Genomic DNA, 288,358 nt, shown 5'->3' with positions numbered 1-288,358 from the left:
TTCTGAGGACTTTGATTCATTATTTCACCACGTTTGCATTTTAATATGCAAATTCCTCTGAGAGGAGTATAAATTAGAGCAGTGGCAGCTGGTTTTCATAGAAGGCAGGCAAAGACAGGAGGGCTCAGGCCACCTGGTTGGTAGAAGAGGGGGATGGGAGAGAGGCAGAGTAGGGAAGGGACAGGACATCAATGCAGGAAGAGCATGCAAGTCAAAATTTGTCTATTTCACAATTTGGCTAGGGTTCAATCCTCCCAATCACTACCTATCATGATCAACCTCAGGGCAACATGGCAGCTAAGGGCATACCAGGATCAGACAATCCTTTCCCTAAAACATAGGTAAACATAGTCTATACAGGTAAAATCAAATTTAGAAATTAGCATGAACAATAGTCTTTATTTTTTAAAGCTTTTTTTTCAGTTTTTTTTTTCAGTTTTTCACATACATTTTCTGAAGTTATGAAATCCAATTTGTCACCCTCCCTTCTTTTCCTCCCCCCTCCTGGAGATAGTAAGCAATTTGATCTGGGTTATACATGTATCATCATGAAAAACATTTCCAAAAAGAATAGTCTTTAAAGGGAAAAATCAAATCTAAAGGTGAAGAGCATAGAAAGGGGAAGGGATGTGCTATGGGAAAGAGAGTTTGCAAGCTGAAGGTATAGGACCTTTAAGTCTTTTTTAGCATCCACTGGCAAAGTCTCCTGCCTGTCTTCTCTCTTGCCAGTTGCCTCTCTGAGTCAGGCTCCATCTGCTAGGTACCTGGTTCTTGCAGCGGTGAAGGTCCACCCAAAGCCTTGGGCTTAAGACAGCTGCCCAGCTTTTGTCACTGATGGCAGCACTGCCTTACCAAAGCAGGTCAGCATGCTTTGCCCACTGGGCCACAGACTCATTTGAAAATGGAAACCTCCTCACAGTGAAGCAGGCAGAAAGCTGGGTTTGTCACTGTCCTCATTCTGATCCCAATGTCTATTTTGAGTAATCTAGTCTGGAGCTTTGCCTAGTACATGCCTTATGGTCTGAAGTCAATGCGACTGTTTCAATTAAACATTCAATTAATAGTCTACTTTCTAGCAAGAATATTCAAAGGGAACATATCTAGATTCTTTTTGGAACCTAAGCTCTAGGACAAAAGCAAGTAGATCTGGGGTTTTTTCCTCCCTCGATTGATAACAAGAAGCAGTGTGACCTTACTTTGTACAGAACACTGTGCCAGGCACAGTGGGGGAATGCAAAAGAACTAGAATGTACAGGCACCACCTGTGTATGAATGATTTAGAAGAGAACAGAACATACATACTGTACCCGTAATTAAAAAGATTGACTGTAGAACAATTAATTTTTGTTGATGTTCAGTTGTTCAGTCTCATCTGATTCTTTGTGACCCAATGAGCCATAGCTACACATGGGGTTTTCTTGGCAAGGATGCTGACATGATTTGTCATTTCCTTCTTCATTGGATCCTTTTAGTTAGTCAATTGGAGGTTAAGTGACTTGCCCAAGGTCACTCAGGGAGGAAGTGTCTAAATCTGAATTTGAACTCAAGTCTTTCTCACCCCAAGTCCAGATTCTATGCAGTGAGCCATTTACCTGCCTCTGAAAAAAATTACATGAATAATTAAGAACATTAACAAATACAGAGCAATATAAAATAAACAGAAGGGTGTGGTTCTAAAAGGCTGTAGAATGATGGCTGTAGGAGATACTTTTTGTATCCTGATACATAGATAAATATTCTCCCACAGACATTCACCAAACAATATTGACTAGTGTCAGATAACCTGGGCTCAAATCTTGCATCAAATAACCTCTATTTATAGGATTGGGCAAGTCACTTCGCTTCTCTGGGCCTGTTTGCCCATCTACAACGAAGGGGTTGGATTATATAGCTTCTGTGGTACCTGAGCAATACTAGGTCTAGGGGAAGGAAGACCTAAGTTCAAATCTGGTCTCATACACTTACTTCCCATGTGGCCCGTGTAACTCATTCTGTTTGTCTCAATTTCATCAACTATAAAATGGAAATCAAAATAGCACCTACCTTCCAGGATTGTGGTGAGGATGAAATGAGATAAAAATTGCAAAGCTCTTATCACAGTACCTGTCATATAGTAAGTGCTATATATGTTAGCTATTTTTATTATTTTAAGACATTGATCTCATGTTGCTATGGACGGATTCCTATCCCTGAAGGTCAGTTTGATGTAATTTTTGAAATATATTTTTATTTCTTTTGTTACATATTTCCCAATTACATTAACATTTCTTTTTTTTAAATGTAAATTCCAAATTAACTCCCTCTGTGCCTCCCACAAATAATAAGACATCAATTATACATGTAAAGTCATGTGAAATATATTTCCATATTAATCATGTTGCCAAAGTGTGCATGTATATGGGGGGGCCGCACACACACACACACACACACACACAAAGAAAAAGAAAGAAGTAAAGAAAATATTCTTTCATTTGTATTCAAGAGTTCATCAGTTCTCTGTCTGGAGGTATATAACATTTTTCATCATGTTTCATTTAGATTTGGATCATTTTCTTGATGAGAATAGTTGAGCATTTCACAATTGATTAACATTTTAATATTGCTCTTACTGTGTAAAATGTTCTTTTGGTTCTACTCACCTCAATTTGCATCAGTTCAGATAAGGCTTCCTGGGTTTTCTGACACCATCCTGCTCATCATTTTTTGATAGCAATAGTATTCCATCACAATCATCTACCCCAATTTGTTCAGCCATGCCCCAATTGATTGATCCTCAATTTCCAAGTTTTTGCCACCATATAAAGAGCTGATATAAATATTTCTTTAATAAATGGAACCTTTTCCTTTTTCTTTGATATCTTTTGGATAAAGATCTAGTAGTTGAATTTCTAGCTCAAAAGGTATGTATAGTTTTATAGCCCTTTGGGTGTAGTTCCAAATTTTTCACCAGAATAGACCAGTCCACATTTTCAACAACAATTTGTTAGTGTATCCCTATTTTTCCACATCCCTTACAGTACTTTTCATTTTCTTTTTCTGTTATGTTGCCAATCTGATAGGTATGAAGAAGTATCTTAGAGTTATTTTAATTTGCATTTTTCTAATCAATAGTGATTTAGAGTATTTTTTCATGTGACTGATAGCTTTGATTTCTTCTTCCAAAAATTGCCTGTTATATCTTTTGACCATTTATTATTTGGGAATCAACCTAAAGTTTCAAAGGGTTAGGGGATGTGAATTGAGGGGCCTCTACTCTTTCCCATAACTCCACTTTCCCAGCCCAGTGGAAATATGCAATGAAAATTCCAAAAAACCAATCACTTCATAGGATTCGTTATTTATATTGAGTCTTACCTGTATTTTAACATTTTATGATCCTATAGGTTAGATTCTTAATACCTGAGGGTCTGAAGGAATGAGATACAGCACAGAAATTTTAAAAGGGTAAAAAGTTAGGGAAAGAGAAGTAGGGGAGTATACCAAACTCAAAGACAGATCTAGGATATAAGCCAAGACATCATGAGGCACTACAGATAAAGATCTGCTGAAATGGCCAGTGCCTAGTGACTGGGTGGGACTTCCCAGGTCTCCAGATATGTTATAGGCAGCATGAGACATGCAGCATTACATCCCTCAATGTTATATAAATATGAACTATCATTTATCACTATTGATAATTACATCATGGTGCTGGAGAGATTTTCAAAAGTTTTTGGCAGTCTCTATCATGGTGGGGCCATAATCAAAGAGGGGGTCTCTGAGACAGAGCTGAAAATAAAGACTAGGGAAAAAAGAAAGAGAAAGAAAGCACCAGGAACAAAAATATAGGGACTATGCTTAGGAGGGGGATAAACATGAAAACTACTTCAAAGCCAGTAATCAAGACATAGCTGGGGTTCAAAAGGCAATCAGTGAACATAAAGGAGTCAGAAAATTTTCTGGAGATACAGTGGGTAACGAACTAGGCAGCCCAGAGAATAGAAATGTAGGGGCTTAGGTTTAGAGTTTAGGGTTGTCTAACGTGACCCCTTCATTTTACAAATGAGTAAATTAGAAATGATAGAGCTTCAATGATTGGCTCACTGCTATAGTAAGCGGCAGAATCAGAATTTAAAATCACGTGTTCTTTTTTATAATCTGATACACTTTCCATTGATAAATCAAAATACCAGAAATGGTAAGTCATGCAGTATCTCAGATTCATAATCCTGCCATCAAGCTGGACTCCGCATTCTTCCTCATCCCACATCTCCACTCAGTTGACAAATTTTGTCCATCTCTCTTTACACAGCTTCTACCTTGATTTAAGTTCTCATCACTTTTCACTCAGATTGTTACAATAGCCTCCTAAGTAGTCTCCCTGCCTTGTCTCTACCATTCCAGTCCAGCCCACATGTGGCCACCAGAGTAATTTTCCTTAAGTGTGAATCTGACCACATGATCCTTTTAATCAACTACCTCCATTGTTTGCTTTTGCCTCTAGTATAGAACCTAAATACCTTTCTTTGAGCTTTTAAAGTCTTTTCATTACCTGGTCTCAACTTATCTTTGCAGCATTATTAGACATTTCTCCTCCTGAGCTCAGGAAGCTAGCCAATTGGCTATCCCTCTTTTCCTTACTGAAAAAGATTCCCCTGCCCTCCAAGCCATTGCATTAGCCATCACCTAAACCTGAAAAGGGCAACTAGGTGGTACATGGATTGACATTCAAATCTGGCCTCAGACAGTAGCTGTATGATACTGGAAAAGTCACTTAACCCTATTTGCCTCAGTTTCCTCTTTTTAAAAATGAACTAGAAGGGGACAGCTGGGTGGCTCTGTGGATTGAGAGCCAGACCTAGAAATGGGAGGTCCTAGGTTCAAATCTGGCCTGAGACACTTCTTAGCTATATGACCCTGGGTAAGTCATTTAATGCCCATTGCCTAGCCCTCACCACTCTTCTGCCTTAGAACTAATACACAGTATTGATTCCAAGATGGAAGGTAAAGATTTTTTTTAAAAATGAGCTGGAGAAGGAAATGGTAAACCATTCTGGTATCTTTGCCAAGAAAACACTAAATGGGATTATGAAGAATCAAAGACAACTAAAATGGCTGAACAACATACCTAAAATATTTTCTTCTCTTTCCTCTGTCTCAAAAATTTCCTCTCTTCCTTTGAAACACAACTTACCATCTTCTGCATGAAGCTTTTCCTGATCTCCCCAACTAAGAGTTATCCTCTCTGCCCAAATATTTTATATTTACTACATATATGTATATATATATATGTTTGCTTTTTTACTTTTATATTTATGCTTTATGTTTATTTGCTTGACATGTTAGAATGTCAGTTCTTTAGTGGTTGGGACTGTTTCATTCTTTGAACTTGTTTCCTCACTGCCTAGTGGAATTCCTGCCATAAATATTTGCTGATTGGTGTATTGATTGATTGGACTGACCAAGAGGTAATTTCTTCCTCAGGGAAGAAATCTCTTCCATGCTACATGTTGGGCAAGGAAAAAATCTTTGGAGAGGGCTGGCTATGGTCCTGATACTTAGATGATCTTAGGCAGCTCCCTTTAGTTCACCTTTCTTCAGGAAAAGGAAAGAATAGGATGAAGCCCAAAGGTCCCTTTAGTTCTAACAAATTGTGTTTCTATGAACATTAGTGTAGTAGGAGTGGTCAGGAGAACCCCTGATTTGATTTGATTTTTTTTTTCAGTAGGACACCTGACATTTTGCTAGACCTACTTTAGCTCCTCAGACTTGCTAGAATGATATGAAGAAATTTTGTTTGGCCCCCAGTGACTAGAAGTGTGGGGTGGGGTTGCTTCAATGTTAATTGTTGACAATATCCAAGAGAACAAACTTTAGTGGAAAGCAACTTATTTTCTCTGTTTTCTATAAGAACTATGGAAATGACCCTGCACCTCTCTCTTTTGGACATATCTTTCTGATATGTCCTAACTTTCTCTCCCTTGGGTTTCTGGTCAAGGAGAGAGAATTTCTCTCCCCTTCCCACCCCCTCCCTTCCCTAAGAGCAATTGTGATTGGTAGCATAATCTTATGGCAGCCACCATATGCATTTGTCCATACACATCTAAGAGTGGACTTGGAGTTCTTGGCTGCTTTCATTTGACTGGATATTTTATTCCTTGAGCATGTCAGCAAATACTGATCCTGAGATGAGTATATTTCTAGCTTCAGTGGCAATGTTGTGTGTTCAAGAGTTCCTGAGTTCTTGAATTGAGTTCTTGAATGTCAGCCCCCCAGAGTGGGAATTTTCCTTTTCCTTAGCAGTACACTTCTCTAAGAGAATATGTCAACCAAGAGGATTGTCGTATATCTGAAGGATAAGAGAAAACTGTGCCCTGGCTGGACAGGAGGTCTGGCCACGATGAGATAGAGTGAGAGAAATTGAAAATATCTGGAAAGGATTTCTCTCACAGTGATTCTTAACCTGGGATCTTTTCAGAAGTTCCACAAAGTTGTCTTTACTTTCTGGGTCCAGGAGAGTATAATGAATATAATGGACTATGGTAATGATTTATATTTTCTGTCTTCATGTATGCTTTTTCTTCTTATAAAGTTTCTTTAAAAAAACAACACTTTACCTTCTGTCTTAGAATTGGTACTAAGTATCAGTTCCAAGGTAGAAGAATGGTGAGAACAAGGCAATTAGGGTTAACTTGCCCAGGGTCACACAGCTAGGAAGTGTCTGAGAACAAATTTGAACCCAGGTCCTGCCAACTCTAGGCCCTGCTCTCTATCAACTAAGCCACCTATCTGCCCCACTTATAAAGTATCAATGGTAAAGAAAATATAGGTTTTCCTATATGTAATTCTTTTGTTGTATATTCCATACTTTTTCTAAAAGGAATCCTATTACTCACACTTAGGGAAGACCCTAGACATACATCATCCCCACACTTTGCTTTGGAGATTTCCCTGGAGTGCCTCCAGAGTTGGGGCAGAGCCAGAGACAGAAATCTGAGCCCTTCTGCATTTTGGGCATGAGAGGTCCAGGTTTGAACCTGGTTCCAAGTGAGCCCAGGCTCCTCATTGGTTATGTGACTAGCATTATTTTTCAAGACTAACTAAGCCTTTCTCCAGTTTTAAGGATTTCAAAATCTGTATTTATAGTCTGGGGCACTTTCTAGTCAAATAAATCTGATATTTAGTTTAGATTGCTAAATAAAATAATATAGGTGATTTGCAAAAATTATGCCTCAGGGTAAGTTTAAGACCAACAGCCGGAGGTTTTTACTGAGATTATAGAATATCCTATACATATTATGTATATATCTCCATAAAATATTACACATACCTATAGTAGGTATATTGTAGGTGTGTGTTTATGTGTACGTGCATATAAAATGGGAACGTAATGCATGTGCAGACCCTCTGAGATGGAGTCTCCACACAAAGGATACTTTTTCTGGCAGAATCATGATGGCATTTAAGGAAGTGACTAAGAAGACAGACTGGTTCTTCCAGACTGACTTTGGTTAGCTATTGTCCTATTGAAGATTAAGCTTTTGACTTACAGAAGCATTCATAAAGACCTGTTAGCTTCCATAATGGTCTCGGTGTTCTTAGGGATGCTCAGTGAGTGACCAAGGGATTAAGCAGAAGATTCTTTGGAATCCTAGAGTTTGATGCTATATGATATGTGTGTGTGTGTGTGTATGTATATATATATATATATATATATATATATATATATATATATATATATATATATATATATATATATATATATATATATATATAAATTAGCCAGGAAGTTCCTTTTTGGGGGAAAGAACTTTGACCCAGTAAGTAAAGTGGATCTGGGACTAACTAGCTAATTACCTCATGGCAGTCTTCCAAAGAATCTCATTGTGTGGGGAAGATTGGTACACTGTTACATGACAATGGTAAAAATCAAAAAGCAGGGGCGGGGGGGGGGGGGGGGAGGGGGGGAGACATGAGGGAAAGAACATGAATCCTGTAACCATAGGAAAATATTCTAAATTAATTAATTAAATAAAAATTTTCAGTTAAAAAATCAAAAGGAAATAGGTCCTTTGTACTATCAAACAGTGTGTTCACTAAAACCATGTGCATGTGTGTTTGTACATAAATATTTGCATATATACACAGCAATATAATTATATGCTTATAGTTATATATACATAGGTGTGCATGTGTACATATAGGATCTTATGTCTTACATATATACATTCATATGTGTGTGTCTGTATGCATACACATAATATAAATATGATATTAAACAGTCCTAAAAAGATAAAGTTCAGGGGGTGGCACACATATTTATTCTCTTGTTAGGTCATTTTTTTTATGTGGCAATAAAGCTATATCTCATACTTACATCATAAGGAATTAAAATTGCTTGGTATTTGGGAGCCACAGCTTTGTAAGGGGGTTGTGGTTGAGAGCAAACACACTTAAACAATGTCTTCTCTTCTGCTGTACATACCATTTGATAGTACAAAGAATGCACTTACTGCCTTCTGATCTTTGCCATTGTCATATAACAATATGCCAATCTTCCAGGCACAATAAACTCTTTGAAGGATTAACCTAAGGTTATTTGGCTAGTTACTGTCAGATCCACTTTACTTACAGGGTCAACTTCCTTTCAGCTAATCAGTGAGCATGACTTTTCTATCTGCTCCTTAAGACTGGTCTAGAAACAGGTAGTTCTCAGATAATAGCATATTCTATTTGTTTACATCTGTCTTATCTTTGTCATGCTTCACATTGAATACACAAATAGACACAAAAACAAACACACACCCATACACAGATATTTAGGTTTCTTCCCCTTGAAGTTTAAAAAAACAACTCGTGATGGTCAAAAGTCTTTCTACCTATCTCAATAAAGGTCTATTAGTAGAGCAAGGGTATAAACCTGACTATGGTGAAGCAAAGATTAGAACATCTGCCTTTTGTTCCTCCTCCCAGCCCCTTTTACATACAAAGACCTACATTAGGCACGAAGAGAGAAACAAATGTTTCCATAGACAAATCTGAGCCTCTGAATTATTTACATGGCATTTAGTCATTCTATAGATACCCTTTCTTCTCAGAGAAGTAATAGGTAATGTGTGGACATTGTAAGTGAGGGAAAATACAAAGATTTAGAAGCGTTCCTAGGGAGCATGCCAAGATATTTAGAACAGTGGATACAATTGACATTCCTAATGCTACCATTTATTCATATCTCAACCCTTACTAGGAATTTTTGGGAGAGGAAGGAGAGAGAGAGAGAGAGAGAGAGAGAGAGAGAGAGAGAGAGAGAGAGAGACAGATGCATTTTTAAAGCTTTCAATTTGTGTTAGACACTATGCTAAGAAATGAAGATACAACTACAAACAAACATGGAAGTCATTGACCTCAAGAAGCTCATATTTTAATGAAAGAAGACAACATAAAAAAGGGAAACTTGAAAATAGAAGATGATGTTACTCTGGTGTGGAGATGCATGTAAAATAACATGGAGATCTTTTTCTAGACAAGATAAAACAAAAACTAACCTAGCAGAGGTTGATATTCAGGAGTAGGGTATAAGTTTTCCATGGGCAGATGATGAGAACGATGGTGCCAATACCTGGACCTAGGATAATCACTACAACAGAATGCCTTAGATGGAGATGGGGGGGAATAAATAGACTTTGACCCAGATTTAGGGGTGATAGATACCCCACAATACCAGTAAGCTATTAATGGAGAAGCTGAAAATCTTATATCCACCTTTCATCTGCCAGAAGCAAATCATTTGGTAGCTTCATATTTTAACTAATTATTTTGTTTAACTATGTTCTAAAGTCAATTGTTTCTTCACAATATATCTGGGAATCCTGACTCAAATGGTAACTTTATAAAAGACATGGGCTTTTTGTAGAGAAGGCTGAAAGAAAGCTTGAAACCAACCATCCCTCTGACCTTTCTCCCCAGCACACAAATCACCCTCTAAGGATCCTTTAGAGTTGCAAGAAAGCTTGGGTAATATTTAGTTTAATCCCATTCTACAGAAAATAAAACTCAGTTCAAAGAAAGAAGTGGCTTTTGTCCAAGGTATAATTCAAATTCATTCTACTATTTCTATTGGTGGCTAGTTCAGGGCAGCTAGGTGGCACAGTAGACAGTCAGGAAGTCTGGAGTCAGGAAGATTCATCTTCCTAAATTCAAATCTATCCTCAGGCACTTGTTAGCTGTGTAACCCTGTTTGCCTCCTTTTCCTCATTTGTAAAATGAGTTGGAGAAGGAAATGTGTTCTTCAGGACTACCCTCTGCAAAGGGCAGTTGTAGGTGGATCCATTTCACCTTTCTTCAAAGCACAGCCACTGAAGAACTCAAGCATCAAAATTTACTGTGAAGCCCCTGATGTTGGCCCATCAATAAGCAAGCAGTTATTGTTTACTACACATTATCAAAATCAGGACCAAATCTGGATTTTCCTACTTCTAGACTCATCCAGAGTTCAGAGTCCTATCTCCCCTTCCACCTGGAAACTCCGGGAAATTGTTCATAATGGTAAACAGGAGAAAAATGAAATGATTAGAAGAAAGGCTAATGTCTAGATTTTTTTTAATGAAAAGAAACAGAATTTTCAATGTATTTGTCATTGAACTAGACTTTAATTCCTTGGAAAAGTCAAAAATGGATCATTTATGTTGAAAAACATTTAGGTATTAAAACAGATAGCTAGCTTCAGATTATCTTTTTATAGTACATTGTTGGTGTGGGAAGAGGTTTTTAATAGAGTACTTCCAGGATCTGTGTTTGGCTTTAAGCTGCTTAACATTTTAATCAATTATTTGGATAAAAGTATAGATGGCATGCTGATCAAATTTGCAAATGACATCAACCTAGCGTGATAGCTAATAGATGACAGAATTAAGGTCCAAAAGGATCTTGACATACTTTTTTTTTTTTAATACTTGAATTTTATTTCAGGCCAGAGCACCTCCACTCTGAATCCCATGGTGGATGTCCACTTGTAGTAACAGAGTATTGGACTAAATCTAACAGTACTGAAGATGAATGAATGCAAAACCTTACACCCCCTCCCCCAAAAATAAACTTTGCAAGTATAAGATAGTAGAGAAATAGAGAAACGGGAGTAGCTATGGAAAAGATCTAGGGGTTTTAGTGGATTGAAAGTTCAACATGAGTCAGCAATGTAATGAAGTTAACCATAGCTAATGTGATCTTGGGTTACATGAAAAGGAACTCAGCTTCCAAGAATCAGGAGGTTATAATCTCAGTGTACTTAGTGTACCCTCATCGGATTTCATCTGGAGTATTGCGTTCAGATTTGGGCATCATGGTTTAAGCGAGACATTGCTAAGATGGAGGGTGTCCAGAGAAGGAAGGTGAGGATGGTGAAAATACTTGAGTCAATTTCAGATGAGTCCAATTTGAAGGAGCAAGAGAATATTTAGCCTTTCCCTACCCTTAAGGGGCATTTTAATATGGGAGGTGACCTATAAATCGCTAAGTTCATATAAAATATCCACTGAATAGAGAAAAAAAATCATCTCAGAGAGGGAGGTAATAGCAACTGGATGGGCTCTAAAAAGCCTTCTATAAATGATGATGTGGCGCATATAGAGGGTATATAAAGGAATAAGTATTCAGAAAATACAGCTGAAACATAATTATAAAAACATCTCTCTCAAACCAAGGTCACACTCTTATCTATCACCTGGAGCCTTGGAAAAAAAAATTGATTTAAACTTAAAGAGTGGCTACTAAACATATGCCCTACCAAATTTACCTTCTTATGCATCATGACCAATGGTCAGATTTGTGTGGTCTGGCTTTCAGGAAACAAAATTTCTTCTGCCAGGTTAATTTGTTGCTGAAGGTCACTTTTTATCTTGAAAGGTTACTCACTGAGTTGACCCTCCATACCTAGTTCAACTGCCAGCAAACGTATGGTTTTCTTGTACCTTTCAGACTTTCACAGGATTCTTTGCCTATGTAAAGAAAACACAAACACAAGGTTCCCCATCCCCAACACTCATCAGTTGTTCTGATGGTGGGAAAATGGAACCCTCAGCCTCCTGCCATTGTCCCTCAAGAGTTCAGAGAGATATTGTTACATCTTGAGGAAATAAGGAAGAAAAATGAGCGAGTTTCTCCATTGGGGTTTTTTGCAAACACTCTCAGTTCTAGTTAAATAGGAAGCCAAAAAGATTTTTATTCACCATGTAGTAAACAGAGAGAAAACAGTTTCAGAATACATGTGCATTCTCTGAAATGGAGAAGGCCCCTCTATTCCATATCATCACAAACTCCCAGTAGCAGTTCACCAAATATCCACATGGATCCCCTGAACACTCTCAGGACTGGACCCTCATTGACCAGGTGTTTATAAGAGGGAAGGATCTAGGGAGAGGTAATGGGTCCTCTTTTGGACATATTGATTTTGAGATGCCTATTGAATACCCCAAATAAAACTGAGTCCTCCAAATGTGGTCTGAACATTGTATATTCAAGTGAAATTGCAACCTGTTTTCATTCTATTGCCTCTATTTCTATTCATCTAGCCTAAGATTACATTGGCTTTTTTAGCAGTAATATCACACTGCTGCCTCATATTGAGCTAACAGTCAAATTAAACCCCCAGGTCTTTCTCACAGGAATTGCTGTCAAGCCAGGTTCCCCCATGCTGCACCACTACAATTGCTTTTTTAACCTCAGTGAAGGAGCTTACACTTATTCCCATTACATTGAATCTGTAGCCTTGTTAAAAGCTTCCTTTTCTGTTTTCCCTTCTGATTTAGGAGAAGGCTAGTAAGCTGAGGTGATGAATATAAAGACAAGCATGTCTAAGAGAGGGGAGTATTATCCCCTCAACACAGGAGGAGGCTAACAATGTGAGAAGAGAGAGGTGAAGAAGAGGGAATTGCTGAGGAGAGAGGGGTAATGGTATCAGGAAGACAGAGAGAACTCAAGGGGGTTTACCTTTATGTTATAGCATTACCTTTATGTTATGTCATGGAGAGATGACACCAAAGAAATCCATAGACTTGGCCTTTTCTTGTCTTAGAAACTATACATTACTGGTTCAGGGTTAGGCAGAAAGGAAAACTAAGAGATAGAATAGAGAGGGAGGAAGGGAGAGAGAGAGAGATAGAAAGAGAGAGAGAGAGAGAGAGAGAGAGAGAGAGAGAGAGAGAGAGAGAGAGAGAGAGAGAGAGAGAGAGAGAGAGAGAGAGAGAGAAACAAGCCATGCTCCCCATTGTAATTTGATCAATAGGGAGCAATAAAGATAGGGTCTGTTGATATTTCAAATTATGACTGGAATATTAGAAGAAATGGTCACTTATTCACTCTCAAATATTCTCTATTTTGATTCCCAAGTATATATAGATCTGGTAACATCCTTTCTCTTCTTAAAAAAAAAAAACGAATGTAATTAAGAACTTAAATCCATTCATATAAGTTTTTCCTTACCAATGGAGAATTGTTACTTAATGCTACATGCTCATGTGAGGATTGGAGTTGGTGAGAGCTCATGAGTGGGTAGATCTTTCTTTTATCTTCCAGTTTCAAGAGAGGAAGTCCTTGATTTAATATTGTTTTCAGGGAGAATTTCCTGGAGAGAAAAAAATGATTCTGGAAAGAAGTTGAGATGTAGTAGAGCCTAAGACTTTTTTCATGTTCCCATTCGCAGATTATTAAACTGTCCCTGTTTCTGCCTCCATCTGTCTCTGTCTCTCTTTTTCCCTCTCTTGTCTCTGTCTCTGCCTGCCTCTGTCTCTGTCTGTCTCTTTCTCTCTTGTTCTCTTTCTCTGTCTCTGTCTCCATCTCCTTCCTTCCTTTCCTCTGTAAGGGGGAAGAAGGGGTTATTTTTAAAGGGGTTGGATTTGATTATTTAAGAGTGTTCTCCAGAAATTTAATTAATTCCAAAGAGATTTATTTACAAAATATAGAGAAGAATGAAGAAGGAAATCAGAGAGAGGATAGGGTAAGATATCTAGTCTAAGCACTAGGTAATTTACTCTTGGACCCACGGAGGCAGGGAGAGTTAGTTTCAGTTGGCCTTGGAGGACTCCAGGGAAGTATATCAAGAGGATAGATCTTTCCTGAGGCTGGTCTCTTCAGAAAAAAACAAACAAACAGCATTTAAGAGTCAGCTTTTCACTCACATGTTAGGCTAGTCAGCAGATTCTTTATCAGCCTCCACTCCAAGTCAAACTCCCAGTAGAGCTCCCAGTAGAACTCTCTCTCATAGGAGGTTCTACTCCAAGTGAGAGTTCCAAGTGGAATTGCACTCAGGCAGTTATCACTCCCTTTTAAAAGCACTTTCTTTTGCATCACTTCCCCTAATTTCAGGTCTACCAATCACAGTTGACACTTTTGCTTTTAAGACTGCCCAGGGGCAGTCAGTTGATTTTTATTTGTCACCCACTATTTCACATGTGGGTCACAGACCTCCCACTTAATGTGTGAAATGGGGTGTTTACACCTTTGGTGATTAAATCTAAAAAATGGGCAGATCTCCCCACTACTGTAAGTAGATTGTTTACACTTTTTGTGACTAAATCTAAAAAATAGGCAGGGGTTTCAATTTAATCTTCATAATCTGGGGAAAATTAATTAATTTCATTGCTATAATCATGGGAGAGTTAAATTTAATCTTCACACCTCCTTCTTGGTTGAGCTAAGATAGTTTATTCTCTATGTGAGAACTCATTTAATCTATATATTTTCTGGTACAATCTAACCTGTTTATCTTCTGTTGGTTATTTGCTTAGATGAATGGGTTTACTTGCTATTAATAACATTAATAGCTAATATTTATGTAGTGCTTACTACATGCCAGGTACTGTGCTAAGTTTATATTATTTCATTTGATCCTCACAATAGCTCTAGGAGATAGGTGTTATTAGTACCTTCCTCTTATAGATGAGGAAACTGAGGCAAACAGGGTTTAAGTGACTTGCTTCAGATTACATAGTTAATAAATATCTGAGACTGGATTTAAACACAAGTCCTTCCTAAGGCTGCTAAGTGGTGTAGTGGATCAAGTACTAGGCCTTGGGTCAGGATATTTATCTTCCTGATTTCAAATCTGATCTTAGATACTTACTAATTGTGTGATCCTGGGCAAGTTATTTAACTCTGCCTCCATTTCCTTATGTGTAAAATGCTCTGGAGAAGAAAATGGCAAATCATTCACAGTATCTTTGCCAAGAAAATTCCAAATGAGATCTCAGAGAGTCAGATACAACTGAAAAATGACTGAACAACAAAACTTCCTGAGTCTAAGTACAGTATTGTATTCAGGTACTGAAAAGGAAGAGTCAAAATTTTGCATATAGATCTTGAGGCACTACTTACCCATTAAGAGCTAGTAATAAAAAAGCAAACAAAAAAACAAACAAACTTCCTATAGGCTAACAATATTGGGAGGGGCCAGTTACATAATTCTAGCCCAGTGACTCCTTTCCAAGAAGTACAATGGTCAGGACAATAGAGCCAATCTCCTACACTTCTCTTATGCAGGAATTAAAGTTTCTTATGGAGAAGAATGGAAAGGAGAAACTCTAGTGATACATTTATTCACATATCAGAGTAAGCTACATCTACACAGAATCATACGGGCACATGTAATCTCCATGGACAACATATACCCTAAATGTGCCAACAAAACAAAACACACACACAATCAAACACAACTTTAATGATTCCCTACTGCCTTCTGCGTAAAGTTCAAACTTCCTTGCTTGGCATTCAAAAGTCTCAGAAATTTGGTACTCCTAGACATAATGGCACAAGTTTATAATCCCAGCTATGGAAGCTCAGGCTGATATCTCTTAAGCTCAAGATTTCTGAAATGCCTATCAGGTACCCATACTAACTCTGGCATCAATACGCCAAGCCCATGGGAATGGAGGAGGGCAGAGTGAGGGATGGGGAAAGGACATGAGGTTAGTAGTTGACCTAAGCCTGAGCATATATGTAATGGCTTAGAGGTATAAATCTGCAGAAGTCTTCCCTTAACACTTAACATAGTATGGAGGAAATTTTGCAGCCCTGATGGATTGTGATAGAAACAAAAGTTCCATTGGGTATGAACAAACTGTAAAGACTTATTTTGGAAGGAGAATGGTCCTGGAAACTAATTGTATCTGCTGTCAAAGATGCAATTTAGAAAAATATGCTACTGGTAATATATGTTAGCTGAGAACCAGATAGTCTATCAATTTAAATGCTGATAGGAACATGGAAAAACAGATCTAATATTACATTTCTATAGCAGCTGTGAATATTTTTTAGAAAATGAAATTGAATTATACATTAAGAGCTGTAAAGTTGTACATTCTTATTGACCTAGAGATTCCATTACAAGGGGCAGGCCCTAAGGGTATTATTGAGAGGGTAAAAAAGCTATGTTTATATTAAAATATTCAAGAAAGTTCTTTTTATTATGACAAAATAACTGGAAATAACACAAATGCAATGAATGGGAGAAATGGAACAATAGATTGTGATATTTTAATGTAATGGACTATATTATGCTATTAAAATGACAAGTATTGGAAATATATAGAAAATAAGGGAAATATATGAAGAAATTTTAAAAAGAAGAAAAGAGAATAAGATTAATACATACCATGGTTACATTTAAAAAAAAAATAACATCCACAGAAGCAAGAAGAAAGAATATTCAAGTAAAACAAATCCAAAGGAAACACAAAAGCAGAGGATATTTATATTAGCATACATATATAATTAAAGTATTTTTTTAATAATGTGAAGTTTGTGGTCTTGCACATAACCTTTATTCACTAGTTTAATTAAATGGGTTTTTTTTGTTGTTGTTGGTGGTGGTGGTGGTGATGGTGGTTAATAAAAAAATAAAGTAAAATACTTTTGGGAAAAAGTAAAAAAGATAATCTCTCTAAAGAATTTAGCATTGTTCACAGTGGATTGATTTGGTTTTATGTTTTGCTAGTTGTTGAAGCAACTCATTGCTCATATTGATTAGCAACTATGAGATTTGGGAGGGTTGGAATCTTTTCCTTTGTCCTTGCTGATATGGATTTGGGGGGGGGGGTTCATCATTGAACAAAACATTAAAGGAATTATGAAAGGAAAAAAATAAAGTGGATCACTTGATATTTTTAATACTGTAATTTAATAACAACCCTATTTTTTCTCTTCTTAGCCAAACTATGAAATTCTGTCTCAGAAATATGCTGTTACTCTTTCTCCTATGTGATTTTGCTTACAATGTACCCTGGAAAGCCCTTCTTCCCTTCCTCACATCACATATACCACTTTGTTTTCCAACTCTTTACTATAATTATGTTATGGATTAAAGTCTGCATTTCTATATTATTCTGCTAATAGACTATAATAAGCTCCATGAGGGCTGAAATTGTATCTCATCTAAATTTTTTCTCTCATAGGTGCCTAGCACACAGCTAGGTACACAATAGAAAAGTTAAGAAAAAAATATTGGTTTATTTATTGATTTAGTCAAGAGTTTCAAATTTGTTTAATAACACTGTGACCACCAAGGGGTAAGAATAGGCAGTTTTCAGATGAAGAAATCAAAACTATCCATAATCATATAAAAATTTTCTAAATCCTATAAAATGGAGATTTTGAACCCTAGACTTCAATCCCCAAAAGTCCTTGGTATTTCCCAGAATTCCCTATAATCTCACCTGAGTCTCCACTTGGGCGAGATCACTGGCAGTAAGGCCAACCTTTCTCAGCTCTCTTCCATTCCATTGCAATGATGTAGTAAGCTAAGCACAGGGGTTCTCCATTGGCTAATCAGCCATGGGCACAAGTTATTATTTTGTATCTTTATTCCTTGATTTCTAATAATCCTTAATAAATCTCATAAATATAATATTTTTATTACTAGAGATATAAGTTTATTTTTACAGATAATGGCAACCACTCGGAGGAGAATTTCTCAATTTTTTTTAAGATAGCCTACATAATTGTTTTTAAGCCAAGGCTTTTCACCCCACCTACCTACACTCCCAAGCTTCTCTTGATTCCGCTCGCTCCTCCTGACCTTCTTGACCAAGATCGCTCACCTGGTCCCGGCCCTGCCTGCCTGGCTCCTGCTGCCTGCTCCCACCTCCTGCTATCTGACCTTGCCTCCAGCCATCCACTCCAGACCTGCTTGGCTCAGATCGCTCTCCAGCCCTGGCCCCAGCCCCAGCAACTCTACTCCTCCAAGCCAGATTGCCCTAGGTCAGCCCCAGGACCCAGGCTGCTGGTAGTTGCCCTGTGTCTGCAGGAATCACAAACCAAGTGGTAAAAATTGAGGTGTTCTTTGCTTAGGTAACAATTAGCCTCCACGTGGCAGGGGACCACGTGGAGAAGGGAGGGAACGAGGAGAAGGAACAGACTTTTCCAAACAGGAAATATGGCAAATTCTATGAGAGAGCCTAGCATTTCCTATTTCAAAGGATATTTTTTGAGTGCACTGATAGTTTTATTTATCTCACCTGAGATTTAGGAGAGAGATTCATCTCCCTGCAACTCTTTGCCATTTGGGCCTGCCCAATTTGAGATTCCAAAAATCCAAGTTCACCCTTGCTGTGGGATATTTGCCAGTTCTAACAAATGGCATCTCAATGGATTAAACAAAACAAAAACAAACTTTAAAGAGACTGGAGGTTATATTTTTAAGACTTTTCAGACTCCAATGTTTTATAAAAATCTCTGTATTTTATTGCATTTTGCTGATTGTTTTGTTTAAGATTTAATTTTGTTGGGTTTTAAGTTCATATATTAATGTATTCAATACTATTTTGTTACATTGAATCATTTTAATGTACTGGGTTTTAACGACTGTTATATTCTATTGCTTTTCCCCTATAACTATACTGAACAAACATTATTGAAATAAGCCCATATATAAAAACAGCCTTTTCTCTATTTTTATTTTGTAAATTGTCACATAGAGGATGGATGGACTTCATCAGAACTGGTTACAATTGTATAACGTTTGGAAAATTTAATGAGCTAAATATCTCAAATTGATTTTAAGGGATTTTTAGACATGATTTTTAGAATTATTTTTCAACATCTCTGATCATTTTGCCTGCCTCTTACAGGAGGTAAGGTCCATTTTGGTAGCTGAAGTGAAATGCAATTATAATCCAGACCTCCCACATTTATAAAAATGTGAATGGATGGAACATCTTAGTCTCATACCAAAGGAGCTCGGAAGTTAATCCCAGGGCATTGTGCCCCTGAATGATTCCCAAAAGAGGAGCATCTCTCATTTGTAACTCTTCAGCTCACTTTACCTGCACCAGAACAATCTAGATTTCTTGATGATGTTCTAGACCCAAATAAGTTTTACTTTTTTAAAAAATGTATTTGCCAAGGTTGAAAGATTTGCTATGTCTGTAAAACTTGTGACAAATATCCACTTTCTTTAAATGTCATACAGCAAACTCATGTAAAAAATTATAGTGGGTTTGTTTTCTATTGTAATTAACTGGGCTATTGTGAATTTGGGGGATTTTGGTACTTTTTGAATGTGGATTACATGTTGTACTACTATTCTTTATAAAAAACTGTTACCTTGTGAAATTCATTTGCCTTGTACTCACAGTGGATCATGGCCAGGTATGAAGAGGAAATGGATCTCATTTTTGGTGAGAAACCTTGTGTTCTACATTTCCTTAGCTGACACAGTGTGTCAATGATTATAACCTATATTTTTGAAATTTAAAACTCTTTTATTATTATATTTTTCTTGCATGTGCAAAATACTATTTCAGTTTTTATTTTTTCTCTCCTTTTTATATATGAAGCACATGTCACCAGTATTAAGATTTTCTTTAAGTTTTTTGATTTTGCAGTAACATACATTTAAAATATATTTGCTATAATGTCAATACATATCCAAAAGCTTGAGACTATAAAAATGATGCCACTAATTGTTTAAAAAGAAAATTTATGGGACTTTGCTTAATGATTCTGCCTGATTCCAGGACAAGAGAATACAAAAAGAACCATTGCACAGTGCCAAAGAAGCACAAAGCTAAACTTCATAGTGCCAATCGAGCACAATGTCAAAAAGACCAACCAGTCCTTGTGGGATTGATGTAATTTTGAGCCAAGCCAAGAGGACTTGAACATGTTTGGGGTTCGAGGTTGCAGCCATTTAACATGTGTTAAAGGCAGGTCTTCCTTGTCCCACATTCTACCAAGTATCTCAAATCTGGCTCCTACCTGACTCTTAAAATCTAGTCCCTATTCTGTCTTTCATGAAGACCAAAACAATTCTGAGGTACCACCTTACACCTAGTAGAGTGACCAATATGACAGGAAGGAAAGATAATAAATGTTGAAGGGCATGTGGCAAAATTGGGACACTAATGGAGTTATGAATTGATCCAACCATTCTGAAGGGCAATTTGGAATCATACCCAAAGGGCTTTAAAAGAATGCATGCCCTTTGATCCAGCAGTATCCCAAAGAGATTTAAAAAATTGGGCAAGGAGCTATTTATACAAAAATATTTATAGCTGCACTCTTTGTGATAGCAAAAAATTGGAAAACGAGGGATTGTCCCTCGATTGGAGAATGGCTCAACAAATTGTGGTATATGATTATGATGGAATACTATTGTGTTATAAGGAATGATAAATTGATGGATTTCTATAAGAACTAGAAAGACCTACATGAACTGAAGCACAGTGAAATAAGCAGAAACAGGAAAACATTATACACAGAAACTATAACATTCTGGGATGATCAAATGTAATTGACTTTGCTACTAAAAGCAATATAATGGTCCAGGACAATTCTGTGAGACTTATGAGAAAGAATGCTATTCATAAATAGAGAAAGAACTGTGGGAGTTGAAATCCAGAAGAAAACATATAATTTATCATTTGTTTATATGGGTATTTGATTTGAGGTTTTGGTTTTAAAGGATTGCTCTTATTGAAAAATTAATAATATGGAAATGGGTTCTAGTGATAATATATGTATGTATGTATAACTGAGTGGACTTACTTGTCAAATACAGGAATGGGGAGGAATGAGGAGAGGAAGAAAACATGTATCATGTAACCATGGAAAATTTTTAAAAAGAAAAAAGAAAACGTTGTGGCCACTAGATTTGCATATTTGGAGTCAATTATAGTATTCTGGGGAATATCAGAAATAGATTTTTCTATAGCTAGAGGTGACATATACAAGTCAAGATAAGTGAGAAAACCCTCCCAAAACATTTCTTGTTTTGGGGGATCATGAGAGATTTTGACACAAAAGTCATCATTAGTTCCAGCCCATTACTCCTGGCAATTTGAGATCTTTTGGATTCTTGGTTCTATCATGCAGCATGTTATTTTCACAAATTTCTGGGTTTTTTTCCTTTATCTCTGACTCAACAAAATACTAGTCCCAAAAAATATATTCCACAAGTACTTATGAAATGACTTTTAATCTCATCTATATTTATCTCTCCCCCCCCCCTTCCATTTAGATCATTTCAAGAGTCAACACCCAACAGCCTCTTTGGAGTGTTCTCCAAGGTCCACACTCTTATTTGGGTTTCCCAGGCATCTCTGACTGTCAGAGTAGAGTTAAAACACATATCCAGAAGGCTTTGTCTGTCTGTACAGAGTCCAAAGGACTAGATAGCTTAATCTCTTAGTCCTGGGGAACCTTCATGGCTTCATGCCCTACCTAAACTTATGAAAGCAGGGGATGGAGCCCAGAACCCCTGTGTTGGTTGCTGACCTTGAGTTAATACCTTGACACTTATGCTTTTCTTACTTATAAGTTCTGGAAACCAGAGGAGCAATAAGGCTGGATAATGTCAAGGCTGCCAAACAAGTGTCATAAATAATATTCTTTGTTCTGTCAACACCATCATTGGAGTTACTTTCCTTGGTATTTCCCTGCCGGTCAATTGTTGCAAACAGATTCAAAGGATAAGATGTAATTATTTTCAGAGTTCTCCCCTCAGGGATCTTTTCCTTTCCTTTTGCTTCATGCTTCTTATTTATCATTCTGAATGTTTTCTTGTCACCAATATCTATTTTCTTTCCATCTTCATTCATTTTTTCAGATTCTAAATTCAAGAAATATAACTTACTTTGGAATTGCTCCTGACTTTATTAGGACAACCTTGGTAGCTGTGGAAAGAGCATTATGCCAGATTCATAGGACCTTAGATATAGAATTGGAAGGGTTATGAACAGAGCAGATATTGAGTCCAACTCCCTTATAATGTAGATGAAGAAACTGAGGCTCAGGATGAGTGACTCATCCAAGGTCACCTAAAGGGATTTGAACCCAGGCTCTGATTCCAGAACCAATTCTCTTTTCCTTGCTCAAGACTGCAGTCTGATACTTATTAACTGAGCAAATCATTTGACCATTCTGAATTTTAATTTTTTTCTTTTAAAGTCCTCCTTGAGGGGGCAGCCAGGTAGCCCAGTGAATTGAGAACCAGGCCTAGAACCCTGGGTTCAGATTTGACCTCAGACATTTCCTAGCTGTGTGACCCTTGGCAAGTCACTTAACTCTCATTGCCTAGCCCTTACCTCTCTTCTACTTTGGAACCAATACATAATATTGATTCTAAGGAGGAAGGTAAGGATTTGATAAACAAACAAACAGATAAATAAAGTCCTCCTTGTATATCTGATGTTGGTAACCCTGAGTACTCAAAATCTCTCTGCCAAGAAGTATTCTTGGCAGTTCCTGGCTAGGAAAACATGGAGTCCAACTCCTGGGATAATCTGTGTGCCTACATTCTAAAACATCATCTGACCAAGAAAAAATGGGCTTGATCTCTGAAAGAGGTGGGAGAGGGGAAGGTAGGGATAGAGGGAGGGTCACCAGAAGATTTTTCAGCTACAGCAACTCCAGAAGATCATCTAATAAAAGACGGAGGATTTATGATCTGTATCAATGAGGAGAGTAATAACTATAAAAAATGAAATCACATGTCCTTAGAATGTTGAAGTTATACTTTTTTTTCTACTTAAATCATAGGGCTGTTGTGAGGACAAGATTAGTGCATTGAAAAGCCCTATAAAAGGGTAGTTTTTCATACTTTTTTCCCTTTTATAATTTTTCTACTTTAACTCTTCCTCCTTAACCTCTTCAAGCCCATTCTGTACCCCTCAGATATGGTCAAAGATCATTTCAGCAGCCCAGAGTCTCTGTCCCTACCTCTCAGTAGTAAAGATAACTAATATAAGGGGCAATGGAAAATCTAGAACCCAAGAAGCCTGGGTTCTTGTTCCAGGGATATTATTTTGGCTAGCTATGTGACCTTACCTCTCTGGGTCTAGGTTTCCTTATCTATAAAATATATAGTAAGGATTGGCTCTAGGATTTCATTGCTTTAGAGAATTCCGTGATGAAGTAATATTCTCTGCCAAAGCAAGTTGGCATCTCCTCTGCCACTGATAGTCTTAGAGAGTTGTTAGAACATTGAGAGTTGAAGCTAGTATGTATCAGATGTGTCAGCTCTCTATCCACTCTGCCCCCCACCCCAGGTTCTATTGATGGACTAAATAAATTCTAAAATTCCTTCCAAGTCTAAAAATGTTGAGACCTGGTATCAAATTGTATAATCTTGGGGGGACCACCTAACTTCTTTGGACCTCAGTTTCTTCATCTAGAAAATGAAATTATTAGACTAAATATCTCTACCAATCTGCCTGCTGCATCAGCTCTATGAATCTAGTCAGGTGTTGGCAATTTGACCATTTCACTGGTCAAATAGTGGCCATTTCCACTATCACTGTTGCAATAAATCCAATTCTCTTTTCCCAGACTTTATTTCCAGTTGAAGGTAGCACCCCCTCTCATCACTCAGTAGTCAATTAAGCTTTCCTTTCCCTTATCTTGAGTTCCAAATAAACTGCCTGGTGATTCTCCTGAAGGGTGATACATGGTCGTTGCTTCCATATTGGAGAGAAGAAAAAAAACTAAACTAAAAAAGGGGGAAAATAAGATATGAGACAATGAAATGTATTTAGAGATTGGGATGAAAGTAGAAAGAAGTCTGATTTGTGAGATAACCCACATGGTAATCATAGAGTCCTAAGTTTAGAAGTAACCACTGGAGGTTACAAGTCCAAGGTCTTGATCTGAAGTGGCACTTAAAAAGCATGTCTTAGCATTCTGCTCCTAATGGGGTCTCTTCATAAAAGGCATCTTCGTACATGTTTCATGGGGCAGGCAGGCTGTAGAAGTGGATAGCATATTGGGCATGGAGTAGGAAGACTTGAGTTCAAATATGGCCTTAGATCCTTACTGGCTATGTAATATTGGGCAAATCACTTAAGCTCTGTTTTCTTCACTTTCCTCACCAGTAAAATGGGGATGACAGAATCTGGCCCTTCAGATTGTTGTGAGAATAAATGAGGTTTTTATAAAGTGCTTAGCCCAGTGCCTAGCACATAGTAGATACTATACAAATGCTACCTATTTACTATTATTGTTATTATTATCATAGCATAAATCAAAACCTGACAACCCTGAGCTATATAACTGAAGACATAGAAGTCTGAAAAAAATTAAATTTGCCCACAGAAAATGAAGATTTACCAACACTGAGGAAATTCAAAGGAATGTGCTCGAGGGGCTGAAAACAATTACCAAAAGGTAGCTTCTCAAGTATTTTGAACAATTACTGTATTATTAGTTTAAATGTCTACCTTCACAGCATATCTGCTTTGAAGGGAGCAATGCTCATTTGGACTGATAAATCTTGTCCTAGTGTTTATTAACTCCCCCCAAAATGTCAGTTATGGGACTTCACAGCTATTCTTTATATAATGATAATAACTGACATTTCCATAATTTGCCAAGGATTGCTAAACTTTACATTCATTCTTTCATTTGCTCCTAACAACAACCCTTTGTTGTATGTGGTACAAGGATTACTATCTCTGTTTTCTAGATTTGGAAAATGAGGCTCAGAAAAGTTGAATGTCTTGTCCAGGTTAATATCACTCATATGTCAGAGGCAGAATTTCAGCCAGACTCTCTCGACTCCAAGTCCACTAGTATTTCTATTAGACATGCTTCAGAGACTCATAAAATGTGTATTCCATAATAAATTGTAGCTGAAAGAGAAAAAAATTATCCTACCACATCATAGGGGACAAGAAGCTCCCTCTATTGCTCTCAAAAATCTTGGACCACATCTTTAGGTCTAACCTGATTCCTGTCAACTACAAGATAAATCCATTTCTCCTTTCAAAGATGGAGAATAATCCTTGTTTCAAAATCCCTGCTCTGTGGGAGGAAAAATATAGTGTAAGCAAAGTTATTTGATATTCCCCCCAAGTGTCACACCAATCTTAACAATAATAGACCATTGGGCAATAGTGTCCATATTTCAAATACTATTCCTTCTCTACCCAAACCTTGAGAAAGTATACACAAAAAAATTGGAGGCACATAGACAGCATCTTTCAGCAAAATTTTCATTTCTAGTTGTAGATTTCATACCTCCCCTTTCTTAATTCCTTTCCTACCTCCTAGAACAGCTCATTTCCTAGTACTTTTTGCTGCTTAAAGCCTTCTAAATCTCCTTTCTTCCTCTGCCCCATACTCTATCCAGGCCTAAAATTACCCACTTCTCCTTTCCCTTATTCCAGAAAAAAAAATGATAACCAGTTTAACTGTATTCTGTAAGGTATTCACATTTATTTAAAAGATGTTGGGAGGGACAGGTTTCATGGGGTGCCATTACATTTTAAAATTAGATGCTAACTAACTCAAAAGAATGAACTGACAGTTATAGAATTTATGGTAGTACCTAATCAGAGCAATGGGCAAAGTCCAGTCTTCCCTCAAATCAGAGTTCATTAGCAACTGCCTATATGAAAGTCACCCAACCTTACAAACATCATCAGATCATAGTGTCCTAGTGTTTATTAATTCCCCCCAAAATAGTCACATTGTAAGAAAGTGAACTAATCCGAAACTTTTGTTTTATAGATGTAGAAACTAAGGTCCAGAGACATTATGTAATTGGAAGGAGATCATTCAGCACTGGGTAATTGGCAGGGATGGAATTCAAACCCAGGTACTCTGACTCCAAATTAAGTGGATGGGCCTCTTGTTTTTAATTTCTGAATGACTCCCAAAATGATGCAAATTCTCTCAAATCCAATCTGAGGGGACCGCATCACCTCTGAGACCTAATTAACCTACCCAGCAGGTATAAGTTGTAAGAGAAGGTTTTTGAGATCTTGGAAGGAAAATGAACTTGGAAGAGCTGAAGGATTCGACAACAGTGGAGGACAAGCAAAAAGGAACCCAGAAATTTGGAGAGAGAGAGGGGGGAATGAGATGATCCAGGAGTTGAAACACTGACTTCTGTCTGGAAACACACACCAGAGTTGAAGATTCTGGCTAATCTCCAACTCAGGGATCTCTTTCCCTGTGGTTCCTGACCCCAGATCCTCACAAGAAGACAAGCCAATTGGACAGGACTTTGAAACACAAGCTGTCCACTAAAGAAAAAGGTTTCCATCAACCTCCTTGAACCTTGAACTTGGGGACACTCACTGTGCAGCCAGGAAAACCAGAGTTTCTTTACTCTGACCCCAAGGGAGTCAAGTGAACCAAACCCTGATGTGCCTGACTTTGGGGGATAGGGTAGTAGTTAGATAGGGACCCTTTCTCCCTCCTTCCTTTTTGAACCTCAATTTCCTACCCTCCATCTGCCTTGTTCCTTTTCTGTTTCTCTCAAATAAATTCAGTTAATAAGACTCAGAAATGGACTCAAACCTTTATTAGAGGGAAGCTTGAGGTTGAGGGGGAGAAAAGTGATATTTCTTTCTCCAGAAAGAAAGAGGCTTATCACCATAAGCCTCTTCAAACAAGATCTTTCAGAGAACCCAGCAGTTAAGAGTTGAAGGCAGCCATTGTCAGAGAGTGCTGAGGGGGAAAAGACAAACCATCCTCCTTTCTCTCCCTTGACTTATCAGCATCACCTCCTTACTTTGTCCCTGCTTTAGAGGGAGAAGACTCTATTCCCTTTTTACCCTTTCTCCTTTAGTATAAATCTCTCTCCCTTTATGCCCCCTCTATTACAAGTTAAAGAAAGATGTTATAATCCTTGTTTTCCCTGAGCTAAGTAAGCTTTACACCCAACTTTGTCTCTCAAGAATCTGTACTGGGTAACCCCCTTTTCAGCTTCATTGTTGGTGTTATCTTCCCCCTTTCAAATATAAGCTCCTGGAGGACAGGAACTGTCTTTCTTTATGCTTGAATTTGAATTTACAGCTTAGCACAGCCCCTGACACAATGTAATAATAAATGTTTGCTGACTCAAAACCAAAATTAAGAGTACTTGAAACCTAGTCCAAAAGAGTACATTATTAGTAGTACAAGCTCCAGTAGTTTCCACTAAACTAGAAAATCTTTAAATACAGTTAACAAGGACAGACTCTGACTTTAGACTCAATTCCATTCTAGCTTTGTTCAAAGACCATAGTTGTTAATAAGCAATAACTTATTCGGTCATGGTAACACTTGAATCAAGCCATCAAACAAAATACAAATGCCACTTGGTCCTCTCTGGGTCCCCTGTTGCTTCTACTATAAAAATGGTAGCAGAATAGAGGGGGGAAAGGATCACCTGGGTTCTAATACATTACTATTTAAACCAATTCAAAATATTAATTATTGGCTCTCTGTATGTCAGTTTTTATTCTGTTTTGTTTTGAGCCTGGATCTCCCTATCCTACATAGACGGCAAGTGCAACAACCACTCAAGGACCTAAATCCACTACTGATCATCACAGGAACTTTAACCTTTTTCACTTTTCCAACAAGGGGTGTTTCGCCTATTTGTAAGCATGTTGATGGCCTTCTGCTTCCCAGGGCTCACTATATTGGTTATGGACATTTGATTAGCTTCAACTTTACCAGAGCTCACAATTCCTGAACTCAATCCATCCACCAGCCTCAGCCACACATCAGTAGGGACTTCAGAAATGTACCATCACACCCAGCATAAATGTCATGCCTTTGTCTGCTAAGTTGGAGGAACTAAATCATATCAATACCAATTTTTTTACACATGGGGTCAGAAGATATCAGGAAGTGTCAGCCAAAGTAAATAAAGGGTGACACTAAGTCTTTTAACATTTTAAAGGGGACATAAGAGAAAGGAATGCTAAAATCAAACCAATTGGGGAATTTTAGTTAGTGTGGTCCTTCAAATAGGAAATTTTTTTTGGATTTTTAGGATTGAATGTCTAAACAATTCTATCCAAGTATAACTGGTTCAGTCCAAAGAACAAAATGAATTCTAAGCAAAATGGTTGTTGAGATTTTCATGGCTCTTGCCCACACAATCCTCTTTACTAACCTAAATTCCCAGTGTCCAACCAGCTCACTTGCAACTGTGTACTTTCCTTATGTCACCCTCTTTCGTGTCATAATTATTCACTGCTTATCTATTCCCTAGATGGCTGACACAGGGAAGTCTTCTTAATTAAGCAGTTCTGGGTAAACTGCTCAATCATCAATTTTCAACTAATTTCCTCTTCCCAAAGGGTAGAAATTTTGACTTTATGAAACAAGGGTTGTTTCCCTATTTTCCTTCGAAAAACAGTACAGTCAAAATTGGAATTTGAATTGTCATATGTTTCCAAGACAACTTTTAGGGCAAAAAGAAAAGGGGAGAAATATTTAAAAATATATTTAAGGCATAATAGCACGGGAAAGTACCTTTAAGAAGTCATCTTGCCCAATCCAATGCCATTAATCCGTAACCCAACCCAAATGAGAGCATTCAGTGAGGAGATGCCATGATGTCCCTCTCTGAATCCATTCCAGAACCTAATGAGTCTATCAGCCTAGTGATGTGAAGATGAGTAAAAGTAAGTTTAAGTGAAGAAAAGAGGAAGAGTCTAACATGAATCAATGTGGGTGGAGCATATGTAAATTCCATAATTTAAATGGAATTTTAACACCTTACTGACTTGTGGTGTAGGCTTTTACAATATTTGCAAGAGTGTTGTAGGCTACAAAAATGCGGATGGATTAGCCTGAAACAACAATTAAAGAATAGAATCTTAGACATTTTTAAGAAGCAAGGAAAACTACAGTCTTCTTTTTTAAAAGACTTTATTTTCAAACTCAAGCTTCTAAGCATTTTTAACATGGAGAGCAATAACTCTGTCTTTTTATAGTCCCCAGCTAATTATGGGACGCGCCCATACTGCAAGCATTTAATGTCTACATAAAACATTGTGCCATAATGAAGATAATTGAAAGTATGACTTTCATCAATATTTAATTAGCATTTGGTGCTAACTCATTATTTCGGTACAATTAATTTGACATCTTGCTATATGTCCTGAACAGATTTCAATCCAGAGGGCTGTTTTATTGGTGAGACATGTATAACATCACACGTGCCCCTGCCCAGAGGACACAATATGAAATATGGAGAATATGATTGACAACTTAATCTATTCCCAAATAACAAAATCTAATATATTAAAATCAAATAAGCATGTTTACTTAGTAATGCAAATCCTATAATAATAAAACTCCTGACATTACTCAATAAGTTATGGAAAATCCCTATGATTTCTATACAAACGTGCAAGCTATTGCTCTGGTATCAAGAAAGAATGCCAAAATAAGAGAGACTGTATTTCTCCTGTGAGCCAGAAGATTAATGGTCCCACATGCCTAGACTAGTTGGAATGTTCATGACAGCCAGAGTTAGTATGGGGCAATAATAACATTTCATGTTTACATAGATCTTTATGATTTACAAAGCATTTCTTCTCAAAAACATTGAGGGGTAGGGAAAGTATTGTTGAGCCCATTTTGGAGGGCATCAGGGTGGCTCAGTGGATAGAGAGCCAGGCCTAGAGATGGGACATTCTGGGTCAAATTTGTCCTCAGACACACTAGTTGTGTGACCCTGGACTTAATCCCTCTTGCCTATCCCTTGCCACTTTTCTGCCTTGGAACAAATACACAGTATTGATTCTAAGATGAAAGGTAAGTTGTTGGGTTTTTTTTTTTATTAAGTCCATTTTGTACATAAGGAAACTGGTACTCAGAGGTTGAATGACTTTCCTGATTTCCAAGCAACTAGTAACTGGTGAATCTAGGATCTGGATCTACCTCTCAGATGACTTTATAGGTCTATTATTCTTATTGGTAGACCTTTCTACCAATAGACACTAATGTAGTGAGACAAGTGTCAAGCTTTGGAGTTGTTATTCCAAGGAGTTCTTCAGAATCATCTGGAGAAAGGCTGATGGATCTCTCCTGGCACTACAGTTCTCACCATCATCTAATCTTTTCTCTCTCCCTACCCTACCTGCCTCTTAACATCCTGAAGCTACCACCTCCTAGCTGTTGATTGGTTGTTGTCCTTGATATTCAAAGAGAACCAAAATTAAGGTAATGGCATCTGACTTGAGCATGAATTGGCTTTAAGTAAGGCAGAGTTACAGAAAGTCATCAGCTTCCCTTGCTCTTCCAGTCATCCAATTCCAATGGCAAGATAAAAGTTAGGTTAAGTGGTAATGGCCTTGGATGGATGCAAAGGAGGACCTTGGTGTTTTCAGAGTCTAACTAAGCTCTAAGTGCTCCACAATGCCTGCTTCTTCTATCTTAATAGTTCTTGGAACAAATTGTTCTCATCTACCCATTCTGCTTTTACGTGGTTGGAGTAGACAGTACCTAATCCACCAAAAGGTTTGAGATCTGTCGATTACCTGCAACCTGGGCTAGTTCACCTGCCAAGATAGCTTACTGGGATGTGGCCTCTACATATATTACAGCTTCTTGGAGATCTGCAAAGATTTTCTTACTTTATTGTCCAGGTTTGACTTTCTTCACTTCTTAGTTCTTGTTCTCCCTATTCTCTTTCTCTGAGTGGCCCCTAAATCATCTACCTTTTGTAAGTTTAAACTAAATCACCAGTTCCTGTGTTTATCACAAGGTCTTTGTAAGGTTTCCTCCGATGGACAATAGGCATCCCATCACATCTTTGGGCAGCCAAAGTCACATTGGAAAGCATCAGTCAAGGGAAGTTTCCACTCATTTTATATGCAATTTTAATTCTTCTGAAACTGTAGCATTTTGTGATTCATAGAAAAAGAATAAGAGCACTGATTTTGCAAAGTGGCATATATATATATATGTGTGTGTGTGTGTGTTTATATATACCTATATAATTCCATTTTATTCTCGCAAGAACCCTGTGAGAGAAGTACTGTTTCCCATTTTTCAGATGAGAATAATGAGATTTCAAGAGAATAAGTAGCAGAAGCAGAATTCTCCTGAATTTAAATTTAGCATTCATTCCTTTATATTGTTCTGCATCATGTGCTGTTAATGTGATAGACTTTTGTTTTTAAGACCTCTGAAATTAAAAGTGCTATGTGCCTTCCCAAAAGAGATCATCTGAAAAATTCCAACTGTTCAATTCTGCTCTTGACTCATTGACCATTAACAATAGATGCCAAGATGCACATATTGATGGAATGATTTGATATATTCCTTACCCAGCAGTACTCCTGTGAAATATGTATTTTTCATCCTCTTTGTTTTTCCAGTGTGATGAGATTGATTTCTTTCACATTACTGTTAATTTCACTGAAGAGGCTTTGTAGAGTTCCAAGACTCAATACAATTAATGTAATGCCATTTGTGAATAGAAGGTCTTAGAGGATTTCACCATCAATAGAGCATACTTCTTTTCTTTGGACTTTATATCATATATTTTCTGTGACAATGGTAAATATGTTAAGTTAGTCTGTTTTACTGTTTTAAATCTTCCTTTGATATTAATACTCAAAGGATTACTAAACAAATTTATCCCTGTAGACATGACTATCAGAGTTGGTTATAATTTTTATGTATACAGGAGAGACGTTTTGTCTGAGAGGAGACTTCAAGGCTGATTTTTGTTCTACTGACTCCAACATTTTTAAGACTGAAATAATAAACACACCAAAAATTTATTTTCTCATATGATTACTTCTCTGAATGAATTGTAGATCTATAAAGATGTGTACTGCTTTAGATCAATTGAGAAAGCCTACCTATTTTCCTCTCATGTTCATTGAGAAACTAGATATATGTGTAAAGAAGATGGATGAGGGAATCACTGATCATACTAAGGAACTTGCTAAACAAATTGATGACATAATAAGATTTAGTCTATTGTTCAAAACAAAATTACAAAGTTCCTCAAATAATGTGATGAGATTATAAGCCATTAGATAAGTCTCATTCCTCTTAGTCTACAAAAGAATACTCTACTAGTTCTCAGCACTTGAGGATTTGTTCTTTAAAATTCCCCTTAATATTTCTCTTGAGGAAACTAGGTGGTGTGATAGATAGGGTACCAAGTCTGGAATCAAGAAGATTCATCTCCTTGGTTTCAAATCCAGCCTCAGACACTTACTAGCTGTGTGAACTTAAGGAAGTCACTTAACCATGTTTGCCTCATTTTTCTCGTTGCAGAAGGAGCAGGTGAAGGAAATGGCAAACCACTCTAATATCTTTGCCATGAAAACCCCAAATGCTGTCACAAAGAGTTGGATGAGACTAAAAACAACTGAACAACAATATCTCTTATCTCCACCCCTAAACCAGAAGCAGTTTTGTTGACTTGCAGCAAATACACACACACACACACACACACACACACACACACACACACACACACACGGAGATATATACTTGCATATAGCCAAAGAGGAGAATTCAGGAACATTCCTCCCTGAACCTCAATTTTTTTTAAAGGAGGAAGGATTTTGAATTCTCTATTCTACATTATTCCAGAATCTATTTTTTGGGGCAGCACCAGTTCTCAAAGTATCCCAGCAGATAACTCTATGTTCATGAGTTAAAAATTCTAGATACTGCATGATCTAGAAAGAGATTTCCAAATGAATTCTACTCCTTGGAGAAGGAGAACGGGAGTCCACATGTTTTCTGCACAACAATCTACTTGGATAACAAATTCAGATAAGAGTTCCCATCTTTTCCAAAGGAGCATAAAATTACTTTAACAGGTTTTCAGCTAAATGAGAAACTAGAGGTGGTGCTACAGAAAAATAGTGTACATGATAGCAAAATATGGCAACATCCAGAAGAAAAATATTTAGCAGACACTGGAGACCCAAGTCTAATGAAATCCTGTGAAAAAGAGCTAACTTTACCAAAATATATTCAGCATCGCTTTTTGTAGTGGCAAAGAATTGGAAATTGGGGGGTTGTCCATCATTTGGAATGAACAAATTGTGGTATATCATTGTGATGGAATACTACTGCTCCATAAAGAACAAAGAACAGATTGAGTTCAGAAAAACCTGGGAAGACTGATATGAATAGATGCAAAGTGAAGCACTAGGGAAACAATATATACAATATCAGTAATATTATACAATGACCAACTGTGAAGGATTAAACCATTATCAAGCTTCCAAGAAAACCAAAAAAGACTCATGATGAAAATGTCATTCACAGGCAAAGAAGGTGCTGTTGGAGTATGAGTGCAGATCAAAGTATGCCATCTTTCACTTTATTTCCTCATGAAATTTTTACTATATATGTGATATGTCCTCTATGATGACATGAACAATATAGAAATACATATTACATGAAAGCATGGGTATAACCTATATCAGATGTTCACTACCTTGGGGAGAGGAGGGATGGGTTGAATTTTTAAATGTCAAAAAATAATAATCAAAATAGTCAAAAAGTGTTTTACATATAAATGAAAATAAAAGAAAATTTAATAAAAAGAAAAAGTAATGGCCCTGAATTATTAGCATCATGAATCATCCTCTCCAAACATGGTAACTCATGTTCCTCAGGTCTCTATCTTTGTCTATCTCTCTCTTTATCTCTGTCTCTCTCTCTCTGTCTCTCTTCTCCCCTTTTATGTGTCCACCTCCTTCCATCTGATGCAGTGATTTGTGGAATCATGTACCTCATATTAAAGGGAAGATACGTTGTCATACTTTTCATATTATGGCATTTCAGCAAATACTTTCACATTGAGCTAATTGGGACTGTTAACTGACAATTAAAGATAAACACATCAGTTGAGGGCAATAAGAGGACAAGCTGTAAACAAGACTTGGAGCTATCCTCTAGATAGGGACTTGCTCTGGGAGATAGAGGTCACGGTATCTTCCAGTTGCTACATGGGTATGAATGGTTATTCTCATAAAGATTTTATGGAGATGGGAAAGTGAATGTCCAGCTTGTAGTTTCTGGTATCTTCTCTATTTCCTGTTCTGTGACCAAATAACATTCACATGGGCAGCTGGATGGCTCAGGTCTGGCGTTGGGAGGACCTGAGTTCAAATTTGACTTCAGACATGTCCTAACTTTATGATCCTGGGCAAGTCGCTTAACCCCAATCACCTGGCCCTTACTGCTCTTCTGCCTTGGAACCAATACTTAGTATCAATTCTAAAGATGGAAGGTAAGGGTTTAAAAAAAAAACAACTACTCATGAACTTTTTCTAGTCCTTTGGAGTCTTTCCCTCACTATTACATCTTAAAGACTGATCCCTGAGAGATAGGGATATATTCTTTCTCCCTTCACCCTTATTGTCTAAAGAGTTTTGAAGACTGTCAACCCATTCAGTGTCTATCAATGGAGAGATTGACAGACATCTAATGTTTTCCATCCTGGCTATTTCAAATAGTCAAACACACAAACAATTTATGCCATTAAGCCAGCACTATTTTGTGAAATCATTCTGTCCATTGTGTCAGAATATTGCTATTCTCCTGTATTTAAGAAAATGATTAAACACTTGTTAGATATATTTCCTACTTTTAAAAAATGCTTATAAATATACTGCCAAATCTATTTGCTTTAACATATATTTGTTGTTCTATTTCATTAGTAAATTCTCTAAAGATAATATGACTTAGTGGTATTGTATGACAAGCAGTTGTTTTCATTTATTTTGCTCTTTTCTTAGACATTCTTATGAATAGTCTCCTATTACTAATATTTTCCAAAAATCACTTCTAGTTAGAGAGAATTCTATAAACTGAAACAAATTTAAGGAAGTAGAACCAGGAAAACAATATATAGGATGGCATCAATAATCTAAATAAAAAGAATACTACTATTCACAATATATATTGAGGAATTTTGGCTCTGGAAAAGAGATAGAAATATTCACCTTTCTCCTTCACTTCAATAGGTGGGGTACTGAGGATATAAGGTCATGTTGGCAAACCTGTGTATGGCACATGGGCCAGAGGAGGCTGCTCCCTTCCCCCTCTCCACCAAACCTAAGGAATTTTTTTTTACTTCACCCACCCCTCTGCCCAGCAACCCAATGGAAGTGTTTCCTCCCTTCACTGTCTGGGCTAAGGAGGCAGTTCATATGTGGCATGAAGGTGCAGTTTGGGCACTTAGTCTCTAAAAGGTTTGCCATCACTGGAATAGAAAGTGAAATATCTTGTGAGACACAGTGCCTGCAGATTTTGCTTACGTGTTTTCTGTTACATGGGAAGGCTTCCTTGGGAGAAAGGATATCCAGAAATCCCTATAATACAAGGATAAAAATAATCAATGAAACATTTTTTCAAAGACCCTATTTGTACTCTGTGGTAGTGTTGCCAGTATTTTCATGCTTCTTCATGTGGCAGAGATTTAAATAAGTTTTTTTTTGACCTTGTCACTGTGATCAGAGAAGTTGCCTACAAAATGGTGGTAGTCAGAACTTACTTTTGTCAATTTCCCATTTTTAGAACCAACAGCTTGTTGAAACAGGTCATGTTTGAACTATTGTAATAATATACATCGCTTTCTCATCTATTTCCTTTCTTCTAGTTTGACTTGTTCTTTAACCTAACAATTTGGTGATATGATTATCTGCTAACCTGCTGTATTTCCCCAGTAGCTCCAGCCACTGAAACCATACCCCCTATAGTGGTATCTCCTGGAAATGTCTTTAGGACTGATTTTGAAGCACCATTATCCACAAGAGCTTTGTATTGTTTCTTCCCCACCTTAATCCATACATATGGTTCTGGTTTTTCTGTGGATATTGAATAATTGACAATTTTCACTTTGTACTGCACTTTCATCCTCTACTATTTGTATGGTCAGACCAGTTAAATTTTCTTGGTTTAATTCATTTCCTGACTGATCTCTATTTACATTTGAGTCTATATTGTCTTCTTCTTCTTTGGAATATGAATTTAAACCATAGCTATTTTTTAGTTCATATACTTTGACTTCGTTAGACTTCTCTCCTCTATTTAGAATGTTGGCTTTGTGGAAGTTTCTTGAACCCCTGGCCATCATGGCAGTTGTTGTGCCCTGCATTCTATCTGTATTTTCAAATCTAACTGATGTTATACTTCCAATACTTTGAATATAGTAATCAATATTAACTGTATTTTCAACTCCATTTCCCTTTAGATTTGAATTTTCCAAATTGTTTTGTATAGGGTGAAATTTTTCAGCTTCTGAGTTTAGAGTATTCTGAGTTTAGAGTATTATATATTTTCTTTAAGTAAGTCTATACCAAATAGCTTTTTGAATTTCTAATTGGTCCAATTGGGGTTTTATCCATGTCTATGAGATTATGTACATTGTTTATAGCTCCTATAGATACATCTGCCATAGTAACCTTAGTCTGTGCATTTATTTGGTTATTTTGTTGCAAGGAATTGAAATTTTGTTTCACTGTTTGTTCCATCAATTTATGATTATGTTTATGCAAGTTTTCATGAATTTTCTTTCTCTTCATTTCAATCCCCGAACCTAATCTGCACCCAAATAAGTTTTCTAGATATGTTTTGATCTATTCTTTGCTTTTCTCTTGACTGATTACTGTGCACCTTCTGTATGAGTCTCCAATATCTTTTCTCATTTGTGCTATCATATATTTAATCTCTTGGTCTATCTCCTTTACTTGTTTCTGCATTTTACTTAAGTTTTGACTTGGTTCTTCATCATAACTTCTCACAGACCCAATAAATTCATTTTTAGGTACCACCCATGTAATTTCTTCTCCCTTTATAGTTGTATGTTTCACTCATGCAAGTTCCTTATTAATTGTCACACTCTGTCATTCCTTTCTGCCATGCTCTTGCTTATTTTCAAGTATCTTAAAATCCTTCATAAAAGGTGTCTTCCTTGGCCAAAACCTCTGAGTATTTGAGTTTTGCACCTGTTTTTATAGCCAATTTCATGCTGTCATGGTCCGGTGTTTCTGTTTCTGTTCTCAAATTGCAATGCTCACAGCACGAATTTGATTTGGATCTATAATATACTATAGATAATATATATCAATCTGATATAATATATTCTCATTTTGCTCATATTCGTTTTTAAGATAACAATCTTTAATCAAGTGACCAACTTTGTGACATAAAAAACATTTCCTTGTTTCTCTCTGACCTCTCTGTTGTTGGTATGAGGGTCTAGAGTAAGTTTTAATAGTTTGTAAATTCTTGATCTGTTCAATGTCCTTTTGTTTAAGAGATTGCTCTGTATTTTCTAAATTTTATCTTAATTCTTTCTTTTCTTGTTTCTGTTCTCTATGGCTGTCAAATAAATAAGTGGCTGCATATTATAGTTCATTAATTGTGATGTTATCGTATTTAGGAAAATAATTCCTGAAGAAGTTCTTTAGATGAGAGTTACAATCTCCCAGGAATTGTCTCCTAACATGTGCCACTGATTCTAATGAGTCCTGATTTAGACCCAGGGTAGATTCAACTGTATCAGTGAGTCTATCAATAAAATTGGCAGGATGCTCTTCTTTTTCCTGGATTAACTTATCAAATTTGCTCCAAGAATTGGGCTTGGAACAAAAGAACTTTTTTGCTTGCAGGAAGTCTTCCCTGCATTTCCTTAGGTATGCCAAACTAGTGGGATTAGTGAAATCAAAATCTTCTCTTTCCTCCCCTGTGGGCCAACTTGTCAGGGATTTGTCCTTTCTGGTATTTTCAATGAACTGTCAATGCTCATGCAAGCTAAATAATTTGAATAAAAGAAAATCCAAAATCCTCAAAATCCAGCTTAAAAATTTTAAAGGCCCTTTTTAATACCTTGAGCACTTGGTAAGACTTGGTTTATGTATCTTCCTTAGTTTTTCCCTCTGCCCCTTTCTTATTCTGGTTCTTTGATTTCTTGTCTTTGTTCTCTTTATCTACCATCACTGTTGTCTTTTTCCCATTCCCATCCTGAGCCTGCCCTTTCCCTTGTTTATCTAGATATTCCTCACACATCTTCCTGAGCAGTTGTTCTCAGTTGTTATCTACTACTAGAATCTGGGCTGCCTTTTTAGGGGTCACAAATTTAAGGATGTTCCTGATGTATGTTAGTGTCTGGATTGCTGCCATGGAAAATACATAGGCTTGTGTGATTATTTGCCATACCACTGTGTTATTTGTAAATGGCATAGTTGTTATGAATGCAGTTGAGTTGGTTGTCATTCCTATAGTTTCCATCACTACTCCAATAACTTCACTGTAAAAAATATTGTAAATCCAGTAACAGGCAAAAGCAGCCAATACCATAACTCCACACAATATTTGTAGCATCAACTTCTTCACTTTAATCTATATCCCTTAGCCTGGGGTGGGTCAGACTTTTCTTGGGGTGTTAATTTGTATTAGATATTGATAATAAGGGAATTATGGTAATGGGGAAATATCAGAGATATTACACTAGGAAGCAAGTCAAAGAAAAGACCGAGTTTGAGTCCCTCCCTTATACCACTTCCTGTTCCCTCTCAACTGTCTTGGAAATCTTCTTCTCACAGATAGTAAATTGAAGATTTCCCCTAATAACCAACTCCCACAATCAATCCTTCAACTAAAAGGTCTTTTATTCTTTTGGATAGAGGAGGTAAGGAGAGGGGAGGGGTAAGAGGAAGTTAGGTCTCCCCACATTTTTTAAATTATCCTGTTGATTGAAGATTTCAAGATATATTCAAACTCAGGAAACAAAGTTATCTTTCCGTAAGGGGAGATATTGACTGCAATGCTGATAGGTTTCTTCTGGGCTAAAACGCAAATGTCTTTTCAGTTCACAGTCTTATGGAGAAGGCAATGACTAGAGAGTAGTCTATCTTCCACCTTCTGGTCAAACAGCCAGAGAAGGAATGAATTCTCAGCCAGCTCAAGCTGCTTAACTGCCCACTTCAAGGTTCCTTTGAAACAGTCTCCCCTCCTCCGTTGATTGGCATTCAGAGTTCTGAGCACCTTACTTTTCTGCAGATCCATTTGTCACTTCTCAAATATCTTTGTTTACAGTAATAATATACATTGCCTTCTCATCTATATCATTTTTTCTAATTTGACTTGTTCTTTCACCTAACAATTTGGTGATATGATTATCTGCCTGAGCAAAACTGATTCTCAAAGCAATGCTATGTCTGTAATAGTCATTTCTTGGTTTTTAAGGTAATAAATTTCATTTTCTATGATATTTTGTGTTCACAACATCCAGGACTTTTGAAAAGTCTTCTAGACAAAGGTATTCATGATGTACACATATGAGTCTAGTAGGTGGTCTGTGGCCTCTTTAATTTCTTGAACCGCAATCATATTTTTGATGTATTTCTTGTCATCCTCACTGATTTCCACTTTCTCATCTAAGTTATAGAGTCTCAGTGTATATGTTAACAGGTGAATATTGACAATTTCTACATGGATTATTTTTCTTCATCTTCTGCAATACCTGGTACAAAAACCAGATTCCTTCATTATAGTCATCCTGTTTATCTAATCTTGCTCTGAACAGGGAATGGAAAATTGACCAAATTATCTTACAATGGGCTGTTTCTTATTACCTTTGGATATATAACAAAGTTTATTTGGACAACTTATTTATTCATCCAAGCAGATTATTTTTGTATTTAGGTTCAATTCTTATAAAAATATGGTGAATTAAATATGATTCAGCTAGTATCATAGTATTAGTTTAATATTCTTGAACATAGATACACTGAGAATTTACAGTTACTATCAGTAGGTGCTCTAAGATGTGCTATTCTTATCACATTTAAACCCCTTTTCCAATAGCCTAACACTTTCATTACAAAAATAAAAGTGGACTATATAGGATAGAGGGTGTGTGTGTGTGTGTGTGTGTGTGTGTGTGTGTGTGTGTGTGTGTGTGTATGTGTGTGTGTGTTTGCTTTAATCAATGACAAAGATCATCATGAATTAAAAAATCATTATTTGGTGGTCACTTTTCTAATGATGTAATTCTACAAGAGCAACCCACAAGCAACAGCCAAGTAGTTTATTGCCTGAACAAAATACAAAATCTTCTAGGATAAGACGCAGTTTTTCCCCTTTTAGAGCCATCTAAAATCTAGTACCTTATATCACTTCACACCTAACAGATTGGCTAACAAGACAGCAAAGGAAAGTAATAAATGTTGGAGGGAATGTGGCAAAATGGAGACATTAATGCATTGCTGGTAGAGTTGCGAATTGATCCAACCATTCTGGATGGCCATTTGGAACTATGCCCAAAAGGCTTTAAAAGATTGCCTGCCCTTTGATACAGCCATACCACTGCTGAGTTTGTACCCCAAAGAGATAATAAGAAAAAAACTTGTACAAAATTATTTATAGCCTTGTTTTTGTGGTGGCAAAAAAAAATTGGAAAATGAGGGGATGCCCTTCAATTGGGGAATATGGCTAAACAAATTATGGTGTCTGTTGGCAATGGAATACTATTATACTAAAAGGAATAATGAACAAATTCCATGTGAACTGGAAAGACCTCTAGGAATTGATGCAAAGTGGAAGGAGCAGAACCAGGAGAACACTGTACATAGAGACTGATACACTGTGGCACAATCAAATGTAATGGATTACTCTACTAACAGCAATGCAATGGTCCAGGACAATTCTGAGGGACTTATGAGAAAGAATGCTATCCACATCCAGAAAAAGAACTGTGGGAGTAGAAACAGAGAAGAAAAACAACTGCTTGACTACATGGGTCGATGGGGATATGATTGGGGATATAGATTCTAAACAATGACCCTAGTGTAAATATCAATAATATGGAAATAGGTCTTGATCAATGACACACGTAGAACCCAGTGGAATTGCTTGTTGACTACAGAAGGGAGGTGGGAGGAGAGGAGATAAAGAACATGAATCATGTAACCATGGAAAAATGTTCTTAATCAATTAAATAAAAATTTAAAAAATAATATAAATAAATAAATAGAATCTAGTACCTCAGCTCGCACTGGTTCTAGTCTTATTTCATATTACTCCCTTTCACACATTCTCCAGTCTAATTAAACTAGAATTTTCTTCAGATTCCATTTCCCAATTGTGTGTCTTTGCCTATATGGTCCTCCTTGTCTGGAATGTTCTCCCTTTTTGCCTCTGTCTCTTAGAATATTTAGTTTCTTTCAAAGCTCTCCTCAGATGCTACCTCCTATAAAACCTTTCTGGGTCTTCCTGCCTTATAGCCTTCTAGTTGTTAGCATTTCCTTCTTCAAATTACTTTGTAATGTTTTATATTTATTTATCTGTGTCCGTTATATTTCCATACTCCAACACTCTCCCTAGTAGAATATAAACTCCTTGTGGATAAGTATTATTTCATTCTGAATTTTTTTTCAACTATCCAGCATTCATTTTCTTCCATTCTCATCTCCCTCCATTTTCAAAGGGGAAAAAAATCTTTAAAAATATATATAGTCAACAGGGGTAGCTGGGTAGCTCAGTGGATTGAGAGCCAGGCCTAGAGACGGGAGGTCCTAGGTTCAAATCTGGCCTCAGACACTCCCCAGCTTTGTGACCCTGGGCAAGTCACTTAATCCTCATTGCCTAGCCCTTACCACTCTTCTGCCTTGGAAGCAATACAAAATATTGATTCCAAGACAGAAGGTAAGGGATTTATAAAAATATATACATAGACATATATAGTCAAGAAAAATAAAATCCTATACTGGTCATATCTAAAATTATGTCTTATTCTATCTATTTGCCCATCATCTCTCTGTCAGAGTTGGGTAGCATTCTTCACCATGGATCCCCTGGAATCGTGGTTTATCGCTGCATTCAGATTGGTTCACTTTTATATTCTGCACCCTTCTCCCCACAGTAGTCACACAATAAATATCTATTGAATGAAATTGCCAAATCCTCGCTCAGAGCCTCATCTATTTGAGAGAACCTGCCAGAGCATATGCTTCACTGTCCTATCCTGTAAGAACCTAGATTATCTCCCTGCCATGATAAGACACCAGAATGGGTCTTCTCTGCAAAAATGACTATCAATGTGGAAAAAATCATGACAAAAGGAATATTTGCCTTTCAGGCAAAGATTTTGTTTCCATGTTTGTCACATGAAAAGGTTTCAGTCACACCATCTCAATGACTTCCCAGACCAACTCTAAGTATAATGGGCCAGGAAAGAATCATCAACATGGATTAGCTGTTGCTCATTCAGGAAAAGCACATTTTGTTTAGATGCAGTCCTGCTTCATAGCAAGAGAATGGATGAAGTATTCTGTCACATGCCCATCCAGTTCAGAGACTCACTAACTGTTATTAGATCATAAACTCCTGGAGAACAGGCACAGAGTCTCCTTTTTCACATGAATCCCAGGTCCCTGGTACACAGTTATCCATCCTGTGGTGGCCAATAAATATAGAGCCACACAAATTCATCATCCTGAAGTGAGTACAAGATGGGATGTGGTGCTTTTCTGCTGTTAATTCTCCAAAAGCAGATGCTGTTTTCTTTATTTCCTCCTCTTTCCCTGTAGTGTTACATGGTTTGGGAGTTATTCTTGATTTATTCTTCTACTTTTTCCCATAGCCATCACTTTCTCCCTAATTTTTACTCTTTCCCTCCATATCTTTTTCAATCTGTTTTTGACAGACATCATTCTGAGCCATTTGTGAGAACTTTAAGAGAAAAGAACAGGAGGAAATTTCATCTTACTATGACCGTATTCCTTTCAGAACAGCACACTGCACTACATAAGAGCACCATATACATTTTTCCCCTGAAACTCGACTAAATTCTCAAATGCCAAGCATATATTTAGTGGCATCATATCCTCTGGAGAGTCTCTGTCTCCTCCCCCAGTTCTCTACTTCCATTTCATCATATTACCATTTTGGTTCAACTATAGGCCAGAAATAAGGGCTGTTCTCCTAAAATTAGATCTCTGAAAGGAAAAACATATAGAGGGATTCATGGAAAAATAATTATACAAAATTACCATCTACAAATACATCTACTGTGGCTGATTGCATGATTGAAGAGTTAGGCTTGCATCAGTAAGTAGGTCCAGAAGCAACAAATGGGCACTGTGACAGATTCACAATTCACAAATCTGCATTCTGGGGCCTGAAAAATAGAAGATAACGGGGATCAATTGTAAATTCCACAGGTGATACTCTGTCTCTTATCAAGCAAGAAAAGAGATGAGATGAACAAAAAGCCAATCAGAGTACAATAAGCTACAATTTGGAGATGTGTGTGTGTGTGTGTATGTGTGTGCATGTTTAGTGAGAAGATGGGGAGCACAGCTTTTATTGACAATGATGGTTCTAGTTTCCTAGTCCAATCTGGGATGCCAAGAATAGAAACAGAGCTCCTACTTTTATAATGCTCATACTATGGGGAATATTGATAGCATGTGGAGTAGTCTGTGGTAAAAGCAGAAAAAAAAATACAATAGGAACTTGTTTGTTCAGTTCTATCCCCACTCCCACTGCTTCCTGAGTCTCAAAGTTGCTTCTAATTTTAATTTATGAAGTAGCATACATGATTATCCCAATATCCAGAGGTGTACTGGAGTCAACTCCTATCAGCTCAGGAGAGCCAATTGTTAAATTTTCAGTGTAAATATTTATAACTTGGAAATTGGTAGACACTACTAATTAGAGTTTGATTCATTTGTTTATTTGGGGGGGGTTGTTTGTTTGTTTTCATCATCTAGGTTTAAGAAAGTGATGGAGAAAATCTTAATAATGTAGAATAAACTTAAAACTGTATAATGGGATTTTTTTCTTATCTGGAGAGATGGCTGTTAAACATTTATCAGCATATCACTGTGGATAATTCACCTAGTCCATAATTGCAGATTAATTCTGAATGGCAAATGGTGCTTCAGATTAGTATTGTTATGATCAGGAGAAAAAACAAGTCTGGAACCTCTTAGAAATGTAACACTCTGGAGGATAAAGAGAAAACAGTCAAATTAATGCACTGTTGGTAAAACTATGAATTGGTAAAAGCCTTCTGGGAATCAATTTTATACTTTGCTCCTGAAATGACTAAAATTTACCCTAAAGATCTAACTAGTAGGCCTTTATCCCAAAGAAAGGGGAAACAGTTAATATGTACAAGAATATTTATAGCAGCTTTCTGTGTGTGTGTGTGATAGCAAAGACCAAAAAACTAAGGAGGTATCCCTCAATCAGTGAAAAACTGAAGAAATTATTGTTCATAAATGTAACGAGATACTGTTGTACTTTAAGAAATGGTCAAAGGGATAATTTCAGAGAAACTTGGGAAGATGTATATGAACTGATTCAGAGTGAAGTGAGAAAAAAGAATAATTTATAGAACAATAATAACATAAGAATAATAAAATAAATATAAATACAATGATAAAAAAGCAACAACTTTGAAATGCTAAAATCAATGATCTTATGAGTAACCAGGATTACAGAGTTCTGATAATGAAAAATAGTACCCAACCCTAAAAGAGAGATGTTGGACTAAATATGCATAATTACATACATTTTTTTAAATGGCTAATGTCAATATTGTTGTTTTCTTGATTTTTGTGTATATCTTGCAAGAGTTTATTTTTATTTTACCAGTGGTTGGGGAGGGGTAAAAGGAATTGAAAACAAATGCTTCTTTGCTTGAAAAATATTATTTAAGAAATATATACCATTCTAAGACAAAAAAAAATGTCATCCATCTTTGAATATGCTGTGCAGGTGGACAATTTGCCACAGCTGAGCTACATTCCCAGCATCCTTTTAAGTTAAGTCCTCATTTTATGTACAGAGGCTTGGGAGATAAATTTGGCTGAGACCCACACTGCAGGGCTCTTTTGGGAGCTTGTGCTTTTGGTAAAAAGGTTTGAATCTCTGGCTCTCTTTGCTCTGCTCACTTGACTAAAAGAATCTTTTTTTTTTCCTTTTCCCTCTCTTATGATTTATTATTAAAATCCTATATGTTTTCAAATACCTGGAGTGTTTATTCATTTTTCCTCCTACAATAACAACTTTGAATAATCAAGATAATTTTTTATGGAAGTTTATAAAATCTCTTTGGTGGAAGGATTGTACTTCATGAACTTGTCAGTTATTCTACCTGTTTCAGGCCCCACATCACCCTCCCACTGCTTCCTTCTTGTGAGAGGACTGACATAGTCTATCCAAATGTCTCAGTTTTTTATTTATTTAGGGGAGGAGCAGGGTAGAGCTTATGTATTAAACCACTGTATCAGTTCATCTGTTATTCAGAACTCTTATCTACCCAATATTTCTGTAGGTATAACCCCTTCCTAGAATGAGAATTCTGATCTCTGATAATCTGATCCCCTCCACATTCCTCACAATGGTTCATACCTAGAGGGAGAACAGGGAAATTCCAGGGAGACTTCTTTGGGCCATATTTGGAATAAACCATAATGACCAGAATGAGACACTGGGAAACTTGGGTAATTTGATTGTTCAGTCTGACAAGCTTTTATTATCTACTATATGCAAGGCATGATTTCCAAGGAGCTACTATTGAAAGGAAATGGGAAAGCCATATGGACCTCACAACATTCCCTAGGCAAGTAGGAAGGAGTCTCTAGGAGAAGGAGAGACATTATGACTGAAAGGAGGCTTTCATTACCCTATCCAGGAAGAGTCAGTGTGGAGGGCTCTTGGGCAAAGTAGGGTAGACAGAGATGCTGCTCATTCCTAGAAGAAGCTCATACCACCAGAGAGGGCCTTTATACTTCTTTGCAGTACCATGTAATGGGAAGTCTTCAATATAATGTATATTAAATTCAATATAATATAATATATAATATGATATATAACATAAATATAAAATAAAATAAAAATATAAAAATAATTATCAATCTATACACTAGAAATTATGCAAAAGAGACATTACATGATGTATGTGTGTAAGTTATTGTTACTAGCTCATTTTATACAGTATATTTATTGGTCTTTGTTCTTTTAACAAATTTTCTTTATTATCCATTGCAGTCAATGTGCTTGAGAGCTAGTAAATGTACCTCCTTCACTGGTCATACCAATACAAATATTTGACCAGGTTTCCACAGAGGGGTTGGAACAAATATGACAACTGCATAAAGCAATGCAAGCCCCTCATAATCACCACCATCATCAAAATTGCTAGCATTGATATGGCATTTTCAGATTTACAAAGTCCTTTACTAAAATATGTTATATCATATGAGAATCACAACAACCCTGTGAGGCAGATCTTATTATCTCCATTTTATAAATGAGGCAACAAAATTTTAAGTAGCTTCCCTAGAGAAAATTTCACACATATCTAAAGTCAGATTTGAACTTTTAGCTGACTCCAAATTCAAATCTCTATCAACTATACTTGCTAAGAGCTTCATAAATATAAGCATCTCCTACTCCAGGGTTACATAAAGTTCATGCCCACCGGAATAGGGTAGAAGTGATAATTAATTTTTTAAAAATTTATTAAGCATGTACAATTCACTGGGAACCAAAATACATATGACATGGCCCTACTCTAGGATCTTTTAATTTAATTAATTGAAAAGAGACATGTTCAAATACAATAATGGGAGAAAAAAAGAATATAAAATGACAAAAAGCGATTCAAGCTAAGTGTTATTTAAAACATTTAGAGAAAATGATAACTTTCAAGAATAGGGAAGGAAAAGAAGAAGGCTGAATCCCACCAGGTCATTTTTTAGATGAGAAAACTGAGGCACAGAGAAGTGTAAAAATTAAAATTAATATGCAATCATTTCAAATATTATATTTCAAGAGATTTATTAATAATCAATAGAAGTAAAATTAAAAGGGAACAAAATAAAACCATGTGCCCATGGCTAATCTACATATTCAAATAGGCTCCTCCACCAGTGTCCCAACCCAATAAGGAAAGAGAGCTAGCCATGGAAGACCACCCTATTTATCTCCTGTCTATGTCAGCAAGTAATGACAGGAAGTCAATGGGCTCCTGGGAAATGTAGTTCAAAGGCACAAGATTTCCAATTACACAGAAGTTAAATGACTTTCCCAGAATCACACAATTTCTTTTCTTCCCTTCCCTTCTTCTCACTTTCCTTTCTCTGAAAGTTATCTTTGTCCTCCTCAAATCGGAATTGAATCTTAAAAGAAGCAAAGGACTACACAAGATTGAGAAGAAGGGATGGCCATTTATTTTAGGCACAATGGACAGTGAAAACAAAGGCAGAGAGACCAAAGAAAGGAGAGCTAGAACAATGACTAACAGTAATCCAGTTTGGAAGGAAGAGAGAACTCATGATAAAGAATAAGAGGGGATAATATTGGAGCAATAGACAGAAACCATGTTGGAGAATGCCACAAATTCCAAAATAAGAGATTGATACATTTTGGCAGACAATGGGGGAATTTAGAAGTTTTCTGAAAAGAGGAGTAGTTTGTAAGAATGAGATATTAGGAAGATGGCTCTGATATGAATTGTGATTTGGAGAGGGGAAAGACCAGAGATAACAAGACCAGTTAGGAGGATAATACAATAGTCCAGAAGAAAAGTCATAAAGTCATTTAACCTAAGTATCATCAGTTCAAGTGGGGTCTTAAAGAAGAGCAGGCCAATATTAATGATATATTGCCAAGATAGAATTATAGGACATAGCAACATAGGGAAGATAGTGAGAGAAAATGAAGACTCAAATAAACAAAACCAAGTTTTAGAGCTTGGGTGACTAGAAAAAATCAACATAAAATCAAAGCATTCAAAACCAAAGAAACCTTTGAAAAAATTTTATTCAACCCCACTTTATCATTAAAGAGGAAATTCAAGCTCAGAGAAATAAGGACAGGCAGATCCAGAATTCAATTGTAATGAAAGGCAGTATGACAGTGGATAGGATCAAGGACTTGTAGTCAAGAGGAATTATCTTCATATTATGCATCAGACATTTGGTGGTTGAGTAGCCCTAGGAAAGTCAATTAATGCCCCTAGATCTCATTTTTTCTTTCAAAAAATGAGGTTAGAGTTCACCTTTACATTCTCTTCTAGCTCTAAGTCTAGTACTTAGACTAACTCCAAATTCAATGCTCTTGTGGAAAGAGATGGAGTTCAGACCTGTAATTCCATTGGTATGAGAAATTTCTAGCATAGAAACTCCCCCACTGATAGAGATCAACAGCTCCTGGAATGTATAAGCTTAGAGAGTTGCCCTGAGCAGAGGTGTGGAACATAGGCTACTGCTACAACACTTCTAGTGTTAGGAAATAACTACCAAAATAAATAAAAATACATTAAGGCATAAATAATGTTATTGTGTGGTTGTTTGAGTCAATATGCACCCACAGGGATCCTTACATAAGGCTGTGTCCCCCATTTTTTTTTTAGTTTAACACCACTGACCCAAAGCACTGAAGTTAAGAGACAGGGGTAATGGGATAACAAGAGGAAAAGTAGCTTGTGCATGACCATATAATTTGTGTTGAAAGCAGAATTGGAACCCCAGTTTTCCTGACACCAACCTCTCTCTTCCCTCACTATTCACTGCTGATTCTCATTCAGGGTCTATTCTATTATAATCAAAATATGAAATTTAGAAGAGAAGAAACTTCAAAGAAAATATGAAGTTTAGGATATATGACAAATTCAGGAGCTATATAAGTCCTTAACCTCACCAGTACAAAGGAACTGGGGTGAAATTTAACAGAGACATCTTGAAAGCAGTTGGCTTTGTGGGCTTCAGTCATGATGAAGATAAGTTAAGCTTTTAAGTACTCTGTTATCATCAGAAATTATATGAGGAAGTAACATAGTCTTTCTTGAGTTTAAGACTTAAATATTCACAGAGGTTTGAATTAAATATCGTCTTTGAGTTTAAGAAAATATACATATATTTAAGTTTAAGTCACTATATCTACTTCAAATACTGTAGCCCTTTAGAATTTTGTCTTTTTGAAACTGTGATTTCTTTTATAGGTTTTGCAAGCACATGTGCACACACGCAGGTTGGCAGAAATATATGTATATATTTTTTTAATTTGTGCTGACATATTTTGTTTTTACATCCCTTTAATTTCCAAATTAGGGCAATGAGCTGGCACGGTGCAGAGAGAGGCAGAGACAGGGACAGACAGAGAAAGACATAAAGAAAGAAAGAAAGACAGAGACAGAGAGGGAGGGAAGGAGAGAGGGAGAGAGAAAGTTCAATACAACTAATCAACATGTCAACTAAGTCTAACTGTGAATGAGGGGATGATCAAGAGCAAAGAGAAAATCTGAAGTTTGAAGAGATGCTTCAGAAGGGGGGCAAATGGAACCTTCATGGGACCTGCTGGGAATGGGAGAGTTCCATCAAGATTCAAAAAGCAGTTGGAGCCAGAGAGAATTTCTTCTTCTTATCTGAGACTCTCTGTGCAGTGCTCCACTCTTAGTCACTCACCTCTGTCGAGAAGGAAAGGACATGGCTATCCTATCCTCTTCTTCCAGGCAAGATTGATCACTATAATTATACCATTTAATTCTAGGGTCTGGACATTTTTGTGGCTGAAATTATGAATTGTATTATTTTCCTCGTTCTACTTACTTCATTTTGCATCAGTTCATATGACTTCCATACTTCTGTAATATAATATTCTATTATAGTCATGAACCATAATCTTTTTAACAACTTTCCATTTAAGATTTTATGTGATAATCCATATATAACCCAGTGGAATTGCTTGTCAGCTCTGGGAGGGGGAAGGAAGAAAATATGAATCCTGTAACCATGAAAAAAATATTTTAAAATAAAATTATATATTTTTAAAAATTCTCCATTTAGTGGACTTCTTTGTTTTTTTCCAGTTCTTTGCCACCACAAAATGTGCTGCCATAAATATCTGAGTGTATACTGGACTTTTCTTTCTTTGATTTCTTTGGTGTATGTAGTAGGCTTCCCCACCCCATCCCCAAATACCATCTATTAGGGCCTTTTTTTTTTTATACCTTGGAAGCAATATTCATTGCCCCTTAACAGGGCTATGAGTTAGCTGGCACATGGGGCTATTTAAAGTAAACCAAAAGGAGTTTCTTTTAGTCACTGCTGTCACTCTGTATGCTTTCACAGCACAATTAAATAAAAGTTACCAGTGGCCGATTGATCACTGGAAATCTGCTTGCTTGCAAAATGGGAAGAATTTGAACTACATATTTATTGCAGATTCAAAGAGTGAAATGCTTTTCTGTTTCCTTAATGATTTTTAACTTTAAGGTAAAGTCAAATATTCACATGGGGGGAGAAAAATCCATAGCTCTCAGAACTGACAGAAAACACATAGGCTTAGAGAAAATCATGCTGAGCACTGTAGTGCAGCTATATATCTAGGGAAAATCCAATATATTGGATAGTTCTCCTTAGAATAGCATCTGTTAGTTTTGGTTGAATGAACTAAGCTTGTTCTTTAAAAAAAAAATAAAAGGCAACACACAATGACAAAATTTGGGATCATGCAGCATGGAGCGCTCTGAGAAGCCACTCCTTCCAACTGTTTTCCTTGAATACAGAGTACAATGCCAAGGAAAGGCTCCAATACTACGTGGTCCAGGCTTGCAGAAAGAATGCTACATTCCCCAAGCCACTAATGCAATTCAGGAACAGAGCTGAATTCTCAGTGCACAACTGACTATGACAAAATATGACAAACAAACGGAAGAGAGGTGCTCAGTCAGAATGGAGAAGAACTCTGAATAAAGAAACCATGTCCTATGGGTGAGAGTTGAAAGAACTGGGAATTTTTAGTCTGGAGAAGGGAATATTGTGGGAATATATGTGCTATTTATCTTTATCTACATCACAGGTTGTTAAGCAAGAAAAGAATAGGTGTGGTTTTGCATGCTTTCATTCATACCATAGAATCACAGAATTTCAGAGTTGATAGCAGTCATCTAGTCCACCATATATATGAAAATAATCCCTACTATAACATAACCAAAAAAAAAATGTTTATCTAGCCCAACAGAGGATTTCAAATTGAAACCTACTGCCATACACACACATACATAAATCACCTTCTGAAGTAGCCTATTACACAGTTGGACAGTTCTAAATTTTAGAATGGTGCAATGGTTATAGTGCTGTGCCTAGGATCAGAAAAACCTGAGTTTAAATCTGGTCCCAAGTACTTACAAGCTGTGTGACCTTGTACAAATCACTTAACTTATTTGCCTCCGTTTGCCCATCTGTAAAATGAGCTGGAAAAGAAAATGACAAACTCTTCCAGTATCTATGCTGTAAAATCAAAATTAATATATAACTTCAAATATTATATTTTATAAGATTTATTAATAATCACTAGAAGTAAAGGAATACAAAGGTAACAAAATAAAACCATGTGTCCATGGCTAATCTACCTGCTCAAATAGCCTTCTCCACCAATGTCCAGACCAGGATAGCCAAGGAAGACCACCCTATTTATCTCCTGTTTACGTTAGCACATAATGACAGGAAGTCAGTGGGCTCCTGGGAAATGTAGTTCAAAGGCGCAAGTTTCCCAATTACACAATGCCAAGAAGAGTCAGACACAACTAAAATGACTGAACAACAAATTTTAGTAAGTTTTTTTCTTATATTAAATTTTTATATGAAGTTCTTATATTAAATTGATATAAAGTTCTCATATAAAATTTGCCTCTTACAGATCATGACACTATGATACAGTGTGTTAACTATCCTTCCCAGCTTGGTATCATCTGCAATATGATGAGCCTTCCATCTATACCTTTATCCAAATCACTGCCTATGAAATGGCACAAGGCCAAGCAAATTCCTAGGTCCTTCCACTGGAATCCTCTTGCAAAGCTAACTTTAACCTGCTAACTAACAATTATTCTTAGAATTTGGTCTTTCAACCATTTCCAGATCTATCCACGTGTATTACTATTATTCCCCATCTCTCTATATTTTTAATAAAAGTAAATGCAATACTTTATCAAATACTTTGCTAAAATTTATGTTAACAACACGTATAACATTCTCCTGACCTACCTACCAGTTTAATAAACCTGTCAAAACAAAGAATTAAGATTCATCTGACATGATCCGTTCTTCATGAAGTTATAATGGCTCTTTGTAATCTTTATATCCTTAGCCAGATGTTTGTGTAGCCCTTCCTTCAAACTGTCAGGGATTAATTGCAAAATCCCTCTGTTGAAAAATGGGTCACTTATCATGACAATGTAAAGTTGGGACCAGGAGGTACAATCTTACACCTGAGGGAAGTCTTAAGTTTTGGGGTCACAGAGGTAGATTCTTGCACTCTCCAGGTGGAGGCAAGCTTGATCACAAAAAAAAAATCTCCTCATAGTGAGCTATTCAATTAAAACTGGAAGTTAGTAGCCTGGTGTGGGAGGGAGATTGGTGGGGAGGGGCTACTATATTTTCTAACCATCTCTGTAATGATTAGTTGTAGAATTTTCTCTGGAAAGAAGGAAAGCACACTGATCTATAGCTTGCAGCCTCTGCTATAGGCCCTTTTTTGAAAAAAATGGAAGATTGGTTCCTCATTCACTGATTGTGACTTAGCAATCACATCAGTTAGTTTTTTTCAATACTCAAAGAAATAATACATTGACATCAAGGACTTGAATTCCTCTATGGCTAGGACAATTAGATGGTCTCTTAAATTTTTCTTACTTATCTTGGGTAACAACTCAAAGTTTGCCATTTATTTCTTGTCATTTCCAGGAAAAAAGGTTATTTTTCTTGTCAGAGAATAGAAAGGCAAAGTAAGAATTGAACCCTCTTCCTATTGTCCTGTCTTACTCTAAGCAGCAATTCTGTTCTTTCATTGATCCCACTCTTTGTCCCAACATAGTTCAAAGAACTCTCCAAACACTTTTTCTTTTTGCTGGCCTTAGTTTCTTACACCAGCTTCAACTTATTCTCTATTTTAGCACTTGTGATATTTCCATTCTATTCCTTCCAATATTCCATTCCTTTAATATTCTATTCTATTTCATGCTCTTATATTTGTTCTCTATTGCCTGTCCTTGCTTGCCAATTTCTCTAAATCTTTTTAAAAAAAAAGCTAAGTTGGTTTGTGAGTTTTCAGGACATCCCCATGAGTATCATCAAACAACTCTTGATTTTCTTTCTCATTTGAGTTGTTGAATTTTAAAAGCTGTATGTAATGGCGATTCACAATTTCATATGAGGTACTTTTTTCTATACTTTTAGTGTAGAAATGCTCACTTTTATTCAAGCTTTTCATGTTTATAATAATAAAAAGAGAAAATTTCAAAAAAAAAAGAAAGGAAAATTATTCCCTACTCCCCTTTGATAACTCAGTGGGTAGACATTAGTGGTCAGGTTAATTTTTTTCCTTTGCTCCAAGGAAATATGCCAATAAAATCTCCAGATCTTTCTCTAACAAACTACTGCAGATCAACCCCACCCCAGCTTAATCTCATCAATAAGGGCAAATAAGCCTTCAGAGGGCAGAGAAGCTCAATTTCCAACACCCTTCCCCCACAGACTGATCTGAGAACCTTGCTGACTGAGCTCCAAGAGGCAAAGGCTGCAATAAACTACAGGCAACAACCTTAACCACAGGGCAAGAAGCCCAGGTCCTTCTCAGTTTCTGCTGTCAGCTGGGGAAGATCAGACTACCTGATCGAATAGCAGAACAGAGCAGAAACCCTTTCAGGACAGAACAGCCCAAACTCACAGGTCCAGCACAAAATGAGAGGAGCAAGACTATAGGCAACTACTGGGGGGGGGGGAAGAATGGGGAAATATGAGTAAACAACAGAAAAAAGAAAAAAGAAATTTCAATCAACCACTTCTATCCAGGCAATGGACAAAGAGCAAATGAAACAGAGGAAGATCAAGGAACACCAAGCAAAAACACAGAAACTCCATCAAATTGAACACAGTCTTTGGAAGAACTCAAAATACAATTCAAAAAAACAATTAAGACAGACAGAAGACAACTGGTAAAAGAACATAAAAAGCAAAATAAATCATCTAGAAACAGAAAATAGTGTCTTAAAAGTCAAAATTAATCAGCTTGGAAATGAGGCAAAAAAGATGAAAGATGAGGTAAAGAAAATGAAAGATGAGCTCCAAAGAAAATCAGACCAGAAGGAGAAGGATGACCAAAAAAGCCAGGGATGAAATTCAGTCTTTAAAAACTAGAATACAACAACTAGAAGCAGGCAGCAGGAAACTATAAAACAAAATCAAAAGAATGAAAAAATTGAGGAAAATATGAAACACCTCATCCACAAAACAGAAGATTTAGAAAACAGGTCCAGGATAGACAACTTAAGAATCACTGGTCTACTGGAAGATGATGACAAAAGAAAAAGCCTGGACATCATGCTATAGGAAATTATCCAAGAAAACTGCCCCCAAATTCAAGAGCAAGAGGGAAAAGTGGAGATTGAAAGAACACACAGATCACCTCCTATACTTAATCCCCAACTGGCAACACCCAGGAATGTTATAGCCAAATTCAAGAACTACCAAACCAAGGAAAAAATATCACAAGCTGTTAAGAAGAAGTCATTCAGATACCATGGAACTACATTGAGGCTAACACAGGATCTGACTGCATCTACACTGAAGGACCGAAAGGCATGGAATATGATATTCTGGAAAGCAAGGGAACTAGGTCTACAACCAAGAATCAACTACCAAGCAAAACTGACTATATTCTGGTGGGGGAAAGTATGGTCATTTAATAAAATAGAAGACTTCCAGGCATTCATAAAGAAAAGACCAGACGTGAACAGAATATTTGATGCCCAAACATAGAACTCAAGAGAATCACCAAAAGATAATTAAGAGAGGGTAAAAACAAACAAACAAAAAAACAACAACTTTTTTTAAGGGACCCAATAAGTAAAAATGATATGTATCCCTACAAGAAAATAGGATATTGTTAACTCTCAAAAATTGTTATTATCACCTTAGTAGGTAGAAGAATGATATTTAGAGGGAACAGTGACAATCTATATAGGATGAAATGTCAAGACATAAATATGTATATAGATATATGTATGCACAAATTTATATATATATATGTATATATATATATAACTAGAGGTAATAAAAAGAGGTTAATACTAAGAGAAATGGGAAAAAAACAAAATGGAGTAAGTTTGTATGTCATAAAGATGCACATGGGAGTGGGGGAGAACATCAATACACTGGAAGGGTAAAGAGGTTGAAGATAGGAAATTCTTAATTCTTACACGCACTGAAATTGACTCAAAGAGGGAAGAACAGTCAAATCCAATGGGGCAGAGAATTGATTTGTGCCCTATAGAGAAGTAGAAGAGTAACAAATGGACTGGTGGGGAGGGAAGCAATACAATGGTGGGGGGTAGTTTAAAAAGACTGTAAAGAAAATAAGAGAGGAATAAGAAGGGGGGAGGTAGAAAGGGAAGCAAAAAGACATCAAACTAACTGTGGACATCCAGCTACAGCATTCCCTCTAAGGCCACTTTACTTAGCTTACACTCAAAGACCAGGTCCTCTGTTTTCTACGCATAACACAGTGAATAATAGAGTTATTTTACTATCATAGTTCATGAACATCTGTTTGGTACTTCTCATTAATAATCAGTCAAAAGTTAGTATTAGGGGGCAGCTGGGTGGCTCAATGGATAAAAGCAGGTCTAGAGGTCCTGGGTTCAAATCTGGCCTCAGACACTTTCCAGCTGTGTGACCCTGGGCAAGTAATTTAACTCCCTTTGCCAAGCCCTTAATGCTCTTTTGCTGTGGATCTAAATAGGAAGGTAAGGGTTTTGGTTGTTTTTTTGTTTTTAAGTCACTATTAGCTCTTATCTAATAGTATCGTATGAACATTTGGCAGAAAATATTCTTTCCATAATTCTGAGGTTTACTCATCCATTAGAATATTCGGCTCAAACTTAAAGACTAGAAGTAAATGGTGGTAAAGCATACATATAAAATATCAGTGTAGCCAAGGGCAAGTCATCATTCCTGGTACTTCATAATCTGGATGAGCTTCCTTTCTTGTTAGAGGTCTCACAAAACTCCATTCTTCTAGGGAGGCTGCTCATGCAGGAGCCTTTTCCTTTCTCGAGTTGACTGTCAGAACTTCCCCCAAAGGGTCACACTCTCTTGAGGCTACCTCTTCCTTAGGCTGTCGCTCTGAGTTCATGGGTCACCATTTCCGTCAGAATATCATTTCTTATTCATCTAATAGCTCAAGTAACATGTCCATTGGGGAGAAGACAGATTCCTATCCCCACCCCAGAAAAGTGGAAAAAAAACGTACTCCTAAGTCTATATTTCTCTCTCCTAAAGAGTTAGTTTCCTTTCAATATAGACCCAAAGGACACAGCTGATTCAGCCAATTACAAAAAGATTCCTATGTGATTTACAATGACCAGGACCCTATAATCCTTTTATATTGATTAAAGATTTACACGTGCATTACTGTGAGGGTACAGGAAAATTCCTTAACACTTACTTTATACTTTATGTTGACATCCTGGATGTACCACAATTGCAGGAATTGACTATTCATTCAGTTTTTTTTCCTATAATAATTATATTACTATTAAAAAGTTGCCGACTAATCTTTAGCTTAAGATTGTGCAGGAAGAAGGTGGATAATGCAGGAAATTATATAAAATTATTCTGGAGGAGAGAATCCAAAATACACTTGGGTTCCTTGTTACAAATTTGTCTAGGGCCAGTCTTGCTAGTAAAAGATGGAACATGATATTGTATTATAGAAAGAGACGTAGATATAGAGTATGAAACAAGGAGTCATTGACCTGAGTTTTCATCTTGGTTCTGCCACTTATTACTTGTGTGACCTTGAGTAAGTCTCCTAACCTCTATGCAATTCAGTTTCCTCATCTAACTAGTTGGCCTTTAAGTCTAGTTCTAGTTCCCGATATATGGTTCTATTATCTTTAAAAACTTTGAAGTATGATTAAAGAAAAAGTAAATAGATTCTTTTCACTAATATAGGATTCATGACATTAGTTCCTGCCATATAACATTGACCAAAAAAACATTCAGCATCTTGGAGCCTCATTTTCCACATCTGTGACATAAAAAAAAGTTCGACTAAATGATCCAACTCTTTTGGATACCCTCCAGTTCTCATATCCTAGAATTCAATAATATTTTGAGGAAGTAAACTTTGGAAACATCATCCTCCTTCATGCAGAGTGGCATTAATTCATTATTTTAAAGTCCCATCAAAAATGAATGTGACAGAGATATGAGGTTTTGGGTTTTTTTTTTGTTTGTTGTTTTTGTGGGGAGGAGGGAGGAAAGGGAACTATAGGCTATTTCTTTAGCTAAATTCTCTTTCCTGTACAATCTTTTACAAAAGCCAGCAAAATTTCCAGCAAAACTTTCCAGTGAAAAATCAGGGTAAGGAAAAGATTTTTGCTTCCCCCAGCCCCAAACTTCCCAAACAAGCTGAGTAAGAGACACCACTTTTCTGATAGCACCCATTTCACCTCATTTAAAGATAACAAATGAGAGAGACACTATCCTAATGGGAATCAGACTGCTGAGGCAATTAATTATTTTCCCTGATTCCTACTCGGCCAGACTAGCCTAAGAAATAGACCAACTTCTCCTGTTGAGTATAACTTCCTGGAATAGCAGCAACCTAACAATTTCAAATGCGGAATCAGAGACCAGCACTAGGAGCAATGGTCAAAAGCTGCAGAGGGACCGTTTTCAGTGTGACAGAAAGGAAAACTTCCTGATAATTAGAACTATCTAAAGGTAGATGATGATTAATGTACTTCATTTGGATAGAGCCCCCATAGCAACTCATCTGGGAAATTCTTAGGTCATCTAAAGTACATTCCTCACACAAAAACTGCAAGACAAAAACCATCCATGATAAAAAAAAAAGTAAAACGTTTATCTGTAAATAAAAAAGGGGAACCCCCACCTCTCTTTGTCTCTCTCTCTCTTTCTCTCTCTGTCCCTCTCTCTCTCTTTGTCTCTCTCTGTCTCTCTCTGTCCCTCTCTCTGTCTCTCTGTCTGTCTGTCTCTCTGTCTCTGTCTCTCTCTGTCTCTCTCTCTCTGTTTTTGTCTTTGTCTCTGTTCCTCCCCCTGCCCCAACCCATCCTCTTCTCTGTTTCTTTCTGCCATATATTCTTATATTTGTTGTGTCCCACATTAGAATGCAAGCTCCTTGCTGTGTTTGCCTACCCAGGGTCCAGCACAACACATTGTAGTTGCTTAATAAATGCTTGCGGATGGCAGTGAGCAGCTTCCTATTAATAAAATATTGCATGTCTTCCCTTTTTTTTTCCCCAATGTTTTCCTTTTTCTAAACTAATTCCAAAAGGAAGGCAAATAAATTAGGCAACTGAATAGTGCTATGAGGGGGTGGAAGAACTCTTGATTTCAAGATCTGTCTCAGATATGGCCAGCACTTGGTGCTTAGAACAGAGTGGGCATTCACTAAGTGGGTTTCATTTAACTGATCCTGAGCAAATCCCTTAACCCTAGCTTCAGTTTCCCCATCTGTATAATAGGAGTAATAAAGCAGAGATTTGGTAAGGATCAGCTGAAATCACATAGTTAAAGGACTCAGAAAACCTTACCATGCTCTCTGAATGCTAGCTATCTTAACAAGTTTGCTCTTCTTCCTCTACATCATTTCATTCCCTCAGCAGCTTTGGTCTCTGGATCAGCTCCCTCTCAAGAGTGAGAGTCATTCTGTAGGTATCTTACCCTCCAACACTCCAAAGACCCAAGAGGACTCCCTAGATAACACCTTGCACAGATGGATTATCTGCATCTTTAATGGAACCCGCCCGGTGAGAACAATATATTTGTGAGGCACTAATCGATGAATTAATATAAAATAAGGTAAAATGCTGCTAGGATATTTTTAAGGGCTTCTTAGGAGACCTAGAGGGACAGGTAGATGGTTCAGTGTATAGAATGCTGCGCCTTTAGTGGGGAAGAGCTGAGTTTCGTATCCAGCCTCAGATGTTTACAAGCTAAGTGATCTTGGACAAGTTGATTAACCTCTGCAGCTAGGTTGCTCAGTGGATAGAGCACGTGGCCCGAAATCAAGAAGATCTTAGTAAAAATCTGCTCTCAGACACTTATTAGCTGTGTGGCTTTAGGCAAATTGCTTAACCAGTGTTTGCTTTAATTCACTGGAGAAGAAAATAATGAAGCACTTCAGTATCTCTGCCAAGAAAACCCCATGGACAGTATGGCCGATGGAGTCACAAAGAGTCAGACACAACTGAACAACAACAGGAAATTCAAACCTCCAAAACAGACATCCAGAGCTAAAGAGGACATAAGTCTGCTCCAGTTGAGCTCTTATTGTTTGAGATTGGGAAGAAAGACAATGCATTGCTTTAGTGCACATTAGGGCTAGCTGTTTTTCTCTGAGCCGGAGGATGAAATAGAGATAAAACGTGAAATAGTGATGGTGTGAGAAGTAGGGGATGGGGAGGAGGGGTCTTCCAATTTCAAAGAAATATGTTTGCCCTGTGGCTACAACCCAGGAAATGATGACTTTACATTTACTGGGACCTAGGAAAAAACCACCTTTTCTGTCTTATTTTAAATCAAGAGATAAATGGAGGTTGGAAAGAAGAGCTTCTGTGAGTTTAGGGGCTAAAGCTGAGCAAAAGCAGAGCATCAATGCCTCTTCCCCCAGCCTTCTCCCTTCAAGGAGTCTGAAGGAGTTAACTTTGGTTCCTTTCACAAAAATCAAACCGTAGGGATTCTAGGGAAACAGGTCCATGGATGCTTTGCTGATAGAGCTATGAATTAGTTCAACCATTCTGAAAAAAGTAATTTGGAACTATGACTTCAAAATTATTGAACCAACCATACACATCCTTTGATTCAGAGATGCCATTACTGGTCTTACAGTGTTCAGAGAAAGAGAAAAAGGATCCATATGGGCCACAGAGTAGCAAACAAGTAGAAACTAAAGGAATCACCATCATTTGGGTAATGGCTGAACAAATTATTGTATATTAATTTTTTTTTAATCCTTACCTTGCATCTTAGAATCGATGTGTATTGGTTCTAAGGCAGAAGACTGGTAAAGTCTAGACAGTGAGGGTTAAGGGACTTACCCAGGGTCACACAGCTAGAAAGTGCCTGAGGTCAGATTTGAATGATTTCTCATCTTTAAGCTTGTACTACTGTATTTTTAAAAATGAAAAATTGTTAACCTTGTTCAATTCATTTGCCTTCTACTCACAGTGATCATGGCCACATATTAAGAGGAAATGGATCTCATTTTTGGTGAGAAAGTCTTGCATTGTATATTTTCTTATCTGACACAGAGTGTCAATGATTATAAGCTACATTTTTGAATTTTTAAAGCTCTTTTATTATTATATTTTCTTGCATGTGCAATATACTATTTCAGTTTTTTTCTCTCTTTTTTATATTTCAAGCACATGTCACCAGCATTAAGATTTTCTTTAACTTTTTGACTTTTCAGTAATACAAGTGTAAGATACATTTGCTAATACATGCCCTAAAAAGCTTGTGACTATAAAAACGATGCCACTAATTATTTTTTAAAAATTATGGGACTTTGCTTAATGATTCTGTCTGATTCTAGAACAAGATATACACACAAGAGCCATTGCACAGAGCCAAAGAAAAGCCAATCCAGGATGGATTGATGCACGTCTAGGCCAATAAAAAGGTCTTGAACCTAGTGTGAAGACTCAAGGTTACTGTGTTTATTATTGCTAGACATAGGCTTTCCTTGTGTCCACACTCACTCTGAAGATACTCACAGATGAGTATCCCTGAAACTTTGGCTCATATAATCTGGTCCCTTTCTTTTCTGCCTCTCATAGTGTGGTAACTTTCTGTAGTCCTGGCTATTGACTGGGTAATTGCATCATTGCTTAGATCATTTTGATTGGGACCTGATTCAAGGACCTGTTATAGATTTATTTTTCTTTTTACTCGGAATTTTTACACATAAGACTTTGATAGTCTATATTTTCATCCAGAGTTTTTTCTTTTTATATTTGGATTTTTCTGATATCCTTTTAATATCTCTTGCCAATAGATTCATATACCTCATACCTCAGCCATGCATCCCTAAGTGATCATGTATTTTTCAATCACCCTCTTAACAGGGGAATGTAAAAAAAATATATCATTATTTAAATTGCAAAGTTTAAATTCCTTTTGAGAAGAATTTTAGGTAAAGAAGATGCTACCTCTCTGAACCCAGAAACTGAATTGTTGGAGAAGGCATAATGAAGAAGCCTCCAAATCATAAGCTGCACAAAAATGAACTTTGGGTGTAGTTGATTGAACATTTATTTGTATGTATACTTTCATGCCAAAGGGGACTGCCCCCTAACTGGCTTTTTGTCAATGCGTTCAGCAATTATTACTTTTGTTTTTTTTCTCTTATCCTCAAATTATTGTAATCTTTAAATTGATTATGTTTTCATGATCCTTTGGATAAAAATTAATTTTTTCAAATGATCGAATGGAGGAATGTAAAAAGTAGACTCGAATACAGGACTACAATCCCCACAAGCCCTTGCTCCACTTCCCCAAAATGCTTTGTAATCTCACGGAAATTCTCAGGTGGGCCGAGATCGAGAAGGTACTTAAGCTGATTGAAAAGGCTTTTGGGGCTCTCTTTTTGGACTTCCATTTTGGGGCAGACGTGGCTCTTTCCATAATGTAGGTGAGGTCTTGTCTAGGCCTCTGGCCTAGGCAAGTTTTCCTTATCCTGTATTTTCTTTAATCCTTAATCCTTAATAAACCTCTAAAAAATATAATACTCTTTGCAGAGAGAAACTAATTTCTACCTGCCTCAGAATCCCCATATTCCTACATTTTAATCTTTACAGTTGTTAATACACTGAGTCATCTAACTGCCCTTTGCATATGAATTTAGTAGACTTTAATAGTCTTCTTTTGTGCCATAAAAAGTGTCAACAGAGAAACTTTAGAGAAACCAAGGTAAGGTAAACAGAACCAGGAAAATGATGTATACCATAATTGTGACACTGTAGAGAGAAATAACTTTGAAATTTTAAAAATCTCTGATCAAACTGATGACAAATTAAGATTCCAGGACACAAATGAGGAAGGCTCGTACCTCCTGGCAGAAAGAATGGAACAACCAACATTTTTTTTTTAGATGGCCTGCTTGGAAATTTGTTCTGCTTGACTATTCATAATGGTTACAGTAATTCCTTTTTCTCTCGTTTTTATGGGTGGTTGGAGAGGAGGTGGGAAAAATAAATGTGTATTTATTAAAAATTAGCACTCAAAGCTCTCTAATTTCTTTGGTCTAACAGCGTTCAGGATTCAGAGTACCCTGATCAACTGCCAAACATTCTCTGATCCAGTCTAATAGAACTTGATTTCTGTTCTTGGTAAAGATGTTCCCCCCCATAAACACTACCTCCCCCTGATTAGGTCTTCTCTAGAAGGGAGGATGTCATGAAGTGAGTCTGGAGCCAGAAGACTTGGGTTGGAAGCCCAACCCTGCCTTTACCAGCCAAATGGATTTAGGCAGTCATTTAACCACCCTGGACCTCAGTTTCCTCATTCATTAAAGAAGAAATAGGCTGAAACAATTGTGGTATATGATTGTAATGTAATACTACTGAGCCTTCAGAAATGATAAACAAAATGATCCCCCCAAAAACCTGGAAAGACTTATATGAAGTGATATAAAGGGAAATGAGCAGAACCAGAGAAACTCATACACAGTAACAGCAATAATGTTTGAGGATCATGGACAGTTAGGTTGTTCAGTGGATTGAAAGCCAAACATAGAGAGAGGAGGTCCCAGGTTCAAATCTGGTCTCAAAACTTCCTAGGTATTTGACGTTGGGGAAGTCACTTAACCCCCATTGCCTAGCTCTTACCACTCTTCTGCCTTGGAAGCAATGCAAAATATTGATTCTAAGACAAAGAGTAACAATTTAGAAAAACAAGAATAAAATAATTTATAATAATCAACTGTGAATGACTTGACTGTTTTCAGCGATGTGAGGATCCAGGACAACTCCCATGGACCCATGACAAAAAAGAAAAAGCTAGCCTCTGCTATAGAAAGAACTGATAGAGTCTGAATGAAAGCTGAAGTATACAATTCTTTACTTTATTTCCTTCATGAGTTTTTTTTTTCTTGTATAAGAAACATGTATCTGCTTTTACAACATGACAAACATCATGACCTGCCATCTTGGGAGAGGAGGATGGGGTGGGAGAGAACATGAATTGCAAAATGTCAGAAAATAATTACTAATAATTATGGAAAAGAAAAATATGATAAATAAATAAATAAAATTTTTAAAAAGGAGAAATAGGAGATTTGGGTTAAATCACTCATGTCATCTCTTCCAGATCAAAATCAACGATCCTAACACATTAGGATGTAGCAAGAATGACTCAGAGGCACAACTGGAGAAGGTACTTCATAAAGACTCAACATCCTTTTTGGAAACTCTATAGCCCTTTTTGCCTCAAGGATAATACCCAAAGTCCCAGCATAATTCATCACAATCATTGTCATAGTCATAAATTGAGAGCTGGAAAGGACCTCAGAGATCATCTAGTCCAATTGCTTCATTTCACAGATGAGGACACTGAAGCTTGGGGGCAAGAACATCAGTGACTTGCCTAAAGTCACAAAAGTAGAAAGTGACATAAGCAAAATACCCAGTTTGTTTTCTTTAAAAAAAAAAGTATTTTAATTTCCATTTAAAAACTTCTATATTTTCCCTCTCGTCCCCTATTGGAGGGAAAAAAGAAAAACAAAACATTTGTAATAAATATGTATAAAGTCAAACCAAAAAATATCTATCAAGCAAAAAAAATTAAACAACAGTTTCTATATTGTCCAGATCTAAGAAGGTAGATCTCATTCTGCATCTTGTACCTAACACCCTCCAGAATTATGCCTGTCAAAATTCTTTTGCTTACATTTTTTTGTCATTGAATATCCATTGTTCCCCTGGGGCTGCTCCCTTCATTTGGTGTCAGTTCCTACAAATCTTCCCAGACTGTCAAAGCTCTTCCCACTGTTCTGCCTTCCTAAAGGCTGAAAGTCACCCAAGGGAGAAACCTCATAGAGGCATCTGTACTCCAAAGCACTTGTTTGGAAGGTGTGGGGGAGAGCTCTCAGGATCTGTGATTTCACCAGTGAAGAGAAGTTCCTTCCAATAAATGTGGTAAAACACTGACATTGTGTACTGTAGGCATAGAATGGGTTGACTTTGTCTGATGCAATCAGTGTGTTGGTTTGTTTTGCTTAAATGTTCTTTGTTATATGGAAAAGCTGACAGGAGGATTATTGGAAAGTGACAACAATGTAGTCATTAAGTTTGCCCATGGTTACACAGCTAATATGTGTCAGGAGCTTAAAATTAATCCAGGTTAGGGAAGTCTTATAAAACTATAAGTCTTGGGGACAGCTGGGTGGCTCAGTGAATTAAGAGCCAGGTCTAGAGACATCAGACATTTCTAAGTTGTGTGACCCTGGGCAAGTCACTTAACCCCCATTGCGTAGCCCTTACCACTCTTCTGCCTTGGAACCAATACCCAATATTGATTCTAAGGTAGAAGATAAGGGTTTAAAGAAAAAATAAACAAGTAAAAGTATAAATCTTCTATCTGTTTGCCCAATCCAAGGCCAATCTCTCCAGTGTCTCACACAGCTTCTTCCAAAGCACAAAATTTTGAAAGACTCATTGCAAAATAGTGGGTCAGAAGAAGAACCTTGTAGTTAGAGAGACATTAAAGGGAAGAGGTGGAATGAGTTTGAAGATATAAGGGAATTTTTGGCAATATATAGAGATGCGAAGGGCACCAATTGGTAAGTGAGAGGTAACAAAGATCAGGGAATAAGCAGAGGTGATTTGAGTAAAGGTGAAGATTTGAGAGGAGGTAGTCTATGTGCGTTCCTTGAACCTAAGTCAATCAAACTAGATGACTGGGAGTAAATTACTGTAGCATCTTCCCTGGTACAACTTTAACCATTTGAGAATCTACGAGATAGTTAAAAGGAAGTATGCAACAATCATTAACCTTTTAATGGGCAGGTTCTCTAATCCTGGCCATCTAGTTGCATTCAAATCCAGCCTCAGACATTTACTAGTGAGTGACATACATGAATTAATGCAGAGTGAAATCACCAAAACCAGGAGAACATTGTACATAGTGACAGCAATATCGTGGAATGAAGAACCATGAGAGACTCAGCTACTCTTACTAATGCAATAATCCATGACAAAGAATCCTATCCATCTCCAGAAAAGAATTGTTGGAGGTGGACTGCAGACTGAAGCATGCGATTTTTCACTTCAGTTTATTTGGGTTTTCGTTTTATATGATTATTCTCTTACCCAAATGAGCAATATGGAAATATGTTTTGCATAACACATGTATAACCAGATTGAATTGTTTGCTTCAGGAGGGAGGAGAGAGGAGAGGGAGAGAAACAATTTGGATCATATAACTTCAGAAAACTTATGTGGAAATTTGTTATTACATGTAATTGATAAAACAAAATATCTTTATAATTAAAAAATCATTAGTCGGTTTGTTCATTTTTTATAAAATCAAGTCTTATTTTCATTTATTAATTCAATGGTTTTCTTACATTCAGTTTTGCTAATCACATTAATTTTTAGGATTTCCAATTTAACATCTAATTAGGGATTTAGAATTTGTTCTTTTTCTAATTTTTTAGTTGTATAGGCAATTCATTAATCTATTCTTTCTCTATTTTATTGATACAAGCATTTAGAAATATATATTTTCTGTTTTTTTTCTGTATTCCATAAGTTTTTGTACATTATCTCATCATAATTTTCTTTAATAAAAACTTTAATAAAAGTATTTATTGTTTGTTTGATTTATTTTTAAACCACTCGTTCTTTAAGATGAATGTATGCAGTCTCCAATTAATTTTTATTCTGTAATTCATTGCTTCCTTATTAATTATAACATTAGTGCATTATGATTTGAAAAGGATGCATTCAATATTTGTTTTTCTGCACTTAATTATAAATTTTTTTGTAAAAGTATCATGTGCCACTGAGAAAAATGTATATTTATTTCTATTCTGGTACAATTCTATCCAGACATGTATTATATATAGCTTTTATAAGATTTTATTTATCTCTTTAATATCTTTCTTATTTATTTTTTAGTTAGATTTTATAGTTCTGAAAGAGGAAGGTTTAAATCCCTCAATATAGTTTTTTAAAATTGATTTCCACCTTTAACTCCTTTATCATTACTTCTTTTAAAATGCGGATGGTATAACATTTGGTCCATATATGCTTAGTATTGATAATGTTTCATTATCTAAAGTCCCTAAATTGTAACATTTCTTTCATTCATGCCTCTTTTATGTGATTTTTCCAGTTTATTCCTCCCCATCCAATTTTATTTTATTTTTAACTTTCTACTATGTTCAATTTGATCTCAAAGCTTCTATCTATAAATACTCCTTCAAAACACTCAATTAATTATAATATTCTTAAAGTTTAAACATATCTTCATCTCATATGCAAAGTAAACATTTTAATCTTATTAAATCCTTTATAACTGCTCTTTCATGTTATAGTCTTCTGTTTCTTCTCATTCTTGTATAGAAATGTTCTATTCGGTTCTGTTTTTTTCTTCAAGAATATTTGAAACTCTTTTTTAATAGTCATTTTTTTTTTGGTATGATGATACTCAGCTTTGCTGGGTAGGTTACTCTTGGTTGTAAACCTAACTCCTTTGCTCTTTGAAATATCTTCTTTCATGCCTTTCATTGTTTAATGTTAAATTGTCTTCTTGACTGATTTTCTCAGATTCAGAGGACATCCCACAAATCATCTTCTTCAGAGATGTGACTCAAAGGTACATTGCTTTAACTTTTACTTGAAAAGGAACTTAGTATATGACACCCTGCCCCCTCTCAACTAATTGTCTAGCTTTTTTGAGATCTTTCAAGGATGAGGACTAATCACTCCGTTGAGAGGCAACCAGGGAGGTGCTGGTAAAATTTAACAACTAGCTCTCTGAGGGGGTAAAAAAGTATGTGTGGCACTCTTAAATTTAATTGGCATATTTAATATTTTTTTCTATCACAATCTCTGAAGTCTAATCCATCAACAACAACAAAAAAACAAGTACCTATTTATAACATTTAACAATTTCTGAGGTGTAAATGCTCAGACTGAGAATTTAATAATCAACTCTCCTAAAGAATGAAGTGTCTCTAGCATGTCCTTAGAAGTAATCCATTCTACTTTGGCAGAAGCTCTAATTGTTGGGAAGTGTTTACTTCCATTGACCCAAAAATCTGCCTCTATGCAATCTCTATCCATTGTCTTTGTTCTGACCTCTGGAACTACCTTGAATAAACTTAATCCATCTTTCACCTAACAGTCTTCAAATACTTGAAGATAGCCATAAAAAGTCTTCTTTTCAGGCTAAATATTTGTCCTGTGTTACTTCAATAATTCCTAATGGAGCATTATTTTCATTTCTCTTGCATCGTAGTTCTCCTCTGGACACATTTCAGTTTATCAGTATCTTTCCCAAAAAAATGTAGTAAAATGGGTTGGAATACAAATAAATACTGTACTGTAGCTACAGATATGGGCAAAGTAAGGAAAGAGGAAATGACTGTGTTTCCCATGATACCTGGACCAGGATTTAACAGATTGGGCACATGACTGCTCCCCATGGAACAGGCTGGGAAACCTCAATGTCTTTGCTTACTGTTTCCCATTCCTTAAAAACCCTTCCTCCCTTTCTTTCTTTGTTGAATAGTGTTATACCATGAAAACCTAAACCATTTGAAAGCTTCACCATTCTTATTACTTATTTCACCCTACTCTTCCAACTCTATCCCACTATTTTAATTTCCTTTAGGCATGAAAGTGGCTTCCAAAGGGCAAAATGTGCGTGTGTATTTCCAGTCATATTGATTACCACTGACTTCTAGGGTCTATCTTCTGAAGGAGAAGGGACAAGGTCTCCAAAGCGCAATGAATAGCATCACATTTAATAATGACTTCAAAATATTGGGTTGGGCATTTTTGCCGAGGTGTTTGTATATTTTTTGCTATTTTCCCCTCATAATCTCCCTAACAAGACAGACAAATGGACAAGTGAGTCACATGACTTTTACAAATTCACTTGTTAAATATACTATAAAGCTAATTTCCTCCTCCCATTGCAGTTTCTTGGATTCATAGCATAGTGGAAAACACAGGGAATGTAGGTGCAAATCCTATTTCTGAGGTATATTAACCGGGCAACCTTAGGCAAGTCACTCGATCTCACTGCGTTCCCCTAGTTTGTAAGAGCAGAGTTAGACTAGTCAGGCTCTGAGTTCCTTTCCAGCTCTGAATTTATGGGACTGAAATATATAAAGAGATCTTACTACAGTGTCAGGAATTTAGCCGAGTCAGACAAATATCCTCTTTCGACAACTTCAGCCAAGCAAAGTCCCTTTAATTCACACTCTGAAACACAGGAATGCCTCTTACAATGCAATCCCCCAGCTCTCAAGAAGCCCTTTGTTGATTTAGTGATTATTGGATAACAAAATTCTTCTAAATGCCATATTGGGATAGAGTACAGCTGCTTTGCTGATTTACTTCTCAATTCGAACTCATAAAAACCTGAATGTGGCTCACATCTTACTCTAGTGACAATAAAAATAATGAAATAAAGAAAATTATGATAAAATAAAACATATTTTCAGAAAAATCCAAAATTTATTTTTATACCAAATATAATTTTAAATGATAATTTGTATAATGCTTAGCTTATGTTTTTAATTTTTTTCTTTTAAAGAAATCTCAATTTACAGTTATGGCTTATATTTGGGGAATATCTAACAGATGTTGGTGCAGGAAAATGTTGGATTTGTAGTCATAGTCCCTGGGTTGAGAACTCAGGAATCCATTACACGTGTAACTTTGTCCTAAACGTTTAATTTCTCCATACCTCATTTTTCTCATCTGCTAAATGAGGGTGTTGAACTAGAGGACTGTTCTAAATCTATGATCCTAATGGTCAGACATTTCCCATAATCAGACAAGATGAGCCTTAGCAAAACTAAGGCAACAGGGCAACACATTCTTCTCTATCTTCCTTTTTAAGCTTCCTCCTCCATCATCTCTGTGGACTCCACTCTTGATTCCTGTTGTGCAGAAGTTGTGTCCTCCTCCTGGGCATCCTTGCCATATACTACATTTGGCTTTGGACTTTCTTTCTCCAATCCTCTTATATCAAATTCTAAAGCCTCTGTACCTTTGAAAGGTTGTTGTTTTACTCATTCTGGAGTATGAGGATTTTAATTTGGGAAAAATAAATTCATTGTGAAAGGAATGGTTTGTCAACACCAACAATAACAAATATTTACATAGCAATTCAAAAGAGTTCAATATTCATAATCTTTTCTTCCCTTCTTTCATATGAAAAATCCGTCTTCCTTTTCCATTGAGCCACCTAGCCACAAACTAGAGTATAGTATTAATATTTTCCCCATAACATTGGATATCCCCCAAAAAAGTGTTGAGGAAGCTATTGATCAACTTGATAACCACAATAGGCTTGTCTGTTGTCTTGTCAGTGCATGTATCATGCGTGACAGATTTTTTATGGCTTGTCAAGCCTGGTGAATTACATGGGCACAAATAATACTGCAAATAGCAATCTAAAAAGCATTGCCAATAATTATGAAATCTTAAGCAAGAAACTGAAGAATTTAGATAGACAGGTAATGTTTTCATCACTGTTGTTAAACCAAAGCAAATGTATCAGATGATAAAGGTAGATTTGAGGCGAGAATCTTATTAAGAAGATGGTATCAGGGAATGAATGGGTTTGGGTTTTTGAACTAACAGCATAAAATATAGGAATGACGTCTCTTCTTGGCCCGTCATGAAGTGAACCGAACAAAGGCTAGCAAAAATATATTTGCCTGGGGTCAGTCAGGTGGCCCAGTGGCTAGGGTGCCAGGCCTGGAGTTGGGAGGACCTGGGTTCAAATGTGACCTCATATACTTCCTAGTTGTGTGACTACACAAGTCTTTTAACCCCAATTGCCTAGCCTTTACCCCCCCTTCTGCTTTGAAACTGATACTTCTATAGATTCTAAGACAGAAGGCAAGGGTTTTTATAGCTTACAAATCTATTCAAAAGGGCATTTAACTACTCAGAAAGTAGGGAGAAAAATTACTTATATAGCAAGATTGTTAACATAGGTACATAGTGAGAAACTATAATGTATGAGGAGTAGCTGTGGAGACACCCAGACATTCACAGGAAATAGAATGCAAGAAACTAACTATAAAACCCATATCCTAAATATCAATGAACAAATGTGGAGAATAGGGAACAATTAAGGTGAACTAGAAATTGTAATTCAAAGAAGCAAATAACCTTGAGCATATTTCCTGAGAGATTTGGGGGGATGTAAAATCTATTACTGGAATATGATTCTGGATGGGTATATTTTATGCAAAGAGAACAAAAGAAATAAAATGAAAAGAGCTTTTTAAGAAGATAAAATCATCTTACAAAACCTAGAGTACAGGGGACAGCTGGGTAGCTCAGTGGATTGAGAGCCAGGCCTAGAGATGGGAGGTCCTGGGTTCAAATTTGGCCTCAGACACTTCCCAGCTGTGTGATCCTGGGCAAGTCACTTAACCCCCATTGCCTAGCCCTTACCACTCTTCTGCCTTGTAGACAATACACAGTATTGATTCCAAGATGGAAGGTAAGGGTTTAAAAAATAAATCTAGAATACAGAAGGGAGAAGGATGGTGACTTTTGTGAAGGCAGAGGGAGACAGAACCAGAAATGATGTTGCTATTGTAATTTATCCTTCTCAGGCTTCATGACATTTACATATAAATGGAGTCTTGGAAAAATGTCATGAGCCTGAGAAGGATTAAAGTTAAAGTAGTGGTGGAAGACTTCAATTATCCACATATCTGTTGACTCACTTTTCTCTGGTAGAGTAAATAGCAATTTTCTGTTTTTGTTTCCTTTATCTTGTTCTGTTTAATAATAATTTAACAATATCATATAGTAATATCATCATCACCATGATTTCGTCCTGCCTAGGTACAGAATTGTTTTCCTGGATTTGATTCTTACCAATAAGAAAGAAATGGTTGTTGGAATGGAAATGACAGGAATTCTGGCAAAAGAACATTTTGTCTTAGAATTTATGGTAAACAATGTAAAATTAAGCAAAATTTCACATGAGATGATGTAGTCTGGCATCATCTCTACTAGACTTGGGGAAGACTTGGGGAAAGTCTAGGTAAAAACCAATGAGCTAAAATTCTACAGGAGTAGCAAGCTAAAGAAGAATGAGATGTCTACAAGAATGAAATTCCAAAAACACAAAGAAAAACCATCTGATTAGGAGAAAAAAAGACTTTCTAGTCTCTAGTCTATAGAAATTACTTATTACACAGGGAACATATCCATCTACTTAGTTTTTTAAAGTGTCTGATTGCTATTTTCAGTATTATTTGTGCCCATGTAATTCACCCTTGTCCCTTGTCAGTTATATCATAGATACTTGTTCAGTTATGGGTTAGTCTAGGTAATTCCAGTGGTTCTTTTTCACTTTGAGATTCTGTATTGGTCTAGAGCCACTGGGTCTAGTGCCCAATCTGTTATATGATCTGGAGAAAAATAATTTATATTTTTGTTTAGACAAATAAATTGAACTTACCTTTCAAAGTCAAGTGTTTTTAAGGAAATCATCTGGACCAAATCAATACAACAAAAAGTGTTTCAGACTGCTTACTGTCCCGCTCATCCAGTTCTTAGCTTGGGTCAAGCTATATGATGCAGAATTATTTTGACTTTGGGCTGGTACCCTGATATTTAGATTAGCAGATAGAAATTTCTTACTTTAAAAGTGGTTATTCTCTGGTTTTGAGTTCATTTAGGTGCTGCTGAGTATATCTAGTAGTATAGTATGCCAGTGGATTTGTCACTTCATCAATGTGGATATAGTCATCTGTAATTGTGCATCCTCTCAATAATATATTTCTGTACATTTACCACAGGAAGGCTATATAACATACTAAGAGTTTTCCTCAAGTTCTGAAACCTTGAGGGTACCAATGGACCTTTAAGTAGCATTAAAAATAACTGAACATATTTCATAATTTTACAACCCCTCAAAATAAAATCAAAGTTAAAAACTGAAGTATTTTACAAGAAAGATTCATATAAATAATAATGTTGTCCTTCTTGCCCCCCAAACTGCATTATCTGATCACTGATTGCCTTTTCATTATTCAGGACACAGTCTAAGAGGAGTATAACTGTTGAGGAGTGAATGATAAACTCCCTTATGCATTAAGCAAGATTTGCAAGGAAAGCCACTCCCATTCTGAGTCCTCCTGATCACCCATGATAATTTATCCAGAAAACTCATTAGTTGTATCTAATAGTGAGGATCTTGCCAAATTAAATTTGCAAAGACAACAGCTTTATAGCCATTTCTTTTAATCTTGTTTGTAATATTGCCCATTAAATAGAAAATGTAGCATGCCAGATCCAGTTCATTTCTAAGCAAATTATAGGGGTGGGAGAGAGCTAAATTGTACACCAATATCGAAAAAAATAAAATAAAATGTTTCTCCAGCAGGGCTGCAAAAGCAGACATCTGTTTGTGACAAGCTGACAAATCCAAAGAATTGAAACTTGATGAATCTTAATGTTTTCTACTGTGTATCACAAGGGTCCCCAATTATTTCCAGTCTTTGTGAAAGAATGACTAATGATAATTCACACATGCTGATCATTTGCATATTCAGACTTGAATATTGGGGAAAGCGGAGAAAAACAGGCAACATCATCTTCTTTGCTCTAGATTAAAATTCTTCCTTTCAATATTGCTTTGCCTTTGAAACACTATGTGAGATTAAAACTTGTTTCATGAGTTGAGTCCAACTCATTTTCCTGGTTTCTAAGAAAGGAAAAATCAACTTTTCCTTCATTTTGAGATCCAGTGTTTGAGGAGGAAATCACTCTGCAGCTGCTATTGTCAGCAGGTGTTTAAAACAATCGAACCCAGACACAATTGGCCTAATCAAACCCTTGATCTTAGGGCATAATTGTATGATTATACCTACAGGTTGACATTCACATACATACAGCTGCATGCATCAAAACCTTTTAAATGTTTTCTTTTTAAAATGAATTGTTATAAGAACTCAGCAGCCATTAGTATGGGCTGTGTAAGCTATACCACTATGATGATGGTTGTAGACCCAATTTTCTTCCCTTCCTGAATATCATATTCCAAGCCATGCGGTCCTTTAGTGTAGAAGTCACCAGATCCCATGTAATCCTGACTGGGGCTCCTTGATATCTGAATTGTTTCTTTCTGTCCACTTGCTGTATTTTCTCCTTGGCCTGGAAGCTCTTGAATTTGGCTATAACATTCCTGGGGGTTGTCTTTTTGATTTAATGTAGCGGGTGATCTATGGATTATTTCAATTTCTATTTTATTCAAGAATATCAGGGTAGTTTTCTTTGATAATTTCTTATAATATGTCATCAAGGATTTTTTGTTGTTGTTGTTTCAAGTAGAACAATAATTCTGAAATTTTCTCTCCTGGATTTTTTTCCAGGTCAGTTGTCCTTTCAATGAGATATTTCATGTTTCCTTCTATTTTTGCATTCTTCTGATTTTGCTTCATTAATTCTTGCTGCCTTGTGAAATCATTAGCTTCTACTGGCCTAATTCTAGGCTTTCAAGACTGATTTTTCAACTGTGATCTTTTGATTTTCCTCATCAATTTGGTCTATCCTACTTTTCATGGTTTTCAGGTCAATTCTGGTCTCCAATTTGCTCATTACTTCATTTTATTTCTGTGCCTCTTTTTTCATATGGGCAATTTTGTCTTTAACTGTTATTTTTCTTTTTGTATTACTTTCATTTCTTTTCCCATTTTTCTTCCCACTTTTCTTCTATCTTTCTCTTACTTGATTCTTGAACTCCTTTTTGAGTTCTTCCAGAGCTTGTGACCAATTTACATTTTTTCTTGAGAGTTTGATGTGTTTGCTTGCTTTTCATTCTCTGCTGTTGCTTCTGTATTTTGTTCTTTTTTTCCTGGAAATTATCCAGAGTCAAGAGCTTTTTTTTGCTGTTGCTTATTCCTTTTGCCACTAGTGGTTTGGGGTTCCTGCATGTTGGTGATCATTGCTTTCTTAACTTCTATCTCATAGGATTTTTCCTTGGTAGTATCTTCCCTCCCCTGTCAGAAGCCTGAATGAGGGCAGACATATCTGTGTTGTTCTTTGTGTAGTATATGTTTTAAAGCATTTTGCCCTGAGACTATCTTCAGATTCCACTGCTTGGATTTCTATCTGCCCTGTGTGTTTTGCCCTGAGGCTATCTTTCCAGCCCCTGCTGCCTCAGCTGTGGCCAGCCATGTTTCTGCCCAAGCTCTGTTCTTTTTAGCCTTACGTCTCACTGCTAAGGCATTGCACTGCCCTCAGGGGTAAGTCTGTGGTGCTCTCAGCCAGCCCCCAAGAATTTAGAGATTGCCTTGACCCTCACTCTAACTCTGACAAAGAAGGTGGTATGGGGGAGAGGTAATGAGCTTATATTTTGATTAGTGAAGTTTTGCCTCCTTATAGCATGGGAATCCCCACCCATTGCCTACCTTTAACACTATTTCCAGCAAGCGAGCTCCTTTATTCATCCAGTTTTGATTTCTGTCCTTTTGAGATCCTTTGTAATGATGGGTTGGAAGGAGATTCAGAAGGCCCTGCTACTATGCTGCCATATTAGCTCTACTCTTGCCACTATCATTATGATCTGTTATAAATATTTCCTCAGTCTATCAAGAAATAAGAACAATTTCAGATGTACTGAGGAAAGATGGGAGTACTGGACACACTTAATAATAAATAACCAGAATAAGCAAACAGTGCAATGGACTTTAGAAAGCATCACAAAGGAATTGCAACTTCAGAAAATCAAGGGAAAGAAGTTCTTCTCCTAGAACTGGCAGAGATGAAAGAGAAATATGGAGCTATATTAGAAAATAACAAAAATTAGAGAGAAAACTTTGCTCCTTAACCACTACAGAAGGAAAAGCATAGTGAATAGGATTCTTCTCAGTTGAAGTCACTGAAAATGGCTTTGTATGATTTACACAATTTGTTTAGAATATAATCAGCCTTTTATGGACAAATGCTACAGAACTCTTCTAACATGTTAAATGTATTTATCGTATTTATTAAAAAAAATACTTAGAATCACTAACAAGTTTAACAAAATAAAACAAAATGAATTGATGATATCAAAGGCTAACATTTTTAAGCTTTCCAAAATAAGGATGTCATAGATATCAGAAGTGACAAAGGTTGCTTGGTGTCCACATTGTGTAGGTGTCCTTTAAGGAGGCTCCAGGTGAGAGAGAATTTACAAGACTGTATAAAATAAGTTATTATACATCTTGATATTAGGTGATTTTGGTGCAAAGGAAGATAGTAAGAAGTATATTTGAAGATATGATTTAGACTTAGAGAAGCAAATGCATGTCCTCAATGAAAGCATAAGAGAAAACAAACAATAAATCCTACATATGATTTTTTTTACATGAGACCACCTTTTCCTAGTCACTGAGGGTTGATTGAGTCATGCACTTTATACGATCCAACTATGTATTGTTATTTATTATAAAAATAAATACAATGTAGCATTATACAGTATATTCTCTTCCATGAATATAAGATAATAAATCATTATTTCAAAGAATAAAAAAGGATGTTGCTGCCATTTTGTTTCTTACCTATGCAATTGAATGGAATTAAAAAGAATTGTGAATAAGAAAGCTACAGATTCTATCATCATGGCATTTGACTTGGGAGAAATGTTAGAAGGACCTGCCATTATTTCCAAGAGCAATAATGTTCAGTGTGATTATTTTTAAAATTAGTATATATCAATATACCACTACCATGTTTTCTTGTTGCCCAACCTGTTCATATTCAAAGATCATTCCTTCATAGAATTTCAGAATGTGAGACCATAGGAAAATAGATTTAGAGCTGGAAGGGACACTAGGTGCCATTGAGTCCAGTTTCTTCATTTGGCATGAGGGAAAACTGAGAGATGAAGAGGTTTTACAGTTCTTTAAGTCATTTACAAATACCTCATTCATGGCAGAGTACAGCACGAAGCTTCCTTGCCCTCCTAATACCTCCCATAAACAACCAAAAATAACTCCACAGAATCAAAGCTAAAAGTGGCAAAAACAGATAGGAGTTAGAAGTAAAGCTGAACAGCCAGGGGCAACTAGGAGAGGAAGGTTTCTGACTTCCCTGGCTTCAGTCCCACCAATGCAGACCCAGAGTCAGGAACAGAGGAAACAGAGTAAAATCAAGAAGGTAGCAGCTGGGGGTGGGATTGGCCACCTTATTTTGTTTGCTCATCCCCAGAGCTTGCATCCCTGAGGATAACACTGAAATACACAGGTGAAGGCTCTGGGAGTAATTGTATCAGCTATAGTCTCAGCTCTAGAGATCCCATGGCTGGGGATTGAAAGAGTGGACACAACAGAGTCTATGGGTGGTAGGCTCGAAGGGCAGGAACTCAAACCTCTCTGTTAACTAATGAGGGAATATGGAATTCTAAGGAACATTTAGATGGCTGCTCTACCCTGGGCTTTAGCAGTAGGAGAGAAAGAGTGAGAAAGCAGCACAAACTGGTGAGTGTAGTTGTTGAGGGACTGGGCTCTGTCATTTGTGATCACTCCCAGGAGAGTGGAGACTCTGGCTGAGCCACAGAGTGGGTTGGACTGCCTGCTTATTGTGGCAGTAGAAAAACTGCCTGTAAGCCTGGTTGGAGTACTTGTGGTCAATCATTGACTGGGTTTGAGTGGGGGACCTAAAGTACACCTGACCTGGGACTATAAAAATTAGAATAACTAAATAGGAGCCAGGAAAAAAACAAACACATACACACAAAAACATCCTGAAACCTGAGATAACATAGCCTAACACATGAGGAACCCTGAGACTCCCAGCAAAAAGTCAATAATTAAGTCTATTGGCCAGGACACTAATTTTTTTAAATTAATTTAAATCATGAAGCAAAAGAGACCAAACCACAACTATTGATAGCTTTTATGAGGACAGAGAAGACCTTGGCTCAAGCTCAGAGGATAGTTAAATACAAACACTTCAAAAACAGCAAAGAAATACAATAAATGGCTCAAAAAAGAGTATTTAGAAGAGCTTTTTAAAAAAGCCTTGAAAATCAAATGAGAGAGGTTGAGGGAAAATTAGAAAGAAAAAATAAGAGCAATGCAAAAAATCAAGAAAATCATAAAATATCATCTAAATGGAAGAGATCCAGAAACTCATGGAAGAAAATAATTGGACAAGGGAAAGCTAATAATTGCCTAAGACAAGAAATAATAAATCAAAATCAAAAGAATAAACTAATAGAAGAGGATATAAACATCACAGAAATAATTGACAGGAAACTAGACAACATAAGTATAGTTGGACTCCTAGAAATTTACAATAAAAAAAAAGTTTTCAGAAATACAATGATCTGGGGAAATCCTGAAAGACTTATAATGGTGAATGCTACTCACTTCCAGAAAAAGAACTGCTGGAGTCAGATGGATGAGGATCAAAACATGCTATCCTTCACATCAGTGTATTTATGGTTTTATTTGGGGATTTGGGTTTCATATGAATGTACTCTTACAACAATGACCAACATGGAAGTGTGCTTTGAATGGCAATAAAAATAATTTTTAAAAAATGCATAGAAGAGAAAAGAAGGAATTTCAGAAGAAAGCAGAGATGAACAGGATAATTCTAAAAGCTACATTTGGAATTATAAATATACATATTTAAAATATACTAAATAAATTGTAGATCAGTGGTTTCATATACAATCATCTTTTTGTATTCCTTTGAATATAGAGAAATATCATGATTTAAATAAGTCAAAGATCAGTATTTCCTCTGCCTTTGAACCAGTATTGGTTCCAAGATAGAAAGTAAGGATTTTAACAAATAAATAGATAGATAAATAAATAAAAAGCAAGGATGATTCTTTTTATTTAGAGATCAGCTTTATTGAAAAATTTCATGAAAGAATACATAAATTGTTAAAAAAATAGAATGACTTAAAGGTTTTAGAAAATTATAGAATCACAGAGTTGGAAGGGTCTTTGAAGGCCAATTATTCAGAATTATATTTGAACAAGAATATTTTCTATAATATCCCTAACAAGGGGAGATACCTTAGGTGAAGAACAATGGCACTTCTTGAAGCAACCAATTCCACCATTACATGGCTCTACTTGTGAGGAATTTTGTCCTTTATCATTCCCAAATATGTTTCTCTGCAACTTTCACTCATTGCTCCTAATTCTGCTCCCAGGGATCAAGCAATCACAAAATATTAATTAAATGTTTGGGGTTTATTTTTTGTTTTTTTAAAACCCTTACCTGTCTTAGTACCAATGTCAAGGGGGGGAAAGTGGTAAGGGCCAAGCAACTGGAACTAAGTGACTTGTGCAGTCTTACATTTAGGATGTATCTGAGGTCAGATTTGAAATGGTTCCTCCTGACTCCAGTCCTGGAGCTCTGTCCATTGGGCAAGCTAGCTTCCCCACCCTGATTCCATTTTTAATGGGTCCCAGACACTAAGGCTGTAGGGGCACAAAACCAACAACGAAATTTTCCCTACCCTTAAGGAGCTTACATTTCATCAGTAAAATTACATCTACGCCTAAGTATAAACAAAACATATTTAAAGCAAATATAACTTAATTTGGAGAGAATTGTTAACTTGGTGGGGGAAGAACAATCGAACCCCTCTCACACTCTTCTACATAATAGCTTTTTAAATGTTTAAAACTGTTTTCTTTTCCCAGATCTCATTTCTAGGCTAAACGTTCCCACATCATTCAAGCTCATTTTGTATTGCATGTTCTCCAGTCTAATGACCTTCCTGGTCACCAGACTTTCCTGTATCTTCTGGACACAGTCTTCGTGACCTTTCTGCAGCGCAGCCCCAAGAACTGAATACAGCTTTTCAATGTGGCCTGACCTGGTCGGAGTACAGAGACAGTAACAGCTCCCTCACTCTGGACACTGTATTTTTTTTAATAAAGCCCAAGACAGCAGTAACGGTTTTTTGTCTACATGCCACATAGTTGACTCATACTGAGCTTCAATTTTCTAAGTTCCTTATATTTTTTCGTGGAAATTATTGTCTAGCCATGCACCTAGATCCTACTCTTGTGAGACATTTTTTTTAATCCAAATGAAGAACCATATGCTTTTATCTCATTGAACTTGATGCTATTACATCTAACTGCAGTTTTGACAAGCATACCTTCAAATGTTTCCTTCTGAGCACTAATAAAAGTTGCTAAACAGTACAGGTCCAAAAATAGACCCCTGGAGCCCTAGTAAGGGCTTGTTATATGACTGAATAAGGATTAAATGAGGCCATGAATAGAATGCAGTGTGTCATAGTGGAAAGAACTCTGAATTTAGTTATAGAGACTTGAGTTAGAAACTTGGAGTGGTCTTTCTAGAAGTAATTAAACTGGCTAAGTAACCTCTCCGGGTCTTATTTTCCTCATATAAAATGGAAGTTGATCTCATTGCTAAATGGCCTTTCATATCCCTTCTAGCTCTTAATGTGTGATCTAATAACCACAGAAAGATTTCACTGCTGTCACAGAGGATACTGAACTTAATTCAAATTGATGTGATTTCCTATACATAATATCTTCCAGTTTCTCCTATTTGACAATGGCATTATTTTGGGTACATCAAATCCCAGAATACAACAGGATTTCCTCAATAAAATCTACTGCTACTCAAAAGAAACCAAATGAACAATTTATACAAGAAAAAGCAAGTGGATAATGTCTGTTGCCCTGATTATATGTAGCAGTTGTATATGCAACCCGTCCAACAATACACATAATGCAGATAGTCACTGCAGATGGACAACAAATTGAGCTTAGGATTTAATATAAGAAAGGGAGTGGGCTGAATTTTGCTTAGGAAATCAGAAGATATTTTCAATGATCTCAAACTACTTCCTCACACAAAAGTCAATCTATTTAATATCAGTATTCTACTATTGACTGAAATGTTTGCAATGTACCACTACTGTCTTAGAAGAATCAAAATTCATTAAGAGTGTTCCAAAGGGCAACAGAGAAATATGCTGCAAAAATAAGTACAGGGCACCATGGCATTAGTGATGACTTGCACACAAATGCTGGCATAAAAGATATCAAGAAAATGTATGCTCAGAAAAGACAGCTCTGTCATGAACTGAGAGGCTGATTGAAAAGTCAACAGTTCAAGGATTGTACTGGTTACCTTTGAAATGTTAAGACTTAGAAGAAGGTCTAACATATTGGGTAGATTCTCTCTGGAGATTTTGTGGAATAACATTGAAGAGAAGCACACAATCTGAGAAGGTTGAAAACTTTACCAATCTAAACCCATGGCAGAGCAGAGGGTGAGACTTGTGGTCTGAAAAATGAGTTTAAATCCTGCTTCTAAGACCTAACTGTGTTGGGTGACCAAGAAGAAATCACGTAATTTCTCTAAGCCTTTTCTCTGATGTAAAAAATGAGGATAACAGCACCTATAGTTCCAAATGTGAAGGGTTTTGAGAATTTTGAGATTCAAATGGGAAAATGGAGAAAGGGCATTTTGCAAATGCCTAAAACTGCATTAATACTTTTGGAATAATCTGTATTTTAGCTATCATTATTATGATTTCTTAATAATTACAATAATAAAACCATACACAAAATTAGTGTTTGTTCTTTAACAAAAAAGCAGCATGAAGTTCCTTAAAATTCTGTAGGACAAAAAAAAATTAACATGACAAAAATGTTTCATAGACTATAGTAATCAAGTCACAGCAGAGAAACATTTGATTGATCATGAATTAGATGTTGTTCTGTATTAAAAGCATGGAATTTGACTGCACTGAAAGTTAAGTGAAAAATTCATTCTGAATTTTTGGTGTTTTATAATCAAGGAGAAGACTTATAATTGAAATAGGAGTTGTTCTTGTCATAAGCCATTAATTCATCAAAGCTAGGGTCAGGACTTAAATATAAATGAGGGGATGGGAAAGATATGGTATACAATTTTAAAAGTTTTAACACTGAATTATTTAAGCAAATGCTACTGAACATCCAAAATGGGAAATGAACAGCAAAAACTAACTCAATATCAACTGTAATAATTTCATCCAGAAATTAAACCAATGTAAATTAATTGCTTCAATGAGACCAAGTGTCTGGAAAGCATCTTTGTCAATAAACATGGGACTTATTTATCAAAGAGAGAAAGGTAGATGCCAAAGACAATATTCAATAAAATATAAGCATGTCTGTAAAAATCTTACAAAGAAGGATGATGGATGACTATGTACAATTATTTTCTCATAAAGCAGAGAGAAGCAATGAAAGATAAAACCAGTTTAAAGAGCAATTAGCAAGACATCCAACTAAGCAGTCATCTCAATGGCACTCAAAGAGTCAAAACAGAATATAGAAAGCTTTTATACACAAAAAAATAACATATTTCATTTTTTTCCTTCCCATTTGGGATAGCAGATTATGACATTTGGACCTTAACGTCACAGTCCTTAAGGTGCTTATTGAGGAAGCAGAAGTGGAGCTAAATAGAAGAATACTATGGGGAAAGTAGACAAATTGGATCATGTATATAAAGAAAAGATGCATGTTAGAAAACATATATTGATAAGGGCACTGAGGGATCAAAATGCATAGCTGAAAGAAGGGAAAATATCAAAAGCAGGATGGGGGGAACCTCAAACAATACTGATACCTTAAAAAACTAATTGGGAAATCATAAATAACTATGAACCTGAAAAGATGAATATCTATAAATATTTTCATAAAACATGGGTAAAGTCAATGCCTTTCCCTTTTCCACACATGAGTTAGGCTCATTCCTTCCCCTTCTCTTCCTAACAACTAGAACTATGCAAAAAGAAAATGATCTACTTTGAGAAGTGCTATATTTTATGACTTAGAAGTTTTTGAACAGAGACTAGACAAGCATTTGTTGGATATTTTATAGTGGAAATTCCATTTGTGTACTGGTAGTACGAGATAGCCACTAAAATCCCTTCTTCGAGTCTGTGAATATGTGAAGTGCAGTAATTTAAGATAAAGTTGGAAAGGTATGTCCTTACCTTTTGTGGAAATTGTGGAATTTTGGAATTGTGGAAAACCTTGAACAACAGTACTTATACTTTATACTTGGTCTTCCCAACCTAGATGAACCCTCTACTCATTTAATCCCCTTCCTACTACTGTTGAAATCAATGATTCAATTCAATAAATATTTATTAAGTACCTACTATGTGCCAGGCACTCTGATAAGTGCTGGGGATACAAATAAAGAAAAGACAGAGTCATCTGGAATTATACTCAAAGACATAAAAATGTGTATATCTTTTGACTCAGTAAAACCATAATTAGATATATTTTCTAAAGTACAAGGAAAAAGCAAAAAAAGAAAAAGAAAAAGGATAAAAAGAAAAAGGAAAAAAACAACAACAAAAAACCCCCAAACAAATCTTTATGTGATGGCAAAGAGCTGGAAACTGAAAGAATGTCCATCAATTGGGGAATAAATGAACAAGTTGTGGAAATGGAAGATTATTATACCACAAGAAATGACAAACAAGATGATCACAAAAGACCCTAGAAAAAAACATACATAAAGTGATGCAAAGTGAAGTGAGAAGAACCGGAGAAACTTACATGCAGTCACTACAATAACATATGATGGTCAACTGGGAATGATTTATTTAACTACTATCAACACAGCAAGGATTGAGGACAACTCAAAGGGACTCATGATGACAAAAAATATTCACCACCATAGAAAGAACAGAGTTTGAAAGCAGATTGGAATATACCATTCTTCACTTTATTTCCTCCATGAATTTTTCTCACTTCAACATGACAAACAGGGAATATATATAAGATGTGTGTAATTTATGTCATATTACCTATCTTCTTGGGGAAGAGGAAAGAGTGGAAAGGGGAAAAAAGAAAGAGATGTATCTTTTTGGACATAGCTAATGTGAGAATGTCTCTCTTGGACAAGCATATTTATTTTAATTTATTGCATGTTTATAAAGATCATATTTGTGATGTTACAAATTATATTTTTTAAATTGAAATAAATGATAACAAAAACCAAAAAAAGAACTTAAGCTCTGGGGCAGCTAGGTGGCTCATTGGATAAAGAGCCAAGCCTGGAGATAGGAGGTCCTGCTTTCAAATCTGACTTGTCACTCCCAAGCTGTATGACAATGAGCAAGTCATTTAACCCCCATTGCCTGGTCCCTACTGCTCTTCTTTCTTGGAGCCAATACATAGTATTATGGAGATAGAAGGAAAGTTACATACATAGTCACGTGGATGATGGATTGTATGAGAGACAGATTGGAGGCAGGAAGATAAGTTAGAAACTGTTACAAACATGTAGGTGAAAAGAACTAAGAGACTTTAAAAAAAAAACTGGTTCTTTTGGGAGTTGGAGGCATTACAGAAAAAGAATAAACCAGATCTGGCAACTGATTGGATTTTAAGATGAGAATAGTGGAACTGAAAGGCTTAAAACCTTAAAACCATCAATGGATGGTTGGTGCCAACAAATGTTAGGGTAGGGATGTGATGAATTCAGTTTTAGATTAGTTGTGTCTGAGGTACTGTTTAGTTATCCAGGTGAAGAAATCCAGCAGACAGTTAAAAACACATGACTGGAGTGCTAGAAAGGTATCCAAGAAGTTGAAGACAAAGATTTGGGACTGACCTGCATAGCTAGTTGATAATTAAAATCGTGAAAGTGCTGAAGTGTCTAAGGCAGTATATGAGATTCCCCCCAAAACCCACCAACAAGTGGGAGGGGTTACTAGTAAAGGGCACAAAGCATGGAAGAATATACATGCAAGAGAGCACCAAGAGTGTTGAGTGATCCTGATGGACATACAAAAAAGACAAAATTTCCATGAGAGAAATTATTTTTTTACTATCATTTTGATACTAGAACAAGACCATCCAGGAGAACAAGTGTTCCTAGTTTCTGAGTAACAAATAGTGCTCTTTGGTGAGAACATTTTTGACACCCTAGGGGTCAGGGAATAAAGTTTGTATTCTAATGCTTTTTCTCATGGAAGATTAGGGTGATCATCATGGAAGTAAAGAGGTTCTATCTTTGGTATCATCTCTTTGTTTCTCCTCTTTTGCTTCTGATGTGGTCTTGAAAACTTACCAGTAGTATGACTGTGGGCAAATTGCTTAACCTCTACTTCAGTTTCTTACCCTGTAAAATGGAAATAATATAGCACCTACCTCCCTGGATTGTTGTCAGGATCCAATGACATAATATTTGTAAAGCACTTCATAAAGTGCCTTCCTCGGAGTAGGCACTTAATATTTATTTCTTTTCCTTTCTATAATGTTAGGTCAGGATTAACAGGGTGAGGAAAGGCTCCATTCTGAACCTGGTTTTTATTATACAACTGGGTAAGAGAAAGACACAATGAGCCAACACTCATCCATAATACTGTGTAAAAGATCTTTGGGGCCAGAGACAAATTAAAGGAAAGTATCTGGGGCTAAGGCATCTTGAAAGTGATCAATCAGAGGCACTGATCAATAGAAACCAACCTATTGGAAAACAGAAAGAAAAAGAGAAGCAAATAATGTCTTTAGGGAACTGAGGCACACCTTTAACTTCTAATAGTGATACATGGCCACAGAGTAGAGGGAGGCATTCAAATTTTTTAATTCCAATTCTTACCTTAAGAGTCACATTTGGCTGACCTATGGACTAGAAAAATGTTCTCTCTTCCTGGACCATGTCTATAATCTCCACATGACTAAGGATGCTTTAAGGTAATTCTATTTATTCATTCATTCATTTATTTGTTTGTTTATTTAATTTATTTAGCTTTAAGGTAATTCTTGGTTTGTTTTTTTAACAATTAACAAAGAACTGCCTCCAAGCCAAGGAGACTTAGGTTCAAGTGCTATCTCTGACCTAGATTGGTACTGTGACCTTGGACATGTCATTTAACTGTTATGTTCTGTGAAACTCTCCAAGATTATAAATTGCATAGGTAGTTTCATAATGAAGGGGTTTGTTATAGCAGTGAAATTACAAGTGGAGTATCTATTTTTATCCAATAATAGGATTAGGAAGAATTCTATTTAGGCTAACTAAAAAAAAAAAATAGCCTAATATACACATACAAAAAAACGACCAAGAAACTACAAAATCAACAGATATAAATGCTAAAGGTATATAGTATAAAATCAAAGGATGCTGTTATATGCATTTATATTTGCAGTGATGATAAGTATTGAAAGTAGTATAGGAAAAAATCCTACTAAAACCCAAGAGAATAAAATTTTGCCTCAAAGAATTCAAAAATTCAAGAGATTTTTTTTTATTTTCTTCCATATGAAAGGCATTCTGCTATGCACAAGGGATACAAAGAAAAATATGGTACTGGCTTCAATGAGTTTATAATCTTCTAAGCCACTATCAATAATATATACCACCCAAGTGCAAATTGTGGAATGTGAAAGTATTAACAGTTGATCTGAAGGAAGACTTCCAAGAGGTAGTTGTGTACAGCAGTGTGAGACATGGCATATATAAAAGCACAGAAAAGAGAGGTGGAATGTTAAATTGGGGCAATTTCTAGTAGTACAATTTGGCAAGAATACAGATTTGATGAAGTGAATTAGTATAAGTATTGAGAGGCAAGTAGGAGTCAGATTGTGAAAAGCTTTAAATGCCAAGCTGAAGCTTATGTATTTTATCCTGGTGGTAATATGGAACCACTATAGATTTTTTAATCTGAGAGGAATGTTTAGATTCTGACAATTATGGTGAGAAAATAATGGAGGGTGGAGATATGTAGAAACCGACTCTTTGGGAAGCTTAGTTAAGGAGAGAGTTAGAAAGAGCTTAAACTAAGGTTGCAGTAATTTGAGTGGAAAGAAGGGGATGGATGCTAAAGATGGCATTGATGAGAGTTGACAAGTGTGCAAACAGAAGTCATTTTAACTGAAAAAAAGTTTAGTTCTCTGGTGGCCTTGTGAACATCAGCTTGATTTGTAGTAAGCATTCTCAAAATATTCAGTTCATGATATAAAGTAGAAGAAACTTTGTTGAATACTGAGAAAACAAAACAAGTGTCAATTTGCTTTTGTTTTGGTATGGCCTTGTAATATGATGTAGAAAGTTCTACTAGATTCCTTCTACCAATGCAAACCTAGGGGAATAATTAACTAAACAACTCTCCCAAGTTCACACAACTATTAAGCCAAAAGGAAATCTTTCAGATTGAACCCAGCTCTTTCTATTGCCCAATATCATCTCTTATCAGTATTAACATCCAGTTAATAAAGAGAACTGTTTCTTCTTGGGATGCTAAAAAAAACAACCATGTTGAAAGAAAAAGAAAAACTTTTGAAAGTCATATATGCTACCTTTTTCTTAATTTTTTGTGATTCTAAAATCCACTTTCATTTACTTGAGCCCTTTAAGAAACAAAAAACTGGTAACTATAAATTGCCTTGATAAAAATAGAATGCCTGTCAAGACCAGAAACCTGTGTCATTGGGTTGATTTGGTAGTAAAAATCACTTGATTATATCAATTTAGATAGACTACACTTCATGGTATCAGAAAGGAGAAAAAAGAAATTCTTTCCAAGTTTATACTCCCTTTTCTCAATAAAAGCAATTGAAGTACTTGTTTAAGGTCTCAAACATGTCCAAAGTAATATAAAGGGCTCAGTGGCATTTTGAATTTGAAATATTATTTTGATACACCAACAAAGGGAATACATTTTATAGTAATTATCCTTACAAATAACCATTACCACAAAAACAATTGTTGCCCACTAATGTCCTTACTTCTTTAAATCATAAACATTCTTCCATCTCATCACTGCATTTGTTCCCATCTCACCCCTACCATGTTTGTCCTTTTCTTTTACCAATAGTATGGTTTCAGATCTTAAGTCAGACTCTGCCTCAGACTCCTATTAGCTGTGTAATCCTGAACAAGTTATTCAAGTTTCGTCAGTCTCTTTATTTGTAAAATAGGGGAAATAGTAACTACCTCACTGGGTAGTTTTGGAGATCAAGAGGGATAATATATAAAGAATTTTGCAAACCTTAAAGTTGTGTATTAATAGTTAAGTATTTATGATAACCTTCAATATTTTCTCAAGCTTCACTTCTTTTCATTTTCCATCTCAGCCCTATTGACATTTCAACTCTACAGTGTCTTCTGTTCTCAGATTCTTCATCCCCACCTCCTTTGGTTCATTTCTTATATTACCCTCACTATCTGCCTCATCCATAATACTCAAGTGTTTCTGGTCCACCCACGTGCCTGGAACCCTCTCCCTTCATCATTTCACTTATGGCTTTATTCAAATCTACACTTCAGTTGCATTTTTTCAAAAAAACTCTCAAAAAACTCCGTGGGTGTCTGTCCTTTGTTAAGTTTGCAACACTCTTCTCTTCTGGCACTCCTCTTACTTAACTGTTTCACCCTCTCCAGTTTAGGCTTATTATTCACATTATACTTCCTAATTATTGGTATTTCCAATGTCTAATCAAAGACCTTCTTCATCTTCTCCCAAAATATTTTGCTCTTTATGTAACTCATACATAGTTGTTGGCAAGTTATCTCCTCCATTAGATTCTGAGTTCCTCAAGTAACGTTTGGGATGTTTTTTGTTTGTTTTTAGCCATTCTTTTTATCCCTAATGTTTAGCACAGTGCCTGGCACATTGTAGATGCTTAAAAATGCTGAAAACCATGACGACTGCATACATTTTAAATTGATATCCATCTTGCACCTCCTCACTGCAACAAGGCAGTTTTCCCAACAGCTAATAATATCTAATAATCAATGTCACTATAGAAACTTTTCCAAATAATGCCTTCCTTTAAGTTACCCACATTTCCCCTTAAGCCATCTCTCAGCTAAGTATCTCACTCTCTGTTTTAATGAGAAAGTTGAAGTTATTCAATATGAGCTCCCTCTTCTATCTCAAAACCTTTTGACATTAGGTTCATGACCTTAGCCTTATCTCCCACAATTCTTGACAGAGGTCACTTTTTTTTTTTTTTTTTGCCAAAGACGAACCCTTAATGTGCTTGACTTCATTACTTCTTTTCAAGCAGATTAGAAATCCAACTATTCTCTCCCTCTCCAATATTTAACCTCTCCCTTACTACTTCTCCCTTTTTAGTTCCTTCCCTATCTTTTTCACCATCCTTGAAACAAAACAAAAAACATTCTTACTGGAGCCTGCCGGTTCTTCCATAATAGGGAATTCTTCTTGATTCCCATATTAGTTATTTTGTTATCCCTCAAACTCTGACTTTCCCCCATCCAAACATGTAGAAAAAAAAATTGCTGCCTACAAACGCTAACTTCATTTCTTCTTCTCACTCTGTTCTTTGCAGCCTAATTTCCAACTTCAGCGGTCAAATGAAACTGGTCTTCTTCAAAATTTCCAATTATCTCTGAATTAATATAAATATATCTCTGAATCTTTTTTGACCTATGTACTATTTTTGACACTGTTGACTATTCTATGTAACCTGAATACTTTTTTTTCTGGGCTTTTGAATATATTTTCTGCTCATTCCTCTAAAGGTCCCTCCCTTTCTACATCCACATCAGGTTCCCTAATTGTGGGTGTTTCCAAGGTCTTGTCAAGGGCCTCATTTATTTCCTAATCTATCATGGTAACCACAGCAGCTCCCATGGAATTAACTATCATCTCTATGGAAAAGACATATCTACTTAAGATATGTCTTCAAATTTCAAACTGGATGTCCCAAACATATCTCAAATTCAACATGTTTAAGATTGAAATTGTCCTTCCACCCAAAACCTTCCTTCTTCCAAATTTCCTCATTTCTGTCAAAGGCATTAGCATTCTTTCCATCTCCCAGGCTGTAACTTGATCTTAAGGTGTTGTTTACTTTTCAATAAAATCCTTACTCCCCATCTTAGAATAAGTACTCTATTACTACGCAATGAGGGTTAAGTGACTTGCCCAGGGTGATAAAATTAGGACATGTCTGAGAACAAATCTGAACCCAGTACCTCCCATCTCTAGGCCTAGCTCTCAATCCACTGAGACAACCTAGCTGTTCCTGATCTTAACAGTTTTTATCTCCACATCTCCTCTATCCAACCCCTCTCTCCACTTACAGAGGTATCCCTCCTCCCTTCTCACCTAGATAATTGTGAGCGCATAATATGACTCTCTGTCTTGAGTTTCTTCCCAGTTGATGTATTAGAAAAATAAAGCCTTAGTACAAATGAATGTCTCAAATATAGGCAAGTCAAGAAAAAAAAATTCAAGGAAAAAAATTAAAAAGTGATAGGGAGAAAACATCCAATAATCATTTCATTAAATACTTACTATGCACAAAGAACTATAGTAGGCTGGGAGAATGAAAAATTAAATCACATTTCTGTCCTGAGAAAACTTAAAATGTAGAGAGAGAAGCCAATGCTAAGAAAAAACATGAAGATAATTTCAATGTGGAAGTCTTGTAGGACTGCTAGGAATTTCTAACTGAGTTTTATCATCATTCAAAACAAGAGTGTTTTTTAAAACAGTTGCCTCCTAACTTCTGTTTTTCTATGTGGTGGTAAAGTAACATTACAAATGAGGAAGGCTGAGAAATGAGAAAAAAAGGATAAGCTCTTTACAGAATTTTATCTATATACACATATATGTGTGTGTGAATGTGTATATATCTTATATATATATACATATATATATATATATATATAAAATTAATATATATTTTATCCACTGGTATCCGTAAAATGTAAGGAGCTATTGGGGAAGGCCTCTGGAATATTAGCTTTACTCTCTACAATATATTGATGGGAAGACCCAGACAAGAATGGGCAAGCAAAAGTGATTTGCAATCTGTATCACTAGCAGTACTGTAAATTTCAATGAAATCATAGATACGTTTCAAAGATTAGTAATTCTATAAAAGTATAAACTTTTCTAGAAGTAAAAAACCTTAATAGACTGTCTTATTCTTTTTCCTTACAGTAAAAATGAGTATACCAAATGTAAGAAAACTTGTTCAACAGCATGTAACTAGTTAGAGAAAGTCAAGAATAGAACTTGGCATTCTGAAAACCTATTTCCTACCTTGTTGAGAAAACAGTACTATTTAGAAGTACGGATATTTTAACTTTTTATCAACAACCTGTTGTCAGCAATAGATGACAACCCCAACTACAACTTGTAGTTAACAATGATACTAAAAAGATATCCTTCTTTCATCCCAGATATTGGTCAAAACTATAACTGACCACAGTGGCGCAAAGAATTTTTTAATGGAAGGAGCCATCATGAAGATCCAATTTAACAACCTGAATATCGATGTCAATATATATGATCACCATACTTGATCCATCCCTCCCTCACTACAATCTCAAAATGACGCTTGGGTAGTGAAATGTGTGTGAAGGAGAGCAACAGGCAAACAAGATGGAAAATGCAAGGAAAGAAAGCAACCAAGATATATGTGGCATTAGCTGAAAAAACAAGCAAAGTTCTCATACCATGTTGCCAATATTTACTTCTATGAACTCTCAAAGACATAAAGCTGAAAGGGAATTTGGTCAAGTGCTTTGGCAAGACAAATTAAGAGTAAAGTAAGAGACATTTTTGGATATCTTTTAATCTGTTTTTCTTTACCAGTCCAGAAGGTATACTTTCCAGTAACTAAACTTTGAACTCTGCTCATAATAACTTTTAAAGATTTTAATAGTATATTTCAAAGGAAGGGGAAGGGAGAGATGGGGAAAGGAAAACAAAATCTAATTCTTCACTGTTCAAGGATGCTGATGGTACTGTTTGTAGTTATCTGGATCCTCTTTATTTTCTCTTCTATTTTCTTCTTTTGGACCATTTCATTGCCCAGTGAAATGAAGGTTGGACTAGAGAAGGGAAAGAAGAAATCTAAATTAATTTTTCTTTCAAGGTCTATTAAGTTAAATTTCAATGGGTCAAAATGGAATTTCAAAATTGTCTCTATTTTTACCCATGCTATCCAGTCATTTCACCATCCACATAAATAAGTATTTACTATAGATTACCAAAGCAGAAAGAGAGGAAAGGTTTAAAAAAATCTAAGGGCCCATCTAGAATAGATTTAAATGTTGTACTGATATACCTTGGGTAACTATGACAGAATATACTGAATAAATTATACTTAACTATGACATCAAAAGAATTAACAGTTAACTTTTACCCTACAGCACTTTTATACATTCTAGAAACAGAAAAAGTTTTGCCTATACACTGTAATTTTATTTTTCTTTAAGGGGTATCTCATCAAGAATGTGAAATGTCTCATGAAATTTATGGTTCTATGTGTCAAAAACTCTGACTTGTAAATAATCTTTGAAAACTCAGGTCCTATTTGGTTGGCTTGGGGGACAGAGGAAGAGGAAGGGGAAGGGTTGTGATCACTACTAAGGCAAATTTTAAAATAATTTTGGAAATATTATTTAGTCTCATATTTAAATAAATTGATAAACTGAAGTAGAAGTTTTTGGTGTAAAATGATTATATTTCCATGCTTCCCAAGCAGAGATTCATTTTATTTACCTCTTCTTTGATTTGTCTTGCTTTTAGATTGCCCTTTATATTTATATTGCTTTCTATTCTTACATCCTTGCATCCTAGTTGGTCTTCATGTTACATGGAGCTCAGATATTATGGTGAGAAGATTCAACTTTATTTAGGAAACACTGAGTACAAGTTGCAACACCAAGAATTATAAAGAAGAAACCTAAAAGCTAGTTTAGCAATGTATGAAATCAAAATGAGGTTAATTTTGGTTATTTTAAGTTTGAGGTACTAAGAAGACATCAAAGTGAACAGATCCCAGAGGCAGTGTGGAGATTTGAAGAGGTCAGGGATGAAAACAATGTTGAATCTGTAAAAGTGATTGAAATTGATAAGGCAGAAATCATAGAAGTGAAGTGGTTCCACCCAAAGAATTGGTGGACTAATTAGTGATTCAATGTCCATAATGTATGAAAGGGCATAAAAGTGAAGTACTGAAAGAATAAAGAAGGGCTAATGTTCATATTTAAACAAAAAGGGAAAAAAAGTTTGCAAAATGTAGGTTAGAAAGGTTGGCAACTCAAAGGAAAATCTAGAACAAAATCACTAAAGATATACTTAGTAGACATCTGGCAAAGGATAAAAGGCCAACATGGCTTCAACAGGTTATGCCCAGATGTTCTCATTTTTTAGCATGGTTGTCAAACTGGTAGATCACAAAAATATAGTAAATACATATTCTCATAGGTACTTCAGTAGATAAACTATATATTTCATATAATTCTTGGGAAGATAATGGGGGATTGAAGGGTAAAGTCTAAGGGGGAAGATAAGGTCAACTCTGCATACTAGCAGTTGAGTGACTAATTATACTCAGTCATTGTTATTCAGGGTCAATGATGGTATTCATGGCAGTGCACCAGAGATCTTTGCTTAAACTTAATATTTATATTAATGACTTGGATAAAGGAATATATTAAATATGTATTAAAATTTTCAGATGATAAAATATTGGATGGAGTAACACAGTAAATGAATCAGGATCCAAATACTATAGCAAAGGGTTGAAATGTAATAAGATAAAATTCAATGAAAATAAACAAAGTCTATACTTAGGTTCAAAAAAGTTTACTTCAGACATAGAGGTTAAGGTCAAAGGAATTTATCTGAAAAAGTTCTGGAAGCTTTAAAGAACTACAAATTTGAAATGATGCACAGTGATGTAGCAGAAAAAAAGTTAATGTAATCTTGGCTGCATGTAGACACATTTTTGCCTAATAGTTTTCAGTCTTGCTCAACTCTTCCTGTTCCTATTTGGGGTTTTCTTGGCAAAGATACTGGAATAATTTTGCCATTTCAAGTTCACTTTCCAAGGAAACTGAGGCAAACAAGGTTGTCTCTTGCCCAGTCACAAAGCTAATGTCTGAGGCTAAATTTGAACTTAGAAAGAGGAGTCTACCTAACTTCCCACCCACCACTGTCTACTGTGCCACCTAGCTGCTCCATTGAGATGTAGAGATTTCATAAATCCGTAAATAAAAGATAGACCCTTTGCATTCTACCTTGGTTGGAAAGCATGGGGAGTGTCACATTAAATACAATAAAATTTAAGAAGGATATTGATAAAATAGAGAGCAGCCATGAAGGCATTCAGCATAGAAAAGGGTCTTGAATCCTTGGAATATGAGAATTAGTTGTGAGGAATATGGATATTAAAGGGATATGGGTTGTCCTGGGCAAAACACAACAGACATGATAGCTGTGTTTAGGATTTGAAGTGGAAAATGGATTAGATTTCTACTTGGCCTGAGGAAAGAACTAGAGGCAACAAAGAACCATGGAGAGACATTTGGGCTTGATGTCAGTATTTCCAGACAATTACAGCTGTCCAAAAGAGAAATTGATCTGCCTAGAGGTATTTCAAGTAGGGGTTTGATCACTGGTCAAATACACTAAAGTGGGAATTCATTTCAGTTATTAGACTAGGTAGAGGACAAGGTTCATTATAATCAGTGAAAATCCTGGGAAGTACTATCCTTAAAGTGTTACAAGGACCTACACAAAAGGAGGTACATAGAAACAGCAGTGTGGTGTCTCTGCAGTCAGGAGAGGAAAGAATACAGTCAAAGCTGAATATTCATCCCTGCCTATCAGTCATCCTATCTCTCTCTTCCCTTTGGTGGGCAAACTCCTTGAAGACACAATAGATAACTCCAACTGGATTTCTTCTCACTCTTCACAATCTTATTTCTGATCTCATCTTTCAATTGAAACTGCTCTCTACAAAGTTATGAATAATCCTTTTTCCAAATTAAATAGGTTTTTCTCAGTTATCTTTCTTCTTGAACTCTCGTTTGAGCACCCTCTTCATGATCTTGCCTCACATCTGAAATCCTCTTGCTTACTCCCATTGGCCTTTTGACTTTCTCCAAGTCTCACCTATAATCATACCTTCTTCAAGAAGTCTTTCCCAAACACTTTTAATTCCAGTGCTTTTCTTCTGTTGATTATTGCCTAGTTCTCTTGTATATAGAACATTTGTATAATTTGCATGATGGACTACAGTTCAATTCTACAGAAATTAGAGGAAAAAAACTGGGGGTGATGGGCAATTGGATTTCATAGCAACATGGACTCCCTGGCTGGAAGGGGCCTTGAAGCTCATCCAATACAATGTCTCATTTTATTTATGAAGTGAGGCTTAGAAAAGTTAAATTACTTACCCAAAATCATATTAGTAATAAGGACTAGGAACATAATTTGAAAATAGGTTCTATAACTCCAAATCCTGTGCCTTTATCCTCTATTATACCACACTGATTTGGTGATCAGATGGTCATTGGTAACCTTTGATAACAATTTCAGGAGTGTGATGGGGATCAAAGATTAGGTTATGAGGGTTTAATTGGGATATAAAGTGGTAATATAGTTGAAGCATTCTATGTAAACATCCTTTTTTCAAAGATTATGGGGGAAAGGAGAAAAGAATAAGCATTAAGTCCCTACCATTATATTAAGGGCTTCACAAATCTCTCATTGGATCTTCACAACTCCTCTGTGAAATACTATTAGTATTACCATTTTGCAGTTGAGGAAACTGGTGTTAATCAGTTAATCAGAGCCTTGCTCAGTCACACAGCTAGCCCAAATGCACACAACTCTATTTACACCCAAATCATCCTGACTTAAGGGTTACCTTCAAGTCCTCAAGACCCAGTGTTCTAGAAAGTACACTATCTGTCTGGAAGATTAGGACAGAAGGCAAAAATGAGATGAGATAAAAGTATCTCAAATGGTACTTTTCTTAGGATTAGGGAGATAAAATTTATTTTTAAGCAGATTAAAAGGAACCAGAGGGAAGGGAAAGATGCTATTAAAGATGATTAGAAAAAAGTTGTAAAGAGAAAAATTAAATTAAGGATGCAAGAATATAGAATAGCAGTGGGGCAGCTGGGTGGCTCAGTGGATTGAGAGTCAGACCTAGAGATGGGAGGTCCTAGGTTCAAATCTGGCCTCAGACCCTTCCCAGCTGTGTGACTGAAAGGTAAGGGTTTTAATTAAAAAAAAAAAGGAATATAGAATAGCATAGAATAACTTGAACAATGTGTAGGAATATTTTCATGTACTGTCATCAAAGGAAGGAAAGAGTGGATGATATTAAGAAGGTTAGAGGAGTGAAGCATAAGTCATTGGATCACAGATTTAATTCTGAAAGGAACCCTCAGTTCAAAAACCTTTCATTTGACAGATAAGATGCAGACTAAGGGGGCAAATTTTCTCAGGATTATATGGACAGTGAACATAAAACAAGATTTGAGATCTTGTTCTCTGACAAAAGATAGTTTGAGGTATCTTCGGATAGCATCAATCTTCTCAATGAGAAGCCAGGTCATCTGCTATAAGTATAATGTAGGTGAAAGAAAAGAGGAAAAAGTTTAGAATAGTCAATAATGAAACAGGATAAATATATATATGGATTGAAAAAGAACTATCTAGAGAAAGTCACAAGCTTGGCCTTAAGCACAATAGACATGTTGTAAATGTTTACTGAATTTAACAAATAGCGTAGGCCAGATTGTGTTGACTTTTTCTACCACCACTGAGTAGCATAGGAATAAGACTTAAGAAATACAGAACAGGGGTTTACCTAGGGATGAGGATAAGGAGATCAAAGATAAGTAAAAGTGCCTATGATCAAGGCGATGAGACTCTAGCAAGGCTAGAGAAGAATTAAAGTGAAGAACATGCCATTTAGGCTAAACCACAGCCAAGAAATAAGGCAGAATAAGGAAGACAAAGTGAATAAATAGATGAGTCAGAAAACCACTGTTTATGGATGAGAACAAAAACAGGCATTGAGAAAAAAAGAGTCTGTGGTCAGAGTGAAGTTATGGATCTTGAAGGATATAAAATCAATGTCTTGATCATATTATATCATTGAAGTTAGAGAAAAAATAGTTGTAGGGGTTCAAGACATTGAGAAATTGTGTGATCAGGGAATGAAATGGGTTTTCAAAATAGTAGTTGTAATAGGTGTGGAAGAGAGAAATTATAATTACATAGGAAAGCACACTGAATACATTGGAGTGTGAATCCTGGCTCTGTCAACTATTCCTTAGACACATCTTATCCTTTCTGGATCTCATTTTTTGCTATCAGAAAAAGGAAAGGATCAAATTGAGAGGGAGAATTCTTCAAGGTCTACATCCATGTTCCTATCACTTTTAACTTTAGGACATTAAACTTGATTTGTTAACTATACGGACTATAAACATTAAAATAATAGGGCTATGACATATGTTCAACAATATGAAAACAAATGCTTGCTGAATGAATGCTGCCAAAAGACATATAGTACCTTAGGCAACACCAACATCAGACAACAAAATCACTTTTGATTGGTAATGAAAAATTATCCTCTAATGACCTACTTTATATAATTCTAAAGGAGACCAAATGAACCACCTGCATGACATCTGCTCTCATAACATGAAAGTCCCTAAACAATGCTTTTCATTTCATATCCTGTGAAACTATTCCAAAAGATAGAAATAGCTTTATTTATAATTAAGAAAAAAGGCCCACATTAGCATGACAATTACAAACTATTTGAAAGATTCTAAATAACAAAGTAAATAATTACTTGGCCCTTTTTTCTATTTAGGATGATTCATATGACCTATAATTCATTTTCTATACTTAAGTTAGGAGGACTTTCAGAATGTTCCTTAACTTCTATCTATCCTAAGCACCTAGTAGGTGGGTTTTTTTCAAACTAAATCAGAAACACCCCCCCACACAATTTTCATGAGCAGAGATTCATGCCCTAGAGCCCCAAGATAAAACTAGAACTGCCCAGCCTTCCTTCCATCCATTCTTCCTCATGGGAAAAGGCAGGTAGTCAGGCACTATGATGCAGAAAAGGTGATAATGGAATATTAACAATAGTTCTTCTATGATCATAATCTGTTTCATCAGCTATTCTAGACTTTAATGAGTATGTACAAGTTGATATATCTAGGTTGTTGTAATAAATGTATTTTCAATTCATTGATGACAAGGGGGTTCTTGCCCATTTTAAAAAGCATAATAATCCAAAATGAAAACACACACACATACATACACATACACACACACATATATATACACACACACATATACATATATAAATTCATTCATTCATTCCAATAAATGCAAAGGGAACAAGATGATTCTGCATAAGTAATAACTTTATTGTAACTTGATGTGCTGAAATGCAAAAATATTTTCAGCAACAAGATACAAAAAGTATCTGAACAATAACATCAGCTGATTAAAAAAAGAGGCTGGCCGGTTTGATGCAAGTGTTTATACATATATTATGAATTTTCTAAATCATATTCACCCCAATACTGGTCTTTAAATCATTTTAACAAATGTGTATATTTCCAAAACAGGACTCATTTAAGTTAAGCCTTCATTCTAAACACCATATACATAATTAACTGGACTGCTATGCATGATGATGAAGTCAAACATCGGAAGAATTCCCACAAATTCCCCTTCAAATATAAAGTCCATTTACTGCAAACAGAAAATAAGCTAATTCAATTCAGCAAACATTTATTAAGCACCTACTATGTGCATAGAACTGGTTAAACTAGTTTCATCTTGATATTTCATAGGAAGCTCTGTGTGTGTGTTTGTGTGTGTGAGTGTTGTATATTTTTCCATCAATAGTGACCAATATTATTGAGTCAATTTCAAATAAATGAAGTTAACATTCATAATTTGAAAAAGTTTCTATCTAGACAGAAATACTGAATTTAAAATATGAAAACCTAAAATTTAATTCTTAAATAATTGTTTTGGACAATGAGAAATATCTGATGTGTTTGAATTTGGGGAAGGGGGGTGCGGAATCAATTCTCTCTTCCTGTTCAAGAATACTGTGACTGACTGCATTGGATTTTTTAAAAAATCATCTGAATAAAGGGTATGTTAGATTTTAAGAATGTTGATATAAATTACACATCTGCAAAGGAGATGTGCTTTCTGATTTCAATTGTAAGCTTACTGCAATGTCAAACAGTTAAATAAACTAATCCAATCTTTCTTATAATTTATTTCCAATCTAGTTTAATTATGTATCAGTAATAGTTGATAAATGAAATTTGTATGTTTTATAATAGAAGTCCTAAAAAGGCACTGTATTTTCTTAGTTCAGTATGCAGTAAATTGACCATATAAAAAAGTATTTTATAGCTTTCTTGCCTCCTGAACTACATTCCTAAATAAGTTAAAAATGAAATATGTGAAACTAACCTGTAATTTCAAGATTTAACTGAGTCCTATTTTCAGAAAAATCTATCTCTGTAAAAATATCACACACACATACATACAAGCGTGTATATACACGCAACATGACCACACAACACATGCAAGATTCTCCAAAAAAGTTTGAAGGTGGGAGACATGAATATTTAAGGAGGTAATGTTGGCAAGCCAAAATATTATGGCACCTTCATACTTGTGCTCCAAACACTTGTACAGTTTTAAAAAACAAAACACACATGTACATAACAAACTGTTTTAAAATCTTAGCCTGAATAAGAACATTTCGTAATGGTTATTTTATAACATAGAACATTTGAAATTAATCACTACATTTCTAGGGGAAAGTTCCCTCTGAAGTGACAAAAAAGGGACAAAAAAGCAAGCTGGTGATTCAAAAGGACAAAAATATTCTGGACAGTCTCCACTAGAGAATGCTGCAATGGGGTTTAAATGCAACCAAAGAGTTAATAATGAATGCATCCACTTGAGAATACAGCAACTGTTTACCTTTTTCCTTAAGACATAACAAAACTGAAAATATACATAATAAATAAAAATAAGCAAAACAACTGCCATACAATTTTCTGTTAGTGTAAGGAAGGTATGCATTGTATTATCTGAAAAGTGGACATTTTTACAAACGTAGATATTCTTACAGCACAGTGTTTGACATTTTTGGTACAAAATGTGCTATTGAGCTTTAAAAAATCTTTATAATAAAATCCTTAAGCTTTCCAATAGACTATTATATTATATTAGAAGAAGCTGAAATGAATATTACACAGTAATAAACATTACTGTATTTTAGAGCTATAGTTTTTAGCAGTGAATTATGCATGGTGTGATGTGTATAATTACACACACACACACTCACTCACACAGACTCACTCACACTCTCTCTCAAATTTAATATAATACATGGCAGAAAAATTTCACTACATTGAGGTGGAGGAAACATTATGTATACCCCAGGTAGCCAGTCTGGGAGATCTCTAGCAGGATTTAAATTTATTTCTTAAATGAAAATAATCAACTTAACATTGTAAACACGTATAGCTCAATCTCACAGTGGAGACAGGGAATTGTGTTTTTACTTTTCTTACTGCTCCAAAGGACAGAAATAGCCCATTATCAGGGAAGGAATCTTCTGTTCAACTTTAATCTTTCTGCTCCCCTAAGGGATGCTTCCAATTTCAAAACTGACATAATACAGTTAAAACCAGAGAAAGAGATTTACAGATTTGAAAGGCTGAACCTTTAAACTCTTTTTCAGTTTGTAAGTAAATGCTAACTTTTCAGTGTTAAGTGTAAATACGCATACATTCTCTTCCTTAAACATAGGATTACTAATGAACACCTGGGAAATACAAATTATTTTGGAAGATAAAATTTAAATTTCCTTTGTCCTGTACTGTAAAACTCTACAGGTAAATTACAATCCTTTGTGCATAAATCTATAAATGTAAATATATATATATATATATATTTTAATATGCTTTATTTTCCAGTGAGACACTTCTTCCTTTGTGGTCAAACAAAAATTTTGCCTAGTATCAATTTATATATTATCACTATTACAGTCAATTTAAAGCAGTAACTCAACAGTTACTCTCCTGCTCTTCCCATACTGTGCACCATTGCAGATATGTCACCCCCCTCAAATTGTAAACAAAGCTATTGAACACTGAAAATGTTATTTAAAGCTAAAATTCATTTGTAATAAAGAACTGGCCCATGAAAAGGAGTTTTTAAATGGTTTGTCCTGTTCACATTATGCAGAATTTCAATATCATCCACAATGCACATTAACTTAAGACAGAAAGGAGGGGAAAACAATGCTTGAAAATGTGGCCTGGAATACTTATCATAAAAATGAGTTGGGGGAAGGGAGGGGGGGTTGTCTCTCCTCTAGTGTGCACATCCCTTTAGAGAAAACAGATAGCTGCACACTATTTTTCATAAAAGGAAAAAGAGGAGAATAAGCTGCCCAGGATTTTGTTTTATTATGTGCCTTCTTTGAAGGGAGAGTACATCAGTTACTTAATGTGTATGAAATTCAGAATTAATTCATTGTCTTGTTATTTTCCTTGTCCAAGGTATCAAAATGAGTGTCCCAGTTGGCTCCAAATATCCTAATTTTTTTCCCAAAAGTTAAGACATATTAACTGTACCTCATTACTTCAATCAAAAGCAAAATATATATGTACCACTCAGTATACAAAAATCTTACACATTAAAAGTGCATATTTATCATTCTTAATTTGGCCCATTAATTTCATTTCATTTCATTTGGTCATTATATATGTATACTTTCTGCATGTTCAGGAATCTTTCTATAAGTGAGGGTCAAAATAAATAGAAAATTTCTAAGAGCAAATAGTATTCTTTTTGACATCTTAACCTTAATTCTCAAACATCATTAACTAGGGCATGAAGAAACACAAGCAAAATTTTATTATGTGTTTCTCAAAGTTTGTTGGACAGTTAACATACAGACATGTATTACAAACTGTACTGAAAATACAATTCTTTCAGGCCAAACCATTGCATATTTGCCCCTACAATGAAAAATAAATAAGAATCAAAGTAGTGTATTGCCATTAACTTACCTTGAAGGTAAGCAAGCTCTCCTGTATTCACAAGACTTGGACTGGAGCATATCCGTGGTAATCTCCAATTCAAGTGCTTTTGAGGAGAGCCTAGTTTTAACCTTCGAGATAGCACAGGACCAAAACTATAAAATTCATTTTGTTTTTCAAAATAATGGAAGATCCTTTTGAAACTTAATATCTTTAGTTATCAATTTTACTGCATTATGGAGCTAGTGCAATCCTGCATAGCCTAGTCAAAAAGACAAGGCACAATTCAAAAAAAAAAATTAGCCTATATGAACTAGAGAAGTCATTGAAGATAATTTAAGGCCTTGCAGTGAATTAGAGAGTAATCAGTCTAATTTAAAGCTGAAGATTAAACCATAAATTATCCATCTGAAAAGCAAACAATGCTTTTTCAGCTTCTGTTCTGTGGACAAGGATAACAAAAACAATTCTTGTTTATGGTTTGAATATTAGAATCCATCTGGACCTGGAGGAGTAAAAGTCAATTGAGTTTTTCTAAAGTTCATGGAAGATTTCAAGACTGTTTTAGTCGTTTGCGTGGAATACCAAACTGTGGACACTGTGCAGATGCTAGTGCTCGGAAGGCCTCTGCCACTAAATGAGGGTGGGACTGAATCATAGACTTCCAGCCTGCTGTTTCCATTATGTCTGTTGTTTGGCTGAAAAATAAAGTGAATGAAACCTTTAATTAAACATACTTCACAAAAACCTAACATTGAAAGGAATAAGAGTAATAGCCATAGAATTCAAAATGTTTTAAAACTTTCTTTAAAAGAGGGTTATGTCCAAACATAAACCATTAGAATAAAACCATAGAATAAAAGTAAAGCAACAAGAAATGCAGTAAACAATAAAACATGTTTTTAATCATGTAATGACAAACTAGTGCAACTGATTTATTCTCTTTTCAACTAATTTCAATTATTAAATATTTTCATTTATTTGTTCAAACTGTGTGTGATTCCTGAGTGCTTGTGTACAAATTAAGACACCTTGTAAATGATGAACTTAAAGCTACTTGCTATTTTCTCAGATAGTATCTTATAACATTATCTAATACCAACTAGGTATACATATTGAAAAACTACCTGTATGATGTATTTCAAAACAATTTATCCTGCTGAGAAGGAAGCTAGGCAGCGGAGTGGCTAGACTACCTGGTTCAAATGTGGTCTCAAGACACTTCCAGGTTGTTTGACCCAAGGTAAATCACTTACCACAACTGCCTAGGCCTCACTGCTCTTCTCTCTTGAAATTTAGTACTGATTCCAAGACAGAAGGTAAAGGTTAAAAAAAAAATATATAGCTTTCCTATGATCACTAACCTGGCTTGAAAATGATACCAATGCAGATAACAATGACTGAGAAACAATACCTTATTTTTACTTTCTCAGGGAAATATGGTCCAAAAGAAAGAATTAAGTACTGAGAAGTTTTCAAAATCCAGCCAATCCTTACCAAAAGCTTTTTGCCAGGAGTTACTTTAAAATGTAATTTACTAATCTGTAAAATGTGGACTCCTACATCTCATGAAGCAAGGTATATAAGAGACATAAATTTTTAAGTTCTATATAAATGTCCTTTAGGTAGGACAAATTACCAGAGAAATGGATAGTTTCTAGACCCGGCATAAAGTATAATCAAAACTTAATTTAAAGTACAAACTTTTCAACCATGGGAGGTTACTAAACTGTGTAAAAATGAGTTTTGTCAAAACTGTTCCTTAAACAGAAATTTCTTCTTCTTCACAATAACATCATGTCGCTTAATCACTTAAAATAATGGCATTAAAATGTTAATGGCATTATCTAAATCGATGAATATGGAAACGGAACAGAAATATGAAAATTCTCTATTCTCAAGTCTCATATTTTACATAATGGAAGGCTACAAAGCTACTTTCAAAAATTATGCAAATTCATATTAATAGATAAGGCTCTTAAGCCTACAGAAATATTTACATTCATTTACAGAGTTCAAATTAAAAAGAGAAGCTAATATCATCTTACTTGCTGTTCCAGTTTTTCCCATCTTTACACCCAAACTGTCGAAGTACACTGCACCTGCAATGAAAACGTAAGCAAACTTAAGGAATTTAGTTTGGGCAAAGATGGTAAAGGTAGCAAGCTCACTGAAATCTAGACATCACTAACCTATTAATGAATTCTATTGCTTGTGCTTTCAATTGTTCTGCACTGTGCAAATCTGCAAGGATTAGGATGTCAGCAACATTTTCTACTGAGAGGTTACTACACAAAGCTTCTTCACACATCACCTTCAGTCGATCCAGTGCATACTATTGGAAAGGAAAACACACAACAATTACACCTTTATTCAAAGCATTAATTATTGAAATTAATATAATACATGCAATTTAGAAGATAGTCAAAGCAAATCCAGGAAACTGAGGACATTCTAAGAATCTAACCTCCACTCACTTCAAGGAAATATATTTTCATTAATATTATAAAAAATACAGTCCCTAAAATGTATATGTAAAAATAAATTAAAGAGGAAAGGGAGAAAAGAGATTGAACAGAGCCGGGACAAGGTTTTGAATGCCTTATATAAGGTCTGAAAAACTGCACCACTGAATTGTACAAATTGAATTAAAGATTAAAAAAAAGGAAAGAAAGAATTCTTGATAAAACCCTAACTTCTTTCATTATTGTGTGCCTACGAAGAATATGGTACTGGGGGGGGGGGGGGGCGCCTCAGAACCTTTTTCTGTGATGTGAACTGTCACAAAATATACCATAGATAAAGTGGAATTTTCTGCCATAAAAAATAGCAAAAAGCAAAATTTGTTAGTACTAAAATGTGTTGGTCAACACACTTTTAAGGCAGGTGCTTAGCCCTAGTCCCAGCTCTGGACTTGTAGTATTCCTTAATATAATCTGAAATAAACACGAATACCCTTTGGTAAAAGATAAAATTTTCTTTCTGAAATTGTGATATATATACAGTAAGGAGTCATTCAACAAAACCACAATGAAAAGTTCTTAAATAATAGCTTTCTCCTATAATCTACTGCTCATTTCTTTCTACATCAGAGTGGAGACTGTTACAACATACTGGGTATTTATTGCTAATTTTTTTTAAGTTACTACTTAGTATATTAAAAATATTAACAAAGCCAAAGAACTTGCTCATAACTGTCAAGCATTAGTTAAAGACTATTCTGGCCATATCTAACATACATATATTTAACTACAGGTCTGCTTACTTATATGTAATTATAGAACTGTATATTTGCATATAAGTTATACTTAACTTCAGGATAGCTTTACCTACATCAAGACCAAATGTACATGTGGCTAGAAAAAGTGACTAAGCATCAAATGAATGAAAACATCACCCCCAACTTTTGAAATAATTATATTAGTGAATTTCTGAAACCTGTCTGCTGTTCCTTTGGGAGATATCAGTTGTGGAAGCATAACCATGACCATAACCATGACCAAGACAGTACTCAGTTCACAGCAGGTCCTTAAAGAAATTGAATGCAATAATTAGAGTGGCAATATATTTCATTGTCTCTGGGTTGCTAAATAGCTGCTACATCAATATTATTTTAAATAAGAATTAAGAACATTAACTTTATTCATTCATGTCTGCATAATAATAATGTGAGATTCCTTTAAAATGTAAAGAAAAAATGTAGTACAGGCATTTTAAAACGTGTTCCTCTAAAATAAATGTTACAGCATTTTGAGGAGAAAAGATAATTTCTTATATTAAGGACATAAGCAAAAAGAAACAACACTGATCACTTTAAATGATGAGAGTCTGACCTAATAGTGTTAAGTTGTACACATCATATTGTTGTCATAAAAAGTCAAAATTTATTAGGGAACATACTTTTGTTTAGTTCATTAAGCAATCAAACCACAGCTAGTAAATTCAAAAATACTTAATTTCTATTTGATGTTAAAATGAACTGGAATCCATTATATAATAGCTAATTTAATTTACCATATAATGAACAACTCTTACTCCTAAAACTAACATCACACTTATAACATGGATTTGTATTATTATGTTACATATTAAAATGCCTAATTTTTACAAGATTTTCAGTGCAATCGTTTTATGCCAAGTGTCAAATTCTGGCAATTATAAATGCATACATGTGCAGCACTGGCTAAGAGGAATCGGCATATTAATATTGTTTTGATTAATAAAAAAATTGTCGTTTATGTTAGGTTATCTGTTAGGACCAAAGGCATAGAAATGCATGTAAGCCTTTAAGTTACTAAAAGCAAATATGATTTCCAAAGATCTTTCATTTCTCACAGATGATTTATTAAAACCAATCTAGCTATAAAAATTTGCTTTATAAACAAAATTAATCAAATAATGTGCATATATACACTTTAATTTGGCAGAATTCCTTCAATCTAATTAATGTACAGATAGAAAAATGATGTAGTGGGTCAAATATAATTACTAGGATTTTTACAGAGAAATCACACCAAGATTTAATCATTTATCCTAAACTGAAGACTTTTTATTTGGCAGGCCTAGAGATGGGAGATCTTTAGTTCAAATGTGGCCTCAAGACACTTCCTAGCTGTATGACCCTGGGCAAGTCACCTAACCCCAACTGCTAGTAAGAGGTTTTAAAAATTATTTAATTAGGAGGCAGGCAGTTGGTTCAGTAGATAGAGCCAGGCCTAGAAGAGGTGCTGAGTTCAAACCCAGTCTCAGACAGTTACTAGCTGTGTGATCCTGGGCAAGTCATTCAACGCCCATTATCCAGCTTTTATTATTATTTTTTTGCCTTAGAACCAACTAAGCCAGAAGGTAAGAGTTTTTTTAAAAATAATAATTAAATTAAAAATAATAAAAACATTAGACAGTTTTTCCAGTTAATAATAACTGCCACTAGAAGAATATCATTACTAAATAGCACTTTAAGATTTACTAAGCACCTATTTCACATTATTTCCTTGTAACAATACTTTCAAGTAGAAAAGTTCATTTTCATTTTCAAAAAATAAGAAAAATGATATTTAAACAATTTATTGTGATTTCCTAAATCTGGGTATTCCTAGATTCAATTTCATTTCAAGTATTCTTTCTGGTATATTGTATTACTTGAGTGAATTAGTTTATTTAGTGATTATATTAAAGTACTCATAGATAACCAATTCTGCATTTTGCAAGTGTGGATTAGCATGAACTGTATTATTCATTATTCATTTAACTTCATCTTTACTAAACAGTACTAATTTGAGCTATCTAGCTAGTCAGTGATTTGTTGCAAACTTAAAGAATGAAAATGATTTTTCATATCAGTATAAGGAAAATATAAATAAATATGAATATTCTGCTATGGGAAAAGAAATAATATAATTCTTTTCAAAGCAAAAATTTTTAAATTTCCTGATATTTCAGATCACATTCCCTCTTTTCCCCCAAACTGTAACATTAAGCTTTTTTTCTCTACAAATGCTCATTTTTAAGTCTAATTTCTAAATAAAAAATTATACAATGCAATTGGATTTTTAAGTCATATGAATAATTTTGCAAAATAGATTTCATGAGTATTTATGACAATAAAAATGCATACCATTTTATATTTATTGTGATTAGAAATTATTCTTAAAAGCAAAATACTTATAAGGGATAAAAATACACTTAAAAACTATTGAGCAGTTCACAATTGAATTTTGCCCCAAAAATATTTTCCTAGCAATCTAACAGTTTAGCTATAACTTGTTTCCAATGTATTTTTATGACTTGTTCATTTCCAAATGCCCTTTTCTCAACATTTTATCACTGGATATTATTTCAAAAGAACCATCTACAAAAACACAAATTCCTACAGTTCAAGACACGTAACGGTTTTGTTTTTTATGATAGCTTTAAATAAACATTAAGCTTGAGGACATTTTTTTAGCACCTTAAAAACATATTACTTACTTTGTCTGCAGCTGCCAACAAGTTGTCAGCCATTTTATCAAGGTTTGGTGCTTTCCCTGTATAAATGAATCTCATCATTTCTTTAAAAACTTCTGGGTCTACATCATTTATTTCTACTCGATTCTGTTATGGAAAATAAAAGAGAAAAATGTGAACCAGAATTAATCTTTAAAAAAAAAATAAACTGAAACCTAGTTTACTTGTTTCTAAATAGCCTACAACTTTGAATTCAAAAATCTTAAAACCCCGTTTGAAGAATTTTATTTTGGCTCTACTGTATTAAAAAAAAAAACAAAAAAACCAAACTCCTACCTTCAGTTATAAAATCAACATTAAGTATTAGTTTCAAGCAGAAAAGCACTAAGGACTAGGCATTTAGGGTTAAACAACTTGACCACGGTCTGAGGCCACATTTGAAACTAGTACCTCCCATTTGTAGGCCTAGCTTTTTATACAGTAAGACACCTTGCTGCCTTCCCTTCTTAGTTTTGTTTTATTTTTAAGTTAACAAAGCCTTCAGTTTTATTTTTCTCCAGTATGTAATTTTAACAAGGTATTTACTATTATGCAAATCTCTGAATGCTAGGCTAGAGAATTTGTTTTCCTCATAAGTTCAATCTTAAGAATCTCAAAAATTCTTCCATTAAGGGGCAGCTCAGTAGCTCAGTGGATTGAGAACCAGGCCTAAAGATGGGAGGTCCTAGGTTCAAATCTGACCTCAGATGCTTCCCAGCTATATGACCCTGGGCAAGTCACTTGACCCCTATTGCCTAGCCCTTACTATTCTTCTGCCTTGGAACCAATACACAGTATTGGTTCCAAGACAGAAGGTAAGGGTTTAAAAAAAAATTCTTCCATTAATTCTGAGCTCACAAAGATGTAGTTCATAAGTTAGGAGAATAGTTTATATTATATATATATATACATAGATAGATAGATACATATAGATAGATAGATAGATAGATAGATAGATAGATAGATAGATAGATAGATATAGATATATAGATATATATAGAATAAGTTAGGCTGAATAGGAAAGTTTTTAAAGTCACTCCTAAAGGTTGAAAAACTGCTTGGGATAGAGAATAAAGGAAATGAACAGCATCAAGAAGACTCGATTAACAGAAAAATTGAAATGAAAGACAGCTAAATTCCAAGCCAGTGTCAGCAGGTACCTCCTGGAAATTTCAAGCTGGGTGTCCCATCGGCACCTTTAATTCAATATGTTCAAAATGAAACTCATCCTCTGCCCCCAACAAGCCCATTTTTCTAATTTGAGGGCAACATGGTCCTTCAAAATCATCTAAATTTCAACTTTTCAAACATTCTCCCTTTATTCTCCCACAAATTCCATATTCAATCAGATAAGTCTTGTTGACTGTCTCTACAACAGATTTTCCATCTGTATATTTCTTTCTAGTTCAATTCTTCCTTACCGCTCATCTATAATAGAATAATAGCTTTCTAATTCTTCTTATTGCTTCCAGTTCCCCACCCCCAATCTCTAACCAAATCTACCCCTCCACACAGTCATTAAAAGATTATTATAATTGAAGTATAGGTATGACCATATCACTCAATCAAAAAGTTTCAGTGGATTCTCATTGATTTTAGGATAAAATGCAAACTTTCTGAGTATATAAAACCTTTGACAATGTAACTTCCAAACATACTTTCCATGTCTCACTCTTATGTAGGCCAAGCTTGTGGACTTGCTGCTCCTTCTACCTTTTCTCTTTGCCACCTTATGCCTTCACATAAGCTGTATCTCATTTCTACATTAAGGTAAACTATTGTTGTTGTCTGTCCCTATTTCCCACTTGTATGCTTGGAATCCCCAACTGTACTAAGGAACCAACCCAAATGCCACCTCCTACTTGAAGTCTTTTAGAGCTTTATTTCACCTCTGCCTCCTACCCTATCCACGCCACCCCCCCCCCCAAAAGCAAAATCTACTTCTGTGAGATGTTAGACTAGTTTTCCCCCCCAAAACCTTGAAATTTATTGATCCAAGAAGGCTAGGAATCAAAACGTGTGTGTGTGTGTGTGTGTGTGTGTGTGTGTGTGTGTGTGTGTGTGTGTGTATTCCTAGTCATGTAAGTATAAAAACAAAAAGCACATATGAAGTTCCTTGAACTTGACCCATCCTGATTATGGAACACAATACTATATAAATAATGGAACTGTGTCTATGTGAACTAATGCTATATCCTTACTGAATATTCTTTCAACACCAGTATTAATATTTTTGGTAAAGTATAAGTGGTCTAGAACTGTCTCAAAACATTAAAATGTCCAGCTTGATTCAAAAGAGTATACTATCTCCTCCCTATCACAGGCTAAAATTATTGTATTTATATATCTGTGGACTTGCTATACTGCCACAGTAGAGGAAAAAAGTTCCATGAATATGTTTTACTGTTATCATTTTTGCCTCCAAATTCTCAGCTTCTAGCTCAAGACCTGGAATAGACAAGGAATTTAATAAATGCTTGCTACACCAAATTAAACAAAACAAAACCAAAAAGAAAGAGAAGAAAATGACAGTCCTGTCATACTCTACCATGGTTAGACTGCCTCTGAATTATCTTCTTCATTTCTGGGTACCACATTTAAAGAAAAAACATGTCCAGAAGGTGATGAAACTATGCCAAATGAAGACAGGTTTGAGGAAATAGGATTGTTTAATCAGGAAGAGCAAATAGGTGGCTCAGTGGATAGAGAGTTAGGCCTGAAGAAAGGGAATGATGGGTTCAAATCTAGACACAGATACCCTTTCCTAGATGTGCCACCCTCGGCAAGTCACTTAATTCGGATTGTCTAGCTTACTGCTCTTCTGTTTTGGAACTGATACTTAGTATGCATTCTGTGACAGAAAATAAAGGTTTTTTTATAAAAAAGATCTATTAGATGTCATGTTATTCAGGTATATAAAAGTTTCACATACATAGATTATCTAGATCGTGATTTTTCCTCAGAAGAATTAAGAATTAATCCTGAAAGGGGCAAATAGACTTAAAAGAAAATTTAATAAAATATCTAACCAAAGTTGGGAGGTAATAGGTTCTCTTTCAATGGATCTTCAAGGAAAATGTAGACAATTGCTTGTCAGGTACATTGTTGAGAAATTTCTTGTTCAGCTTCATTTTTCTTTGTTAAATGGGATCAGTGTGGGGCTCTCAATAGAAAAGATCTCTCTGGGCTGAATATTGACTTTGAAAACCACAAATTACAACCAAATTGGCATTATCTATGTTGTTTTGTTTTGCTTATTTTGTCAAATATTTCCCAATGTTAGTTTTTCAGTGGTTCATTGGTACTTTGGGGCCAGAGTATTTTATAAGCCTAACGCAGATAACATCTCAGATTCTTTCTTGGATTCAATGTCTTAGGTAAGGAGATAAGGCTGGCACCATTCTTTACAGACTAATAATCTATTTTTATTCTCTATTTCAGTCATACTCTAATTTATATATTTCTCTATGCTTTTGCTCAGGCAGCTCATTATGTCAAGAATCTTCCTTCTCCATTTGCTCAATTCGTACCTATCCTCTAACAACTAAAATAAATTCTCAACTAGTACCTAACACATTAAAATGGATTCAAGTACTTAAAAGTCTTTTGAATACTAAATGAAAAATAACTTTAGTTGAAATAAGGTGTTATGAAACTATTCTGATTCTAATCTATATGAAAAAATAGTCATGATCAGAGAAGGGACACATGTAGATTTCTCTTTAAGCTTCAGAGGTCTATGCTTTCAGAGCCTTTAGGCTTTCCTTCCACAGATAATTATTTGCCAATTGACACAGCATTTGAATGAGAACACTCTCCTGAAGCCCATACTTACTTTTATGCACAAACCTTGAAGAAAACATGAGAATGACTGGCATCGTGATTACCATCTTTATTATCATCATTTTAATATAGTGTTTTAAGGTTTTAAAAGTGTTTCACATATATTATCTTTGCCAAATTTACTGACGGATAGTCTACCAACTGTCTTGCTCATGTTTTAAGTTTTTTGGTGGGGAAGGAGGAAGAGATAATCTAAGCATTTCCTGAGCTAATCCTCGTTTCCTTTAGAACAGAAGGGTTCTCCCCTTCCAAACATGCATATACTTAAAAAAATTTTAATAACTTATAAAAAGCTTTGATCCCTTGTTTACCTTTTTGCTTTCTTCCATTTCATGTTCAAACATTGCATTAAAAACGAGGGAGCGAGCTGTAACAAGAAATTAATCATTAGTTAGCATTCCTATTCAGGAAATAAAAAAACATGTTTTGATATAAAAGCAGAAATTACCTGCAAGAACAGATTTATGAGCTTTGAATTCTTGTCCTCTTACAAAAAAACTGCAATCAGTAAATCTCGTAGTTTCCCAGAGATTCCCTAAATCTTCTGCTAGTCGACATTCAGGTACTTTCAAAGTGTTTGTATTAGTCTGTCCTGATATATTTACTGAATCCTGGACCACGCTTACCTAGCAGAAAATCACAGCAAAGCAAACATCATCACAACTAAGTATCAATAATCATTATCTATAAAATTTTACATTTCATATTTTTATAATATATATGAAATGCTGTCTATCCTTACTATTTACCTTCTAATCACATTAAGTTTTTAGTTATATTACAAGATGTAAATCTTAACACATATATTGGATTTTTAATAAATGTTTACTGACTGAAGTAGTAAAATTAATATAAATCTCACAAATATCTATTTCTATATAGAATAAATAATAGAAAAGGCACTATAGGATATTATCATTTGAGAAGAAAGGGGCATCCAGTTAGGTGCCATGTCAAATATTCTAAGTCTCATCTAAATATTTCATTTCCTTAACTTTCAACAATTCAAATTATCATTTTGAGGCCATATACTATCATCCATTGGATATCCTAAATTATGTGGAGGGCTTCAGTTTGATTATACCATACTTAAGATAATGAAAAACTGGAAATTTTGAAGCTGCTGATTCATAAGTATTCTCATTACTATGATATAAATTATGTCCCTCAAAGCATAGTTACACAATATTTCATTTGATGACCATGTTTACCAATACATGTTTAATGAAGGATTCTATAGTATACTCAAAAGCTATCACTATATTAATGAAAAGCAATAAATATCAAATTTCTTCAATAACAAAGTTCAAGCATGAGTTATTCATTTTTGTGGAGTATATCAGATTAGATGTTATCTATTTAAAAAAGCATATGTGCACATTTGCATATGCGTACAATTCCTTATTTTTTTGCTAAGAACGTAAAAAAAAAATCAATGTTAATTGCAAATGTCACTTTAGAAAAGTTATCAGAGAAGCTTTAAAGGTAGGAAGATAGAGGAAGGATAGAGGTTCTGGATACCGCGAGGGGGGTGGCGGAGCCAAATTAGAGATATGAGGTGGCAGGAATGAATCAGAAATGCAGGCCTTATTAATTATCAATGAGCCACAGCAAAACTCCCATCAGTGGACTACTCAGAAGGCTTGTACCCATCCAAAGATCCAAACTTAATACCACACAGGTCGGAGAGATGATAGAGAAAAGAAAGTGCCTGGCCGAAGGCCAGGTCCCAGGTGAGAGAGATAGAGAAGGAACAGAATTAAAGATGGAGCTTGGCCAGAGGCCAAGCTCAAGCAAGGACAGACATCAGTGGGAGCTGAGATCCAAGAGGAAGAGAGAAGGCAGAGCTTGCTGCGGCTATATTTAATCTCTTTGATATGCAAATATACACAATACATAGGGATGATTATCATTGGTTAACGACAAGGTATAGGTGTGGTTTCTCTTAACCAGGTGAACACAAAGAAACCTGTTTTCCCGCCTAACCTGGGGGAAGCTGGGGTCAAGGATCAGAGGCTTTCCTAGCCAAGCGCAAGACTGAGCATGCTCTCTTCTAAGACAATCTGTACATACTAACTGTTTCCCTTGCCCATAGCTAGGGGTGGACTGCTACATCAATATAAAAGTATTTAACATTAATACAAATTACGTAACAACATGGCCATTATTTATATAGTATTTTTATGGTTTACAAAAGATTTTTATATATTTATTTACATAGAAGAATTACTTTGGAAATTAGATAAACTTGTATGCACTATTAGGTAATTTTTTTTTACAAGCCACATGGGAACATCCCAAAACTTTACTTTAAAGTTTCAAACTATAAAAGTCCTATTATGATCTTTTATTATGGCATAAATATGTGACCCAGAGTACTTGAAGGTAATAGCAAAGTGCAAACTATCTTGGTTTCTGTTAAACTTCAAAGACTTAAATATAGTCTCATCAGCAGACTACTGTCCAAAAACTAGCCTAACTAAGCATGGAAAGGCTCATCATAACTAGTTCGCTATTTAATAAATTTGAGGGTCATGGCAACATAAGAAAAATAATCTTTTCATTGTAAACTATTAATAAAATAAAATTTTAAGTGAACAAAATATAACAACTATATTTCCTCTATGAAATTTAGAAAGTTTTTTTTAATTACTTTCTAATGGACTAGGAATTAGGAAAGAAATAGATTTTACTCCTGAGTTCCAGCAATACCAATAACTAGCTGTCTGGTTTTTAGAAAGTCACTTTCCCTCCCTTGATGTCAATTTCCTCATCTACAACACAAGGAAGGTTGAATTTTATCTAAGCAAGGTCTCTCCAGTGCTAAGACTCTTAGTATCTATGAAAAAAACATGAAAAATAGGACTTCAACATACTGTTAACATTTAAAGTATCTTATGAAAACCAGAAGCTAAAGTCTAGTAAGTACAAATGAATTACAAGGCAGTGTGATTTAAGGACACTGGTCTTGGTAATTCAGACCTTGGTTCAAATCACAGACATGGTACCCAATAGATAATCTTAGAACATTACTAACTCTTTGAATATCGATATTCTTATCTACAAAATGAAGAACATAATATTCAACCTACCTATCTCACAGGTCTCTTGGAGGGAAAAGCACTTTATAAAACTTCCAGTACTATTAAAAAATGAGTTGATATTAATATTTACCCTGGATCAGAGTATGTTTCATGCTAGGAAGTCCCTAATTCCCAATGTCCTTTCTATCAGACTAGAGTCATTATGTCTAAAATTTAAGAAATATTTTTAGTATGATAGTATTTTTAGTGTGTTTTACTTTTATTGCTCAAATATTTAATTAAAAAAATTACAAGAGAAATTAATCCTCAACGAAAGAATTCAATATGGTGTTATATTTCATATTTCCATAGATCAAAGTTTTTATCTTTTTAAATGACAAATTTCTCTATCATTAATTTTTCCATAAAGCTTTGTCTAGATTTGATCATATAGCTTTCCTATCCCTGATTTACTTTTAGATTTTTAATATTCATAACATTTTTCAATTTCATTTGATTATATAACCCCAATTATTTATTTCTCACTGGCACCTATTTGCATTTTTATAATCTAGCTTGGTATTAATTTTTTCCCTTTATCTTATCATACTATAATATCTATGGACTTTGTTAGTATATATCAGTATGAATGGAAGAATTATAAGAGATTACAATGTTAAGGGCATGGATTAGAATTCTTTTCTATAATGCTCTGTAAAGAGCACAGACGAATAATTTAAGAAACTACAAAGAAATGGTAATGATTTGAAGACCATCACAAAAAGCTAGTGTATATATAAGAATTTCTTATATTGCTTAATTTTTACCTACACATTTAGTTATAATTATACTTTCAGTACGAAGAGTAGGTGAAAGGTGATTGAATAAAATGACTTGAATATCTTTAAAAATAATCAAAATTTTTATAAAATCATAATAGATGAAATGGATTTTTCTGCCATAACCAAAAGTAATCTAAACCATAAATAAATTTACTGCACGAATATGGCTATCAAGAATTTCAACACTCCACATGCAAAAGAATTTAAGGGGAATATTTTGTAAGCATGGTTATAAGTTAATATAACTAAAGTTTGTGAGTAGCTAATTTAATAATTATGGTTATATTAGGAAAAACTAACAAAATTAAACTTGACTTTCTGTTTTGAATAATAACAGTAAAATATAATTACAAATGATCTGGTTGAAACTCGGAATCAAAAACTCAGAAATAAGGCTGATCCTATTTGATCCTAAGGTGTCCTATTTGGGGTGAAACAATTCAAATCTCAAAGTGAAAGGGTAAATATATTGTAAAAAGTTGTAGTCTTTCCTCAAATATAAAAGATGGTCCCCTTTTGGGCCAGACCCACAAGTGCAATTTAAGCTAGGGAAAGAAAAAGTCTATTCTATTGTATTCTAGATATAAATTGGCCTTATATCAGTAATCATTCTAGGGAATCTGGGTCAATCTTGGAGTTCCCTTAAAAACATTTGAGCAATAAGGACTTATGACTACTCAGGCCTCTCAGATTCATGTGATGAGAAGTAAATCCTAAAAATTCACCCAGCTTTCAGGGGAATACTAAGCTAATAACTCAGGGCCACATCATACCACTTATGTTGTTCAAGGGCCATTTTCCCCATCCCTCTTCTATCCTTATGGATCTGTACCATATATCAGGCTGCAGAAAAATCTGGTTTTATGTTATTAAAGAGGAATTTGCCATCTCTTAAATGGTTTGGGGGATGGGGGGGGGGGGCGCTGTGGTTAAGCCTGTGTATCATTTTCCCTACAGCTTGATCAAATATTTTTTCCAAAATAATTATAGGTCATCATGTCATACTTAAAAAAAAGAAATCATCTTGCTACTAAAAACTTGTTTCCTCCTGGTCACTACAGCAAAGTATGTAATTTGCAGGCCAGGTTATATTTTGTACAAAGAGAATAGCACCAAACTGCCTTACCTGCCTACAGCACCACTTGCAGGGGAGGGGGAGGAGGCAGTTCTCTATGTAGGCTCTGTGCAACGCTTCCTCCTCTTCTGCAAGCAGTGCTGATGATGCTGTGGAAGGAAGTCGTATCAGTGAGACTGGGCTGGATAAAAGATGAGGATATGATTTGGAAGGAGGGCATAAAAAATTGCTTATATATACTTTTCTGTATCTTGCCCATGACTAATATGATCCTATACTACTACTTCAGGGATACCCTAATCTATCCACATATATATAAAAAACAATCTAAAAGAATGTTAAGATATTTTAGGATTCAAAAAGCTAACTCTGATGGCTGTCAACTTATAAATATGAAAATGGGTCTTTTATGAGAGGACTAATATATCAGAGAAAGGAAATGCGTTTGTTTCTGTTTTTCTTTTTTCCAATAGATTTAGCCAAAAATTAACCTGAATTTCAATTTCAGCCTTAATTCTGAATTTTTTGATTATCAGAGTTCCAAAATATTTACAAATGCATTGGTTCTTAAAATTAGAAAATAATTTTATGAAAAATAAATCATAAAAATATTTCATAATGTTAACATTAGCAATTTAAGAAAATCATCAAACAGAATACTTCTACATTAAGAATGCTGAAAAACACTTTAAAAGAATAAACTATATTTAAATTGAATAATAGCACACAATATAGGCCTTCAGGCAGAAAACGCTCAAATATATGAAGCTAAATAAAACTTCAGAATAATTTTGTCTGAGTCCCAAAGAACCAAAAGACACTTGCTACATTTGCTTTATCAACCAAATAATTGTATTCCTAACAAATTCATCATCCAGTTAATTTAACTTGTCTAAGTGAAAATAAGATCCACTATATTTGTAGTCTCAAGAGGCACATTTCAATTATTCCTCTGACACAACATAATGACATTTAATTATGTTGTAATCTTGCCAAGAAAATTTTACATAAGTTAAAAATATAGATTTAAGCTAACTTATTTGCAGTATCTATGATCCTTAAGTAATTAACTGATCTACAGCAATTACAATAACTTGTCAATATATACTTAATACTAAGCATGCTAGATTACACTGAAATTTGCTGATTAGATTTTAACAATTTTATTCAAATTAACAAATATTTCAGTAAGAAATTTTAAGTTTATTTTATCAATTTCACTGTAAATGGCAAGAACCCTTTAGAATAGCAGAAAATCAACTGTTTTAAAATGCACAAATTGACTAATTACCAAACAACAAAGATACTATACAACAAGAACTCAAAAATCCAAAGTGAGACAAATCTAAAGTATAATTTTTTTTTTAAATAAACCCTTACCTTCTGTCTTGGAGTCAATACTGTGTATTGGCTCCAAGGCAGAAGAGTGGTAAGGGCTAGGCAATGGGAGTCAAGTGACTTGCCCAGGGTCACACAGCAGGGAAGTATCTGAGGTCAGATTTAAACCTAGGACCTCCCATCTTCTAGGCCTGGCTCTCAATCTACTGAGCCACCCAGCTGCCCCCAAAGTATAATTTTGAAGGCTGGGAGTAGTCTTATTTTTCTAATTTTGTATGATTTCACGTCCATAGTTACACTAGAAGGACTGGAATTTAATATCTCAAAAAAAAAATCAAGCTTCATCAACTGACATAGCATATCCCTTTTTATACATAAGGCAAAGAAAATAGAGATGGTAGAATGAAAATTTTTATTTCAAAGTAAAACTAGTATTTGTGTTTTCATCTCATACTCTTACTTCATCTCTTATCCTTATTACATTTTACTTCATATCATGATTTTAACTCAAATTATTTTTCAATAATCCCTACATTATTTTATGACCAATTATTTGAATATTTTCAATTTAGACACTTTTAAAGATTTTTCTTTTTAAATTTTAAATTAAAAGTTTTACGTTATAGTCCAAAATTTTTTACCTATTTTGATCAAGATATGTCATTTTGTAAAATGAAAAGAACAAGAAACTCAGTATAAGTTCCAGCTCCAAAGTTTTACTGGCTAAGTGACTGAAGAACGGAAATCACATAATCCCTTAGCTTCTATTATCTTTAAGTGTAGATAATACTTACACTATCTACTTCATGGGGTTAAAATCATAAAACAGACCTTTAAATAATAGCAATTAATATAAAAATCCACAGGAAATACAATAGAAGATAACTAACCACATCAATCAGGGTTTATCAAATAGGAGAAAACATTCGACAATAGATAAATATGTTTGTTTCAAAAAAGATGTTCAGTGTAAAGTGGCACAACAGCTCATCCAATTACTATAGAAGTATAATCAGAGGATAGTTTCAGCAGACTGTGCCAGGCCTGGAGCCAGGAGGTTCTTGGGTTCAAATCTAGTCTCATAAATTCCTAGCTGTATGACCCTGGGTAAGGCATGTAACTACAACTGCCTGGCCCATAATCTTTTTTTGACTTGAAACTTGATGTTTAGCATTGATTTTAAGACACAAGGTAAGTTTTTTTTTTTTTTAAGTATAAGACAGTATCATTAAGTGGTCATATAACTGAGTAACTGTATTTATAAATACTTTTAACATAGAAACTAATCAATTTCCTCTGGCTGCTTATATACAAATAAATCAATTGCATCAAATCTATTTTACATTTTAAAAAATTCATATTTTAATTTGTTTATACTTTTTTTTATTTTTCTTAGTTACAAAATTCAATTATATATTTAAAAAATTTAAAAGCTGTACCTACCTCACAAAACAATGTAAGCTTATCATCTGGTAAAAGACCATTAGCTTCATCAAGCAAAAAATCTCTCCTAATGAATTTTTTAAATCCCCAGTCCTTTCCTTGTACAAATCGATATGCTCTTTGGCTTTCTGGTGGAGAAGAGAATGAAATGAAATTTCAGGTTTTACAAATTCAAGAAATACACACAGACACACACACAATGTAGAAGATTCTTTTTTGTTTCCTTTCCACATTACCATCACTGGACTAACAACAGATTTCTGAGTCTTTTGTTGGAGCAAGAGGCTCCAGAGGATAAAAAATTTAACATTTAACAGATAAGAAAGAACATTAAGCGTATGACAGCATAATACATATGCTTATCAGAATCTAATACTAATACAATGTCAGAGGAACACAGTTATTTTCAAGTAATCTACTGACCTGATTATGCTTCTTCCCCAACTTCCATTGTCCCATTACCTAACAAATTTCATCTACATTTCACTTGGGCTTCTTTCAAATGGTGTGGGCCTTGACTATATAAAAGAGCTGAAGCTTCTTCCTCATTCACCTTTCAATTTCCTGAACCTTGGCCCAAAATTTATCTTAATAAAATTCAATTTAATTTAATTTAGTAATTTAACTCAATTTAATGCCATACAGCATTTAGGAAATATGCAACAGGCATGGCTCTAGCAACAAGTTGCTTCTGTTTTCTGTGGCCAGGTGTAATTAATTAAAAAGAGGAAAATAACAGTAAGTATACTACCTACCTAGTAATGAAATGTTTTTTGGCCATGATAATTTAGGAAACTAACAAACCAAAAATAGTCTTTGGTCTCCTGTGGCATCCTTCTGAGTGATGACAGTAGGAAATGGGGCAAAAGGTACTAAGTTTTTAGACAACAAACTTTAACTTGATGGTTTATATTCTAAATGTGACGCCCTGAACTAATGATCAAGAGTAGACATAGTGCTGCAGCAGTTAAATCTTGGATAACTGAATTTTATTATTGAATCTGAATCATCAGTTGAATCAAGTAATGTTGACATTCTAGTTATTAAAAAAACAAATGAACAGAAGTTGCAGCTAAATGGAAAAAATGATTAACCAATACTCTTTAAAGAGGTAAACAAAGGCTTTAAAAGAATGAGTTTTATTAGACATACAAGCTACAAGATATATTATTTCAAAAGACATTTGGTCACTGCTTATTTCAGGTCTAATGGTAAACTTTCGCCCCCCCCCAAAAAAATCAAGAAAATAATTACAGCTTATTCATCAACACTAGGTGCAATGCTCAAAGTGGTTCTATTCTATGAAGTTTGATATGAATATGCCAATGCAAATGGATGTGCATTTTAATACTTGGTGAACTTAATGAAAAGGTGTGGAAAGTTAGGATGGGGGATAAATAATAAATGGCAAAATGTGGTTCAGGAGAAAGAAATATGACGTCAAGTATTTTTAAGTCATATAAATTAGATAGCTTCATTTGAACATTTATTTTCTTAAAAAGAACTGGGAGTTGGAAACAGAAGAGAGCTTAGTGGATAGAAACCCAGGCCTACAGACAGGAGGTCTTGGTTCAAATCTGGCTTCAGACACTTCTTGGCTCTGTGATCCTGGGCAAGTCACTTGACCCCTATTGCCTAGACCTTACCATTCTTCTGCCTTAGAAATAATACTTAGTATTGATTCTAAGACAGAAGGTAAGTGATCAAAAAAAAAAAAAAAGAATTGGGAGACATGGGATATAATGAATTCTAAGCATTAAAAAAAAATGAAAAGGAGTATATTTTAAAAGACAGGCATTCTTGTGAGTTGACTGATTATGCATAGTGAACCCTCAATTCAACAGAGCAAATATAAGAATTTACAATAAGGCAATGGGAAAAAGACATAGGGTACAATTATGATAATTTAACCCAGAATGATTTAAGTCAGCTACTGAAAATTAAAAATGAGAAAGGGACAACAGAAATTACACTGATGTCATTTTAGCAATTTAATTCAGATATTAAACCAATATAAATCAATGCTAACAGATTAACTGCTAAAGAAAGCACCTGAATGTTGATTAAATGTAGGAATCAATACAATGATATAAATAGTTTCTTTATTCCAGTTTACTCAGTCTCCACTTTTATGCAGGTAGCATTTGAGAATTTCCTTCAGTGTCTCTCTTTAGTGTTATGGTAGGGATTATGGGTGTAGTATATATCTGTGTAATCTAGAAATTCTTCAATACACCACTTTTCCATGGATTGTCACAAAAAAAAAAAGAAAGCAAGCACCTGAATCAGCAAACATCTAACTTCTCATCAAAAGAAGATGGCTACAAAAGGTGATACCAGGTTCAAATATAAACTCATCTATAAAATCTTAGGAAAATGGAAAGAAATAATGAAGAATAACACCATTTAAATAACATTTGATATAATATTCAAATAAGCACAGTTATCCCAACATCATTCTAGGATGAAAATGAATACAAAAACAAGAAAAATGGAAAGGAATTACAGCAAGCTTCATTTTTTTCTTCAAAAATAGTAGAAATATTAAAGTTAGAACCTAACATCTTAGTCTCAGTAATACTTATTAAAAATAGCTCTAAAGACAACACAAATGAGAAACTAGCCCAGGTCAAATCAAGAAGGTATGGATTAAAAAAAAAAGAATTAAGCATATCAATGAGGAATTATTAATAATTAAGGTTCTGAAAGCATTATTCAATAATGGACCACAGCTATATTGTCCCTTAAAGGTAATGGAGATCTAGAGAATACAAAATATGACCTTATTGTATTTATCATTTTTGTTTTTTAATCTTCTCTTAGAATTAATACTAATCAATTCCAAGGCAGAAGAGTGGTAAGGGCTAAGTAACTGAAATTAAATGACTTGTCCAGGGTCACACAGCTAGGGAATGTCTGATGCTAGATTTAAGCTCACTCTTTCAGTCTCCAAGGCTGTTTCCTTATCCACTGAGCAGCCGCCTACATAGCCATCATTTGATTAAGAAAAAAATAAAGGATGTGACTTTGTGGAATAAAACTTCATCTTACAACTTACAAGTTCTTTTACAAAAAGATGTATCCAATTCACATAACAATATCAATCAGTATTCCTTAGACTATTCTATTTAACAGCCCTCTAAAAATAAACTCATAAAATATGAGGGAAACATGAAAATGCAATATGCAAGCTGGCCAAAAGTGTTGGCCACTTTGGTGGAGGACAAACGGCACAGAATCCAAGTTCTGTAGGGATTACCTGTGGATTTTCAGGCTCCTTTAGGTGCTCCTGTTAGGAGATGATATTGTGTTGATGGCATCAAGCCCTCAAGACATAGCAGAGCCTCCTTGAGTAGCCTCCTAATCACTCAAAATTCTGTGTATTCACACAGCAAAAACCAAGTATATGAAGAATGTTTATTGCCCTGATTTCAATATGCAATTGAATGGACATTCTTCCCTTACAGCTTGTTCAAAATATGTTTATGTGTGATATAGTAACTAATAATTAGTAACAATGAGGATTTTTATAACACCTACTTCATGCTGGGCACTGTGCTCAGTGCTTTTCAAATGTCACCTTTTCATTATCATTCAGCCAAGCAAAAAGATTAAGTGATTGGCTTCAGGTCTTCTTGTCTTCAGTACACCATCCATTGTGCCACCCCTTTAAAACTGGCAGTGGTTTGAAGCTACTTGGCAACAGCTATTATTACTCTCATTTTATAGATTAGGAAAGCAAGACAGAGGTAAATGATCTGCTGAAGATTACATAACTACTAAGTATCTGAATTCCAGTCTTACTGATTATAGGACCAACCTTCCATCCACATAATAGATTGCCTTTGGGGACTTTTAAGGCCCTTTTGCTGTCTGCTAGCTTCCTGTAATTTTGTCAGCTTTCTCATATGGCAGCAAGACAAAGAACATCACTGTCTATGAAGAACTAGAGGCATATGGTCAGAATGAGGAGGCAGAAATATATAGCCACAGAGAAATTCTGAAGAATGTGTGAAATATAGCATTAAGGAAATATATGACAAAAAAAGAAAAACAAAAAAACAAGAAAGACTGGTCAAATGACAAGATTGAAGGATGACAGGTAAACGGCCTAAATACTCAAGTGGTAACTATTTTGTCAGGAGAAAGCAAAAAGCACATCAGGTATATTGGCTGGACTGTCTGCAGCAAAAGTTCAGAAAGACATGGATGAAGAGTCTTATAGGAGGTATAATGATCTTCATTGTGAGAGAGAACTTGAGAAATGATAAATCAAAAATCCACTGAGTATAAACAAGTTTTGAAAGGGAAAAAATGTTCTAGAGAAAAGGAATCGACATCCAATGTACTCAGATAATAAAATGGAAAAATTAAATTAATACTTAAATATCATTTTAATAACATGTAAGCTTAGAAACTATCTTCATGTTCCTATTTATATTCCCCTAACACAAGAAATTTAATAACTCATTCTTAGTTGATTTTATTTAAAATATGAAATACAGGGGGCAGCTCGGTGGATTGAGAGATGGGAGATTCTAGGTTCAAATCTGCCCTCAGACAATTCCTTGGTTGTGTGACCCTGGCAAGTCACTTAAGCTCCATTGCCTGGTCCTTACCTCTCTTCTACCTTAGAACCAACCAAGGTGGATGGAAAGGGTTAAATATATAGATATGTATGGGTTAAATATATACACATGAAATAAAGTGTCAAAAACATGTACATGCCAAATCTCTTTTTTATATTCTACTACTATATATATATTTAAATGTCCTTTTAAAATAAAGAATATATAAGAAAAAACATAAAAGTTTAGATTTGGAAGATACTCTATAATGAAATTACTTATGATTTAATAGTTGAAAATATTGAATGTGTTAAACCACAAAAATTAACCATTTACAGCTAATAATCTACTACAGAACTGCATATAGTTTTCTATTGACTTCATATTCAGTGCACTTCTTTCCTGTCTTTATGGGTTATATTATTGCAGGAGTTTCTATAGTAACCCTAAACTAAAATAAGAGAAAGTACATGAAACAGAAATAATAACATATGATACTAAAATCTTTCCAGTTTAACTATGTTTAGTTAACCTATTGATGGAAAAAAGTAGGCAACTAACCATCTGAGTCATTTATTTTTCCCTCAGGTAAATTATTCTCTTTATTTTTCCAGATTATTCTATTATTTATGGTTACCAAAGGGAAGGGATAGAGAACAAATTCCTAATAGAAATTCTTTAGAGGATAAGCAATTCCCAAATAAGAAAGTTTAGGGCTATAAAAACTATAATATGGTCAAAAACTATTCAATATGAATTTTGCTTTTCCCCTCCCTGTCACAAAGAATGATATTTGGACTAGAAAAACTAAAGGAGGGGCAGGGGGGGGGGGGGGGGAAATAGTTAGAAGGAGATGAAACCCAAAAATGTGCAAAGTGCTGACAAGTTCAAGTCACCAGGACAAAAAACACCAAAAACTTATATGATGGCTAGGGCATCAATGATATCTTTTTTTAATTTTATTTTTTTAAAGAAATGGAATCAGGCAATTTATTTCCCTCCAAAGAATGACTGGTTTTATTACTATTTCTACCATTCAATTTACCAAACAATTATTATAACACTGTACAATTGCTGGGGGTACAAGTACAAATATAAAATTTTGCCTGGAATTCACATTCTATTGTCTCTTGTAAAAAGGATTTTTTCCAGATTAAATGTTGGCATAATTTTTAATATTAATTTTCTGACATTTTGTAATCCATGTGATCTCCCTATTTTATATACACCCATGATGAATGATATCTTAAAGATAATGGAAAATCAAATAGCAAACCAAGGAATGGGCAAAAGCTGTTTTGATTTTCAAAGACGACAAGATAATGAAATATCTATCCTATAGGGAAATGAACTTCAGTTTTGGGCAAAATTACTTAATGCTTTAGTAAGAGACATTAGGGTGGTAAAAGGAAATACAAATTTATATTTGTGCAAGACACTTTACTTATGCCTTATTTGATCTTCACAACAATGCTGGGATGCAAGTGCACTATCTCTCTTTTGCAGTAAAGGAACTAAACAAAGGTTAAATGACTTGCCCAGAGTCACACAGCTAATAAATATCTGTGGATAGATTTTAATTTGGCTTTTCCTGAGACCAAGAACAATGTTCTCTGAAAAGGAAAACTGATAAGGAACTAGCATGGCCTCATCAAAAAGAAGTCATGGAAATCTTTCTTTTCGGGGGGGAAGAGGGGAAGGTTAACAGGTGGGATTTATAAATTTATCTATTTATAAGCAAAGCATGACAGAGAAATCTGTCAACTGATTTTTTTAAACAGGTATGCTATAGTGGATTTAGAACTAAATGGAAGACTACTCAAAAAGGAATCATTAATGGGATAGTGTCGATTTGGAAGGTAGTTTTTAGTGGCATATCCAAAGGAGCTGTCCTTTGCCCATCTGCTGTTAATATTTTTATTAATGCCTTGTATAAACTACAGAGATAGCCTATTTCGTAAGCTTGTAGTTGACAGTTATTGGGGGGTTGGGCCAGGATATCTAATACCTGAGATGATGGTTTCCAAAAATATATTAACAAAAAATAACACTAAGCTGAATCTAATAAAACATGATGGTCCTATAAAATTCTCCTAATGAGATTTTTAAAAAATTAACTGTATAAGACATAGAAGTGGTGGCTAGATTACATAAAGATTCAATGATTTTAGTGGACTATAAGCTCAATGAATCTTAACAATGCAGGCAAAAAAAAAGGAAGGTAATTTTTAGCTACATTAAGGAAGGCCAAGTGTTCAAAACAAGAGAAGTAATAGTTTATATTATGTCTGGGCCAAAACAAATCAGGAATATTGTGATCTATTTTAAGTATCACATTTTATGATAGGCATTGATAAAGAATGTGAAGCTGGGGGACCAATGCCTTTGAGATGTTTGGTCTAGAAAAAAAGATAACTTGTTTTGTTGCTTTGAGGGGTAGCAATGAGGGTGGAGGGAACTGTGGAAGAAAGGAGACTATGGGTTAGAGGTGCAATTAAAGAATGGACTATCATGTGGAAGTGTACTTAAATTGGTTCTTCACCCCAGAAGGCATAATGAAAAATATCTCCTGGTACTAATAGGAAGGGCAAGTTTAGGTTCAGTTTAGGGCAAGGTTACCTTACAATGATCGCTATGCAAAAGTGGAAGTGGCTCTCTTCACTTGAGATAGTCTAGAAAGAGTAATATTACAGTTTACTGGAGATATTATGGAAGAGATCCTTAGGTTGGACTAGATACTGATTCTTATCTTGAACTAGAGATTCTTAAATTGGACTAGACAACCTTTGATTTGGGGGAGGGGTGAGAGGAGAGACACATGCAGGTCTGAGTATGTGTGAGTGACAGTGTGTGGGTGTGTCTGGGTGCCTTTTAAAAGATTAGAATACTACAAATAGTTTAAGATAGTAACAACCACAATTTCTTGCTATCACCTAAACCTAATTTTAAATAAACAAAAAAAAACCCTCCTATTTTGTTTTGTTGTTTTTATTTGGGGTAGAGGGGTGGTGAAGAAAGCAGGTAAGGGAAATAGGAAAAGTAGAAGAATGACTATGGGATTTAACTTACATTAACACCCGAGATTTCTATATATTACCCTCTTTGTAAAATCACTTACCCATTGCTTTTGTTTCTTCCCTTTTAGCATTTAGAAGGGAAAATTTGAATTTTGCTCGAACTTCACTTTTGGGGCAGCTGACTAAAAGCAAATATAAGGACAAGTAGTCTTTACTTTCATCATCTAATCCCTTTGGATTTACTCTCAGGCACCTAAAATAAAACAAGTTCATATAGAGAAATTTGAGAGTTTAACAGTTTCTTTAAAGAGAGCTACAATGAAAATATAAGTTATATTATATGATACAAATGACATATCTAGTAACATTTATAATCCTTTAATTCTTCCATATTACAAAGAACTCACTTCAATTATAATTCACTCCTTACTGATGCCTATCAGAAAATAAAAAATAGCAATATAAAATAATTTATAACAAAATCTTACCATTTCATTTTATCATTTGGGCCTGATGAAAATGTAGAACTTTTTAAAACTTCACCCATTTCTTCTCTACAGAAGCTGAAGTTATTAATGGTCCACATGTAGGAAAATTTTACTACTTTAACCTAAAAGATTAAAAAAATTACATTTGTAAGATTTTTCTGTCCTTTTCACATAGGTTATAGAGCTTTTGGGGTTGGGGTTGAGGGCATGGGGGAGGGGGGGAAGGGGACATAATAAAATATCAGACCTGTCATGTCAAAGGGAGATCATAACAACTTTTATCAATGCAGATCTGCATTTTCTCTGCAACTTAAAAATCTTAAGAGATTAAAATATTTGGTAATACAAAGGTGTTCAATATAAGCTTGCCTAACTCCTTATCCATTACATTATTTTGCCTCTCACCAGAACACTAAAAAAGTTCTCAAAATTACTGAGAGGGGGTAGCTCAATGGATTGAGTGTCAGGCCTAGAGACAGGAGGGAGGTCTTAGGTTCAAATCTGGCCTCAGACATTTCCCAGCTGTGTGACCCCACTGGATAAGTCACTTAACCCCCATTGCCTAGCCCTTACCACTCTTCTGCCTTGGAACCAATATACAGTATTGATTCCAAGAGAGAAGGTAAGGATTTATTAAAAAAAAAAATAGTTTTCCTGTTACTTTTAAATTTAAAGTAAGTTATTTATTACTAAAGTGTACTTGCCTGTGTATAACACCAACTTTCAGCTATGGGCCCACAGGTCATCTCTCCAGGTGGAGGTGGGGTGGGTACCCTAGACATTGCCATTTTATTACAGGTTTTTATGATCAGCTCAGTAATCCGCACTTCAGTACTTTTCCTATGAATAAAATAGGCTTTATGTCAGCTTATTCAAAAGTTCAATAACTAAAGAGAGTGATAGCAAAAAATTGGAAACAAAGGAGATCCCCATCAGTTGGGGAATGACTAAATAAATTTCATTACATTAATGCAACGGAATATTGCTGTGCTGTAAAAAATGATCAATGTGATGAATACAGAAAAGACATGGAAAACTACATAAACTGATGCAGTGAAATTAGCAAAGGCAAGAAAAATATACACTCTGACTACAGCAATGTAAATAGAAAAAAAGACATATATCAAATAATCAGAAGTGAATAAGACATTAAGATGCAGAAGGGGGCAACTGGGTAAGTCAGTGGATTGAGAGCCAGGCTCAGAGATGGGAGATCCTGGGTTCAAATTTGACCTCAGACACTTCCCATGTGTATGATCCTGGGCAGGTCACTTAACTCCCATTGCCTAGCCCTTATCACTATTCTGTTTTGGAACCAATACACAGTATTGATTGTAAGACAGAAGGACTGGGTTTAAATATATATATATATGCAGGGCTTAAAAGAAGAGTTTTAAGACCTACTCACTCCTCTTTGCAGATGCACTATTCATAAGTATTGAATAGTGCACACGTTTTCAGACTTTTTCAATGTATTGATCAATTATGCTGAATTTTCTTCTTTTTTTTGGTCTTTTTAAAATTTTAAATCACGATTTTTTATGGGATAGGTCTAAGGAGATAAGTTCCTATCACATGAGGTTAGGGAAAATCTCATTTTATTTTATTTAACTCATATTCCAAGTTAGCATCAAAATTATTAAGATTAAAAAAATAAAAAAAAATTAAGATTAAAAAATATTAAGAGTATCAACAGTTTACCAAACACATGCTTTTTTGAGATATGACTAAGAATTAACCTCATACTCCCGGGAAATAATAAGCTAGGTCAGGAAAGAACATTAAAAAGTGGCAGACGGCCCCAAATCATAGCCAAGTGCATAGATATTGTCTATCAACTTATAAAATCAAATATTTGAGTGACTATTATGTGTAAGGTACTAGTCTGAGTTTTAAAACTTGGTCAGTATCCTCAAAGAATTTATAACCTAGGTAGAGAGGACAAAGAAAAGGATGAATTAACAATATTCCAAGCACCAACTAAGTAGGTATAGGAAAATAAGTTTCATAATAGATCACTGCTGACTTCTTTGCCCTAGGAGCTTGCATTTCAATAAGGAAAGATGACTCTTAAAAAAGAAAGGTTTGTAGATTCTGGCAAGTGAAATCATAGGTATGTTTCTTGGAAGGAGGATGGGAGATTCATCCCAAGAGTTGATAACTTGTTAGAGTTAAAACTCCATTTAAAAAAAGACTCCATTAATAATAGTGCTCTTTACATGTAAGAGAGTCTACAGGTTGAAAATCAGTTTAAAAGATAATGGAGTTAAGCATTTCCCTTCTCCTTAGTTAAAGAAACATGCATTTGCATGGGAAAGGGAGACTGAATAATTTTTCTTATCACAATAAACAAGATTAATAAGGACTATCTATTCTCCCAAAGTATTTAAGTAGGATACCATCTACTACTGTAATGTAAAAAGGCTGCTGATAAATAAAACAGAATCTTGATGTCAAATGGTTCATTAATTACATAATGAAAACTTGGAACTGAAAACTGAAGTAGAAACTATACAGAGGTATGACCAAGATTATAGGTACATAAACATTTAAAAGGCAAGTCCCAGATACGATTTCATTAGGGGAATCTGTCTGTAAAAACCTGGTGGTAAATTAAAGAGAAGCAATTTTTAAATACTTTAAATACTGATAAGGATTCAAATCAGAAAGAATACAGTCCTAAGACCTGGAATGGAAATTTTGCTTCCTTGCTCACTACCTGGAATCCACAATAATTCATTTTCCATCTCTAAACTTCTATTATCATAAAATGAGATGACTGGATTAGATGACTGATAAATAAAATTCGTCCCAGTTCTAATTCCTATGATCCCAAATTTGAGGCCAGGGACAATCAGCAATAGCACAAAAGAAGAACAATAAAGTATTCATAAAAGGAGATGAAAAGGTCTGAGGTATAGAATCATTTGTATATTAGGTAACATTAGAAATTTTATAAACAGACTCTAGAACACTCAAAAAGGAAGGTTGAAGAAATCCTGCAGTTAATAGAAGAGAGGTCACCTGAAGTTTATAGGCCCTGATGCTTCCAGATTACATAATGAAATATAAAGACATTACTGATAGTAACCAACTAGTAATAATATTCTAAGCAAAATGAAACTAGTTCCATGATCCCCAATTCCCCACAACTAACAAATATTCAATATCTACCCCATTCTTTAAAAGAAAATTCACTTGATTCTACCACTCTATCAACAAGCAAATTCTATTTCTCTTCTTTTCATAGTCAATTTCCTAGAAAAAACAAAGCACACTAAGTACAAAGTGCTAACCTGAAAAAGGAAAATAGAACACAAAATATATACATAGATACAATACAAAAGAATAGAAATAAAAGGCAAAGTTAACAATCATAATCTTGAATGCAAAAGGATTAAAACTGTAAATTAAATTTGCATGGTCTTTCTGCTATTGCTACATTTCTGGAACTATATCAAATAATAAATAAATAGCAGGAAGTCAGAAAGCTTTATTTATTAAGAAGTTTCTAGTATATATCCCACTGCATATAATGTTTGCATTTAATTTTAACTTTAAGCAGGCACTACATATATATAATAATTTACACACATGTTCACATACATACTACATATGTATATTTGTGTATATATGAACACAGGTTCATATACACACTATCTATGCTTTATAGGATATTTAACATAAATTAATATTATACCCTGTCAGTTTGTTTTAATCTATTGAGATAATTAAGTGGTTTTACATGGCTCCAAAGAAATGAGAAGACACCCTAAAACCATTCCTTTGTAGACATTGGCAGTCCAGAGTTGTCAAATATTGTACATATCCAGATATTTAACATATATTAATCTACAATTATTATTATTTCTGACTTTTTCCTTTGTTTTCCCTTTAAAATATAACTTCATATACGGCATGAATTTCTGAAATAGGGATGAACACGCAAAGAAATTCTATTTATATAAAAGATACAAGCTATCATAAGAAATTTTAAGTGAATGAAGTATTTAAAATTTAAGAGAAAGGAAAACTGAGTTTAAAAGTATACAATATAAAAAGGATTTTTTAAAATTAATTTATTTTGAAAAGGATTTCTTAAAAACAGTCATATAAGATATAAAAAGGATATAAGAGAATAAAAATAAATGCTATATAACCGATGATAGTAAGGAAAGTACAAGGTACATTTATATTACCTGACAGAGCAAAAAAACTTTTTCACAAATATCAAGTAACGAATGGAAGAAATTACATTATGCTAAAAGGTACCATATACAAATGAATATCTTTACCAACTATATATGCACCAAGATATGATACCTAAATCTATAAAGGGAAAGTCAGATGAACTTCAAAATGACAGACATTAAATTAATTGTAGGAAACTTTTAATATTCCTCTCTCAAAGGGAAAAATGTAATAGAATATGTTAAATAAACTTCAGAAATTAGTGAAAACATAAAGATCAGAAGACAAAAATGTTAAATGTCTCCTTTATGTAACTAATTAATCAAAATAGTGTCCAACAAATTAAAAGAAGCAGCCATTTCAGAAGTGATCAAAAAATATATGCCAAGATGGGGAAAAAAGATAAACTGAATAATTTGTGGATCAAAGAGGGGGGAAATTAACAACTGTGTAAAAGGAACTGGTAACATTGAAGAAAAAACATAATAAAGATTTGGAGGTCAAATATCCAAACTAAAAGAAAGACAGAAAAATAATATGTCTTAACAAAGTAAAAAAAGACAATAGAACATGTAATTCAAATCACATAGCATTAACAAACCTGAAATATAAACAAAGGTAAAGAAATCTTAAAAATTAAAGGAAAAAGGTAAAAAGAAAATGAAAGTCTTAAAAATTGACAAACCTTTAGCTAATTTAAGAGAAAAGTCAAATTAAAATTCTTAAATGAAAGCGTGAATTCACAATGAATAAAGATCAATAACATCAGAAACTATTATACTCAATTTTATGTGCAAAACAGAGAATTTCAAAGAAATATATATGATTAATGACAAAACTGTCAAATACCCAAACTGAAAGACAGACCTTAAACTAATGAACCTCAAAAACATAAAAGGAAGTCATAAATGACCTACTGTAGAGGGAGAAAAAAACCTACTCTGGTGCAGATGTTCACAAATATAATATATTGAATATTTAAAGAGCAATAAATATTCATACTACAAAAATTGTTCTAAATAACTGCAAAAACTCATTCCTTTTATGAGATAAATAAGGTATTACTAACCCATACTAAGGAGAAAGCAGAAAGAGGAAAATATAGACCAACCAAATGTGGTTCAGTTAAATTCGTAGTTTTTAAGAAAGCTGCAGCAATAAACAAAATAAAATGACTCAACAGAACTAAAAATTTGACTTAAAACAAAGATTCATGAATAGGTCAACATTAGAAAAACAATTGGCATCATTGTTAACATAAAACAAAAAACACATGGTTTTATCAATAGCTGTAGAAAAGGCTTCTGATAAAGTGGCACTTGTATGCTAAAACAGTCACAAACTAAACCAAAAAAAAAAGGAGGGCCCCATTTTATTTCATAAAAAATGTTCATCAAGACCAAACATAATAGTATTTACAAATATAAAATACTAGAAGTGTTCCCATAAATAGCAGAGTGAAAGAAATATTCCCCCTCTCCAATATTGTATGATAGTTTTTAGAAACGCTAATTATAGCACTAACACTAGAGAAAAACTTTAGTGGTATAAGCATAAAGAAAAGAATGGGCAACTGTTCAATCAACAAAAGGGATGATACTTAACTTAGAAAATACTAGTTATCAGAAAGAAATTAGATTTATTAAGGCAACAAAATCTTGCAGTTTTCCAAAAACAATCTAACCATCTCTCCTGTTTCATTTTTGTCCCAATTTATTGCTTCTTTAAGTATCTAAACTGCAAAAACCACCCTCCCAAATATACTCACAAAGTATGCAAGTTACCTATTCAATAGAACTGTAATTGGCATGTTTCATCTACTTGTTTTTTTCTATGTGGATCAATACTTTAAGCAAGACTCTATATTGCATTTTGGGTCTTAAAATATTTCTGAAATTAATAAAAACAAGGGGGAAAATGGCATACAATTAAGACAGCCATAGCCTGAAGAAAAGATCAGTGGGTATCATCAAGTGGCAAAAAGGCCCTAAAATGCCTATGTGCCAGACTGACAGGGATATCAGTGAAGGACTAGGTCATTTTAGAATATAAGCTCATTACTAATACATTAGAGAAGGACAGTTGGAAACACATCATGCTTTGTCTCATAAAACAAAGAGAAGCAATAGAAGGATAGAAGTTTCAAGAATGCTTAGTCTAGTCTCTTGCAAAGTTAAGTCATTCCAAGGTCATTTAAGGATCTAAATCAGAATGTAACAACCAAACAACAAAAATTAGTTTTATATTTATCATTCAAAATAATGGCAAAGAGATCATAGAATTTAAAAATTGAGAATTGAAAGGCAACTTTTGATTAATTTGGCACAATCATCCCATTTTACAGATAAGGAAAATTGCTAGAACTATACAAGAAAAAAATGACATTATTGAAAAGGAAGCTATCCTTAAAAGCAAGAGATATTTTTCATGTTTGTCTTTATGTTTGCATTTAGTAGAATCTTTAACTTCTGTTGAATTGAGGATTTTTTTTTAAGTTAAAAAAGTGTTTAGGGAACTGGCTGTTCCTTAAAGAAAAAAATGATAAAGTACAATGAAAAATATCTACCATAAAGAATAGAAGATTCTTAAGACTTTTTGTATATCATAGACCCCGTTGGGAGCCTTGTGAAGCGTATGAATGTTTTCTCATACATAAAATAAAATATGAAAAAAAAAACTATATAGAAACAAAATACTAAAAGGGAAATCAAGCGCATATTGAAATTAAGATGTAATCTTTCCTCTACATTCAAGTTCATAGATTCCAAGAAATCTATCCCCAGATCCCTTTTGCAAGTCTGCATGTTGAACTCAGGTTATGAACTCTTACCCTGGAATATGAAGAAAATGTTAGTTGAGAAAAAATCTAAGTTGTCTACATAAAAAATTATGTCTCTAACTCTATTAAGTAGCATATTGAAGTTCAAGGGAGAAAGACCGTTGGGTATAATTTTAAATGGTCTTTTTTCTTTGATAAACTCTAAATGGTTACTTATGATTTTTTGTATTTGAAGTTGAATGACTTTGAACACAGAGTTGTCTGAAGGGGTTCAATATTAAAAATTAAAATTACTGAAGTAGTATTGTGATTTTTAAATTGAAGTTTTTTCACAGTAACAATTGCAAAAGTTAATTCTTGGTGCCCAGGGGAAATGATACTATATATGTTTCTTTCATTTATTACTGTGGTTTAAGAAGCCAGCTAGGAACAATATCACAATTTACCTACTCCTGCTTCCATCACATAATCATAGCAAAACACATGTGCAGCCAATAAAACCTGTCTTTTCTGTTTCAAAGAAAATATTTCATTCAAGACTATACTATCTGTCAGAACAATTCTTCAATTAAAGTAAATAAGTTTTAAAATTACAGCAGTCACCTGAAATGGGAACAGCTAATGAGCAGTTTGAATTTTTAAAATATTTTAAGTTGTCTAAAATTCTCCATCCTCCCAAATTCATTGTCATACAACTAAATTATGTAACTTTCTTATGAATAAAAACATTTAAGTGGTATTAACTGTTATATGATTTATATAATTAGAAGACTTCAGGGCATAGATGGTACTATTTTTTACTTGTATTGGCAATGTTTTGAATTTAAATATTTTGGAGTAAAAGTGTTTCAAACAAAGGTTTAAGCTTCTCAAGAATTTAAGGTCACCTAAAATAACTATTTGATTTCTCAACTGAAGTTTTGTACCTTTATGTAAATAAGAAGTAAAATTGGTTAAAAAATGAATAAATTGGTACTATGAGAAAACTATACCTCATTTTATATTCAAGTGTTACTTCCCAAGAAAGGGTTAATACAAGTTTTGCAAGAAGTATTTTCACATTTAAATTAGTTTCAAAAATATTTCATTCCTGTTTAAATTTCAAAGAGCTTGGATTCCAAGCACAAAACCAAAATTTTCTCGCTCCTCCCATTTATTAATTATGTACTTATATACATTAGAATATTAAAGAAATTCTTTTGAAAACAATTTTAAACAGGTGACTCAGTGGAACAGAGACTCAGGCCTAGAGATGAGAGGTCCTGAATTCAACACTTCCTAATTGTATGACCACAAGTCCTTAATTCCCATTGACCAGTGCTGGTTCTAAAACAGAAATTAAGTGTTTTAAATAAAATACCCACAAGTTTCCCTCCATTGCCCTTTGTATTATTTAAAATTTTTGTTCTCTGGAATGTATGATGTTTTATTTTTCACAGATATATACTATCACTTGGAGAATATGAATATGGATGATAAGACTGGCATATTGCAATCTCTGAAAGCCCTGAATGCAACTAATATACCCTCCAACTCACAGTCCATCAGCAGTATTTGTCCTAAGATATATGCACACTAATGAGCTAGCCATCCAATGGCCATAATATTAGCAAAATTCATTTTTTGTTTACTTTCTTCATCCTATGTGGAATAACAACTAGATCTCTCCTTTATAACAAGAGGCCTTGTTACAACCCGGTATTATTTGAGGGTACAATGTCATTAGCAAACAGTAAAATCTGGAAGACTTCACCATCTGGAGAAAATCCCTCATCCATTTGGACTCTATGCAAGGCATACACCAGGAACCTGATAAAAAATTCTCCCAAGCATATGCTCATTTTTAAATGATTACACAGAACTAGGAAGGAAAAAATGTAAATATTATTAATTCATAAACAGTGAAAAGGAATGAAAAAAAAGCAACATTTTAGGATCATAATTGATAATAGAATTTTGCAATAAGGGAAATTATGTGTAAAATGACTGTTCAATTCAACTAATACGTTAAATGACTGTTATGAAAAACAAAACTGAAGGCTGCAAAATTATAATGATTATTATGCTTGGCACCAAAGTGATAACCATAAGTGAACAATGGCTTAAAGATACAAAAAGGTAGTTTTCTAGAGAAGGTTCATGTTATCAATAACCACATGGAAAATAATGCTCCAAATAATTTTCAGAAAAATGCAAATTAAGTTAACAAAAAAATTTTTAAATTTAATTAATGTTTTTGTTGCATTTAAGTTCCAAACTGTCTCTCTCTCTCCCCACCCTACACTGGAGAAGGCCACCATTTCACACACACATGATCCTATGCATACTTCCTTCTCTGAAGGTGGATAGCACCTTCCTTCACAAGTTCTTTATAGCTGATTTAAGTATTCATAACTCAAAATAGCTTAGTCATTCATTTATAATTATTCTTTGAACAATATTGCTGTTACTATATGTAATGTTCTCTTGGTTATGCTTGTTTCAGTAATTCATTACTGCTTCCTGTTAAGTCTTTGTTTTATGTTTTATTAAAATCAACCTTTTTATCATTCCTTATATCTCAATCATATACTCCAGCTTGTTTAGCCATTCCCCAATTGATGAGCATTCCCTCAATTTCAAATTCTTTGCCATCGCAAAGAGAGCTGCTATATCTTTGTTAAGAATAAACTGAGTAAATATACCTCCAGAGCAAGAACTGAGATACAGAAATAAAGAAGATACGGTTTTATATATATACATATATCTTTTAATCATGCCTTCTCTAGTAGGGGGAGAGGAGGGACTTTACTGCGTATTTAAATTCTTTTTTTTTTTTTAAATAAAAACAGATAGGGTTTTTCCCCCTTTTCCCTGATCACCTTAGGAAACAGATTTAATAGTGGTTTCAAAGGCTATACACAACTCCAGACTGCTTTCCAAATGGTTACATTAGTTCACACATAGTTTAAGTATCCCAATTTTTTCATATCCATTTGTCAATTTCCCCTTCTAACATCTTAGCAAATTTGATAGGTAAGATATCTTGAAGTTGTTTTAATTTTCATTTCTCTAATCAATGATGATTTAGAGCATTTTTCCTAGAACTATAGCTTCTAAAAATTGTTCATATCTTTTGACCATTTATCAGTTAGAAAATGACCCATATTCTTAAAAATTTGATAGCTTTCTAAATATTTAAGATATAAAACCTTTATCCAAAAACCTATCTATAAAATTTTTTTCCAATTTTCTTTTACAGCCTATCTCACACAAGTCAGTGACAAGATGACAAAAAAGGAAAATGGCAAATGTTAGAGGGGTTATGGGAAAACAGGTACATTAATACATGGAGCTGCAAATTTTCTAGAATTCTGGGAAACAATCTAGAACTATTACTGTGCATTTTCTTTAACCCAGCAAAACAATTAGGCATATACTCCCAGAACAATTAAAAAACAAAATTAACTAATATATACAGAAATATTTATAACAGCTTTTTGAAGTAAAAATATACTGAAAACCAAATGGGTCCCCATAAGTTAGAAAAGGGCTAAACAAATTATGGTATATGAGTTAATAAAATAATATGGTGACATAAGCAATGACAAAAGGGAAAGAGCCAGAGAAACCTGGAAGGACTTGTTTAATACAGAGTGATGTGAGCAGAACAAAAATAATTTTATACAACAACAAAACTGCAAATGAACAACTTTGAAAAATTTAACTCTTGACCAATGGCAATAACCAACAATAATTTAAGAGGACTCATACTGAAGCTCCTTGACCTTTGTCAAGGTGATAAATTCTGAGTGCATTATTTTTTGGTTATAACAAATATGGGAATTTATTTATTTGTTACAAAGATTTTTTTTTTTTTATGAAGAGGCATCAAATAAGTCATGACTATTGGGGAAAGAGGGAAAACTGGCACTGATGAATGATATTAGAGATTGGACATATACAAATGTCAGCTAGTTAAAAAAAAAAGCAACATACTTGAAAAGCTGATTATGAAAAGGTTTTATTTTCCAAAGATGACTTGTCAAACGTAATCAAAGGCATATAAGGGTATTAACCAAATGGCAAAGTTATTAATCAGCAAGTAAAGAATTTAATAATTAAAGAGAATAAGAAACAGTTAATGCATATAGTTTTTACTACTATGACACTCAATTGACATTACTGGAAATTAGAGAAATTAGTTCTGAAAGGTGCCCCTTGGGCCACTTAATCTTTATAATCCAAAATTATGGATGAGCTACATTATTTTTCTAACCTTCATCAATAATCTCAGTATTTTCAAAACCAATATCCATGAAAAAAGAACCAGGAGCTATTTAATTCTGTTTTTTTTTTTTTAAACCCTTACCTTCCATCTTAGAATCAATACTGTGTATTGGTTCTAAGGCAGAAGAGTGGTATGGGCTAGGCGGGGTGGGGGTGGGGGGTTGTCAAGTGACTTGCCCAGGGTCACACAGCTAGAAAGTATCTAATTCCAGATTTGAACCCAGGACCTCCTGTCTCTAGGTCTGGTTCTCAATCCACTGAGCCACCCAGCTGCCCCCCCCATTCTATTCTTTTTTTAAGGAGTAAGTGCACTGAAGATGAACATCCAAAACAAAGTGACCCAGGAGAGGAGGCTAAGATTATCTAAAGTCTTATTAAAGGAAATGGAGATATTTAACTTGGAGTAGATATAAGAAGAATTTAATAGTAGTCTTCAAGTGTAAAAGGAGAATTAGATTTGTTCTTCTGTCAGGCCTCAGAAGAAAAGAAGTTAAAATGTGGCAGGTTTATTGCAAACAATATAAAATATCAAAAAGGGGGGAGTGACTTACCATGTGCCCTCTCATAACATGCTTTCAAACAAAAAGTTAAATAACATCTATATGCCATGTCTTTATCCACATCACTGGACTAAAAAAAAAATGCAAAACACTCCAGGGCCAAATCACAGGTATCTACCCTAGGTTTTGTACCCTTCAAAAACACAGATCCCCTGCCACTGAATGATTAATAACAATTCATTGAGGCCAGTCATTCAACCATTTCTGAATCTATCTAATAATATTATCATCTAGTCCACATTTTTCCATCTTTTCAAGAATATCATGTGACATTTTTGGTTAAAATCTAGGTAAACTATATGAACATTATGTGCTCATCTACTAGTTTTGTAATCTTGTACAAAAAAAAAGAAATGAAACAAAGAAGAAAAAGTCTGGGACTACCTGTTCTTGCTGAAACCATCAAGATTACTTCTCTGGAATCAATTTCTCTTTCTAGATGTTCATTATCTCTAGTGATAAAACATACAAAATTGTACTGAAATCTTATTAGTTTCATATGAATCATTATTTTTATTATTGAAATTCAATCATCTGTTAAGAAAGTATCATAATGTCAAATTTCACAAAATTACAAAATATCAGGTTTAAAAATGACCTAAAGCTAGTCTAACCTACATCTGAAAAGGAATTCTTATTCTGGAGAAGAGATGGTTTATCTTGTTTGATGACCTGTAGAAAGAGCACATACTATGGCAGTCCATTACATTTTTAAATAGTTCTTTTGGCTAAATTTCTCCCTATATTAAATCTAAATCTACCACTTTTCAAGTTCTTTTGCTTCTAAAGCCAAGCAGAACAAATGTAATTTATGCTAGAATTTTTATAGGAATCAATAATGTGCAAAATGTCCTAGTCCACAGACTTGTGTTTTCTAACTATTGAGGGGTGGGGTGGGGTGGGGGGCGTAAAAGGGCAAAAAGAGAGGAAAATAAACATAAGGATAATTAATGGTCCTTCAATTTCATAATACCTTCCCATTTTCTATTCTCTTTCAAATATTACTGACATTGGCTTAATAGCAATCATATCTGCCAATTTTTTCAATACTGCAAGATTCAATTTTATCTAGGCCAGATGACCTCAATTCATCAAAGGCAACTTGGTGTTCTCTTAGTATTTCCTTACTTTTCCTGGTATCAATTCCCTAGTCATTTCCAGTACAAAGGCCATTATCCTTGAGAAGAGAAGCAAAATAAAAGTTAAGTAGCTATCTCATCTCTGTTGTCAAACATAATCATCCCATCCACCTCAAGAAAATGACCTATTTTTTCTTTGATCCTTTTTATTCCAATATAGCTAATGTTTTAACTATTTTCTGAATATACAAGACTATCTCATCTTCCTTTTTTATCTATTCATGTTTCCTTTGAATAAAGTATCCATAAACATATTCCATCCATAAATTACTGATTCATACCTAAAATCAAATTTGCCTCCTTTATTTATACCTAGTTCTTTATTGATTGCAAGTAGACTTTGGGCATTTGTATTAATGTTTAAATTCTAAGTAACTGGCACCTAAGATTTTAAACCTCTGTGAATTTAATAGTAGTCTCAACTACTGTTTTTTTAATGCAGCTCTTCTCTATGGGATTTAACTTGATATAGACAGTTTTCTTCCCATCTTTTTAAAAGCCCTTTTGTTCTGATTAAATACACAATTTTTAAACCTTTACCCTCTGTCTTAGAATCAATAGTAAGCATCAATTCCAAGACAGAAGAACAGTAAGGCCTAAGCAATTGGACTTAAATGATTTGGCCAGGGTAACACAGATAGTTAAGTGTCTGAGACCTTCCATCACCAGGCCTGGCTTTCTATCCACTTAAGACACCTAGCTGCCCTTTCAATATACTATTACAGAAAAATCTGTAAAAGACAATCTACTCTTCTTTGAAATTTGAAGAGAAATAATAATCTACCATAGTGTAACAGAAAATAACAAAAACACTGAAACTGAAGGCTTCAAAATTTTAATGACCAACCTTGCCCCAAAAAGAAAAATGAGAAGGTACCTGCATTCTCTCTCGTTTCACAGAAGTGGGGGGCAATTATGAATTTGTATTGCTGCATAAATTAAGCTTCTGTGATGGTGCCTTTAAAAAATTATTTTAAAGGATGGCTAGGGAAATGGGCAAGCTACATTAAAAAACACAGTTGATGAAAAAGCTTAAATATGATAAAGACATACCAAACCCATGAAGTTCAATAAAACAAATAGAGAACTATAGATCAATATCATGAATACTGATAAAAAATATTAAAGTAAGTTTCTGACAAAATATATAGCAATTTATCCAAACTCTCATTTACTATCACCAAGATAGTCTGATAGGTGCCAAGGATGTAAGGATGCATTGGGGGGGGGGGGGAGATTACACATTAATAACATTAATAACAAAATGACAAAACAAACTCCTTTGGTTAAAAATGACCCAACTAAAAAAAGTTCATACCATAAATATCAGAAAAATATGAGATAACTATATATAATAGAATTGATATAACAACAAAAGTCATTATCTAATAGATTAGTGGTCAAAAGAGATGAACAAACTGGTCTCAAAAGAAATAGCCATATGAAAAAATGCTCTGCCACTAATAAAGGAGATATATATTAAAACAAATATGACAGCTCTACAGTTCCACCACAAAAGCATAAGATAGATAAAAATGGTAAAAAAAGGAAAACTGACAATTAAGGATAAGGATGATTTGTAGAACTGTGAAATGGTTTGTCCATTCTGGGGAGAAATTTGGAATTAAACTAAAAGTCACTAAATCATACATATTCTTTGATCCATCAAAACTGTACACTATGGTCACATATAAACCAATATATACAGGAATATTTATAGAATCTTGTTTGACTGCAAAATCAATTTGTTTGGAAACAAAGTCAGCAATCATTAACTGGGGAATGATGGAACAAAGTAATTATATATATGGAATATTATTATGCAATAAAAAATATCAAAGGGATGGATTCAGAAAAACCTTGTAAGGAATGTAAGGAATATGTAATTCTTTCCTTTTTGAACTTGACAAATATCAAAGAACATTTCAATATATAAAAAACAAAAAGAGAATTCCATAGACTTCTTGTGTACAGTATATAAAATATAGTAATAAGAATTCTTGACTTGAATGGGCTGATAAAGAAATGAACTAGAGTACAACAACTACCACTTCAAAAACGTAAAGTAAAACAACTTTAAAAGATTTTAGTAGCAGAATATTTAGTCGATTTGGGAGTAAAAAGACAAAACAATTACTCTGATCAAAATAAAGCCCAATCATAAGCTTTGAAGACTGATGATAAAACATGCTTCCCCCATCTTCTTAAAGCACTAGAGAAAGAAAATGAGACATGTCTTCAGACATAGCAATGTATGAATTTATTTTCCCCGATTATACTTATTTCTTACAAGGGAGTAAGTAGATGGGGGAGAAGGGTGTTTGCTTTCAGAGAGGGGAAGGACTGGGGCTGAATTAGCAAGTAGTGATATGAAGCCAAAAAAGTAATGAATCAAAAATACACATAAGAAAAATGGAAGATCAGGAAAAGGGGGGGGGGTGGAGAATTTTTGTTACTACCAAATTAAATTTTATATATATAATACTAGAAATCCAATTCTATGTGGAATCCTATTTTTATTCCTTTTATGTTGAATTGTTTATTGATATCTGTCAAGATTAAAGAGAAACGTGTCCATATTTGCCATACTCTAGTCAAAAGAAAGCCAATGAGAAAACAGTTATAAACAACTTCACCCAGTCCATGGCTGCACAAATAGACTGCCAGAAACCAGGAGAGGATCTAAGCAGAAACAAACCAGGATAGGACAGCTCAAAAGAAGAGACCAGTCTCAGAGTAGGAAATAAGTGACCAGTAAACAGTAAACAGGAATGAGGTGAGAGAGCCAAGCACAAAGTTCCAATTTAGAAACTGAGGCTAGAAAAAAACATTCTATGTCTTACTGCTAGGCACTCCTAAGCACTTTAAAATATTATCTCATTTTATCCTCACAACAATCCTTAGGAAAAGAAGCTTTTATTATCACCATTTTACAGATGTCAAAAGAGAGGGGGGATTTGGGCAGGTAATAAATGTTTGAGAATGAATCTGAACTCAGGTTTTCCTGTTTCTAGGCCTCTAACCTTAAGAAAATTTTGCATGGAATAAGAATGCAAAGTATGAAGAAGCCTTAAATAAAAGGCTTCAGATATGGGAGGTGGAGGGGGGAAGGATTACTTTAGAATCAATAGGGAACTATTTATTTCCTATGCCTCTTTAGTGAGAGGCAAATAAACCCATTTTCTGGGGGCCTTAGTTTCCTCATCTGTAGAATGAGTAGATTGAAGTAGATAGATGGCCTCTAAGATGTCTCCAGTTCAAAATCTATGACCCTAAGATTTTTAGGGGAATGAAATAGACTTGTGAAACAATATCAATTTGGCAGATATGTGAAAGATGGATTGGAAAGGGATAATAATAGTCACATTTGTATCAGTAAGTTCTGTTAAACTGAAGCATGATGTGCTCAATGAATGAACTATAAAATACAAATGTCAAAAATGGGATACTGTTATTTAGTTGCAAAGAAAAAGAAAATACAATACTTGTTTCTATAGAGGTCTTGGCAGGCAACAATTTAACTGAACTGTAAAATGTATTTAATATCTTTAAATTGTTTCAAATGATCACTTTGCCTTAAACTTAATTACTGATACATTTTTAAAAGAAAAAAGGTTACTTTTTATAGAAGCCTATAGAGTACTATATTTACCACTTTTTTCACTCTATGGAAAGGCATTTCCATTTAAAAAGGTCTCTGGATTAACAAACGCATCATAAATATTATACTCAAAGGCTACCTTCTTGCCTGACAAGTTTCTCTCCAAATAAATCAAATGTGAACTCCTTTCCATTTACATTCTCTGCAAAGGCAATATACTACTGGTTTCTTTTTCAAGCTTGAGATCCATCTGTTGCCTTGTTTCTTCTACTTTCCCTATGTTTTACTTTCTTCCTTCTAGCAGATTTAGAGCTTCATACATTATGTGTAAACAAAAGCATGATGACCAGTAAATCAACAACTTAGGCACATGGGACAATGAAAGAGTGATACACAATGCTCATACAGCTGCTCTCCTTATGTTCTTCCATGTTTCCTCCTATTCCCTCTACCTAACCCCACTGCACCCTTCCCCCTCCAAAAAAAAAAAACCACACTCCTTATAACCATCATCATTATTCTAGTTGTTGTTTAAATGCCAAATGACCTTTCTCATGGGCCCTTCTTTAGGATGGAAGAAATACAGAAAACTCACATTATCATTCAAAAACACGCAAAGATTCAGAATTTCAAAAGGTTAAAAGTATCCTGAAATTGGTGGCTATATAAAGTTCCTTTGATAGGGAAAAAATGCATAAGCTCCATTTTCAAATATATAATGAATATATACCAATTCTCAATCTTGAACTTTTCTATGTAAAGTATACTGAATTCAGTCAGTCCTTCAGGATTGTTTATATAAATTCTTAATCTGGGGACCAAAAACTTTTTTGATAACTATATTTAAATGAGTTTCCTTTGTAATCCTATAAATTGTCTTACATATTTAAAAATAATCTGAGACTGGGTCTAGAGTTCTTTAGACTGCCAAAGGGGACCAGGATCATCACATAAAAAGCTAAAGAATTTCTGGTTTAGATGATATCTGGCAGTCTTACATTACAGTTCTGTAATTCAATAGTTACACAAGAGCTGCTCCAAGATACTTTAAAGTATTTTCCAAGTGTGCTTTTTGGAAAGATCATTTTAAAAAGCTCAAACTTTGAAGAAAAAAAAAAAACATTCCTAAGGAGGCTAAATTGTTTTACTATTATTGAATAGAAAGATATTCATATGTCACTCATCATGGTTATCTCCAAATTTTTCTTTAGATGAATGGTGGCATTATAAAATCATAAATTGGATATAATGATGTCCACTAATTATTATCATTTTCTCCTGATTAGGATTTATTTTTTTAAAAAGAATTACAAGTAAAAAACATAATGTAATATCAACAAGATTCATTTCCTTTTTTGCATAATGAGTGCATGAAATACATGGACGATTATAGGGGAAATCAAATACATTGAAATAGTTATCTATGTCAAGGCATGACAAAATAGATATAGAAACAAATACATATAGAAACAATTTAATAGTCTCCAGTTTAAGATATAAAGAAATGTCATATTTAAGTATATGGAAAGTTATACTATGTTCACCATTTAGAACTGTTAGAACAATAGTTATATACAAACATTTTGTAAATAATTTCATCACTATTAGCTTAATGAATTAATTTTCTTTCATATAACACATAATGAGGATCCTTTATCATTTTTTAAATTGCTAACAGAAATACTATTATAAATAATTTCTTTATCTAACCTACAAATTAAATTATTTTAATACAACTTCAGCAATTAACTCATGCATAAAAAAAGCAAAGGATGAAAACTAAAGATCCAACTACACAAACAGAACTTAAAGGACTAAAAATAGTTAACAATAACAAAATAAAACAAATATTTCTACTATTATTCTATTTTAAAACCACGTATTTAAAGTACTACCCATATACAAACCATTAGACTAGGCAATGTAAAAATAAAGCAAAGGAATGTTTTTATCCTGATACCTTGAAATTGTATTAGCAAAATTAAAAAAAAATGAATTTCAGTTAGTATCTTGGTTCTATAGCTATCCAATATTAAAACAGTATCTTAAATGCTGAAAAAGAAATTAAAAGAGCTACATGAAATGTAAATGTTTCAAATCTAGAAAAAATATGTTGCTATAATACTTAAACATAAAAGGCCTCTTTCCAAATAAAAAGGTAAAAGGGACCAATAGACAAAAATATGCAGTCAATAATCTTTTTTTAAAGACAAAGTATGATAAAACGACTACATTATGAATACAAAAATGAACCATCAATATCATATGAAAACAGATTCATAAAAGCAAAGTAGTTTATAAATTTTCTAACTTAGGAATTAAAGCAAGAAAAGAACTGAATTTGAAGAAAACAAATTCCAAAGTTTAAATTCCCCAATCTAGTCTCTATAAAAGCAGTGAAACTGGATGAATTCATTTAACCAATATGGACCACAGTTTCCTAAAAAAAAAAAGTACTGTTAGATTAGATAATTTCTAAGGTCTTTTCCTTAAAGATCTTATAGATTAAACTCTATAAACTTCTGGTGGTTAATAAAAGCCACTATTACTCATTTTTAACAAAATTTAGGTATCGAAAGGACAACATTGAAAAGGGTTCCATCTGTGAGTGAATACATATATATTCATTTCTCATCTGTTAAGCTTATTTTTTAAAATGTGATAGATGAAACATGTAAATATGGCCTAAATTTGCTCAGTCTAAAATAGGGGCAGTTAGGTAGCTCAGTTCATAGAGAGGCAGACCTAGATTCAAATGGGACCTCAGACATAGGCTAGCTGTGTGACCCAGGGCAAGTCAAAATCCCAATTGCCTAAACCTTACTGCTCTTCTGCTTTTGATTCCATAATGGAAGGGAAGGGTTTAAAAAGGAAAAAAAAGGAAAGAAAGCTTAAATAAATTTTTAAAAAATGTGAACTAAGACAGTGGATTAAAGGCAGCAAGTAACCCAGCTGAACTCTAATTTTAAAATAACACCAATAAAAGGTGAAGATGAAAGATTTTTTCTGACCTAAGAAACCTTAAGAGGTCCTCAGGAGAGGCTTCAGGGGAGCAGGGACCTTTCTTGGGTAAAGATCAGAGCCCAGACCAGGAAAACAGTGACCATACTTCTCCCCAAATCACACTACCTTGGAACCAAAACAAAACAAACAAAAACAAACAAAAAAACTAGCAGATCACCAGAACAAGCTCTGAAAACAGCAACACTAAAAAGCATGAAGCTTGAGACAGAAAGTACCTCCCCAACCCCAGGTGAGAAGAGTTAAACCTTAACATAAAATTCAAAGATTCCCTGGGTAGGGAAGACCAAGACCAACCTCAAGAATACAACAATATTAAACACCTAAAAACAAAACCTCAAAGAAAAATGCTAATTCGAAACAAACCCAACAAGAATTCCTAACAGAACTCCAAAAATTGATGAGGGATATAGGAAAGATTAGGAAAAGAATAAGAGTAATAAGAAAAATGAAGAAAAAATCAAAAGCTTGTAAAAGAGGCCAAAAAAATGAAAAAAAAAAACCTCAAAAAAACAGAATTGACTGAATGGTAAAGAGGTACAAAAATGTACTGATGAAAATAATTACTTAATAGCAGAAGTGGCCCAATGGAGAAAGAGGTATAAAAGCTTACTGAAGAAAATAATTCCTACTCCATGATACATCAAGAAGTAATAAAAATAAAAGTTAAAAGAATGAAAAAAATAAAAGAAAATTTAAAATACCTCATTGGGGAAAAAACTGAACTGAAAAATAAATCAAGGAAAGATAATTTTAAAATTATTTAACTACCTGAAAGGCATGATCAAAAGCATAGACATTTTACTTCCAGAACTTATCAAGAAAAATGACTCAATATCTTAGATTCAGAAGGTAGAATAAAAAATGAAAAAATCTACTGATCATCTCTTGAAAGAGACCCCAAATGAAAATTCCCAGAAATATAAGATCCTGATTCCAGAATTCTCAGGTTGAGGAAAAAACACTGCAAACAGCCAGAAAGAAACAATTCAAATATCATGGATTCACAACCAGGATAACACAAGACCTAGCCATTTCTACTTTAAAGAAGCAGAGGTCTCCAAATATATTTCAGCAAGCAAAGAAGCTAGGTTTTATAAGCCATCAGTAACATATCTAGCAAAATAAAGTACTATCATTTCATAGGGGAAAATGGACATTTAATGAAAAAGTGGGTACTCAAAGCAATCCTAATTTAAAAAGAAAAAAACGAACTGAATAGAAAATATATTTAAACATAAGACACATGAGAAGCCTAAAAAGCTAAGCATGAAAGAAAACTCATACAAGACTCAGAGAGTTAACTGCTTACATACCTATTTGAGATTATGATACATACAACTCCCAAGAACTTTATCATTATTGGTGCAGTTTGAAAGTTTACAGAAGGGGACAGGTAGGTAGCTCAGTGGACTGAGAGCCAAGTCCAGAGACAGGAGGGTTCTGGATTCAAATCAGGCTTTAGACATTTCTTAGCTCTATGACCTTGGGCAAGTCACTTTACCTCCCCTTGCCTCACTCTTCTGTCTTGGAACCAACACACAGTATTGATTCTCAAATGTAAAATAAGGATTTTTCTTTTTAAGTTTACATAGAGGGAATGGTTCTGAGTCTATTATGTTAGAATGATCTTCCCCCTCAAACAATGAAGGGGTGAGAAAGAGGGATGCAGTGGGAGAAGGGACATGGAAGAGCAGAATGGTGAAAAGTATAACACATAAAAGAAGTACATAAGGAAGAGCTTTTACAGTGTCGAGGAAAATGGGGGTGGCAGACAATGCAGGAGGAAACCTCATTCTCATCAGAATTGGTTCAAAGATAGAAGGTGTGGGTGCAAACATACACACACACACACAAACACACATTCTTCTTTTCTAACTTACCTACAACATAAGAAATGATGAGCAGTTTAATTTTTTAAAAACTTGGAAAGATCTATGTGAAGTAATGAAAAGTGAAACAAGTAGAACCAAACGAAGAACATTATATACAGCTATATAATTAACATTTGAAAATAAAATAAATTTTAAAAATTAAAAAAACTTATTCAATAAGGAAATAAAAGGAAAAGGAAAGAAATGAAAGATGTGAGGAGAATGAAAAAGGAGAAAGTGAATTAAGGGAGGCAGTGGTTAGAAACAAAAAAGACTTTTTGAGGAGGGGCAGTAAAAAAAGAGAGAAGAACAAAATAAGAAGGAATGGAGGGAAACAGTAATCATAACTGTTGATATCAATGAGAAGAGCTTACACATAATGGAAACAGATAGTAGAATGCACTAGAAAACAGAATCCAACAATATGTTGTTTACAAGAGACACACAAAACAAAAATACACACAAAGAGTTTAAAGAAAAGGCTGGAATAGAATCTAATATGCTTCAGCAAAAGTTAAAAAAAGGGCTCAAGTGGGGTGGGGAGAGCAACCATGATCTCAGACAAAGCAAAAGCAAAAACAGACCTAAAAAGTACCATAGACAATCGAATAACAAAAAAATCTTTACAGAAAGTTTCTCTGATTAAGTTCTCATTTCCCATACATAGAGGAGTCAAACTTATAAAAAGTAAGAATCATTCCTCAATTGATAAGTGGTCAAAGCATATGAACAGGCAGTTTTTAGGAAAAAATAAAATCAAAGCTATAGTCATATAAAAATCTAGTCATATAAAAATGCTCTAAGTCACTACTGACTTAGAGAAATACAAATCAAAATTATGAGGTATCACCTCACACTCATCAAAAATGATAAATGCTGAGGGGGAAGGGGATGATGAAAAATAGATATACTAATGAATTGTTGACTGAGTGATGAGTTGGTCCAACCATTGTGAAGAACAATTTGGAAGCAGGTATAAAGAGGATACTCTTTAACTTGGCAATACTACTACTTGGTCTGCATTCCAGAGATCAAAGGAAATTCAAAAGTAGCTATATATACAAAGATTTTTATATCAGTTCTTTTAGTGGTGACAAAGAATTGGAAATCAAGGAGATGCTATCAATTGGGGAAATAATTTAACAAACTATGACATAAGATTATAGTTTTTGTTCTCGTTCAGTCATTTTTCAGTTCGGTCTAAATCTTCATGACCGCATTTAGCATTTTCTTGGCAAAGACACTGAAGTGGTTTAGCCACTTCCTTCTCCAGCTCATTTTACAGAAGAGGAAACTAAGGCAAACAGAGTTAAGTAACTTGCCCATGGTCACACAATTATTAAGTGTCAGAGACCAGATACAAACTCATAAAGATGAATCTTCCTGACTCCAAACCTGGTAATGTAATCGTAAACCTGCCACCTAGCCAAACTGTAAGAGAGTAGTACTCTTGTGCTATAAGAAATGATGAGGGGAATGATTTCAGAAAAATGTCAAGACCTATATGAATTGACAAAAAGTTAAGTGAGAACTATAAGATCATTGTATACATTACAGCAATGTTATAAGGATCAACTGTGAACCATATATGATTGCTCTGATCAAATACAATGATCCAAGACAATTCCAAGAAACTAATGAAGAAAAAAATGTTCTTAACCTGCAGAAAAAGAACCAACGAACTCCAAGTGCAAATTGAAGTATAATTTTCTTACCACAACATGGCTAATATGGAAATGTTTTTCGTGATTCCAAATGTATAATTGATTTATTGCTTGCCTTTTCAGCAGGTGAGAGCAACAGGGAGAATTTGGAATTGAAAATTAAAAAAGGAATGCTTATAAATAAACAATTTTTTTGAAAGCTGGAGTGTTGGGGGAAGAACTTTGAATAATGGGAAATTCCATAAAGGTGTGCCTTTGGAGCTAACATGTGAGCTAAGCACGAAGATTTCAAGGGGCATAAATGAGGAAAGAGAACATCTGAGGCATGGATGACAGCTTGGGTAAAGGTACTGAGGTTGAAGGAGTAGTTTATACAAGAAATTTGGTGAGCCATCCCATGTAGAATCCAGAATGTATTAAAAAGAGTAATATGACATAAATCTGGAATGATAGGTTGGAGCCAGATGGTAAAGGACTTTAAATGCCAAACACTGGAGCTTTCAATTTATGCCAAAGGCAATGTTAGCTTTTAAACAGGAGAGTGACATAAGCAGACCAGTGTTTTGTAAAGATCCATCTGGCACAAGATTATTTGAAGTAGAGGAAGACTCTGGAAGAACAAAAAACCAGGAGGCTATTCCAGAAGTCCAGATAAATGGTAACAAAGGCTCAAACCAGAGATGGAAGTCAGCTAAGGAGAGAAAAGAGAACAAATGCAATTGATTAGATATAAGAGGTGAGGAAGAGTGAAGCACTATGGATGACTTCAAGGTTATGAGACTGGAATGCAATAGAAATAGAAATGCAAACTGCAAAGTTATTTTTTGAAATTATCAAAACACTGACATCCACATCTAGTGGCAACTATTGTACAAGCTTTCTCAAAAATAAATAATGGGGCAAGTTGGTGGCACAATAGAGAACCAGACCTTGAATGGAGAGGGCCTGTCTTCAAATATGACCTGATACTTCCTAGCTGTGTGATCTTTGACAAGTCACTTAATCCCATTTGCCTTAACCCATATCCTTCTGTCATAGAGTTGTTACTAGATAGAAAATAAGGTTTTAAAAAATAACATATAGTTCACCACTCACCTCCTTAAAAAAAAAGTGAAGTAAAAGCAGCTGTGACCTAAGTTAAATATCAGGGAATGAGCTTTTCCAAGTAAATTTTCCAGACAACCAAAGCTTATCCTCTTAATTGGGAGAATTTTAATTTTGGCCAGTACCAGATCTGAAGTCAAATAACCTGGAGTCAAATCAAGGATCACCTACTTAAGTCTATCAGAAAATTTCACTTCTCTAGGCCTCAGTTTCCTCATCTGGAAAAGTAAAGCATTGAATTAAATAACTAAGGTCTCTCCCCCAGCTTTAAATGAATGATCTCATGACTGCCTACTTAAATATAATTTTAAAATCTGACCCATTCTTGATGACTAAGGGTCATCAAAATGTATTCTAAAGATTACACTTAAACTGAAGGATTATTAAAATAATGCTCACATTTAGTGCTTTTCAATTTTATCCACTACCACTCTGGATCATGGTATAGTGTTATCCAGTTTGACAGACGAAAAAGCAAATTAAGAGAAGTTAAATAACTAATACCCAGTTACAAGACTAGTAAATACAAATGATAGTCCTTGAACACAATCCTTCCACTAAACCATAAATCCTATAAGGCTATTTATCCCTCTATGTTTTTTTAAACCCTGACCTTGAATCTTAGAATCAATACTGTGAATTGGTTTCAAGGAAGAAGACCTTAGAATCAATACTGTGTATTGGTTCCAAGGAAGAGTGGTAAAGGCTAGGAAATGGAGGTTAAATGACTTATCCACAGTCACAAAGCTAGGAAATGTCTAAGGCTAGATAAATTTAAGCCTAGGTCCTCCCATCTCTAGGCATGGCTCTTAAGTCACTGATCTGTGCCCCAGTCCCTTCATTTTCAAGTATTCAAGGTCCCTGTTTTATTTTAAGGCTAAAAGAATTAGAAAAGTAAGAGTTCTAGTATTAGAATTCTGTTGATTCTGTGAAAGACTTGGCTACTTTCAGCAATTTTGAAGGACTTAAGACAAAGAATGCTATTTACCTCCAGAGAAAGAACTATTGGGAATAAGATGCAGATCAAAGCATAGTATCCTCTATATTTGTTTATTGATGATTTTATTTTGGGGTTTTGGTTCTGAGTATTCTCTTACAACAATGATAAATATGCAAGTATATTGTGCTTGATTGTGTGTGTAAATCTATATCAAATTGCTTACTATTTCCGAGAGGTGGAAGGGAAAAAAACAATGTGGATCTTATAACTTTGGAAAATACTGAAAATTGTTATTAATTATAATTGGGAAAATAAAGTATCTTTGAAAAAAAATAAAATTAAGGATAAATAAAATTCTGTTAAGAAGCTACATGGCAAAAAAAGCTACCATGAATTCAAGATCATTTTAAAATGAAATTGTACTATATCTATACACATGAGAAAGTTTGTGTGTGTGAATGGGTGATGTGAAAGACTAAGTATCCAGTATGTTCCTCTATGTACATTTGTTGACTTAATATGCTTAGAGAAATTAAGTATTTTGTTGAAAATAAAAAGACCAGGGGGCAGGTAGGTAGCTCAGTGAGAGCAAGACCTAGAGATGGGATGTCCTCGGTTCAAATCTAGCCTAAGATAATTCCTAGCTATATGACCCTGAGCAAGTCACTTAACCCCCATTACCTAGCCCTTACAGCTCTTCCATCTTTTGGCTCTAAGATGGAAGGGAAGAATTGGTTTTTTTTTTAAAGAAAAGAAAAGAAAGCAAGGGAAGGCCAAAATGATAAAAGCCCAAGGTATATCTTGATTGAGATACCCTTATAACTCTCCTTAGAGAGTTACAAATCACTACCCAAGATAAATAAAACTAAATTAAATACATTTTTGATAGGTTGCAAATCACTACCTACATTAAGTAAATTCAAACTAAGTTTCCTTTTTGAGATTTTTAGACTAGTTTTCAAATTCAGCTTTCTCTTTCCTTAGTAACATTCAAGCATTTATCATTGCATACTATCAGTATAAATGCCTCTAAAAACTCCACTCATCTTTATTAGTAGTAGTCCAAAATGGGGCCTTAGAAGCTATGAAAGCTACTAGCAAGACTCTTGCTTTTGCAAGAGGCATTTTTGCAGCCCACTGCACTTAATAAGCACTATTAATCTCTGCAAGAGAACCTCTAACCCCAAACAATACATTTCAAAAGTGTATCTAATATCTTCCCTCAAAACAATTATAGTAACAATGCTAAAATAATGACAAAAATTAGAAAAGAAACCAGGTTAAATTAGTATCAGTTTGGTTTATGCATTTACTTGAGCTCTCAACTTTATATTCTCATCTATAAAATGGGATAGAACCAAATGGGAAAACAAACATAAATGGAATATCAGTTTCCCTTAAGAAATTACAAAAGGGAGGGGGCAGCTGGGTAGCTCAGTGGATTGAGAGCTAGCCCTAGAGACGAGAGGTCCTAGGTTCAAATCTGGCCTCAGATACTTCCCAGCTGTGTGACCCTGGGCAAGTCACTTGACCCCCATTGCCTAGCCCTTACCACTCTTCTGCCTTGGAGCCAATACACAGTATTGACTCCAAGATGGAAGGTAAGGGTTTAAAAAAAAAGAAAAAGAAAAAAGAAATTACAAAAGGGAAGGACTCGGATAAATCTAGAATTGTGTGAACTAAACTTCACACATAGAGCAAAATCAATCCTATACATGCTGTGGATTGTACTAAGCACCAGGGATAGAAAGAAAATGAGCAGAACCAGGAGAATTACAGTACTTAAAGAACAATACAGTAAAACTACTATGAAACACATACTAATAATGTATAATTTTTAGAATACCATATATGCATTTTCTAAACAAATTTAATGTATTTCTTTAAATTTTATTTTAATTAAAACCAAAAAAATAAAGGGAGGACAGAGATCTTAAGTCATATGCCCTCATTTTTTCAGGGGAGAAAACTAAACATTCACAAAGTCAACTAGTGGTAGTGCTGGGATTTAAATTTAGGTTTCCTAACACCAAGGCTGTTCATTATATTTTCTCTAATATTACATGAAAATATGTTTTCTCAGATATTTTTACTAAAAAGTAAAAAATAAATCTTCCTTTGTTTCAGAGATGGAGTTTCTCTAATTCATTAAGCTAATAATGAAAGATGTTTATAAACTTTACTTTAAAAACTAATAATAAACTAGCAATTACATACATTCTAACTTATCATGCATTTATTTTAATGTCCCTAAACACAACAAAGGAAAATGACCAAATGTGGAGAAATTCTTTTGAGAAACCTAATGGATTTAGCTTAGTAATTTCCAAACAGACTATTTCTGAATTTGTTTAGTTGTTAACAAAGCATCTTAATTGGCACAAATAAGTCTTAATTTGGAAAAGAAAACCAGGCTAACAAAATTGTTTTTATATTGGAAGGCTTAAATATGTTGTTTAGTCATTTTTCAGTCATATCTGATTCTTTGTGACCTCATTTGGAGATTTCTTGGCAAAGATCCTGAAGTGGTTTCCTTCTCCAGCTCATTTTCCAGATGAGGAAACTTAGGCAAACAGGGTTAAGTGACTTCCCCAGGAGCACTCTATCTACTGCAACACCTAGCTTGCCATAGGATTAAGTATTCCCTCTAAACCCCAATTTTTTTTTATTTATGAAGCACATTTGTTTTGAGAAAAATTTGTAACTAAAATTCTTAATAGAAAACAAATAATTTGGCTCAGTTTAAAAAGGGGCATGTTTTGGCCTCAGACATTTCCCATGTATGTGATTCTGGGCAAATCTTATTGCTACACTTGCCTAGTCCATACCACTCTTCTGCCTTGGAACCAATGCACACAGCCTTAGACATTTATTAGTTGTGTGACCCCAGGGTAAGTCACTTGACCTCTGTTTGCCTCATTTTCTTCAACTGAAAGAGGATAATAACCTACCTCTCAAGGTGGTTGGGAAGATCAAATGAAATAATATTTCCAAAATACTTAGAATAGTTACTTTATTTCAAATTTAAAGAGGAAAGAATTACCACTAGCATATATACTGTTACTTGTTAAATTATCTTTATTTGGTCAGATTTGTCTTTTCCATCAAAAGCCTCAAGTCAAACATTAATTGAATATATACTGAATGTTTTTTCTATGTGTTTTTTAAAATAAAAATTGTTTTCCATAAAAATTATGTTTATATTCTAATTCCATCGCTCAGCTTCAAGCACTTTCTTTGGCTGGCTGTTATGCCTGGACCACTCTTCTTTCTCCAACTGTGATAACTGACATATCTATCATCCTGTAAGTCTCAACTAAAATCCTATCTCTTGGCAAAACTTCTTAATTTCAGTACCTTCATATTATTTTAATTATTTCCTATTCATCATATATATATATACATAATATATATATCTTGCTACATAACATATAACAAATATAATATATAACATGTTATATAACATATGGTCTCCCGCATTAGACTGTAGTAAGTTCTCTGAGGAAAAGGGACTATCTTTTGGTTCCTTTTGTGTCCTCAGCACTAATCACAGTGCTTGGCACATAGGAGGTGCTTATATGATAGACATGAACTTTTGGACTCATTTCTTATTCCTAAACCATATTTTCCAATATTCTCTCTATGTCTATAACTTAAAAAGAAAAGAAAATATATTTGACTTGATTTGCAGAAGCACTTCTCAAGCTGCGCCACAAGGAACCCTGAAATACCACAAACTTTTTTTTAGTAAAAACCTTATGTTGTTTGTTAATAGGCATTAAAAATTATTTTAGATAACAACAACAATAAACAAACACCATTTTATGATTTAGGAAACTCAGATAAATAGAAGTTAAGCGTTTTATCCATGGTCACACAACTAGTGAACATCTGAGGTTGGATTTGAGTTCAGGTCTTCCCAATACCAGGCCCAGTGTTCTAACCAAGCCCAGTGCCACCTAGCTGCTTCTTCTAGTTTTTATTCCAAAGGGTTCTGCCAATGCTTTGTTAAAACTGACAGATTCTACCACCACATAAAATTGAGAATCATTCTTGGAGAATCTTCTCCATCTCTAAAAAACATACGGTAGAGCATGTAGGTGGCTCAGTGGATTGAGAGTCAGGCCTAGAAACAGGAGCTCCTGGGTTCAAATCTGACCTCAGATACTTCCTAGCTGTGTGCAAGTCACTTAACCCCAATTGCCTATCTCTTACCTCTCTTCTGCCTTAGAAGCAATACAGTAATGATTCTAAAAAGAAAAAAAAGTATAGAGAGGCACATAAGTTACCATTTTCTTTCTTCAGGATGATCTTTTTGCTTATACTCATCTTTAGTATTGCCACATTATATAAGTAAGTGATCCATGAAAAAAAATTCATTTTTTATCTTGGCAAACAATTAAACTAACTCTCTCAACATCTTTTTTTCATCCTCCATTGAAAACCTATGACTCAATTCTACCACTTAAGGACATTTTTTTTGTTTTATGTAAAACAAAATGCTAATTAGTATGCATATAGTTCAACTTTTTTCATAGTGTATTATTTTATCATATGATAATATTTTGAAAGTCAGTCTAAAGTTTACATACATAATTTCTTAACATGTTTTATATCCCACCTGGACCTCCACTACTCTGTCAATATCACTAACAAAGTAGGAGAGTACTTAATATGACTGAAACTTATTTTGGACATTTTTTAAATTTTCTATGATTCATGATCAAAGAATTTGTGAATCTTATGAAAGCAAACAGTCTATTGCTAGAACTGTACTTATCTTATACTCATGTATAGGAAGCTAGGGGTTATATTCATGTATATAGGCCAGCAGACAGAACGCTGGGCCTAGAATCAGGAAGACTAGATGTCAAATCTAGCCTCAGACACAAACTGTGAGAACTTGGGCAAGCCACTTAACCTATATAACTCATTTTCCTCAACTGTAAAATGAAGATAATAATAGCTCTGCCTCCCATGGTTATTGTCAGGATCAATTGAGATATTTGTAAAGCATTAACACAGTCCCTAGTACATAGCAGTTGCTATATAAATGCTATTTTTAAAAGTTATTATTATTATTAGACCTTGTACTCCCCAGCATCACAAAGGAGAAATTAGATTCACTGCCATATCATGAAGCAGGAGAAGAATAGTTTTATAGACTATTACCCCATTTTCAAAATATCCAGGTAAACCAGATCATTCCAAAGCTCACTAGAGATGCAACTTGAAGGTCTTCAATGAATATGTAAAAAAGGAACAGGTATAACAAATTTTACAAATAATTAATCCAGTCAGTAAGAAAAACAGAATCACTACATTTGGACTCAGTTCCCAATCTGCTATATGAACTCTAGATTAAATTATGTGAACACTGAAAAAAGCTTTGAGAGATCTCATTTCCAAAAATTTGAAAGAAATACAGAGGAAGATAGTATTGGGGAAAATCACAAATAGAATTATTAGTCGCAAAAGAGAGAAAAAGAGATCAAGAGTACTAACTCAAAGGCCCACATTTTTATCTTTATAAAATTATAATAAAGGCACCCTGATCAAAAAGCACATAATTTTCTACAGTAGGCCAACAATTACACAATTAACTGAAAGTTTCCAAGAATACGAGAAACTACTGTGTTTATTAATGGCTGATATTTTTTCTTAAGTGTTGATTCATAAAAGCATAAATGATAGTCCTAAAGATTCTCCAACTTGGGGGCTCCTACACATGAAAATTATACAAGATCCTCTAATAGATGAAACTAAAGAGACAGCTTTCTTCAGCAATCATCAAATACTATCAAACTAAGTGTAAACAGATTTTGCATGCTAGTCAGAATGTCTGTACCTAATCCAAACAGAAGATGGTATCCCTATTAATGGTAATAGTTTCCAAATGCTATTATCTGTAGATAACACAGTAATGATTACATAGTTCATCAAGAGAGATCACCCTAACAACCCACAAAGGAAAAAGAAAGTGGAAAAAGAGTTCTATTGGCCAAATGATGAAATGCAACGGAATGGGTGATACAACAGAACCTGTGGGACTAGGACTTAACAGGCCAAAGGGAGTATAAGATGGAGTGCATCTTCAGCAATCCAAAATTGCTCCCTTCCCCACCCCATTCCACACCGAAAATCTTTTTTTTTAAACAATATTTTTTATAATAATGTTCTACACTGGAAATCACAAAATACCAGTTTCCAAACTATCAAAATTTGAGTGATCCTAATGGCAATAGAGAAATCTATAGTGAACTTAAGTCTGCAACATATTATCAATGGTGACTTAATCACAAGAAAAAATCATCAAGGTGGTTCAGGGGATAGAGCCAAGCCTGGAGACAAAAGGTCCTTGATTCAAATCCAGTCTCAGCTGTTTCCTAGCTGAATGACCCTGGGCAAGTCACTTTACCTCAACTGCTTACCTCAGTGACGGGCAACCTTTTGAGCTGGGCGTGTTGTGTCAAAATTCACCAAAAAACTGAGCATAACTCCGGTAGAGTGTCACTTCAAGGGGGAAAAAAAAAGTCCTTCTTGGCATGTGGCCCCATACTTCTTTGTATGCAGCCGCATGTCGTTCAAAATGGGCATGTGTTTCAGTGCTGACACATGTGTCATAAGTTCGCCATCACAGGCTTAGCTCTTACCACTCTTCTACCCTGGAAATGACACTTAACATTGATTCTAAGACAGAAAGTAAGTTTATTTTTTTTAAAGGAAATATTTTATCAAAAATATAGGTGGGTAAACTTATAAGCTACCTCATTGAGCACTCTAAATCAAGAAAGCTTAGTTAGGTTGACCATCACTACTCTAAATTCTACATGACAAAAGAAACAATTCCTATTTTAGACAATCTAATTGAAACATAAGGCATTTATAAATACTAGATGGTAACAATACCAAATTAAATTGTCCTGCTCACTAAAATAATTTAAGAATACCAGGATTTTTCCCAATCCTGACAGCTCACACTCTTATTAAAACATCTTAACCTTTGATCAGTTAATACAGATAATGACAGAAGATATTAATAAAGCCATAATTCATTCCTAGCACCTAAATAAACTAGAGTAATGAAATGGTATGAAATAGTACTGAATTAGAGCAACTGTCTAAAAGATGAAATTTTTACCTTTGCTCTGTATGAGGACCTAGCATTCTGAACTAGAAAAGGGGAAAATATTTTGAAAAACAAACCATGGTCCTATGTCAGATGTTATTTTTTTCTTACAGTTTGAAAGAAATATATTCCCTATGATTCAATGTCCCTATTTTACCCAATGAATTTGACAAACTCTTGCAAACTAAAGTCGGTCCTCATCAATCCACTGACACTTTTTCAACTTACAAATGATCAAATCACTACATAAAATTGTATTTTCTCAATTCTTATTCCCCTCAATTTCACTGTAGTATTTCAATTCAACAACATTTATTCAGTACCTACAATTCATTGTACCAGAATGTCTATTGTAAGTAGTTACGGGTTTCTTCCAAGGGAAACATTCTAAGGGATCCTAAGCAGATCTATCAGGGCTAAACATCAGGAAATTAAGCTTCCTAGAAAGTTTCATTCATTGCTGAGTCTTTGCTCTACATGCTAGACATGTGTTCTAATTCCCACTTTCAGATAAAGATGTACAGCTGGTCAAATGGGGTACATGTTCATCAAGTATACTTATTTACCCAGAAGAGATGCATGCCCTAATCATCCCTTACCTTCTCAAATTAGGTAATGTTTGTGAAGTGCTTAGCACAGTAGTGGCACACAGTAGGTACTATATAAATGCTTATTCCTGTCCCCTCTCCACCATTATTTTCATGTTCTGGAGCTCATGACACTGGCGAAAATAATGTATCCCTTGTTTATCTTCATTCTGTTTTCTTTACTGTGTAATCTCTCCTTTGAAATTCATTCCATCTATCTACATCACCTAGTCCACATCTTTGTTGCTGTAATCCTTTGGGCTCATTTCTTTTCCAAGCATTTAAGTATTTGGATCGGTTTTCTTTTATCCTTTCTCTTTCCTCATACTTAGAAATTTCAATATACTTACTGATATTCCACTGTTCTCCCAACCTCATCTGTTATGACAGATTTTCCAAAGAGGCAATCATAATTCAGATCTCATCACTCATGATTTTCCCAGCTTTATGTTGGACCCTAAAGTTTTCCTTTTTCTGCCATAAATTCCTATCCTTCAATTTCTCCCTCTGCCTCATACCTCCTTAAACCTAGTCTTCATTCTTATCATCTCCAGTTCCATCAATATTCTCTTAATCCATCATTCCTATTATCCTCACTCTCTTCTCTTCACACTCTTGACCCTGAAGTTACCCAGTTCTACATCATACTGTTCTCTTATCTGGATTCCTTTGCTCGGGCACTCTGCCAATTCTGAGTCACCCCCATCATACACCTTCTCTTAACCTATTATTGCTGAATATCAGTTGTGGAAGTCACAAAACTCTGTAAACTAAATTCAAAATAAATCTGTGTTACCTAATTTCATTTGGGACCTTGCTGCTGCACAGTAATCTTTTCATTCTTCTTTTGACTTTTATACTTCCCACAGGAGCTGTTACAAACTATTTTTTTCTATCTCTCTCAACTGATTTTCCCTGATGTTTTCATTCCCTTCTCTGAGAAAATGAGGATACTTCCTCTAAGAAAAACCAAGACCATCATTTGGATGTTTCCTTATATACAAGACTCTACACCTCAAAATTCTCATTCATCTTCATTCATCCACTTATCTTTTAATACAGTGTCTAAGAAAGAGGCAGTCTTCTTTATCTATCAAATCTCTAGTCCCTTCTGTATTCTTCATCTAATCCATGGTTGCCTCTACATTCTAATAACTGACTCATGGTTTCTTTTTTTTTTTTAAACCCTTAACTTCTGTCTTAGGTGCCCACTAATTAACTCCTGTATTAACCTTCCATCCCACTCTACTGAAACTACTACCATGCTACCAACGATCTTTACTACTATATTGGGGGGGAAGGTTCCCCCCTATTTTATATTCTTGATTCTACCCTCATTCTTACCACCCACATACCAATTCTTGTCAGTTCTAGCTTTATAAAATTCCTCATATTTGCCCTCACCACCAGTTCCTTAGTTCATGTCCTCATCATGTATCAAAACTATTGTAATAGTAAGACTCCTTGATTGATGTTCTTGCTGGTTCCAGTTTTTCCTTTCCTCTCCAAATCACTCTATACAGCTGTCAAAATGTTTCTAAGGCATATGTACTGTATAGTTCCTTCACCAAAATAACTCATAACTTTTTTAAAAACCCTTGTTTTCTTTCTTAGTAACAACTCTTAAGACAAAATGCTTGCAAGGGCTAAGGGAAAAGGGTTAAGAGACTTGGCAAGGGTCACACAACTTGGTAATGTCTAAGGCCAAATTTGAATCCAAATCCTACTGACTTTGGGCCTGCCTCTCTATCCATTGTAGTACCTAGCTGTCCCACTCCTCATAATTTATTACTTTGTGTTTAAGGAACTCTAACAAGTTGACTTTATCATACATTTCCAAATGTATTCTTCTTTGGGATTACTCCAGCCCAACTTCCTATTCTGCAAAAAGAGGCATTACTTTCTTGCCTCTAGACCTTTAACTGATGTGATTCCTTATGCCTGAAATGCCCTCTCCACTTATTTACCAATCTTTTGAATCCTATCTTTTATGGTCCAGATAAAAAAATGATCTCTTTCAGGATGTCTTCCCTAACTCACACCTAGCCAGAAGTGAACTATCATAATATTGTTCTTATGTGGGGGCAACTGGATGGCTCAGTGAATTGAGAGCCAGGCCTAGAGATGGGAGGTCCTAAATTCAAATTTGGCCTCAGACACTTCCTAGCTGTGTGACCCTGGACAAGTCACTTAAACCTCATTGCTTAGCCCATACCACTCTTCTGCATCCAAAATGGAAGAGAAGGGTTAAAAAAATTACATATGTATATATATACATATATATATAGTTCTGTTCTATATGAACGTATGCTTTATTCTGAATTATACTATCTGCTTATCTTTTGTATGAGGTCACAATCTTGTCTTTCCACCTCCCCCTTCCTTCCATTGCCAAGGAAAGGACCCCGAATATAAGAGTAACTATTTGATGTAGTTGAAATAACAATGCCTTTATAATTACATGGTTTTAGGTTGAGGCTATATGACATTGAAAATTCTAGGCCTCAATTTCCTACTCTGTAAAATATCAATAAATATATTATTTCATAGAGGTGTTAGAAGAGTTATACAAAATAAATGACAGAATTTTGTAAATTCAAAATATAAAGCATTATTCTTACAAATACTTAACATTTTTGTTGAATAAATTGCAAATGACCTTTACCCTGAACTGTTGTCAATCATAAAAATATAAAACTACAACATTTGCCTATCTAGGTACTCAGGAAGCAACTGAGTCAGTTACAGAAGAGGGGTTTAGCAGATAAATAAGAAAAAAGTATATTCTTAGAAATAAAGCTAAAAAAAATCAATGCAACAAATATTTATGAAGCACCTACAATGTGCAAAAAAGCACAACATATGCGATGAGGATATAAAGATAAAAAGGGAAGAATCTATATCCTGAAGGAGCTCTCATGGGGGTGGAAGGGAGGTTACAACATGTTTACATATAAGGTAACAGAAGGCAATATGAGGTGAGAGACAGCACTAACAACTGGAAGGAGTGGCAAAAAAACAGGAAAGGCTTCACAAAGGAAGTGGCAACTAAAGCAAAGTTTTGAAGGAAGTAAAGATTTAAAGAGGCAAAAGTCTATAAATGAAGCATTCCTGCCACGGGGGAACAATTTGTGTAAACTGACAAGGATAAGATATGTGAAACAGGTGATCAACTTGGCTGGAATAAAAAGTGTAAGAAGGAAAGTAAAATGGAAGAAGGCCTGGAAATGTAAGGAAAGAGCCTAGTTTAAACTCAAATTGGAGAAATTAAAGTTAGACATATGGAATCATGGATCTTATAAAATGAAATTATTTAAAAAGAAAGCTGTAAAATATCCTTTTCTAAAGGTTTTTTTTTTAAGCTTAAGAAAAAAACCTGTTAAAGTCACTTTTATTGGAAGGCCTTTTCAAAAGATGAAAATGTTCTTTTTAGTTCAGACAACATCTAGTTTTTAAGGAATATCACTCTAATTTCCAGTCTGACATAAGATTATTTCCATGTCATTGCCAGCTGCTCATTTTAATACTGCCTTGCTAAAATAGCCAGTATTACAAAAATGTTCACATATCCCTATATATTTGCATTCTTTTTGAAAATTATGTCCTTTCACCTACTTCCTTTTTGTACATCTTTCTTCTTTGCTTTCTCCTGCCGTCCATTCTCTAAATCTCCTCAAAATTATCCCCAGGTTAAAATCTCCTCAATTATCTCCAAGTTAACTGTCTGATTCCTGGCTACCAATCACTGGCTATCTGAACTTAAAGATATGACACCACCCTTCATAAAAAACTGACTAGTATAAAAAGCCTCTCCGAAAATCACCGAAAACCCTTTCCATGCCCTCCAGAATGTGTTCCATTTTATTCTTCCCTATTTAGCCAAATTACTGAAATAAGTTCCTGCATTAATATGTTGGAATCTAATCAATTCTCTCTCTATGCTTGGCTTCTGTCTACTGAAATAATGTATGCAAGGTCTTTAAACAAGTTCAAATTCTTTTGCCAATGAGGTTTCCATCACCATTCTCATTCTGTTAAACTATACATTGTGTATTTCTTCACTCAGAGAGAGGAAAGGCTTTTCAAGTACAGTTCTCACTTCACTTGACTCTTCTTCCAATTGGGATTTAAAGTTGGAAGTGACTTGAGAGTTAAGGTAATTCAATCCTTTCATTTTATATATTATCAGAGGTCTAGAGAAGTTAAATGTTGGCCAGAAGTCAATAAGAGAGTAAATATGAGAACTTTCTTCATATTCCTTCAATTTCTCCATTAAATAATTCCATTTTTATTGATCCTATTAAGCAAAGGACACAGATTTAAAGTTGGAGGGGGACTAGTCCAAACATCTTACAGATGAGCTTCAGAGATGGAATCTGGCTTGCCCAATTTTACACATAGGTAAAATCCCAAGACCTTTCTTTGACTCTATGTCACTCTTTTCACAGCACCATGCTGCCTCCCTTTCTATCTTTTTTTTCTTAATGCAACAGAAGTAAAAACTCCATAGAAGATACAATTGAAATGCCACATACAATGATGGCATGGCAGTCAGCTAAGGTTTTACTTGGCATCATTTTTCTGAAAATGAAGTTGAATAGGTATCTTTGATATCAAAATAAGTAGACTACTACCCATTTTCAAAAAAACACTATACAAAATATGCCATTTTCACTCCATGTACCAATCTCAAAAACCATTTAATACTATTCTATTTTTCTAATATATTATCTACTTTTATTACCTGTTGGAAAGTTTCAGTATTAAATTTTTTTTTAAAACCCTTACCTTCTGTCTTGGAGTCAATACTATGTATTGGCTCCAAGGCAGAAGAGTGGTAAGGACTAGGCAATGGGGGTCAAGTGACTTGCCCAGGGTCACACAGCTGGGAAGTGTCTGAGGCCCGATTTGAACCTAGGACCTCCCATCTCTAGGCCTGGCTCTCAATCCACTGAGCTACCCAGCTGCCCCCTCAGTATTAAAATTTAATGCTTGTGCAAGCTAATTCACTGCCAATGGAGTTATAAATTGGTTTGATTCTTTTGGAAGGCAACATAGAATTATATATAACAAGTTATATAATTGCTCATACCCTTTACTACACCAATCCCACCACTAAATATTCTTCAATGATATTACTACCAGGGGAAAAAATAATCAATCTATAAAAAAATTCCTAGAAGCACGACCTACAATAGCAAAAACTTAGAAATATGCTATGTATCCACTGAGTATTGAATAAACTGTTGAACGGTTAAATAAACTGTGGTATACAAAAGGAATGAAAGTTATTTCACCTAAGAAATTCAAAGAAATATATACACATAGACAAGAGTGAAGAGAATGAAGATCCAAAAGAATATACACACTTGACAATACCATAAATGAAGACAACATTAAAAACTAACAAACCTCAGGTTAAACGCAATAGATAACATGGTCCAAAAAGTATAGAATAAGGGCAGATAGGTGGCTCAGTGCATAATGTGCCAAATCTGGACACAGGAGGTGCTGGGTTCAAACCTGGATGTTCTTCTACCTTGGCACTGATGAATTCTAAGATAGATGATAAGAGTTTAAAACAATTTTTTAAGACTACATGTAATACCATATATATATATATATATATATATATATGATTATATAGCTTCCGTTTATGTCACAATCATTCTTCTGACGTTTTGCTCACATATTTTTGGGAGTATACTTTAGTTTATGTGTTCATGTTTTAGTAAAACATAATTTATGAATTGAACATTTTTGTATAAAAGGTTAACCACTATTCCATTTTTATAGATGAGACTGAGGTAGAATGGTAATAAATAAAAGTTCCAATAATGTAAAGAACTATATATTTTAAGCTATTTTCGGACTACAGAGGGATAACTGACTGAAGGCATTTAAGCTGCTTCATTATCGAGAAATTTTTATTCAATCTTGATACATTCCTGAAGTAGTATATGAGCTAACAATTTCAGACAAAGTTTATAAGCATCATTTTATAATGCTGCTCTATAAGATGAAATGTATACATGCTCCACTGTAATTATCCAACACAATTAGTTGTATCCTTTTTGAAATATTGTTCAAAAAATATTATAGTTAGCAAGTCTTCTGAAGATTATTTTCTTCAAAATCATCTATTCCCATAGTCTAATCACACAAAAAATGTAAAAAGAAAAAAAAAAGATAGTAAGGTCAAAGCTAAATTCCCAATGAAGGAAAACTCTGTATACAAAAAAAGGAAAAAAATTCTTTTTAAAAGAGTTTTTCCATATTTATCAAAAATCTTTCAATTTCCAGAGGGCAGCGGGGTATATCAGTGGATTGAGAGCCAAGCCAAGAGACAGGAGGTCCTAGGTCCAAATCTGGCCTCAGACACTTTCAGCTATGTGACCCTGGGCAAGTTACTTAACCCCCATTGCCTAGCCCTTACTGCTCTTCTACCTTAGAACCAATAGGGTATTGATTTTAAGACAAAAGGTAAGGGTTTTTAAAATAATTCTTTCAATTCCAACAAAAAGTGATCATAAGGTTAATATTCAATCCTTAAAAAAAATCTGATTATCATCTATTGGTAAGGCAAATATAAAACTTGAAATGTCATGTGTAGTACTAGAAAAAATTAGGTAATTTTAAAACAATTTTAGACTCTATAGATAAATGTGTCTTCCTGTATCACAAGACTATTCCAATGGTGGCTAAAAAAGTTTGAGTCTAAGTCTCTGGAACATAAGCCAAACATATGAATACCAAACTACTATCATTAGATTTAATAACCTCAAATATTTATCATCCCTTTTTGGTGTTCAAACATACTTTAAATAATGATGTACAAAGCAACAAGTACAAAGATTACACCTGTTATCTATAGTCTTCTATTGAATACAATGTAAATGTATAAGGGAAAAAAATCATGAAATTTCTCAAACAATAACTATTTGCCTAAAAAACGTCATTGAATCCAACTCCCAATGCTTGAGAGGCAAAAGAGACAGAATAAATTAAAAATGCCTCAAATATAAACTGGATGTAAACTTTTATTTTTAAAGAGTAAAAGCTAAAAGTATCTGGTGCTGGGTTGAGTTGAAAAAAGAAAATGACTCTTTGACCTGCTATACTGAGGAATTTGTTGTTACAAGTAGCATCCTTCTTAAATCTAGGTTTTAAGGCTGTTTTAACTATATGTTCCCACAGCATGCACTCTCAAGTACTGAAGTTCCCACCAAATGTAAAGAGAAAATCCTTCTAGCAATACTTAACTACAACTTGTAATTTTTGAGAACAGCCAAAAAAATCCATTTTCAAACCCATGGAAGTCCCTGAGTAGTTTTCAGGGGTATCTTTAGGTCAAAACAGTTTTCATAATACCAAGAACATTTTAGTTTCTACTAATATAATAAGTATTAATAGATATACCCACAAAAAAATTAATAGATATACCCACAGGAGGAAAAAGGGAAGGCTAACTTTTTAGTAGTACAGGCAATATAGAGACCAAAAAGTTTTAGAACTGCTAGCCTAGACAACTCAAGTAACTTAACCACAATTCCATATCATGTGTCAACTCAACATCTTTTTTTTTAAAAACTCCAAGACAGACATCCTTTTTCCAGTATACCACAATGCTTACCATTACTAGGTTTTACTAGTAACTAATAATTTAGGCTATTCCTAACTTTTAAGTAGGCATTAAGCTGGAGAGGAGGGGATAAGCTTATAATATAGTTTTAAAGGTTTGAAATATCCAAGAAACATGATTCAAGATCCTAAGCAATTTTTTTTAATTGCTCTACTTTCAGACAGGAAAATGACATGTTTCAGATATCCTTCCAGTAGTACAATGGAATGTGTATGGATCTTATGCCAATTTTTGACACCATAACTTCTAGTCCCTCTACCCCTCCCCCCCCAAAAAAACTGTTACAATAGAAAAACTCTAGAGTCAGAGGGCATGGGTGTGAAGCCCTACAATGAGAGTCAAAAGACATGGGTCATTTAAATCTTGGCTTAACCACTTAATGCCTAGATGATCTTGTAGTTTCCTTAATTATAAAATGAAGAGACTGGACTAAATGATCTCTAAGGTCATTCATTCCCTGTTGCAACTCTAAAACTTGATTCTAACCCATGTCAAGTTCTCCTTTCCCTCTTGGCCCGGAAACTATAGCCCAAATCAACTACTCTCTTCTCTGACTAGTTTGCACCTGTTTATATTGCACAATTATCACTTTATCATAATATCCTATTCTAGGATTTTATCATATGAATATGTGATGTTGATTTATGTTATCCTAGCCAGAGAATTAATCCCTCATGACCAAACTAGGATCAGCTCCATGCAAGAAGATGAGGTAATGAAATAGGGCTTTTGTGGAAATCAAATAGAAGTTACATAAACATATGCTCTTTAGAACAGATATAAGATTCGAAAAGTCAAAGAGATAGCCCAACTGCTCCTTTGGAACTCACAAAATATTAAAAGATTTAGCTAGAGAAAGGCCTTAAGTATGTGTGGTAGATTAAGATTTTGAAGCATATGGATTAGAAATACATAAGAAGATAATTAAATAGGTGGAGAGATATATGCATCTATGGAGGAAGTACCCTCCATGAAATTAATCACAGTATAAACTATATGTCCCCCTACACATATGTACATATATACACACTTATTTTTTGTTTTTCCTACCTATATGAAGGAGTCTTTGTCTCATGTTTCTTTTGAACTCTTATCTTGACTAGCATAGCAGCAGGTATATAGAGGAGACTCAAAAATTACTTTTAAAGTGACCCACATATGTACCTACTATTCTGTGTAAACTATAGTTATTTCAGAGGGCATGATCAAGGAACAAATCAAAGTTAATTGACCTACACCAATCAACAAGTATATTAAATATTAAGTACATACTATGGGCCAACCCCTAGCTTAGAATCTCTTGAGGCCACAACCAAAATTTGACCATAGAGACAAATTTTTAGATAACAAAGTATAATATGTAATAAAGTGGCATGTTAGTCTAAATAGAATAATAAATAAAATAGTTATCAATGTAAATTCTGGGTATTGCTATCACACTAACACTGTAGACTTATCTCAAAATGAAATAAACAGAAATAAGATCTGTTGATGCAATAAACTTCCATACAGAAAAAAGGACAGCCATTGAAAATAACTGGCCTTGGCAGATTAAATTGAAAATCCAAGAACAGATTCCTCAAGGAGAGAATTTGCAGTTATATTCTTTCAATATATTAGAATTGATATTTTTATGTAGCTTTCATCTTTGTCCCTATTATAGTAGAGGAACAGGAAAGCCATTTTGCTAATGTAATAACACAATCTGTTGTTCTTATTCCAGAATAGTCAAGTACTCAAAATAAAACCTAATAAATCATTTGACACCCCTAAATAAAAACCAAAATCATACTCAGTAATTCATTATTTTTCACATAAAAACAATTTCTTGCTAGAGTATAAGTAAAAACTATTACAAGAGTTTTGCCAGCTAAATGAAAATATGGGGGGAAAAAGGAGAAGTAATCTTTAGGGCACACAAACATTGTAGAAATACTGAATAAGTAGTTTCAACAAAAAGAAGCCCCTGGAAGTCATATAAGTAATTATTTCAGTCTGGGTATTTGGTGGAAAAGAAGAGAGTTTCAATAACTATGAGTACATCCCAGCTGTAGGAATAAAGTAATTTATGAAATGTTTCTTTCCTAAAGTATCTTAAATCTTGTTGAAAGGACAAGGCAAGAAAAATTATGTTGTGGAATGCCCATAGCTTCTTTAAAACTTAGGTTGTGATCCAAAAACTTTTCTTTAAAAAGTGCAATTTTTCACAGAAACAATGTTCCTGGGGTTTAGGTTTCCAAGACTGTTTAATACATAATATACCTAAACAAATAAAACTAATAAAAATTAGTACTTTTAATTATATTCAACAGTACTAAGAAGTGTTTCAATAATGAAATACGTCCTCATTTCAATCTTCCAGCTCACTCTCTCCAGCAGTGGCCTTAAGAGTAAGGTGAAGTGAAGTACAGAAGGAAACATTCCAAGTTATCACTAACTCCTAAACTCTATCTACATAGAAGAAGACACATCTCTGGGCCAATTACTGGCTTAGAAATTCTGAATTGTGTAACAAATGGCAGTTGCCCCCCAAGAAGGGCTATTTCACTCAGGAACCTTTTCATATTCTTAAATCTCAAGGGCACAAGTTGGAAACTTCCTGGCCTGAAAAACACTTGGGGAAAAAAAAGTATAGTACAGTATAGATGATAACTAGTATAGTCAGTCCAGAGATCAATGTCTAAAGGAGTTAAGGAAGAGGTGAGAATTAAAGGCCAATTAGAATTTGAATAAGCAGAACAAAGGAAGAATGGCATTCCAGATAGGGGGGATAAGCAAGAGCAAACACATGGTAGTTAAGTTCCAGTAACAGAGTGGTAGTTAGAGGGTGTTTTGAATGTGGTAGTGGAAAATGAGTCTAGATGAATTAACCAAAAAACCATCAATCTACAGACACTGCCAGGAAGAATTTATCTTTTTAAAAATTGGAGGAATTTAAATTGTTCTAAAAGCCACTGTAACCAACCAAACCACATTCTCAATATACTAAGGTTCACTAGTGCAAACAAAATTATTATACACTTGACATATAAAGGGGAGATATGCAGTAAGGATTACTGGCCCTTTGCAGGGGAGTCACAAAAATCCCATGAACTGAAGCTCTCATTTTTCTCACCAAAAAATGTAACAATAAATAGTTGATTTTCAAAGTGAGTAAGTACTTCTGCATCAAGGCTCCATCTCTGAAGTCTGGTTCTTCCTAACTTTGATGCAGGGAACTAAAGCCTTCTATGTTCCATACCAGTGGAATTAGTGATATCAAATATGAATCATAACTTTGTCAAGAGTAGTGAAGAATGAAGAGAATGGGGACAAGGTCCCCATCTTGCTCTCTCCTTGAATTGATTAAATTATCGGATACTAAAACCTAATCCCAGGATGATGATAGTTTACAATACTGGCTTTCCCATGAGGGGGTGGGAGGAAGAGAGGGCAATCTTTCGAAGCAGCAACTTCTTATTACTTAAATCTGTAGTGCATAAAAGAGTAAATTCAGTTACTAAGAAGAAGTAGGTGATAAGAGTGGGCTAAAGATATGAAAAGCTAGGCCCTGGGGAAGAAGAGGGGGGGGGGAGGAGGGGAACGCAGGGAAGAGGAAAGAGAAGAGAACCTGGAGTCGATACAGAAAGATTGAATAAATGACTTGATCTATGAATTGAGAAACCTTAAAACTCCCAACAGTTCCGGCATTAATCGGGGTTCCATATTCCTATGAGGCCCAGTATTTAAGGTAGTAACTAGAGGGGGTGCAATATGGAAAAGATGTAAATGTGGAAGGGGAGGGGGGAGTGCTAGGTTACTAAAACCATTTTCTTAAATCCCATTCCCTTAGGTGAAGGAATCGGAACTGGAAGAACCTTAAGGTATGTCCCACCCCCACACCCAGGGGTTGGCTGAGGGAAGTTCGGTGTTTGGGGGTTTGGGCGGGGAGTGCTCAGGAACAGAAGAGGGGAGACGAAGAAACCAGAGGCCTTTTCCTTCCACCCACCCCTCACTATAATCAAGGCCCCTAGGCAGGGTTAGCTTAACTGGGGAGCGCCATGAATGAGAACAGAGAAAACCAAGATCTGGCCCAACCAACAGGCGACCAGGGTTGGCCTGAAACGGTAGAGGAAGGCTGTGCCTGTGTGTGTATGTGTTTGACGGGGCTATAGATAAATTTAATTGGGGGAGGTAGGGTGACTGGCCTGGGTAAACAAGGCTGGTTGTGTGTGGAAGGGGGTACTTGAATTGGTTCTTGGAAGAGGTAGTCAGGTCAGCATGGGAGGGGGTTAGGGGGCGGAGAAGGGTAGTCTGGGGCCCTGGACGCTGCCCCCTTCCCCCAAGAGGCTATCAGGAGCAGGGGAGAGAAAAGACAGGAGTTGGGGGGGAGGGGGGGTCTAGAAGCTGGGGCAGTGGGGTCTCGGTGAGGAGAGGCATCCAGGTGGCACTGGCTAGACGCTTGGGCCTCGTTGGAGCCTGGGGGGGTGGGGGGGCGGACCTACCGGGCTTGGCAGCGGGGGGTGGCAGGGCGTCCCGGCGGCGGCTCCTCTCATGCTGAGGCGGCGGTGGTGGCGGCAGAGGAGAAAGAGGCGGCGGCGGCGAAGATGGCCTGAGGAGCGGGAGGAGGCGGAGGCGGCGGCGGAGGTGACGGCGGCGAGTCCCGGCGGCGGCCGCCTCCGCCGTACTGCATCCCTCCTTCCCTCCCCACCCGTTCCCTCGTCCCCTCTCTCCGGCTTTCCAAACTTCTTCCCCGGGATAAACAAACCCGCCGCCAGGGGCGGCCGCCTCAGACTCTCCCCCCTCCCCCCCCACCCGCCCCCAGCTCCTCCTCACACAGGCTCCCCAACCCCGCGGCCGCCGCCACCGCCGCCGCTTCCGCTGCTGCTCGGGTTCGGGCTCGGGCTCCGACTCCGGCTCCGGCTCCCGGGCTCCTGCTCCCGGGCTCCGGCTTCCTAGTTGCGACGAAAGCCCCGGCCAGCTTCGGCGCATGCGCCGTGCTGCCGGCTCCGTGGGGTTCTCCCTCTAGTTCCCTCCCCTCTTACTCTGGCTCGCTGGGCGCTTCCGGGCGTGCGCAGGAATCCGTGTCTCCGGGTTTTGGAAGCTGCAGCGTTGGGAGTGGGGGGAGGGTAGCTGTGGCGAGGGGGGAAACGGAGGTCCTGGGGCGAGAAATTAGCCCCGCCTTCTCTAGTCGCTACCCCAGCTGCGCTAGGAAGTAGATGCGGAAAGGTCTGTTGTAGGGTTATAGAGCCTCATCCATTCCTTTCCTGAATCCATGCAGTCTAAAGATACAATGACACAATGATTCCTCTGGCCCAGGTTCCCAGCGACACATCTGTAAACATTTAATACGTTTGCTACGTGAGCTTTATTATGTTTTGTTTCTTTCCCTTGTTTACTATCTATCGCATGTTGGGTAGAGGTCCAGGCTAGCTACGGTGACAATAGCACCCAGAGGGCAGAAACTAGATTTGTGTGAGAATTTCTTGTCTTCGCATCTAGCAAAATCTAATTGTAGTCAAGGTATATTTCCCACCTACCCCTCCACCCGCTCCAGTAAATGAGCTCAACACTATGCCATGAGGCTCTTGAAACATAGATGTGAAAAGGACTTGAGAGATTCACTAGATAACCTAGATTCCAAAGGAAGCAAAGTCCCACAAGAATTTAAATGGCTTGGTTATGGAAGTAGTAACAGAAGCTGGTTTTGAACCCAGGTCAAAAACTCCAAAACTAGTGCTTTTTCCAGCAAGGGGGGGGAAAGGGTAAGAATGGGAGAAGGCAAGTTATATGTAATTCTGAGTTAAGAGAAAAATGTGGAATAATAATATACCTTAAAGTTATAAATGTTTGTTTGGCCAGAGCATTAGCAGTCCTGTACTACTAATCAAACTATCAATGTTTGAAGCCTTGTGATCCTCTGGATCCTTTCCTCCAGACTACCGTAATACAAGCACAGAATAATAAAAGCTGGGGCAGCTACTCTGTTTAGTGGATAGAGAGCCAGACCTGGAGACCAAAGATTTGGGATTCAAAAATGACCTCAGATACTTCCTACTTTTATCACTTAGCCTCAATTGCCTAGCCCTTACCACTCCTCTGCCTCAAAACCAATAGTTTCTGTCAGAAGGTAAAGGTTTTTTGTTTCTTTTAAGAATTATTAAAATTCCCATTTTCTGTTAAGTTTACTGTCAACAAAGCACATTCTTCACAACAATCTTGTGAATAGATAGGATCAATGTTTCTTCAAAGCTCCATGTTTTGATATGAATGTTTCCTCTGCCAATACAAATTAGGAATCCCTTTACAACTTAGAAGCCCCACTTATAGCATTGAAGTCTCTGAAAAAAAAAATGTAGTACCCTGTAGGCAACCTAATGATCAGCCTTCAGACAACAGATATACCATCTATTACTAGGCCCAAATTTGGAGCCATTCCAGCTTGGTATAATCTGCCAGAACTTGGATTCCACTTGTAGAGACTTCAAGAATCCAGAGACACCACCATGTCACAATGAGGCATCAGAATAGAATTTTTAAATGGAAGTACACAAGTATATATCAAGAGAGCATAGGATTTGGAGCCAGAGGACTGTAAGCTAAACCCCATTCCCTTATATTGCTACCTATAAAGTATTAAAATCACTATTCCTCAGTTTTCTCATCTATAAGATAAAAGGGTTGAACCAAAACATCTCCAAGGATCTCCAAGATTGCTTTCAGCTTTAGACCTATAGTGCTATGAAGTGACTTTTTCAGGCTTATAATCAAACTATTTTAAGTATATTGTAATTCTTTTCTGACTATAGTATTATAACATGTATTCTTATACTTATTTTGGAAATGAAAACAAACTTAAAGAGTGGTGACAGCCACAATTACACAAATTAGGAAATGTCATAATCAGGATTAGGTTAGAAGTCTTAAATTTCAAGTACACTGATAATACCATGCTGCCACTAGAAGATGATATAACCATAAGTTTTCACAAGAACCTTAAAATTAGAAGGATACTTGGAGGTCATTTAATGCAATTTATACTGAGTATATCCTCTACAAGATCTTTACAAATGATGATCCAGGCTGTACTTGAAGACTTGAGTGGGGGCAACTAAGTGGCTCAGTGGGTAAAGAGCCAGGCCTAGAGAAAAGCAGAATTTAAGTGACCATCTAAGGTCACACAGCTAGTAAGTGTCTGAAGTTAGATTTGAACTCACATCTTCTTGTCCAGTTCCTGTGCTCTAGCTGTTTCATCATCTAACAACTTCAGTCTTCTTCCTAAGATCCATAACTTGGAGCTGAACATAATTCTCCATTTGTGGAGTACCTAATCAAGGTAAAAGACAAGAACCATCATTCCCTTGTTTTGAACATTATGTCAACAAGCAATTATTAAGTGCTTAAGGCACTGTGCTATGTACTGGAGATACAAGAAAAGGTGAAAATAAAAATCCATAGTCCATCTTTCAAAGAATTAAATTTCAAAGTTTAATGGTGAAGCCTAAGATCCAATTAGTTTTATTTGGTGATCATATTATTCTGTTGATTCATATTGAACTATCAGTTTATTCAGAACCACAGTACTTTTTCAATGTACTATTTTCTAGCAAAGCCTCCCCTGCCATATTAATGAAGTTAAGATTTTTTAAACCAGTTGGAAGACTACACTTTTATGTGTTCAAATTTCATCTTTATTAGATTCAGACCAGTCTTGTAGCCCATCAAATTCTTTCAGAATCCTGGTTGTCATTCAGGGTATTAAATACCCCTCCTTTGTTTCTTCTGCAATTATACTTAATATGTTTTTATCCAAAACACTGACAAAAATGATAAACAACATAGTACCAAGGACAGTTCCCTGGGGGATTCCACTAGAGACCTCCTTCCCTCCCTCCAAATTAACTTCAATTCATTAATTGGCATTATTGCCCAAATCTTTCATGTGATCAGTCAGCCAAGTTCAATCTATTGGCTAATTCTGTTGATTTTATTTTGAAACATCTGTGGTATAGGTCCCCTTCTCTCCCTGACAGTGTCACCATCCTCGTACCCTTATTGAACTATTATAATAGCATGTTAGTTATTCTCCATACCTTAAATGTCTCCCCAACACAACCTTTCTTCAATTTAGCTATCAAATTAAACTTCCTAAATAGAGCACAGAATATGTATGTGTGAATATGTGAATTTGTGATGTGTAATACACAGCCTAGTAACACTGTCAAAAAAGAAGAGATTACTTTGATGTGACCTGTTCTTGATAGAAATTGAAGATATCATGGCTACTTATTAATCATCGTTTCCTTTTCTAATGGTTTATTAGCAATCCCTTTAAAATTATGTTATCCTTTGTAACATTCTGGGATTATTTACAGAAATCAAAATCAAATTTTTTGTTCTCTAGCAAGTTAGTAGATAATATCTTCTCTTTTTGAAAATTGAGGCCTTCTTTAGTCATAAAAGACTTCAGCAATGCTAAGTAATAACATATTTCAGTGCCCTGTAAGGCACCTCATGACTTCAACTCATCAAGGACAACCAAATGTTGTCCCATTATCTCTTTAATTATCTTATATTTCAACTCCATATTGACCATTTTTCACTATATGTTTAGCATTGCAGCAGTATTTCTATTTTGGCAGAGGAAACAAAAAAGAAATGAGTTTAATCATTGTCTTCTCTCGATCAACAGGGATCAAATGTGATAATGCATGTAAAACATTTTTAAAATCTTATCTTAAAAATGTTAGTTATGATTACCATAATCTCATATTATCTGAGCAATACCCCAATCTCTTCTTTGTACTTTTATTTTCCCCAATATAAATGACAAATAACAATGAAATTCCTGGCTGTTATCTCTTCCATTCTTCACTATCTTAGCTCATTCTGAGATTTATCATTCCTGATTCTTTAAATCCTGGATAGAACCACAATATTCTCATCATCTTTCATCACCAGCCCTTGTGTTCATTATTCCATAAGTCTTTTTAAAAATCAGTCTCTAATCTCCCTATGCATTCAGATTGGTTTCTTTAGACACCCCCTCTTGTCTTCTTTACTAGAATTCTTTCTATTCATGTCTTCAGGATTTCAGTTCTGAGAGCTTCCCATCCTTCTTAGGCTGAATTCCATGCAGGAATTTTAGAACACCAAGTTTCACCTATCCCTTCCTTAAACACTTTGAAATTTGTTTTCTCCACATCCCAGGATATATATTAGATTATGTCCCCATTTTCCTCAGCCTCCTAGTCACAAATTGTAGAATTCTCCCAATGGTCCTATAATTTCTATTTCATCATATTTCTTCAAGTGGTGCAATTCTTTATTTGTTATTATAGGATCTAGGATTTCAGCTCCCTCCATCACTTTCGCTTCCTAAAATTCTTAATTCTACTCTAATATCATGTCCTCTAACACAAATGAGAAAGTCCCCATACAAACCAAAATATTTTTAGAGGTACTTTCTATAAAAGCAAAGAATTAAAAATGAAGTAGACATAGTCAATCAGGTAGTAACCAATTTATGATGTATATATCTAAGGGAAAAATACTGTGTTATAAGAATTTTAAAATGTGATAAATACAGAGTATAGAAAAAATTTACAGAACTAATACATAAATGTAAACAGCTACAATTATGTAAATCAAAGGAGACACAAAGCAAAAGTGAAAACTTACAAATAAACATGGCTACAAAATAGAAACCATGGAAGATAACTCTACTCCATCACTTTACAGAGGTTGGGGTGTTCCAAGGATGTGCATTACACATATTTTCAACCTTTGTTTAAAAAATGCCCTTACCTTCTTTCTTGCAATCAATATTGTGTATTGGTTCCAAAGCAGAAGAGTGGTAAGGACTAGGCAGTGGGGGTTAAGTGACTTGCCCAGAGTCACAAAGCTAGGAAGTATCTCAGGCCAGATTTGAACTTAGGACCTCCCATCTCTAAGCATGGCTCTCAATCCACTGAGCTACATAGCTGCCCTCTCAAACTTTTCTGATGAACTGATAATTTGCTGATTTTTCCCATTGTTTTTATTTTTATCTCTAAGAAATCTCATTTATTATATAAATTACTCTCTGGGAAGTGGGGATAGTAAACATCTTCCCTTGGAGGGATACTGGAGAAAATTATGAAAATGTTAAAAATCAAAATATATCAATTAGAACTTAAATTGAATGGCTTCTCACTTAGCTTTTGATCTGTCCTTTGAATATTTTATATGGCAACAGTTCTATTAGTTTCCCTTTTTGGTGTTATTTTGTATTTTTCTGAGTTCCTTTGACACTGACCTGATAGTTGATCACAGTTGTTCAAAGACACACTTGAAGACTGTTTTTTTTTTTTTAAACCCTTACCTTCTATCGTGGAGTCAATACTATGTATTGGCTCCAAGGCAGAAGAGTCATAAGGGAAGGCAATGGGGGTCAAGTGACTTGCCCAGGGTCACACAGCTGGGAAGTATCTGGGGTCATATTTGAACCTAGGACCTCAGGTCTCTAGGCCTGGCTCTCAATCCACTGACATACCCAGCTGGCCCTGAAGACTGTTTTTTTTTAATGTTGATACCTTACCAAAAGTCTACTTTTTCATGAACTGCTGGGTCATCCTAGTAGCACTCACCTTTCTCTGGTGCTACCTTATTGGTGCTACTGAGATTTGCTTCTTTTGCTGCCTGTGGGACAACCTATGTCCTGATTCAGTGTCTTTTCCACTCTTTTTTTTTTAACTTAAAAATCATTGTATATATAGTCTACAATTTGATCAAATATTCGTTCTTATAAACTTTATACAGTATGTCTTAAAACAAATTCTTCACATTTTGTCTTGACTTTGTACTTACTGTGACAAGAAAATCATGAAATTTCCCAATGGTGAAATTTCCAACATTTATAAGTCTAAGAAATTTTAAGGTTTACATTACAGAATTTCAGGGAAATTGTTCTGTTTTTATAGCTTAACATGTACTAAAGGGATGGCAGGTAGTCACAGGCAGTCTCTATGGGATTCTAACATGACTTTTAATGAATTTTCTGATGTTGACCATCCCTTTGATGATGAAAGCAATGTATCTGTTGAAATAGCAGCTTCTCAGATACTCTGAGTTTATTTTTAAAAAAAAAGGAAGAAAAAAAGAAGTCAATCAATCAGGTAGTCCCCTCCCAATGTTGCAGTTCTCTGAACAGGAGCTTGGAAGTTCTAGGTCCCAGGCTACTCCCACATTGTAATAGCCCTATGATGAACATTTCCTATTTTTATCTGAAAATCATCCCTTAGGGGCCAACATGTAGGCTAAGTAAGAGTTTCTCAGAGAACTAGATGATGGTGTTTTCTTCAAAGAGCGATTTATCACTCTTCCCCCTCCCTTTAAATCCAAAAACTTATCAAAGTGTTTAGTACAGAGTAAACAATCAATTCCTATATTTTGGTTGAACTGAATAGTTCATAATGCAAAGCCAAACTAATTACCAAATTGATGATAAAGAAAATAAGCACTGGTTCTTAACCTTTTTTCTTTTTTTTTTCATGGACCTCTTTGGCAGTCTGATGAAACCTCAGAAAATATATTAAATGGGCAGTCGGACAGCACAGTATACAGAGCATCAGGCCTGGAGTCAGAAGGACCTGGGTCCAAATTTAACCTCAGACTTTTCCTAGCTGTGTGATCCCCAGCAAGTCACTTAACCACTATGGCCTAGCCTTTGTCACTCTTCTGTCTTAGAATGAACATTAAGACATAAAGTAAGAGTTTAAAAAAAAAAAAAGAATATGCTTAAATGCATAAAATAAAATATACAAAATTACAAAGTAAACATCCAAATAAACTTTAAAAAAAGTTTTTTTTTCAAAATTCACTGAACAGCAGGTTAAGAACTCATGTTTTAGAGATTAAGAAGTATAAAGTTTATAACAGTTGGTAGAGTAGTTAGAGAAGACTTCATTAAGGAGTAAGGATATAATTTAGGTTCTAATTTAATTCTGACAGGTTTAGAGGAGAGAAAACATTTCAGGAAATGGGAATATTTAAGTATAGGACCCACTGATTAGATTATTTTGATGGAGTAGGGACTGGCCCACAATACTCCTGAGTACTGTGAATCTTAAAATTTCTCAGACTTGTGAATGTTAAAAATTCTCAGACTCTACCTTAGAACATTTGGTTAAGACCATTCCCCATTTTAAACAATGAAGGTACTTGATCAGGAATGTGAGAACTCTAACATTACTCCACCCATACTTAAGCATGCTTTAGGGGAAGATGAAGTTGTGAACTCCTTACTGAACAATGAAAAGTACTTAGCCCATACTTGGAGTAAAGCTAAAACCCTTAAGCTGGGTCTATTTTTGGATCTAATGCAGAGGGGTGCTGGGTACCTGTGAAGGTCAAATTAATCACTAAAAGTTCAAGCAAGCTTAGCAAGAGGTGTGAGGTTTTGGTCTACACAGAAAAGGTGATAACAGGTGTGAATTACTCAAAAGTTTTAGTCTACTCAGGTGTGAATTAAGAATGGTCAGTCCTTTGGAAAATATCTGCTGTGATTGGTAAATGTGAAGGCTTGGGGGAGGTGACATGGGAGAAAATTCTCTTTAAAAGGAGGTCAGAAAGGCCTCTGAACTGATGGAGCTATGGAGATGAATTAGAGGCTGGTCTCTGTCTTAGTGGCTGAAAGGGAATTCAGCTTTGGTAGCTGAGTTGGAGCTTGGACTAGTTGGAGTAGCTGGGTCTCTCTGAACACTAAAATCTTGCTGAGGACAAATCTTGTGGTGAGTGGATTAAAGACTGACTAGTCTCTCTTAACATTCAGGCCTAGGCCCCTTTCCCATTATTTCCTCTTTCTCTCTCCCTTTCCTTAATTCCTTATATGTATTAATTAAAATCTCCATCAAAACCCAGCTGACTTGGGTATTTCATATTTGGGAATTTTTCCCGTGGCAACCACTTTATTTTTAATATAAAATCAAGACACAAAAAATTAACTTTACAGTTTTGGCAATTCAGTCTTGAAGCCATATTTTCGCGGTCACAGTTTAAGGCAATCACTCTTTTATCTGTAACAGTTTATGGCTGACCACGAAGTTGGTGAAAAAAAACCCTCAAAAATTTCTGTGAAATCTCTTTCCTTTCTCTCTTTATTACTTGCTCTATCAGTCAGTCTTTTAAAATGTTCTAACTTGGCTTCAAAAACACAGCTGCAAGAGCGGGTGAGTAAAAAACATTTTGATTCTCCTTAAATGAAATAGAACACAGCTGTTTTAAATCTTAGCAACAGGGCCCTAAGATCTGGGCTAGGAGAGTTGTTTCTAAATATCTTTTCCTTTAGGGAACAACTGCCTAAATTAGGATTAAGAAAAAACTGGGAAAGCTTTTGGCCTTGTCCTGCTTCCCACATGTTTACTTTAGATATATGGAGCTACAGCCAGTTCAGAACTTAGTTAACAAATGGCTTTTCAGTAAATACTTTATTCTTTTTTTAGTGCAAGCATTGGTCTGCAACTTACTTAACAGCTGGCTCATCACCTCCATGACCAAACTTGTAAATACAGAATACCTTATCTCTCTGAAAGGGCTCATCCCATGGAACTTATGGCAAGATCTAATCGACATACTATTTTCCCTTGAGTTTTTGATTGTTGTAACTGTAATATTGGATCTCCTTGAAGAACTCATTTCTCAGTCAAACCAACCAATTGCTCCCTCTAATATTCAACAAATTGTAGAATTAAATACTTGGCAGGAGCTTATAGAGTGACGTCATGGGGAGATCGTAACTTTTATGACAAACATTAAAAGAGAGTTAAGAACATTATCAGAATCTCTGTCCCACCCTGCTCTGGACACTAACCCTCCTAACCAACCCACCCCTCCTCCTGCCCCCTCGGCCTCAGGAAACCCTACTTCTAACCAACCCACTTCTCTCCCTGCCCATGCTTCCCATCCCGCACCCTCGACTCTGAGTTCACAACCTGCCCATCCTTCCAATCCCACACCCTCCAATCTAAGTTCTCACCCCACCCATGCTTCCTATCCTACCACCTCCACCCTGAGTTCACACCCCACCCATACTGACCATCTGAATGCCTCACACCCTACTCATTCCTCCAACCCTAACACCTCTGTATCCTTTCACACTTCTTCCTTTTCCCCTCCTTCCCACCCTGCCCAATTCAATTCCCTAATCTTCCCTACCTCTGATCTTTCTGGCACTATGGGACAACAACAAACCATCTCCCTCAATGTGCCCAACTCTTCTCTTTCTCATACCTACTCCATTGAGAATGGACCAAGAAGCCTGGAAACAGAAACAAGAATACCAAATAATTCAGATAGGTTATTTCCTTTAAGGGAAGTACCCACTTTTTATAAAGATGGGAATTTGGTATCTGTAAGATATCATACACCTTTTAGCCCTGAAGATTTAAATAAATTTAAGGAAGATCTTCCATCATTTGAGGGAGAACCAATATTAATTATAAAAAAAAATTAGAGAACATATTCAGAACTTTTGACCCCACTTGGATGGATGTTGAGAATTTGTTAGAGACATTTTTAACAAAAAGAGAAAAAAACAATATCGTCTCTCTGACTAATAAAAAAAGAGGTAGAAGAGGACATTATTGGCCAACTAAAGATCCACATTGGAACCCCAATGTTGAACTAGATCACACAAAACTAAACCAGGCCAGAGAAGCATTATTGACAGCCATGAGAGCTTACTCTGATAGACCTGAAAAATGGTCAAAATTTGAAAGAACCTGACAAGAAATTGATGAGACCCCGTCCCATTTTATGGACAGACTTATTGACATAGGGAATACATATATGGACCTTGATTTATCCAGAGAAAGGGACTTTAGGCAAATACATAGGCAATTCATTGAGAATTGTTGTTCAGTGGTGAAAGACTTCTTTAAAACTAGCTGTCCTAATTGGGACTCTATGGACCTCAAAGAATTGAGGAGAGTAACAACCTATGTTTATAAGGGTCATGTAAAAAGACCTGAGGGACACAATACGTTACTGGAAGACTTAAAGAAAGAAATTGAAATGTTAAAGAGACAATTGAAAAATAAGGGAGAGACTATAGCCCCTTTGTAGGAATTCACGGATAAATCAGTAACCTGCCACTTCTGTGAGAAGGGCCACAACATGGTAGACTGTAGAACTTTTCTCAAGATTATTGGAAGGAATACACAGCTTAATAACAACTTTAGAAATAATAACTATAGAAATGATGATAACAAGATGTGAAGTGATACCTCAGAGTTGTTTTGATTTGCTGATTATAAGAGATTTAGAACACTTTTTCATGTGATTATTAATAGTTTTGATTTCTTTAATTGAAAATTGCCTATTCATGTCCCTTGTCCATTTATCAATTGGGAGAATGGCTTGATTTTTTGTACAACTTTGTTTAGCTCCTTATAAATTTAAGTAGATCTTTGTCAGAGGTTTTTGTAATGAAGATTGTGTCCCAATTTGTTGCTTCCCTTCTAATTTTGGATGCATTAGTTTTGTTTGTACAAAAACCTTTTAATTTGATGTAATCAAAATTATTGATTTTACATTTTGTGATTTTTTTCTACCTCTTGCTTGGTTTTAAAGTCTTTCCTTTCCCAAAGATCTGACAAGTATACTATTCTGTGTTCGCCTAATTTGCTTAGAGTTTCCTTCTTTTTATTCAGGTCATTCACCCATTCTGAGTTTATCTTGGTGTAGGGTGTGAGATGTTGACCCAAACCTAATCTCTCCCATACTGTCTTCCAATTTTCCCCACAGTTTTTATCAAATAGTGGGTTTTGGTCCCCAAAACTGGGATCGTTGGGCTTATCATAGACTGTCTTGCTGAAGTCATTTACCCCAAGTCTATTTTACTGATCCTCCTTTCTGTCTCTTAGCCAGTACCAAATTATTTTGATAACCACTGCTTTATAGTATAGTTTGAGATCTGGGACTGTACATCCTCCCTTTTCATTTTTTTTCATGATTTCCCTGGATATCCTTGATCTTTTGTTCTTCCAAATGAACTTTGTTATGGGTTTTTTTTTCTAATTCAGTAAAAAAGTTTTTTAGTAGGTCAATGGGTATGGCACTAAATAAGTAAATTAATTTGGATAGGATTATCATTTTTATTATGTTAGCTCATCCCATCCATGAGCAATTAATGTTTTTCCAAATGTTTAGATGTAGTTTTAATTGTGTGGAGAGTGTTTTGTAGTTGTGTTCATATAGTTCCTGTTTTTGTCTTGGTAGATAAATTCCTAAGTATTTTATTTTGTCCAGGGTAATTTTAAATGGAATTCCTCTTTCTAATTCTTGCTACTGAAATGGGTTGGAGAAATATAGGAATGCTGATGACTTGTGTGGGTTTATTTTGTATCCTGAGACTTTGCTAAAGTTGTTGATTATTTTGACTAGCTTTTTGGTTGATTTTCTAGTATTCTAGAGTTCAAATTCACCCCTTCTTTACTCCCCATATTTGTCTGTGCTCTTGCTCCTCTCATTTTTTTTGGTTTTGGGGGGCTTCTGTCAGTCTCCCCTCTTGGAACTTTAACGGGAGATCTCTCTGTGTAGTCTCTGGTAGAGGTTTGTTGGGGTTTGAGCTTCCCTGTCCTCTGGAGGCTTTTGATTGGATTAAACTCCAGAAGTCAATGAGGGAGGGGTGTTGGAGCCTGAGCTTCCCTGAGCTCTAAAGAGTTTTGATGGGATTAAGTTCAGCTAGGTTGGGCTGGGTGTGCTCTGAGGCCAAAACCTCCTGGAAGGCTGGAACAATATGGAGGACCTCCATAGCTCTGACCAGGCTGCCAGCTCTATGCTCCCTCTTCAGTTCCTTCCCTGCCATCTGTGTTTGATGCTCTGAGCTTGGCACAGCCCTCTCCGCAAGGTACACCCTCCAGACCAACACCTTTGGCCGCCCAGAGGTTCCTGCTGCCACTGGAGGCATAGCGCTCTAGGTGGGGGAGGGGTCCTGGGACCTTCTTTCTGCCTTCCCCTTAAACCCTAGTGTTCTAGGATTCCGGCTTTTGGGGGGGGGGGCTACCTTTTGAATTGAGTCCCGCAGGAGGGTTCCTTGGCTCTGTCTTGTTGTTAGGTTTGATTTTCAGTCCCCTAGGAGCATTCAGTTTGTGATCGGTAAGGAAGGGTATTCAGAGGTCTGAACTTCTGCTCCTTCTAGGCCGCCATCTTGACTCTGCCTCATCACTTAATGTTTTTGACTCAATCTCCTCATCTGTAAAATGAGCTGGAAAAGAAAAAGCCAAACCATTCCAACAACTTTGTCAAGAAAAATCCCAAATGGGGTCACAGAGAGTCAGACATGACTGAAACAATTGAACCAATATCAGTGAGGGAATGTAGAGAAAGGGAGACACCTGGAAAAACTTCTTGAAAATGGGATGACAAGTTGAATCTAGAGAAATTTAGAGATGCCATGGGGCAAAAGTGAGAGAGCATTCTAAGTATGAGGAACTTACAGTGAATAGGTATAGACTTGGCATATAGTATGTAATGTTCAAGGAAGAGCAAGAAAGACATTGTTGCTGGATAATAGAGGGAACTCCTGGATAAGGAAACTTGCTTAACAAGGTCATCACTTTTCCCTGTGTAAGAATTTAAAATTTAAGTTTTATGCTAAATATGAAAGTTCTAAAGTAATGTTGTCATCACTGATTTAAAAAATCAACTCTTAAGTCATTAGTCTGTTAGCCACTCTTTTAATAAAGATATAGTAAAAGAGAGAAATGTAGGAAGGAAGTAGAAAGTATTGACTAGCTAGATACCCTATAATTTCTGTCCAAAGAAGTCCAGTTCATCACTTAGCTCTCAAGTCCTGATCTCCTTGTGGTAGTCTCTTAAGCCAGGTATCTTGGTCGTGTCTTCAGCAAGGGTTCCACCAGTGCAGCCTCCTCCAGGAAAGGAAGGCCTCTTCAGAACCAATCTCTCCAGAAACCAGGAAAAAAAGGCCGCCTACTCACCCAGTAAAAGAGTCTCCTCCTTCAGTCCAACTCACTGAAGTAAAATCTCCAAAGATGAACTCCAAAGGAGAAGTAGTTCAAATGAGAAGTCAGAAGAAGTTCCCTGGACTGTAAGTTCAGGACTTTTATAGTCCTTTTTTCACATCACTTCCTGTCCCTTCCCCACTTTACTAGAACTAATTGCAGTCTTTCAATTTGCCCAGCACTGCCCAGGGATGGGGCAGTGGCCTCTGGAGTTATTACCCACTTTAGCAAGTGACCTGCAAACTCTCTTACTTAGTGTCAAGTGGGAGTACTTTGAGTTCTTTATTTGTTTGGCTAAAAATAGGCAAGGGGAAAGTTAATCCTATCATCACACCTGCAACTTTAAAAATTGCCTGGATTGGTTGTGTTAAACTCTCATTGAAATGGAGGCTATATATAATTAGAATATAAAAATGTCTGGAGGGCACATATTGACTTAGTTTTAAATTTTAATGTTATCTGTGTTTTATTATATTTTTATTTACTTTGTTAACTATTTCCCAATTATATTTTAATCTGCTTTAGGCTACACTCAGAATGTTGTGAGCCATGCTCTGCATGTCTGCTACCTCAGCATAGATCACCTGAGACTATATGTGACTTGCATGGGTTCACAGAGCCAACAATTTAGAAGGGGAATTGAAAGGAAGGAAGGAAGGAAGGAAGGAAGGAAGCAAGCAAGCAAGCAAGCAAGCAAGCAAGCAAGGGATAGTTTCTGAAAAATCTAGGAAGATTTTTATGACCTGATGCAAAATGAAGTGAGCAGAAGCAAGAGAACATTTACACAGTAATAGCAATATTACAAAGTAAACACTCTGAAAAATTTAGTAACTCTGGTGAACAAATTAATTCACTATAGTTCCAAGGGCCTTATGAAAAAAATAATGCTATCTACCTCCAGTAAAAAATAATGAACTTTGTAGATTGAAGCATATTTTATTTTCTTTCTTTTTCTTGTTATCTTATTCTACCCCCACCCCCAATATGGTTAATGTAGAAATTTGTTTTGTATGACTTTATATTTATAATGGCTTTTCTTTTTCTTGCCTTTTCTATAGGTGGAGTGGGGGAGAGAATCTGGAACAGAAAATAAAGTAAAATTGATTTTTTTTTAAAAAGCAAGTTATGCAGAGCCAGAACTGGTTGAAATTCCAAACTTACAAATATGGATATTAAATGGTTTGATATCAAGTTGGAAGATTTGTAGGATTCTGTGCTATTTTACTAGTCACTACAGGCTGCTAGGTGGCTCAATGGGTAGAGGCCTGGGCATGGAGTCAGGAAGATCTAAGTTCAAATACATTCTCAGGCACTGTGTGACCCTGGGCAACCTTTGTCTGCCTCAATCTTCTCAGTTCTGTAAACCTTAAAATTTCTTAGGCTTGTGAATGTTGGAAATTTCCCCATTTCCAACATTAGGTAGGGAGGGTCCTTCTCCTCCCTACCTGAGATTACTTTAGGACAGAAACCTTTTGCTGAAAAATGGAGAGGGCTTTGACCTATGCTTAAGCATGGAGCGGGAGGTTCTTTGAGTCATGATTGATTTTAGAATTGATACAATGGAAATGCTTGGAGTGACAGAGCCAGGTCTTGGAGAATACAATTTCCACTGAGCTACCCAGCTGTCCCTTAAGATTAAAGGGAAGAAAAAGAAAAATTGCTGATTCCAATTTAACTTAAGGAGAAAAGAGAAGAGAGAAAAAGTTTTTTATACTCACGTGTTCTAGCAGCTGTGTCTTTAAGCCAAGTTTGTTGTTAAAAGGAACTAAGTGGTGAGATGGTAGAGTAAAAAGGCAAGGAATTTCAGAAGTTTATTGAGAGAATTCTTTAGAGTCCCTTCGTGGTCGCCACAAATGTGGGAAAGAAATCACTTAAAAGACTGATAAATATTAATTTAAGGTCGCCAAGGAATTCAGCTATGTAATTTCTAAATGAAAACTCAAGTCAGCAGTCAACTTTTTATGGAGTTTAATTACAAACAGGAGGAAGAAAGGTATGAGAGAGAGAGAGAGAGAGAGAGAGAGAGAGAGAGAGAGAGAGAGAGAGAGAAAGGGGAGAGAAGGGAATAGGGCTTAAATACCTCCTCTGTTTAGGTTGGGCCAAAAGGCCCAAGCCCTTAGATAGCTGAGGCAAAGAAAGGAGATCAGTCCCTATCACTCACGTGACCAAAATGGAGAAACAGTTTCAGGGGGCCTCCACCTCCAGCTTCCTTCAGAGCCAGCCTTCTCAGAGCACCACCTCTCAGAGGAAAACCTCTCCAACCACCTCTAGTCCTCAGACCCTGCTATCTTTAAGGAAACCATCCAGGTTCCCTCCCCTCAGTTCTCACATCTACCAATCACTGTCCATGTGTTCCCTGTGCCAATGGTGGCTCTACCTTAACCCAGGACCACCCAGAGGTCTGTGGCTTTGCACATGTCTGTTGAAGGTCATATTCTCAAATAATTAAATCTTGATCTATGCTGCAGCCCTTCCTAAATCCTGTTAGGACTGAGTAGGGTGGAAATTGTATTCTCCAAGACCTGGCTCTGTCACTCCAAGCATCTCCATTGTATCAATTCTAAAATCAATCATGACTCAAAGAACCTCCTGCTCCATGCTTAAGCATAGGTCAAAGCCCTTTCCATTGTTCAGCAAAAGGTTTATGTCCTAAAGTAATCTCAGGTAGGGAGGAGAAGGACCCTCCCTACCTAATGTTGGAAATCAGGTAAAGCCCCTGATGTTGTCCAGTCTACTTCCCTGCCTCCTGCATCCCAGTGTAGACTACATGACTCTGAGTTTGAACTCTATCACAGAAACAAGGACTGTGTAAGGGAAATCATTGGGTGAATTGAGTCACAAGTATAGACTAACAGCAGGAAAAATGTAGCAGTAGAGTCAAGAGGTCAAGAGACAGGGGGGAACAGGGTGGTCTTACCTGCAGTACCCACTGGACTGCCCTCCTGGGGGACACAGGCAAAATAGGAAGCCATAGTTGGCTCCCAAGACATGACATATGAGTTAGTGGATGGAGACAAGGTTTGATAAACTGAAGCAAGAGTGGATTTCTCTCTCTTTGCTTCTGGGTTTGGTGCTGACTGGACTTCCCGTGTAGTAGGGGGCCCTCATAGTATCCATAATAGTAGTAGTCTTTTGGTAACCGAGGATGACGATTGTCTTTGTGTGCTTTCATCTGTGATGTAGATGAGTGTGCACAAAGACACTTGTGCATGAAGGAGATTTAAGTGGAAAAGTCGATGCACAGAGACAATCCCACTCTCGACGTTGGAAGCCTGGGTCCAGTGGCACGAAAAGTTGTTACACCTGGAGACTTCCTCAGCTGCATTGGATGGCCATGTTGTCTTTTGTGCTCCAACACGCCCTAAGCACTCCACAGTGCTTTGCTGCATTGCCCTCTCAGCCGTTGAACCTTCTTATTGGTTTCTTCCATCTGTTCCGCCGAAGCAGTCTTCACATGCTAGGTGAGCAAAGCCCTGGTTCACCAGGGGTCTATGACCAGATGGCTACCCTCACAAGGTTTAGCCGGCCTGTCGAAGCCGTTGCCCGGGGTGTGGCCGCTGCCGCATGCTAGCAGCTACTGGGAGCCACAAGTAAGAGCTGGGTGTCAGGTGAGGGTCAGAGGCTGGAGAGCTGCCCTAGGAGGGCACGACAAGCCCTCCATACCAGAGATACTACCCCTCCCTGAGCACCCCATACACCCTAGTGGCCATAGCATAGCAAGTTAAATGGATCAGTAAGTAAACTCTATAGCTTTCTCCTATTTTTCCATCTTTTCTTCTGCTACTTTTGATTTAATAAAAATATTCATTTATGACCAGTCTCTTAATTTTAACTCATACAGGAGTACTTATTTGATGAATCTTCTTCCTCCTAGATTGTATCCAGTTTGAGATTGTTCTGATCTGGGCCTCCTTTACTCTGCATAGCCCTCTAGGATACTGAAACAAAATAAAACACTTTGAGATCATTCCATAGACAAGAAAAAAAGATTCCATTAACCAGAACTCAAGACTTGGCATTTAGGACACCTCCAGCTGATTCATCCGAGTGGAGATCCAGTTGCCTAAATTGCCTGAGTTGCCCACTGTTTTCTATCAGGTATCAGAGGACACCTGGAGCCCTCCTGGCAGCTTTGTAGTCAAGCTATCCGGAAGTGACATTAATAACATGAGTTTTTAGTACTTTGAGTCAACTAATTCAAAGATGGCTTCAGTATGTTTTTAGGAAAAACTAGCCAAATTTTCATGAAAGAGTCAGGATAGTACTCCTACCATTGACTTCAAGAACAAAGGGTTTCACATTCTTCTTGCCTGTGCAAGAATTGGTAACTACTCTTTTGTTTCCTTGTGTCATTCACATCTTTTTCTTTTTGCACATTTCAACTTCCTTTAAGCAAGTTTTAGAGTACACTATTTTGCATCTGGCTTTATTATGACTGAACTAGTGAATCTGATTCCAGAACCTCATTGTTTTTGATTCCTTCTTATTATTTAATGGTGTATGGAGTTGATGAAATTGTTTAAGACTCAGTTTTAAGAGTTATTAACCCAAAATATTGGGGAGGGGGGATGGCTTGATTGACAATGAATTTGGTTTGAGGTTTCATACTAAGATGTCAGTTTCCTAAAATGATATGTTTGCTTTCTTAATTTGCTTTTTATTTCAGAAACATGCTGATTAGAAAGCAGAATCTGTTTATATAGTAGACTTTTTGAAGCTCATGTTATTTTAAAAAATGTATTGCTAATGATCCAACCATTCTGGAGGGCAATTTGGAACTATGCCCAAAGGGCACTAAAAGCCTTTTGACCCAGCTATAACACTGTTGGGTTTATGCTCCAAAGAGATCATAAGGAAAAAGACTTGTACAAAAATATTTATAGCCATGTTCTTTGTGGTGGCAAAAAATTGGAAAATGAGGGGATGCCCTTCAATTGGGGAATGACTGAACAAACTGTGGTATATGTTGGTGATGGAATACTATTGTGCTCAAAGGAACAATAAAGTGGAGGAATTCCATGGGAACTGGAATGACCTCCAGGAATTGATGCCAGAGTGAAAGGAGCAGAACCAGGAGAACACTGTCCACAGAGACTGATACACTATGGTACAATCAAATGTAATGGACTTCTCCATTAGTGGCAATGCAGTGATTCAAACAACTTGGAGCAATCTACGAGAAAGAACACTATCCACATTCAGAGGAAAAACTGTGGGAGCAGAAACACTGAAGAAAACAACTGCTTGATTACATGGGTGGAGGGGGATATGACTGGGGATATAGACTCTAAATGATCATCCTAGTGCAAACATCAACAACATGGAAATAGGTTCTGATCAAGGACACATGTAATACCCAGTGGAATTGCACGTCAGCTACAGGAAGGGGTGGGGGGAGGGAAGGAAGGGAAAGAATATAATTCTTGTAACCAAGGAATAATGTTCTAAATTGACTAAATAAAATTTAAAAAAATGTATTGCTGATAACTCACATTTATATAATGTTTTAAGGTTTGTAAAACATTTTATGTAAATTATCTCATTTGATATTTATGACAATCCTGCAAAGTTTTTATGGTATATACTACTTTTATTATATTATTTTATATATTACTATACTGTTTTTATTATATACACTATTCATATTATATCAGTTTTATAGAAGAAGGAAATGAAACTCAGAAAAAGTTAACTGACTTACCCAAGATCACATAGCTAGGTGTCTGAGAGAGAATTAAATCCCCAATCCTTATGATGTAGGGGTTGAAATTAGGGTCTTGACAGAAGAATTAATGACTCAGGCAATCTCTGTTATGAGGGAATAAACTTTATTGAGAGAGGGAAGAAGGCAGTGGAATAGCTCTAGTGATGGAGTAGCCATGGTGATGGAAAGGCTTGGCTGTGGAGAGAACCTGAGATGCTTTTTATCCTAATTAGTTATTACTGAAGGGGTCATTTGTGTGGGCATTTGTTGCCCTGCCATTCCCAAGGAACTGATTGTCACTTTACCCATAGTTCACTATGGTCTTCATGGCCTTACCTATGGTTCACCTTATTTCCCCACTATGGGGGAACAAACCACAATGCAAATGGGATCCTAAAGATATGCTAAAAACTCTGGGGTATCTATAGATTACTTTTACCTGATTCCTCACAGACTGTAAAGGAGAGAAAGTCCCTAGTTTGCTGTTCCTATGCTGATTGATCAGTTATAGAACTTCTGCCTACATCCTTATAGCAACCTGTCAAATCCATGTCTTCCTGGCAATCCACATCCAGATATCAGATATCTAATTCTCAATATTTGCCTTAGCCACATGCCTAGTAATTGTTACCATCTATGCATGGAGTACAACTAAGCTTTGGAGATACAATTCTGATCCAGTTTAGGCTAGACCTAAAATATATCTTTGTCATCCATTTTCTTCTTTTCCATTCTGTGTGGGCTCTGAAACAATATTATCCTAGGCTCCAAATCAATATAGAAACCTTTGAATCTTCTTCATTCACCACAACAAAGAAGAAGAAAGAAACAATTCAAGTTCCTAATATCCTAGGTGTCACAACATTTTTGTTCCACTCAGTCTTATCAAGTTAATCAGTCAACAAACCTTTATTATACTCTTACTGCATGCTAGGCACTGTACGAAGCTCTGAGGGATATGAAGAAAGGTAAAACAAACAAACAAAACAATCTGTCTCTTTTTCATGAAGCTCAGTCTAATGGAAGAGACAACATTCAAACAACTCTGTACAAACAAGATATAGACAAGGTACACTGGAGATTATCTCAAAGGAAAGACAGTCAAATTAAGAAGAACTAGGAAAGATTTGTTTGCAGAAGGTGGCAAACTTAGCTGAAATTTAAAGGCAACCTGAAGACAGAATTGAGGAGAAAATGAGTTCTGAGAATGGAGAACAGCTGGTGAAAATCTAGTCAGAAGACAGAATATCTTGTTTAAAGAACAGCAAGAAGATCAGTGCCACTGGGATCTGGAATATATGGAATGGAGTAAGGTATAAGAAGCCCAGAAAGGTAAGGAGGGACCTGATTATGAAGGACTTTAAAAGCTAAAGAGGATTTTATATTTTATCCTAGGAGAAACATATAGCTACTCAAGTCTATTGAATGAATAGGGTTTGGATGGAACATGGTCAGACTTGTGCTTAAGGAAGATCAATTTGAATGGAGAAGACCTGGAGCATAGTGATGCTTGAGGCTGAAAGGCCAACCTGAAGTCTGTTTCAATAATCTAGAAGTAAAGTCATGAGGACCTGCACCAGGATGGTGGCAGTGTCAGAGAGGGGATGTCAGAGAGATGTTATAAGAAGTTGGAATGTACCAATGACACATTACACATCCTCATGGCATAGTGTCAGTGTGATATTTTGAGTGCTGTTCAGTGCTCTGATTACAGTATCCCCCTACTATGATGCAAAGTGAAGTGAGGAGAAACCAGGAGAATGTTATATATTGTAAGAACAATAATATATGATTATCACCTGTGTGTGAATTAACTTATCAGAAGTGTAAAGACTCAGGACAACTTCAAGGGACTCATGACAAAAAAGGCTATCCACCACCACAGAAGGAACTGACAGAGTCTAAATACAAATTAAAGTATACCATTCTTCACTTTATTTGCAATGAATTTTTCTCTTGTGTAAACAATATGTGTCTTCTTTCACAATATGATGAACATAGAAATGTATTGTATGATAACCATGTACAACATATATCATATTACCTGTGATCTTGCAGAAGGGAGAGAATGAGAGGGAGGAAAAAAATATGGACAGTCAAATGTCAGGAAACTATTATTAAAAATTGTAACAATATATAAAAATTAAATTAAAAATCAAAAAGTATATATCACCCTGCATCTTTTTCGTATAAATTCTGTAATTGCCTTTCTTTTCTGTCCAGGGATATAATGTCTGGGAACAGTAATGAATCCTGTACTAGAAATCTTTCTAACACTTTTTACCTGTGTGGCCATAGGGAAATCACTTTATCTCCTTTGTCTCATGTTCTCTGAAAATAAAATGAAGAGGGTTCAGCTAAATGACCTTTGTGGTCACTTTCAGTTCTTGATGTGCTGGCAAACTCCTGGTCAGGTAGTCTGAGCTCCATCCTCCAACTGCCCACTCTTAGAATTCTGGGCTCTTATTTGGGGGCATTCAGCTTATCTCATCCACCCTGCCACTTTTTGACAATCCTCATGCTGTATTGCTGTGCATGAGTTTCCCTTCCTCCTCTAGCTCTGAGAGTGGTAATCAAATCAACACTACCTTTCTTGTCAAGAGTGAGTGAATCAGTTGTCCTATGACTCCAAACACCATTCACTTTGATTTAACTATTCACATAACTCCTCCCGGGCTACCACTTCCCTTATACATATTTTCTTTCTCTATCAGAATATGATAGTACAGACTTTCTTAGCACTTAGGACTTGCCCACTCTTCGTGACTCTATGGACTCTACTATTCATAGAATTTTCTTGGTGAAGATTCTGGAGTGGTTTGCCATTTTCTTCTCCAGTGGGTGGAAGATTTAGTACTTAGTGAGTACACAAATGCTTTATTAATTAATTAATTCATTCATTCAATTAATAACTTATCTATGATCTTACTATACTTCTTTTAAACCCTTACCTTCTATCTTAGTTATTGATACTAAGTTGTCAGTCCCGAGGCTGAAGGGCAATAAGGAGTATGTAATTTTGAGGTCAAAGGACTTGCCTAAGGTGACAAAGCTAAGACATATCTGAGGCCAAATTTGAACTTTGTACTTCTTTTCTCTGTCACTGGTTCTCTATCCACAGAGTCACCTATCTATCCCTATCTTACACTTTGCACTATTTTTTTCCATACTAAAGTTGTCAAAAATTAAAGGTTCAAACTAGGAAGAATGGCTAGCAAATTCATGAATTATCTTCTCTTTGCTTCAAATAAGCAAAGCAATTACTTCATAAGCAAACAAGTTGCACTTTAATTATTGATTACAAGTAATTATTAACTTTAAAAATCTTACATTTTTCATAAAGAATCTAAACTCAATGAACAGATATGTTAGTATCTAATGCCAAGCATGGGATAAATGAACATTTAGAGCACTTGGAATTACTTGTCAAAGAAGAGAATAATCCTTGGATTTATCTTTCCCTCTGCTTAAAGTATTAGTTTATCTTTAATCTTTAGATCAATAGAATGATTAGTTCTCCTGCCCATGACTCTATCCCTGCAGTGTCATTTTATATATATATTATATTATTTGTATATTACATACATATTATATGTATAAAGAAGGAAGTAATAGAAGAAAATTGTAATAGGTAAAAAGATAAAAAAGTATATATACACATACATATATATTTCATATATAAGCATGCATATATACATATGCATCACACATGCACACACGTAACCTATAGACATTGTGCATTTATGTATATTACATGTATACACCTCATATACACATTGTGCACATGTGTGTTATATATTATACACAATACACATGCTGATGTCTATACACACATTGCACATGTGTATCTTGCATATAGATACACACGTTTATATTACCTACACTTATATGTATTAATGGCACATGTATTTCATATATACACATACATAATCACAAATGTTATATATGGCATATTGTGCATTCATACATATTATACACATGTATATTCTATGTACATATACACATATCTATATGTTATATACACACACATATAAAAACCTATATATTATACACACATACATATACCCATATATATTTACATACATACACACATACATACATACAATCTTCTTGTGTTATTTCTCTTCAACTATTACCATTTCCTTCTACTACTTCCTTTTTGATGTTCCTGTTCTGTGTGATGAACCATTTTATATAGTACTTTTAAATTTCCATTTTCTGAATAGAATAGAATTATAAAGGAAAATATTTTGCTGTTGTTAGACTTATTTCTTTGCAAAATGGTTAATTAAAAATAAGCTCTTTGTGGCTTAGGCTTCTTTCTGTAAGAAAAATTTTAGAGAAGGAAATTTGAAATTTGGATTCAGAGCTTATTGTATAACAATGCAATGGTCAAGTTATTTATGTTTGATGTTTGTGGTCAACTATTAAAGTCAAAGAATCTGCCCCCCAATAAACCTTTCCGACTCTGTTTCCTTAACCATTTTTCCTTGGAAGTCTTACTTGGAAAAATTAAGCTATCTTTTTAGAGTTTTTTCCTCCTTCAATCTATGCAACATCAAAAGAGAAAAGGCAAAGCATAATTTTCTTTTCCCATTGCTAAGAACTCCACTTGAATTGGCTTCTATTTTGAATGCAATCTACTATATACAAAACAGATATGACAAAATCTTCTGTATTATAGCTTTGCCTAATTGAATGGTGATTACATTCTCTGACTCTGCTTCCATATTTTTTTTCTCAGTGGAATTCACATAACCTATTAGAAATTTTGCATATTTGGCCTAAGATTATCATACTTTGTTGCATCACAGCAATGCTTGGTGGGTCTCCTGCGATGATCTTAAGTTCTCTGACATGAGTTTAAGGCTGTCATTTTTACTTCAAAGAAAATATTCCTTGATTCTTCACTAGGATTCTTTACTTGCTTATTTGAACTTATATTGTGGCTTTCTTTCATAGATGGCCTTAACACAATTTCCCCCAAAACATTTTCACAATTACCTGGATTTGCTGGTATGACAGATGAATTATTGTTCTTTTATTCAAAAGAGAATCCACTTAATGCTTATGAAATCTCCTGTCCTTATTCTTCTTTTGGTCATGACTAAGCAGTGATTGCCTTTGTTTTTACCTGTAAATGATGCTATCATCCTTTTAACTCCCATTTCTTTCTATCTCTATCTAGGATGTTGATATTGCTCCAGTTTCCCAACCAGATCACCAGAAATCATGCCTCAGTAGAGCTAACCCCTTCCCCCACCTCTTTCTCTGAGAATAGTAATCAAATTTGCACTAGCATTGCCTCTGGAAAGGGCATATCAGTAGACTGCCTTTTCCATGTACAGAGAACAAATCAGAGCATAGCAGTATGAACTTGAGTTTGGGAGGCAGGGAGTTAGGGTGGGCAGAAATTTAGTATGCAGATTCTCTCCCACCAAAACTCATAATGGCATTCTATAATCAATAACTTCACTTCTTCATCACCAGTTCTTTCCTCCTTCCATTACAATTTTCCTTCTGACCCCATCATCACCTTACTAAAATTGTTCTCTCTAAGGTCACCAATGTCTCTTACCAAATCCAAAAGCATGTCTCTAGTTGCCGAATGCCTACAGACAATTTACTATTTAATTTCCCTATAGTTGTAGGAAATGCTTCTCTGCTTGTGGCTGGCAGTGCCAGAAGCACATGGGACATCTAGGGTGTACCTTCCTTTGCACTGCCTTTCCCTGGCTTCAGTACAGCCATTCTAATCCATTACTATTGACTTTTTCTCATTTTTACAGTCTGTATCTGATTCAGGTCAGTCTGCAATTTCAGGTTGAAAATGAAGATTCACAAACAGCAAAGAAGGTTTACATAGCAATAGCATAGAAAGGATTCGCTTAAGTGCAACTTTCCCCCTACAGCGAGGGGGCTATGGTGGTATCAATCAAGACTGAGGAAAGGCAACATCTTCCTCCTTATAGTCTGGCTATTGTCTTTAGTCCACCAAGAATCTATATTAAGGATCAAAATTTTAGTATTTTAAGCCACTGAATTCTGGTAGATAACTGTGATATACTTTAATAAAAAATTAGCCTAACTTATGTGGAAAATTAATGTTAATTTATATCCCTTTTTGGTTCCCCCTCCCAACAAGTTTTTAATTTTAAAGCTAAAAAAAGTTTGAATTTAGGACTAAAAGTTCAACTGTATCTCTCTGAAGCCATAGGTAGAGTTCTCACTCCTTTTCTCTACATCTTTTGTGTTTGGTAAAGACTGGTAGTGTGGAGACAAGTTCCTTTTTTCATCTGTAAACAAGGATTCTCTAAGGTAATGAAGTCAGACGGTTTGCCACCATACTGGGAAACCCATAGACTGTAAGGCCATTCTAAATGCTCATGGTTACTCCTGGTGTCAGGAAGACTCAACTCTTGTCCTTATTGAGGCCTGAGTCTTCCAGAAACAGAGGCTTAGGAAAGGGATATCACAAAGTCAGTCTTTTTTCCTGGAACTAGGAACTCCAGGGGGCATGTGGTCTAACTCTGGACTGACTCAGTCTGCTGACTTGAGGAGGCAGTTAAAAGAACTATTTAGCCACCCATGTCTAGTACTTCTCTCTTTCTCTCTGGCCTCCTTTTTGCTACTTAATAAATAATAATTACAAAATTAAGATACAGTTTCTAGATAATTTTTATTGTAACATTTACCTGAAAAATATTGCTTCTACTACAAGTCACAGACAGAATGTTCTCTATTCATGTTTTACTAGCTCTCAAATTCAATATTTCCAAAATTCAGTTCCTAATCTTTCCCTCTAAACCTCTTTTCTTCACCCCTTTTGTCTGTGGTGCCATTATAAATCAATGCTACCAAATTCATAATCTTAGAGTTATCTCTGATATTTCCCTTTACTCTGGCTCATAACCTTAACAATCATGTCCTGTAATTCCTACTTCCACATCTCTCAAATTCATCTTTTTCTCTCCATTTCACTGCTACCACACTAGTAGAGAACCTTATTACTACCTACCTGGATTACTTCCATAACCTGCTAAAAGATCTTGCTTCCATCCCCTTCTTCCTCTACCCAGAGTGAAAGAGAATTTAAAACTCTCTTTGTTTATTTAAAATTAATCAATCAAAAATTTGAAGTGCCCCTCCTTTCACACTTACTTAGTAAAAGCCTTTTACTAGAAAAAGTTCACACCCCCAAAGACCACAAGCACTGTGGGGGAGGGGGGCAGTGCCAGGCAAATAGGGAGGCTGTGATTGGTTCCTGTGAAGTGGTAGAGAGGCAGGAACTGATGTGGAGAAACTGCTTTTAAAAAGCCAGCCCAAGGCCTTCTGGGGAGGCATTTTAGGAGGCATTTGACTGAAGTAGAGGCTTTTTCTGTGATGCATTCTGTGAGGCACTTTATGAAGATACATTCAGCTTTGGTGAGTCAAGCTGAAGAAGCATTCTGCACGATTTCCACGTGGAGATCAGAACTTTGTCGGAGAGTGAGCTGAATTTCTTTAGATAGGAGCTCTAGGGTGCTAGGCCAGGAAATATTTTCTATTTCCCTCCTTTTACCATATTTATACTAAATTAAATTATTAAGAGCTACTAACAATATTTTGACTGAAGAAGTTAATTTCATATATGGCCAACACAAATTCTTTTAAAACTATTATTATTTTTGTCAAATTAAATTTTTAATTATTACATCTGGCAACCAATTTTAACTATTACACCATTCTTTTATACCATTATACATATGAATATAATCATGTCATACCTTTAAGTACCACCCTTTTAAATACCAGAATCTTTTTTCCCATAGCACTTAAAACTCTCACAATCCAAAAGTGTCATGCCTGTCCAGACATCTCAAATTACTATACATCCGTTGTACTCAGTAGCCCAGCCAAACTGATCTGTAATGTGTCTTCCCCAGACTCCACCTCATAAAGACAAATGGCTATCTTTCACCTCTACCTGAGTGCTTTGGCACACTCTGTTTCCTATGCCTGGAATGTTCTTCCTTTTGCGTGTGGAATTCTGACACTTCTTTTAAAACCCAACTTAATATTACATACTCCATGAAGCTTCACGTGATCCTTCCCATTGATAACAACCTACAGCTTTCAACCTTATCTAGCAACTTGTTTTTGTAGTTCTTTAATGCATCTGTGATGTGATCTTGTCTACTATAGGTATCTATATCTGTGCCTTATAACTCTCCTCAAATGCAAGCTCCATGAGAGCATAACATGTAATTTATCTATGCTAGGTGGTGCAGTGGATATAAGCATTGAACGTGGAGGCAGAAAGGTCTAAATTCAAATCCTACCCCAGCTGTATGATCCTGGGCAAATCACTTACCCTCTCTGTACCTGTTCCCTAACATATAAAATTATGATAATAATAGTATTTACCTCATAGTGTTATTTTGAGGATCAAATGGCTTAACCTATATAATGCAATTTGCAAACCTTAAAACACCATAAAAAAGTAAAGGGAAAAGGAAGGAGGGAGAAGAAGAAGAGGAATGGGAAGGGGAGGAGGAGGGAGAGGAAGAAGAAAAGAAGTATTATAATTATTAATTATTATTTGTAACAATAATTATGCATAGGTAACAGTATATAAAGAACCGGTCCTGCAGTCATGAAGACCTGAGTTCAAATATAACCTCAGACACTTTATCATCTGGGTGACCCTGAGAGCAAGTCATTTGACTGCTCTCAACTTTAGTTTCCTCAACTGTAAAGTGAGGATGATAATAACATCTACCTCCTAGGGTTGTCTGAGGTAAAATAAGATACATACAAAGCACTCTGCAATGTTCAAATGCTATATAAATGCTAGCTACTATTATTATTTAAACGAATGAATACAGATGTACCCTAGGGTGAATTTAAAGCCTTTCAAGAGTAGTTGCATTTTGAAATAGCAAGAATTTATAAGAATGTAAGAAAGTAGTTTGGGCAGATATAAGGTCTTTAAATATTGTAATTGTGTTTCCACTGCATAACAACCACACAAAACTATAATAAGAGTGACACACTAGTCAAGCAAAAGTAAATTAGAATGGATTAGCATTCTCTCTTGAGGTAAACCTAGATGTGGAAGCTAAAATAAAGGTTATTTCTGAACAATAACTTCTTTGAAATTTGGCATACTTTTTTTTAGGAAACAAAAGGTACTTGGCAAAATGACTTGCAGGTTGGATCAAATCCATTTTTTTTAAAAGGAAGAAAAACCTCAAAGTTCTTTATAATATAAGCTTAAAAATCAATATCCAATACTCCAAGTATTATATGTTTTATAAGATTTATTAATAATGACTTGAAGTAGAGGAAAATAAAGCCTGAAAAAGAGCAAGTTTTTCCCTGACTGCACAGCATGGGAAAGCAGAGCAAGGTGGGGGGGGGGGGGGAACAGGGAGGCAAGGGCGGAGTTCACAGAAACTTTTAACAACCAATCATAAGGACATACATGAGGATGCAGAGGAAAGGAATTCTGGGAAATATTAAAAGAATTCTGGGGAACATAGTCCTGGAATATAAAATTCCAACTACACAATAAAAATCCAAAAATTTTATCACTTTTTACAGTTTAAAAAAAAGATGTTTTTGAAAGGCCCATTTAAAGAGCCCAGTTAAGTTTTGAATCATAAATGTAATCTTAAATATACTCTCCTTCCTACCTCCAGTGAAAGGTAATGGTTATAGTTTCAGGGGCAGAAGATATATACTGAAAATTTGTGCTTTAGAGGTCAGTCTTCCTAATCAGTCTTGTAATTGGGCTACCTGAGCAATATAGGTTTTCTGCTTTAGAAAATTAAGAAATTACTTTGATCAGATTTGCATATTTATTAAACACCACATCTAATACTATCAAAATATTTTGCTATTGATGGCCTTTGGTGTCCTTTAAAGGGCTATGGAATTCAGATTAAATATTATTGGGAGCAAATCTACTCATAATATGACTCAGATATATGTGTTCTATGCTTGTAGCAACTAGAATAAATGGCAGAATAAATTAGTTTTACAAGCATCAAGGTTAAGTCATAATCCACCTCCAGAATGATTGCTATTCCTGTTGATTGTTTACTAACAGTAAAAGTAGTACCTTGTCATTATTACTAAGAATTTATATATGCTGGTCAACACATCACAATTATATAATTTAAGAAAAGCAATTCCATTATTTATTATTTTAAAAAATCAAGTCTAATTCCTTAACCCTAACTTTTATTTGAAAACTTATTTCTATGCTCTTTACACTTATCTGCCCATTTCTTGAAAGGGACAATTATATTTGCTTTCCCAACTCATAAAAATAGAACTCTGAGACCTGACAGTGCTTCTTATCTGTTTGCTTTCTCATTGAGTCTATTCTATTCTAACTATGGTAGAACCTTCCCCTGAGGAATCCATGTCTTCAGTTATGGAGGCCAACTTTATTAAAGGTTTCTCAGGAATAAGTGTGTATAATATAAATAATTAAAAATAACAACAAAAATAATTTATATTTGTATATATAAAAGTCATTATCTAGCTTGCTGTCCCTCTTCAACTCTATCTCTTGTAATCTCTAGATCTGTTCAGGGTTAGTGTTTTAATTCTATCTTCCATGAGGTCTTTCTTTTCTCACTAGTAGTTAGTGATCTCCTCACAACCATTTTCTTATATATACATTGTATATTTGTGTAGGGTCTATTTATATTGTTGTATATCTTGTAATCTCTCATTCTCCATGCAGCTACCAAAGTGATTTTTCATAACTTCAGATGTGACCAGTCACTTTCCTATTCCACTTCATTGTCTCCCTTTTGCCTTTGGGATAAGATATAAATGTATTTCAATTATTTTTAATAACCAGTGTAAATATTGATTTGAATTGACTTCTATTTGACTTTTAGCATCCTTTACAGTTTAGCCCTAATCTTTCTAGCCTCATCTCACATTATTCTGCTAGCACTCGATGAGTCTGATGATAAGTTAATATTCACACATCTTCTCTCTTGAACCTGGAAGCCAGAAAAATATAAGGTTGGTGAACGCAGACCTCTCTTCTCATTTCTCAATTCTGGATCTCTCTTTTCTTCTGTCAATGCTGTATCTCATGCAGATACAGGTCATTGAACTCCTCTAATGAGGAGAGAGTACTTTAGGAGTCGGGTTATACTTTTATTTAAAAAAAATAAAAATTGAGCTTTCCTAATATTTAATTTATAAATTGAAGTGAGTGTCCTCACTTGGTCTATGTAGTAGATGGTCACAGGAGCATAGATATACAAATGGAAGGGGCCTCAGAGGCCATCAAAAGTTTTTCTCCCCAAATGATATAGCCATATCTTTCTCATCTTATTTATGTGAAATTGATTTTTGAACCCATAGCTTATATATGTTGGATCCTGTCATCCAACATATTAGCTATCTCAACTAGTTTTGTGTCATCTGAAAATTTGATAAGCATGGTTCCAAGACTTTAAGTCATCAGGAAAAAATATGAATCATCACAAGGCTAAAGCAGATCCCAGGGATATGTTACTAATAATTTCCTCCCAGGATAGCAAAGAACCCTTAATGACTTTTCTTTGTGTATAGTCCTCTAAAAATTCATAATTTTGAATATAAGCTTCTTGAAAACAGAGATTCTCTTTTTACATTTGTATCCCTAGGGCTCAGCAAGATGCTGTAAGGTCATTTTTTGTTGTTTTTGTTCATGCCATTCAATCAGTCATTCAAACTTTTTGTTGTTCTCCTTATTCTTTACTTCTCTGGCTCCCTTGCTTGCCATGCTTGGCTTTCATCTAAACTGAAGTCAAACTTCATCTCTTCCCGGAAGTCTACTCTGGTTAGAATGAATGGTATTACCATTTTCCCTAAAGAATAATGAATATCCCAAAACCATCCCCTCCCCTGCCTTGCAATAACTTAAAAAAAAAATCTCCCCTCCAGAGCACAAACAGGAAAACTAAAATGTGTCATGCCTTATTTTATTAGATTAAAAGTTTCCATGAGAGCCTGCCTTCTGCTTGATGATTGCCAAGTATTTTGTGAGATTTTGATAAATATTTTGAGGGTGTTGAGCTAGATGGATCTCTAAGGTCCCTTTCACTTTTAACATTCTATGGCTCAATGAAATCTTAACTACTTAGAAAATTGAGCAATTTAGGATTATTGCAAACCATAAGAATCATCCATCTAGGGCAAGTCCCTAATCAACTGATTATCATTTCAATTATTCAGACTTATCTTCTTTTCCCTTTCTACTCTTCTTAGGTAGTGGAAAGGATGCAACTCACTGGAAGTGTGGGAAGAGGGGGAAGGAATGTATTACCCTAATTACAAGCTTTCCTATGCTCTTAACTCAACCCCTTGGGCTCTCTACTAGGTCCTCTTCTATTTCTAACACTTTTAACAATGACCTCATCTTCTCCCATGGGCACAAATATTTTCCTTGAGGAAATGACACATAAAATTATATATTTAGACCTAATCTCTTCTGAACTCCAATCATTCTGCCATCTCTACTTGGTCTTCTGCCCACAGACATTTCAAATGCAGAATGCCACATTTATCTTATTATCTTCTCTCTTAAACCCACTCACCAAATTTATCTCTTTCGGCCAGGGACATTACTATCTTCCCACTCATCCAGATTAATAACCTCATCATCCTTGACTCTTCCCTCTCTCCCTCACCACCATATCTAAGTAGCTGCCAAGTCTTGTTGGTGTTACTTCTGTAAAATCTCTCCCAAATAACTTCTTTTTTGACATTCTTATTCCATTCTTAGTTCAAGACTTTTATCACTTCTCTTCAAGTATTATAATAGTCTATTCACTGGCCTCTCAGATTCCATTCTCTGACTCTTTTCCCTGATCTATTCACACAGTAGCTACAACAGTTTTCTAAATGTACAAGTGTGACAATATCAATCTATTGCTCAAAAATCTCCAGTGCCTACTTCTAATCTAACTGAACACAGTAGGTTAAGGTCTTTTGCCTTCTTTCTCTACTAAGATATCTCATGTTTCTTTCTTTTTACCTTCCATCTTAAAATCAATACTATTAGTAGGTTATGGTCCTATGCCTTCTCTTTCTCTACTAAGATATCTCCCATTTCTTTCTTTTTTACCTCCAGTCTTAGAATCAATACTAAGTATCAGTTCCAAGGCTGAAGAATGCCTAAGACTAGGCAATTTGAGTCAAGTGAGTGGGCTAGGGTCATAGAGCATCATATTGGAGTACCAGATTTGTATCGGAGTATCGGAGGCCAGATTTGAACTCAAGAACTCCCATCTGTAGGCCTGGCACTCTCTTCACTGAACTATCTAGCTACCCCAGTTTTCACGTTTTTTGGCTGGGATGAGTTCAATTCTAGGACATTCTGACCACCTAAAACAAAAGTCAGGTCCTTTTCTCACACTCTTTGACTCACTGTATCCCAACATAGTGTCCTAGGAAAAACTACTTCTAATTTAGATATACTTTTTTCCTTGTCAGTGTCAGCATTAGCTGGTCTGGAGCCCATAGACCAGGCAACTGAATTGCAGACTACTGAGGAGATCAGACTCAAGGGGGTGAAGTAAGAAATACTCAAAGCGTACTACCAATCACCCTCAAAATGTACACAGAACAAAAAATGCCTCAAAGCGAATACTGGAGTGGCAGAACCAAGAGAAGAAAGGATTAAGTAGTGCTCTGACCCATGGCAATGTGGAAGGATAGCAAGGAAAACTCATCTCAGTGGGGTACAAGGAAAGCGTGCTAAACAAGCTTCAGTCAAACTCAGACATGATGCACCACAAGTGACAGGTGCCCAGCCTCCGCAGGGAAAGAACAGAAAGGAATTCAATATAAAACAGGCAGCAGTGGGAGGAAAATGGCTCCACATAGTCCAGCCAGAACAGAATCTGAGCATGACCCAGCACAGATAGCAGTGGGAGGAACTCATCCCAACAAGGTATAGCCTTGGCAGAATTAGGCAGAACCTAACTTGAATTAGGTGAATTGAACAGCTATAAACCTCTACATAGCAAGTCAACTAAGCCACCTTTGCTGAGTGCTCAATCTGAGACCAAGATAGCTGAGCGGATCCCAGGCACAGTACAAACAGGAATGGATCTAAGCTGCAGCATATAGACAAAATTAAGGGAAAAAATAACCCCTAAGTGAGCAAGACAGAGAAAAAATCTGACAATAGAAAAGTATTTCAACAAGAGAGATGACCAAAATACAAATTCAGAAGAGGGGACAGCAAAAGAAAAATGAAAATGTCTGAAGCCACCAAGGAAAATGTGAAAGGATGTCCAATGCAAAATGAATTCTTGCTCCAAAACAAAGAGCTTCAAAAACAAGTAGAAAAACAAGTAAATAGAAACTTAGAAGAAAAATTAGAAAAGAGAATGATAGAAAAAAAATCAATAGTATAGAATAAAAACTTATTGAAGAAAGCAGTCCTCTTAAAAGGCAATAAATTCTTCAAAAAGGAAAACAACTCCCTAAGAAAGAAAGTGCAAAGCCTCAAAGAAGAAAATAGCTCCCTAAAAATTAGAATCAGACAAATGACAGCTGACAACTTCATGAGACAGCAGAAAACAGAACAAATTCAAAACAATGAAAAAAATAGAAGAAAATTTGAAATCTTTCAGTGGAAAAACAACTGTTATAGAAAATAAATTGAAGAGAGATCATCTAAAATCACTGGATTGTCTGAAAGCCATGATTAAAAAAAGAAGAACCAACACCAAATTAAAATAAATTATTAGGGAAAATTATCCTGATACGCTTGAACAAGAGCAGAAAATAGAAATTGAGAGAATCTACTGATCACCTCCTGAAATTAATCCCCAATTTAAAAATCCTAGGACTATTATAGTAAAATTTCAGAACTCCAAAGACAAGGAAAAAATGTTATATGCAGCCAGAAAACAAAACAAAACAAAACATTTCATATATTATAGAACCACAATCAGGATTACACAGAATCTAACAGCTTCTACATTAAAGAAGGCATATGATAAAACATTCAAAAGGGTAAAGGGCTTACAACAAAAAATCATCTATCCAGTGACACTGAGCATAATATTTGGGGGAGGGGCATGGGTATTTAATAAAATGGAGGGTTTCTAGGCATTCCTGATTAAATAACTAAAACTAAAAAGAAAGTTTTATTATTAAATTTTATTACTCGAGAGAATCATAAAAAGATAAACTTGAGAATCAGTGGGCTTAAACTAATCAAATTCCTGCATGGAAAAGTGATAACTAGAATACACAAGATACTTATAGTACAAGAGATGTTTTAGATACTTAATATACTATATATATATACATATATATACTTAATATACTTTAAGATAATCAAGGGAAACTATGGAGTTAAACTGATTCCATCCTCAGTAAGGTGATAACTCAGATGCTTAAAATATCTATAATACTTGAAGTCACTAAGATAATAAAGTATTCTGGATAGGTAAGGTACTGAGCATACTTGAGAATTTGATCACTATTAGGGTAATGAAGAGGAACTATAAAGACAGAAAGCAGGAAGAATGTTGAATATGATGGGATGTTTGTTTTTAAATCAAGGTAAAAGAAAGAGGAATACATTTGGAAAAGAGAAAAGGAGAGAACATTGGAGATAAATTACCTCACATGAAGGGACATGGAAAAATCAGTTTAGTGGAAGGGAAGATAGGTGGTGGTAGCAGGCAATGCTTAAACCCTACACTCAGTGGAATTGGTGCAAAGTGGGAAAAACATCCACACTAAGATATAGAAATCTATGTTATAACAAATTGAGAAAAAAAAATCTTTCTAACAAGTGTCTCTGATAAAGACTTAATTTCTCAGTTATCTAGAGAACTGAGTCAAATGTATAAGAAAGCATTTTCCAGTTGAAAAGGTCAAAGGATGTGAACTGGCAACTCTCATATGAATAAATTAAAACTCTTTAGTCATATGAAACAATGTTCCAGATCACTATTGATTAGAGAAATGCAAATTAAAACAACTCTGAGCTACTCCCTCCTACCCATTAGACTGGCTAACATGACAAAAATGGAAAATGATAAATATTGGAGGGGATGTGAAAAAATGGAAACACTAATATGCTGCTGGTGGAGCTGTAAACTGATACAATCATCCTGGAAAATAATCTGGAACCATGCCCAAAGGACCATCAAGTTGTGCCTACCCTTTGGCCCAGAAATACCACTACTAAGTCTGTATCCCAAAGAGATTAAAGATAGGGGGAAAGAGCCTACATGTACAAAAACATTTATAGCAATATTTTTTGCGTGTGTGTGATGGCTAAGAATTGGAAACTGAAGAGCTGTCCCTCAAATGAAAAAGTTACAGTATGTGATTGTAATGGAATACTATTGTGCTATAAAAAAATGACAAACAAGACTATTACAAAAAACAAACTGAAAAGACCTATGGAATGATGTAAAGTGAAGTGGGCAGCACTGGGAGAATGTTGTACACAGAAATAACAATAATGTAGGACGATCAATTGTGAATGACAACTATTATCAGGAAGGCAAGGATGACTTCGGACACTTCCAAACTGTGATCCTAGCCAAGACCCTTCATCCTAGTAGCCTAGCTCTTACTGCTGCTCTACATTGGAACTGATGAGTTCTAAGACAGAATGTAAAGGTTTGGTTTTCTTCTTTAATGTATCAAGTTTTTTCCTCAGTCAGTTCTTAAAATACTTCCCAGCCCACTCTTGCATAGTTGTTTCATATTTCACATTCAGTAGCTTTCTATTCCTCATTTTGGAGGAACTCCAGGCTCCAGACCTTCCTTGCTATCCTCTAAGCCACCTAGCTTCTCCTACCATGATGCACTTTTAAGAGTAACCTCCATTATAAGCCTTTTTTCCTGTCATTTTCTCAAGACTAGACAATAGCCAAAACAAAAAATGCAAACCCTGACTTTTGAGCTTTTACTCAGGCCTGAGATGTAAATGCTCAAACTGAAAATTTAACAGCTGACTCCAGTGAATTTGGGTAGTTATAAGACAAGGATCTAAATCCTGCAAAGGAAAAGAAATGCTAAACTCAAAGGGTTCTCTTTGGCACACTAGTTCGGAAATGCAAACAAACAGCAGCCACAACTACTGTTACACATGCCCAGGAGTTCCAACCAGAAGTGTCAGACAACGAAGCAATTTTTTGGGCTGCTCATGTTAGAGAATTTTCTCAGCCTGGTTTCATTGAGTTCTCAGGAAGAATCTCCCCCATGAGCAAGTCCTTGTGCCTTGGAGGTCTAACTGAAAGGGAAAGAAATGTATTAGATCACTAAGGAATCGCTGCTTGCTGTGGGAAGCTTCAAGTTCCTAAGCTATGCATTTGTCAACCAATCCGGAGCATTCTGTGGCATTTGAAAGCCCCAGTGGGATAGAGTCTTCCTAGAGGAAAGTTGGTCTGGAAAACCCCGACTTCAGGGCAGGGTGCAACACTCTGGGGAAGGAGGAGGCTTGGAAACCAAAGACTTCTCTGTGTAGCAGCGGCTTGTGAATTCAGTCTAGCAGGAATCAGGTAGTTGAGTCAGGTTTTGTTATTCAGTCTACAGCATGGTCCAATCTCCCTATCCCCCATTCTGCCTGGGTTTTGTTACTTAGTCTACTTCCCAATCTGGGTTGAGGTACAGATCAGCCTAACAACACTTTTGTCTGGCTCTTTTCCTCTTGGACACATTAAACAGGCTTTGTTAAGTTTGACTTTGACTCAGCATTTCCGTTCTATCCGAACAGCTTCCTCTAGGTCCTTGTCTTCCGGCACATCGAGCCGGATTTGGGACTTCTCCAGCCAGCTGTCTTCTTTTTAGCTAGATTTCTCTATTGATCGATTGATCCATCGATCTAGCAATCTACATATCTGACAGAATATCCCCAAAGGGTTGTATATGAATCTGTCAAATGCCATTTAATTCTACTTACTTTTTAACAGATGTATTTATGAACATTCTACTGGTTACTTTTAAAATGTTCTGTTTGTGCTTTCTTCTGAATTTCCTTTAGTTCCTTCATTTGTGGATTATAAAAATTGTTTCAATTGCTCTCTCCTTTTGGTAGCACTCTTGATTATCTTCCTTCGCCTACCCCCCTCAAAAATCCAGAGAAAGAAAAAAAAATATTGTAGCAAAAAGTATAATTGAACATGTTCAAAAGTCCCTCACTTCTCTTCAGGAGGTGGATAACATGCTTCATCATAGGCCCTCTATTAACCAAGTTGACCATTACACTGATAAATACTCTTACATCTTTCAAAGTTCTATTTCCTGGGAGCAGCTAGATGGTTCAATGGATTGAGTGCCAGAGCTAGAGGCAGGAGGTCTTGGGTTCAAAACTAGCCTCAGAAACTTCCTAGCTGTGTGACCCTGGGCAAGTCACTTGACCCCCATTGCCCAGCCCTTATCACTCTTCTGACTTAGAACCAATACACAGTATTGATTCTAAGATGGAAGGTAAGGATTAAAAAAAAAAAGTTGTGTTTCTTTCCACTCTATATGCCAGGCAACATGTTAAAAGTCTCAGGATATATAGAAAAGCATATGACATTCCCTGCTCTCAAGGATTTGTAATCTAATGAGATGGGAAGGGGTGCATTTCAGGAGAGGGGAGGGTAATAGTACAAAAGAGAAGCTGAAAGGGAGTGTAGGGTAGGAAGTAGATTGCTCTTATGGTGAAATAACATTATGTTAACATACCATGGTTTATTTGGCCATTCTCTCAATCCTCAATCCTATGGACTTCAGTTCTTTGATTTCTATTTTTTCCTTTTATTTTTTTTTCTTCAGGAGCAGTAATTTTGTTAGGTTTGCAACAATTCCTTCATAATTTTGACCATTGACTTCAATGGATTTCAAAGAGAGTCTGTGAAACTGATTTGATACTGATTATTTTTCCTCATTTTATCACTTTGTTTCTTTTACTAATTGCATTAATTTTATTTGTGCAGAAGTGTCTCACTTTCCTGATCCAAGATTATCTATATTCTCCAATTGCCTTTAACTCTTCTTTGGTTAAGAATTGTTTCCTACCCATAGCCATGAAAGGTTCATGAACTGTTTGTCTTAATTTTAAAAAAAGTTCTTTACTACAAAGTTAAAGTATTCATTTAGAAACTGTGGGATATGGTGTAATATATTATTCTGTTTAATTTGAGATATACCTTTATTTGAGAAAATGACTATAAAATTTCCCAAAAATTTCCTGCTTTCTAATTTTTAAGAAGCATTGTCTAATTGAATTCATACAAATAATCTTTGTGCTGTTAGTTTGATCCCCAAATGTTTATGTGTTTTTAGTTATTTGAAATGGGACTTCCCTTTCTATCATTACTTTTTAGATTTTATTATTATGTAGAATTTCGCTTGATTATTGAGTGTTTATTTCAAAGCCTACAACTTCAGTGAAGTTATTGCTCAGCATTTTTGCTATTTCCCTTGTATTTTCACTAAACAACAACAACAACAAAAACTTCTTACTTTCTGTATTAGAATCAATATTAAGTAGGGATTACAAGGCATAAAGGTAAGGGCTAAGCAAATGGGGTTAAGTGACTTGCTCAGGATGACACAGCCAGGAAGTGTCTGAGATTTGAACCAAGGATCTCTCATTTCCACACTTGGCTCTCTACTCACTTAGTCACCTACCTGCCTCTCCTAGTATTTTTTGAAATAAACTATGTAATTGGGATAGTTTTGTCTCTTCTTTACTATCTTTATACCTTTAATTTTTTTCCCTTTTCTTATAGCTATTACTAGTATTTCCAGAACTATATAAAATGATAGTAAGGAGAGGAGACTTGCTTTACTCATGTATTTATTGGGAAAGCAAATTTTGGAGGGTAGGATTTTATATAGGCACTTTGTATGTTTGTAAAAAAAAGGTCCCTCTATGCATATACTTTATAAGACTTTTATCATGAACAAGTATACTTTGTTAAAGGCTTTTCTCACTACCATTAAAATAATTCTTGGCTCAGTGGATAGAGTGCCAGCCCTGGAATCAGGAGGACCTAAGTTTAAATCTGGCCTCAGACACTGACTCTCTAGTTGTGTGACCCTGAGCAAGTCACTTTCTCTCCAACTGCCTAGATCTTACTGCTATTATGCTTTGGAACTGGTATTAATATCAATTCTATGGCACAAGGTAAGGGTTAAAAAAAAGAAAATCTGGTGGCTTTAGAAAATTTTGTTTTGAATATGATTGTGTTGATTATTTTTCTAATGTTGACTATCTTTTCATCGGTAGTGCAAATCAAACTTTGTCATGATGGATAATTTCTTGTATAAATTTATATAGGATATAATAGGGTTTTATTTACATTTTGGAATTATTGCCTTTAATGATATTAGTCCATAATTCTCATTCTGTGCTTTATGCTTTTATGATTGAGATGATATTTATCGCATAAAAATCTGGTAAAGTGCTTTCTTTTCCAATGTTTGAGAATGATTTGTTTCATATTGATATCAATTATTATTTAATTAATATAGGATTATCCTGTGAACTAATCAGGACTAACTAAGAGTTTTTTTTTTCCATTTTTTAAATAATTCCTTGACATCTAGTTTTCTTCTCTTTAAATTGGAATATTTAATATTTCATTTTGGTCTTATGTTAGTTTGGGTATTTTATATTTTTATAAATATTCATGTTTCTTTTTTCACATTCTTTGTGTATAATAGACAATGATTTTTTTTTATTTTGTTCTGATTTTGCCTCATTCATATGCTATCTTGTGGCCTTGGTTTTTCTGCTCTTATCTTTTTAATTAAATTGGCTAAGGTTTTATTGATCTTTTTTGGACTTTTCAAAAATGAGCTTTTTGTTTTATCATTTTTATAGTGTTTTCTGTTTCCATTTTAAGTATTTCTTCTGATTTCTTATATCTTCTGTTTTGTGCTCATTTAAGATTTGTTTGTTGACATTCTAATTTTTAGAAATTCATGTTGAATTTATCAGTTTTATCCTTTTCTATTTTGTTAATGTATGTTTGCTGAGATATAATTTTCCCGAGGACGTTTTTAACTGTATATCAAACATTTTAGCCTATTTCATCATTATGATGTTCTTGTTTTTATGGTTGTTCCTTGACCTATACATTATTTAGCATATCACAATCATGTTTCCAATTAGATATCTGTCATTTGTTTTTGCTCTCTGAACTATTTTTATTGTGTTATGGTCTCTATATGATGTGTTTATTATTTCCTGTCTTTTAAAATGTGTTTGTAACATCTCTGGGGTATAATACATTGTTGATTTTTATAATGTATATTTCTTAGATTTCCACTCAAAAGATGCCATAAGTATTGTCACTTTAGTTTCTCTAGTAAATTGTTCAATCTTATAATTTTCCTTTTGTTCATTTTTCTGTTAGATTTATCCCAAACTGAGAAGGACATTGAACTTTTCTGCCATTGTCTATTTTTATTGTTGTTGTTTGGTTAATTTTCCCTTTATGAATTAATTCTAGGACATTTGGAGCATATTGGTTTAATACTGATATTAGTTTTTTGTCTATCATTCCCTTCAATATAATGTCGGGTTTTTTTACTCATTTTTATGCTAAGAATATTAAATTTTGCTTTGATAGCATGGTTGCAACTCTTTTTTTTAATTCACCTGATGTACACTGAAACTTTTTTCTAGCACTAACTTTTAATCTGTTTATGTCTGTGTTTTTATGTGACTTTCATCAACAATAGATTGTGATGTTTTGTTTTCCCATTATGTTCTCTTTCATTTTATTAAATCCATTCACATTTAAAATTAAGTTAGATTTATATTTCCCTGCATTTGTCTCTAATATTGCTCTCCCCTGCGTCTTAGGGTTTTTCTTCACCTTCTCTGTATTTTGTCTCTTCAACAATTTTAGCTTAATTGACTTTAAAACAATTCTTTCCATACTAGCCTTTTTATACCCATGTCACCCCCTTTCCACATGTTACTGCTTTCCATATTTTTAGAATTTTATTTATTAGTAACTTTCTTATTTTGTCTAGCTATGTAATTCTGACATTAATTTTTCCTTCTCAGTTAACTAGTTGAGTAAACCGTGCCCCCTTCTTTCTTTTCAACTTGTTTTGTTCATTGGGTTTAATTTTTAAAAATTCTTTTGTACTTGTTATAAAAATGATTTCTTTGCTTTTTTCTTTTAGTTATTTATCTTCCATTTCTGTTTACTCTAGTCTATTAGTTGATACATGACACTTAGACTTATTTAGATCTTTTTTTAGACTCAATATTCTTCTTGGGATTAAAACTTCTAAGGTACCTATTTTGGATTCCTTCTTCTAAACCATTTTTACATTTGCCCCTCCATTTTCGTTGTGTTTCACTCTTAGAAATGTGAATTCTTGCAGATAATAGAAGGATATTGCTCCTTGGTAGTAATTTTCCTATGTCCCTGATTATGAAATCAATTATTAATCTTTGACATTTCCCATGGTCATTTTTCCTCCACTTCTTTTCTCCATGAAATCTCTTCCTTGGGTTCATGGCCTCTCACTCTTCTGGACTTCATTTTCTTTCAGGAGCTCTAATTCTCCTTTTCCTGAGGCAGGATGAATGTTTCTCTAAGCACCAATCTCTTCTGATATATTGTCAAGTCCCAATCACCCTTCACAGAATCTTTCCCCCATTCATCAGAAGTACCTCTTTCTACCATTGAAACAAAAGTCCTCTTTTCTGTTTCCCTCTATTTCAATGACTCCCTTTATTTTTCCTATTAGTCTGTATGCTTTCTTGTGCCTAGGAATCTATTGGAATTATTTTCCCTTCCTTGTTAACCTTTGATTATAGTAGGCTACATCAGTGGTGTAAATTTCAAAAAGAAGGGGTAGCAGAGAAAGACACTAAACCATATATAATGATCCCTGCAAGTCATATACAGTATTCACTTAGAAAATCAGATATGAACATTATATCTTATTGAATAATTTTTCATTTTGTTAAATATTTTCCAATTACATTTGTATCTGGTTTGTGAAGTACTTGAGAATGTCTTGGCCTTCTGTCTTTTTCCTTTCCTTTCCTCTTCTATGTGCCCTCCCATTCTATAATTGAGTTTTACAAGAACACTGATTCATCTGTATTTGGGCGAGTTGGGGGTTTAGTCCATGTAGTTTAAGGCCTATTTCTCCACCGTTACTCTTATTTATCTTCCGCTTTCAATCTTAAGGTTTCTTAAATTTATCACTGTTGATATTTTGTTGATATCCTTAGTTATTTTATTGTTTGACTTTCTTGTATTTCTGTTTTCTCAGGTACTGGGAAAAGTAAATAATTTGCTCAAACCTGATTTTCTAGGAATGCTTTGGACCTTTTTTATTGAACATCTATTTTTTTTTCATTGATGGCTAGGTTCATGTTTGCAGGGTTTATGATAAAACTCTGGCCAGCATCTAGAGCTCCTTTGTTTTTCAGAACCTTCAGCTCCCTCTTATAATTTCTAGTAGATATAGACTAGACTTGTGTTATTCAAAGTTCCTTTCCTTAATATTTGAACATGTTTCTCTTAGTCATTTACGGAATTCATTTGCTATTCAAATTTTTAAACTCAGACAATACTGGTTTTGTCTTTTGAGTATGCAGCAAGGATTTTTTCTTTTTCTTTTTTTTTGTAACTTTGTTCCTTGGAGGTAATCTGTGAATTCTTTTTTTTTTTGGCTTTGTGTGTGTTTTCCAAAGTTCTAGACACATTTCTTGTACTTTTTCTTACAGTGTTATATTTGGGTTTTTGAACTTTTCTTCTGGGAGACCTATGGTAATTAAATTGTCACTATGCCTCTTGTTTTTGAGATCAATATATTTTGCTTGAATGAAGATCATATTTTCTTTGAATCATTTTATTTTGTTTGTTTTGCTTCTCTTCTTCCAAACTGCCCTTCACTTCCAAGTATTGACATAACTAATCAGTGACCCTTTTTTGTTTGATGAGTCTTGTCACTGTGAATTCAAGTTTTTCCTATTCTACCAATTATTTTTTTTTGTTCAGACCATAAAATCCCCTTTTACAATTTTTATTTCTCTTTTAAACTACTCAGGATTATGCTTCTGTGGTTACATGCTCCCTTGGCAATCAATAGAGTTCTCTGTCTCATCAAGTATCTTACTTTGTCTTAAAATATTTATTTATTGAAGTCTTCTATCTTTTAGTTGATCTGGAAGCCATGTTCCTTTTTGTTAATAATATCTTCCCTGGAGGGCAGCTAGGTGGGTGGCTCAGTGGATAGAGAGCCAGATGTGAAGATGGGAAATCCTGGATTCAAACCTAGCCTCAGAAACTTCCTTACCATGTGACCCTCAGCAGTAGCTTAACTCCAATTGCCTAGCCCTTATTGAGCTTCTGCCTTGGATCCACACTTTGTATTGATTTTAAGACAGAAGGTAAGGGCTTTAAAAAAAAATCTTGATTGTTGTTTTATCTGATTATTCTCAAGGTCTTTAAATGAATTGTTTTCCTTCAGTCTTTTTTTTTTTGGTAATTCAGTCTTTTTTCCTTATTTCTCCATATCTTTCTGAGTCCTCTTTTGATTCTGGATCACAAAGCCATTTCAGCCTCCTTCTCTTGCTAGGGAATTTACTTTTCCCAACCTCAGTCTGCCCTGAGGAGATAGAACTTGATACAGCTGGATATTGGGATCTTTCCCCTCAAGCTTAGACCCCCTTTCCCTCAGTTCTCTGGTTGAGTTCTGTTGTATCTCAGAGCACTGCCATACTGTTGTTCCAGCAAGAGCAAATTTTTGCTGTTCTGGATTTTTTTGCTTTTCTTTTTTGACACTCTCAAGAGGTGCAGTGGGGTTGATTTCTGTTGCAAATCCAGGATGGACACTTACAGCCCTGCTGCATTGTGATGGGCTGATGGAAAAGATGGTCTTAAGTGAACATGTTAGTGAGTAAGGATTACTTTCTCTACCTTTATTTCATTGGATGTTACCTCATTAATATTCTTGGTGTCCTAACCAAAGGCATCACTTTCATGACTTGATTTATGTCATGCATTATTCCTCTTTTGGAGAGGTAGTGATGATCAGAGAAAATGTCTAGTTTTCCATGCTATTGGTTACTTGATATAGAATTCCATGACTTTTTTTTTTTTAATATTGCTTACTGTTTCATGGAGCCACTGATTTCTGTTTGGTCTGTTCAACTTATCAGGGAGTCTGTAACTTGGGTAAGGTTTACAAATTTCTTTTCTAATTTATTTAGTCTCTAATTCTTTCCTCCTAAGCTTTAATTTTTAAAATTTATTTCTTCCTTAACTTTTTTAGTATTTCATGTAGTCCTTATGAAAAATTCATTTTTCCCTCTGATTTTATGGCTACAATTGTCGTGGAATTATTTGTTCCTTTAGGGGGGATTTCTAGTTTTACAGAATTATACTGGGCACTGTTGTTTGTTTTAATTTACTTATCCCTACAGCTTTAGTTCCTAAATTGGGCCTTTGTGCTAAGGCCAGACTTTGCTTTCCTGCTGAACTTTTGGGTGATCTTTCCTTGTTTTTACTCTGAATCCTTGGGGTTCTTGCACCGACCTATGTCTTCCAGAGTTTGCCCCTCTTAGATCTTTGAAGTTAAGAGTGCTAGATCTTCTAGACCCTCTATGACATCTCAGGATGTAGTCAACATGGGGCTTTCTGCTCTCCCTGGTTTTTTGTAGTTCTTAGTTAGAAGCAGTCACTATAGTTTCTCATTGAATTTCTTGATAGAACTTGTTTGAAACAAGTTTCATGTTTTTGTTTAAGTAAGTGTGTGGAAGCTGCACAGCCTGCTTCTGTTCAAAGCAGCTGACTCAGAAGGTCACCTCCAAGCCTTGTCTTGGATGTTAAGATAAGATGATCAGGGGGAAAACACACACACACACACACACACACACACACACACACACACACACACACACACACACACACACAGAAGGAACAGCCAGAGGTCCAGACTTCATTCAGATCCAGCCTGTTTTCAGACTGACCCTGGGCTTGTGGACTATTGATAAATAGTATCTATACCAAACACCTAAACAACTCTCTCCTTTCTTTTCCACTCTCACCATTGAATGGAGAATAACTGATTATTTCTGACAACTCTTTCCAGTCTAAATATGAAACTTCCTTGATTTCTCTCCTCAATCTTCACCCCAACCATAAACCCATTTACTTTTGCACTTAACATTAAAATAAATAAAATAAAAATCCCATACAGTATAGCTTAAATGCTTCTATCTTGCTATCTGCATATACTGTCCCTGAATTTTTCACATTAATATATCTGTTTCATATTACTGAGCTTTAGAAGGAAAAGATTAGATCCACTAAATTTTTTTAGTACACTACCTTGCACAGAATCATCCACAATGAAGCACTTAATAAATGTTTCTAGATATAGTTGATGATTTCATAATTGATGGTAAAGAAGAAAGCTGAAATTCTTGTCATCTCAAGTGTAATTGAAAACATATGATCCACATATTCTTTAACTTCATAGCAATCTGACTTTATGCCTGCCATTCTATTAAAATCAACATTTCCAAGGTCATCTTCTCACCAACTTAATGAGTTTTTCATAGTTCTCACTTAGAGATCATTAGATAATAACACAGGAAGGAGTCTTTTAGTTCATCTAGTCCAATACCTTTATTTTACAGATTAGGAAAAAGGTCTCAAGAAAAATTCAGGGCTAGAATCCAAATCTTTCTCCAAGTTCAGAGTTCTTTTACTTTGAGACATTTTTTCCACAAATTCTCCAAAGACTTTTAAGAGTCCTTATTCTGTCTAAAAAACAGAAACAAAAATAAAAACTGTATAGGGGGCAGCTGGGTAGCTCAGTGGATTGAGAACCAGATCTAGAGGCAAGGAGTCCTAGGTTAAAATCTGGCCTCAGACACTTCCTAGCTGTGTGACCTTGGGCAGGTCACTTAACCCCCATTGCCTAGCCCTTACCACTGTTCTGCCTTGGAACCAATACATAGCACTGAGTCTAAGACAAAAGCTAAGTGTTTAATAACAAAAGAAAAAGAATGTATACATTGAACTATTAGTTGAGGATTGGTTTAATAACATATGGTACTTAAATACAATTAATATTACTGTAGTATTAGAAACAATGAATAAGAATTCAGAGATGTGTGGGAAAGCTTATATGAACTGAGGCATAATGAAGGAATTAAAAGTAGGAAAAAAGTATAGACATATATATATATATACTTGTGTGTATATATATGTGTATATATATATATATGTAGTTATTTATATGTATGTGAGTCCAACTTTTTGTGATCTCATTAGGGGTTTTCTTGGCAAAGGTGCTGGTTTGCCATTTCCTTCTCTAGCTCATCTTAAAAATGAGGAACTAAAGACAAGCAGGATTAAGAGACTTAACAAGGTTCACATAGTCTATAAATGTCTTAGGTCATATTTGAACTTAGATCCTCCTGATTCCTGGCCTGACACTCTTTCTATTATACCTGCATATATGTGTGTGTTTGTGTATAATACATATTGATACACACATGTATTTATATATTATATAAACACATACCCTAAATACCAAATTGCAAAATTGAACACTATATAATTATAAAGAAGAGACAAGAAAATGTACCTCCTTTCTTTCAGAAGGTAGAGTACTAAGGCTGTGGGACCCCACATATACTGTCAAATTCAAGTAATGCTTTGGTTAGTTCAGCTGAAATATTCTCTCCCCCGCCCCCATCTTATTTATTTGATCATAAGGAATAGTTTGCTAAATAGAAAAGGAGGGGTAGATTTATTTGGAAATGAAGGTAACATAAAAACAAAAGATATTCATAAATCATTTTTAGTTAAAAGACATATTAGGTTTACTAGAAAGTTATTTTTAGGATTCATGTCCTCTTTGATGTCTCTATAGCATTTTTGACATGGTTAACTATCTCTTTAATATGCTTTCCTCCTTTGATTTCTTTGATACTGTCTCACTTCTCCCTTTCTGACCATTCCTCTGCCTCCTTCCCTAGCTTTATTTTTTTTCTCTCCTTGTATGAGCATCCTCATGTGTCTTTCCTTTGTTCTCCTTTCTTTTTTCCCCTTTATCCTCACCAGAACCTAGAATCTCTCCATCTCTCTTGTATCCTAGATTATAATTCGTCGAACTTTTTCTTCCTTTCTAAGTTTTGACCAGTTCAATTAATTTTATACTGTATCTCCAACTGTGCAGGGATTGTGAAATCTAAGTTTTTTCTTCTAGCTCTGTCATATGAAAAAAGTGCTGCAGATCACCAAACTCTAACCTCATCCTTTGATGATTTTTTATGATATAATTTAATGACTTTTAAAATTAAATTTAATTAATTAATTTAGAATATTTTTCCATGGTTACATGATTCATGTTCTTTCCCTCCACTCCTCCCTTCACCCCTGTAGCCAATGTGCAATTCTACTGGGTTTTACATGTGTCATTGATCAAGATCTATTTCCATATTATTGATAATTGCACTAGGGTGATTGCTTAGGGTCTACATCACCAACCATCAAGCAGTTATTTTTCTTCTGTGCTTCTACTACCACAGTTCTTTCTCTGAATGTGAATAGTGTTCGTTCTCATAAGTCCCTTAGAATTGTCCTGGATCATTGGCATTGCTGCTAGTAGAGAAGTCTGTTACATTCGATTGTAGCACAGTGTATCAGTCTCTGTGTACAATGTTTTCCTGGTTCTGCTCCTCTCACTCTGCATCAATTCCTGGAGGTTGTTCCAGTCCCCATGGAATTCCTCCACTTTATTATTCCTTTTAGCACAATAGTATTCCATCACCAACATATACCACAATTTGTTCAGCCATTTCCCAATCGAAGGGCATTCCCTCATTTTCCAATTTTTTGCCACCACAAAGAGCACAGCTATAAATATTTTTGTACAAGTATTTTTCCTTATTATCTCTTTGGGGTATAAACCCAACAGTGTTATAGCTAGGTCAAAAGGCAGGCAGTCTTTTAAAACCCTTTGGGCATAGTTCCAAATTGCTTCCCAGAATGGTTGGATCAATTCACAACTCTACCAGCAATGCTTTAGTATCCCAATTTTGCTACATCCCCTCCAACATTTATTACTTTCCTTTGCTGTCATATTAGCCAATCTGCTTGGTGTGGGATGGTACCTCAGAGTTGTTTTGATTTGCATTTCTCTAATTATAAGAGATTTAGAACACTTTTTCATGTGCTTATTGATAGTTTTGATTTCTATATCTGAAAATTTCCTATTCGTGTCATTTGTCCATTTATCAATTGGGGAATGGCTTGATTTTTTGTACAATTGATTTAGCTCCTTATAAATTTGAGTAATTAGACCTTTGTCAAAGGTTTTTGCCAGAAAGTTTTTTTTCCAATTTGTTGCTTCCCTTCTAATTTTGATTGCATTGGTTTTGTTTATACAAAACTTTTTAAATTTAATGTAATCAAAATGATTAATTTTACATTTTGTAATATTCTCTATCTTTTGCTTGGTCAATTTAATAACTTTTAAAAAACTATGATTAAATGTTTTTTAGTGTTTTAACTCTCTGACCAAGGACCACATTCTCTAAGAGACATTGAAGACTAAATTATATAGAAGGTATGACTTCAGGATGCAGAATAAGACATATGTTTTTGGAAAAGAATTCATCTTGCTTAACTATGTTTATTAAGGAGATTCTCCACCCTACTTCCTTTCTTCCCTTTTCAATCAGTGGGGGGTCATAGGGAGAGAAAAATAACTAAATTTAAATAAAAAAAACCTTAATATATAGTTCCAAATCACTAATTGATGAGCTCATATATTTCAGGATTTTAATTGCCATTCTTTTTTTTTGTGTGTGTACTAGAACCTTCTCACTCCTTTCCCTTTTCTTCTTCTCTTCATTCTAGTAATAAGTGCAGGTTGCTTTTCTTAATTCTCAGACCTCAGGTTCCTGAGCTATCAGGGATGTATCCTCTTCTGAGGGCAGTTTATGAGATAAGTCCCCACTGAGTCTTCTAGAGATGACTATGGTGTTTGAAAAACCACACACTAATTTGTTTGAAATTCTTCAGAGTGGCAGTAGGAAGAAGTCTAGGTAACACATATTTCTGGGAAATATCTTTCTTTCTTTTGCTCACATTCTTCAGTCTTATCTGCTTTCATGCACCCTTGCTTTCTGCATAATTACACTATTCATAGTATCATAAAATCAAAGAGAGAAACCTCTGGCTGGATGAGGGGATGAAGAAGGACTGAGTGCACAGACTGGGAACTGAAGGTCTCAAACAAAATCTAGTATGTTATCTTGTTAACTTGATTTCTTAGGTCACATATCCCTCTCTGTGTTTTAGTTACCTCATTTACAAAATGAAAGATAGAAATATATGATCTGTAAAGCCCCTTTTAGGCAGCTGGGTTGCTCAGTGGATTGAGAGTCATACCCAGAGACTAGAGGTCCTTGGTTCAAATTTGACCTCAGATACTTGACCCTGGATAAGTCACTTAACCCCCATTGCCTAGCCTTTAACACTCTTCTGCCTTAGAACCAATACCCACTATTGATTCTAAGACAGAAGGTAAGGGTTTAAAAAAAGCCCCTTTTAGCTCTATATCTGTGGCACTATGAGTGGGAGTTATTGTTATTCAGCTTCAGTGCTACAAAGGTCTAGGGCTGGGGCTAAGTCTAAAGGGTCTGATGTCACCAAGTTGTACAGAACTGACAGTGGATCACTATAAAATTCCCTTTCTGGTGAACAGGTTGACATAAAATACTCTAGGAATAAGAGGTAAAGAAATTACACATGTTTCCGGCTGATGAAAACTAGTAGAATTTATGTTTATGTATTTGCAATGTATACATTATATCTCACCAGAACATGTTAGAACAGAAGGGATAGAATGGCCTGCTATGTAAAGATATGCTTTCTAGAGCTACCCAGAATCACTTCAGAGCTGCTAATTGTCTCCTTGAGACTTTTGGAACATCCAGGGTAATTTTTATGGTTCAAACTTTATAGGGGCATGATAGAAATCAAAAGGAAAATATTCACATCAATCTTAATACCAAGTGAGTTTGGCATAATTCCTGCTTGGAGAGGAGATGAGATGTGGTGAAAGGATTGGAGGAAGAAAGTTCTGTACTCAAAGATCTTTTTTCTGTACCAGCTTTGGACCTGAAAAAAAATAAATATTTTTGATGGTCAAGACAACTTCAGAAAAAGGTTGGCATTACTCTCATTGAAAAAGATGAAGCTACAGCAGCCAAAGGCAACTTTAATAGATGGCATCATCTCAGTGGAGATGAAGAAGGAAGCCTTGTAAATTATAGATCATCAGATAAGAATTCTAACAGCAGCTGTGCAAGCAGTTCAAAAGTGGCAATTTTAGAGCATGGAGGTATGTCGGTGGAAGTAAAACAGAACAAAGATGTATACTTGAGTACATTTCATTTAAGCCAAAGCACAGATCATTTGGGCCAGTCTTGCCAAAGGAGCATAACACCCTGAAAGAGGGCAGGTCAAATCACCAACCACCTGGATCACCATCTCCCCTCAGATCCTGATGAAGACAACACAGGACACTGAGACTAAGAGCTGTTGGGATAGCAACTGGTTCCAGCTCAGCCCTGCAGTCATCATTGAAGGGACAAATATTTGTAGAGTGGGGGTTCATTTTCCTCCTCACCACCAGCAATTACTGCTGACCATCTGCCACCACAAGCCAAATAGGTACAGTTAGTCTGGGAGTAAGTAGGATACCTCAGGCTATAAGACTTGCTTCTAGATTAACTTTCATAGCCATTATCTAGGGAAACAAATCCTATGGAGAAGGGGCCAGTCATTCCTGCCATCTGTCCTTCACAAGTAAGGTGAACCAGCTTAGAAAAAGCAGTGAAGCACCCTGAAGGAGAGACAGAAAGTAGCATGTGCCAGGCAAGTTGAACCACCATCACTCTCTTAGCCACCATCTCTCCTCAGCCCCTGATTGAGACATCTCAGATCTCTAGACACAAGAGTCTTTTAAAAAAGCAGTGTTTTCAGTCCAGTCTAGAGGGTAAGGTAAAACAATAACATCCCATACTCTCCTTTTATAGAGAGCTTAAAGTCCCAGCCATCTCTTCATTTTGCCAACAGCTGGTATAGTTGATTTTGACATTCCTATCATCATCATGCTTTCTTCCAGGGTACCCTCAAGGACTTCCATCCCCTTCTGTTTCCTTTTGTATAGTCTTCTTCCACTAGATTGTAAGCTCCTTGATGGAAAAGCCTGTCTTTTTTGTATTTGCACACCTAGCACTTAGCACAGAGCCTGTCACACAGTAGGTGTTTAATAAATGTTTATCATATCCTATCATAGGCATTATCCTGTAAAGCTACCCCTATGGAAATATAGTCTGGCAACTGCTTCTGCAGATCCTCCATGCCACATACATTGAAAACCCAGGAAAGAAAGTCTTTCCACCAAAGTTTTTGGCACTGTCAAGGGGTCCAATATTAGAAATTGATTTTATTTTAGCAGTGGACATGCTATTATTTTAAAAGGCATTAATACCATTCTGGAAAGCAATTTGAAATTCTCTGCAAAGGGCTTTAAAAGATACATAACTTTTGATCTAACAATACCACTATTAGGTATGTATTGAAATAGAAATGATGTTGTTGCAATGATACTCTGACAGACTAGAGAGCGCTGCTGGTAGGGGACACACCTGAGGGTTGCCTAATAACATTGGTGGAGATAGAAGTACCACAGAGATAGAGATTGAGAAATACTGCTACAGGGGAATGCTCTGGGGTTTGCCTATTGATCCCTATTTGAAGGCTAACGGATCAATCTATTTCCTACCCTCTTCCTCCCTTATGCCCTCCCTTAACCACCCACTTCGGGAAGCCTTTTGGCTTCCTCCCTCCCGCCTGAGTGGACTATAAAGATACTCTTTTTCCTTTCTCAGGTAAGGGGTTTATTGGGAAACAACAGGATGGGAAACTGAGGAAAGAGGGATGAGGGTTTCCCTAATGTATAATAAGGGAGAATTTGAGGGTTTGGGAAAGTAGTTCAGTCTCAACTGTGACAGGGGGGGGACAATCAGAGAGATGGGGGACAACTGTTTAAAATCTTCTTTCTTCTTCACAAAGCCACTGAAGTCTCTCAGCCTAATTTCAGAAAGCCCCCCTCAAGATTCCTTCAGCCCAAGACAGAAGTTAGTAACATCAATTCAGCTTCTTCTCTCTACAGCTAGACTTGCCTCCTGTCTTGGTCAGTCACCCCCAGAAAGAGCAGAAATCAGTTCCTCCTTTGGTTAAAGAGCCCCCAAACCAAGCCAGCCCCACAAGGGTTCTTCAGCCAGCCTCAACTGCCTCTTCTCCTGGGAACATTCCGTTTGGAACCTTCTTCTTGATTGACAGACAGGTCCCCAGCCTGTTCCTTGCATCTTGGCTTGTCCTACAAAATCTCTCTCTCTTCAAGTCTCTATCACAGTATCCCAAAGAGATTTTTAAAAATGGGAAAGGATCTGTCTGTACAAAAATATTTATAGCTGTGCTTTTTGTGGTGGCAAAGAATTGGAAACTAAAGAGATGTTCCTCAATTGGGGAATGGATGAACAAATTGTTGTATATGTTTACTATTGTTCTGTAAGAAATGGGGAGCAGGATGATTTCAGAAAGAACTGTAAAGATCTATGTGAACTGATGCAAAGTGAAATAAGCAGAGCCAGGAGAACATTAGACACAGTAGCTGAAATATTGCAGGATGATCAAATATGATAGACTGCTAACAGAAATACAATGATCCAGGACAATTCTGAGGTCTTATGAAAAAGAATGCTATCTACCTCTAGAAAGAACTATCGGAGTAGAAATGCAGATGAAAACATTATTTATCATTGGTTTATTTGGTTATATCATTTGGAGTTTGGATTTTATATAAGAATTATTCACTTTCAAAAATGAATAATATGGAAATACTTTTTGAGTGATAACACATCTATAACCCAGTGGAATTTCTTGCCAACTCTGGGAGGGAGAAGGGAAGAGTGAAAAGTGACAACATGAATCATAACTTTGGGAAACAAGTATAAATTTGTTATTGGAATAAAATAAAGACAAATATTTTAAAAAGGCTTTGAGATCTACTTTGCCAGTCTATCCTAGAGATCATTAAACCTCTCTCTATATGACTTTTAGCTGAAACCTTCCATGAGTTAATTTTTCCCTTATTAATATGAGTAAGGATTTTTGTACTTTTCCTATTTGTATCTCTTAAACTTAGTATAGTGTTTTGTACATATTGAGGACTAATAAATGCTTCATTCATTCATTCAGACAGAGCATAGTATATAAAATTGAGTTGTCCAGTGAGTGAACCCTCTCTCATGGCGATCTGAGTGTGTATATGGGGTAGGGTTGGAGACATTCTATACCTTTTGTCATTTGCTCAATTTTTCTATTCCACTGAAAAGTTTTGTAACTTCCCATTTTTCTTGGAAGAAAATACCCTGGGTGGGAACTTGATCTGTATTTGATTATTACTACCTCTCAAACTGTATTAAACCAGGTGTTACAGACAAAAGAGTGATTGCCATAAACTGTGACCACAAAAATATGGGTTTAAGACTTTGAATTGCCCAAACTGCAAAGATAAATTTTTAGTGTCTTGATTTTATATTAAAAATAAAGTGGTCGCCATGGGAAAAATTCCCAAATATGAAATAACCAAGTCAGCTGGGTTTTATGGAGATTTTAATTAATACAAATTAAGGAATTAAGGAAAAGGAGAGAGAGTAAGAGGAAATAGGGCCTAGCTCTTTCTCCTTAAGAGAGAAAACTAAGTCAGTCTTTAATCACTTACCACAAGATCCTTCCAAGCAAAACTCTAGTGTTCAGAGACCCGCTCCTATTCAGCTTCCAAAGCTGAACTAAATCAAACTACCTTGAACTGGTTCAGACAGCTCCTTTTAAAGAGAAATTTCTCTTGTGTCACCTCCCCTAAGTTTTCACATCTACCAATCACAGTAGATGTTTTCCAAAGGACTGACCATTCTTAATTCACATCTTGTTATCACCTTCTTAATTCACATCTTATCATCTTCTCTGGGTAGACTAAAACTTCTGAGTATTCCACACCTCTTTGCTAAGCCTGCCCTTTTAGTGATTAATTTGACCTTCATAGGTACTTAACACCCTTTTGTATTAGATCTAAAAATAGACCTAGCTTAAGGGCTTAGCCTCACTATAAGTATGAGTTAAGTATTTTTGCATTGATCAGTAAGGAGTTTTCCAACTTTATCTTCCCCTAAAGTATGCCTAAGTATGGGTGGAGTAAGGTTAAGTTCTCAATACATTCCTGACCAAGTACCTGCATTGTTTAAATGGGGAATAACCTAAGCAAATCTTCTAAGGTTAGAGTCTGAGAAATTTTAAGATTCACACAGGCGACACCATAACAGAGTAACATGGAGGCCTCCTTACACTTAGCTTTATGAACAGGAACCGATTACTTAGACTCATCTTCCTCATCTTTAAAATAGGGAATAAAAAGCACTATTTCATGGGTATTTTTATATGAAGACTTGGTAAGCTTAAGAAGTTTTATAAATATAAATTTGTATCATAGTTATTTATATGCAAATAACTTCATTAGGGCACTCCTTATATTTCTTCTTGAATAGTCCATAGTGGTATTGAGGTAGCTAGGTGACACAATGAGTAGAGTACTAGACCTGGAGTTGGGGCTATTGAGTTCAAATTTGACCTCAGACACTAGCTGACAATTCTAGCAAATCACATAACCTGTTTGTTTAAGTTTCTCAGTTGTAAAATTCGTATAATAATAGCACCTATATCATGTAGTTATTGTGAGGATCAAATAAGATAATAACTATAAAGTGCTTAACATAGTGATTAGCACATAGTAGGTTCTATATAAATATTTCCCCTCTCCTTTACCCTCATCATGGATGGCAGAATAATTTAGCTCACTGATTATTGTGTCCAGAAAAAATTTTTCTATTTGTTTAATAGTTCCTGATTTTGTCATTAGAGAATTCATCCAATAGCAGCTTAAGTCATATTTATGTGACATGCTGACTGTCACATGCTCAGAGAATATTTGTTGAAGAAATGAATAACTACTATGAAATACACACACAGACACATCACATTTATTGACCTTTTAATGCAAGAAAATGGATCTTTGTTCTTTAAGAGAAATCTCAATTTTTTTCTTTACAATTATAATTCTTTTTGTTGGAGTCTCATTTAAATTTTCTTATGCCAAAATATGTTAGATCTAACTATGAACTAGATGAATATCATAAGATGAAAACCAAATGCCATTTAAATATAAAGTTTATAGTAGAACCATCTAAAATTATACATAGAAATATACTCATATTTTGCAGTTTCATAATGTATCATCACATTGACATTTTTGTCCATGTTTAGAACAGAAAACTTTTTTGCATCAACTATCAAACACTTGGGAAAAAAGTCTTTAAACATTTCTATCCATATTCTTTGTATCACCCACCATGCTCAGCATGGTGCTCTAGCACTTAGTGAATGCTCAATGAGTACTCATATATAAATTACTGCTAATGTTCCATTTTCAATATGACACAATTCACAAAAAGGAATAGCCTTAGAGCTAAGAAGACCCACTTGCAAGGCCTGCCTCTGACTCCAATGGACTATGTGATCCTGAACAAGTCAGTTAACTTCTTGAGGTCCTCAGTCAAGGGACAAAGGCTACAAATCAAAGAACATGTTCCAATCGATATAGCCAGCTTCTATGCAGTTTAAATAATGAATCCCCTGAAGTGGGCACCTGTTTTAGAATTCACATTATTCAATGTTATAATTATGTAAAATGTGGATTGGTTTCAGTCTAATGGAAATAGGCCATGTGAATTTTAATTATGTGACCACTTCAGAAGATCCATTATTCACACTAATCAAGAACTATCTGTATTAGTTGAGGGAGTTGTTTTAATCTAAATTCTCTATAACAATAAAATCACAAATCTATTGTTATTAGAATCTTTGATTTTCTATTATTCTTCCTAAAGCTTTTGGTTAATATTAATCTCACCTGACTAAAACTTGTTCTAATAGAATGAAAAATTTTACTTGAGAAAGTTAAGCATTCCTATTCATAGTAACTCTTTTTGTGGTGACAAAGAATTAGAAATTGAGGGGATGTCTATCAGTTGGGGAATTATTGAATAAATTGTGGTATATGAGGTTGATGGAATACTATTAGAGCATTGTCCACAGTAACAACAATATTATATGATGATTAACTGTGAAGGACTTATCTACTCTCAACAATACAATGTTCTAGGACAGTTTTGAAGTACCTATGACAACCAATCTTATCCACCTCTAGAGAAAGAACTATTGGAATGCAGATCAAAGCCTTTTATTTTTCATATTAGTTTCTTTGTGTTTTGGTTTTATATGAGTGTTCTCTTACAACAACACCCAATATAGAAGAATGTTTTGCATGATCAAATTGCTTACCATGTCCAACAGGAAGAAAGGAAGAGAAGGAAGGAGACAATTTGGATCTTATAATTTTGGAAAAAATATGTTGAAAATTGTTATTACACATAATTGGGAAAATAATATGTATATATATATATATATATATTTTAAACCTTATGCAATCCTTAGACAAGAAGCCAGAGGAAGAATTTTATTTGTATCTGACTTCTTGGAAATATGGAAATACTTTTCTTTAATCAGTCTATTTATGTACCCTCTGTAAGAAGTTAAATTTAAGTTTTTATGCTAAATATGAAACTTCTAAAGTAATTTTGTGGTCGCCAATTTAAAAAAAATTAACACTTAAGTCATGAGTTTGTTAGCTGCTCTTTTAATAGAGATATAGTAAAAGAGAGAAATGTAGGAAGGAAGTAGAAAGTATTGCCTAGCAAGATACCCTATGATTTCTGTCTGAAGAAGCCCAGCTCACCACCAGGCAAGGGCTCGGAAGAGGTCGTCTCTTAAGCCAGGAGTCCTGGTAGTGTCTTCAGCAAGGATTCCACCAATGCAGGCTCTTCCAGGAAAGAAAGGCCTCTTCAGAAGCAATCTCTCCAGAAGCTAGGAAAGAAAGGCCAGATACTCACCCTATAAGCCACAGGATCTAGGTAAAGAATCTCCTCCTTCAGTCTAGCTCACCAATGTAGAGTGTCCAAAGACAAACTCCAAAGGAGAAGTTCAAAGGAGAAATCCCTTGGACAGGACATTCAGGACTCTTTAGAGTCTTTTTTTCCACATCACTTCCTGTCCCTTCCCCACTTCATAGGAACCAATCACAGTCTTTCAATTTGCCTAGCACTGCCCAAGGGCAGGGCAGTGGCCTCTGGAGTTGTTACCCACTCTAGCAAGTAACTTGTGAACTCTCATACTTAGTGACTAGTAAGGTACTAAGTAGGGGTACTTCAGTTTTTGATTGATTAATTTAGAATAGACAAGGGGAGACTTAATCCTATCTTCACACCTCTAAATGAGGTTTAATTTGTAACCTGACTTTGTTTATTTATAGAGTTTTGTTTCACAAAATTTGTTTCCTTAGAGGATTATGAGATTGATTGTTTGACTAAGCTTGTTCAACTTTTATAACATTGAGGGAAGCATTGAATTATGAATCTATCTCTTCTTTAATTTTTATAGCCCAGAAGGAATATAAAAGACTGTAATCCATAAAAGAATTATTTCTTTGTCACTTGGACATAAGTTTACCTATAAGAAGCTTTGTCAGAGTCTTCAAGGTTATTCAGATTTTCTCTGAGCCATGAAACTAAGTTTTAGCATAATAATATAATCTTGGTTTTCACCTCCAAGAATTTCAGAGTTGTGGTAAATATATATTTGGCAGGAGTTATCCACATTGTAAACTCAGAGAGAAAATATTTTTCCCATAACATCATTTTTAAAAAATATTACATTTATTTTGTTAAGTAAATGTGTATAAATCCATCAATGTCTTTCATTATAAATGTTTTCTGAGTGGTCCATGCTATAAAGAGAGAATCAAGTCAGCTGCTGTATTGAGATTAGGATGGCATAGGAGGTAGAGATTTGGACTCTTAAACTTGACTCCATTATTCATTAGCTGGGTGACCTTGAAGAAGTTATTCTATTTCTTTTAGTCATTCTTAATTCACCTGGAAAACAAAATATAGCTAAGTCCCAATTAGTGCAAAGAATGAATCCTTTGAATTGTTTCCATTATTTGAATTCATACTTCCATTGGACTGGAACCAATTACTATATTTTACATAATTTTAACTTATAATAGTATGAATTCAAATACATGAATCTATTTCATGGGATTCATTATTTGTACTAATAGGAACGTAGCCTCCCTGAAGGTTCCATACACTTCTAAGACAAATGATAACATGATAGATTTAAATGTAATATCATGTCAGTGACTCATATAATTCATCAATTGTATTTTATTGATTATTTAAATGAATCTTAAGCCGGTTCCCTCATCTCCACTCAAGAGTATTGATATCAGAGATTGAAGTCTTAGAATCTTCCTATTCAGATCTTCAGATAGGGAGACCAAGGTGTTTTTTTTTTCTCCCAGCCAAAATGCATTATTAAAGCAATTAGGTTTTGTTGCTGAAGGATATGACTAATAAATACTGGAATGTGGGCTAGATGCTTGGAAAATACTGACCTTGACTCCTTAGATTACCTTTATTCTTGCTCAAATTTATTTGAAGTTCAACTAGAGAGGACTTTGAAAATAGCTAAATCCCAGTAACAGAAGACTTTCATCTCTGTCCAGAAGAAGGAATTAAAAAGGAAAGACCCAAACTTAGATGTTGCGACTATGACTAAAGAGTTATGTGGCTGACCTAAAAGGGAGATTCTAGCTTTTATACCCTAACAGACTGAAGTTGAGATGCCTTGGATGTCCCTGAAAAGAGCTGAAACTATGTATCCTGAAGCTACTAGAACAGGTTTTAGAAGGGATCAGCAGGAACCAACAGACTCCAAAAGAGATATATACAGAAAAACCAAAAACAGAGGGGCAATGATCCAGTGAAGATTATGATCACATAAGTTACCATGAAGACTCTTCAATGTACCTAATAGACACTTTACCCAAGGAATAACAGTCTCAGGAAGAGCAGAATCTTGAAATCACCAGAAGATATCAAGGATGTTACAGCATCAGAGATGTGAATTGACCCTCCATGTAGATTCCCTACATATGGGCATCTCATGCTTACTCTCCCCACGAGTGGTATATTATAATTAAAATTAATCTTAGAGATTTTATATTAAATTTATAATTTAATTTGTTTATATACATTAGTCAAGAGAAAGAAAGTGAGAAGGAAGGTTACCAGATTGCCCTTTAACTACTCCCAGGTCAGCTACTTTATCAGGTCCCAATTTCCCAAGCAGCCCTGGCATATTTTACAGTTGGCAGCAAGGGGCTCCAGCTAACCATGTGGTTGGGCCAGATAAATTAAGGCCAGCCAAGGAATGGGCTTGCAGGAGTAAAAAAGACCCTGAGTTCCAGCTTGCCCTGGCTCTTATACCCCTAGGACATTACACTTAGTTGGCATTTGATTGAATAGTCTGGGTTGTGTGTTCTAACGTCCAGGCATGTAATCACGCCATGCCACTAAGTCAGACACCAAGCAGTGGAACTTCTGCTAGCCCATTCCAGAAGTTGGAAACCTGTGTCCTACCTTCATGCACATGTGCCAGCTATGGGTTATATTTTATGTTAATTTCACACAAGTATATGTAGGCATGGTATATGTATTCATGGAATAATCTGTCCTAGGTTTATGGTAAGAATTTCCCACTCAGAATCTTCTCTGACTGGTTAAAGAAAATGTAAATAAATTGGTAGGAACTTGTAAAATATTGTTTTGAATGTATTTGGATTCATTAAATTCCTTAAAACAAGGGTTGCTATTCTAAGGGCCTATACAGGTGAAAGGGGTACACCAGTTATTTAATTATGATTAAATATTTAGGGCTATAAGGAAGCTTAGGGAAAAATCATTTGACTTGGAGGTCCACAATGACCACCATGCCCAGCCAAATTTAGATTAGCTCCCCACACTTAAAAAAAAAAGGTAACATCTTTTTTTTCTTTCCTCTTAAAAATATACTTGGTAAGGTCCCAAAATATTTGTACAGTTGATATAGACCAATGGCTAAAATAATAATACATGTTTACAAATTTACTAATCTTCCTATTTTACTAATGAAGAAATGGCAGCAAAGAAAGATCCTTCCCCCCAAAGAAAACTGAAAGAAATAAAATATACTCAATATATTGTATTACTGGCTGTAATTTTTGGTAGTTTTTTGTTTATTTTTGGTTGTTTGATCATTGACATTCTGACATAGAATAAAAGATTTGTAATTATAAAAAATTTGATTACATAAAATTGAAAAGATACAAAATCAATATAGCTCAGATAAAAAGCAGGTGGAAAACTTCAACCAATGTAATATTTTAAGCATCTGATATCCAATATTTATACATAACATATATATGTATATAGGCCATATATGTAGTCACATGTAGGTTTATATATATGTACACTGATGTATAATATATTATTTTATTATATTTTATATTTTATTTATGTATTATATGTTTACATATTATATGTGTATATAATGTATTTATATTTTCTTGGTCACAGATATATGAACAAGAATCATTCTGTAATGGATAAGTGGTCAAGGGATATGAATAGACCTTTCAAAAGAAGAATAGCAAACTAATAGTGATCATATGAAAAATTGTTCTCATTCACTAAAAGAGAAATGTAAATCATAATAACTATGAGGTTTCATATAATATTTGAAAATTGGCAAAGATAATGAAAGATTGAAATTATCAAGTATGGAAGGGCAACAGGAAGGCACATTGATGGAGCTGTTTGATAGAGTGAATTAGTCTGGTCCTTTGGAAAAGCAATTTGTCATTATGCTTAAAATAAATAACTAAATATCCATGCCCTTAGAGACATAACTGCTAGGCAAATAACTTAAGGAACTCAAAACCAGAAAGAAAGGTATTCATAGCATCTTTTTTTTAATAGTAAAAAACAAGAAGCAAAGTAGATGCCTGTTGATTGAGAAATAAACAGTGACAGATGACTGTAATAGAATATTACTGTTCCATTAAAAATGATGAATATGAAGATGTCACATGGAAATATTTATAAAACATAATATTATACTAGCTCTGCCCCACAAGCAAAGTGAAAGAAGCAGAACCGGAATAGTAAGGAACAAAATATTTACTACCATGTAAATGTGAAGATTCCCCCCACCCCCCCAGTTAAATGCTGCACCATTATGATGACAATGACTATTCACAGAGAAAGGATAAAAAAAAATAGAATTCCTTCCTTTCACTGTAAAGGAGTGGAATTATAGGTGTAGAACACTGCCTATATTGTAGTTGATAGTTTTGTTGAATTGATTTCTGTTTTTCCCTTTCTTTTTCATCCTATGTTATAAGAGATGACTTTCTGGGGAGGAGAAGAGAGAAGGATATACTTGGAAATGGACATGATGTAAAAACCATAGAAATCAATAGATATGTGGGTATCTCTGTCTGTGTGTCTCTCTTTGTCTCTCTTGTACTTTCTTACCAGAAGTCAAGGTTCACCTTTAATGAAGTAGAATTCATGTTCCTCCCCTTTTCCTAGACCCTGTGAATCAATCAAAAAGCATTTATTAAGTGCTCAATTGGCCTTATCCTAAGCTGCTGGAGATAAAAAGAAACATGAAAATAGTTCCTGTCCTTGAGTAGCTCATATTCTAATAGGAGAAAATTGTAAATAATTAGGTACCTTACAAAAACATAGAGTATCTGAGAAATAATCTGAGTGAAGAAGGTACTAGCATCTATGTTATTCCATCTTGTAGTCCCAGAAAAGAGACCTTGAACTGCTGAAACACACACACACACACACACACACACAATACAACCATCTCAGCTATACTACCTAGGAAGACCATCTCAAGCTGGTTTCATGAAATATAATAAAGCAGCTCTAAATGAATTGGGATCAGCAAGTTGCCAATCAACAGAAATACCTGGCACCCAAGTGACTCTGAAATCAGTTGGTACAAATATAAACTTCAGAGCACAAAAAAGAAAATGTATTTGTTTGAAAGCTCTCTGATTTGTGGCTTTTCTTGGTGGCTGTAGAGGACATCTGCTTTTATTTTCCAGCCAGATATTTAAAAGGAGAATAAAGGTTTTTGCAGGCTCTGGCAAAAAAAGGTCCATATTAGTGGTGTCCTTGCTTTGATCAGCTTTTTGTTATATCTCCAGTGGATTTCATAAACTATTAGTGAAATCAAAACAGCTATGGCTCCTGTGTTCAGTTTGAGTACTTTCTGCCTGAGTAATTGTGCTGAAACTTTTATGGGTCAGGTCTGTGGCATATTCCTCTAAGATGCATATAATACAATTCTTATGATACTCTTCACGAAAAGCTTGTTGAAGGTAGAGGCTTGAGAAAAGTAGATGTTGAGAAGCAAGCAACTGATTAATAAGAGGATATTTGAGAATAGAATTTTTATTTTTGGACAACGTCTTAAAATGTGTCATTGAGAGGCCACTTGGTAGTGATAGGGTATCTAATGAATGCTGATAAAAATATATTTATTTAGATACTTGCAAAGATAATCAAGAGAACTCCAAATTGGAAAGGGAATATGAAGGAGAAAATTGTCGAAGTATATTTTCTAATCTAGACTCCATTTGCAGGGAGGCAAATTTGAGTTCATAGAAATTACATAGATCCAATGGGATGGGACTCAGAAGATGAGCTTGAAAAGATATGAATTACTTAAGAGGAACAGAACACATAAATGAGGTTATAGAATAGAACTGCATATTAAACATGCTTAATAGTAAAGAATTTAGGTAATATGAAGGAGGCACACTGGTGAGTATCAATAGGAGAAATAAGATATTTTGTGATATTTCAGTGAAAGAATCTGACAAAACTCCATGCCAAAAGCAGGATAGCTCAAACTTCTTTATTTGTATACCTATTCTGGTGGTATTTATTTTATTTTATTATTTATTATATTATTATTTTATAAAAATTATTTTACTTGACTATGACTATTTGTTAAAATAATTTTGTTATTCTTTTTTTAGATGAAAGAGAAAATAAATGCTTGTTAATTTTTAAAATTTGTAAAGTAGCTTCTTTAGTTGTCTTTATTATTAGTAAAGGAAAGAATCAATATTTGGACCCAAATCATCAACTTCCTAATCCAGTGTTCTTTTTCTTGTCATTCAGCCTCCATTCAGAATTGTTTGTATGACCATTCTCCAAAAACAGTCTTTACTTGGACATAATCAGATTGGAGAAATTTCTTTAGTGAAGGAAAAATACAGTTGATCACTTAGCACAGAGCATTGTACATTATAGGCTCTCAACAAATATGTGTTGATTGAACAAATAAAACAGTCTATGCTAGCTACAGATAAATTCACTATGGCAACAATCCAGTGATTTGTTTCAGTATTTACTCTGACCAGTTGAAGCAATAACTTCACACAATGAATCATAGTTTTAGTAAATAAAAGAGAACATAGGTATTTAGGTTTTTGGTCCACCAACTTCCAATAAACATATGTAAAGTGCTGCCCTTTTCACAATTGAACTCATATATCGAATACAAGTAGGTGCTTTCTCTTTTTCTATAATTAATTTTTTTTTACAAAGAATAGTTTGTTTCTTATCATTATTGACAAATTGACCACAAAACCTTTAGGTCCAACTTCCCTATTCCTACTAACCTTGACCATATTCCTTTTATATTGAAAACCCTAACCTCTTCTCTTAGAATCGATACTAGGTATCATTTCCAAGATAGAAGAGCAATAAAGGCTAGACAATTGGGGTCAAATGACTTGTCCAGGGTCATACAGGTAGCAAATGTCTGGGGTCAAATTTGAACTCATGACCTCCTATCTCCAGGCCCAGCTTTATATCCCCCAAGCTACCTAACTGCCCCTCATCATGTTCTTTGTGAGGATTCTGGTTTCTGATCAGTCAATAAGCATTTATTAATTGCCTACTATATGCTAAGCATTGGGCTAAGCACTGGGGATATGAGAAAAGCAAAAGAGAGTTCCTTCCTTCAGACCTTTTGCTATGGAAGTCAGTGTTGTGCTTCTTTCATTAAGTAGTTTGACCTTCAGCAAGTCACTTGCTTCTGGCCCTCAATTTTTTTTAATCAGAAAAATAAGTGAGTTATACTATATGATATCCAAATTTATTTCCAACTTTTAAATTCTAAGAATTCAAATGTTGTTGCTTTGTGTTCCATTTAAAAAAACCTTTACAAATCTATTTCCCAACATTATGGTAAATTTCACCATAAACAACATGGGAAAATATTCCTGTTTCATTCACCCTGAAGATGTACTTCAAGTCATGCTGTCCTACAATTGGTTTTAGCAGTCCTAATATTTCCTTGCTACCTCCTTATCTATAGAAACAGCTCCAATCCTAGTCTCTGAGATACAGGTTTGTGCCTTTCTTGGAAGGTTTCTAGCAATCCATTATTATACTCAAAATCCCGAGTCTGGCCACAATGCTAAGCAATTACTCTAAAGTAATGAATTCTCAAACTGCCCATGAAGCCACTTCTCCAATAACTTTTATTCCAGATCTCCCTCAGAAATGAATATCCAGTTCCATATTTTCAAGATGACTCCACTGTAATGTGAAAGATCAGTATGAATGATAAATATGCTTATGCCTCTTTAAAAGGGTAAGTTTCTAGAAGAGAGGGACCTCTTCTGTTCTGAAGGTGTCTGTTCTGAAAGGTACCTAGAATTTCACAAACTCTTTCTAAATATTTGATTTCCAAGAAGAAGCAATTGTAATCAACACTATGACTACTGTCACTTCTTTCATTGTAATATTTTAACTTAGAGAATAGTTGCTTGGAAAATTTAAACATTCAATAAAACCAACGGTTTCATATCCTTTCTTCCTCATCTACAACCAAATTGACTACTGTTTTCAGCAAATTGACTGAACTGGTTGACTGTTTTTGCCATACAGACATGGTGGTCAAATTGTTTTGAGTACTCATTGTGTGCTCATCATACATTATAGGAAAAGGAAATAATAATAGGAGATCTGATTCCTTCCCTTGAAGTGAACTTCAAAATCAAGCAGAAGAGATAAAACACACACAAATGAAAATGGCAGGACAGCAGCAAAGAGATATGCATGGCTATAGATACAAGACTATAGATAATAGTCTTATTTAGGGCTCTAGTAACCCAAACTTCATTGATTAATATTTCTACACATTCATTATGCACTGAATATTGTTGAGTTGGAGGTTCTCTCTAAGATCTCCAAGTGCCTTTGGAGACATCAATGTACTCTGTTCTTTAAGGTTACAGTTTTAAATATATTCAAATTCACTGAAATTTTATCATCCAAGTATGTTGTACATAGGATTGTAAGTAAAATTTAAAAGTAGTATAATAACTCTCTGAGTTAATTTTTGGTTTGTATCTGTTGATATCATTAACAAGGAGAATTCTCAGTAAGTGAACTTTCTTTGCCAGTACAAATCAATTTCTCTGTGGGTTATAGAGGGTGTTCCAAAAGTCTGTGTATTTTTAAGCTATTAAATCAATAAAGTTGTAGCTATTTGACATTTAAACTCTTAAAATTTAAACTACACTAAGACTTTTGGGAAATCCTTACTATATATTTGCATCTTCCACTGGACATCCTCCATTGTTGGAATGCACTTTCTTTCCATTCTCAAATAATTCTTCTTTTTCTTTAAGACAAAGCTTGAGTTATCTTCTCCATGACTTTTTCTGAGACCCCTGATTGTTAGTGAATCCTTCTCTATCTTCTATTTATTCTCTATGTATTTTTTTTATATTTCTATTTATACTTTTTGTATCTACCATTTGAATCGATGCTTCTTGAGAACAAATATCGTTTCATTCTTTAAATTGTTATCTGACTACCCAAAAGAGTTCCTGGCAGAAAATCAGCATTTAATAAATGCTTGCTGATTTATTGGTTGAGACTTAGAGTCTTAGAAAATTGCTGACAAAACTGAGAAGCTAATTGACTGGTCCAGAAACACACAACTAGCATTTTTCTAAGATATAGCTTGAATGTAGGGTTTCTTGATGCCAAGGTCAGCTTTCTTTTCTTTTCTTTTTTTTAATTTTTAATTTAGAATATTTTCCATGGTTACATGATTCATGATTTTTCCCACCCCTCTTTCCTCCCCACTCCTGGAACTCATGAGCAATTCCACTGGTTTATACATGTATCATTGTTCAAAACCCATTTTCATGTTATTCATATTTGCAACAGAGTGATCTTTTAACATTAAAACCCCAATCATATCCCCATCAAATCATGGGTCAGCTTTCTTAATTGTTATGCTATACAACTCTCTGGTAGACTATTTGGAAGGCCTGCAGATCATGCAGATAACAGAGTTTACTTGTATATGAAAATGACAAAATGAAATGATCGGGATGAAATGATATCAGAATAAAGTGAGATCAATTCATTCATTAATTAACAAGCTTTTATAAGAATACCTACTATGTGCCAAGCACTGTTCTAAGAACAAAGGAGATAAGTAGAATGAATAAAACAATCCCTACTTGCAAAGATCTTATAGCCAGGGAGAAATGAGTTTGAGCAGAATTCTAAAAACTTGGGGATTGGGAAGAGAGATCGGATTTGACAGAAAAGAGGAAAGAGGTCATCTCTAGATGAGGAGTTCCTTTACATCTCTTGAAAACTAAACTCACTATTCCTGCCCTTCAGGGAGCTTACTTCAATAAAAGGAGCTTGTTTTAAAATATATATATATATTCTTGTGTTCCATTGAGAGAGCTGCTAGTACTCTTTGATAGTTCTCAGCTTTGTGCCTGTGGCTGAATGAGAATAGGGCATGAAATTGGATCCATCTGATTGATGCTTTGTCTAGATGTCTCTGTCACATGATGGGAGTTCAAAAATACCACTTGTGCCACTTGGGTGGTTGTGAGCCAGCCCCTGAAGATTTCCAGGGGTGGAGTGTTTTGATCCCACATCCAAATGATTATGATTTAAAACAAACAAACAAACAAACAAACAAACAAACAACTTAGTCTAGATTTACTAAGATATTTGACGGTAGTTATTTTTTAATTTTCCCCTCCTGCCCAGGTCAAAGAATTCTCCACCTCCTTTCATGGAGGCCTTCATTGTGACTACATTAGCTTTTTGTGCCTTGTCATGGTTCAGAAAAATGCTTCTTTTTCTTGCCAACACCACCATGCATGCTGAGCAGCGCCAAACCCCCAGCTAAAGGGAGAGCTCGCTTTGCTTGATCAGTATTAGACTTTGCACTGAGCCTGGGAAGGGGAAAATGTGTGTTTTGTCAGCATCCACTAAGCTAGGGAGAATATGGAATTTGTCAGCTATAGGAGCTCTTCTGATTACAACAGTACATGTACCTACTATGGCACTCAGAACATCTGCTGCACTTCATGGGAACCAACTAATTCAGATTTCACATGCAAAAAATCCTTAGGTATGTCAAATATGAACTTTTTGTCTCATACTAAATCCAATCTTCAACTTGGAAATGGATTTTTCTTTGAAAAACTTAATGATACTATCAACAAAGCAATGGGTTCAAATCAAGAAAACATCTAATGCCCAGTGGACTTACGCGTCGGCTATGGGGGGTGGGGGGGAGGAAAAGAAAATGATCTATGTCTTTAACGAATAATGCTTGGAAATGATCAAATAAAATATATTAAAAAAAAAAAAGAAAAACTTAATGGACTGATCTGTATTTCAGAAGTAAAATCCTGATATAGCATTCTTCCACAGATATACCACTTCTGGTACAATTTCTCCATATTCATCCAATAAATTAGCTTATTTTATTTTTATTAAGACTATCTATATTATATATTTACAAATGAACAGAATACTGTATGTGTATATGTCTTTCTAAAAATTATTTTTGTTTATGTCAGTTATTTCCCTATGATAAAAATGGCTCACGTTTATACAGTGCTTTAAGTTTAAAAGTGTTTTATTTATATTACTTTATATGATTCTCATAACAATTCTGTGAGGTGGGTGCTAGATCTCCCAAATCCTGAACTTGTTTCATACTATGGTCTTATAGATTTTCCACTAGAAGTAGCCTAATGACATTTCCATTTCCTCAGAGCTTCTCTCCATAAAGTAGCACCTCTGCAACATATTTTGTTCTTTGTAACCAAATTTGTCCCAAACTTTGTCTGGTATCCATAAATTATGGGATTTTGCTTAGTCTGGTGTGTAGAGGCTGCCTTATTCTGTCTGGAATGACCTGTCTTGGGTTAATGAATGTCCTTAATGACTTTTTAAAAATATATTTTTTTATCTCTTTAACAACTTATTAACCAATTGCCCCTTCATACCTCAGAAGAAGCTCATTCTTGTAACAAATAAATTTAATTAAGCAAATTAAATCACATCTTTGGCCCTACTTGATCTGCATCTCAAGTTCACCACTTTTTCACCTAAAGTTGAGAGATATTTTTCAGAGTCAATGTTTTGAAGTCATGATTAATTGTTATTTTGGCCAGAGCTCCAAGTTCTTTTGAAATTGTTTCCCCTCACACAATTATATTGTAGATATTTCTGTAGTTATTTCTGGTTTTGCACATTTTATTCTATATCAGTTCATACATATTTTTCTTTTTTTCCCATATAGTGCAGTAATGTTCCATCACAATCACATACTACCATTTGTGTAGTCATTCTCCAACTGATGGACATCACTTTGACTTCCAGTTCTTTGTCACCATGAAGAGAATGGCTATAAATATTTTGGGACAGGTAGGTTCTTTTCCTTTTATCTTGATATACTTGGGAAATAGACCCAGCAACAATATTGCGGGGTCTATGGATATACAATGTTTTATAGCACTCTAGGAATAATTCCCAAATTAACCTCCAAAGTGGTTGTATCAATTCAGAATTCCACCAGCTGTATATTAGTGGCCCCACTTTTCTATATCTTCTCCAATATTTGTCATTTCAACCTTTCATCATTTTACCCCATCTGATGGGTGTGAGATGATACTTCAGAACTGTTTTGGCTTGCATTTCTCTAATCAGTAGTGATTTAGAGCATTTTTTTTCATGTGTCTATATATGACTTTGATTTCTACATCTTAAAAGTATCTCTTCATGTCTTGCCCATTTAAATTTGACAAAGTTCTCTACATATTTTAGATATGAGACTTCTATCTGAGAGACTGAAAAATTTCCCCCAATTTTCTGTTTTCCTTCCAATCATAACAGCATCTTAAAATATTTGTAAAAAAACTTGTCAATTTAATATACTCAAAATTATCCACCTTAACTTCTCACAATGTTCTCCTTTTGTTTACTTATAAATTCTCCTATCTATAAATTGATAGATGTTCCCTGTTCTAATTTGCTTATATCTCTGTTTATGTGCAGGTTATGTATCCATTTTGATCTTTAGTGAATGATATAAAATATTGGTCTATACCTAGTTTCTGCCAAACTACTTTCTATTTGTCTCAGCAACTTTTACCAAATAGTGATTTCTTATTTCAATAGCTTGGATTGTTTTGTCAAATACCAGGTTATATGTTGTTATATGTCTATTCTATTCCACTAATCTACCCATTTTCCCCATTTTTTTGAATCTTTTGTATTTACTACTTATTTGTGACAAATTGGATTAATAAGATGGATTTTTAAAATCCCATTATATTTATCTAACAGTCAGTTAATAAACATTTATTAAATGCTTATTATGTATCAGGCATTGTGCTAGGTGCTGGGGAATAAAAAAAGAGGCAAAATATAGTTCCTGCCCTCAATCTGTTCATAATGTAGTATTATTAATTCCATCATTCCCCAAGCCCCAATTGTTGGGGGCATATTTTGTTTGAGTTTTTTGCTATAAATAGTCTTGTACATATGGACTCTTTCTATCTTTCATTTCTTTGCATAAATACCTAATATCAATATTTCTAGGTAAAAGGTTATGTAGAATATAGTTTGTAGATGTTTTCCAGAATCTTTACACACATTCACAGTTCTGTTAGTAATGCATTAATATACCTGACCTACCACAATCCCCCCAGCACTTGTCATTTTCCTTTTTTGTCATCTTTGCAAAACCAGTGGATGTGAGATGGAATCTTAGAATTGTCTGAATTTGTATTTCTTTCATTATTTAAATTTAGGGATGAATTTATATAGTAGATATACATATACATATATTAATTTATATTATCATCATCATTTGAAAACTTCTAGTTCATATTCTTGACCACTTACCTACTGGGGAATGGGCTTCTTTTTATATTTCTGTCAATTCTTTATATATTCAGAATATTAGAACTTAATCAGAGAAATATGCTGTGAAGATCTTTCCTGAATTGTTTTCTTCTAATTCTGCTGGCCAATATGGTCCATTTAATTTTAAGTTCATTTCTCTTCCTTGTTTAGTAATTATCTCCTTTATCATAATTGTGAAAGGTATCACCTTAAATTGCCCTCTATTTTTAAAATGATGTACCTTTTCTATTTGTATCATGTGTACATTTGGAATTTATTATGGGAAATATTATAAGTTGTTGATCTAAATCTAATTTCTTTGACTGATTTCCAGTTTTCCCAGTAGCCTTTTCTGTTTTATAGTTGTATTTATATAAATCCTGAGTATGTCTTGGTAGATCAATTCCCAAACATTTTAGACACTCATTAGTTATTCTGAAGAGAATTTCTTTTTCTAACTATTCATGCTATATTTAGTTATTATATATAGCAAGATATTATTTTTATGGATTTTTAAATATCCTATTTTGATGAAGTTATTAAACATTTAAATTTATTTTTTAAGGAATCTCTAGGTTTTTCCACAGTATATCATCTGAAAAAGAATTCAACTTCTCTTCTTTGATTCTATTTGTTCCCTTGGTTTTCTTTTCTTTCTTACTGCTGTAGATAGCTTTTCTAGAACTATTCTGAATCTTAGTGCTTTATCCCTGATGTTACTGGAGAGGTCTCTATTATTTCTCCAATAAAAATAATGCTAGTTTTTTGTTGTTGTTTTTGATAGATTAATGATTAATTCTAGTGTCTCAATGAGATGCAATTTTTTTTCTGATTAAGTAAAATCATCAGAGAAGAGTATAAACAGGGCCTATATACTTCTTGGAATTAATCAGAGCCAATAATTCCAAGAAGTATATAGGCCCTGTTTATACTCTTCTCTGATTACTTTACTTAATCAGAAAAAAATTGTATCTCATTGAGGCACTAGAATTACAAAATAGAAAAGCAATTTGGGAATAGAGGAAACTGTGCTTCTGAACCTGGATTTGAAAGAGTAGAGCAAGTATGGCACAGAGGGAGAACTGAGTAGTGGTAGAAGAGGAAGACATGAAGGATAATCCTTGGCTCTAAAGAAATCATCCAAATGAGGATCTTGACTGAGGGAAATTCCAAGAAGACATTCTGTTCTTTCCTCAACTTCCCTTTCTAATGCATGTCTAACCTCACATACTATAACTTGCTATTTTGTTGTCTAAAGGTTTTGAATTAAAGTGATTTTTCTCTTTGTCTCAAAGAGGCCAAGAGTTAAAATTAAAGATAGATATAAATATAAGATAAGGCAGCGAATTTTTCACCAAGAATATATTTTGTAATGCTGTAGAAAAAAGAAAACAAGCAGACATTAGGCTTAAAGTGATTTAATTATTTTAATAGAACCTGGAATTATATATATTTTTATTTTTTTTTGAAAAATTTATTTAATTAGTCAATTTAGAACATTATTCCTTGGTTACAAGAATCATATTTTTTCTCTCATCTCCCCCACCCCTTCCTGTAGCCAACGCACAATTCCACTCAGTTTTACCCATGTCCTTGATCAGAACCTATTTCCATGTTGTTGATGTTTGCACTAGGATGTTCCTTTAGGGTCTACATCCTCAACCATATCCCCTCGACCAGTAATCAAGCAGTTGTTTTTCTTTGGTGTTTTTGCTCCCACAGTGTTTCCTCTGAATGTGGATAGAGGTTTTTCTCATAGATCCCTCCAGGTTGTTCAGGATCACTGCATTGCCACTAATGGAGAAGTTCATTACATACGATTGTACCACAATGTGTCCGTCTCTGTGTACAATGTTCTCCTGGTTCTGCTCCTCTCGCTCTGCATCACTTCCTGGAGGTTGTTCCAGTCCCCATGGAATTCCTTCAGTAGAATCTGGAATTATAGAAAGGTCTTTATTTACTTTAAACACCTACTTATATCTATGGCTTTAGTTCTTGTATTAGAACTTTGTGGCCAGAACCAGGTCCTGCCTCTTCCTGCACTGGTGGGTAGGGTAGTTAAGCCCAAGTGTTGCCTCCTGGTTCTTGCCCGCGTTAGTCTAGTTAGGAATTGAGTAAGTTGTGATCCCTGAATAACAGGCTGCTTGGGCAACCTTGCTTTCTTCTAGGTTCTGGTTTAGAGCTGGCAGTAGAGGTAGCTTTGGTACTAAGCCCTGGACACTGTTTCAGTCCCTCAGTGTTTGTTCTTCTTGGGAGGCATCCCCCTCACGGGTCTCTGTTCCTATCAGCTTTATTTATTTATTTCCTTGTGCAATTACCTAAGGGAAGTGTGTGTGTGTGTGGGGGGGGGGGGGTTTCAGCTTCTAGTCTCTGCCTGGGATAATATTTGTTTCAGGCTGTTCTCATAAGTCATCCTCAGACTGTCGTGGAACTGCTACTATTTGTTTTCCATGCAGTCCCCTCTCCAGAGGTCCTCAGCCTCTGACATCATGCCTCTGCTAGCACAAGGATCCGGAGCTGGTTTTAGGCTCCTCTCCTAGATAGCATTTCCAGAATTCACCCAATTTCCTTATGCTGCCAATTACTCAGAGGCGTAGACCTCCTGGAATGGCCAGTCTCTCTTGTACTATCGTGTTCTAATAGGAGCACTTTCTTAGTTCAGATTCAGTTTTGAGATGAAACAATTCACCCACAAGTCATTGAACATTTGACCAGGGAGGCTGACTTTGCCCTTACACACTGGAAGGGTCTGGTGGCACTTTGCTTCCACTTTGGTAGACAAAGCTGCCCTTGTTTCCTCATGCAAATGCATCTGGCTCTCATCATGATATGGGAATAGGTGGCAGAGTGGCTGGGACTTTGATGTCCCCAGAAGACCAGGAAGCTGTGTCAGGGAAGCTGGGGCCTGTCGGGAGCAGCTTTTCTTAAGTAAAGTCTCCCCATGTTCTGAGTGGGAGGAAAGAAGCGGAGTCAAGTAAACACTAATCCTATCATATTATCCTCTCGCATCATAGCCCATCATATTCACCATATCCTATCATAGATATCCTTACTGTGATAGAATAACTCAGAGGTGGTTGTTGTTGTTTTTTAAGGCTCTGTTTCATTTGGTCTTCTGCAAGTCAAGCTTTTATTCAGCATTTACAATGAGTCAAACATTGTGCAAAGCTCTGGAAGTACAAATACAAACAAAAAGAGAAGGAATTCTCTGCCCTCAAGTTGTAATGAGGAAACATAATATGTAAAAAAGGAGGTGAAAAACTCTAGGAAAAGAGGATAATATTCAAGCCAAACCCAGAGAGGACTGAAGGAGTGAGCATGGCTAGCTTGGACACTTCCTTCAAATGGAGGTTAAAGATAGAGGAAGACTCAACAATCAGAAAGCCAATGGAATGTAAAAAATAGACTCGAATACAGGACTACAATCCCCATAAGCCTTGCTCCACTTCCCCAGAATGCCCTGTAATCTCACCTGGGCCGAGATCGAGAAGGTATTTAAACTGATTCAAAGGCTTTTGAGAGGCTGGGACTTCCGTTTTGGGGCAGGCGTGGGTTTTTTTCATAATGTAGGTGAGGTTGTGTCTAGGCCTCTCTGTGGCCTGGACACGTGTCTCTTATCCTGTATTTTCTTTAATCCTTAATCTTCAATAAACCTCTAAAAAATATAATACTCCTTGCAGAGAGAAACTAATTTCTACCTGCCTCAGTCTCCCCATCTCCTCTAAATTTTAACTGTTACAGGAAGGAGCTTAGAGATTTTTCAGGATGAGAAAGCCACCAGGGGAGGAGGCATCTGCCAAAGTGAGAAGGCTAGTAGGGAATGGTGGAGGAGTTCAGGAAATCAGGATTGGAACTGTGGAAAATAACAGGGTTTTCCTAGAACCACTCATGAAGTAATCTTAATCAGAAATCCTTTAATAGCTTTCAGGAGGAGCATTTAGAAACTACATGCCTATCTATAACTATTACATTGAAAATGTCATCAAAGTACCTACTTCATGTATGGCAATTCTCTTTTGACGAATGACAACTATCCTTTTCAAACAGCCTTCTTGACTTTTGAAGTGGAATGGTACCTAAAGATTTTCTGGTTCACTCTCCTTTTACAGATGCGGAAACTGAGGCCTAGGTAGGAAAATATTTTCCAGAAGTTACATGCCTAGAGAGTGGAAAAGCTAGGATTATATATAATTCAGGCCTTTGACATTCTGGCCTAGTCAGTGTTCTTTCCATTGTGCCATTCTGTCTTCCCTAGTAACAGTCTGCTTTGGGCAGAAGGTATTTTTATTCTGGATTCTTGCACTAGAGGACATACCTTTAAAAGGCCTCATTATATTACTCTGTGGGACATCTATGTTTGTAGGATTCTTCACACTCCTAGGTCACTACTTTTATATTGTAACTCAGCTAATGGACCAAAACATGAGGCCATTTTGGCTCTGGATAGGTCTAAATTTTGCTACTGCTATAGCCTGGCCAATAAACTGAAGAATGGAATGCTAAAGTAAAAATATACATATAAAGATAGTCCTACCAAGAAGATATAATCAGGGGCAGTTAAGTGGCTCAGTGGATTGAGAGCCAGGCATAGAGATGGAAGGTCTTGAGTTCAAATTTGACTTCAATTACTTTCTAGCTGTATGACCCTGGACAGATCACTTAACCCCCAATGTCCAGCTCTTGCCATTCTTCTGTCTTGGAACCAGTGCACGGTATTGATTCGAACATGAAAGGCAAGGGTTTAAAAAAAAGACAGAATCAAAGCCCTAAACAAAGGCCTTCAACTAAATTATATTTTTCTAGACTCTACCCTTTACACTGAAGATTCAGAAAAACTTGGAATCAAGTTCTGCCTCTGAGGCTTACTAGCTAAAGGACCCTGAGGAATTCACTTAAATTCTTTAAGCCTCAGTTACCTGATCTATAAAATAGGGATAGTACCTATGATGCTCACCTCACAGAGTTCTTCTGATGAGAATCACAACTCTTCACACAATATATTCATGTCAATATTGCTGCTGCTGCTAATGATGGTTGTCTTTACCTCCTTAGCCTGCCTTAAGATGAACAGTAAATTGACTACCTACCCTTGTTTCACATCATGATACTCTTTCATTCTTATTCCAATAGGCTCCTTTTTTAAAATTTAATTAAAAACATTTTATTGATATGCTTTGTTTTCACATCAACTCTGTTTCCAAACATCCTTTCCTTATTACTTTTTTAAGAGAGCAAGCCCTTACACCAAAGATTTAAAATTTGGGGTAGATAGGTGGCTCAGTGGACAAAAGAGCCAGGGCTGGAGATGGGAAATCCTGGTTTCAAATATAGCCTCAGATACTTCCAAGCTATGTGACCCTAGGTAAGTCGCATTACCCTAATTGCTTAGCCTTTACTGCTCTTCTACCTTGGAATCAATTCTACTTTAAAACCAAAAAGGTTTTTTCAGGTTTTTAAAAAGGAGGAAAACAATTCTGCAAAACTAACCCACCTATCAAAAAAGTCTGATAAAATTTAACACCAATAGTCCTCTATCTTTGCAAAGTAGCTTTTCTTACCTCTTTTTCGGGGGGCTATGAAAATTGGATTTAGCTATTTCCTGTTTGTAACAATGAAGATACTTAGTTTAACAAAATCAGGAATGTCTTGGGAACTCTAAATTACTCCACCGTACTTAGACCATACTTTAGGGGAAGATAGAGTTGTAATCTCCTGATTGAACAATGAAGATATTTAGTTCTCACCTTATAGTGAAGCTAGAATTTTAAGCTAAGTCAATTTTTAGATCTTAATACAAAAAGGTGTTAAGTAACTATAAAGGTTAAATTAATCACAAGAAGGTCAAGTAACTCACAAAAGGTGAGCTTAACAAAGAAGTGTTAAGTAACTCTAAAGATATAATCAAATCAAAGAAGATGAGAACTAAAAGTATGGGCAGTCCTGGAGAAAAGTCTTTGATATGATTGGTAGATGTGAAAATTTAGAAAATTTCCCTGATTGGTGGTGGAGAGTTAGCTAAGAGCAGTGTGCTGGCCTTTCGGCATTTTAGCATGGCTACAAGCTATTTGTCCGGTTCGGTGGTGAGTTTCTGGCTGAGTTTCCTCCTTTACTTTTCCAACTTTATCCCCTTAGAAGCTTCTAATCTTCTTCAGAGACCTAGAGGTGGGAATTTTAAACTCCCCCTGGCACAGGACAGACAGGAGAAATCCTATATCCTTTTCCCTCCTTCTCCTTAAATTCCTTCCCTCTATATTAATTAAATTGCCATAAATTTCCAGACTGACTTGGGTATTTTATTTGGGATTTTCCCCAGCAACCAATTAAATCTAGATTTTAAGTCACAACCCTAAAATTATCTTGACAGAGCCAAACCTGGTCTAAAAATTCAAAGTGCTCAGATTCAACTGTTTTGTTATTTTTCTTATTTTCATTGTTGTAGTCATTGTATATATTATTTTGGTCCTGCTTATTTCACTTAGCATCAGTTCTTTATTTCCATAAGTCTTTCCATGTTTTTTTTCATTGTTTCTTACAGCATTTTCCAGTGAGTCTGTGTATCTCAACTTGTTTAGTCATCTCCTAATTTATGCCTTCTGGCCACTTTAGTTTTGAGTAGTGAACCAGATTAAGAGCTGACTTGAGATTGGTTTGGGGACTGTGGCATCTTTTAGAGAATATAGCATTTAAAAAGATGACCTTTTAGGATGATTGAAGGATGCTTTAGTGGACTTAATATAATGCAAGATTCCATGCAGACAATGAATAAATATGAACTGAATTTACTTGTGTATAGAGAGTAGATCAGGCATCTGAGAAAATTGCTTCCCATGTAGTTTTATGTTCAAAGAACCATGGATTTTCCAAGACCAAAAAATATCTATGGGAAATTTCCATTGAGAAAATTTCACTGTCCCACTATCGTGAGGAGGGGAAAGTATGAATGAGAGTGAAAAGTGAGAATGACACAGACTGAAGACCTAGGTGACCGAGAGGGTGGCAATACATTAGATGGCAATAGGAAAGTATAGAGTTTGGGAGCCTGGGCTAATTTTCAGAAACTGCTGCCTCATAAAAAGTTTTTTTAGCTAGAAGGCTCTCCTTTCTCTTGCTCTTTCCCATACACATATGCTAGTCGTTCTCTTCATATACTGAATCTTACTCCTGGTTGCACTGTAGGGCATTATCTTGAACTCTCTCCTGTTCTCCCTTCATTTTTCTCTTTTGGTGATCTCATTAGATATTATGGATTCCACTATCATCTGTATCATCTGAGAGGTATTTCCCAAATCTACATCTCCAGCTTGTATTTCTCTCTAAGTTCGCTACTTGCTAACCAAGATTCACTTGAATGTCCTATAGATTACTCTAATGACATTCAAAGCAGACTTTATTTCCTTCCCCCAATCCCACTCCTCCTCCTAATTTATCTCTTTTGTCAAGAGCACCACTCGTCTTACAGACACTGAGGTTTATAAATGAGGAATCATCCTCAAATCTTCATTCTCATTCACCCTGCATATCCAATGGATTGCCACGTGGTGGTCATGTCACCTCCTCAACATCTCTTCTATCAGTTCTCTTCTTTTTATTTGTAACACAACTGTCTTGGCTTAGAACTTCATCAAACCTCTCTTGGACTATTTAAATAACCTCCTTGTCTCAGTCTCACCTTTCTCCAATTGATTCTCTACACAGCTTCCCAAAATGATAATTCCAAATTGTTTGCTAAATTTCTAGTCCACAGGGTTTAACCATATCATTTCTGTTTAAACTTCTGTGGCTCTTCAAAACCTTTAGGATAAAAGATATAGTCTTCTTTTAGGCAATTAAAGCTCTTCACAATGTAGCTATCCCTGTCATTCCAAGCTTATTAAACATTACTCCCCCTCTATTTACTCTATACTGGAGTCAATCTGATCTTCTTGCTATTCCTCTTATATGACATTCTATTGTTAATCTGGAAAATACAAAACCACAAAGCAGTAACAAAGAATACATCTTTAATCAGGACAAGGGAGAGAGTGCTCTTATGGACACCACACAGAGTCATGCACAGCACACCATATCTAAGCTCTAAGACTCTGGGAATAATGTCCCTGGGAAAATGCAGGAATTTTCATCATGTGACTTTAATCAAACTGAAGAACTTGGGGTCTTATTACTCTTTAGGGAATAGAAGAAAGGAAGGACAAATGATTGGCTTAAAAGGTGGCTAAGGGGGGCAGCTGGGTAGCTCATGTAAAAATGGAGACTTGAAACCAGGACTTCAATCCCCAGAAGTCTTTACTCCACTTCCCCAGAATGCTTTGTAATCTCACTGAATTCTCACCTGGGCCAAGAGCAAATTATTATTTAAAGGAGTTCTCCGCCTACTGAGGGCCTCTTTTCTACTTCCGCTTCGGAGCAGATGCGTCTCTAATGATGTGAGTGAAATTGAATTGGGCCTCTTAGCCCACCTAGCACGTGCCTTTCTTACTTGTATTTTATTAAATTCTCAACCTTTAATAAACCTCTCAAAATATAATACTCCTTGCAGAGAGAAACTAATTTCTACCTGCCTCAGTTTACCCAAATTTTAATCTTTACACTCAGTGGATTGAGAGCCAGGCCTAGAGGCAGGAGGTCCTGGGTTCAAATGGCCTCAGACACTTATCAGATGTGTGACCCTGGGCAAGTCACTTAACCCCCATTGCCTAGCCCTTACCACTCTTCTGCCTTGGAACCAATACACAGTACTGACTCCAAGACAGAAGGTAAGGGTTAAAAAAAAAAGTGGCTAGGGAAGAAGGATTCTAGCCAGCCTGGGAGAGACCTAAATACAATGGGAGAAATTTCTAAGACAAAAGGTACTATATCCACTCATCCTATCCAGGATGAGATCAGTGGGTACTTGATGGCTCATTGTTCAGTCTAGGGCCATGATTGATCTATGGCACAAGTGCCAGAGGGGGCTACTCCCTTCCCACTCTCCTCATGTCACAGGACATTTCTCTTATCACCCATATCTCTGCCCACAGTGCTTCCTCCCACCATATCTGGGTAAGGGAGGGTAGGGCTCACATGTGGAGTGAGGATTGCAGTTTGGGTACTCAGTCTTTAAATTCTCGAAAAGGTTCTCCATCACTGGTCTAGTGCAAACCTACTAATCCTACCTAGAGTGATCCAGGAGTCCTTGAGGGTTTCCTAAAACAAAGATGCCATTATCTTCTACCTCTGGGCCTTGAATAGCCCATATAGCATGTCTAGAAGACTGTTCCTACTCACCTGTGCCTCTTGGAACCTCTATCTCCTTTTAGGAGAATTTTCTTCTTTAAGAGACCTTTTTAGATTCCTCTCATCTCTATAACCACAAAGCTTTGTGGGACTCTGAGTGGTAGCTATGACAATTTATTAGATTAGTCTTTCTGGCAATATGCTTCAAAGATTTATGTGAGTAGAGAAGTGTCAAAAGGTTGAACTATGTTTGTGAAACATGCTCTAAAGTTTAAATAGGTGCGTGATCTCATCTTTGTGGATACTTCCCTTCAACAGTGCTCATCACAACCCATCTATACATTGTCATCTGGTGCTGCTCTTGTCCACATGACCTATAAATCATCTGAGATCGCTCCAAATAGGCTCTAAGTCTTTCTTTAGATCTTTTTTAAAACACATTCTTAGGAATCAATGAAATAGGTAGTTCACTAATGTTTCAAAAAAAAAAGATAAGAAATTTACTCAGAATAAATATGAATACCAGATAACCATAATAAGATTTTTCATTAATACTACCTAGTATATAGCACCTTAAGGTTTGAAAGCGTTTTATGTATATTATCCTATTTTCTCCCTAAACCACTCTGGGGAGGTAGTTGCTATTATTATTAGCATTTTATCAATGTAGAAACTGAAGCAAATAGAGCTCAGTGACTTGTCCATGATCACATAGCTAGTAGGTGTCTGAGGAAGGATTTGAACTGATTGCCTGGCATTCAACAGTCCATCTACCATAGTACCTAGCTCCTCACAGAGAAGAACTCTGACAAATGAAAGATATCTAATTCTTATGGTCTTCCCTTTCCAAGTATTCTCTGGTCATCTCTTCCACAGTCTCCTCCACTGCCATAATGAACATTAGAAACCGTGTCCTCCATTCTAGAGCAATGATTTTTCAACCTTCTGATTTAAAAATGTGCACTTACAACCTTGTTTTATGAAACCCACAAGTACCGAATGTTCTCACCCTAATCTAACATTAAGTATCTTTTTGTCTTAGAAGTTTCTCCCATTATATCTAGGACTCTCCCAGGTAATCTAGTCTTCGATTGGAATCTTCCTTCCCTTGTCCCCATATAAGCCAGTCAGTTGTCCTTCCTTTCCTATTTTCTCTCCAGTAAGACCCCAAGTTCTTCAGTTTGATGGAAAGTCCCATGATGGAAATTCCCATTCATAGTGCATTTTCCCAAAGACTTTATTCCCAGTCTCACAGCTTAGCTCAGTGTGGTATTCATGTGTCTGTGTGATGGCCACAAGAGCACTGTCTCCCTTGTCCTGATTAAAGGTGTATTCTTTGTAACCACTTTGGGTAGTTCTGTGTTTTTCCAGGTTAAAAACACTAAGAAATCTTTGGGCTGAACTCAGACACTTGAGAAGAGCTAGTTCTTACCATTCTTCTACTTTGAAACCAATACTTAGTTTAGATTGTAAGACAGAAGCTAAGGGTTTTAAAAAAAATTGTTGAGGATCTTTCCAAAGAGCATTTGTTTATGAAGGTTATATTTCTCAGTGCCTATAATTTCCAAAATTAAAGCCTCCTAATATTATTATGAAAACAGTTTTAGGAGAAGCTGGTTAGCACAGTGGATAGAGCATCAAGCCTGAAGTTGGAAGAACCTGGGTTCAAATATGGCTTTAGACACTTCCTGTGTGATCCTGAACAAGTTACTTAACTCTGCCTATTCCTTGCTGCTTTTCTGTCTAAAAATTAATACTAAGACAGAAGGTAAAGGTTTTTTTTAAAAAATACTTTTGATCTCGTAGTCAACCTACCAGGTCTCAAGGATCCTCATGGGTCTTCAATCATACTTTGGGAACCACTGCTCTAAGAGAATTACTGCTCTTGGACCCAGCTCTCCTAATTGAAAAGCATCAGTGTGAAAGCAAACACAATGAATTATGATTAGTAGTTATACAATAAATGAGTATGGATTTTAAACTCACTATACTAACAACAATAACCACTACCTAGCAATCCATCTAGTTCTTTATACCTTTAAAGTGATTTATAAACATTAAGTGTTTCATTCTACTTGAGCTCCTCATTACAATCAAGTAAAATAGTCACAATGGTTAAAAAAAGATTCATTTTTCTACCCACAAATGTTGTTCAATATTAATTCAAAATTTTTTTTCACTCTCTTTTCTGGATTCCTAGCATCTTCTTCACTGGGAATTTAGGATATAAAAATTCATCACTAAGGGACTTCCTTATACCTACAACAGAACTCAGAATGCCAAAAGTACATTAGCTGTGGTGGAATGAAGCAATGACACATGCGCGCATTTTGCTGTAAGATAACAGGTCCCTTTTAGGCATTGTTCAGCCAAATGTCTTTGAACAACTAGGAATTGTATTATCTCATTGTAGCAGGAGTCTTAGAGTTTTCTAATGCAATTAGGAGAAGAAAGAAACATAGCAGAGAGTGAACTAGTTTTACTTTTAAATGACATGGTTTAATATAAAAGCATTTATGTATATAAGAAAGGTAACTAACTTCATGTAATACTCTAAGCAAACAATCTTAACTCTACAAACTTGTCATATTTTCCTGAAACAATCATTGTAATGATGATTAAATAAAGGAATATTGGATTAGGATAAGGATTTGCATTTACTAACAAAGCCAGACAGTAATTAGTAGTATAACTTGAGGTATGCCTTGAGCTTAATCAGGGAAGTTTTAAAATTGAATTTATAAGTTTATAGGTTCGTAAGCAAATTAGAGGCTTTCTAGCCAGTTTTCCCATCAGAACAGACAATATGTTATTGGGCCAATCAAATGCCACAGAATGCTGCAGATTGGCTGTGTCCTCTAAAAACAACTGAAAAAAACAACATAACCCAAATGTGTAGCCAAAGTTGCTGAAGCTAATAAATTTTCTTTCCTTTCAGTTTTGCAACTCACTTTATTTGGCTTCTAGTGTTATGAACCTAGAAGAAACTAGGTGCACAATAGAGAGAGCAGTAGACCCGGACAAGTCATTTAACCCTCTTTGACTCAGTTTCCTCATCTTTAAAATGAGGTAAAGAAGGAAATGGCAAATCGCTCCAATATCTTTGCCAAGAAAACTTCAAATAGGGCTATAAAGAATCAGTCACAACCGAAAACAACCCAGGAACAACAATAAATTATGGAACTTTTTAGTGGAGGAGATTTTTTTTGAGTTCTTAAAGAATAGGCTGAAAATTCCCCCAACAGTAATAAGTGACAGATCTAGGATTCTAATTCTGATCCAGTGCTCATTTCATTGTACTGGCTAGTCAAGGTTAAAAAAAAATTTTTTTCCACAAGTACAAGATGGGGGACACATGACATGATAACAATTTATCTGAAAGAAATCTGGAGTTTTTAGTGGAATGAAAGCAATACAATAGAAAAGCTAAACAAAAATAAAACAAAAAGCTAATGCTATTTTAGGCTATGTTAAGAGAACGATGGTATTCAGGATGAAGTATTTAATAATTTATTCTGCTTGTACTCAGAGTCCAATTCTAGTTGTAACATTTTATGAAGGAGAGTAGAAATTGCTTTAGTTTTTGTATTTGCATACTCAGGGCATCTGGTGAGAGATGAGGGTATTAAAATTTTTCCCTACGAAAAAGTATATCATCACTTGTTGGGAATATTTGGAGCAGGGCTTCCTATTCAACTCGGATTAGATGATGATATTTGACCTTCCTTCCAAATCTGATATGATTCATACCATGAAAATAATTTTAATTAATACTTAACATCATCCAGGAACAATTTAAAAATAAGTGCTAAAACAAACAGCATATTTAAATCTTAGACAATATTGTCACTATGGTATCTTAGTCATATCGGTTATCCCAATGTTTGTTTCCTCCTTTTTCTTAAGTCTTACAGGCATAGCTGACTGGTTGCCTGACCCCACAGCTCAAAGGTAGTTGAGTTCTGTCCTGGTCTCATTCAGCTACAAGAACTTTGTAGTGACTGATTTTTCCAACCTTCATTTCTTTGGGAGACCAATAGTATTAGAAGTATTTCCTCAGACTTATGAGAAAGAATGCCATCCACATTCAGAGAAAGAACTGTGGGAGTAGAAACACGAAAGAAAAACAACTGCTTGATCACAAGGGTCAAGGGGATATGATTGGTGATGCACACTCTAAATGATCACCCTAGTGTAATTATTATCAATCATATGGAAATGGGTCTTGATCATTGACACATGTAAAACCCAGTGAAATTGCATGTCGACTATGGGAGGGGGCTTGGGGAAGGGCAGAGAAAGAACATAAATCTTTTAACCATTTAAGAATATTCTAAGTTAATTAATTAAATAAAATTTTCAAAAAAAAAAAGTATTTCCTCAGCTACCCAGGTCTTCCAGCAGACTGAAAGTAGACACACTTAGGACCATATTTGAAAGACAGACCCTCCAGTTGTGGGGAAGTGATTTGATAAACTAATTAGTAATATGCTACTAGTGATTTAATGAGTGGTTGCCTACTGATTAATGAACCCCAGACCAAATTTTTTTCAGTCCCCAGAAAAGGCTTCTATTGCTAAGGGAATACTTAGAGGGGATATCAGGGTGGGGAATATAGAAAAGGCAAATAGAAAAGCAGCTGTTGGTTTCAGCTGTTGCCATGGAGAACATGGAGGGAGCTCTCCAGCTCAGGAAACTGGAGTGTGGGAATTTAATTGCCCAAATCTAGATAGAAAAATACACAAATTGTGATGATGCCTGGTTCTGAGCTGTGGTAACCTAAAGCTCAAGCGTGATTCTTGTTAGTTACTTTCCTCCTAGACCCTTTTTGGCTTTGACTTAGACTTGAACCTGAGGTCTATTAAACTCTTGGACAGTTCTCTCATGTTCTTTATCTTGACTTGTTTGCACCAGCATTCCAACCTTTGCCTTGGCAGGAACTTAACAGCTCTGGCACAACTTCCATCGCTTCTCATTCTCTCTGCTCCCCAGATTGGGAGGGATCCATATGTACATTCTAAGGTGGAGACCTTGATGGGACCTGACCTCAGCCCCACCCTAAGGCAGCTAAGTGGCAGGTGAGAGAAGCCCTGATTGAAGAAGACCTGAGTTCTAATTCTGACTTAGAAACTTCCTAGTTGTTTGACCCTAAGCAAGTCACTTAACCTCTATTTGCCTCAGTTTCCTCAATTGCAAAATGGGGATAACAGTACCTGCCATTCAGAATTGTGCTGAGGATCAAATGAGAATACTTGTAAAGGGTCTTGCACAGTGCACAGTATATGGTAGGCATTTAATAAATGCTTGTTTCCCCTCTTCCTTCCTGGCATAGTGGCAGCAAGAGTAAGTACAAGGTCAATATGCTGCTGTATCTAGAAGTCAACTTTCCCCACTGAGTTTGGCTTTTTTACATTTGCAAGAAGCTGTGGTAGTAGAAACATTGAGGTTATTGTGAAAGGCAATGGAGTGGAGTGGCACAAATAGGAGATTTGGAGTCAGTTGGATCTTGTAATGTTTCCTGGCTAACTAGCTAGGACCATGATTCAGGCACAACCTGTATAAATCTGTTTCTTCTTCTGTAAAATGGGAATACTAAAACTTGTACCAGTGACCTCACACAATTTTTATGTTTATTTAAAAAAAATCTTTGCCTTCTGTCTTAGAATCGATACCAGGTATCGGTTCCAAGGGCAGAAGAGTGGTTAAGGACTAGGCAATGGGAGTTCAGTGGCTCATCCCAGGTCATGCAGCTAGGAAGTTTCTGAGGCCAGCTTTGAACCCAAGATCTCTAGTCTACAGGCCTGGCTTTTTAATCTACTGACACACCTCACTGACCCCTCACAAGATTTTTAATGATAAATATGCTATACAATGGTAGCTGTTGTTATTATTACCTTTGGCAAAGGAGAACTTAAAATAGGGCCATGGTTGATGGGCCAGAATTGGGATGGGCATGGGAAGAGCCAGGGTTATTCTAAATAATAGGCCAAGAGAAATGTATTCATGGTATTGTTTAAAGAATAACATTTAAGTCCAGCACTCTTGCTGGTTGTATGGACTTGAAGAAATCCCTAAATGTCTGTCTGCCTCAGTTGCTTCATCTGTAAAGTGTGGATAACAATAGTACCTACCTATGGGACAGCTGGGTAACTCAGTGGATTAAGTCATGCTTAGAGATGGAAGGTTTGGGGTTCAAATGTGACCTCAATTACTTCCCAAACTGTGTGACCCTGAGCAATTTACTTAACCCCAATGGCCTCACCCTTATCATTTTTGTGAAGAGTGAATCAGACTCTTTTTTAATCTATCAATAAGCAACTTTTAAGTTAATCAATCAAAAACTTAAGTACCCCTACTTTGTACCTTTCCACTAAGTATGAAAATTCAGAAATCACTTGCTAGAGTGGTTAACAGCTCCGGAGGCCACGCCTCCATCCATTGGTCAGTGCTAGGCAAATTGAAACACTGTGATTGGTTCCTGTAAAGTGGGGAGTGACAGGAAGTGACATCAAGAAAACTGCTTTAATGTCAAGGATTCAGTCCCTCTCTTGGGGTTGGTAAGCCTGACTAGAGGAGGAGACTCTTTCCCTGGATCCTGCATTGGCTTGCGGTGGTGAGTGAAGTGATTCCTTCCTTGGTTCTTCGGTGAGGAGACCCTCTCTGCTCATTGCCTCTTCAGTGGGACCCTTCCTTCAGAGCCAGTCCTGGTGAGATTCTTGGTGGTCTAAGCCTCATGTGAACTGAGGGTTCTTGGGAGATTCTTCAATGTCTCCTGGCTCTTTTGATTTCAGCTTCCTAATTAGGACTTTGGATTCTGGTGAGACTTCACTTTAGGATTCACATTTAAGGTCTGGAGACATTAAGATTAAACTGAGCATATTTTATAGCTAGGCAGTACTTTTGGTCTCTTTATCTATATTTTCCCACTTTCACTCTTTCCACCTCTTTGTAAATAAAGCTGCTAAAAGTTATTTTGACTTAAGCTATAATATTTTTAAATTGGGGGAGGAAGAAGGGAAACAAATATGGATCATATAACTTCAGAAAACTTAAGATTTGTTATTAAAATTATTTTAAAAATTAAAAAAAATTTCTTACAAACACATCTTCAAGGAATTTTTTTTAATTCTTTGCCCAATTTCTGTCACAAAAATGGTATCCAAAGCTTAAGCTATTGAAGTAGAATTCATTTTATTTAACTTTGGGACTTTTTGACTCTGTGTTTTAGCATTTAAATCTGTATGATTTGATACCAAAAGTACACTAGAAAAAGTTTAATTTCAAATAGAGTAGTTAAGAGGTATTGAAATTGTTTGGTTTATACATATTTTAATTTTCTTGTTACTATATTGGCACTGTTACAATTAATGGACTAGCTTCATTTTCAGAAGGTCATAACTGAAGCATACAAATTTTTTTTCCCTCAGAACTGTAACTATTATACAAGGTCTCAGCTTGGAACCAATTTTAAAAATTAGCCATTAGTTTGTCCTTAAAAACAGTTTAAAAAATTTCATTAATTTCAGGCTAAGCTGTTTAACCAAGTTCATACTATACCTTCTCCATCTTCCAGACTAATATGAGAAACTATGTTTGTGAATCCGCTTAGTGGAAAGAGAAATTAATAAAACATAGAAAACAGGGAAAGTGGAAAACTGTGTTTCTAGATCTGGAACTTAGCCAGTTTTTTTAGAAATTATCCTTTTTAGTCATCCATATAACAAATACAATCTCCCTTGAAAGGCTATTGGCTGGGAGAGGCGGGTACAGCTAGATGGCTCAGTGGAGGGGTACTGGGAAAAATACTGATCTTAGAAACGGGGAAGAAGAAATAAAAGTCTGGAGTGAAATTAAGATATAGAAGGATAAAGATTGTGTCTACTTTTTTGTTATGTATATTTACTGGAAAATACTTAAATGTGAGTGGGTATGAGTAAAAGAAAAAGCATTTATTATAATCTTTTTATGAACTTAAAATTCTGAGACTAAAATATGTTGAAAAAGATCAATTATTTTCACTTGAATTCACTATTTTCTTGGTATTCTCTAAAATAAATAGTACTATATTTGGCAATGGATACTCACATGTACTTGGCAATTGTGTGAAGACTATTATTATCTCTAACATAAAATATTCCAAATCACAAGAGGTTTGATGATTTAAAACCTACAAATAATCATGTTGATAATTTTCTTTTTTTTAAAATATAGGTTGTAAATATATGATCATATAATGCATGTTTCCTTGTTTGTCATGTGAAACAAGATACATATTGCTTATGCTGTGGAAAAATTCATGAAGGAAATAAAGTGAAGAATGATATGTTTCGTTTAAAAATTTATTTTCCCATTTACATGTAATAACAATTTTAAACATATATTTTCTGAACTTAGAAGAGCCAAATTTCTTCCTTCCCCCTTTTCCACCTCCTTCCTGGAGATGGTAAGCAATTTGATCTGGGTTATATATTATAATAGCAAGGGGAACTTAAAGATGAAGGAACCAGAGAGCAGCTGTTTTTTTTAGGACTGAGTTCTGTGTGACACTTCCTCTTCCTCCACTAAGCTGAGAAGCTTTAATGGAGTTAGTCAGTCCAGACCAAGGGGTAAGTCTACTCCACAGCTTTCTTCTTTTGATGAATTGAAAATCCCCCTTCTATTACATAGATTCTGAATCAATTTTTTATAATTCAAAGTATCTAATTTATTTTGAAAGGAAAAGGGAGAGCGTAGAGGGAAAAAGGGAGGTCCCTACTATCTCTTTCCTGTGGCAACTTTTGAGGGCTTGACCAAAACTCTCTTCAAGGAATATAGCTCTGAGTTCCCCTAAGGGAAAAAAATATAGTCCAAGGGTTATCCAGTTGGGCAAGAAACTTCATTCAGTTCAGTCAGGCAAAAGGGTTTTGAGAAGAGTTATCTCTTCTATCCAGCTCTCTGTCTTAGATAAAAAGATGAGAAATCTCTATGGCTCCAACAGTTTTTTTGAATCTTCATGGAACTCTCCCATCCCCCTCAGGTTCTGAATGTTCCATTTGCCCCTCCAGAAGCATCTTCTTCAAATTTCAGGTTTCCCTTGCTCTTGGCCATTTCCTTGTTCACAATATGTATTATCATGTAAAACCATACTTCCATATTAGTCATTGCTGTAAGAGAATACTCATAAAATAAACAAAATCCCCAAATAAAAACACAAATAAAACTAAAGTGAAAAATAAAAGAGAGAAAGAGAGGAGAGAAAGAAAGAATGAAAGACAGACAGACAGACAGACAGAAAGAAAGAAAGGAAGAAAGAAAGAAAAGAAAGAATGAAAGACAGACAGACAGACAGACAGACAAAAAGAAAGAAAGACAGAAAGAAAGAAAGTCTAATTACACAAAGTCTCCTGCCACATTATAAATTGTTTAGTTCCCAGCTTTCCAGTGGGGATAGTCCCCCTCACAACTATTCCTTCTTTCTTCCTTTTCCCAGGGTCACACAGCTGGGAAGTGTCTGAGGCTGGATTTGAACCCATGACCTCCCATTTCTGGGTCTGACTTTCAGTCTACTGAGCCTCCCAGCTGCCCCTCCAGCCTCTGTTCTTCTTCTTCTTCTTTTTGAAAAATGTATTTAGTCAATTTAGAACATTATTCCTTGGTTACAAGAATCATATTCTTTCTCTCCCCTCCCCCCACCCCTTCCCTCAGTTTTGATCAGAACCTATTTCTATGTTGTTGATGTTTGTTCTAGGATGTTCATTTAGAGTCTATATCCCCAACCATATTCCCTTGAACCCATATAATCAAGCAGTTGTTTTTCCTCAGTGTTTTTCCTCCCACAGTTCTTTTTCTGGATGTGGATATTGTTCTTTCTCAGAGTTCGCCTTCCAAGTTGTTCAAGATCACCGCATTGTCCCTAGTAGAGAAGTCCATCACCTTCGATTGTACCACAATGTATCAGTCTCTGTGTACAATGTTTTCCTGGTTCTGCTCCTCTTGCTCTGCATCACTTCCTGGAGGTTGTTCCAGTCTCCATGGAATTCCTCCACTTTATTATTCCTTTTAGCACAATAGTATTCCATCACCAGCATGTACCACAATTTGTTCAGCCATTCCTCAATTGAAGGGTAACCCCTCATTTTCCAATTTTTGGCCACCACAAAGAGCGCAGCTATGAATATTCTTGTACAAGTCTTTTTCCTTATTATCTCTTTGGGGGACAAACCCAGCAGTGCTATGCCCAGCCTCTGTTCTTGCTGAACTATGTGGACCAGTTTTCCTCCCACTACTGCCTATTGTGTATTGAGTTGACTTCTACTTTTCTCCTGCTGAGGCTAGACCAAGCTGCTTGTGCTCCTTGTGCTGTTTCCCATCTAAGTTTTGTCAGTGCTCACTCTTCAGAACTCAGTGAGATGAATCTCCTTGCTATCTCCCCACAATGTTCTGGGCAAGGACATTCTTCCCCTCTTCTGTTAGTTCTGCTGCTGCAGTATTCATTTTGAGGCATTTTTGTTCTTCTGTGGTTGTTTGCAGGGTGCCACTTGGGTTCAAAGTGTTTCTCACTCTGTTATTGTGGCAACCAAAAGTCAACTGCAGCAATTTTCTAGTAAATATAGAGCACACAGCTAGATTCGTGAAATTTCAAGAGTTGGAAAAAAGACTTACAGTTTGAATCTCTTCCATGTAATCTAGGATTCTTTACACATTCCCCATCAATGATCATCTAGACTCATTTATAATAATAGTAAATGATTACTTCACAAAATAGTTCATTTCATATTTGAACAGGTCTAAATTTAGGAAGAAAAAAGACCCTCCTATGTTGTGCTCCATATCTGCGTGTTTATAATTTCTAGCTATTTTGTCTAATTTTGTCCCCTAGAGCTATACAAATTGTCCCTATTCCCCTTTATTATGACCAAATGTAACTTTGATCATAAGCCTGAGCTTAGAAGCAAGAGCAACCTGGAACTGAATCCTAGCCATAATGCTTAATATTTGTGTGACCATGGGCAAACCATTCTTCTAGTTTTTAAAATTCTAAAATGGTGACAATAATCTTCAAAACATCTGCCTACTGGGTTGATAGGAGGAATGCATTTGTAATCAATAAGAATCTATAGAAATAGGAATTTTTATTATTAAAACTCTCAAATTTTTCCTACAAATACCAAATCCTCCCATGTCTTCTGTTTTACTAAACTATTATTTTCAATTTACTGAGACAATCTGTTGCAGTGGAGTGGACATTGGATTAGAAATCAGTTAACTTGGGTTTCTATTCCATCTTGGCTACTTACAATCTGTGTGGCCATAGGCATGTCATTTAACCTCACTGGGCCTTGGTTTTCTCAACTATAAAAAGGGGGGGGGGAGCAGCTGGGTGGCCCAGTTGATTGAGAGCCAGGCCTAGAGATGGGAGGTCCTAGGTTCAAATTTGGGCTCACTTGCTAGCCATGTGACCCTGGGCAAGTCACTTGACCCCCATTGCCTAGCCATTACCACTCTTCTGTCTTATTGACTCCAAGAGGCAAGGTAAGGGTTTTAAAAAAAAGAGTTGGGGGGGTTGAGATATAAGATATTCAGTATTTCTCTTAGCTCTTGGTCTTTCTTATATGACATACTTTCTAAGACCCTTCACGAGTTTGTTTTCTCTGTTTGAGATATGCTTCATTTTTATTAATTTCCCATTTAAAATATGGTAACCTAAAAAAAAGATCACATTGATTCAAATGTGGTCTCAACAGTGCAGAACATATTTGATGCTTATATCATGTTTCTATTAATGAAGCTAAGGTTAATTAACTTTTTAAACATATATTGAACTTGTAGGCAACTATAAGCCTTAAATATTTTCCCTAAAATTTCTGTATCTTAAACAATGTAGTTGATTTTTAAAATCTGAATGAAGCATTTTATACTTATTTCTATTTATCTCCATCTTCTTCAAGTTATCCCATTCTCCCAACCTGAGATCTTTTCAAAGACTGGTACAACAGTTATTCAGTGTTTTTAGCTATCCCTTCCAGTTTTCAGCAAATATTTATTGAGGGGCAACTATGTGCAAAGCTTTTTGTTAAGCTTTATCAAGAATACAGAAATGTATATCTTTTATGGAGCTTGTCCTCTCACTAGTTTAAGCAATACAGTTTTTAAATAGGAAGCTTTTACTGTGGTTGATTCCCAAGCATTTTTCTTCAACCATCAAGTAATTTAGGGGGGAAAAAGTAGTCTTTAAATTGTATTCAAATTCATTTTGTTCATTACTTTCACTTTCCCATGGCTGGCTCTACATTCCTGTGGTTAAATGGCTTGTGACTGAAAGATTTGCTAGATCTAATTCTGTGAAACTGAAGTTCTGAAAGATTATCTCAGCAGTTCCACAACCTGGGACATACAGGCTCCTTGATGCTCAATACTGCTCTTTACAAAACCTACAACAGCATATTGGACTATATTAAACTTTCAACCATGCTCAATTAGGCTAAATGTGTTTGTGACTATATTTTAAATTGATATAAACTGTCTGAAACTAGGCTAAGAGAATTTATCTGTCTTTTGTGCTATTAGATTTTTTGTTGAAAAGTGTCACTTAAAAGTCAGTATTCAATCTGTACTTACCATTCATTCTAGCTAACTTTTGGAATTTGACTGTATTTTGTTGGTATCTCGATTCTGGCTTCTCACCTTCTTTTGTTGTCTCTTCTTTAATTCCTGCTTAGTTTCCTGTGCATCACTGAGTCACCAGAATTTATTACTAATACACATCTCATAGGGTGGTTTTGATATTTAAACATAATAATGCACTAAAAGTACTTTTAAAGTCTTAAAGAACCTTATAAATGTTAGTTATCATTACAATTCTGGAAATCAACAAGTCAACAAGCTTTTGGGGCCGAGTATTCAGGGAAGATTAATACCTCTTATAAGGGCTTGCTAAAACTTTTTTAGAGCTGCCCATCCACCTTTGGTATCTACCTGTGCCCCAATTCTCACCTGTGGTCTCAAGAAGTTGTAGTATGTACAGTTGCATACCCTGGTAAAACCATCTCAGCAGATGGGCTGGTCCAGGTTGAGAATAATTAATAGTCCTCAAACTCATCAATGAATTAGAGGGATGTCTACTCCAGGCATATGAAGATTTTCCCCTGTGGAATGGTTGGATGAGAACAATTTTTTCTAATGTCCATGAAGGTAGTTGGAGGAGATGCTGGAGAGAGCTTAGAGCTTGGTCAGTCATAAATATGCCAAGGTCTCCACTTTATCCTGGGTCATCTCCAGTCATCTTGACTTTTGATTTGCAATTGGCTTTGATGACTAGAAGAAAAACTGAGGTTGATGACTTTGTGCAACTCTGCCTCACTTAAAATCCAATTCACATGGAAGGCAAAATCCTAACCTGTGATATTATTGGTCCTCTTCAAAAATGAAGGACCAAAAAACAACAACAATGTGACAGACAGGCACTGTATTAAGCAATAAAAATACAAATAAAAGCGAAAGGAAAGATAGTTCATGCCTTCAAGGAGTTGATATTCTTTTAATTTTTTTTTTCAGTTCTGAATTTTCTTGCTTGCACTTCTCCTTCCCTCTGCTTCATTGAGAAAGCATGAAAAACAAAACTAATATATATTATATTTAATTATTATTATGTTGATCATATTTTCCAACTCCTTTAAATTGTTTTATCTTTACAATATCATTGTTATTGCTGGTTCTTCTCACTTACTTTGCATTGGTACATTCTGGGTTTCTCAGAAATAATCACCTTCATCATTTCTTACTGCATAATTCTTACATCACATCAATCTACAATAATTTGTTTATCCATTCTCCAATTCATACATATTCCTCAGTTTCCAATTCTTTGCAACAACAAAAAGATGCTATATTTTCTGTATGTATGTATAAGTTTTTCCTCTCTTTCTTTGATCTCTTTGATATATAGATCTAGTAGTGATATTTCTGGGAAAAAGAATATTCACATTTTGGGCAGAGTTTCAAATTGTCTTAAAAAACATTGGACCAATTCACAGCAAGAATCTTGAGGGAGAAAAACACATAAAAAGAAGTTGAGCCATACCAATCAAACTTCCAAAAAACTTTTACAGAACTAGGAATAATAATTTAAAAATTAATATGGAAGAACGAAAGATCAAGATTACCAAGAGAATTGATGAAAAAAATATGAATGATGGTGACCTAGTAGTACTAAATCTTAAACTGTACTATAAAGCAGTAATCATCAAAACAATCTGGTACTGGCTAAGAAATAGATTGATGTATCAATGGAATAAATTAGGGATAAATGACCTTAACAATCTTGTGTTTGATAAATCCAAAGATTCCAGATTTGGGGATAAGAACTCACTTTTTGATAAAAACTATTGGGAAAAACTGGAAAACAGTATGGCAGAAATTAGGTATACACCAATAACTCATGTTCTCTATCAAGATTAGGTCAAAATGAGTATATGATTTAGACATAAAGAGTGATATTATAAGTAAATTGAGGGAACATAGAATATTTTACATGTCAGATCTGTGGAGAAGGGAAGAGTTTATGACCAAAGAAGAGATAGAGAACATTACAAGATGTAAAATGAATAATTTTGACTATATTAAATTAAACAGTCTATATACGAACAAAACCAATGTAAACAAGATTAGAAGGGAAATGACAAACTGGGAAAGAAAAATTTTAAAACAAATTCTTTAATAAAAGCCTCACTTCTCAAGTATATAGAGAACTAAAGCAAATTTATAAGATCACAAGCCATTTCCTAATTGACAAATGGTCAAAGAATATGAAAAAGCAATTTTCGTATGAAGAAATCAAAGTTATCAATAATCATATGAAAAATACTTTAAATCCCTCTTGATTAAATGAATGCAAATGAAAACCACTCTGAGGTACCACCTCACACCTAATCAGATTGGCCAATATGATATTAAAGGAAAGTGATAAATGTTGGAGTGGATGTGGCAAAATTGGGACCTTAAAGCACTGCTGTTGAAGTTGAGAACTGATCCAACCATTCTGGAGGTCAATTTGGAACTAAAGTCAAAGGGCTATGTTCCAATAATACAATTACTAGGTCTGTATCCCAAAGGGATTTAAAAAAAAGGTGGAAGGACTTACTTACACAATAATATTTGTGGTGGCAAGGAATTGGAAATTAAGGGTATATCCATCAATTGGTGAATGGCTGAACAAATTGTGGTATATGATGGTTATGGAATATTATTATGCTGTGACAAGTGATGAACAATATGATTTTAGGAAGAACTGGAAACTCCCACATGAACTGATGCAGACTGAAATAAACAGAACCAGGAGAACATTGTACACAATAATACCAATATTGTGGAATAACCAACTGTAAAAGACTTAGCTACTCTTAGCAATGCAATGATCCAGGAGAATTCTGAAGGACTTATGACAGTGATAGACAACCTTTTGAGCTTGGTGTGTCAATATTCACCCAAAAACTGAGCATAACTTGGGTGGTGTGTCACTTCGAGAAAAAAACTCCATAATTTCACAATATTTATGGTTTAACTAACAAAAATGCATCATTGTAATACATAACTGTATTTAATAAACCAAAAACTAATTATTTAACTTACCTGCTTAGTGACTTTGTTTATCTGTCAGTCGGTTTCTTTTGTTGTTCTTGATATTATTTAACTTGTGTGGGGTGCCTTGAACTAAGATAAGTGAGGGGGAGGGGGGAATTATTTAACTAACCTATTAATGAATTTTTTGTTGCTGATTTTCATTGGCTAAATCTTCAATTGAAGTTTTATATTTTGTTTCTTTTGTTGGTTTTGATATTATTTAATTCTGAGAATAAGGTCTTACAAAAGTATGTAGAGGAAAAAATTGTGAGTAAAGCCATTGCTATATTTTTCAGGATATTAAAAGGGTCTGGTAATGGATTCCAGGCACTCCTCCATTGTTCCACTGGCCCCACTCCACCCCTACCCTCCCCAGCTGGCTGGGCCGGAGGTGCCGCCTGCCAGCCTACCTGCCTGCACAGGTAGCGTTCTTCCTCCCCACTCCCAAGGGCCAGCATGTGGAGCAGCCCTTCCCCCTGGGCCGGGCCAGGGCATGGCCATGACTGAGGGCTTGCAGCTCCCCAGGTAGCTCCGGGGCCCTGAGGAGCACTGAGCCGCGTGCAGCCTTCTGTCATAGAAAACGATTACACGTGTCAGTGCTGACATGTGTCATAGGTTTGCCATCACGGCTTTAGGCAATGATTTTTGACAAACCACTTTCTATCCTATGCCCATTTCTAGAACAAGGGTCTTCTACAGTCTTTTTCTGACCAGCTGCCTGATCTTCTTACTATCTAATTTAAGAGGTCCTTAAGTTGATGCTAATGTTTCTGCTTCCTCCAAGGTCCAAAGCTGGTATTATAACCATATGGTCCCTAGAAAAATCCCTAAATCAGTGTCATGGACCCCTCCATCCAACCTCTAAAGTTGCCTTGAGCTGAAGAAACATCTCACCCTGACCTTTTGCGTGGCCCCTGGGCAGCTCCCGGGCCCCAAGGCATGCTGAGCCTGCATTTGGCCATATGTCATTGAAAATGGCTACACGTGTCAGTGTTCACACATGTGTCATAGGTTCACCATCATGGACTTATGAGAAAGAATGCTATGCACCTCCAGAGTAAGAACTGCTGGAATTAGAATGCAGATCAAAGCATATGATTTTTCATTTTAGTTTATTTGAGTTTTTATTTTGAGGTTTAGATCTTATATGAGTATTTTCTTACAGTAATGAACAATATGGAAATAGGTTTTGCATGATAATACAAGTAAAACCCAGATCACATTGCTTATCATCTTTGGGAAGAGGGAAGGAAAGGCAGGTAGAAAACAATTTGCATCTATAACAGAAAATAAAATTACTAAATGTAATTACCAAAATGAAATATCTTTACTCATAAAAAAGAAGCTGAAAATAAAGAACTGGGGCATAGAATAAGATGTTTGGAGTTCATGCTAGAGAGGAATGAGCTCTGAACCTGGAGTAAGACTGCAATTATAACAACTAAGTTTGATCCAAAATAAGTTCCTAGTTTTAGAGGTTAAAGCTACCTTGGAGGCTACAAAATTCAATTCTCTAGTTTTACAGATGAGGAAACAGAGGCAAAGTGAGTTTTTTTAAAGCAGCAAACATTTTTTATTGTAGTGTGTATTACTATAAATATGACATTAAATATTAAAAACCCAAATTATTAGCTATAAAAATGATAAAGGTAGACTTGGTACAAAATGAACATAATTTTTGGACATAACCAATACAGGAATTTGTTCTGCTTTTTTGTTTGTTTGTTGCAAAGGTTTTACTTTTCCAATTTTTTCTAAGATGGGGGAACTAATTTTTGTTAAATGAAAAAAATTTAAATGATCATTTAAAAATATTATGGAATTTATGATAAGCAGTGTGGTATTGCAAATTGATTACTAGATTTGAAATAAGGAATAGTTGGTTCACATTATAACTGAGGCACTTATTCTGTGTCAAGTCGCTTAATCTCTCTTGGCATCAGTTTTTTTAAACTAGAAAATGGGGATAAAAATGGCACTTTCCTGAAAGCACTGTTGTGAAGTACCAGAAAGAAATTCCCAACTACCTCTTCTGATTGTTGGTTCCCTTTTGTGAGCATGAGTAACTGAACAATAATACTGAGATTATGCTTACAGCTTTGGAGGCAACTTTGTGTGTCAAGAAGTCAAGAAAACTTGACTTCTTCGGTCTGAGCTGATTGGCAGCAGCAGGAACTTTTTACTATTACGCTATTTCATATAAGTTGCTGCTGACAGAAAGATGAGTCTAAGTCCTGACTTGGCTGGCCAATTGATGTGGACTTCAAAGGAATTTTTTTGCCCCTGGTTCAAATGAGATGAATGGAGCTAGTACAGTAGACTGGTATTTTTTTTTTCAAATTTTGGTAATGTAAGTTCTGATCACCTGGGAGAATCTAATGGAAGATACAGGTTACTTTTTCATGATTTAAGATCTTGGGAATAGGTACTTTTGAGTCTTTTAAAGTTTTTTCTTTTAAAAAATATTTTATTTGCTTTAATGAGCCAAGATCTACCTTCTCACCTTCTCCTCCCCATTGAGAACACAAATAAAACAAAATCCATTACAAACACATAGAGAAAATAAAATACAATTTCCACATTGACCATTACAAAAGAAAAATGCTTTTATATCATTCCAAATTCCAAACTATTTATCTCTCTTTCAGGAGACTAGCACTTTTTTTTTTCATTAATCCTATGAAATTCCCATTAACCATTGTGCTAAAAAGATTTCTATACAATTTTATTCTGTCACATTTATGTACCATAACTTATTTAACCATTCCTCAATTTATGGACATACCCTCAAATTCTTTGCCACTTCAAAAAGAGCAGTAAATATTTTTGTATATCCTTAAATTTTGTTTTGCCCCAGACTAATCCCTCCCTTAACCTGTCCCCCCTTCTAATTTCCCTTTCCCTTCCTAGTGAAATCTATTTCTGTACCCTGCCTTCTTTTGATCAATTCAGAAGAGAATGAGTTTGAAGTGTCAATCTCCACTGCTCCCTCCTCCTTGTTTATTTAAGCATCTACTTGTGTACTCTGATTATATGAAAAAGTTTTCCTTAAACTTCATTTCCATTCCCTTCCTCCTCCAGTGTATTTCTGCTGTTTCTCTTTCCTTAAGTTCAAGACATAACAGAACCACTCCCAAGTCTTGCCTAATTGGACTCCCTCTCTGAACCTTGATGATGATAAAATTCAAAAACAGCATGTATCATTGTTTTAAAGTAAGCATTTTAACCTTGCTCAGTTCTTTAGCATTGCTCATTCCTGTTTATCTTTTAATGTTTGTATAGTACTTCACAGTTTTTCTGCAGATCTGCAGGAATGCTTTGAAGTCCTCCTAACTTCTCTGGGCCTCAGTTTCCTCATCTTTAAAATGGGATTAATAATAGCACTTACCTTACAGCATTCTTGTGGGATCAAATGAGTTAACATTTGTAAAGTATTTTGTAAAATCCCAAACAGTATGTATATGCTAACCATCATCATTATTACTACTATTATTTCTACTGCCCTGTGGGGAGAATTCAGACTTGAACCATACCTAAGCAATCCTGAATGATTTGCCCCACAGGATCTGGAGTTAGGCTATAAAAGAATTAGAGTAAGAAAAGGTCTTATTTCTTTTTTTTTAGAAGTCAAGCTCTCCAAGAAGCAAATCCTAGAGGCATATTATTCCAGAACTGGGGCCCTGGGGCTAGATATTGTTCTATATGATACAGAATATTTATTCATTTATTGGTCATTTATTGAGAATTTGCTGTTTGCAAAGCAATGTTTTGGCAGAGGCAAAAGGAGTAAAACAGTCTTTGTACTCAAGGAGTTTGTATTCTAATAGGAGCAAAAAGTTAAGTACTGAAATACCTAGAATATATGTTACTATATGGCAAGCATACTAAAAAAAAAGGAACAAATTAAAATTCAGTTGGATTTAGAGGAAAGAAAAATCAAATTTATCTTGCTGTTGTACTATAGTTTATCTAGCCCAGAATAAGCTCCTTATTTCTAAACTTACCACCCAGCCTTGATTGACTCCACCCCATAGCCCTCTCTCCCCTTGGTTTGGAAACCTGGAGGTGGGTATCAAACTTCTAATGCATTCCTTTATAGAGTTCAGAAGCAGAACTCTCAGATCACTTCATCTTGCATCTGCTTCCCTATGTGTTTTCAACTCCATGGACCCACTCTGGGTATCCCTGATTACTTACTGTCCCCCCCCAAACCCCTTTCTGACTTCTTTTATGTATTGGCTCCTCCTTTAGATTGTCTTTCTTTTTATTAATTCTATGCCTGGCACATCATAGGCATTTAATAAATTTTTTTTGGATTGTATTCAAATTGAGAGATCAGTGAAGACTATGGAAAAGATGGCATTATCAGATGCACAGGTTGCTGACGTGTAAAGATTAATTGGGTGGGATAGGAAGAAAAGCTAAGATAGGGAGCCAGGAAAGCAAAAACAGTGAAGTGTGGGCATCATTGAAGAGGTAGGAAGAAATGGAACAAGTCCAGAAAGATAGATTGGAATCATATGGAGTATATTGAATATCAAAGCAAGAAACTTGTACTTTAGTTGACAGACAATAGGAGCCCCTCAAAGTTTTTTGACAAGTGAATGACATGATATGGGTTCTGCTTTAGAAACGTAAATGTGTTATGTCAGATGATTAGGACAGAAGGAAGACTGAAGTCAGAGAGCTCTATTAGGTGGTTATTACAACTTAAATAGCTCTCTTGATGGAAATCCTCGGCCTGGAGTGAAGAAGACCTGAGCTCAAGTTTCCCCTTAAATATCTATTGTGTGACCCTAGTCAAGTTACTTAAACTTTTTGCCTTAATCCACTGGAGAAGGAAATGGCAAAACCTACCAATATCTTTGGCAAGAAAACCCCATAGAGAGTATAATTATAAAGTATGGTTGTGACACAGGGTCATGAAGAGTTGGATACAACTAAACAACTCAAAATCAAAAGTAATCATTTACCGTTTTGGAGAAGGAAAGGGCAAAACATACCAATATCTTTGGCAAGAAAACCCCAGATATGGTCATGAAGAGTCAGGACTGAAAACAACTGAACAATGACAACAAAGGTGATCATGGTAGGAAGGGAAAGTCAGCTATATATATGCAACATGAGAGACATTTCTGAAGTAGAGCAGGCATAGCTTGAGGACAGACCAGATATGATAGTGAGGAAGAAAGAAATGAAAGATGACTCAAGTTTCAAACCTGAGTAATTAAGGGAAAGATGATACAGAAAAAGGAAACTCAGGAGGAGAAGCTCACTGGAGGCAAGTAATTCTGAATTCAATTTGAAGCATGTTGAATCTGAAATGCTCTCAGGATCTTTGGTAAAGCTGTCCCATGGGCATCTGGAAATTTGAGATGGAAGCCTAGAAAAAAAAAATCAGGGCTGGAGATACAGATTTAGTCATCCATGGAGAAATTGATAAATTTAAGGTGGGGAGGTTGAAACATTAACTGACTTTAACCTTCTAACTAGCATAAAATTCAAAGTTACCTGCTGAAAATAAAGTGAGGGGAGTGGGATTAGGAGCTTGAGGGAAGTATGAAAACTTTGAAACAGCCATTGTTGACATTGTATAGGGAACTCAATAAGAATTTAGCAGTAAAGATTGAGCTAAAATGAGCTAGCATGACTGCTGAGGACTCAATGAACATATTTTCATGGCTTTTCTAAAAATGCTTGGTATCTAAGAGATATAATATAAGAAAGGAAACAGTAGTTTCAGAAGATGGGAGATTATAAAGACAAAGACATCAGAAGTTCAAAGAATAAGGGCTTGTAGGGCACTGGTGAGAACAGCATTGAAATATCTGAATCTAAAGACTGAGTGGAGACACAAATGAAACCCAATGGGGTTGATAGACTTTGAAAACAGGGAGAGGAAGAAGGTACTACAAGTCCTAATTAGGATAATGAAAAGATTTAGGAGGAGTGACCCAGAGGATAATTGAATGATGCTTACTAGGTATAAGTAGATGATATCAAAAGAACTGAAGTACTTTAGTCCAGTTCTCTGTGGTAGATTTATAGGCATAGAAAGAGACGTGGACAGAAGAACAAGATAAAAAGGTGGGATGGGGGCAGCTGAGTATCTCAGTGGATTGAGAACCCGGAGTAGAGATGGGAGGTCCTAGGTTCAAATCTGGACTCAGGTATGTCCCAGCTGTGTGACCCTGGGCAAGTCACTTAACCCCCATTATCTAGCCCTTACCTTTCTTCTGCCTTAGAACCAATACACAGTATTGCCTCCAAGATGGAAGGTAAGGGTTTTAATAAAAAGAAAAAAAAGGTGGGATAGGACCACTGCCTGCTTAAGTTTCTCCTCTCCTCTCCTCTCCTTTCCTCTCCTCTCCTCTCCTCTCCTCTCCTCTCCTCTCCTCTCCTCTCCTCTCCTCTCCTCTCCTCTCCTCTCCTCTCCTCTCCTCTCCTCTCCTCTCCTCTCCTCTCCAATATGAGTTAGGATACTTTTTCCTTAAAATTATGGAAATGAAGAGAGCTAAGTGCTAGAATATTTATTTTGAATATTCTTTCCACATTATTGCTAACTTAAATTTCATTTTTTAACTGTTGAATGACCTACAAGTTTCATTCTAGAATCCAATCAAAGTGAGTACTGGCCCACCATGATAGAAGACTTGACAGAAAGAATTTCAGTCTACATTGGTGAAGGGAATGCCCAAACGAAAACAATGGTTCTAAATTTAATTTAGTATTCCTGGAAGATATGCAGTTGAAATTGGGAAGAAGCTTTGTAGATAAAGTATGAGACCTTTCTAGAGACTAAGAGACTAATTACACGATGAGTTGCAAAGTTCCCATAGATGGGAAAAAGAAGAGAGTTTCGAGATCTGAATATCAACATCTTATAACTTCTGAGTTCTAGTAGCCCCTGACGGAGCAATGCCCGAGAGACTAGGGAATGTCTTGGAAAGTGATGTTAAGAATATAAGATTATGACTATCACTGACTTTGTGACAAATATTATGACCGCTAAACCATTCTTTTTTTTTTTTTGGTGCGGATGGCTTCACACAGTTGTCAGCATGGTGCAGCACTTTGATCTTCCTTAAAGACACACAGAAAACAGTTTAACAGAGATGCACAGGGAAACCTGCCTGTACTCTAATGTATTCCTGAAGGTCAGTCTGTTCCCCAAAATTTTTACATGATTTACCATTTTTTCCCTCATTTCAAGACAGTTTTGTGAAAGTGGTAGAAATTGGTAACCTAAACCTGGTATTTATCAGTTGCTTGAAGGAAGCCTCAGTCATAAAAGACTGACACATTCCTCAATGCTAATAATGCCCACAGCTACTGCCTCATAATAATAGCTAACACTTATATAGAGCTGTAAAGGTTACAATGTATTTTAAAAATATTATCTTATTTCATCTTCACAACAATCCTGGTAGGTAGGTACTATTATTATTATTTGCATTTTGTAGATGAGATAATTAAAGTTAAGTGACTTGTCCAGAGTCACACAACTAGTAAGTGGTTAAAGCCAGATTTAAAGTCAGTTCGTTCTGGTTCCAGGTCTAGGACTCTATCTGCTATGCCAAATGTCATGGAAAATCTGCCTTGAAATCCTTATTGTGTGAACATATAAGGATGACATTTAGGCATATGTGGATAGCTTAGGCTCTACTGCCCAGTGATATATTCCATATATATTGTATATTCCAAGGATATACAAGTGCTGAGACTGGCAAGGGCTTAGCCTGGGAGCTTGTCAGTGCAATACTATGGCAGAGAAAACACGAAACTTAAGGTTATGCAGAATAATTGTGATATGGGTACTACAAACAGCAACAGGCACAACCAAGTCTTACAGCTGAAATGGAGTGGGGTGGGTGGAGAGTGAAAGGTAAATTTATCTTGTTTTCTCAGTACAAATTTAAATTTTCAATATTTGTGCCACTAAGGCTAATGCTTTGCACTTAACAGGTGAATGTGTTGATAAGTCGTGGAAATGGAGGCAAACTTCATCCAAGGTAAATGCTTTGCAATGGTGTACTTCAACCTTGAGACTAAAACCAATCATAAGGACAGGAGGGACACATGCCTCAATGAGTTCAGTTTCAGTCCCTTAAATTTATAACAAATATCACTCTTGATCCTTGCTCTCCCATTACCAGCCATCCCTTTCATCAAGGAGCAGGCTCATATCCATATTCAGTTCATATTCAGCAAAGATAGATATTGTACTTTTGAAGTTTCTGTTTTGAGAGTTTTATCCTCTAGTTAACTATTATGAAGCATAAAATAACCCATCTTCTATATCTAGGGCAATTTAAAATGACTTCAAAATGTTTTCAATGGTCTGTTCCTTCTCAACCTCCCCCTTTTAAATTAGACTACCAGCCATCATATCTTTAGAAAAAGGAGTACTAATTTTTGAATACTTGAAATGTGTTGAGAATTTAAAATTAGTGTAGCTATAAGATCTTTGGTAAGAACTGTGTTTCTTCATTTCTTCTGCTCTACTTTCATTATCTTCCTTTCTCTTCATTCTACTTTTTCCTTATCTTTCTTCCTTTTCCAGCTCTTTATTCCCTCTTAAAAATATTCTACATCAATTTTTCTTATTCTTAGTCATTGTATCCATTTGAATATCTTCTGTGTGGCCTTATCAGGCCAGCGACTAGAAAACATACCAAAGAAGTTGTAGATGTATTTCTTGCCTTCAAAGAATTTTCAGGACAGTAAGCTCCATAAGCCAATACCTATTCATCCATTGAGTCAGTCGATCATTCTTTAAAAAAAAATTTTTCATTCTCATGCAAACACACTTCCATACTGGTCATTGTTGTAAGAGCACACTCACACATAATCAAAACCCTCAAATAAAACCATAAATACACTGATGTGAAAGATAGTTTGCTTTGATCCACAACCATCTGACTCCAGCAGTTCTTTTTTCTGGAGTTGGATAACTTTCCAAATCATAAGTCTTTCAGGATTGTTCCAAGTTATTCCATTGCTGAGAGTAGCCAAGATTTCACAGTAGATCATCATACAATATTGCTATTACTGTGTACAATGTTTTCCTAGTTCTGCTTATTTCACTCTGCAGCAGTTCCTGTAGATCTTTCTGGCTTTTTCTGAAATTATCTTGCTTGTCATTTCTTACAGCACAGTAGTATTCCATCACCAACATGTAGCAGAATTTGTTCAGCCATTTCCCAATTGATGGACATCTCAGTTTCCAGTTCTTTGCCACCACAAAAAGAGCAGCTATAAATATTTTGGGGGCAAGTAGGTCCTTTCCCCTTTAATATCTTTTTGGTATACAGACCCATTAGTGGTGTTACTGGATCAAAGAGTATGAACAATTTTATGGCTCTTTGATCATAGTTCCAAATTGTCCTCCAGAATGATTGGATCAGTTCACAATTCCACCAACAATGCATTAGTCATCAATCATTAATTCATTAAGTATGCATTAAACATGTACTATAGGATAAACACAGTTCTAGGTAATGGTGACATAAAAATAAAAAAATCTAAATAGTCTCTGCCTTCTAGAACCTATATCCTATGTATGTGAGGAAAGAGAAGAAAACAATGTGTGTGTAAATGAGTAAATAACAAATATGTACAAAATTTCCAGATTGGAGATGGAGGGGAAAGCACTAATTGAGGGAATCTGCGTAGTGGTGATCTTTGAATTGAACCTTAAAAGAAGCTAGAAATTCATCTAGGCAGAGCTGCAACTGTAGATAATGTAGTGCTAAAAATGTTGCCAGAAGTAGAATATTCTTGCAATGGCTTGTACAGAAAAAGGTGAGAGATCATGGGAAATGGGAAATCTTGATCAGAGAGTGGAACTTGAGTGTTCTCTCTTGCCTCATGCCTTAAGCTTCTTGGTGTCACTTACAAAGAGCTTTCTGCTCAAGGGTCCAGATCATATTCTGTGGACCAAATATAAAGAAAATTTTATGATATTCTGTTTTTATTTAACTGGGCTACTTTTTTTTTTTTGCTTTTATCTCTTTCTCTTCTTCCTTCTCTCACCCCCAGACCTTTACATTCCCTGAGTACAGATGAAATCCTTAAATCTGAAGAAAACCCTCCTCTAGTTCAACCAAGGTTACTTGAAATTTAGCCCTGTGTTTTTTGAAAACTCAACCCATACCTATGTAGACACTGGCTTGAATTACAGCCACGCAGCAAAAATTTGGGCCAGGTCATTGAACAATCTCTGAGCCTCTGTGAATCAGCTTCAAGATATGATTTGATCATAATATCTCAAATAAAATTTATGTGAGAAGAGTTTTGATCTCCTTATCAGTGGAAAAATAAGGGCATGTGGGTCTAAATGCTCATAATTTTCTAGTTTCTCAGATTCTTTTCAGATGTAGGATATAAGAATAGATTGCATTATCATACATTATGGCCTAATTCATAATTATATGTAATAAATCAAATACAGTAAGAAAGAGGAAGCTCAATTTAGAGTATCAGATAATCCCCAAGACTTCCAGGTGAGTTTAGATTTTAACTTTAAAAGAGTTCAAAATTCAATAAACCTTTGGAATATAAAGAGATTCACATATATATTAGACTTCCTTAATTTTGTTAATGATATTTACCACTATTTTCCCATTCTCTCAGTTTCCCAGACTTGACACTTATTCTTTTCTCTCAATCCACACATCCAATGGCCAACCCCAAATTTCTCAACTCTTCCCCTCATTTACATTCTCCCTGCTATCATTCTTACCTCTCACATAGACTATTATAATATTGTCTTAAATGTTCTCAATGTGTCTCAAGTTTCACCTCTTGACAATTCATCCTTTACATATTAACTTTTTTTTTAACCCTTACCTTCTGTCTTAAAATGGGGGGGGGGGGATAAGTGACTTGCCCAGGGTCACACAGATAGGAAGTGTCTGAGGCCAGTTTGGAACCCAGGACCTCCCATCTCAAGATCCAGCTTTTAATCCACTGCCCCCTACACATTAACTTGTTGTTAAGAAAGATCTGATCATTCTCTTGCTGATAATTCTTATTCAGAATCCTAAGTGATTCCCTATTATATTATGACTAATAAAATACAGACTTTCCCTTATAGTCAAATACCTTGATAATGGCTTTAAATTATTTGTTTTATGTCCTTTATTATGCTCCAGCTAAATCAGACTATTCATGCTTTCCCAATTTCCTGTAGCCATTTCCCATCTTGATGCATTTTCCTGAACTGTCTCTCATGCCTAGCTTAGATTCCCTCCCCCCATCCCCTTCACTCATTGGATGAGCTTCTTCCTTCCAAGTCCAATTCAGATGCCCTTCTTTCCTGGGCTGCCTTCTTCTTCCCAGTAGGAAATGGCCTTTCCCCTCTTTTTGACTTCAGTTGTGCCTTTAACCCTACTCTTACTTAAAGTATGCTTCTATGTTTACATTACTCATATCCCTTCAGGATTATCAATTCCTTGAAGGCAGAGTCTGTCTTTGTAATGATTGTATTCCCAGCACCCAGAGGAGAGTACTTTGTATAGCACAGGTACTTAATAAATGTTTGTGAAACCACTGAGTTGGGTGAAGAACTTTAACATTAAGTGTTTAGATGATCAAGCAGGTCTCTGAAGGACACTGAGGAATCCACGTTATGGGAACAAAGGATATATAAAGATAACTTGTTTGAAACTTTAAAAATTTGTAACTTAAACATCAGGGGAAAAAAAAGAATATTTCCATATACAAAGGAGAACAGGAAAAAAAAAGCTTATGTAAGGAAACACGAATCTCTATAATGTGAAACTTGCTTTTTAAAAAGTGTTCAATAAAAAAGTATACAATAAATTCAGCATGTTACTTTAAAACCATCTTATTTGTATCTTCCCATACTTTCTTTTTCTTTTGTGCCTTTTGTGTATTTAAAATGCTTCAATGCCCTCTTTTTCTTTTCCTTTTTTTTGTTAACTATACTACTAGCTACCATCTGTCTCCCAAATCCTGCATAGAAAAAAAGGGAAAAAACCCAATCCTATAACAAATAGTTCTTGAGGATAATGACATAATCATAATTCCTCCTTCCTCAAAAAATGAGGAATTTAAAAAATAGCATGATGTTTGAGCTTCAGAATACCATGGTTTGACCTGGAGATAGGCAGTGGTCCTGGCTTCAAATATGACCAGATACTTCTTAGCTGTGTGGCCCTAGGCAAATCGTTTAACCCCAATTGCCTAGCCTTTATCTCTTTTCTGCCTTGGAACTGATACTTAGTATGGATTATAAAGCAGAAGGTAAAGATTAAAAAAAAGATAATGCAATGATGAATAGAAGAGAATTCATTAACACAGAGTTTCTCCTTATCCTGGTTGGTTTATCATGTTGGAAGACATTCTAGATGTCAGGAGCCTTGACATATTCTTCCAACTGGAAACCTTGGTGTGTTTCAGTTTCCTCTCTGGTCAAAAGATGACAGGCATACGTGTTCTACCTTCCATGGGCTGTCATGAAGATCACATTAAATAACATAAAAGTCATTTGGAAAATAATGTGATATATAATGGGAATATATTATTATTAATTTCCCCTGTTCATTGTTGCCACAGTCAGTTTCATGGAAGGGGATGCATGGCCATGGCTTTTGATTGAGTTAGCACAGGATTGGATAATGATGACATCAGAATGAATCTGATGAGCTCATGAAGTCTCTCCTGGCCCTCAGATGGTCCTCTGGAAACAGGAGCCTCTTCTCACTACCAGAAATGGTTTCAACACCTTAGGGAAAAAAAAAATAAGTGGCGTGGGAGCCACCCTTGTAAATGTGTGCCAGTTCCTGCTCTACTTGTTTGGTGGAGAAATAAGAGCTGAGACTTCCAATGATGTCAGTTCTTACCCCTTTCATGAGTCCAGAACTGGGGCTGTTGTTTTGTGTGATTCTTCTCTCTCTCTGCGCCCCCCACCCCCATTTAAATGACATTACTCACTTGGAATGCCCCAGTGGAAAAATACTGGCAACATAAAGGTTAATAGAAACACTGACACAATCCTAATTGCAGCAGCACAAGCATATTTCTATAATTATAGTTAACACTTATCTCCATTTCTCATACCCAGTTCAACCATTGAGGGCTGCCTCAAGCTGAAGATGAAACGTGGGCCTCTGGGAGTGATTTGAATGAGCTGGACCTGATAGAGTTATCAGGCTCCCACAGAAATGATGCCTGACATTTCTGGACATTGTTATAATCAGTATTTAAGCAACTCACCTGGACTCCGGTGGGGACCACTGTGCCAAAAAGAATTCTTCTGAGATCCGTAGCAGTCTGTGCACATATCTGTGTGGCTGCCTGGGAGAGATGGAGCCAAAGGGGACAGAGGTACCAGTCTAAACTGGTTTCTGCAGCTTGACAGTCCTGTGGGCCATAGAAGTTTCCCATTAGGTAATTATTTACCATCATTTGAATATATGTTTATTTTCAGACTTAGGCAGGAATTGGAATCTTGCCCAATTCACCTATGACAACGGAGTGTAGCTGTTAAAGCCCAACAAGCTGATTCACGTTGACTATAATTGGCCATGCTTCATAGCAATGACTTTTAGGAGGGTGGGGAATGTTCATTTTGCAACTCCAAGGTCTGAAGATAGCTCATTTAAGGATGACCTGTCATTGGGATCTTCCAAGGAGACTCTCAGGATCCCATTTTCATCACTGTTAATTTTAGCCTTGTACAAAAACTGGACATGTCTGGGATGCAAATTGCATAATATCTGCTCCTTCAGTGGATGTGACTGATTAGACTGACATTTTCTAATCTCAATTTTCATAGATTTCCTGAATTTTAGGCTACTGTGGGTCATCTGAGAGTAGTAAGAAACCTTTGAAGTCATCTAACTCTGTGTTCTCCTGTTGTAGATGAAGAAACTAAGCCTGAGGAGGTTAAGTGACTTATGATATCACAGATAGTAAGTATAAAAGCGTGAGCATAGGTCCTTTGATTCCCAAACCAGTCCTCCTCTCCCTCCACCCCCCCCCCCCAACTCTCTACTGCTTCTAATGGATAACTGAAGAAGAAAAACAACTTCTTAATGCAAATGTGTTGTTTGGCTGAATTTCCCCCAGCCAAACTTTCTTTCCTTTTCCCCAACCCCCATTCTTCTGCAGAATGACTAACAAAAGATTCAACTACCTCTATCCAGCTTAAGCAGAATACACAAAACCCAACCAGTACACAGACTTAATTACTTGTAGACTCCACAAATGCTGCCCCCAACACACCGCTAAGGACTGTCCGTACCCACTTTGGGATAAAGTACAGCAGTCCATTCAAATGGCATAGAATATTGCTAATTGGCTATGAAGACTGAAAAATGCTCTTTAAGCCCAATTCTGTGGTATACTGCTGATGCAAACAAGGCTAAATTTCTTTTCTTTGAAGTTTAGCATTTACTTTATTTGATCAAACCTGCTGATGGATAATGTCATCCCTCAGTTCTCCAAGAAGCCCAAGTTGGACAATTCCACAAACTAGCACAGGACAGGGTAACATATTTGTATTGCAGTGTATACCAGTGGAGGTGATATATAAATGATAATGCAGAGCTATAAAGTATGAAGAACTTGGGGTTAAGTATAAATGGAATTTAGAATTTTATATTTATAGGAATAATTTTATAGACAATACACTTTTAGAGACATTTTTCTTAGAGATATGTAATTAGTCTAAAGCTTGATAAAGAACCAAGACCTTTAATGAGTATCCACTCTAGCTTCCATTCATTAAAAAAAAAAATAAATACAGGTATCCCTTCCACATTGCTGGGATTAGGAGCATGGTACCCCCATAATCTGGAAAATCTGAGTAAAAATTTTTGGCCCTCCCTGCCAGTGAAGAAGTCTGATTTCTATTCTTTTTCTTTTATCAGTTGTTCACAGTAATTTATTGTAAAATTTGAGTTAAGTATTTGATCATAGGCTATATATATATGTCAACGTTAAGATAGCTCTACATTTCTAGCCTTGTATGTTGTCTGCTGGCATTTGAATTCTTTTCATAAACTCTAACTTTTAATCATCTTAATTTTCAAAAAGAAATTATATATATATTTATAGTTTTAAAAGATAAAAGATAAAATATATTGATACATATATTTTATGCATTTCTGAGTAAACTTTTTCTGTGTTGTCTGTGGTTTCTGCAAAACTCTCAAAAAATTATCTTTAATTTTTTATACTGACCCATGATATATCCAAACCCCAATGGGGAAAATCATGATGTGGAAAGGATAATTCTATTATCCTGATTCTCTCTCTCTCTCTCTCTCTCTCTCTCTCTCTTCTCCCTCTGAGTGTGTGTGTGTGTGTGTATCTGTCTGCCTTATTCTTGTCTGCAAATATTCTTTAAATCAAACTGGATGTGAGACTCATAGTCTGGAAGTTAGGCAAGAAGATAGCCCTAATCAATCAATAAAATGTATTAAATGCTCAATCTGTGTGATCCTTTTTCTAAATAGCTGATGGATTCAAACAAATAGGACATATTAGAAAGTATTTTCCTTTATACTATGTATAATCAAGTTGTGGGGGGAAAAAAAACAAGAAAAAAACATTTAATGGAGTTTCTGAGCTATTAAATTTCACTGATTTGAAGAGAAAGAGGAGAGGGAAGGGGAGGGAGAAGAAAAGAAAAGGAGAGGAAACATGGAATTAATGATTTTGTAAGTGATAATGTATTGCTTTGGTATAATATTAATTCCTTTCATAGCCCATGCAGATAATTCATTTATGTATTTTTCTTTTTATCTCAAGGGATTTCTAAAACATGGCTCAACAGGAACACATTCTCTACCTACTTTGGTCCTTGGAGAAAGTGGACTTGAACTTAAAGTGGTTGCTCCTGGCATTCTTCTGCTCAAATTGACTTCTAGGTGTGGCAAAAATAAAGGATGAGTTGCCCAATTAGGCAACAGAGGGAACAAAGCTCTGGGTCTGGAGTCAGTAACATCAGGAGTTCAAATCTGGCTTCAGACACTTAGCTGTGTGACTCAAGTTAATTCACTTAATTTTTGTTTGCCTCAAGCTTTTCTTTATTGTAAAATGGGGATAATAATAGGACCTGCCTCCCAGGGTAATGTGAGGATAAACTGAGATAATATTTGTAAAGAGCTTAGCCTAGTACCTGGCATGTGACATGTTATTTACTATGACTAGATTATCTCTTGTGGAGCACAGTTTCTTGGCTTCTCCACTGATCCACTGCTGTGCAGATTCAAGTTGGTCACTCTTTAGACTTTGGGTCACTAGGCTCTGTTGCTATGGCTATGGCAGGTTCTACTGTTACAGCTATGTGAATCTTCAATGGAGAGGGCAGGTAGGTGTCTCAGTGGATAGAGATCCAAAACTAGAGAAAGGTAGTCAAATTTGGCCTCAGATATATCCTAGGTATGTGACTCTGGGCAACTCACTTAACCCCCACACTTCTGCCTTGGAACCAATACTTGGTATCAATATTTTAAGTCAGAAGATATGTAAAAACATTTTTTTAATTAAAATAATTTCTATGAACTCTTCAAATCTGGTCTCAGATACTCCCTAGTTATGTGACCTTGGGCAAGTCCCTTAACCCCAGCTGTCTAGCTAACCTTTGCTGACAGAAGATAAGGATCACTTTTTTAAAAATGGGGTCGATAAGTAGCTCAGTTGATAGAGAGCCAGGTGTGGAGACAAGAGGTTCTGGATTCAAATCTGCCCACTGTAAAAATGGAGAATTGAACTCTGGACTCTAACACCACAAATACTCTTCCTAGTTGTGAGATCCTAGGCAAGTCACCTAGTCAATTGCCTAGCCCTTCCTGATCTTCTGCCTTAAAACTGATACTTGGTACCAATTCTAAGAGAGAAGTTAAGAATTAAAAAAAAAAATTCTTCTATGGACTCCTGATACTCAACCTCTGGTGGCTTTTCTAACCTTTCAAAACTCAGAAGGTCACTCTGTTTCAGATAACCATTTACCAAGGATCTGAGAAGACTAAAGAACAGAGACAGAAACAATAGGAGTGCCGGGTATTAGAGGTTCCTTGGTGATCTGGGTGGGGAGATGAGGCAACCCATGGCAAGCAGTAGCCTGCTGTGGCTTCCACAACTGCCACTCTCTCTCCACCTGAAGGCTTGCAAGATTACATTCCTGCCCAACCATCAACAAAGCATATGCTTTTAATTTGTTTTTCCTCCTCCCACTCATGAGAACCTGATTTTTACTCCTGTTCATACTTTTTTGCCTGATTCACAGGTGACGAAAGAAGTACATGGTAAAAAATGATTTTTTATATGGTGCTCAGGGGCTTTCAAGTGCCTCACATATATTATGTCATCTTTTACTCATATCTACTCTCTGAAGATAGGTGCTATTATTATCCTCATTTTACAGGTGAGAAAGATTAAGTACTTACCCAAGGTCACTCAACTAATATATATATACCCAAAGAGATAAAGCTCTGGTCTTTCCCATTCTGAATCTAGCACATAATCCACTCTATCATGCTTTGACTTTTCAAGATAACCAGCTAAGCCAGGAGAAGTGGCCTTCCCAGAAAAAGTAGAAGCCTAACTGGCTCATGCATGCACTGTACTCAATACCCTGGCTTTATAAACATTTGGTACTGACTACCAGTGGATATAAAGACTGCTTCCACAATAGTGATGTAGCAGCAAGTGGCAAGTAGGATATATGATCCATTGCTTTCATTCAGGAGAAATTAAAAAGCATTTATTAATTCAATTAATTAAAATGAATAAACATTAAGCATCTACTATGTGTAAAGAATGTTAAAAGGCAAATTTTTTTAAATGGTCCCTTTCTTTAAGGAGTTTAACCCCTATTGAGTACCTAGAAGAGCAGTCGCAAAAGAGGCAGAAGGACTCTAAAGATTAGGAGAATCTGGAAAGACTTTTTTATTTTTGTGGAGGGGAGGGGGTTGAAGGAAGCAAGGAGGAGGTCTATTAGAAAGGAGGAGACAGTTGGAGGAAGTTGGCCAACTGTCAAAAGCAGCAGAGGGGCCAAAGAGTGGGAAAACAACAACAACAACAAACAACAAACCCATAGATTTAAAAGGCATCTTAGGGGCTACCTATTCCAGCTCCAACATTTTCCAAATAAGTTAACAGAGGCCTAGGGAGGTGAAGTGATTTGCTCAGAATCACACAGGTCATAAGTATTAGGTGGAGGAATTAGATAAAAGCAGCTTTAACTCCAGAGGTAAGTCTTTGTTTACTGTGTCTTAATAATTGAATCTGGCAATTAAGAGGTCAGTAGGGTCTGGTCAGAAACATTTTTGTAAGGCAGTGGGGGTTGAAGGTCAAATGCAAGGAAGGAAGGCAATGAATAGTGAGAAAGCCAAGGAATCATACATACATAGACATCAGTTGCATATTCATGGTTCAAATGAAGTGAATGGTTGTAGGAATTACACTGGAAATGCATTTACCTAATACAAGTTCTACTATGACAGAAGAGATGTCATCATGTGTGTTTTGGCAAGATTTTTACTCTAATAGTAGAATTTATATGAAGTTGTTCCGTCCATCTTATAGAATGTTACATGCTATTTTCTAGCATATATCACAAAATCTTATTTCAGGGTGTTGGGGCATTGCTTTCACCATATATCAGAAATAAAAATACTACTGCTTATTAATCTAGGGATGCAAAGTGGTGATAGAAGTTTTTCAGAGGTAGATATACAGCAGAAATATACAATTATCCCCAAAAGGAAAAAAAAAAGCAATTCCCCAAACTCTAGTCCTTTCTCTCTCTAAAAGCATCATCTCTAATATTTGTTTTGCATCCCAGTGGGGGTGGTGTTGGTTAAATTTCAGTGATTCTTGCATAGATTAGACTAAAAATAGTCACAGTCACACTTCACTACCACACTTTAGTTGCTTCTTTTTTAGTTTTGGGGATTCCTTTATAACAGGTTTTTAGTTTCTTAAAGTTTTCCCTTAAATAAAAGTGATCATCTTTTCCATCATGGCATTTGTCTTGTAAATGCTTTTATTCCTTTTATAGGCTCAGAGGACCAGAGCAATGGATAGAGATGTGGGGTCTAGAATCAGAAAGACTCATCTTTCTGAGTTCAAATCTGGCCTCAGAGACTTTTTAGTTGTGTGTCCCTGGGCAAGAGTCACTTAATCCCGTTTGCCTCAGTTTCTTCATCTGTAAATGAGCTAGAGAAAGAAATGGCAAATTACTCCGCTATCTCTGCTGAGAAAACCCCAAAGGGAGTCACAAAGATCAATAACAAAGACTAGAGCTGGAAAGGACCTCAGAGGCTATATTTAGTTCAGTCCTGTTGTTTTGCCAAGGAGGAAACCAAAGCCCAGAGAGCTTGTGATTTACCCAAGACCATAGAGTTTATAAGCATCAGAAATGAGATTTTGAACCCAGGCCCTGATTCCAGGGTGCCTCTTTTTTCCACTGTATAACCTAGATAATTTTAACCTAGATAATTTCCCTTCTGTGTTGATTTTGTTTATATCTTCATACTTCTTTTGCCTAACAAGAATCAGTCATACTTCTCTAAATAGGAAGACTTTTTAAAAAGCATTCCTCCTTACCAACAATCATGTGAAGAAAGCAGTATAGATATTATTGCAATTTTTTTTACAGATGAGGAAACTGTGGTTGTCAGGCAAGGTTAAGTTATTTGATCAAGTTCATTTAAATAGTATGTAGTAGATCTCATGTTGCACTCAGGACTCTTTCAGATTCAATGCCACTACAATATAATCTATTCCATTCCATTCCATTCCATTCCATTTATAGGTAGGAATAGAAAACATAGCACACAAGGGAGGTATTTGTTAGTATTCTTCAAGACAGCTAGAGTCCAAAATGAAACATTTTTTTCCCTTAAAAATTCATGGATTTTATCCACATCCAGAGAACTATGCGGAGTAAAATCACAGAAGAAAAACATAGGATGTGGTTCAATGGGGATACGTTGGGGATGCTGACCTTAAATGATCACTCTATTGCAAATATCAATAATATGGAAATAGGTCTTGAACAATGATACATGTAAAACCCAGTGGAATTGCTTGTCGGCTGGGGGGGGGGCAGGGGAGGGAGAGAACATGAATCATACAACCATGGAAAAATATTCCAAATTAATTAAATAAAATATTTTTTTGAAAAATTTAGGGATTTAGTAAGATTCATTTTAATAGAATAAGGATTTATTAACCATTTATTGTTTACCAGGCTCTGTGCTGGTCATTAAAGATAGAAAAACAAAAGACAAAAGTATACAATCTCCAGAGACAAGGGAGGGTATCAATAGCTCTATAGATAAGTGAAATAAATAAATAAATAAATATGAACCAGTCATCCATAAAGAACTTTTATTCTGTTAGAGGAAGACAACACATTAATCAGTCAACTAAGCATTGTCAATGTGGAAATCTAGAGACCCCCAGTTTATTTAGTTTGAGGGTAGAAACCCCAGGTTTTGACCTTGACACAGGAGAGTTTCCCCCTAAGGGAAGGTCCCACTTTGCCAGACAATAGACATCCACAGCTGTAGCAAAGCATCAGTCTTGCAAGTTGAAGGTCCTGAGTTCTATCCTCTGGGAAAGGCTTCTGGAGACAAAAGAGCTACTTGACTTTGGATGGGGTCTACCTCCCACCTGAAGTGGATTGTCTATTGTCTGGTGAAAGGGGACCTTCCCTCAAGGGGAAACCTCTCCTGTGACAAGGTCAAAACCTGGGATTTCTACCCTCAAACTAAATGAACTGGGGATCTCTAGATTTCCATGTTGACAGCATTTATTAATTGTTGTTTACATCTAATGTCAATGGAAATTAGTTTAATTGTGCAAACACAGGAAAAACTCCCCCAATTCTACTCACAAGGAAAATCAAGTTGCTACAGTCTCCTGAGATTTCCACATGGTATATTTTCAGGGGAAAGTGGTTGGTTTTTATCATGAAGAAAGTTACATATACTAAAAAAGAAAACAGAAGAGAAAGAACAT

The 288,358-nt window shown here is 35.5% G+C and overlaps 1 protein-coding gene and 3 long non-coding RNA genes across 8 annotated transcripts; 2 read left to right on the top strand and 2 right to left on the bottom strand.

Annotated features, from left to right (window-relative positions):
- Positions 1–91,122: 91,122 nt before the first annotated feature.
- On the bottom strand, positions 91,123–172,153 carry SPOPL (speckle type BTB/POZ protein like). Of its 4 annotated transcripts, XR_008911176.1 has the most exons (13): positions 171,957–172,153; positions 156,330–156,364; positions 127,677–127,812; positions 126,973–127,094; positions 126,586–126,737; positions 118,900–119,027; positions 111,627–111,804; positions 111,490–111,545; positions 107,321–107,443; positions 103,546–103,688; positions 103,402–103,455; positions 101,384–102,051; positions 91,123–91,324 (listed from the first exon to the last, which is right to left on the bottom strand). XR_008911176.1 is itself a non-coding variant. In XM_016433614.2 (12 exons), exons 1-12 carry the CDS (start codon positions 172,005–172,007, stop codon positions 101,907–101,909), a joined length of 1,323 nt encoding a protein of 440 aa, XP_016289100.2. In that variant the 5' UTR covers positions 172,008–172,153; the 3' UTR covers positions 97,670–101,906. The 4 variants fall into 4 exon arrangements, 1 of the variants encoding a protein (XP_016289100.2); XR_467421.3 differs by lacking the exon at positions 156,330–156,364 and having other exon boundaries at positions 171,957–172,094; XR_008911177.1 differs by lacking the exons at positions 156,330–156,364; positions 171,957–172,153 and adding an exon at positions 139,156–139,174.
- Positions 172,154–172,615: 462 nt separating this feature from the next.
- On the top strand, positions 172,616–191,008 carry LOC130453689 (uncharacterized). The gene is made up of 4 exons (XR_008911178.1): positions 172,616–174,045; positions 185,303–185,539; positions 186,512–188,914; positions 189,328–191,008. It is a non-coding gene; the product is annotated as an uncharacterized LOC130453689 (long non-coding RNA).
- A 52,956-nt stretch (positions 191,009–243,964) lies between these two features.
- On the bottom strand, positions 243,965–280,673 carry LOC107652379 (uncharacterized). The gene is made up of 3 exons (XR_001629892.2): positions 280,595–280,673; positions 253,571–253,655; positions 243,965–244,475 (listed from the first exon to the last, which is right to left on the bottom strand). It is a non-coding gene; the product is annotated as an uncharacterized LOC107652379 (long non-coding RNA).
- LOC103103878 (uncharacterized) lies at positions 258,282–287,407 on the top strand. Of its 2 annotated transcripts, none has more exons than XR_001629889.2 (6): positions 258,282–258,462; positions 274,406–274,509; positions 275,318–275,364; positions 280,443–280,768; positions 281,243–281,292; positions 283,136–287,407. It is a non-coding gene; the product is annotated as an uncharacterized LOC103103878 (long non-coding RNA). The 2 variants fall into 2 exon arrangements; XR_001629890.2 differs by lacking the exon at positions 258,282–258,462 and adding an exon at positions 269,750–270,565.
- The last annotated feature ends 951 nt before the right edge of the window (positions 287,408–288,358 follow it).

The sequence above is a fragment of the Monodelphis domestica genome, chromosome 4 (genome assembly GCF_027887165.1).
Source record: "Monodelphis domestica isolate mMonDom1 chromosome 4, mMonDom1.pri, whole genome shotgun sequence".
Lineage (NCBI taxonomy): Eukaryota > Metazoa > Chordata > Mammalia > Didelphimorphia > Didelphidae > Monodelphis > Monodelphis domestica.
This window is presented reverse-complemented; position numbering and strand designations above follow the sequence as displayed.

Coding starts and splice junctions, on each gene's coding strand:
- SPOPL (XM_016433614.2), bottom strand. CDS start 172,007: ATGAGAGGAGCCGCCGCCGGGACGCCCTGCCACCCCCCGCTGCCAAGC. Junction 103,456..103,545: donor GCAATAGAATTCATTAATAG/GTTAGTGATGTC, acceptor TTTTCATTGCAG/GTGCAGTGTACTTCGACAGT. Junction 102,052..103,401: donor GGGAAAAACTGGAACAGCAA/GTAAGATGATAT, acceptor TTTATTTTTCAG/CCAAACAACAGACATAATGG.